This window comes from Sceloporus occidentalis, unplaced genomic scaffold (genome assembly GCF_023333645.1).
Source record: "Sceloporus occidentalis isolate IW3139 unplaced genomic scaffold, rSceOcc1.0.p SCAF_311, whole genome shotgun sequence".
Taxonomy (NCBI): Eukaryota; Metazoa; Chordata; class Lepidosauria; order Squamata; family Phrynosomatidae; genus Sceloporus; species Sceloporus occidentalis.
This window is the reverse complement of record NW_028317291.1, coordinates 4,332-264,552: the sequence shown is the minus strand read 5'-3', so window position 1 is coordinate 264,552 and position 260,221 is coordinate 4,332. Positions and strand designations below refer to the sequence as shown.

Here is a 260,221-nt window from a genome sequence, read left to right as displayed (position 1 = left end):
CGTACCACAAAGTGGTAGCAACAACTTGTGCAGTTTGCTTTTAATTTTCCTATAAGGTCTGAAATACTGACAGTACGTTTTTTAACAATGTCAAATGGCCAGAAAAGCAGGGCCGCGTTGGCACCGTTCAGCACAGGGGCAACGCCAATCTAGAGGCCCAAGGAAAGTGTGCAACAACTTCTGACTAATGATGGCAAGAACAACAATGCTCAGTGCACACAGTCCAAATTTTCCAAAATGGATTGGTCACGGAATCGGTCATACTCTAGAATTTACGGTCTTAATCTTAATGCTTGATCCTTTGTAGTTTTTAATGCATATCCTCTTTATATCCACCTTTATATATTATTGTTTATCAAGTAGTAGTAAGCTAATCAAAGACCAGGTGAAACTTGCATACAACTTTGTCGAACATCTTTCAACAAACATTTATGTTCTGCGGCTTTGAATTTAGATTCCAAACGGACATTCACTTTTTACATAGAATCGGGTATTGGCATACTTTACTATTGTTATCAATCGGCGCGTTTGTCAGAAATTGTGCAGGTCATCAACCGGCTGCAGTCTTAATGTAGTGAAAGTTGTGTACATCTTTCTGTAATAACCTACAAAAGCTGATGCAATAGCTCTAGAATATGTAAAACACGTGGCGAGTTTTAATGTGAGATTTTCAGTAGTGACGATTCATGTGATAAATTAAAGATGTATTTTATACCCCCAATATAGCACGTGCATAAACATTTAAAGCAATAATCTTTATTAAGGTAACTTAAGCAGTCACCTTAGACTCTATGGTGTCCCAATGGGAGATGTTTGATGCAGTTACAGTATAAATCAATCTGGTTGCTAAACATATATATTTGTATCTTAAATTACATATCTACATGAAAAGTGTACATAAACCTTTTTTTCTTAGTCTAACACGGATAACCACAATAAGGACTATAAAGCATTTGCCAAGGGCAAAAACAGTAGTTCCCTCTAGCTGTTAAGATAACCTGTATTGTAAAATTCAAATAAACTATGAAAAGTGTAACCCAAATGGTAATGGAACAAGTGAAGCCGACTTGTTCTGTAGGAACAGACGCAGTTAACACCTTCAGTCCTGTATGGCAATGCAATTTTGAAACTGCATAGGATTCTATTCCGGTTTAAGTCAAAGTTCTATATACGAGTTTTTGAGTACTGTGCAGGGGCTCTTAACCTACCCTTCTCTTGTCCAGTAGACAAACTAGCAAAGCTGTGATTTGTTTTCCCCATATACTTCAACTTGGCTTCCATTAAAGGAGCAGTCATGTCTCATTAATGTGAAGAAATAAGTAATACGCACACCCTGTCCACATATCCTCTCTGTGCACTGCATGGTGTTTCTGACATTCTACAGAGCTGCCTGTGGGCCACCAGGGGCCACAGAGATCACTCCTGAGCCACAAGCACTCCATAAGCACTGAGTATCTAGACAGGGTGTTGTGCCAATGCGCAGACCAGCCCAGAACCCACTGCTGGGCAAGTCTCATAAGGGTTTCCTTTTGAAATGCTCTCAATACAGAACGCCTAAGAATGTGACGTAAACTGTTATCCAACAAATAAATAAAATTGACTTGTCTGCCCCTCTTAAAGGAATACTGTTGTGTCAAGGATGGGTAAGAAAAACTGTTCTCACACTGGATTTTTTTTTTTTTTATATATTTGGCATTTTCATGTCTGCTTACTTCTGTGAATGAGAATTCCATTCTTCTTCTTCTTTTTTTTTTTTTTTTTTTTATTTATTAACAAAACCTCATCTTAATTGTTCTAAACCTTAAGGCAATTGAAGATTTGGCAGTATGGCTTAGGCACATAATTGGAAAATAGCAGTTATTTTATTTAAATAAGTCTGATCCAAAACTGCGTTTAATGCTTGCGTGTGGGGTGGTTGCATCCAGGGCAGATGTGTTTTTATGCAGATTCTTCACACTGTGAATAAAGCACAAACTGTGACTTTTATCTATGCATATTTTTATACACTTATATATATTTTAATCAAATGTTAATAATGGCTACTTTGACTTAAGCTTGCTTTTTATCCAGCCATTCAGAAACTGAAGTTGAGGGTTATAAACTATTTAGAGGGACAATCTACTGTTCCGTACCGCTCCATCAATAATAATAATAATAATGAATATGCTTTATATACATTATCGCCTTTAGAAGGAGCTGCCGTGCATTGTCCCCTTTCGGCAGCTTGAAGCAGTGGTAGGAAAGCGCTCCCATCAAAATCAGTGGTCGTAGGGGGGGGAGATCTAAGTACTGGATAACTGTGTGTAGCTCAAATATGCTTTGAAAAACTTGATGTGTTTAGCTGTACCTCTCCATGAATTTGCAAGGGAGAGTTAAAAAAAAAAAAAAAAGACACTTCAGCCATCATGTCCACTGTAATGCATGCGATACTTGAGTGTCCCATTTGCAGTAAAGAAAAGGGTGGGAAAAGTATCGAAATTATGTGGTAGTTCACACCATTTTACCACCCAGATTAACCACACAAGTACAGCTCAGCACTGTTAAAATACAAGACCAAAGCACACTTTTTTAATAGTTTCATTTTCTTTGCTCCTATATTCCATCTATTTTATTTAGTACAGCAGCCACACACAATAGCTTTTAGTTGCAAACTCTTGATGGGGGGGGGGATTTCCCCCTCCCCCCATAAAAATGTTTTATCCGTGAACACAAATATATCGTCTTTAGAATGTTGGGTCTAATGACTGCAGTTGTTTTTTGAAGAGATGTATGCACAAATAATTACATTTAAAAGGTGCGAAGTGAAGGCACTTAAAGCTGCTGTTCCACCCACATTGCTGAATGTAATGCTTTTATGATGAAACTGTGGCAAAATTTTTCCTCCCTTATCATTTTTCCCAGTAACATTTGTCATGTTATATAAAGGCTGGTGCTGAAATCTTACCATAGAAACTAAATGCTTTTCATTTATATATATATATATATATATATCTCCATATTAAAACAATGGATCCAATTTATTTAACATGCTAGAGAATATAATGCATGTTTTTTGTGAGGGTGGGACAGTAGCTTTTCGATTTGCATATATAAAAGTAATTATCTAAATATAATGTCATTTAAAATCTACCAGCAACATAAGAAAATAAAAATGTGGACATAATTAAGACATACCTGACTTCATCTAGATTTTTGATAAATGATTAATAAAATACCTTTTTGTTTCTAGAAAATGTAAAACTTCTCGTGTTGCAATGCATTTTAATTCAGCTGAAATGTAGTGTATGAACTTTATCTAAACGTTATTATTACACGTGTTAAACAATATGTTATGCATGCCAAATGTTTTCAATATTTTCAGTTGTTTGTAATATACTTTGTAAGACTGGAAAAAAAAATAATTTTGTACTGCAAACACCAATAAACTTTTTTTCAATTATGTTTGATCATTTGATGGGTTTTATTTTCCGTACCTCCTAAAATATGAACTTGAAATTTGCTGATCCACAAATTTTTTTCAAGGGATCCATTCTTCACAACTTTTAGCACATAGAATAGACTTATTTAGTGAGCAGAACGGTAAAGCCAGGCTTGGCCAACCACAGGTCACTGTGGCGACTAGGAACTGTTTTGTTGCTCAATCCTACAAGATATGTCTGAACCCTGCTGTAAAAAAATAATGTAGAATAAAAAAAACCAATACATATTGGTTATTAATATTGGGCAAAGTAAAAGCCAGCATTGTAGATAGCATAATACAAGATGTGTGTTGCAATACTCAAATTACCAAACCAATCAGTAAACCCACTTTGAATAGGCTTAGTGTATACCACAAATTCCCTTTTATGCTAACGTGCTTCAGTTTACGATAATGTGCCAAAAAGAAGCATTTTATGTCGGTTTAGAATACTAGGTGATTGCTTCTTGATTTCCTTGGTGGGCACCGTACAACCAAATGAACTGCAGGCCACTGAGTTAGAGGTACCGAACGCAATAAAAGGGGTTCTGGATAAAGGCAACATATTAAATACTAGCCCTATTGAAAAGGTAATCAACAAACTGCCACTGAGGTTCCTTTAGGCAGTATTTACACCATGACTGTATCCTTTTTATACTCCATATATTGGGTCTCAAATGCACTTTTAGTGATAGTGTTGAATAGGACTGCACAATGCACATTAAATGTTATCTCAAATGCATTTTGAGCAACTGAATTTCACAAGCCCGTTTGGCAACTGATTAAACAAACAATACCATCTTTCTTCTTCCGTTGCCCCACTTTGCTCACCCACCAGACTTCACGTAACCCCCGCTGCTTTCTTCTTTTATTTCTCCTTTCATAGTATAGTCTTTAGTAAAGTGCTTTTGCTTGCAATAGTTTTCACACACTCCTTTATCCTCCAACATTTCAAATGAGCAGAGATGGCCATTTCTTTTGGATTATGTCCGTGTGGGTCAGGGCTTTCTATGTGACTGTGTGACCTATGAAAGTTTTTACAATTTATGAAAGTAAAGAGCGTTTATTTTACGCCAACACACCCTCTATCACGCAATAATTCTGCGCTTTTCGCAAACAGGTCCTGTTCCTCAAGCGGGAGGTATCGCCTAGATAGGATGACTTCAGCTTATTTCACCCTCTGGAGGGTGGAGGGAGAAGACTTGAAAGCACATGGTTGTTACTTCAACCAACTGCAGCCGGGATTCTACGCTCCGAAAAAGCCAACAATTATTAGTTTTCGAACCAGCAATAAATGTTACTTGATATTGACTAACCCACACCACATCCAAGCACATTTCTCTGCTCAGAATTGCGCTCTCCAAGAGTAACTACATTTCCCACAATTACATGCGCTAGGGGTAATGAATTTCCTGTTCCTCCAGGCAACAGGAAGCCGGGCACACGTGTGTGACTTTGAGCTTACAGGTCAGGAAGCGGCAGAGATGGACGGGTACGGGTCGGACTTTTCCTCTGGATCTTCGGGCTCTGGCAAGGTTGATACCGGGGCTATCATGGAGCAAGTCAAAGTCCAGATTGCGGTGGCAAATGCACAAGAACTACTGCAGGTCAGCACCAACGCACAAACCATTATTCCATCAGATAGGCAGCCGAATCACGTGACCAGCAGCTACCTATAGTAATGACCTTGTCACTTGTCTTATGTATGCGTTAAATATACGTCGGCTGTTGATATTATTACTTGGTAGTGCACTAGATACGAACAATAAACAAAAATGCCTTCAACGCCTGCACTGTGTACTATACGAGTATTTCCCAGTGTGGCTGTATAGTTCTGTTGTGTTTTGCGGTAGTGAACAATGCCAATCATATAACTAGCGATAAAGAAAAGATATGGGCCGTACACATTTGGTTTCGTTGTCCATCATGTTATGTTGTAGTTCTTTGCCCTGTTGCCTTTGCTGTCACCTTTTGCTATCTGCTTCTTAACTCGACCTGTGTACTCCCTGCTCTTCCCAAAATCCACCTATAGCAAAATGTATAGTAGCTCTGTTTTTATATCTATCTTGAAGACTTGCCTTGCGTTTTAAGCTATCCGTCCAAACGGTAACATCTACAATTTCCACTGTTGTCATGGAAGCATCCGCCAAGCCTGCCCACCCTGGATCACCTGCAGCTTTGCCTTTTCAACCACCCCTTGTCATTCATAAATTGATCACTTCAGTTCAACCTGGTTCAACATCTCCCAGCATCTAGATTTTACTATCCCCGTGGTCATTACTTTTGTCTACTTGTTACATGCTACCCTTTGTTCAATTTACTACCTCATTCTGTTCTGCGGTTTGTAGTCATCTTACTAAGCAACTTCTGCATCAGTATGTGTCAAAGGGATTGATTTGCTAAACAGTGAGTTATTTGTCGCATAGCATGCCGGTTTAGCTCCCATTGATTTCAGTGGGAGCTCAACTCAGGAATGAAAGTCGAGCTGATGTATGCTAATGCGAATGCACAGGATTAATTTTCATTTCCAACTATGTAATAGATAATCTAGTTTAAAAAATCCCATTAAAAAAAAAGATATTATTCAGTAGATCGAACAAACATTCCCTGCCTGCAAGTAGTATTCCTTTTAATATGATCTTTATTGGTTTTAAAGATAAACAGGTGCAGTCACCTTTGTATACATGGTAGATTCGTGTTTTGTTTGTTTTTTTTAAGAATATGTAGAGCCATTTGTACTGACACATTTTTAAATGTTCTTATCCCCACAGAGGATGACTGATAAGTGTTTTCGAAAATGTATCGGGAAACCTGGAAGCTCCCTGGACAATTCAGAACAGGTAGGTCTCATGCAGGCTGACCTTTAATGTTAGCCCACCTTGAGGTGGGCTAAGGGACCACAGTTTTTGGACATCTTCAATTAACCCCTTCAGTGCCAGTGGTTTTTGGTACCTCAAGTCCCAGAGCAATTTTGCCATCTTTGCGGTATGCCGATTCAGCGATTGTTCCCCCTTTCTTGCGAATAGTATACCCATGTAAACTATATATTGAAAATTTAGGATGAGAAATGTAGGATAAAACTAGCGAAAATTTGAAAAAAAACTTTTTTATATACTTTCCCCTCTGAATCCTCAGTATCAGTGCCGTGTGGTTAGAGGTCCTCTTAGGGACCTCTTTAACATGTTATTAATGCCAGTCATGTGACAATGACATCACTTGGCTTAGATCAGAAACCCAGCCTGATCTCCTGTCTAGCGGCAGGGATGTGTCCCTGCTGCTGCAAGAAGGTCAGGACGTACTTGTACGTCCTAAAGGGGTTTAGTAGATGTATTTTTAGGACATACAGGTACGTCAGTAGGGGACTGAAGGGGTTAGACTCCTTTTTTTTTCCCAAGCAGGAATATACAGAATTTCTAACTTGTCTGCAGCCCTTAATGACTGTAGTTGTTCAGCCATAATAAAGAATAACATTTTTATACTAAGTGTTTTAATATAGAGTACTCTGTCTTGCTTTGCATACTTGTGTAAACATTTTATTTTGTCCGTTGTAACTCTAACACTGTAAAAATTCTCGATAATCAGCATACTGCCCACCAGCGACGGATGAACATTAAAGTATTTTGTAATTACTTGAATGTGCATTATTTTAGCTAAAAGAATAGAAACAAAAAGTTAACAAAGAAATAAAGAATATTGTAGACTTAAACCTTAATCACGTCTTAGTCTCTGTTCTGTGGTAGGGGGAATAAAAAAAATAGACAAACAAGTGAGAGAAGAGAAAAAATGCATGCCATTTTACAGATGGAGACAAATGCTAATGTACAATTAGGTTCAGTCTTTCCAAGGCATCCTTATTGCCTGTCTTGTTTGCAGAACAAAGGTCGTATTTTAACTGGAGGCATCAGCTGTCCAGGACCTTTTTCCGAAAGTTTGTTACACAAATAGGTTGATGGCAGGACCATCCAAGAACCCCCCAATAGTGCTATATTTGATTTATTTGTTTTTTTTAATCATTGGTGAAATGTCTCCTGGTTGTCTTTGTCGCCCGCACAACCAACACCCCTGATTATTAATCACTCCTTCATAACCACTGCTACCTGATGATCTACCAGTTTCTTCATTACAAACTTACTGTTGGCACACCGTTGCAGTGTCACCACCTCTATCAATTTGTCATTGGCCTGTAATTGCGTCCGTACTGTGGTTATATAAGCTACGTCCAGCTTGATGCAATTCCTTACAGATAGATATCAGTAGTATTTGTCTCATAGTAACATAGTTCATAAGGTTGAAAAAAGACCAAAGTCCATTAAGTTCAACCTATATACATATTGTGTCTGTTAGAAAAATGCTTATGTAATCATAAATATTATTGCTGACAAAGACAGTAGAAAATGTCTAGTCTATGATGTATCACGAGTTGCGCCAACATATCTACTAAGAGGCGTAACCTGCTTAAAAAGTAACCAATCAGAATGATGCATGCTATTAGAAGTAGATAAGAAATATAAGAAGTTATATAAACCATGTAATCCAAATACGTAATTAGACAACGCTTCGACTTTTGTGTGTTGTGTGCCTTGTCTCGATTATGCGCATGATCTATTAAAGGAAATAACTTTTTCTGAGGAGAATTCGACCATTAATTCAACCAACAGTGTCCCTACTGTGTTGAGCCAGAGGAAGGCAAAAAACCCTTATGCTAACGGGTCGTTGCCATTTATACAAAATGGTGACCTTCCCTCGTCTTCTCTACCCCCTTCAAATGCTGCCGCTTATCATAAAAAAATGCGACCTCCGCGCACATGATAGACTCCTCCGTAACTTTTTATGGCAACATAAGAAACATAGGATTTCTTTATTTAAACTCCAACAGCCTGTTTCCCACGGTGGCCTTAACCTTCCGAGCCCCCTGGGATATAGCCTTGCTGCTAACTATAAAATAGCACTTGAATGGCTTTTACAAACACCTTGCTGCGCCTGGCCTCTCTTGGATCAACAGTTTACACCTGACGTTCACCTTGCCTCTCTTCTCCACCTGCCCCCTGCCGACTGGCCTGTTTCCTTACGAGACAACCCACTACTTGTTGCCCCTGCCAGGGCTTGGAGGTTGGTGCGTAGGGCCCAAGGCCTTAGCCCGAATGTCTCCTTGTTCCTGCCTTTCCTCCGCAATCCTGATTTCCATGACGGCAGGGCTGCTGCTCTGTTTTCCCACTTGTATGCTAAGGGGGGCAGGCTCCTGACCCATTTCTTAACTGATGGTACTGGGGCATTACTTTCCTACGAAGGTCTTTTGACTAAATTCTACCCCATTCCTATTCATAGGTTGCATTTCCTACAAATCTCCAGTTACGCTTCTAAAATTCTCTCCTGCCTTTCTCCATCTGACAAGAACAATAGACTAGATAAATAGACCCTACTCTTGCAGACTGGTCCTACCTCTGTCTCCCGACTATACTGTTTGACTCGCCCGTTGATTGATCTAGAGACCGTGACTCAGGGCCTTGCTAAATGGCGGCTGGACTTCCCAGACCTTACGACAGACTGCCTGGTTGACGCCACTATTAGGGCTACTAGGATATTAGTCTCTAAATCCTATTCTGAAATGTTTTTAAAATTGTTACATAGGGCCTACCTTCCCCCAAAGCTATGGAAACTGGTGCACATGGCGGCTGATTCCCACTGCCCGAAATGTCTCCATCCTGACGCAGACTTAATGCACTGCCTCTGTCCCCAAATTCAGGTTTTCTGGGCTTCCATTCATGATTTTGTCACTACATCGTTGAAACTGCCTCTTACTATGACCCCCGAATGGGCTTTATTTGGCATTTTTTCCTCCACCGATACTTGTCGACTTCCAGCGTGAGATAGATCCCTACTGGTGGTGGTGGCGGCGGTGGGGAAGAAGGCCATTCTTTCTCAGTGGATCCAACCACATCCACCCACTTAAGCCATGTCCCTGTCACGACTTAATTATATTTTCCAAATGGATTGGACCGAATCTTCCCTACATAGAGAAACCAAAGCGCGTGCCTTCTTTACTAAATGGTCGGCGTATATTCCCACACTGGCTCCCTCCACTAGGGCCTTCCTCCTTTCCATGTTCCAATACACTGGATGGTTTTCTCGGCAAATCCTACTGGGCAGACACCCCCTGCCGGGTTTAGGCTGATTTTATTTTATTCTCATTTTATTTTATTATTATTGTAAGGTTTTACTTATGTATCTTGAATTATATACTTTGGTACACGATGTATCGTTTGTTGTCCTGGCTGTGTGCTGTGTCGGGCGTCCATTCCGCTTCGTACTCCTCGTCATACTCTTACTTTGTCTTATTTACCATTGTACCACTGACGACTGCTTTAACCCCTTCGCGACCTTTGCCGGTTCAGGACCGTCATAACAAGAAGGTCACTAAATGACCTTTGACGGTCCTGAACCGTCAAAAAATTAAATAAGCTTAGAAAGTGATCAAGGATCACTTTCTTCGCTTAAACGGCCTTGCTGCAATGCCTCGATGTCGAGGCATTCAGCAAGGCCGAGATCGGCATCGGGGGCCATGTCTGGCCCCTCCCCGGGGCGTCAACAGCCGCCAAACGGGCGGACGCCCGTTTTAAAAGCGTTTAGGAGGCGATCAACGATCGCCTCCTAAACTTAAATGGTGTCGCTGGAATGCCTCGATCAGGAGGCATCCAGCGACACCAAACACTTACCTCTGGGTGGGCTGTGACCGCTCCGGAGAGCGGTCACAGCCGCCGCTGCCGGTGATCTTCGCCATCAAGCAAGATGGCGGCGGCCCGGGAAATAAAACAATAAAGACGAAAAAGTTCGCTAGAGGGTCTCCAGACCCTCTAGAGAACTGGCTCCACTTGCTGGTTGAATACAGGTACTGCATTCAACCATGCAAGTCAATGGAGCCCAGCTTTCTAATCACTATGTGATTAGTAAAATATTCAAAAAAAATAAAAATAAATAAAAAATGGAAAAAAAAATTAAAAAAAAATGTGCTAACATTTAAAAATAATTATGCAGTGATGTCACTAGATGAACCATCCAGTACCAGCAAAATGTGTAAAAAAAAATATAAAAAAAGTATTAAAAAAATAAAATAAAATTAAAAAATAAAGTTTATTATTTTGAGCAAGTGCTAAAAATTCTCAAAAATCTCAACAAAGAGTTAAAATAAAAGCACTTCAAATACCCAAGGGGTGTCTAATATATAAAAAAAATGGCTGATGGGGTAAATTGGAGTGGCCTAGCTCAAATATAGGGCATAGGTACAGACTGACCAAAATGGAGAAAATAAGCGCACTTCCCAAATGTGGCATTTTAAATCTGAAACAACCCGACAAACCCATGCATGTCGGGTATCACTGCACTCAGGAGATGTTCCTGAACACACATTGGCGTGTTGTTTGACAGTGGCATATACCAGGACCTGTATATCTATAACTAAAGTACAATTTGTGTGAAAAAAAAAAAAAAAAAAAAATTACTATTACAAAGTTTGACAAAGTGTAGTTCTATAATTGGTGCATGGAAAGGGTTAAAATAACAGCATTTGGAATACCCTGGGGTGTCTAGTTTTCAAAAATATATGGTTTGAATGGGTTAAATTGAGTTAACCGGCTTCAAAGATATTCCAAAGAGGAGAGGGAGGCACAATGACCAAATGACCACCTGAATTACGCATGCCCCAAAAGTAGCCTTTTACCAGCCAAACAATCTGACAAACCCATGCATGTGGGGTATCGCTGTACTCAGGAGATGTTGCTGAACACATATTGGGGTGTTGTTTGACAGTGACATATACCAGCACCTGTATATCTATAACTAAAGTACAATTTGTGTGGAAAAAAAAATAAAAAAAATTACTATTACAAAGTTTGACAAAGTGTAGTTGTATAATTGGTGCATGGAAAGGGTTAAAATAACAGCATTTGGAATACCCTGGGGTGTCTAGTTTTCAAAAATATATGGTTTGAATGGGTTAAATTGAGTTAACCGGCTTCAAAGATGTTCCAAAGAGGAGATGGAGGCAGACTGACCAGATTTGTTAAAAAAGATTTGGAAATCATAAAACGCTGCTTGTACTTATTGCCCTATAACTTACAAAAAACAGCAAAAAAACATAAAAACATTGGGTATTTCTAAACTCAGGACAAGTAGTAGAATCTATTTAGCTAGTTTTTTTACTTGCTTTTTTAGGTGAGTAAAAGATTTTTCAAATAAAAGTCATAAAATGTGTTTTTTTTTCAATTTTTCACCATGTTTTTTTTATTTTTTTTATAGTAAATAAGATGATATATAACTTATGTGGGTACACTAAATGGGTGAGGAGAAAATTACAGCTGAACACAAGCACCACAAAAGTGTCAAAATAGCCTCGGTCCCACAGGGTACAAAACGAAAAATGAGCCCGGTCCTTAAGGGGTTAAAATCATTTCGTAACCTTTATTCTTTTTGATCTTTGTATACGTATGTTTGTATACTTCAACTGCGTACCTCCTGTTTGCGGCAAAAATAAAAGTTTAAAAAAAAAACAAAAAAAAACCCTTATGAAGCAGATGCCAATTGCCCCATACCAGGGGGAAAATTCCTTCCCGACTCCAAATATGGCAATCGGAATAAATCCCTGGATCAACGTTCTGTCCCTATTAATCTAATATCCATAACGTGTAATAATATCCATAACTTGTAATAACTTGTCTCCTAGGCATTTCTAACGATACACCCTCTTCTTTGTCAGAAATGCATTGCAATGTGTATGGACAGATACATGGACGCTTGGAACACTGTCTCCCGAGCATACAACTCCAGATTGCAGCGTGAGAGTGCAAAGATGTGACATGGTCCAGGACAACATACCTTTCAGGATGATGAACCTACCCCAACTGGGAGTAAACACTTTAATTGCCAAGGAGCTGTCAAATAGAAGTCTAACTTAGAAACATCGATATGTAAACGTGTTTTGGCAGCAAAAAGACTTTGTTTGTCAGATAATCGATAATGTTACTTATCCTCCCAAGCTTGTCACTTATTTCGTATTAAATTTGCTTTTTTTTCTTTGTCCGCCTCAAGCTGCTCACTGATCCCAAGTGTATTGTTACCTCATTTCTCAGCGTTCTTAATACGTAGCGAGACTGAGTTAATTTCCAACAAAAAAAAAATAAAACACTTGGTGGAATTCTTAGTTCTTTTTCTATGTGCTATTTCATGTCCCCAGGAAAACTTTAATCTTTTCTCCAAGTATAACTCAGGACATGAATGGATGAGTGGTTCATTGATTACATTTTGGTCTTGCAAATGGTCATTTAAATATGTACACTGCTATCGTAAAGGGGTAGATTCATTACTTTATGCCATGAAATTATTTCTGTTCACGTGGGTTTTTCTGTGCCGTTCTCTGACCTCCATAAAAGTGACAAACTGAGCCTATCCATTGTACAAGTGGAAAGAAGACACCCGTTTCGTATGTCTTTTTTTTTATTTTTTTATTCTTTTTGAACGTAATGGAAACCAACAAGGAAAAATAAACATTTTTATTCAGTTGTGTTTTGTTCTATGTAAATAAATAATTTTTCTTTTTTTGGGGATGCCTGCAAAATCATTACATTGCACACTGCTAATGTCAAGAAGAATATTTATTATGTTGTCGTTCATCATGCTGTTGGATCATCTCACAAAAGATTATCGTATCCTAAAGTCTGAACAGTTATTGTGCAAGGAACCAAAGTTTGTTTCACTGCCAATTAGTGTCGCTTTAATTGTAAGCAACGCTTTTTGATGGCAGCGTTAGACTAAGTCCCTGGTAGAGGTTGTCTTAAAATTTTAGCACAGCATATTTATTTTGCCCAGTGTAAATAGGATGATGCATCTAAACACTCCCTTCAAAGGAAGCAGTTAAGTCGCTGGATGGTGAGATGATAAAATATTATATTGGAGTCTTCTATCACATTAATTTGGTGGTTTATTTAAAGTTATTGTAGTGTAATAACTATTTTGTATTGTCCTCCGTTTCTTTTTTTTTTCTTAAGTTTCACGTATAAAAAGTTGCATTCCCATCTAGGAAAATAAGATTCAGAACTACTCACCCTATAACCAAGTAAACAGGTTTTCCCATGCGTGGGTAAATATTTCTTTAATGGGCCATGAAGTCTATGTAATCACTTACACATTTGTCCCATCGCACATCTCTGGCAGTCACTTTTATATTACATGCCGATAGCCCTGTTTACCTTTAAACACACAACCTATTACATGACATTGCTCCTACCTGTGACTACCTGTTTAAACATCACTTTCTGGTTTTGAACCCGCTTAGTAATATACATCCACAGCGGAAAGCTAAAAATCACTTTCAACCCGTGCATATGTCTAAGTCAAAGTTCTGTATTATCTTCTTGTAATAATAACAGGATACCTTTATTTATAGAAAATATACTCTAATTTTTCTTCTTGGAAAGCATACATAAGTCCACCTTCTTTCCACGGCCATGATTTTAAAGTTCCTTCTGCCAAGTGGGTTTCTAATCCTTCCACCCCCATCCCCGAGTAGGATCCTTCACAACCGTAGAGTCTGTCCAATCCAGTTGCGGACAGATGTTATCCTGGTATAAACACCTGGGAAGTAGGGTCTTGCACAACCGTAACCCCAGCTCGTTATGCCTGCAAGAAACCAGCGGCCAGATGGTTCTCTACATGCCAAGGGGCCACCTGCATCTCCCTAAGAACGATAAATTGTTTTTCAATTGATTTTCATACTAGAATACACTGTAGAAAAAGCTGTACTGAGTACTGACAGGTTTTACTAAAGAAGTGGAAAAAGTAGCGTTAGGAAGGCAAAATAAGAAACTGTATAAAGAATTAGCTATGTAGTGGACTAAATATATACCAAAGTGCTCAGCCTCTTAAAGTAATACTTACAGAACAACTATCAACACCTCCCTGCATGAAACCAGCACACAGCATTCTGGGACTGATCTGAATTGGGTAGAATTTTTTGCAGGTCTGATCTCCAACAATGTTAACTGCAGCTTTCTGGAGTTGTCTGGACATGGGACCTGAAACAAATATGTATGCATTTAGGATTTTTTCTGGATCTATCAGTACTTCTGATATGGCAGTGTAGTGAGCTACTAAAATGCAACTGGCACTTGTAGGCGATATGGCAAGAGAAGAAATTTCACCTCACTGCCTTAACTCACTGTGGTTGACCCTCAAGTGATAGGTTAGTCGAGAAACTAAAAACTTACTAATTAATAATACTCATGGATTGGCTCTTTAATTGTGCAATATATTTGCCATCATGAACCATCACTCAGCTAGTTGCATTTCCATGCTCAATTCGCCCGAAGGTCTCAACTCCCAGAACATTAAACCTGTTATAATATTAACCTGCAGATTCCAAGGAATTAAATGCATAATAGGTGAGGTTTATTAATAAACACAACCCTATGCGTTTGACCCAATGACCCAGGACTGACTGATACCAAAGCAGCATCCTGAAGGCAGATTATTATAACAGACTTGTGCAGTTCTCGAAGACTAACTGATTTTTTTTCCATAGTCCTGCTTGGTTGGTAGTGCTTGACATCTAGTGACAAAAGACATCATTAGTCTGTGTTGAATGCATATAGCACATTTACCTCCTTCCTTGGTTGATCCCCAGCCTGTGATGAAACATCTTGTGCCCTCCGGGAAGATATGACTGGTGTCTGGGAGGCAGATTGGCTTGATTAGATTGGTATAGGTGAGGGGAGATGGCAGTTCCAGTAGAGCCACATCATTGTCCAGTGTATATACATTGTAGAAGGGGTGCTTGTGGATACGGAAGATCTTCTCCACCCTTCCCTCCACCCCATTAAGGAAAGGGGTGCCTAAGTATGCTGCCCATAGCTTTGGGTCACTATATCTTTGAAGAAAAAAAATGTCATTAATCACATTATGGAGGAGCCATAAAAATATGATTGTATATTTCCCATGTCCTTATTTGTTTCCTTTATATTCCTCTCGTTATTCTGCAAATACAGAATTGAAATTGAAGAAATTTCTCTGGTGAGAAAAAAATCATGTTAGTTCTGCCTTTTTTTCCCCAAAGATGTATTGAGTATTTTTCATACATAAAAAAACAGCCAGTTGGGAGAGTTATCGCACTGCAAGACTTCTCTTGCCTTAATATTTCCAGGCCACACAATTAAAAAGTGTGAAACTAATTTTGCAGCATAACAACAATTAGGCAAATCTAGACATAGTTTTTCCTCACATGCCACTTTAATTTTTTTCATTTTACTCATACTTGTCCCGCAATCAATTTCAGGCAAGATTATAAATAATATGCAACACAATTAATCAAGATTAATTGATTAATTGAGGGTACAAGATGTACAATACTTACATATCAAAGCAGTGAGCAGCAGAGAGCAGCCAGCGGTCTGAGATCAGCACTGCGCCACACTTGTGCTCCTTCCTTCGCAGCCACAGACTGACTTGCCATGGCCATTCCCCACGAAGGGAACCACTGCCCCCCACTATCTTGTTAAAGGGAATCACTGGGGTTGAGCCACAGTCTGCCAGAAAATGATGGATACATGCTTAAAATTGCCAATAGTTAAACCAGATCTGTCAGTTTACTCAAATCCTACATTTCAAAGTTCAGTAAATTCCTATTCTAAGCATAATGATGATCGTTTTTGTGTTAACTTAATAATAGAATAGATCTACCTAATTGTGTTTACAGCCTGGGGTCGTTTAGCTGTTTTCATGGAAAACAAGGAAATGTCTAGCTGTGCTAACATGGCAAAAAGGTTTTCTAAAGCTCAATTAGCCTTTTAAACGTAGACTTGTATTAGCTAACACAACGGGCCACTGGAGCACAGGAGTGATGGTTGCTGATAAAGGGCCTCTATACAGCTATGAAGATTTTCCATTAAAAATCAGCCATTTCCAGCTGCAATAGCCATTTACAACATGAGCTATGTGTAGACTGTATTTCTGATCCATTAAATGTTTTTTTAATGGACACAATTAGCTTTTCTTTCTATGTGACTCTTGAACAGTAGTATATAAATACAGTTCAGTAATACAGTATTGCAAAAGTTTAAGCAAAAAATGATTTTCTTTTCATTAAGAAGACTAGATGTCCTGTTTTCAGGGGACAGTCCCCTAAGACTCCTTCCTGCTAAAGTTGAAAGGTAAAGTATATAAAGAAAACAAATGTTTTTGTTTATTTTATGTTGAATTTTTTATTATTGAAATGGCATTACAAAACAGTTACCATAGATAGTAGTACATTAGAGATATTAAACGTGATTAAAACGTTAAATGTATTTACTATTATATTTGCTATTAGCGTATTTCTTTTTCTAACTTTGTGTGAATAAAGTCTAAAATACATCTCTGGATTTCATATTAAAAAAAGGCTTACTATTAGGTATATATTATCTCCTTGTTATTTAGAAAGTTGTAAATTATCTCCTAGATTCCATTGTAGCATGTATAATAGCACTTTGACTTCTAATTCTTTTGCAAATAAGGGTTTTTAAATGTTCTTGTAGCAAGGTTATTTAGTTAAGGTAGGTAGAATAGATCAGCACAAAGTATCTCTACTCTGGTAGTTAAACATATTCTAACTACACAGTGGACATGGTCTCTAAACCAGAAGGTAAATGAACTCACCGCAGCTCTGCTCATCAGAACCATTGCTGCAGTCTGGGATTCCATCACACTCGGGATTAGCTTTGCTGATGCAGACTCTGTTGGAGCACTTGTATGTTGAAGCTGTGCATGGTACTAAAAGAACATTCTAATAAGTGTGAATATTTTGGCAGAATTTTAACTTCCTTGAGCTTGTAAATTGGTGGAGAGAATCTGCCCCAACTCCGCATACAAAAAGGTTATGGCAGCCTCCACTCCATGGTAACATTCAAATAAAACACATTAAGCACTTTTCGAGTAAAATGTAACGAAGAAGTACAGTAAATGGGGTCTGTAGACTGCACACCCAATCTTTAATATGGTGGGAGAAGGCTAGCAGTTGATGACACCTCTTCCCTAAACTTATAGTTTCTAACTCTGTTAGAATAAGGATTAGAGTTGAGAACTGGAAATAGGTGAATTGAGCAAAATGATGAAACAGCCTCACAATAAACCTATACATATGAGTTGTCAGAAAAGGAAAAGGAACTACGTACCGTATAGTTGTGGGAACACACCATACTTTATTTTCCATATGCATATATAAACAAGTCAAAGTGTAATTGAAAGGCTAATGGAACCAATTGGCTCCTGTAGGGCACTTAGTAAAATGTATTAGACAGACCGCCAGTTGTAGGCTACATTAAATAAACATTATGGTCATGTGGGAAGGGGGCGGACTAGGCCCCTAAGGCTGGTCAACATTCTTAAACAGGGCTGGTCCAACTTTGACTGGCCCACATGTGGAGCAAGGAACACTGTCACATTACATGAGCCTCATATAATGCGCGAGTAGCTGAAAAAGAGAGCTCTGGTGAAAGTACGTATGTGATGGTGGTGTGATTTTATGTAATAGGGAGAGTGTTAGTATATAAGTGTGTGTCTCCATGAGTGTGTGTTTTAGCATGAGCCTATGTGTATGTAAGCATATGTGTTAGTGTGAGTGTGTATATTTTGGCATGAGCGTGTGTATTAGTATGAGTGTGGAGGGGGAGTAGCATCTGTGTGTATGTGCGTGTGTTAGCATGAATGTGTGTGTAAGTGTCCTAGTGTGTATGTATTATACATTAGGGGGAGGGTTCAAGGGTCCAGAAGGGTTTAGCCCACCCCCCTGCATGTGGGTAGAATCCAGCCCCAAACTGTGCCGGGGGAAAGTACTTAGCCCATTAAATTATTTTAATTTGCTAAATTATTAGATGCAGCTTTTAATATATTACAGATGAATAAAAAATACACAACTTTGAGTATGTAGAAGTGGGACAAAGTGTTTGCATTAGTAAAACAGAGATAAGCCAAGTCAAATATATGATTTATTACCTGGCTTTTGAGTGGGTCGGGGTGGCTCAGTGATCCGTGATGTTGTGCTGCTGACCTTGGAAGTAGTTGTCTTTTTAGTGGTCCCTTTGGTTGTAGAAGACTTTGGAGTACTTCTTGTGCTTTTGGTTTGAGAGATTGTAGTCCTGGAAATAGTCGTTGTTCTGTGGCCAGTAGAGGTTGGTGGTCTAAGAGTAAATGGCCATGTACTGCTAGTGCTTGGCTGTACAGACGATTTGGGAAGGTTCATGCCACTGTCTGTGGTTCTCAGAACAGGAGCCACTGTGTCCAATATCCAGTCTTTAAGTTTGGTAACCCGACTGTAAACACCAGGTTTCTTCGCCTGAGCACATCCTATTCCCCAACTAACAATACCAGCTAAGAAGAAGATACCTGGGCTTTCTTCACATGCTAAAGGTCCCCCGGAGTCACCCTTCACACATATTCAGATATTGAAGTAAACATGGTAGGTAATTTATAACATTAATTATAATTTATTTGGCATTTATTAGAATATACACTACAACAACTTTCTTTTGTATCCTCATGCTTACTGCTGAAAGCTGCATGTCATAACAGTGTTGGATTAAGGAATTTGTGAAGGTTAAAATGTTAGAACAGAAGGCAGAAAACACTTATTTAAAATAAGGTGGGTGCAGAATTCACCTAGCAGTGTGTCGTTATCATGTACAGCAACAAAGTGGTCAGGGGGACATTGAGGAGCCAGCCTACCAAACCATCTCTCCTCCAAAATTACCCACCTACCCACCTCAGTCTTACAAAAACCTTCTACCATAAAGTACCGCTAATATTTTACTTCTGCTGCTGTGTGCTAATAACCATTCTAAAAGGCACTGGCCTGAGCTTGGAACACAGGTGTTCCAAACTTTTGAGCAGTCTGCTCAAAGGTGGACTTTATTCATCAAATGGTGAACTGGCAGAAATCTGAAGGCGTGGACGCCCTGGTATCTTTGGAGGATTGGGGTGGACGATTGTGCAATGGTCAGGGCACAGAGTAGTCTGGAGCTTTGGCTGTACCCTTACTGTTTTCCGAACCAATAAATAAACCTTTAACTGGAAAAAATGCATGGGCCTGGAGCTTCAGTTCCATCAGCCCCTATATTTATCGGGTCCTCTAACTAAAACTGTTGCACTCACAAGATATATATATATATATATATATATATACATACACATGTGTCAATGCATACTCACAGTGCAAAGCATGCAAAGTTCTATATCTCATCCTCACCTGGCAAGAGTCCACCTTCCCATCAAGGAATCCTGCACAAATCATTCGTTCTGTAATGGAAAAGTTGTACAGGACACTGCAGATCTTCTGGTCAATGATACCAACAGACGCTTTCTGCAGCACCTCAGGTTTGGACACTGTACAAATAACAAAAAAAAGAACAGTTATGATCATCCGAACTCTTCATTGAGTATGGGCAGCATACCCAGCTATAATATGGGAAGATTAAGCAACAGTTTAGAGATCCTATTAAAGGATAGAAGAGGGATACATTGTCTATGCAATGATACCTATTGGAGTAATATAAGGGAAAATGTACAATAAAATAAATCTTGATATACAGTATGTTTTGTGTCCTTGTGTATAATTTAATCATGTACTTATGTTACAGATGGCCATCCTTTTCACTTACAAATTCTAAAAACCAAGAGCCCTGTAATATGTGGGAAGTTAGCAATTCATGAAAATGTTGAAACATTAATAATTTTATGATCAAGACTAACCACGAAAGGGAAATTCATCATTGAACACACCCTATGCATAAAATGTACATCATTAACTGTGATAAGTGATAAGAGCAAACACAAAACAGTCAAACAAATTGCATGGTAAACACTCATACCAGAAGAGCTTATCTGTTGTCTCACAAAGCTTTGAGCTCAGCTTATACACATGAGACTCCTACCATTGCCTTCTTTGATGTTGCCCCATCCAGAGATCATGCACTTCCATCCGGCAGGAAATTTCTGAAGGGCGGAGGGAAGGCATACAGGCTGGACATATTTATTAAAGGTCAGGGGGCTGGCAAGCTCCAGCACAGCCACATCAAAATCTAGGGTGAGAGGATTGAAGTGAGGGTGCTGGACGACCTTCTTTAAACTGATCTTCACGGCCACAGAGTCAGCTCCACTTAGTGCTGTGGATCCCATATGAGCTGTCACATGCTCTAATTTGGTTCTGAAGATACAAGACAATGATCCTATCAACTATTCTGTTAGCTCGTACATTCTAATTTGGAAAGGAAAACAGAAAATGTATTATAATAATGCTGCAAACAAGCTTATTAACTAAAATAATGTGCAGTAAACTATAAAAATGTCAACCATGGGCCACATCCTAACCATATACTTAAACAGTACTTTAAAGAGTGCTTTAAATCCTTAAGGAACAAGATTTTTTGGCACTACAGGACAGTAGCACTTTTTGTATTTGTCTCTGTTTAACTGTAATGCTGCTCTTTCTCAGTTAGTAAACTTACCCAAATTATATATTGATTTTTTCAAACTTAGCGTGCTGGGCCTCTAACTGCAATACTGGTCACAGGTATCAACACTATCCATTAAAACCATGTTTGAAATAGGTATGAAATGAAGACACCCCAACGTATTTTAGTAGAGCCATTTTGACACTTTTTAGGAAGCCATATTATTATCAATCTCTTTAAAAGTTTGTAGACAGTTTCCTGCCAGTTTTAAAAAGGTCCATGACATGGGGGATACCTCCTTGGTCCTATAGGACCATTTTTTTGTGATGTATCTCCACATCCTTCATCCCGAAGGTGTTAAAGAAGTTGGAAGCCTCTATGGCAAATACTATCAGTATTTGATTTTGGGTCAGGTGGCAATAAAGTATCCCTTGAAACTACGAATGATACAAAATGTTAGATTAAAGAATTATTTCTGGGAAACATTATTAGACATAATGTTTACAATAGTGTGCTTAGTTACAAAAGTTTGAAATTCAGCAGTAGACACCATTAAGACATTCAGAAAACTGGAACAAAAAAGTTTGAGACAGAGTGGAAAAACGGGTTAGAGATTACAAGAATGAGAAGTAGAAAACTGATGAATGGAGTAAAGAATAGACTCTAGTTGGGTAGCATGTTGACTGACGGTCATGCAGGTACACAATGTGACAGAATGACTACTCACTGATTGAAGCAGTGAGCTGCAGAAACCAGCCATCTGTCACCAATTATCGTTGCCCCACAGAAATGGCGTGGGCCCTCCTTGAGGCTTGCTTGCCATGGCACTTCTCCTCTGACGGCATCCAGTCCCCCGACTATTTTGTTCGGTTTTGTGAGCCCAGGGCGGCTGCCACATTCTGAAATCATAATATTTTGTTTCTACATATTGCTATCAGAGACAGAAAACAGTTTTTTTTTTATTTCTTATATATTAGTGACCAACCCCAAACAACATCATTGCTAATAGCTGATCCATATAGCATCTTAAAAACCCACCTCTGCCAGTACATGTAATGGTCAACATTGCCAAGTCATTTTCAGTAGGAGAAAGATATATTCTATTCAGTCATTTCAGACTATCACTCTGCCTTTGTTTCACTGTAAATAGCGTCTCACTTTGCTATGGAAAAAACTAAAACTATTATATTTATAACCTTGCAATGTGCGTTATAAAATCTCTTCATCCATAGATAGATAACCCATTAGGCCAACTAAGCATGTGTCAACAGTGCCGCTTTAGGTGTTTTGATGCAGTCCCGAGATGTCGACTTATGCCCCCTGCCATAACCGAGCCTCCACTGTCCACATTTGCCTATTTTAGTTTTTTTGGTTTATAATTGTTTTTGTTTTGTTTGTCTTGTTTTATTATAGTGTCGGTGTGAGTAGAATTTATACTTAGATATGTTTTCTCGTGCAGTCTCTTTATTTAATCATGTGATTTTTAAAGCATTTACATGTATATTATAAAATAGCTGAGCCTACTCTCTGTGTCCCCTATTTCGCAATGTAGAAGATCAAACATGTGTGTATGTGGAGGTCCTGCTCAGTGCATAGACGCAGATCCACACTACTATTGGAGCCTCCTTGGTGAGTTTGACCATTATTATTTGTACCCGGACACTTTTTTTACATCATTATAAAATGTCTCGTTTTTACGTTCACTATCATTTGATGACTGTGAGAAGGTTTTATGTGTTATCCCGCGCTGCAAGATTTCACATTCTGTTTTGGCCACCACTTATTTGACAGTTGTGTATGTGCCCAAGTCATAACATGAGAGGAACATAATATTAAAAGATGGCACTACTGAGAGCTTTTCAGTAAAGGAAGAAATCACTAAAGACTAGGAGTCTTTCCACTAATCTAGGATTGTAGGATAGTCTAAATCCCTACCGAATGAGATCTTGGTAATGATTGACATTGCTGTGTTTGCAGGGATACTGTCAGTGTAGTTTTAACATGATCATGCTCATAAACTAATAAACTGGACCAAGTTGGCCTTCACAACTCTCAGGAGTAGAAGCTTCTGCATCATGACTTATTGCTTCATTTAAAGCCTTCCTTAATACCAAATATCACCAAAAATCATAGTTTGAGTCATAGTTTGCTCTTAACCTCAGCTTATAATTCCCAGAGGCCTATATTACAAAATTGATAATTTCTGCTTTTTATATAAACTTTCTCCATTAACATTGGGTATTGGTCCATATAACACATTGGTCAATGTTGCACATAAATGATCTCTAAAATTCCTTATGTTATAGTCGCTATATACCTTAAGTTAAAATAAATAAGAACACATCGAAATAAGTGAATATTTAGTTTTATTCAAAACTAAAGCTGTTGTAGGCAGCCTCTGTGTCATGGTCATGTGAGTGACTACTAGAAACTAGTCATGTTTCAGGGTCTAGTTTTTTCTTCAATAAAAAATAAAACAATAAATATATTACAAATATTTAGCCATTATTAGGAGTAACACAATAGGAGAAATCCTCCTGAAAATGGCAACATAAAAATGTACGATGCTTTTACAGACATGTTTGGGTGATTGAGAAATGCATATCAGAATACCGGACTTTTTAATGACCGATAATATGATGCTGTTTAATGATTCTTTTGAAGCCCTAATCTTCATTAGTCTGCCTTTGGATGAAGCCACTTCTTGTGGTGTGAAGTAACAAAAAAAATGATTTCCACCTAGTAAATGTAGCTTACATTGTGCTAAATGGTTTTAATTACATGATCATGTCATCAGAAGTAAGATTCTCTTCCATTGTGCATGTATATGTGGCAATGCATAACAGAGCCTTACATTTTTTACCTTTCAGGTCAATGGTTGCTTACCACTGTTCTAGCTCACAGACAGATACTGTACAAAAAGGTAATTGTGCAAACATTCAGCCATCACCTCGTCTGGAACACTGTACCTTGAGGCTTGGAGGTGCTGGGAGGTTTGTTGGTTGGTTTAGACAACATGGTACTACTAGGTGGTTTCACCTTAGTAGTTGAATATTTGGTTAGTGGCCGTGCAGTGGTAGATTTGGAGTTTGTGGTTTTCTTCATACTTGTAGTAGTGGTTGAGCTTGTAAATGGATCGAGGGGCACAGATGTTGAGATGATGTCTAGGATCCAGTTTCTGACTTTGCTCACTCTGACATAGACACCAGGCCTCCTGGCCTCTGCACAGCCTACGCCCCAGCTCACAATGCCGGCCAAGAAAAACTTGCCAGATGGTTCTTCACACACCAGTGGACCTCCTGAATCCCCCTGCAGGAAGAATAATTAACGTCTTTATTTCTGTTTTTGTATATACAACCATAGCCACAAGATGCAACACATGGAGATTTTAAATAAAAAAAAATGCAGACTAAGGGGCAGTATTCTTTAAGTGGGATTCTTTACAGCTGTTTTAACATATTTACAATTAGTAAGACTACTGCTATACAAAGCGATGAATCCAAGACTTAATGATTCATTATTTATTTTTTTAATGAATATATTACCCAAGCAGAGTGACATAGAGACAACCCTTCAGCTGAATCTGAACAGGCTTCTCAGTTTCTTGCATGATAAATATAATGATAAAAAAAAGTAACTTTTCCGGTGCAGTAGCAGAACTTTAAGGTCACCTCACATGGAGTACGCTGAAACAGTATGTTTCACACACTCTATAACACCTGTTTGGCAGTTTGCTCCATTATACAAATTTCAAGGTGGTCTCAATTTACCTGGCATGAATCGATTCTGCCCTCCAGGTAGCCAGCACACAACATCCTGTCTGTCACAACATTGCTGTACAGGCTATTACATAGTGTCTGATCTATTAGGGCCACTGTAGCTTTTTGGAGAACTTCAGGCTTTATCACTAAAATAAGTAAAAGGAAAAAAAAAGGCAATTTGTACTAAAACTGTAGGAACACGTAGGCATATCGCAGTCCGTAACACCCACATTGTCAAGCCACAGGACAGAGCAAACTTTTTTATTTTAAAGAAGCAACGCAGTTTAATTGGCAAAATCTTGTGAAATTATCAAATTATAATTTTCAAAAGTGGGACAAATCTTACGGTTGTCCTCCTTAAGGTATCCCCATCCAGTGATGATGCATTTCTTGCCCACAGGAAATGTGTGTGTGGAGGCCGGGAGGCAAATTGATTGGGTGTACTTGTTGAACCTCAATGGGGATTCCAGTTCTAGTACGGCAACATCGTAGTCTGCTGTATCAGGATCATAGGAGGGATGTTTAATGATGGTTTTGATGGACGCTTTGACCGTGCCACTGTCAGTACCACTCAGAAATATCGATCCGATGTAAGCCAGCCACACAGCCGGATCCTGGAAGCTAAGTTAAAAATACCCATAATGAAACTTGAACAGGTAACAATCCCAGGTATTGTGGTTGACACAAAATATATCAGAAGTGACACACAACAAGACTGGAATAAATCTACTATACTGAAATAATGGACATTCAGCTTTGATTTAGAAATGCAAATGTGATAATGACAAGTGCATAGGTGATTTTTGGTATTGCATTACATGTTTGTATTAGGTAGCAGCATCTGAAGATTGCTATCTCTGCATCAGAGCAGAATTCATGTAAATGTCTAGTGTGCCCCAGTGTAAAATGCGTAGCTCTTCCATAGAGGTGTGTGTGTTTTATTTGTTTTTTACCTAAAAACCTTTACGTTGTATTGTATTTCTCAGATACTTTAATAATTTCCATTCTCGCACGTGTGCAACCCAGTCCTCTATATTACACAAAACAAATGGCCTATACACCCAGATACTACAGCTCACAAAGCAAATTATATAGTCATAAGTATATGACTTGTTTTAGGAGTTGCATTAGAGTTTAGGTGAGTTGACTTCCAAATCCCATGCCATAAAAGGGCAGCCTTACAATGAGGTATAGTGCCTGGTCATATCACCATATTATCTAGTACCCAATAGGAAGGCGGAATTAAAATTTAAATAAAATGTTTAAAAATACATCTGTACCCTGAGAAGTGTACGGTCCATTAAGTGAACTCTTTCCTACAGATGGTACTTAGCAGCAGGGGGTAGGTGGGTTTTGTTGTGTGTGTCAAGCAACTCCATCCGTAGCATATGTCAAGTCTCTCTGTAAGCTGAGTGTAAATGTGAGTAGGCTTTAGTGAATATTCAAGTTGCTACTGCAAACTCACCCCTACTGTCAAACTCAAAATAACTATATACATGATTCAAGAGATCCATGGATGTATGACATGCTGTTTGATACTTACTCATTGAAGCAATGAGCTGCCGACACCAGCCACTTATCACTGATGATGGTAGCTCCGCAGAAGTGCTCATTGTTTTCTCTTAGGCTAACCTGCCATGGGAACTCTCCCTTGGTAGCATCTGATCCTCCTACGATTCTGTTAGCTTTCTGCATGGCAGGTCGAACCCCACAGTCTGATAGATGCAAAAAAAAAAAAAAGACGTTATAAGTAGAGAAAATCAAAGGCAGGCAAAGGAAATAAATATGGATATGGTTTGTTTACTTGTATTTGTTGTAATAAGGTGATAATCTTCCTTCAATCAATTACAATTTTTTTTTTTTTAAATTTCGATAAAACTTGAAATTTATAACCTATATCCTTCATAAAACGTGCACACTGTAATGTAAAAAGTGAGTCACACTTTTTGGGCTGTATTTTAAATCCCAGCATTGTTTAACAAGTGCGTTTCCCAAAATATGGGTTGAACTATTTATGCTATGTTTATTCAATGTCGTTGAAGTTTTGGTGCTTGTATACATACTGCAATTTTTTTCATCCGAGCCATCCTTACAATCCCGAATGTTATCACACTCTGGGTTCTGCTTTACAATGCATTGTGTGTTCTTGCAGGCGAATACATGAGCTGGGCAACTACCTACGGAAAGGAGGAAAATAGAGTGTGTTATTGTAACAACAGAATATAGAGCAGAATCAGTAATTGTTTTATTAATATATAATGGGTTTTGAAGGCTAGTGAGCAGTGAGCTAGTGACCTAAGATTTCATAGTTTCTTAAAAAGTACACTGTTCCAATATTCTAAACTATTACTTATTCTTAATATGGTTTGTTTTTGCTCAGAATTGTTCTGTATTATTGCTCTTGCATCATGTGCATTGTAAATGAACAAATTAACTAAAATCCCTTTATGCTCATTTTTTATGCTCAAACTGCATTCCAAACGGTTGCAGGCTAAAAGGACATGTCAACTTTTTTCTGCGTTTGTAGCCGTATGCCCATATCCCTAAAAATTTAAGAGCAAAACAGAAATAATCTAAATATGCTTGTAAAATACAGAAAAAAATGTTTTGGATACCATCATTGATTTTTTATTTTTGGGTGATCTCACAGTTCCCTTTTTAACTATCCTGCAGCAAAATGTTATAGACTACATTATATACTGATATAATTTTAACATTGGTTACAGGTCTCCTATGGCGTACCTACAAAACAGAGGGTAAAAAACGATTGTGAGAACAGTCACCGTTTGCAGCAGGCAGCAAAATGCTTCCAATTGAGAGGCAAAGATAAAATATATTTTGCTTACGGCTTCTAATATTGATATAAAATATTTGTCACTATAATATGGAATTTAAATTGCCATGGTTTTATTAAAACAATTTTATAACTTAAATATAGTTAAAAATATTTTGGGAAAGTATGCCTCATCATCCCGTGTCATAAAGAAAGCTTACCTGATTTAAGACCAATGGAGTAGAAGGACATTCCTTGGTTATCTGGTATAAAAATGGAAAAACACATGGATAAGCACTGTATTCTAGAAAGTAGTTGCTATTACATTATACATGATTTAACATGGCCCATTGTTTGATTCTAGTGCAACTTACTACAAAGTGTATACATAAAAGACGATAGGCCACACAAGACAGGTGCACAGATGCCTAATGTTAGAAGACTTTTTTGAGCCCAGCCATGCAAACACAGGAGATTATAGTTATAGGATAATATAGTGGCAATATAGTTTTCCACATTTTGGCCTCGTGAATATGCTGCTGGTATATTATTATTATTATTACTGTGAAACTTTATTTTAATAGTGTTTACCGCAATACCTGCCCATTTCAGGGCACAGTTATTTTACTGAGGTTAAGATCTCTAGATGCCAAATACACAGCTTGTGGCTGTTCTTAGAAAGAGATCTATTGTCTCTCTTTAAAAAATGCCAAATGCAGTCCCTTGTTTAATCATCTGCCTGTAATCCTCCACCACCCCTACCTTTTTTTTTAATAATTTTTCATTTACTTCAATCGTTCTTGGCATCCATAAAAAGAGCCTGGTCCCCTCTGTCATCGCTCAGATTACAGGGCAATTTTGGCAGACATTCAACATTTCTGGTACTCTTGTACCGGTACTACATTTTATTTTTTTTTTTTTAGCTCTGTTCATGTGATACAACAATTCATGTGTTTTACAACAATTAAAAAGTGTGGTACTTTATAAAACGGTAAGGACAAACTATCAGAACTTCTACATGGAAGGGTGTATTCAGCTAAATGCACCAATGAAAGTTGTTCTTTGTCCACGAAACTGAACACTCAATAACTGTCATTATTACATTATATTTCTAAAACAAGAAGAAAAAAAAAAACACAATTGCAAGGTGAACATACCAGCAAGTAGAGCAGAAGAGATATTCCCGTAAATTGATACTGGAACAGTATGTGCACCTAATAACGTTGCCAGTCCTTGTCTGAGAATGTCTTCAATCTGCTCACCACTCTCATGATGAGCAGAAGCTAAAAACTTCATCCTGAGATGCGCTATGACACTTTTATTCCCCCTGCTGTGGTAGATATCACCGAAACAATTAGCAATGGTAGAGTTTTTTTCCTATTATTGGTAAAAGGCATATTGGCACATACAATATCATCAATATACAATATCAATATACAATGACAACAACGATGCTTCAGTGTACAATCCTTGAAGGTTAGTAAAATATTCCACTGATATTTTGAAAAGACTTGCCTGTACATCAGCTACTTAATCATGAGAACAATTCATTTACATATTCATTAATAACAACATATCTTGATAAATAATTTTTTTTTTTGTTGGTACTTGCTATAACCATATTTTTGATAACCATATCAGACCTATGGAGCATTAATGTCAGGTTTTAAAAGTCATGTTTTTGTTGTTTAAAATTAGTATCATATATCACAGATAAAAAGATGCATATATTAATGTGTATGTATATATATATCTATATATCTATATATATATATATATATATATATATATACGTATATATAGCCAGGTAACCCAGGATAACCCATTGTAGCAGGTATGGGAACACTTACTGAACAAATATCTGGCCTAATAGAAAACAGCCCCTAGTTGAGAGCTTTATACAGGATACCACAATGTTTCTCAAGAAACTGAGCCAGTTCCCAAACCTACCTGTTAATACTATACTTGAAACTATGGATGTGGAGTCTTTATATAGCAACATCCTCCATAACAATGGTATTGAGTCCTGCATCAAACTCCTCTCCTCCCACAATATGAAACTATCGCCAAGCTTATAGAAATCATACTTATGCACAACTATTTCAATTTCAATAACAACAACTCAAAATGTGTGAGCTTCCTGGACTGTGCCATAGCTTTTACCAATGGCTCACTTCACTCTTCTGTGTACCGAAAACCCACAGACAGATCCAGCTACCTCCACAATTCAAGATTTCATCCCAGTCACACAAGGTGTCATCTACAGCCACATTTCTACCACACACCAGTCAGAGAAAAGGCTTTAGGGAACAAAAACTATTTTGTAAAAAAATTAAATCTGCCCTACGAACACTCCAGGAAAGGCTACAACAGTACAAAGGGGGAAAAAAAGGACCCCCCCCCCGGCAGTTACCTACAACCCAACTCAGCCAGTACTCTCAGAGAACCTCATACGCAGGGCCGGCCCGACAATGGAGCCGAGTGGGACAACCGCTCCAGGCGGCACTTTTGAAGGGCCGCCCCAAGCCCTTTTTTTTTTAAAGCAAAAGAGAGAGAAAGAGCGAGTGGTTTTCGCTTACCAAGCTGTCAGTACCCGCTCGGCGCCCCTCTCTCTCTCCTCTACGGCGAGTCTCCCTGTTCGGTCTCGGTGCCGGCTTATAATGCTAAGTGCCGAACAGGCAGACTCGCCGTAGGACTGCTGAAAGCAAGGTAAGTACAAGGGGGGGGTAGATAATGGGGGGTGGGCGGCAGGGACGAAGGGAGAGGAAGGGTAGATAAGGGGGGGAGGGTAGATAAGGGGGGGCGGCAGGGACAGAGGGAGAGGAAGGGTAGATAAAGGGGGGGGCGGCATTTTAAAATCTGCCCCAGGCGGCATTTTGCTTTGGGCCGGCCCTGCCCATACATAAAGAAATATTCCCTCACCCCGCAATACTGGCAGCAGCAAACTGACCCCAGAACAGGAGTTTACACAGAATGGTACCGTACATTGCAAAATACTGCTGCAAACTTTGACATCAACATGCATCTCGATGGCCAATGCATGTCTATTTTTTATACCCACCTCTGATGTGTTAATGTGTTTATTGGTTATCCTATGTATTTTTGTTCTGGCCTTATCTCAACTACAATGCAGTTTTTACTCTCAGGCCCTTTCGCCACCAAAACAGCCCTGATCCGTCAAGACATGGATTCCACTAGACCTCTGAAGGTGTGCTCTGGTATCTGGCACCAAGACGTTGAGCTATGGTAGCTCGCCTGTTGGATTTGACCACAAGGGCCAGCTTTGAGCCTTGGTCGCCATGACCCTGTTGCCGGTTCACCCCTTTTCCTTCCCTTTTCTATAGGTACATATATATATACATTATGAATGTCTAAGTCTGCTAGAGAGCTACATATTTGATTTACTAACTGCATGATGATGTTCTAACACAATTGGGCTTCTCCTAAAAGAAGAGCATAGTTGACCTTGTATTCTGGATACTTAATATGGCATAATTTTTTTGAAAGTAGCCTCATCTTCTGAATTATGCATTTTATAGGGCCAGTCCATCCCTTCTTTAGGAAAAAACTCATGCTTAGCCTTTCAAAATGCATAATGGAGTCATGGAGTTGAAACTCAAAGTCTGTGGCAAATACCTGCAAATTCATGTTTTAGTGAATAAACCCTTCCCTGTTAATATTGCTATTCCTTAATACAAACGGAAAACATCCATGCTGTCCCAGATAAAGCCTGTAATAGAAGTCAGAGACAAGCCACCTGAGGACTATATATTTCTAGTTTGTAGCAACCTAAGGTAAAGGATAATTTATGTCTAGCACACCACTGCATATATATTGTAGTCAAATGGCAACAAAATGACTTTACATGATTTTCTGAGATGCTCACCTGTAGTGTAGAACTTTAACTGCTGCATAACTGTCTTCAAGAAGTGTATCTTCAAAACTGGATTTTAACTAAAGAGGGAAAAAAATAGACTAATATAACTATTTCCTGCTATAAGATCGATAATTCAATTTATTCCACATATAGTCACGATGATTTATGAAGTACTTACTTTAAATTGCATTTCTGTGAAGATGGTATCTTTTTTTTCAGTATGTTTTATAAGTTTTAAACACATTAATTTTCTGTAAATGTATTTTCAACAAGCTTCTAACACAAGCGCGGCACACACAAAATGACCTGTCCCCTGTAGCATCACTCACTAATTGGCTCTGGAGGCAACGTCAACATAAGCAATGTGTGTTGGGAGATTCACAATATAGATTTCCATGGCCAAGATCACTATGCACAATGCCAAGCTTCGGCTGGAGTGGTGTAAAGCACACCCTGCCAGGAGGGGGCAACTTCTTATTAAAGCCTGTGGTTTTGGAATGGGATGTTCAACACGCTTATATAGGCTTAATTGTCAGAAGGATTAATGGATAGATGGATGGATCTAGATGGATAGATGGATGGATGGATAGATGGATGGATCTAGATGGATGGATGGATCTAGATGGATGGATGGATGGATGGATAGATGGATGGATGGATGGATAGATGGATGGATAGATGGATAGATAGATAAATATAAAATAAACATCCAAAAGCTCTGCACTTGTGCTGGTGCCTAGGTGCAGTGATGTCAATAGCGATCAGTCCAAAATAGTTATGCACTCACAGGCCTTTGCAAATAATTAAATTATTATTATAGATAGGTTATTCACCAAAACATCAGCGTTTCGGTCTCTACACTGGTCCTTTGTCAGGATAAACAGCCAGATAATAATCACTAGGCACACATTCATTAATATTTACCAATCTCTGTAGTGTACTGGTTAAAGATCTGTAATACGCAGAGGTGCTGTTCTGTAAACTAGGATCGTACTGAAGTCCTTGTAACTCCAACGTATGTAGAACAGTGAGGCTTTGAGTTGTTAAATACACTGTAAATACAAATAGCAGTAAAAAGTTAGAATGCATATAGAAGTATACTTAATCAACTGATGATTTTAAATTGCTGACTTCCCTGTGCATTATGGAGGGTTAAATTGGACTAAAATACATATGGTACTTTGATTCTGCACTGGAGGCTACATGTACGGCAGGTGACTGTTGGGTTTCTGGGCAGCCTTTTGAATTTCGCATTGGTGGAGTGGTGCCTATACTTTGGCAAAACCTAAATGGTTCAGGTCACATTCCTAACAATTTGGGATTTTGTGGAATGTAGAACTCCTAGTTTAAAAGGGAATTCCCACTATAGTGTTTTTTAATATTAATATCACTTAAAAAATGCAGACATATAGTAGATTTTTGTATTTTTTAGGTTTCTTTTGTCTTGTGTTCGACAATAGAATCCGAGTTTTAATTACCCAGCAGCACATTATTAGTATTGCCATAAAGAATTAGCTTAGTGTGGTTTATGAGTTTGGAATGTAACCAATTTTGATTGGCCTTGGGTTTTTCGCTAGTAAAAAATCCAGAATTAAAATTGTGAATCGATGAGGGTCATAAATATAGTGTTTTCACAGTAAGCATTATAGACACTTTATTCTGGCTAAGAAAATCGGAACATACTGGTAATACACAGACTGATTAAAAATAGTACCTCTCGGCATAGAAAAAAACATACTTATTAATAATCCTGTTGCAATGCTGACGGTAATAGATCCAAGGAGCAGTGAGACCACCATCCACCTGCAGCATGCTGTATCGCTAAACTTCACCTTGTGTATGTCCAACACAGGTTCTGTATCCATACCACCGTGAACCATGATAAAAGAAGAACTGAAGAAAAACACCATAGAATTTGGGGGATAAGTACATGCTAATGCTAATATATACACAACTCCAATATATATATATATATATATATATATATATACCGGTATATAGATTTATATCTATCTATTTATCTATCTATATATATATGAAATTTAATTGAATATTCATACTATTGCATTGCCAGGTCTGGGCTATAATGTATATTCAATGAATCAACTTTTCGTTATTTATATATTAATGGAAAATAAGTTGATACAAATCCATGGAAATGGTACAAGATGAATGTCAATTCCGCAATTAACCCAGGAATTTCCCCCCTACTCAACTGTGCATGTATTAAGGTTTAAAAAAAAATTATATTTAACAATTTTTGATGCTTTTTCATTGTTTGCTTTAAAACTTACTATAGATTTTCCACGTACGTATTTAATACCAATGAAAATTACTTAGGAACATTACTTTGGTTGCTACACCAATAAGATAACTTTTAACTTATTCAGAAACAAACAGCTATTACTGTATTTTAATGCGACGTGTAAGCAATAACACCGTTGGTATTTTTTCCACTATTGGTGTCAACCATGTTCACAGTCGGAGCAGCGGTATTCATATTTTTTTTACTCACTTAGAATTATAGCACTTAATAACAAAATTTACTTTATTACTCATCACCGGTCCACTACAGAAGTGTTTTGTGCATGTGAAGAAGGCCTGTCCCCATTTAACTCTAAAATTGCACAGCTTTGCCATTTCAGACTGTAAACAGAGAGGCCGAAAATAGGGGCACAAAAGGGTCTTTGTTACATTTTGACTCTACCTTTGCTGTCCGGTGGAAATACTTAAATTCCAGACATCTCCTCCCTCAGCTGCTGATTTTATCACAGGCTGAGAAAATAAGAGGAATTCTAGCAGATTCACCTATTATCAGGTTCCAAGAAACCTCAGGTAGCCATCACACGTAGTATTGACATTTCTGGTCATCTCACGCATTTTTATACAGGATGAAGAATGTTTTGCACTCTCATTTTCCGTGTTTTGGTTGTTTAAGTTGTTTAAGAGCTTAGAAAACTATGCTAGATGTGTCGTTCTTATAAACGATGGTATAATACAGAATTTACCACCGTACCAATGGGTACCAGCAACCAGATCAGGGTCTGTACTATAACAGTACCAGGTACCCAAAAAAGGAGTACTTTTTTTTTCCATTTGCTACATTCACAAAGTGCAATAGATGTCAGGAGACTGCAGGTCGCTGTTACAAAAAGACTAAACTCTAACAAAGACAGAATGAACACACTATGCTCTGTGCACCATTTATAATAAACCCCCCTTTGAAACCTGGATTCCCTCCTACCCGCGGAGGGAGAGGTGTATGCAGATTGGGAGAGAAACACAAACTGTCACCAAATGCACATGCTTCTGTGAATGGACGGTCACCTCATGACTTCAGTATAGTTAAAGGTTCAATTCCATGTATAAACAAAGTAACTCAATGATACACCTGTACGTGACCTCAAGATTGTCTCTAAAGCTGACAAGTTTGAACTTCTAGGGTCAGTGGACATCAGACGTCATTTATCAAATGAAGAAGAAACGCTAGAATTTGAATCATTTAAGATCTCCAGAGAATCAGAACATTAATAATTTGAAAGAGTTGCACTCAACATTGTCACTGAAACCCCTGTTGCCTACCAAAGGCCAACTAACCCATAGATGTACACCTGAGCTTATTCACTTCCAACAGGTAAAGAGTTCATGGCTACCATGAGATTTAGGGATTTGGTCCAAGCTATATAGCTTCAACTTCATAGAGCTATCTCCTACTCCCATGTGTCTCATTTAATAACCATTTAACTATACAATATGGTCTATTTAATTGGAAGGGATCGTGCATTCATACAGTGAACAAAAGCAAATCCCTTATGAAGGAACCCTTGTAGGCTTCCTCTGAAAGAATGGCCAAGGTGGCTGTGCATAATACACAGTTGTACGTGTTTTGGTTTTGTAGGCCTTGTCACCAATTTAATTATATATAATTTGTGGCTAACAAAAACCTTCTTAATAATAGAAATATGTAGAACAAAGCCCTTTATCATAATGATGGTATGAATTATTTCAACACACACGTGGATTCATGGTTTTGTGTAGAAACTTCAAATGACATTGATATCGATTATCACATAAAGTTACCTGTTTAAACGGTAGATGGCATTAAAAAGGACCACTGTCCTTTGATCCCTAACCTTTTTTTATTCCTCAGGATAGGACACTGCTCCTGTGTGCCTGCAGTGTCTCAGTTATATGGGAGGGAGTGTGAAATAAAAGCTATTTTAAGATAAAAAAAAGACCTTGAAGCCTAAATATCATCTGACAAAAGGATGAGGCAGGATCTGTTGCTACCATATTATAATCCTGATCCTTTCAGCGGCAAATGCTTTTGTCTGAGAACAGACAGAGAACTGAACACCCATGGGAACCTCTCTTGAACGGGATGGTTTAACACTTTCAGCTCACAAGACATTTAAATCTCAAATGGCATTTGAAAGTGGGCACTTTACAAAGCTGTATAAAATGCGACGAAGGGTTTTCGAGCATTGGTTTTTCTTTGTTGTGTTAGCCTAACTTCCTATGTTGTTACTGTTATTGTTTCCTTGGTAGGATCAACTCTGTCTATTCAGCATAAAGTTATGCCAACTAAGGTAAAGCCAAGTTGGACTTACACAATGGTTACCCTTTCTTGTCTACATACGCTTTTAGTATTGGGAAACCTAGTTTTCATGAGGTAATTGAAAATTAATCATATAGCATTTCTAGCGTGCAGTGTACAGAATGACATCATTTTAGCAAAGCGCATTTTATCAACCACCATATATGAGTTGTTTTTTTTAAAACAAACTTGATTGTACTGCCAACTGTAAATAAATATGACATGCCATACACTGTGGCTCAGAGCCGGCCTTAGGCGTTGTGGCGCCCTGTGCGGACTACTCCTCTGGCGCCCCCCCCTCAAACTACCCCCCCTCTGCCCCTTCAAACTAACCCCCCCTCTGCCCCTTCAAACTACCCCTCTCCTCTGCCCCTTCAAACTACCCCTCCCCTCTGCCCCTTCAAGCTACCCCCCTCTACCACTTCAAGCTACCCGTCCCCCTCTGCCCCTTCAAACTACACCCCCCCCCCACTTACCTTGTTGCCGGAGTCCTGCGGTGAGAGCGGGAGGCATCTGTCTTCTCGCTCTGCCGCGGTGCCGGCATTTCATGTTGAGCGCCGGAATAGTCCGGCGCTCAACATGAGATGCCGGCACCGCGACGGAGTCACGGAGAGTAAGGGGCGCCGAGCGGTTGCTGAGAACTTCACGAGCAACCGCTCGGCGCCCCTGCCCGGGACTTAGATTAAAGCATCGGTTTTTTTGTTGTTTTTTTTTTAAACTTTATTTAACATGAATGATGTTAAATAAAGTTTTAAAAAAAAAAAAAAAAAAAAAATACCATGTTTTAAGTTAAGTCCCGGGCAGGCGCCCCTGCTACCATGGCGCCCTGTGCGGTCGCACAGGTCGCACACCCCTAAGGCCGGCCCTGCTGTGGCTGTATGATTAAAAATGATTTTGACAGAAACAATATACATTATTGCTGACAGAAAATAATTTTGTTGACTAAAGTGATGTGATTGACAGCCCTACACTGGAAGTGATACTCATCAACCATACATTTGTCAGTCACATAATTATCCAACTGCTATAATTTATTTTGTTTTGATTAATACCACGTAAAAAATAGTAGGCTATAGTTGATATGCTGTTTACACAATATTTTCTTTCTAGAAAGTAATTTTTATAAAATAGGAACTACCTATATAAGGTATACATTGTATTGTTGCTTTTTCCTATGAATTAACTAATTGGGGTAGCGCTAATAAAAAAAAACTATAGACCTGGCTGTAGGTTTTCTAGCGGGGTCTTTTCCAAAATGGAGACTTGACACAATAGGTTGCAGGGGAGTTGTAGATTCAACTCTTTGACTTTTCTGTCCATTATGGAAGGCCAACCCCAGAAAGCTTCTGATGTAGGAAAGTCTCCTAACCCTTTGATTTATTTATTTATTATGGTGGGGCAAGTTTAGCCCTTTTCGCTGAGGAACGTGCCAGTTTCAAAATTCATAGTCAAGCGGTACAAACCCGTATGTCTTTGATATCTACATCCTGCCTGTATTAGCTTGGCACATAAAAAAGAACCACTGACATAATTTCCTAGCGCTCCGCAGCAGGCAGCACACAAACTGCAAAGGAAGCATTATGGGAGAAGACTTTGCCGGCAGCTGCACAGACCTCTTTCACATTAAAGTATGCTTGGGCTAGGGCAGTGTTTTTCAAAATGGCCCTGAATCGTAGTAGCATCAATGATTTCCTAATTTGTGTATTTTGCTAGAAGTAATATCACCGCAACTATAGCTTTGAGGTCAGATTGGTGCTGCCTAAAGTTTTGTTCAGTCTTTTTGCCTATTAGACAAAGTCAACAACGTAAAATGGTGGTAAACAGCAATTAAATAATAACACTTCAATGTTATTGATAACCTGACTACAGGTAACAGCAAGAAATATTGGGCCTTTATGAACCCAAGCAATATGAATATCCTACATGGGTCCATGGACCTTGACTAGGATGTACATGGAACACAGTAAAACCTGGCCTTGACTGTATTATGTGACTGTTTTGTTGAAACCTCTTTTTAATGCTGCAGCCATGAATCTTTATGTCATACAAACTTTTATTAAATGGCTCTTCTCAGATGGTGGCATAAGCTAAAAATAAAGTCAATTCACCAAGAGAGCTGTAGTAAACTCCCAGAGATCACCCACATGTATCCTCCTGTTGTCCCCGGAATCACTTCCAGCACCAGCCAGCATGCGCACCTTGGAACCCTGCTATGTGTACCCAATAAGTAGACACAACTACCTTTATCCTCCAAGGTTGGCTACTGAATGTCCTCCTGGCAGTAATCCTATTAATGGGATTTGTTAACACAATGGAGTTCCTGCTTGAGCCATGTTTGTTATGCAGCCAGGCCGGAGCCATCTCTGTCTACCTTGGGGCCCTGTATGACAGGTCATTCTGTCACACTTGTATTATTGCTAGCCCTAAGACAATTTTTGTAACTGAGTTATTCAACCCTTTACATGTTCATGTGACCCCCCCCCCTACAAATACATAGAGGAATTCTACAGAATCTCTCCCATGTGCATTTGCCTCTTTCCCTGTCTCCCAGCTACTTGGCTTGCAGAAGATTTTTTCATCCAAGGGAGGTTTCTGGGAAGACCACTGTGTGCATGCAAAGTACTCCCACCTAATGATCTTGTTACTTGTTTCAAAATATGTTTAAAAAATATTGTGTTGTTTCCTCTTTTAGAATTAGTTCTAGATTTTGCTTAATATGTTTTCAGGACCTGCTGCTTGGTCTTTTGTATGTGTTCTGTTTTAGCCTTGACTCCTTATCATGGTAAACAATAGTAGGACTCACCCAGGCAACTCTGACTAATAAAAGTCTGTAGGAAAATGGACTTCATTGGCACTGCCATAAAGAATCAGCTCAGTGTGGTGTTGCAGCACATAAAGTCACACAAAATATCACATCAGCAGCCTCCAAATAATAGTAAGTTTAAAGGAACAAAAAAAGAGAACCAAAAAACACGTTTTTGTCAATGCTAACCAACATTACTTAATACAGCACCATATTTCATTCTCAAAATGTTTTTCACCTTTAATGTGTTTTCTTTGTTGTGGAAACTAGAGTGTCTCTTTAAGTACCTTGTTAATAACCGACTACCCTTATGCTACTTTTTATTACTTTTACTCTGTCCCTTATGTAAGGTCTGAGGAGTGAATGGGTTAATTCACATGACATTTGTTTTATAACAGTTGCATGCACCCTGAAATTTTGAATGGCCAAAGAGGCACACTTTTTTTTTAGGGGCTTAGAGGCTATTTACATGGCAAGGTAGAGAATTTTAATTAAACATTATCTATTTTATTTAGGAATGGAGAACACTGTGATACACTCATAGCCTGGCAAACATTTTGTAGTTCCATGCACGAAATAAATATATCTAAATTTAAATACACAGTATATATGTGTTCGAACTCTATTTTATATGTATAGCAAAAAAAAAGGTTCTTATTCTCTTTGATCTGTATGTTTATTCCTCCCCATTACATTATATCTGCAATTTTGTTAAGTTGCTGATTGTTTTATTTACGTTCTTTTTTTTTTTACTGTTCAGACAGCCTTTTTAAGGTGGAATGAGGAGAAGGGAGAGAACTTCAGGACAGGAAACTCATTAGATAACTTTGGCTCTGAAAGGCTGCTGCTAATCTCTTTTTCTTTAAGGCTGACATTTGAGCTAAATATCTGCAGAACAATTACACTCGATACAAACAAAAAGCAGCAAAATGCTACAGCTTAATAAACAATTCAAATTATTGTAAAGGCTGTGACAAATACCCCTCAATGCAAAAGAGTACAAGAGTTCTTTTAGATTTAAATGGGATTCCGGGGGGGGGGGGGGGCAAAAAAATTCAGGCATAGAAATATCAATCAGGGGACTCTTCCTTGAAAGCAGAGATATTTTGTCACGCTCTATTGCATTATTACTATATTCTAAAGTGTCAAAATCATTCATATGTAAAGACCCCTATTATGATTATAATTACACATAGTTTACTTAGGGGCGGTCTATTGCAATATCAATAAAGAACCTCTACAAATGCAACAAAAACTTATTCAGTGCTATAATTTTAAATAAAAAATGTACAATGTGCTTTAATTAGGTCCACCCAATAACACAATTCGATTGCGTATGTATGTATTATTGATAGTAGTGGTATTTCTGTTATTGCAAATACAAAAAATAATGGTAAGCACATCCAAAGTAGGAACTATATTAAATAATAAATATATACTTCAGTCAACACTACAATTCATGTGTCTACAAACACACAAAGTCTTTTTCAAAAAGAAAAATGGGAGGTTTATTTACGAAACAGTTAGTTGCGGGTGTGTTGCCATTCCTTTCGCAACATTAACTATGTATGCCAGGTCAACTCAGCCCTTCTTTCAGAAGAAATGTGCCACGGTTGGCGCTTCATAAAGTTAGTTTGGTGAGATGAAAGGATTCTAACCAATAAAAACTTTTTTTTGCGAATAAACCTGTGAGACTCAATAACTTTGGAAATGAAGACGTTCCTAGCGAAACACCTGAATATTTTCCTAACATTCTCAACACACATAAAGCATGCAACATCTCTCCCCATTCTCAGATTTAAATATATTTTAATGAATGCGTTAAACAGCAAAAAAAAAAAGAAAAACCCAATAATGACAGCAAAACGGTAACAACATCCTTACCTATCCTAAGGGTACCTGTACCTGCGCTCTGTCCTGCAGTGTCCTTCTGTATCCTTAGAGGACCGTTCTCTCTTTCAGAGCTATGTCCCATAAAATTCCCGTGCTGCATTGACTGGCTCTGTTACCTGAGTAGGTCCTTTTTGTCCTAAGAGGGAAGGGAGGGGAGAGGATGAGGGACTTCAAAGTTTATGAATATTCAAGCATTAAGACATACTTCTATTGGCCGGTTATGTGAACAAATGTTTTGGAGGGGTGGAGTTGTGATGGGAAAGGGCTACTGGAACGAGGGTTGGAAGTGTCTAAAGTCACAGCAGTAGTAATTTTGTATTTCCATGAACAAAACCCCATTGTTCTGTATTCTGGAGCATATACATATCCGCCGATACTGGAATATGTACATAAATACAGATGTGAGTGGCCACGTGTTTGGGTTTCTCAATCAAGGAATCATTTATCACAGCAAAATTTGGCCAGTTTATGTCAACTGCAGCAAGTGCTCAATATGGACAAACCCATGCGGAAGATTTGAGATACCCGTTTTCTTTTATAAAAATGCATCTCATCTAGCTTTGTTACCTGGACAATGTAGCCTTGGGTTTCTCAATCAAGGAATCATTTATCACAGCAAAATTTGGCCAGTTTATGTCAACTGCAGCAAGTGCTCAATATGGACAAACCCATGCGGAAGATTTGAGATACCCGTTTTCTTTTATAAAAATGCATCTCATCTAGCTTTGTTACTTGGACAATGTAGCCTTGGGTTTCAATCAAAGGAGTTTACTCACTAAACAGATATTTACAGATAAGCAGATGCCACATGTATTGTTTCAGATCACATTAACTGTGCATTTTGAATGTTCAGGTCTATCAAGTTTATTTTACAAGAAGGGCTGCATCCTTGCAACTTCCAAAACTGGGGTACACTACAATGTGTTATATTGCACAATATTCAAGCACATCAGCTGTTACAGGAAGGTTTACCAAGGGAAAGCCCACCCCAGTATCTTTTACAGATGTAGAGAGCCCAATTCAGGCATTGCCTATCCAAACGGACGCAAGACCCAACTAACAAACCACTTCTTTGGTCAACCAACATCCAGGACATGAGTCCAGCTGTCAGTTATGGGGTCAGGATAATAGCCTTACATAAATGAATACATAATACATACTAGCTTCACTATGTTTTGATACAGGGTCATCTTCACTCTTTTTCCAGGAAAAACTCATTTAAAAATCAAGAACTGGAAGGCATTCTTTACAGCTAATGCTGTTTATTACATATTATTTACCGATAAGGCAGGATGCATTTTTAACATTTGTAATCGGTAATACTTTTGCATATTTTTTGGATATTGTTCAAAAGCTAAGACGCAAGTGTCAACTAAGTGTCCTCGGTTTGTCTATAATGGTTTAGAAAGAGACGTGACCGAAACTGTAGAACAAAGCTTTATGACGTGTACACCTTGCTATTTATGCACCATGCATTTAACACTACATCACAATAAGAGGTGTCAGCTGATTTTAGGTGGCACATCCTGGATAAGGTAATAGTGGTAGAAAGCATACATCTTGATGTATGGATATAAGAAAATGTGATTTTTAAGTTATAACATCAAGTCAAGACTAGACTGGGGCGCTAGCGGGGAAAAAGTGTTCATTTTCGGGGTGAAAATTGATCTTTGTATTCAACGAAATTTCTCTGTTTCCGTCTTCTGTTCAGATGAAATTCGTCCAGCATTTTTAGAAATCCCATTCGTCCGTCCAGGTTGCCATGGAAACAAAAAATAAACGTGTGGAAGAGGTTGAATTAAAATGGCGTGATTCTCCTCCTCTTAGTGTAGTTAAAAAACAAATGAATTTTGTATCGCGCACATTCGTTTCTTTCGTCCAATGTTGCATTCGTTCAAATGGACAAAACGGGAAAAAAAAAGAATTCACAAGTCTAGTCAAGACACTGACCTTTCACAATATAGCCCTTTGCCATACACATATCTCTGCTCCTCCTAAAATGTAATCTCATATATTTATCCCTCCAGGGGACATAAGGTTGCTCACCTCTGATTTAATAAAATAAAATCATTAGGGTATACATCTCTTCTTATATATAAACACATGGAATATGTAGACTAACTAAAAAGTACTGTTTTTGCATAACTGCATTAGAAAATTGCAACCCCCCATACCGTCTGACCAATGTCTATGTGAAACACAATGCAAGGTTAGCAGGTCTCTTCTGTTTGCTCAGCCAAGAACCCCAGCTTGTATAAAAGGCTAGGCTGCCTGATGGCACAACAGGGTTTACTGGGTTTGTTGCTGAACCCAGCTGTTGGGATAAAATACATTGTAAGCATGTGAACATCCAATGCCTGCGCACATGTGCCAATGCAATCTAAAGGTAAGCTCAGCCAAACCAGGACCTGGCTCTTCAAGCCATGTTGAAGCTATGCTGGACTCTTCCACTATTGTCACTTTGCCCTCTTGAAGACCAAAACTGGCCCTATTCCAGCAGGTCAGGGCTGGTATGAGGGGCGGGGAGGCAATGCCCCCCTTGGACTGTTCTGATTTAAAACTTTTGGGCCACTAACTGAAGCTTTTTCCGAGTAGATGTGTTGGATAGGAACGGCTTTCCTTAATGAACACATTTTATAGATTTTCTATACATTCTGTTTCTATAAATTGTAAAATTAATGGATAGTCCACACAGAGCATACCGTCTTCCATATGTTTCTTGGGCTACTTTATTACTGGACCACATGGTTTGATTTCCCATTAAGTATGAATGGTAACTCCTCTTCTCTGCATGCCAGGCTTTAAGCCTATGTCCTCTATTGCTAACTCACATCTTTCAGCAGCAGCTGCTGGGTAAGTGTCTACAGCGTGTTTAGAGTAACAAAGATTTTATGCAGCTTTTAAATTATGTCTGGTTTCTTTCTAAGCTTAGTTTTTAGGTTTTCCGTGCATTCCCCTTTTGTAATTATGTTAAGTCGCGACTGGATAGTGAACATTCAGTGTGTGGTCTGCCAATAGTGCTTTGAGCTACCTTACTAGGTAATTTAGATGTGACTTTGTCACCTCAGTTGGGGTACCATTGCTTATATAAATGGTTTGATTTTGACTTTGCAACCCACCGCTAACAATGGAAAAGAACGTTGGCATGGACTTTGTCTATTCAGACATTTCTGCCCATTACATACACATCCCAGTGACTGCAATATGATATACTGATATCAAGAAATGTACAAGCCAGTGGAGTCACAATCTGGGTTTCAGTATGTGCATTCTATCATGGGACCTACAAGGACCTACAAAAGACCTTCAAGTTGCACCCCACCTGGTGTGTAGGAGCATGTTTCTGCCCAGGGCTGGACTGGGAAGAAAAAGAAGGCCTGGGACACTAGCAACATATATGTTTTGCATTGTCGAGCTGATGTCAGTGGCACACATACAACTTACCTGATCCTCGAACCCAGATATCAGGTCATGTGGCTCTCACCTTATAATACCCAGGGATCATTGCAAGTATCTTTTTAATCTGGTGCCAAAAATTAATTGAAAAGCTTAACTTCATATTACTTTGGCACACATTTTGGTGTCAAAGTACTTTTAAAGATTGTTATGCCCCCTTAAACAAATGTAACAGACCAGTTTTCACAAGGGAGTTAAAGGTGAATGAAGTATCATTTTCTCCCTGAATCAACTAACATACTAATATCACATTCTTGTTTTCTCAAATAACTGTGTTTTTTTTTACAGACATCCAGAATCTGCATTTTTAGCCAAGAATATAATGATACTAAGAATGATCAATGTAATCATAAAAATGGAAGCCTGTAAGACAGAGGACACCGTTTCATGCCAGACAGGGAGGAGAATTAGCCAACCAACCAACCAACCAAAAAAAACCTGAAAATGTGGCACTCATTGGAATTCAAAAGATCATATAAACAGGACCAAGCTTAGGGCTACCTTACTTTTGCATTCACAGAAGGCACGATATATACACATTGCAGTGTGTTCATAGGATTGTCAAAATACAGTATCTCACAAAAGTGAGTACACCCCTCACATTTTTGTGAATATTTTATTATACCTTTTCATGTGACAACACTAAAGAAATGATACCCTGCTACAATGTAAAGCAGTGAGTGTACAGCCTGTATTACAGTGTAAATTTGCTGTGCCCTCAAAATAACTCAACACACAGCCATTAATGTCTAAACCTTGACAACAAAAGTGAGTACACCCCTAAGTGGAAATGTCCAAATTGGGCCCAACTAGCCATTTCCCCTCCCGGGTGTCATGTGACTCGTTAGGGTTACTTGTTCCTCTACATAAAGATGGCCTAGGCTATAAGAACATTGCTAAGACTGTGAAATTAAGCTGCAGCATGGTGGGCAAGACCATACAGCAGTTTCACAGGACAGCTTCCACTCAGAACAGGCCTCGCCATGGGCGACCAAAGCAGTTGAGTGCACGTGCTCAGCGTCACATCCAGAGGTTGTCTTTAAGAAATAGACGTATGAGTGCTGCCAGCATTGCTGCAGAGGTTGAAGGGGTGGGGGGGTCAGCCAGTCGGTGCTCAGACCATACACCTCACATTGCATCAAATTGGTCTGCATGGCTGTTGTCCCAGAAGGAAGCCTCTTTTAAAGATGATGCACAAGAAAGCCCGCAAACAGTTTGCAGTCTAAGCACATGGATTACTGGAACCATGTCCTGTGGTCCGATGAGACCAAGATAAACGTATTTGGTTCAGATGGTGCCAAGCGTGTGTGGCGACAACCAGGTGAGGATTACAAAGACAAGTGTGTCTTGCCTACAGTCAAGCATGGTGGTAGGAGTGTCATGGTCTGGGCCTGCATGAGTGCTGCCAGCACTGGGGAGCTACAGTTCATTGAGGGAACTATGAATGCCAACATGTACTGTGACATAGTGAAGCAGAGCATGATTCCCTCCCTTCAGAGACTGAGCTGCAGGGCAGTATTCCAACATGATAACGACCCCAAACACACCTCCAAGACGACCACTGCCTTGCTAAAGAAGCTGACGGTAAAGGTGATGGACTGGCCAAGCATGTCTCCAGACCTAAATCCTATTGAGCATCTGTGGGGCATCCTCAAACGGAAGGGGTTTACTCACTTTTGTTGCCAAGGTTTAGACATTAATGGCTGTATGTTGAGTTATTTTGAGGATACAGCACATTTACACTGTTATACAGGCTGTACACTCACTACTTTACATTGTAGGAGAGTGTCATTTCTTCAGTGTTGTCACATGAAAAAATATAATAATTTTTTTTACAAAAATGTGAGGGGTGTACTCATGATGATACTGGTGATACTGTATATATATATATATATATATATATATATATATATATATATATATATATATAATGGATAAATGGGACATGCCATGATCAAGTTTATCTACAGTTCTTAATTCAAAGTAGATTGCACAGAACCATACTTTAATGTTGGTTTTGCTGATAAATCAGAGAAAGATGGAGTTCAGAGTATTGCACAAAAGTAGTAATTATTTGGTTACTACCAAAATATTTACTACCACCATCTTTGTCCCTATTTTAAGGGCCTCTTGTTGGGAAGTGAGGTTAACTTTAAGGTTCATGGTGTCTTTCTACTCAAGCAGGGGCTGAAATTCCTGCACTGTTCTAATAAGAAAAACATGATATAAGTGTACTAAGCCCAAGAAGACAATTGAGTTTTCAGTTCATGTTGGCCCAGCATAGAAAACGATACAAAATTACCATTACTTTCTGGACCTCAAAGGTTTATCCCTTCAGAAGTATTTGCATGATGTATCGATCATTTCCTTGCTCTTTTTTATAGGTGTTCCACTGGGATCTGACTGGATAGTATACGTTGTTTGCTAAATATGCTCAGGCCTCTTTATTACTCGGCAGTTTGGCAGGAGTAAATGTTGCCAGCCCTCGAGAAGACCATATTTTAAACTTTGCCCAGGGATATTTTTTTAGATCTAACCACTTCTGCATCTGCAGCACTTCTTGTTTGGGACCCAAATCTCTATTTACCCTGATGTCCCTCTTTTTTAATTGCTCAGAATGTTTGTAGAGTAATAGTGTGTCTCAGTATTCTATACCCCTCAAAAATGTGCCTAGAAATGAAATTGTGTAAATAAAACACATTCTTCTCCTAAAATCTTCTTTTAATTCCATACTTAGCTAATTAGGTCAAAAATTCACTTTAAAAGTTTCATTAAAACCTGGTCCCCTAAACGCCGTCGAAGTAATAGTGTCCATCTTTGCCTATTCTAATGATGCGAGGTGTGCATAATACTTACTTAAGGACAAGTAAATCGCTGCCTAATTTGCCAAAATCAAAGTTATTTACTAATAATGAAGAATTATTGATAGTGGGGACACTAGCAAAAAATAATCCTGGGGTCATCAAGAAATTTAAAGTGCCTCGCACATCTTATGGGAAATGAAAAGATCATACATACACATAAAAAAAAATAACATGCTTCAAGTGTATGCTTTGGGGTAAGATCTTTCTAAAAGGATTTTCCAGATCAGATATTTCTTCCTTTACCAAATGCCCATGCCATTTTATAGAAGTTTCACAACATTCCCCATTATGCTTCAGAGATGGCATTGCAAATTCTCTGTCAGCTCAAGAATGAATTTTTAACCTGCTTCCTGCATGGCACAGTTTATTCTAAAAAAGGTATTATTTTTTATCTTTTATATATACGACGCCAACAAATTACACAGCAATTCTTAAAGTGCATACATTAAAAGGATATGACAAAACTAGCACACAGAGAGGGACCTGCTCTCAAGCTTGCAATCTAAAACATAATGTGGCAGCAATTATTAATAGCTCCACTTTAACAACAAAGAATAAAGAAACAGCACCAATATCCACATTCATTTTAAAAGGAATTTGTTTTTCCAAATGCTTTTTATATGTTTTGGGCTATAACTGCAGAATACCTAACAATTGGTGGTATTTGTATTTAAATAAAAAATAAGACTGAACACACATTCTTGCATGCTCTATCAGTAAGTAACATGTTAATATTCGTCTTTTACAAAATCTGTGCCTGAAACTAACAACCCGTTTTGTTATTAAAATGTGTATTGTTTTCTAATGAGGCAACATGAAGCTAAACAGTTAACCCCCACTTCCTGCATTTAAAAGGTGCAATGGCCAAACTTTGCATAAGAGTGAAAACTGTTGGTTAAAGTGCATTGTGGGTTTTTTTCCTTTCCTGTCTATTTTCTTAAAAATCTTATTTATAGAGATACAGAAATACAGCCTTAAGCAAGAGGCATAGTAATATCTTGCTTTTATTTATTGTCATAAGGATATGACATCTAAAGCAAGTTTTTTTTTACTGAAACAGAAGTTATGAGGTCGTCCTATTTAGCGTAATGTGCATCAAGATCTGATTTATGCAGAGCACAGGCACAGGCACAGGTTGCTCTCTTACTGATTTTTTTCTTTAATATTGCTTCTTTGTCACATTTGAATGTTTCAGTTCATCCAACTAGTTTTAATATAAAATCTTTTAAACGATCATTTCAATTGTGGAAGATAAAGAGTTAATCAAAACCTATATCACCCATGTGAAAAAAAGTAATTGCCCCCTAATCCTAATAACTGGCAATGAGCCTTTTACATCTCTGTGAAGGAATTTTGGCCCATTCTTCTTGGCAGAATTGTTTAACCCCTTGATGACAATTGACATCCGAACACGTCATGCACTACCATCAAGTTAGTGACAACTGACGTGCCAGGAACGTCATGGCTTTAAATCTACGTTCGCTTTCTGCACCCAAATGGTGTTGCTGTAATGCCTCGATGTTGAGGCATTCAGCAACACAGACATCGGCATCAGGGGCCATGTGTGGCCCGACCCCCAGGGCGTCAACATCCGCCATACACTATAGCGGGCATTCAGCAACACTGAGCACCCACCCCAGGACGCGCCGTGACCTCTCCGGAGAGCAGTCACAACCGCCACTGCTAGTGATTTTGCTACTCGCAAGATGGCGGCACGTCCTGTGAACAAAATAAAGAAGTCGAAAAGGTTTCCCAAAGGGTTTCTCCAGAGAACTATGGCTCAACTTGCAAGTTGAATACAGGTACTGCAATCAATGCAAGTCAATGGAGCCCAGTTATCTAATCACAATGTGATCACTAAAATAAATTAAAACCAAAAATAATAATAATAATACAAAATAAAAATAGTTAAAAAAAATAACATGTAAAAATACATTTTTCCACTGGAAAAAAAATAATTATAATAAAAAACAAAAAAATAATAATAAAAAAATAATATATATATATATATATATATATATATATAATATTTCTATGAGCAAGTCCTAAAATTAGCACATTATCTTAAAACAATTCTCGCATGGAAACAGTTAAAATACTTGCATGTTAAATGCCCATGGGGTGGCCAATTGCATTGGCTGGATTCAACAATGTCCCAATTAACACTGGGGGGAAGGATGACCACATGTCTAATTTTCAATTTGAAAAATGCACACGTCCCAAATGTAGCCTTTTAGTCTCCAAACAACCCAACAATATTTTCATGTACCAGAAGCAAGTTTCCCCGGGGCTAAACTTCAAAAAAGGTCTTAACTGTCCTCACCGGGCGTGCTGGGCCTGATGACGCTTTTAGTGTTAGCCATCTATGATCCTTCCCACAGAGATCACTTTATAGGCAAAATTTAATACACCTAGAATGGACTGGAGCTCGCGGAGTGAAATTTTGTTTTTATTGAACGCCTAGGTAACAAGCAGCCTGGCCTTCCCTACCTTGTCTGCATTAATTTCCTTTTGTACTGTGGCTATTTCAATACCCAAGACAGACAATCTATTAGGCCAACAAATATAGTAAAGCAGACAATAGTAAACGATAGTTCTGGGCTCCCAGAGGGCCTATAACCAGAAAATCTTCAAGGTAATGGGTTATGGATGATAAGTTTGACCTGTGTTGTAGTCACCAATGCAAAAATGTACTAAATGACTCAAAGAGACCGCCTGATATGGTGCAACTCATAGGCAAATATTTATCAACATAAAACTTCCCTTGAAAATAACAACCCATGTACCTGTCTGGGTGCAACAGGAGTAACCTGAAAGCTGATTCAATGTAAATGTTTGGCCATTAATGCCCTTGGGCCTTTGATGATTTCTAGGGCATCCTCAAATGGCCGGCAATGGACTCTGTAAACCTCCTTAACTAAAGCGTCATTGACTGAACTACCTTCTGAGTAGAAAAGGTGTTGAATAAGCATGATCCTTTCCATGGTAAAGAAAAACCCTTTCACAACATCCAGCCAAGTGAAGAATATTTCTGAGGAGGTAGGCATATCTTTATCCATGTCTACCATAAAGAGAAGACTTCACAAGAGCAAATAGCGAGGGTTCACCACAAAGTGCAAAGCATTCATAAGCCTCAAGAAAAGAAAGGCCAGATTAGATTTTGCCAAAAAAACATCTAAAGAAAGCCAGCCCAGTTCTGGAACAGCATTCTTTGGACAGATGAAACTAAGATCAACCTGTACAAGAATGATGGTGTCACGCCCCATTCAGGCTGCGGAGCTGCTTGTCTCTAGGTTCCCCTGTCTCGCTACAGGCCCCCCTCTGCCGTAATCCGTTCCTGGATTTCCATATGCTCTGTTCTGTGCTTCTAATTCCTTGATTCCAGTTCTGCTCTTTGCTTCAGCTCTTTTTCCTTTATAAGGTGTGCCCACCTGTTTGTTTGTCTCAGTCAGCAGTCTAAAGGTATGTCCTTCTTGGTTTTGTGTTTAGGTTCAATGTTTAGTTTCAGTTTAATAATAATCCAGTAGGCAGGGTTTAGAGCTAGGACCCACTGAATATTGGGGTACTTTGGTGTAGTAGTAGGCTAAGCATGCTATGACCATATGATGTGATGGAATCTCCAATTATTATCGCATAGTCCTAGGCTAGTCCTGTATTTATGTGTGTCAGTCTTTTTGTACCTTTGCCCTCTTTTTCCCGAATCATCTGAGGATTCCGGTTCCTCTCTCCTCTCCCCATGTCCCAGTTAAGATGTCCTATCCTTGCTTAAAGGAGAAGCGTCCGAGGATTCCGGCTCCTTACTCCATCCCCTGTGTTCCTTGCCTTGTTCCCTGTCCTCTGTTGTGTCCTGCACATATATGTCTTGTCTGGCTATGTTTCTTACTTGGTCTCCCTGTCCGTTGCTTGCTCTTCCCCCCTTGCTTGCTATGTTCTACTGTTACTCTGCTTAGCTTCCCTACTCCCAGCCTGGATGGACCCTGACAGATGGGCAGAAAAAAGTATGAAGAAGGCTTGGAAAAGCTCATGACCCAAAGCATACCACATCTTCTGTAAAACACGATGGAGGCAGTGTGATGGCATCGCCTTGCATGGCATCCAATGGCACTAGGTCAATAGTGTTTATTGATGAAGGGACAGAAGACAGACACTTCACTTTACAGATGGACAATGACCCAAAACATACTGTGAAAGGAACCCAGGAGTTTTTTTTAAGGCAAAGTGGAATATTCTGCAATGGCAGAGTCAGTCAGCTGATCTTAACCTGATCGAGCATGCATTCCACTTTCTGAAGATAAAACTTAAAGCAGAAAGACCACGAACAAACAAATTGAAGAGAGCTGCAGTAAAGGCCTGGTAAAGCATCACAAAGGAGGAAACCCAGCATTTGGTGATGTTCATGTGTTCCAGATTTCAAGCAGTCAGGTGCCTGCAAAGGATTCTCGACAAAATTTTAAAAATGAACATTTTATTTATGATTCGTTTAATTACATATGACCCCCTGAAATAAGGGCACTTCCTAAACGTTTGATTTTTGTTCAACCCCTTGAATTAAAGCTGAAAGTCTGCACTTCAACATTTCTGGACCTAACTATATATATATATATATATATATATATATACACACAAGTTTACAAGATTACAAGTTTCATCACACCCAGCCATACTAATAATGAGGGTAATGGGAGTTGTAGTTGAGGAGCAAAAGTTTGGCATATATATGGAATGCGTAGTTTTTACTTTTTGTATTTTAACTATTTGTTTTGTGTGTGCCTGTTTTGTGAATTGTTAATGACAAGAATGCAGGTATACATACTGCACTTTCACCAGCAGAGTGCACTGTTGTTTACAGAAAACCAGAATTATGCCATTGGCAGTGCACTGTAAGCCTTCTAGGACGCACACTATGTAATGAAGGACTGGGTATTAGATACCATCACAAGCCAAATAAACTCAATAATCATGCTGCCTTTAATATTGCATCTACCACCAATTTACAACATTGTGTAAGCTGCAAGTTACAATGCTAAACAGTGCAGAAGACCAGTTTGCTTAATTGTTTTATAAAAACTAAATGTTTCTTAACATATTAACTTCAATGTAACTTTTTGTAGAATACCAGACATACCTAAATATAGCATACCCAAGCACGATAGCAAGTGTGGTTACTTTGACGTGTCTTTCTATGAGGTTATAATTCTCAGAGTTGGTTATTAGTTTTGTCTCGTGAAATAGCAGTGGCATTTCATACATTAAATCAATTGCAAAGCAAAGATCATTTGTAAATATAATTTAAAAATATACCCAGTCCCACAAAGGTTCAAAATTACCCTAGCATTCAGTGGATTCATGAGTAGGAAAAAAAGAGTGATAAATTGGATCCTTATACTACACTGTGAGTGGTATATTTTAGCCTAGGCTGACTAGGTTAAGGCGGCCTGCTTGAATCAGATCTGCATTGGCATGACCAAGGTGCCACTGGATGCCAGATGGCATTGCAGGGCTGCTGATGAGATCTAGCGCAAACAAATCCAAAATAGAGGACCATGAAGGAGCCTCTGCTGGCTCAAACCAATATAGTACAGGTGCTTGCTTCCCAAAGACAATGCGCCCCAGGATATGTTTATCCCAGCACTCAGCAAGAGTAAATGGTGCAGTGAGCTGTACTATAAAGACTCCAGAGAAAAATGTATCTGCTAGTTTTCCAGGGATAAAAGCCCCCCTGTGGTTTGCATAGAAGAGTGTGGTAAATGTCAATCTGGGGCAGGGAGGCTTGATCAGAGCCAAGGCAGAACAAAATATAAATACAACATTGGCTGAATTTCAGTAGGAATTTGGAAACATACAATAAAATGCAGGTGGTGTGGACAGTGACAATAGCTTTAAAGTCAACCAGTCATACCAAAAATATCAAAGATCATGCCAGCTTACAAAATAGCAAATAAATGCTGCGTGTATTTTTAAGAAAACAAAATGCTCCCACATAAGCGTTGCTGTATTTATCTTCGGGTCTGCCATAGACCTAGCCTTTTACGGACGTACTGTGCCAGGACGAAACTGGCCTATTGACAATATGGAGTACTGTGCTGATGTGGCACAGTACTCCATAGAGGCAATGGGCCAGTTTGGAAGATCAGTGATCTCCCTTTTAACCTGCTCATTCAGCAGTGGTGCTACAGGGCGCTTTGTTGTCAAGTAGGGCAAATGGCTGCTGCACCCCTGGAACGGCTGAAAATATTCTCCAACTGCAAAATTGAAAGAATAGACAACTCAGCTAAAGTTAACATAATGGTATTGTTATTTTGAAAGAGGTATGGATCAACAACTTTTAGTGGGATGGCATTACTGGTATCAGAACCAAAATGACAGAATTGTATCCTTCTATTATTGATTGTAAGCTCATTTGGGCAGGGCCCTCCCAACCCTGTTCGTCTAAGTTTACGTAGTTAATTCACCTGAATATCGTGGCAGAGGCTTATGTAATGTGATCTGAACATCACATTGCGGTGTCTTTTGCACGCTTATTTAATCTGCAGAAGTCACAAATGATTGTTTAGTCCTAACAAATACAATTTCACGTTTAATTTACTGTTTTACTTATAGCTTGATTCTTTGACTGGAAAAAAGGAGGGTTTTTTTGTGGCATTAGTTAATACCCTGCAGTTTATAGTATAAATAGCTCAAAACAATAATAAAAAAAAGTTCCACCACTGTCGGGTCAGTTACTTAAATTCCACTGACCTTTTGTCATTTGAGCCTCCAAGATTATTAAGTAAAAGGCTACTTTTCAAAATCTCCAATAAGTTTCAGCTGCTTTGCAACCAGTTTTATTGGTCCTCTAGTGAGAAAGCAGGGAGATAACCAAAGGATCTACCTGGAAATCCCCGGCCATCTTTGCTTCCTTTCTTACACTCTGGGCCGGCAGATGGGTAGCCACTCAGGTTCTCGGAATAAGGTATGTCACCAGAGTCACAACATGACAAGGAATCAGATGCAAAGTGACTAACATGTATTGGGGGGAAACACATGATTCTTTTAAGCTGTTTGAGTTTTTCACACATATTAAACAGATCCTAAAAGCATAGAAGACGACAACAGACAAATGCTACAATTCAAATAGGTCCAATGGATGTTATATCAATGTAACACACTTCAATACCCAGTACTACTTTGGAATGGATATCAAGCTGCATATGCACCACCCAGTGTCTTGAAGATTAGAGGAAACAAATAGAACTAAAAAGTTAGTAGTTAAAAGAGTAGATAGAAAATAGTGAGTAATAGCTGGGACTCTATAGAATGATGGTATGTTGAAGTCACATTGTCTCAAATTGGAGTGTCTCATCATGCAAATTTTGAGACATTGGAACTGGCAAAGGGCACATTTCTCCTGGAATTTCCCATCTTGACATTAGAATTTACAATCTTTGTTCCAGGAATCTGAGGCGAGGTGTGGAAAGGAATTCTATCCTGCAACCTTGGGTCATAATGTTTAAAACCCAGTGGTGTGAGGTAATCTTTTTGAAGGAAATACATAAGACGAGCCTCAACAGAAGAAAGCATGGAAAAAGAAGATAGCTTGTCACTCCCTCTTCCTCTGCCATGTCAGAAACTAAATCCTCCTCCACATGGAACATGTCACAGAAGCAAAGGCCATCCAGGGCTTGAAACCGGCTGTGGAAGCTTCAAAGGACTTACACAAGGCACCTTCTTCTTTGCGAACTAAGGGTCTTCAAAATGGCAGTCCTCTGCAGGGAGAATAATTGTTTTAGCCACTGCAACATCAACTTTAGGCATAGCCCAGAATTCTGTATCCCAATCTTCAAAATGAATTTTTTCTCTCTTCTTAGATACATTTAATTTTCTGATCTTCCATAATAATTGGACAGAGTGAATAAATGCACAGGAAAATTGTTTGCCTTTCTAGCATATCCCTTGGCTTTTTGCTTCGCTTTACCTCCTGAGCTGCACATACTGCAGAAGTTAGCTTTCCAATTTCATGAATAGAGAAGAAATATGATTGTTCAACAATTTCACGCTCTTTCTCCAAAGGCAAGGCTTTATAAGATAGAATGTCAGGATCTGAAGCAGATGAAGATTCTCCCATTGAAAACATGCAAATCTTTTGCCGCAGAATGGAGGCTGAGAGGAGGCTGCCATTGCTTGAAAATGAAGGAATGTAGACTGAAGCTCCAACATCATTCTCTGCATACAATCCTTCATGTCATCTACAAATTCCTTTGCTCTGAGAAATGAAGGGTTCTTCTTCCAGGTAGAGTGCTTAGTCTTGGCGGAAGCTCTATGACGAGCATCCCCCTATGGACCCTCCAATAATTTGGGCTCAGTTGACATCATGGGCAGAAGTGGTGGGGAGAGGGGAACTCCCCCAAAAAAGAGTCGTGCTGGAACCTGAATGCATGCCAAACTGTAGAACAGCCAGCAAGGAAATGGTTAATAAACACACACATTTGCGCATGCGCAAAAGACGGAAAACCTTAACAAACAGAAAAACGGTGCAAGCTCCTCCATAGATGATCACACAGGGAAGCCCCCACATGTACAAAATCACAGCTCAAACAAGGCTTCAACGAGACACCAGAGAACGTGGAGGAAAGGAAGTACTGTTCCTCATCCCCCACTGGTACAGAGGTCCTTAGGGGACCTACAGTTGCAATTAAAATAATTTGTCCATTGCAAATCAGGTTTATTGCCATAATTTACAGACTTTCAGCGTTTTGCAACGAACAAATCAAACAAAAGCAATTGAAATAGCTCAACACAACAAATGCCTAAGTGGTTTCTCCAAATTCAACTGAAAATGCAACTGATGACTTCTCCAGTGTCAAAATGAACCAACCCTCTTCATGGCAAGCATCTTTAGTATTTAGTAGAGCACCCTTTTACATTTATGACCTGTTTCAAATGAGATGCATAGCCAGACACCAGATTCTGGCAGCGTTCCTGAGGAATCTTAGCCCATTCCTCATGTGCAGTGGCCTCCACTTCAGTAATATTCATAGGTTTGCATGTTGTAAATGCCTTCTTCAAATTCGACCAGAGATTTTCTATGGGTTTCAAATCAGGTGATAATTATAAAGGACTACAAAACAAAAAAAGCCTAAAATAAGCCTAAGCCTCATGTGGGGTACATCCAAGAAAAAAGTTAGGTTTTATGATTTAGAGAGCATATTTTTTGTTTCCATTATAAGGCAACACTAAGTTATTATATACAGTATCTCGCAAAAGTGAATAGACCCCTCACATTTTTGTAAATATTATATTATGTCTTTTCATGTGACCACGCTGAAGAAATGACACTGTGCTACAATGTAAACTAGTGAGTGTACAGCCTGTATAACAGTGTACATTTGCTGTCCCCTCAAAATAACTCAACACACAGCCATTAATGTCTAAACCTTGGCAACAAAAGTGAGTACACCCCTAAGTGGAAATGTCCAAATTGGGCCCAAAGTGTCAATATTCTGTGTGGCCACCATTATTTTCCAGCACTGCCTTAACCCTCTTTGGCATGGAGTTCACCAGGGCTTCACAGCTTGCCAGTGGAGTCCTCTTCCACTCCTCCATGACGACATCACGAAGCTGGTGGATGTTAGAGACCTTGCGCTCCCCCACCTTCCGTTTGAGGATGCCCTACAGATGCTCAATAGGGTTTAGGTCTGGAGACATGCTTGGCCAGTCCATCACCCTTACCCTCAGTTGGAATACTGCCCTGCGGGCCAGTCTCCGAAGGGAGGGGATCATGCTCTGCTTCAGTATGTCACAGTACATGTTGGCGTTCATGGTTCCCTCAATGAACGGTAGCTCCCCAGTGCCGGCACTCATGCAGGCCCAGACCATGACACTACCACCACCATGCTTGACTGTAGGCAAGACACACTTGTCTTTGTACTCTTCACCTGGTTGCTGCCACACATGCCTGACACCATCTGAACCAAATAAGTTTATCTTGGTCTCACCGGACCATAGGGCATGGTTCCAGTAATCCATGTCCTTAGACTGCTTGTCTTCAGCAAACTGTTTGCAGGCTTTCTTGTGCATCATTTTTAAAAGGGGCTGCAGTGTGCGGCGTATGGTCTGAGCACCGACTGGCTTCAACCTCTGCAGCAATGCTGGCAGCACTTATACGTTTATTTCCCAAAGACAACCTCTGGATGTGACACTGAGCATGTGCACTCAACGTCTTTGGTTGACCATGGGGAGGCCTGTTTTGAGTTGAACCTGTCCTGTGAAACTGCTGTATGGTCTTGCCCATCGTGCTGCAGCTCAGTTTCAGGGTCTTGGTAATCTTCTTGTATCCTAGGCCATCTGTATGCCATGAGGTGCCACGTTGAACTTCCAGTGACCAGTATGAGTGAGTGTGAGAGTGATAACACCAAATTTAACCTGCTCCCTATTCACACCTGAGACCTTGTAACACTAACAAGTCACATGACACCGGGGAGGGGAAATGGCTAATTGGTCCCAATTTGCACCTTTCCACTTAGGGGTGTACTCACTTTTGTTGCCAAGGTTTAGACATTTACATTGTAGCAGAGTGTCATTTCTTCAGTGTTGTCACATGAAAAGATATAATAAAATATTTACAAAAATGTGAGGGGCGTACTCACTTTTGTGAGATACTGTAGGTTGGAGTGTAAAAAAAAGAAAAAAAAGAAATCAGCAAACACATTTACGTTTTAACAGATTTACTGCAGTTTTAGGATGCAAGTTCCTCCTCTGAGAAAGCCTAAAAAGACTATTTACTTGGAGTATACTATATATATATTTATTTATTTTTGCACGGAAAGGGCAAGCAAATAGAACATCCAACATAAAAATTAGAAAACAATTGCATTGACATTGCCTTGAGCACAAAGCCTTTTAGCCTGAACTGACCTACTGCTGTATACTAATGAATATTAATCTCTGGGGCCAATGCTCTTGTACAGATGGAACACAAATAGGTTTATTTACTAAAAGCACAAGTTGGCAAGAGAGCTTGTACAAGACTTTCCACTTCATCTCAATGACTTCAACTTTACGTTATGAAGGGCGGATCAAAGTAAGCTTCTGCTGCAAGAAGAGCTTGGATGCCCATCGTATACTACATCATGCATTATACAGAGCTACATCAGTCCTTTCTGAAGGTGGTCAGGGATGGCCCCTCATAATGAAGAGTTGCAGAATGTTCTAGAAATTCCTCATGAATAACTTAATTTTGACCCAAAATTACCAGCTTGGAGCCTATAAGGTGCAAGTCCGTTTATACAAAGGACACCACAGCCACAATGTCACATTTTGTCTTGGTTGGAAGAAACACCTGCAAAGTGTAATCATAACACTGCTTCTCCTAGTAGGTAGTGTTGCAGCAGCATTTTAAAGAGACCATATAATACCCTTTGACAGGCTCACCCAAAAATAATGCATATTAACGTAAACGGCTCCAGCTCCCCCTGTGTTCAGATGAATCTTGCCACTGATTAGCTGCCAAATCAATCAGAACCCCCCCCCCATGCATATGAGTGTCCCTTTAAGTATAAGACAAACAATTTATATATTCTAGACCATGTCTGCTTTGCTTAATGCATGCGTACATCCAAAATATATCAATATTGCTTGGCTGTGTTACCTGTGACAAAGCGAAGTATTATGATTTATCATGTGTGCCTTATAACAATTGAGCATTTAAGGATAGAAAAGCTTTAGCTCTCCAGCTATTGATGACAAGAGGCCATGGAATTTACATTTCATTAACAAAGAGCCATGGTTTAGATTTCACCACGACCATGAGATTAGGAATAGATAATGTAGCATTTTACCCAGATATCCCTTGTCATCTGCATCTGCTGTAATGCAGGATAGTACATAGGGAAGCAACATAAAATCATATAAAGATAAAAAAAAATAAAAAAAAATTTATGCATATTTTTCAATCCGTAGCATTGAATTTTACAGCCAGGCCATGATTCTGAACAGAATAAAACAAGTTATTGAAAACATTTTAAATAGAAAGTTTATAGTACCGTGTCTGGCACAGATTTAGCCAACTCCTTGCTGCCAAACTACCAATTTGAGATCATTTACACAGATAGTATCTTCAAATTGGGGTCCAAACCTTTCCTGCAACCTTCAAAAAAAACCAGATCAACCAGTTCCTGAGAAGGCCTGAATAGCAAAGCCTACTGTCCCTTTCAATTTCTTGGCAGCAGTTTAAACAAATGTGTCTATGGGTCTTGGCATTTTATTTCTTTTGCTTTAATCCAATTAAATCCCATAGGGAGGTTGAGTGTTTTCAGAATATTATGAGTTTTGCGTGGAGTTCGATTCATTATCTGGCACCAGATAAAAAGGGCATTTAAAAGCAGTAATTTTTTTTAGCAGGTTAAGAGAGCTTTTATAAAGCCCGACACTAATATTACAAAACCTTGTATAGGATACTATAAATTCTAATCACCGCCTGTTAGGAAACCCAGAATTTTATTGCAGTTAAGAACCATTTTTGTCCATATATGCCTGTTTTCTTTCCTGCTGTAAAGAACTTAATCAGTCCTTGGTCTAATCTTAAATACAGATTTGTTTTATGCATATCCCATGCATGTTTTAGTTCTCTTACTGTACAAACCTCTATCACTTCTCCTGGGAGGCTGTTCCGATGCTTTTATGTGACTTTCCATAGAAAAGACCAAGTTAAATGTTTAATGAATATACTTTTATTGGATTATGAACATTGTTTAATCTTTTGGAAATAGCTCAAATTAAGAGGCGACATAACTTTGGTCACCCTTTGGTCTTCCGTGAACCATAAAGTACCAAACCATGATATAATAGTTTATGGAGGACTTCATTTGCCTCTGCAGGTAGCTTTCAACAGTGCACAGGTAAGATTAACATACACTTACACGTTTAGCTGTGAACTAAAGGAGCTTCTACATATAGATGTTCTAGAATGGCCCTTTCCCCTAATTAGTTATTTATGCAAAACGCAAGTTATACTCCATTCTATTCAGCATCTGAAGAGGCAATTGACAGCCTCCTAGAAATTATTTTTCCTGGTTTATTCTAGAGCACTATAAAGCATAATTATGATTAAAAAAAAAAGCATACCTTTATTTATAATCTCATGTGAAACCTCCATAGCAGACGGCTACTGAGGCAATAACAGTAAATTGAAATAGATTAATAATAATGCAATATAATGCTACAGCAACTGTAGTGTATGTACATACAGTATCCAAAAAAGAAAAAAAGGTAAATAAAAAGTATTTAACTACTTTATATTCAAAGTCCATACACAGAATGGTTTTTTTTTTCAGTCTGCTTTCTCCAATTTAAAGCACCATGTGTTTGTTTTTAATATGATAACTAGCTTACATGTTGTATCGTTTCAATGCACTTCCAAATAGGGCATTTTCCCCCCCGAAACTTTTAATTCAAAAAGTTTTGGGGTAGAGTTAAATTTGTTATTACGCAGAGAGTGTCCTTATTGCGGTTCATTCTGCTTCAAAGAAGTGGATAGCAGTTCATTATTTGCCTCAGGATCTAGGGTTGTCCCGTCTGTACTACGGCAGGTCTGTGGGTCAGAAGTGGCCCCATCTGGATCGGTTTGTGGCACTGCAGGATCTGAGGCAGATCTGTCACTGCTCGAGTACTGTTCTGTGGAGTCTACCGCAGTGCTGCAAGCTGATTGGTGCATTTGTTGCTCAGTTGCATTTGAAACAGTCCTTTGTGTGTCTTGGTACAGTTGCTGCCCTGTGGCATCGGCTACCGTATTGTCTGTGTTTGAGTTGGGTTTGGTGGCATGGCTGGTGTCCGTTTTCTGCTCGTACTCCTCAGCATGTTGAGCATGTCCAGAGTCGGGCTCGCTAGAAGCCAATACCAAGGGAGGCTGAGGTAGGTCTTTCTGCTGAGAAATGAAGGAAAGCGAGTTTTAATAGTATATCTGCACATATAAAAAGGGTGTGCATCGGATGAATGAAAAATTGTATACATCATGTGTTTTAAGGTAGTAATTTTTCCAGGGTAGCATATAAAAAGGTCATTCATGCCAAAACACACTATATAAGAAGACTTTAAAAATGTGCAACTATCAAAAATATAATGCTGAATCTGCATTCATGTTGATATAGGTTTATCTCAATGGGCTTCTACCCAAGGCTGATGACTATTCCTCTCACAACACCAAACTGAAAAAGTTCCTATGATCCCAGGATATAGTACAAAAAAAAAATGAAGTCGGAAGTCCGTCATCTTAGTAAGAGTTTACGAGATTCTATAAGGGCTTCCAACACGCATGGCTATTAATGCATGTTAAATACATTTGGTTATAATATATTCCTTTTAAACGGAGGAAGCGGCCGTTGTAATGTTTTTAAGTAGAAAATATCTACTGTTCTAGTGTATAAGGCTACACCAGAAAATGTTTTTTATACACACACACATATATATAATATATATATATATATATATATATATATATACATACATACATACATATATACATATACACATATACATATATATATCTACACACACACACACAATGGGGTCACTGGATTTACTCTACTAGATTTCCCATTTAAAAAGTAATTGAAGTAGGAAAAGAGGAAAATACTATCTTTCACGTTATACATGATTTTTATACCATAATGAAATTTTTCTCCGATATATGGAATCATTACATAATAAATGGAAAATAAATGTATTTCTAAACATTCTAATTAATGTCCAGTTATACTGCATTGTAAGACTGAAGAGCAGATTTATTATAATGGCACACATATGAATTACTATACCCTTCATTAATTCTGCAAGGATTTACTCAACTTTATCTGAGTTAGGATTTAAAATATTAGTATTTCTCGGAGACAGTCATATCAAACTTGTATTCACCACAAAGCCGCTGCCTGTCCAGAACAGAGGCAGTTCCTTGCGCCAGACAGCCACTGCCAAACTCGTGAGGAGGGTGCAGGGGACTAGGTAGAGTAAAGCAGGCTGGCCCTTCTGCATCAAGGCTAGTGCTACAAAGGTCACAAGTAGACCTATTCCATAAGCTGGGGAGAAAAATGGCAGAAGAGTGTGAGTGAATGAACTGAGTATACAGGTAAACTGATAGAGACTAAAAATAAAGTTAAAAAGAGAAGAAATAAATATGATTCATTCTTGTTATTGTCATAACGCATGTCATCCGACTAATCAAATAATTTCCACAAATCCTAAAATAGCCTATAGATACCAACAGACCTATGATCTGTATTTACACTGACATGATGAAACATTTTAATCTGACTGATATAATATATTATATATATATATATATGTATGTTCCTATGGTTAATGAATAGACCAACAGAACTGTTGTGTATGTCTGTGTAGCCGTTGTATCCACAAAACCTACTTAGTGGACAGGTGCGCATTTGCTGTCATGTAGTGATTAAGCATCCAAGGTTCCCTCAATATAATTAAATATTCTGCCTATTCTAAAGCAGATTCATTGGCCCACTTTATTAGGTACGTCTATCTGGTACCACACCTTTTGCTGCTGTAGCCCATCAGCTACGAAATTTGGTGGTTCAGAGATGCCTGAGTATTTGAGTATTTGCGGGCTGTACAATGATGTTTCGGATACTTCATGAAAAAAAAAAAAATGGCCTTACAGAACCAACGATATACTATTCTCTGCCTGCCTCCTCACTGTGATTGTGAGCTGGAGAGAATGTGGAATTAAGTAATAATATAGATTGAGTTAGGTAGGGGGTTATATATTAAAAAAAAAAAAAAAAAAAAATAGAAACATAATTTTTTGAAAATTTTAAATAAATAGAGAAAGAAAAAAAAAAAAAACACAAAATCTTTGTTAGATGTTTCCACATCAGGGCAGGTTAATGTATTTTTGGTATTATTACCGGAAATATACATTTTTAAAAAAATATATATTTTATTTTTAAAACTAATGTCTTGTATATATCAATAATCGTTTCAAAGAAAAAATATAATTTGTGTGGGTTACTGAATGTAAATGAGAAAGGAGGGAAACAATGCTTGAAGAAAGACGTAGCAAAACCACAATGTCTAGTCTTGTAGTGTAAAAAAGCCCTGGTCCTCAGGGGCCTAATGAGCAAGTACCTATTGAGGTCTACTTGAGTGTATATTTGTAGTTCACAAACAAATGTACATATGTATCCCAGATACTGAAGGAGATATTTCTTAGAGGCACGTACCAATAGTGCAGGCCACAAAATAGATCCTTGATGACTGCATTTGAATGTCAAATCTATGACAATAAGCAACCAGCAGACCTGAAACAGCACAAAGCACACAAAGACGTTATGCATTCATACATGAATAAATGTCATGATCACATGATCTTAAAAGCAACCATCTTGCTTTGCTTTTAGAGAGGGACACAAAGCATGTAATGTAAGTCAGCTTGGTGCTTTTGAAATTGTCATCAAGAATAAAGGGCATAAAGACGAACAAATTGTGCTAGAAAAAAATAGCGAGACTATGGATCAAGACGTGTAGAGAATGTCAGGCACCCTAGGGAGCATAATAAAATCTTCTATTCGTTATAGGTGTAAGAGGAATTAAAATGAATTGACCTTGCCAAGACACTTTTGACCTATGCCACATATACCATGCTCACTGGGAAGACAGGTGATGGCTACTTAAATATAGAACAGCATTTACAGCCCTAGATTGGGCAACAGACTTTCAAACACTGCATCCCAGGTATTTGGAAGACATACACAGATATGTGATGTCTATAAGACATTCTTGTTGCATTTTAGTTACATATCTATCTGTTAAGTACTTGTTACTATACCTTTGTTCATTCCCAATGTAACCCTGTATATGTGCTAGCCTTTTAATGGCTTCATTACAGTATTCAACCAAGAAGCATTTTCTGGTTATTTATTATATGTGAATTTATATAGTGTAACCCTAGACGAAGGTATGCTGGCACCTGGAAACCCCTTTTCCCCCCCAAGTATATCCCATTTCCAAAACAAGAGAATAAGGCATTTTAAATGGTTGGGTGCACTCACTTCTACTTTTATATAGTAATATCTCATAAGGTGCATTACCAATGCAAACGAAAGAGCAGATGAGTTCTCAGCGTGCACAATTTTTACAAATTATTGTCTTCAACAAGGGACCTTTTCTGTACTAATTTCATTGTTTTCCTCTGTAGTTTAATTTGTGTATTAGTTATATGCATGGCCTCCTTTTACAGTACCATATTAATGGGCTATTGGCCTGGGCTTGCCCCTTTGTGCAAGGCTGCCAATCCTCCTCTTGTCGTCAGGATGGCAAACAAACGCGATATATATCCTTACCTGGTACCAGGATATCCCCAAAACCCAAGAGTGAGAAAGGTCTGTCACAAAGAGCCAGTGGTGAAGAGTTTAATCTGGGTACTTTCAGGACCATTGGAAGCTGTAGGAAAGAAGAAAAACAGGCTACAGACTAATAGACTAGCTTCTTAATTTCCTCAATGGGGGAGCCATGTAAAAAAACACAATTACAAACACCTCTTTGGGAAAAAGACCGAGTTTCAAAATTAGATTTTGAATTCTAGGCAAAGATGAGCAGATTCCTTATCTACTGTTATATTGGTCCCCGTTTGCATATCATTTTTAAACATAGCTTTGAGCACAGTGCAGAAGGGTACAGTTGAGAGCTTTTGTCACTTTCTTGGTGTCCATAAAGACAATGCATCTGTGGCTACCTGCTGATCCCAAATTTACCTACCCAAAACAGTAAATAGTATTACATAACCCTGTGCTATGTTTAAAGCTATGTATACACGACTGCATCACGTTTCAGCCCCCATGCAGAGTTTTTATCAAGATACAGATATCTACCTATTTACCAAGAGTTGCAAGAGTAAATGCATGCGTGTGTGTAGATGTCCTGAGACATATGAACACACAGCTAATTTTACCTTTTCCTGAGTGGAAGAGTCTGTAGGTCCAGCAGCGACTTCAACCATGATGCTTTCCCCAGTCTGAAGGATGAATGCAACTCAGAGATCAGGGACAAGTAATTCAAGCATGGTAAAGTACCCACAACATCTACTGCACATTTCTCAATACTCAGATATACCAAAAATATATATTTCACATATTTCAATTATATGTCTGTATCCCGCACACACACACCCAGTATGTTGATCACTAATCCCCTATATAAAGTCTGTTGTAAGAGCAATATTACTGTATATGGAAGGAAACTGGAGGCATACCTTTGTGAGGAATGGAGTGATGAAGACAAAGAACACATCGTATACAAAAAGAACTACTAAGAGTAAAGTGCAACCCTGTATTAAAAAAAAAATAAAAAAATATTAAAAACAATCAAATGAAGCTAATAATATTATGGGCTTTCGGTGATTGGTGCAAGATGGCAGATCCTAGGGGTGGCAACTCGCCACCCTAGTGGACCATTGCGCTGAAAAGTTTGGTTGGGAAGATCAAAAATCTTCCGTGAAATTTGCCCAATTGCACCACAAATGGTTTGTGCAGACCTCTGTAGTAAAAATTCCATGGGAAATCAGGTGGGGCACCAGGACAGGGCAGTGTTCTAGAAGATCAAGACCCCGAGTGGTGCTCTGCAATTCAGAGGGTCTGCAGGGGTGGCTTGGGCATCAGCCACCATAAATAAGGCACTGATTTCTATGTTGAAAACGGAGAAGAGGGGCTATTATTTTTGAGGACTTAACTGTATGGAGACAATGAAACAAGCAGAGAAGGGTGTTGTATAGCTAGTGATGAGTATTGGAAGGCTATTAACATGTATAACTTAGATGAGAGGGGAGGTGTGACATTAAAATGCAAAAAAAAGGCATTCAACAAAATACAGGAGGGAAATATTAAAATAAGTATATGATAGTTTTTTTTAAAAAAATGTACATATTTTTATTACATTAAATATTTTTTTTTTTTTTTAATTTTTTTTTTTTTTTTAAGAGCACTGCTCAATGTACAGAGTGTACAGCCCTGTGAAAACTCTCATAGGGCTGCAGCATGCACACTGACTGGATGGCACATTGTGCGATTAGTCAGTGACTTCTGTTCACTAGCACCTCTTTACATACCTTAAACGTGGGCAGGCGTATGGTTTTCAACATGTAGAGACAGAATGCTATACCGAGTATGTCTTGGAGAACCCAGGCCCACCTGAATACAACGAAATTAGTATTAAAAATTATTTTCTGCAGAAAGGCAAAGTATCTATTAAACATGTAACAAGGGACTACTTACATTTATTTTAGTCTCCCCCCTGTTAAAAATGTATTTTAGCTTTTTAGGGTGAGAAATAACCAAATTACTATTGAAAATTAGTTCATTTTTTAAGATAAAGACAGTTTTCTTAATAGGTACACCATAACACTTACTGGTCTTCATTCCTGTACACACCCCATATCACGCTGACTGTAACGCAGAAAGATGCCAACAGTAGCTTCCAAACGGCCGGTCGCTTGTGAAAATATGGAAGGTTATTTTCTGGAACCCTGGGAGAAGGAAATACATTGCATGAACTTGATGTGATTATAATCTAGGCTTGAAGGAGGCAGCATCAATTATCTCATTACTGCCGAGAAGTAAAATTCCATGCTTTTACCTGCATTTTCCATAAGGAAATCTGCGAACAAAGGGAGCCAGACAGCTGTACAGACCAATGGATGCAGCCAAGCAGAATATCCCAATGATGACATATACTGTAACAGTGTCAAAAGGATTATTGTAAACAAAGTATCCTTGGTACAAACAGACTGTTGAATTATCAATACATCTTTATCTTGATATTTCAAAATTACCAATATAAAAAAAATTAGTTATTGTGTGTAGTGTTACAGTAATTCTGCATAGATACCGATTGGGATAGTGGAACTATAGAGTGACTAAGAAGTGTACTAGGATCACCATTAACTTTGGGTTTACAGATTTTAAAAAAAAAAAAAAAAAGGATAAAAAACCAAACGTCTTACCATTAAACAGTTGAATGGATATAAAAGAACCTCAAAATACTTAAAGATATTCAATAATGTACATGAAGGGAATATATTTTAAAGGAGGGGAGGTGGTATGCAAACATGACTTAAGTAATGGCAGCTATTTGTACCCATTCTGCAGTAATTCTATTTATCGCACATTACCAAAATACTGAATGGAAAAATGTATGCTGAGGTACATGTGTTTTAATTGGGAAAAATCTAGTACAGCTATGAGGATAACAGGGTATGTTCCAAGTAAAATGCACGAAGATATAATACATCATTTAATCAATACACTAAAGCGATGTAAGTGATTAACAAATGTTATGTACAAGATTATATTCTTACTTAAAATGTGCTTCTCTAACATCAGGTGCGGTGTGCAGTTGTTACACCCCCAACACACAGTGTCACCCTATTTCTGTTATTTTTCAAGAAACCATCTCTAAATAACAAAAAAAAACTACATTGCAAACTCATATTTTAATCATATAGTTTTACATCTAAAACAGAGACTGCATGATTTCTAGTGTAATCTATATGCCAGTTAGCTCTTGGATACAAAAACAAGAGATGAAAACAGAAGCTATTCCACAGAATTGTTTAAATAAAGCAGCATATTAATATTTTAGTCCAGATTCCAGCATCCTTGAGTCGGTAGAATTTACATTGTTTACATGAAGGGAAAATTTGTTTTTTTTCAGGGAAGGAAGGGGGAAAACAGCCCAAGCATAGGTCTACTTCCTCTATTTACAACAACTTAACATTCAGCTAGCCGTGTAGTTGCCATTTTAATCAGGTTCAAATTGCACTTAGGTAATTTTGTAACAGGCCTCAGTAGAAGTTAAGGTTAAGGAGTTACAGGCCTCAGTAGAAGTTAAGGTTAAGGACAGTTACAGGCCACAGTAGAAGTTAAGGTTAAGGACAGTTACAGGCCTCAGTAGAAGTTAAGGTTAAGGACAGTTACAGGCCTCAGTAGAAGTTAAGGTTAAGGACAGTTACAGGCCTCAGTAGAAGTTAAGGTTAAGGACTTAACTACACAGAACTAGTAGTTTCTGTTACGTAAGATTTTTTTTTTGTTTTAAGATTAGAATGTTTTTGCTATTCTGTAAAAATAATCAACAGCTTGGCCTTGGTAATTTTCCTCTGATTTTTTTCTGCGTATCGCTACCTATTTTTGAGGTAGCGATACGCAGGCCTAGTTACAAAACCTTATATACATGCAGATCTTTGTTTATAATCTGGGGCAGGCCGAGAGAGAGAAGCTAGACTTCATATAGAGACTGACTGGTATGTTTATTTTGATTTTTTATGCATATAAGATTTAATAGGCATTCTATGTTATACTCTGTTTAATTTTGGATTTCTGTAATTTTTATTATTTTTAATAAATAATTACTATATTGAATTCTCAGTCCTCTCTTCTAATTGTGCTCACTATTTCAGTTATTGAATGTGAGACCTATACACATGTAAAAAAAATGAGATTTGGTAACTTATCACTTAGGGTAGAGAATAACCTCTCTTTAATTTGAACATGTGTCTTAAGTTTTAGAATGTCCTGTCATGGCTCCAACTCAAACAGTGAGGTTCTTTTAGGGAAAAACACCTATCCCACATCAGAGTAAAAGGAGGAGGGTTAGGAATGGGGCTCACACCCAATCTGTAATGGAGAATAGACTTAGCATGGAAGGCATTAGTGAGACATGACGGATGCAAGCTGGAGAGAGTAGACTGATGACCAGAGAGCTGTTGCTGTACTCCGGACATAGAGTGACACAGGGAGTAGACACAGGGATCCACAAGAGTACCCGAGTATCGCCATACAGCTCGATGGACAACCAGAGTCATCCTGTCTGCATTAGCAAGAGGTTCAGAAGATCCAAGAAAGGAGACTTCAGCAAAAGAATTATACTCCTGTTGGTCTTCGATGTGCTGCTCCTACAGAGAACGAAGGACGCGGTCGATCCACAGCTCCAAGATAAGCAGGCAAGCTTCGGGCAGAACAGATCATGCACAAACCAGATATCAGCATTCCGCATAATAGCCTAACAGTCCTTGAAGTGAACAAGGACATCAACTTTGTAGACTATGAAAAGGCGTTTGCCAGCATGGAACGAGAGGCCATCTGGAAGCTCGTTCCATCCTCCATCTGAGCCAAGTTTGTCACTGATCAATATCTCATACAATGGGATGCTCTGTAGTGTGATCCACGCTGCAGAGCATCCACGCGACCTTGAGGCTGACACCAAAAAGATAGGCTACACTTGGAACCAGCTAAAGAGAAAGGCGAGGGACAGGGGACTCTGACCCCTACCAGGGTATAGGGCCAGACACATAAGTGACATCTGGAGCCATGATCTTAAAGTCCATATGTGCTGAAAAGGCTGAAATCCAGAATCATTTAATGATGTCATGCTATTGGCTGTGGAAAACAGAAGTGCACCTGCCTAATTTCAATTAAGTACATTAAACTAGCCAAGTCATCCATTGTAGATATATGGATACCATACTGTATATATTGGGAACATTTGTTATACAATATATTTTAATATACTATACTACATTTACTACTAATGCATCAGTTTTATTGCAAAAAATTAAACAATTGGCCAAATGTTTCAAGGCAGCAGCCCCTTTCTCAATGTGCCTGGCAAAAAATTAGGTTGCATGAGTGCACCGCACAATAGTTTGTCTGCGTGGTATGTTCATTCTTTGAATTTTATACTTGAGATGACAGTTTACTAGGTATTGTTTCTGTACCTAAATTATCGTAGAAGTAGTAGAGAAGAACCAGCATGGAACAGCACATGACTACAAACACGCAAATCATGATGGGAGTTACATCCACAGTTTCGTCATCATGTTTTTTATCTCCACCATCATCCCGCTTGTGTTTCATGTATCGCCTGTTAAAAAGAATGTTGATTATTTTGAGAAGTATGCATAATGATTACAAAACATTATTGTAATCATCTGAAGTCACATGGGTTTCAAGATCAAAAACAACATGGGTTTTCCTGAGGAAGATCTTGCCAAACAAATCTTATTGATTTTTTTGATTGGGTGACTAAAGTAATTGATCAAGGTGGTGCGGTAGACATTGCGTATCTGGATTTCAGTAAGGCCTTTGACACTGTGCCACATAGAAGACTGATAAATAAACTGCAATCTCTGGGTTTAGATCCCAATGTTGTTGAATGGATTAGGCAGTGGCTGAGTGACAGAGGGTTGTAATCAATGGAGTATATTCAGAACAAGGTCTTGTAACCAGTGGGATACCTCAGGGATCTGTACTTGGACCCATTATCTTTAATATTTTTATTAGTGATATTGCAGATGGTTTTGATGGAAAGGTATGTTTATTTGCTGACGACACAAAAATTTGCAACAGGGTTGATGTTCCTGGAGGAAGAAGCCAAATGGCAAACGATATAGGTAAACTGGAAAAATGGTCAGAGCTGTGGCAATTGGCATTTAATGTAGATAAATGCAAAGTAATACACCTGGGGCATAAAAACCCAAGGGCAGAGTATAGAATATTTGATACTGTCCTAACCTCAACGTGTGAGGAAAGGGATTTAGGGGTAATTGTTTCTGAGGATTTAAAGGTAGGCAGACAATGCAGTAGAGCAGCAGGTAATGCTAGCAGAATGCTTGATTGTATAGCGAGAAGTATTAGCAGTAGAAAGGGGGAAGTGCTCATGCCGTTGTGAGGTCTCACCAGTGATCTGTACTTGGAGTATTGTGTACAGTACTGGAGACCGTATTTTCAGAAGGATATAGAAATGTTGGAGAAAGTTCACAGAAGGGCTACTAATATGGTTTATGGATTACAAGATAAACCTTACCAGGACAGGTTAAAGGATCTTAACCTATATAGCCTGGAAAAAAGACGGGACAGGGGGGATATGATAGAAACATTTAAATACTTAAAGGGAATCAACAAGGTAAAGGAAGATAGTTTATTTAAAAGGATAAATACTACCACAACAAGAGGACACAACCATAAACTAGAGGGGCAAAGGTTTAATGGTAACATCAGAAAATATTACTTTACGGAAAGGGTAGTGGACGCATGGAATAGCCTTCCAGCAAAAGTGGTAGATGTTAATACAGTAAAGTCATTTAAGCAAGCATGGGATAGGCATAAGGCCAAGCTAGATATAGGATAAGGGCAGGTACTAAAGGAAAGTACTCAGAGGTTGGGCAGACTGGATGGGCCTACTGGTTCTTATCTGCCGTCACTTTCTATGTTTCTATATTACAGCATTTCAAAGTTAGGAAGAGAAAACCTGTACCATGCAAGCTGTATTAGGAGATGCGTAAGAACTTTCATTTCAAGGCAATTTTAGCATTATATATTTATTATACAAATCACTTTTTACCTAATAACATGATCAGTTGTTATTGCTAAGATGGTGAAATTAACACAAGTGTTTAAAACTGTAAAATTAACATGTGAAATATGAAACACCAGAATAGAAAACACTTGAGAAGATATGATGGACATACCAATACAGTCAAGGGCAGATATAATTTCTCTGATTCCCTGTATTTAGTTGAAAATCTTCAATACTGGATTAAATACGGATATGAGACGCATATACTCACTTTTTAACATCTCGGCTTCCAGCCCAGTATCCACCAATGGCAACTGTCCCAACAGCCATCACAAAAATAATGACCATATTATAGTCTACAACAGGTTCCTTTGGCGCATACATTGCCACTTTCACAAATCGTCCAAAAGTCTGCAATGAAGCAAAATACATTTATGTATCGAAGGTATATTTAGACATCAGAGCCTTGGGTATGTCCTCTTGCATAAAAAAAAAAGAAAAATCAATTAAATTATATGAACGACAGCAAAGCCTGATCTGAATGCTTAAAAAGGAACATGCTGGCTACCCTTTGCTGTTTAATGCACAGAACCCTCATGTGTAGACGAGCAGAAAGCATTCCCATAGATTTAAAACATGAGCGTGTTCCTGCCACAGACCGACTGCTTTAAGGCAGACTGGGAACGACAGACTGTTCCTTTAAAGCAGCAGGGGTATCTAGCTTATATTGTATAGCCACGTTTGTGTTGCACAGGTGGATATATATGAAAAATATACATTCTTACAGATAGCCTAATTTTAGATACATGATACTTCATGATATGCAGTCCACTCAAAGCTTAACAATTGGAACCCAGCTGAACACAAGTCATGTTTTCAGTTCCGATAAAATGGAGAATTTGTGGATAAAAAGAATCATTTTCATTTCGAAGATGTGTGAATAGCCAAGTTGGCCTACATGGCTTTAGCACAGGAGAACACCCCACTGGCTGTGAGTATCTGTCTAATTGTTAATCCAAAACCGAAAAAGAATTTGATTTCTTACCTTTCCAATGTCAAGCATATCACTGTGGCTAAGGAGGGCCACCGGAATATCAATTTCTTCATATTGACTTCGATTGCCTCCTGGAGGGACCTTAAATAAACAAAATATATTTAACTATAGGTCAGCTTTGTATTACACAAAATTGCTTTTTAGCATTAAGTAAGTTACCGTATTTTTCGCTCCATAAGACGCAGTTTTTTTCCTCCCAAAGTAGGATGAAAAATCAGCCGCGTCTTATGGAGCGAAGATGCAGGCAGGGGGGGGGGGGGGGGCAACGATATACCGTATTGGCTCGAATATAGGCCGCACTTTTTTCCCTATATTCGGGGTCTAGCGCCCGACGCCCGGGACATGCAGTCCCGGGCGCCGGGCAGGCAGCGGGGTTAGGATACAAATTCCCCCGCAGCGGTGCAGGGGACCTGCATCCTACTCCCCGATGCGCTCAGACAGCCTCCCCTGCCAGCACTTCCCACGGGGGGGGGGGGTGCCGGCACGGGAGGTTGTCTAAGCGCATCGTGCGGATGCGTTTTACCTCTGCACCCCCCGCGGACTTACCGGAGCAGACTCCCGGGTGTCTTGCGGGGTCGGCGGGGGACGTCTACGCAATACAACTTCCGGTGCCGGATGTGCTGCACCGGAAGTTGTATTGCGTAGACGTCCCCCGCCGGCCCCGCAAGACACCCGGGAGTCTGCTCCGGTAAGTTGGGGAGGGGGGGGCAGAGGGGGACAGTGGCAGCGTATCTCAGGGAGGGAGGACAGTGGCAGCATATCTCGGGGAGGGAGGACAGTGGCAGCGTATCTCGGGGAGGGAGGACAGTGGCAGCGTATCTCGGGGAGGGAGGACAGTGGCAGCGTATCTCGGGGAGGGAGGACAGTGGCAGCGTATCTCGGGGAGGGAGGACAGTGGCAGCGTATCTCGGGGAGGGAGGACAGTGGCAGCGTATCTCGGGGAGGGAGGACAGTGGTAGCATATCTCGGGGGGCGGGGGGGGCAGAGTGGCAGTATGTTTTTTGGTGCTTTTTTAAAGAAAAAAACTTTTTCTTTAAAAAAGCACCAAACTTTTAGGGTGCGGCCTATATACGGGGGCGGCCTATATCCGAGCCAATACGGTACTCACCAAAAGTGTCCCGGACAGTCTCTGTCTCGCTTCGCCGTCCAGGGGAGGTCTTCATCTGGAGACCGCCGCCTCTGTCGCCGCCTCTCCTCTTCTCTGGTCCGTTGCGACGGCTAAGGGCGGACTGGATGGAGAGGACGGGGGGATTTGACGCAAGCGCCGTGTCACGTATGGCGCCGGCGCATGCGCAGTACGGCGCTTGTAGTCCAACTACACTTCCCATCATGTCTGACCAGCTTTTTTCTGTGCAGGCATGACGGGAGGATGATGTCCTTTTTTTATAGCCCATTTTTTAGCTCAAAATATTTTTTCCTTTTTTTTCTCCTCTAAAATCTAGGTGCGTCTTATCAGCAGGTGCGTCTTATAGAGCGAAAAATACGGTAATTAAAAAAAAATATATATATATACATACAGCCATACCTCTGTTATCTGCCAGAGCTCCCCTCTCCCGAATGTGTGACTACAAGCCGGAGGACAGAGGTAGCCAGATGTAGAGTCTACTCTTGCCCCGGTTATTCTTTCAAGGGAGGGGTGAAGAGTAGGTAGGTGTGGGTATGACCAAATGCCACTCAGTTGCCCAATGTTTGAAGATAGTAACCCAGAGCCCAAAGGAAGCAGCACTTCACTGAAAAGTGATACGGTGTCACTTTATAGAAGGTACCTTCTCATCTTTATATTGGGCTTTCTAATCGGCAGTTTAATATCACTGGCACAATGGCTGCGAACATATCCACAATCCTGTCCACTGTGTTGCTGCACACGTAATCAAGGATACGACGTTCTTGGATCCAACAGAAGACTGTCTGGGTAATTATGCATATTTGTACAGCACTCAGGTAGCAACTATACAAACACACACACCTATAATGTGCTAAAATCTCCTTCACAGATTTAATCTCCAATAACTATGGCCAAATATACATTCCGTAACATCCCTCCATCTGCAATTTTTAGCACTAATCTGTTTTTATGTAATTGTTCTTAAAGAAGTCACTAAAATACTATTCCACACAGTTACCCTGGTAACATAAAAGAAAAAGCAATGAAGTTAAGCTAATGGAAATCTTCGCTTACTATAACAGAACTGGTAGAGTAGAAGTCATGCCTGTGATCGGGCCATTGACTGCTAAGGCGCAGCATGACCTTGTAAGCATGCCATCATAAAAAGCACTACTTACACGACACAAGGGAATAAAACAGAGTAAAAACTTGAAATCCAATGTGAATATTTGATAAAACCACCATTTTTTATTTTTTTCTGTAATATATAACTTCACTTGCTAGCACAAGAGGTTCATGTGCATTGCAAATTCCTTCAGAAGTATGAACATGCTATAGAAATGAAACACCACCAATCTCCGCCAGTTCTCACATTGGTTGCCAATATCAAATAACAGTGTTGGCCGTTGTTTTTGAAATGCCAGGATTTTTTGAAAAATACCCTTTTTGGGGGGGGGGGGGCCTATAAATATAAAAAAAATACAGCTGACGGGCAAGTGTACTTTACATGACTACCGTATATTCTAATGTCTCCTCTAACGTACTAGCTACACCTTATACACTTCAAAAAGGGATACGCTTCTCCAACTAAAATCTATGTGATGTATACAGATTAAATTTAAAATATACATATTTAAATCTTGAATTCTCCAAAGATTTTGCAATAATGCATCATCTGTTCACCCATCCGAAACTACACTACGCAGGTGATCAAGCGAAATCTTCAAACTAGTTCACAGGAGCGCTCAACAAAACTCATTTTATGTGTTTCACACCTACTCATTGATAAAGTGCTATGACAAGTCAAAAGGCATTGGATTAAAAGCATTTTGTTAACAAAATTTTGCAACAATAATAACCCACCTAATGTGCGTCTGTACGATTACTTCCTCCCACCAATGTTACCTCTCACCTATTGTTGGTTCAGGCAACCTTTCTAAGAGCAGGTTAAAGAAAAAAGTGGACTGCAGGACAGAATATTGATAAGATAACGATGCCCTCAGCTTCTACAAAGTCGGGTTTGTGATCACAATCGGTAATGCAAGTTCCCCAAAACGCTTTTCCAGGTATTCAAGTGTTGAAGAAGAACTTGTATCTTATATGCCACATACAAAAGTAGGATTTAGTTAAAGGACTATACTGTGGATGTGTGACCTTAAGGACCATTTTTAGAGGACAAGGTCCGATATATTGCCCTTTTTGAACTGCTTTGGCACACAGGTTGAGTATCTTGTATCCGAAATGCTTGGAACTAGAAGTATTTCAGATAAGAGATAATTTTGCATCTGTGTTCTCAGCTGCATCTGCGCCATTGTTCAGGATTCTTCCCATGGACCGTGCTTTTGGTCCAGAAAAGGGAGCAGAAGAGCTCTGCAGCAGGGAGAAGCCGAAACAGACAAGTTCATGCTAACACCATACAGTAACAGGCATACGCTAACATCATATGCTCACAAATACTAATACCTTATGCCAACACCACTTACTAACATCATATGCCAACATGCACACTCATGCCAATGCCGTACGGTAACACACACACACACTTAATAATAGACTCATATATACCAACACCACATACACACTATCCAAGAACATACACACAGACTAACTTACTCTAACAATATACACAAAAGACACTGAATCTGGCACTACAACGTAGACCCTGACTAGCACTATACATATACACACTGGCACTACAGTATATATACACTACTCCTTTTCTCACCCCGCAGAAACCAGTTGTACCGCTGCTGGGGGGGGGGGGGTTGGCGTGCCCTGGCCAGTACTACCTCATGCCCTGTCCTACAACATTTTCAAGATTGGAGATACTCCACCATTAAACAATGTATGCAAATGTTAAGCCAGATGTACAGAACCGATTACCACTGCATCCCAATCTGATACCTACCAGCCGCTCCCGGCTGACAATGAGAAGCCCCCGTGCGCCGTTGATCTGTGCCAGGCGAACCTTCTCATAGAAGGTACAATTCCCCCGCATTACCATGGGTATTTGGTTATTAAAACCTCCTTCTGGGACATCTGATGGAGAGCACAGTACAGACGTAGTCTGGTCTTGCAGCTGCAACAAGGCCTGGGAAAGACAGTTTGGTTATAAATGACACAGCCTGTATATCACACAAAAAGGGCTGCTACAAGAAGGGTTTTTTTTTGGGGGGGGGGGGGTTGGCATTACTTTCTATTAAATGCATAACACGTCTAGATTCTAGACTTTTGACCAACAAGAGTATTAGACAATTATTTCACCATGACTGGTTTATTTAGGTCCTCCTACTATTTCCCCTAGAGTCACATTTGATGAATGTTGGCTACAACTGAATAGTGTGCTTGTCAAATGCATTGTGGTATTAATAGGACACGTAGCTGGGTTCGCCCTAAGTCTAAAAGGTTGCCAGCTCTTTCTTGTCTGGTATCCTCTAGTCTACTACTCAGCTTTTGAGAAAGTAGTAACTGCCAGCAGTGGGACCATATAATGTTGGATGAATGTTTTGCCTATGCAATTGGCACACAAATAAAAATATGCACGCATTCACTAGGTACTGGTTTACCTAAAAACAAAATCATATTAGTGACAAAACACAGACAGCTAATTGGCAGGTGAAGAGGAATTGGGTACTTACAGCTTTTGCAAGGTCCTGAGGTAGACTAGCCCACAAGGGGTTAAACAGAATGCAGTAATCTTTGGAGCTACCACTGCTCTTCTCCGATTTGACGTGTACCATTCCTGGTGTACATAGCCCCTAAAAAATAAAAACGTGCTGGAGTGAGTCATGGCGATTTTGTATCTTCTAAATGTCCTTGTTAGGGAAAACAACCCTTTTCTGGACCCTCAATACCACAAAGGAGCTCTGAAAGGTGGATTTATTCCAAATATTTAGGACCGGGGTTTACCCAGATGCAGATATGGAACTAATCATATCAACTGGAATAGGATGAAGGAGTAAAGGAAAAAAAAAAATGGGGAAGGAAAAAAAACAAAAAAAACAAAACATGCAAGTAAGATAATTTGCTTGTGGAATTTCTCAATATCATTCACAGACAGTTTACCGTCATTAGATCCCTGGCAACTCTGGCTGAAGCAGAGCTGGAGCTACCTTAAATTTAGTATAGCACATGTAACAAAAATATGTTCAGCTCAAGAAAAAAAACGAAACAAACACATGATAAGACCTTCATAATTAAGTTTGTACCCGTAACTGCGCTTTTGCTAATTACACAGTGAAGACATCAAAAATTACATCGCCAATAGCACTTTTCGTATTTATTGGAGACTCAGGCAATTTTCGTTAAAAAGAAAAGTTGGTACACGGATGACATGGAATAGCATAGCCAAAGAGATATTCACTGAAGTGCGAGTCCTTTGTCCTAGGTTGAGCGTTGTGCCAACTCGTGTTTCTCATGCCGCAGTTCCCGAAGTTTGGGTTTGGGCCAGTGTGGAAGTTGAATAAGGAGGTTTAATTCTGGCATGTGTATGAGCTGCTGAACTTCCAAGAGAGCATTAATATGACGACTATGCAGTTTTGATGTTGGATTACAAGGCATAAAATTACAATTTCAGTGCAACATTTTTATTTTTATTTATTTTGGCATTCACTGATTTTTGTTACTACCAGGATAATGCCTATGTAGGTTGTGCTGCCAGTGTGTCGTAAAGTAATTTTTTTTTACACATTAATCTTTAAAATTTGGGTCATTACTCATGACGAGTAAGATTGCCAGAAGCCGAGGAATCTGCATGGGTTGGTCTCTGACAAAGATTTACATTCACACCACTGGCATCAGCGCTCTAGATCGAATGAAATGCTACCAGAGCTTTAAATAAGATGTGTGGTGGTACTAGGTAAAAAAAATACCAGTGCTGGATCTTCGATGTTGCTAGTGATTCTGCAGGTAAGTTGACTTGTGATATAACCGATTGTCATTTGTGCCGTTACCATCAGTAAGGTAACCGATGAAGTCATTCTTCGGTTCGATGAGGTTTGACGTCACACAGGGCATCCTTATCTTGTTGTTGTTGTTTATATATATATATATCCAAAGAAAAATGGGCACTCACGGGTCTTTGTAGCAAAGTGTTTAAACATTAAACACTAGTTTATTTCAATCAGCACGGCCAACGTTTCGGACCACCTCCTCTATATACACATAAACATTTAATTTATCTTGGTGTACTGTTATCAACTTACAAGAAACAAAATACTTATATATGATTTATACTTTATATCAAAAAGAAAACCCTTGACGGAAATAAAATTTGCACCGATACACTAAATGTAAAGTGAAGTCAGATGAACAAAAGCACGGTAAAATGTGCAAAGCTCCAAAGTTTTAGGATATAAACAGGGTAGCCATCAGGAATGTTTGGGCCCAATACTGATGTATGTGTGCCCCCCACACATATGCAAGCAGCCCCTCCCCACTGCCTCTCGTTCCAATATCCATACCAATCAACCCCTTCTCTCCCCAAAATACATACATATTTGCTCCCTAATGCCCATCTCTTTGCCAAAACCTTCGTGTTGCCATCACCCCTCTGCTCCTACCTTGAAAGAGACGCACATGATGTTATAACCGCTATCTTACACTTCCTACTGCTGGAGCGACTCTATGTTGCTTGTGTGTCAAGCAAGAAAGGTAGGCACAGAGGGATAGGGACAATAAAGCTCTATGAGGGGCCTATGCCCCTTTTAGCCATATTGCTGCACCCCCCCTGATGGCAGCCCCTGGGTACAAAATACCCTTAACAAAATAGGGGTTAAACAGAAAATTATGTAAATACTAAATGAAAAGTCTCAAAATTAAATGCAAAACACTAAATCCAAGAAAATGAAAACAAACCGATGCCAAATGACCATTTTGGCTCGGGGATTGAAGGCATTCTTCCATACCTTGATCATCAGAAGGATAACTATTGTCAGATGTTTCACTTTGGAGATCATGCTTTATTATCCGGCCTCTGGAAAAGGCTTTTAGCGCCTTGCTATTGTTATGTAAAGTCAGCAGATGTGAATACGGGCAGAATATAATAAGGGAAAAATACAATATATATAAATATGTGCTTACATTCTAAATACCAGATGAATATAGAGGAGAAGAACATATTGAGTGTGAAGCTTATAAGAAACTACAAGCAAGGACAACACAGCAGGTGAACGTTGTTTTTTTTTTTGGGGGGGGGGGTGTTGTATCACCATAGTATCCAATGGAATGTTCCTATTCGGGAAGTGGTCCCAATGGTATAAATAACCAGTAGAACTATCCAAAGTTTGCACCAGAATCACCTTTACACGTAACCCCCCCCCCCTTTTTTTAAACCCAAAATCTAAGTAGAAAAGTGTAAGCTTTCGGGACAGTTCTGCTATGTAACCCTGTATGACCTATTCGTGACAGGTACATTGTGGTATAAAACAGTAGCTTCAGCTTAAAAGTCTGGTCTCTTCATTCTGCTGACAAGAAAAATCGGCTTTGCTTGTTACAGTGTTTGCCATTATTGCATCTGCACATGACTACAGGTCTGCTGTGAAAGGCAATTGCCAATCAGCCCATCCTAAAAGCAGCCACTGAAGCTTTTATTTTTTTTTAATTTTAACACAAAAAAAAAAAAAGATCTGCTGCTAATCCCTGCCTTTCCCATTTAGGAATGTTCCTATTTTCCAAGCATGTTTTGGATTCTCAAGATTGCCGGTATCTACGTTTGCACAAAGTCCAAATTCTTCACTACAAATGCACACTTGGAGACAGGGACAAATGCACACTCATTAATAAATCTGTAGGAATAGTATCTGAGCAGTGATAAACATTAAAAAGCTGTTCGGATTGCAGAGAGATGGCGACTGTGAAGCAAACTGTTTGGTTCACGGATGTCTACAAAAACGGAGCCAAGATTGCTTACTTCAGTGTTTGACTTCAGGGAGCTCAAACACAAGTTATTCAGCACTGGCCAAAATACTACATCTGAAAGGCCTGGTATCTGTTATATATGTGAAATATGTGTGAAACGGATGGGGCGAGTTAGCATAGACACCTTTTGACAAGCAGCTTTCTAGACACTGAAAGGTTGCACCCAGGGCTGCTCTTAGTACCAACTGAATTGCCTTAGAAGTCAATTGTGGCTTTAAAACAGGGGTTCTCAAACTGCGGCCCTCCAGCTGCTGCAGGACTACATCTCCCATACTCCTCAGCCAGCCCCTTAGCTGAAGGAGCATTATGGGAGATGTAGTCCTGCAGCAGCTGGAGGGCCGCAGTTTGAGAACCCCTGCTTTAAAACAATGTGAGTATTATTACAACACAAAAGTTACATAAAGGGATACAAACCCTAAAGAGTACACACATTCAGATTCCAGGGTACTGCTGAAACTACCAACATGTACACAGGGCCGGCCCTACCATGGAGCAGAGTGCCAAAATTGAACAAAAAAATTAAACAATATTAATTATATATATATATATATATATATATATATATATATATATATATATTTTAACAGCAATCACAATCCTATCATGATTACCCAGATACTAGCTGACTTAGCATGATAGGAGTGTGATTGCTGTTAATCAAATACCCTTGATCCCCCAACCGAGCCTGCTCCCCAAGCGGCAGACATTACTATCCATCTCTGGAGGGGTGCCGGCATGGTGGCACCCCCGATGCCACCCGGGGGTGGACCGCCCCCCGCTAGGTACGCTACTGGACTTGTGCATTCTTTTTTGTACAATTGCAAATCTGCATATTTTGTCAATTTGTACGAATCTCTGAAAACCCCCTGACAAAAACAAAGCAAAAAGCTTAGCATTTCCGTTCATGGTCAGCGGAAACGCCCTCATTATTCAGAAGTTCACCAGACGGTCAGGACCATGGAGATGTGGACAAAGTAAGAAGATGGAGAGGATGCTGGAGAAGAAGAAGAGGAGCTGCGAGACATGAAGGCAGAAGCGATTGGCTAAGAATGTAGGAAGACATACAGCGAGCGTTAGAGAGCGTGGATGTAGACGTCGGACAACAAATTAAATTTCAAGATTTAATCCCACCACCCTTCCAAAACATATGAGCAGGAAACAAAATTTGTTGACCCACAACACATAGGCCAAATACAGACCACAATAAATTGAATGGTCTTTTGGCCCATTTGCATATCTCATTAGTAGCAGGAAAAGGGACGGGATCATGCCATATTAGGTGAGGTTTCACCAGAAAACCTTAGAATGTTGTCTACAGTTCTAGAGACCCCATACATCCCGCTGAAATTTTCATTGCAGAAAAAAAAAAAAAAAGAGACACCCCAAATATTAGCATTTTAACTCTTTCCATGCCAGGATTTTTGGAAAGATACAGCGCTAATTTAACACATGCTCCAAAATAAACAAACATTTTGTTGGAACTGGATGGTTCCCCTGATAGCGACATTACTGCATAATTTTTTAAATGTTACCACATTTTTTAATTTTTGTTTTATATTTTACGAATCACATTGTGAAAGCTGGGCTCCATTGGCTTGCATGGTTAACCCCTTCGCGACCTTTGCCGGTTCAGGTCACTAAATGGTCACTAAATGACCTTTGACGGTCCTGAACCGTCAAAAAGTAAAATAAGCTTAGAAAGTGATCAACGATCACTTTCTTCGCTTAAACGGCGTTACTGTAATGCCTCGATGTCGAGGCATTCAGTAACGCCGAGATCGGCATCGGGGGCCATGTCTGGCCCCTCCCCGAGGCGTCAACAGCCGCCATACATTGTATGGCGGCGGACGCCCGTTTTAAAAGCGTTTAGGAGGCGATCAACGATCGCCTCCTAAACTTAAATGGTGTCGCTGGAATGCCTCGATCAGGAGGCATCCAGCGACACCAAACACTTACCTCTGGGTGGGCTGTGACCGCTCCGGAGAGCGGTCACAGCCGCAGCTGCCGGTGTTCTTCGCCATCAACAAGATGGCGGCCGCCCTGTAAAAGAAACAAACAAGTTTTTAAAGTTCGCTAGATGGTCTAGAGAACTCTGGCTCCACTTGCAGGTTGAATTCAGGTACTGCATTCAACCATGCAAGTCAATGGAGCCCAGCTTTCTAATCACAATGTGATTAGTAAAATATTAAAAAAAAAAAAAAAAAAAATATGGAAAAAATTAAAAGTGCTAACATTTAAAAATAATTATGCAGTGATGTCACTAGATGAACCATCCAGCAAAATGTGTAAAAAAAAAAAATATAAAAAAAAAAATGGAAATTTTTTTACTTACCGTAAATTCCTTTTTCCTTAATACAGTGGCAGTACCAGTGGGTAATGTTCTTTCCTAGGGACAAGTAGAATCTAAAGAGAGTAAAGAGTTAAATTGCCCAGAGCCCCTCCTCCTTACCCATAAAACCCGGGACCTCTCGAAGAGAATCAGTAAGTAACAAGACACACACAGAAAGATGCTTGCCAAAATATAAGTTTATTCCACCAAAACAGGGGAGGGAAACCTGTACTGCCACTGTATTAAGGAAAAAGGAATTTACGGTAAGTAAAAAAATTTCCATTTTTCCTGGCATACAGTGGCAGTACCAGTGGGATGTAGCAAGATCCCGGAATTGGGAGGGAAAACGCATCAGGAAACCACCGCCTGGAGCACCTTACGCCCAAAATCCGCCGCAGAGGAGGAGAAGATGTCTAGCCGATAATGATGAACGAAGGTGGAGAATGAGGACCAGGTAGCAGCTTTACAGATGTCCTCAGGGGAAGCTGCGGCCTTTTCTGCCCAGGAGGTTGCCATGGCCCTCGTGGAATGGGCCCTGATGGGCCATTGCAGAGTGAGGTTATTGGACTGGTATGCCATCCGGATGGCGTCCACCAACCACCTGGAAATGGATGATTTCGAAGCCGCTCTCCCGGCCGAGCGCCCGAAAAAATTCACAAACAGCTGGTCCGAGGTACGGATGGAGGAGGTACGAGCAATATAAATCTCTAAAGCCCGTTTTACATCCAACGTGTGCCATGCAGACTCTTCAGGAGAGGAAGGAGACGGGAAAAAAGTGGGCAGAATCAAGGGCTGATTGAGACTGGACCTGGAAATCACCTTAGGGAGAAAGGAGGGTTTGACATGTAGAACAACCTTATCCTCATGAAAAATGGTGAACTCAGGAGAGGAAGAAAAAGCTTGGATTTCTCCAATTCTCCTAGCCGAGGTAATAGCCACCAGAAAAATCGTCTTCAGCGAAAGCAGCTTAAGGGACACTTCCTCCAGAGGTTCGAAAGGCGCTGAACAGAGAGCATGAAGAACAAGGGAAAGATCCCATGATGGAAAAACAGACCTCCTAGGAGGACGACGAATAAGGGCGGCCTTAAAAAAACGTCTAATAAGCACGTGAGATGCCAAATCCGAGAGAAAAAAATGACTAAGGGCCGAAATCTGCCCCTTAAGGGTCGAGACACTAAGGCCCAAAGCCAGACCCTCTTGCAAAAACTGAAGGATGGAGTTGATGGACAGAGGGAAAATCGAACGATTCTTGTCGGAGCACCACAGGAGGAACTTGGTCCACACCCGCAAATAAATTCTGGAAGTAGAAGACCTGACTGAAGACAGAAGAAAATTAGACATATCTTCGTCCAGACCCTGGTAACTCAAAATCAGCCTTGCAACAGCCAGGCTGTCAGACGGAAGACCTGAAGAAAATCCGGAAGGACGACGTTCTCCAGAAGCTGGGACGAAATCGGCAGTTCCCAATAGGAGACGGTCAACTGCCTGAGGAGGACAAACCAACTCCTGTTGGGCCAGTACGGAAGGATGGCCAAAACCCTGGCCTTGTCGAAACGAATCTTCTGCAGCACGCGAGGAATCAGAGCCACCAGCGGGAAGACGTAGGCCAACCGGAAATTCCACACCATGGACAGACCGTCCAGGACATGCGGCGAATCCCATCTGTTGAGAGACGCGAACACCGGAACCTTGCGGTTTAGACGAGTCGCCATCAAATCCACTTCCGGAAGACCGAAACGTGCCACCAACGTGCAGAATGTTTCTGGGGTCAAGGACCACTCCGTCTGAGACCATTTTGACCTGCTTAAATCGTCTGCGATTAAATTGTAGCGGCCTCTGATATGAGTCGCCGAAATATCCGACAAATGAAGTTGGGCCCATTCCATAATCACTGCACACAGAATCTGAAGACTCCGTATCCGCGTCCCACCTTGTTTGTTGACATAGGCGACGGCCAATGTGTTGTCCGATTGGATCTTTACCGCCTGCCCCTCTATGAAGGGCCTGAAGGCCAGGAGTGCCTGAAGAACAGCCTTCAGCTCTCGGAAATTTGAAGAGCGGGCCGCATCCACTGGAGCCCAATCTCCTCTTCGAAAAAGGGAACCTAAATGGGCTCCCCATCCGCGGCCGGAGGCATCTGTAGTGAGAATGATCCAACTTCTGGGACGGAAAGAGAGACCTCTTGTGAGATGGGTCGACTGTTTCCACCAATTTAAGTGGGACAGGACCTGGCCACTTATTGTGAAGGACGAATCCAGGTCCTCTTCTTGCTTGGACCAGCTTGAGAGAATCTGCCACTGCAAGGGACGAAGCTGACACCTTGCCCAAGGTACTGCCGGGATGGAAGCAGTTAGCAGACCCAAGACGCTCATAGCCTTCCTGACCGAGCAAGTTGGACACCTTTGAAGTGCTGCAATTTCCCGTCTTATCTTTAATCTGCTTGGGACGTGGAAGATAGACGCAAAGGGACCTTGAGTCCACCAAAAAACCCAGGAACAGAATCTTGGAAGAAGGGATAAGGTAAGATTTTTGCTTGTTTATCAACCAGCCATGTTGTTCCAAAAAGTTCATTGTTGTGGACAGATCTAGTAACAATTTTTCCCGGGAAGCTGCCATGATCAGCCAGTCGTCCAGGTAAGGAATGATGGAAATATTCTGTTCCCTGAGGTGCGAAGTCAACGGAGAAAGAATCTTTGTAAAAACTCGTGGGGCAGATGCCAGACCGAATGGAAGGGCCTTGAATTGATAATGATGCACCCTCTGATTGACCCGTAGAGCAAATCTCAGAAACTTCCTGGATGCCTCGGCTATGGGGACATGAAGATAAGCGTCCTTTAGGTCTAAGGTGACCATCAAATCTCCCTCCTTTAAGACCTGAGTGACTGAGGCGATACTCTCCATCCGAAAATGCTGATAGGGAATGCAGCGGTTGACAGTCTTTAGGTCCAAAACCGGACGAAGGGAGCCGTCCGGCTTCGGCACCAGAAATAACCTGGAATAGACTCCTTGAAACCTGTGGAGAACAGGGACCTGCTCTATAACTCCCTTTTCCAAAAGCTTCATGCTTTCTGAGAACAGCGTCAAATTCTTTGTTACCAAGGGGCAAGATGAAATCTGGAAATGGCGGACCGGAGGACGAAAGAACTCTATCCTGTAACCATGAGAAATAATGCGTCGAATCCACGGATTTTGCGTGGTCTGTTCCCAGGAGAGACTGAAATGCTGCAGGCGACCTCCTACTTTGTCAGAATTTCCTTTTGTCCTGCTTTCTCGGCCGGTCTTGGAATTTCTTATCTCCAAAGGGCCCACGAAAATTCTGAGATCTAGCGGATTGGAGAAAAGGCCTCGGGTTCCTATATGGATATCTACGACTCCACCTAGGTCTTCTATCCTGTGGTAAGGCTCTCTTAGTATCAGAAATCTGTTTTATAAGGTCTTCCAAAGGTGCACCAAACAACTTCTTCTTTTCCAAAGGTAAGTCACAGAGAGCCGCTTTTGAGGCGGAATCAGCCGTCCAAGACCGTAACCACAGGGCTCTGCGCGACACAGAAGACAAAGCCATGTTCTTGGCTGATAACTTCAGAGATTCATGCGCCGAATCCACAAAAAAACTGTTAGAGAGCTTTAAGTTCTTTAAAAGCCTAGAAATCTCCGAGTCGGAATCATCCGCAAGACGATCCTGCAAAATCTGAATCCACATGTGCTGGGCTCTAGCCACCGCTGCACTGGATACCGCCACCTTACATTGAGCTCCTGCAGCCTGAAAAATACGCCTGCACGAAGTTTCCGCTCTCCTGTCCATGGGGTCTTTAAGCCCGGACACCTCACCAATAGGGAGAGTAGTCTTTTTAGAGAGCTGGGCCACTTGTACGTCCACTTTGGGGGGCTCATCCCAGGAATATTCCCCTTGAAGCCTGAACAGCTGCTTAAACTGTTTTGAAATGAAAGCTCGCTTCCCAGGGTGCTTCCATTCCCTGGCAATAAGGTCATCCACTTTAGGCAGGACAGGGAAACCCTTAATTCTTCCTATATCATCCTCCAGGAGTAGGCGAGACACCTCCTTGGTGAACTTACGGAGGTCGTGGGGAGGAAAAACCATCTCATCCTCCGAACTGTCACTTGATGAGGACTTAGAGGACCGGGAGATCTCACCCAAGGAAAGGTCAGATGGAGAGGAAGACCTGGACCTCTTGCGCTTGTGAGCTGACCCACTCTTAACTTTCTCCTGGGTCTGAGCCGCGGAGAACTGAAACGCCTCAAATGTCTGCGCCAAATTTTCCTGGAACCACCCAAGGAACGATTGCAGGTCTTTACGCTTCTCAGAAGCAAGCTGTTCAGCAGAGCAGGAGTTACATAATTTTTTCCTGCAGCCATCGGGAAGCGGAGTAGCACATTCAGCACATGTAAAATGCTTAGCTTTAGCAGTGGCTTTTTTGGGAGCTGGAGCAGGTCTCTTATCCTTATCCGGATTTTCTGACGGCACCGGACTAGACATCTGATAAAACAAAAGCAAGTATAAAAGAAAATTTTTTTTTTTTTTTTGGAGGGAAGAGGAAAAGAAAGAGCAAAGATAAAAAAATATCTTACCCTAACCTCCTCTGAACCGTGTGGGGGGGCTGGTGACACGGTTGCACTGTACTGACGAAAGCTCCAGCAGTCAGACAGGCAAAGCGCATTATAAGCAATTTAAAATTGCCGCCCTCCGGAAGATCCGACTCGCGCATGCTCAGTAGCACGATCGGATCTTCGGTGGAACGCAACGACACCCGGGCGTGCGTTCCACCAAACTGCGCATGCTCCCGCTTCCTGAACATCAAAAGGAAGACTCACCACATCCTCCGTAACGCGAACCGCTACGGAGGGACGACCCCTCTCTGCTCACCACCCGGGGAGCAATCGGAGGCAACGAAACCCCCAGGCAGCAACCCGTGCGCCTCACCAGCTTGCCGAAAATGTCCGGACCTGACGATTCCACCTGTCCGTCCCTGAAAGGGACAAGAAAAGAACTGATTCTCTTCGAGAGGTCCCGGGTTTTATGGGTAAGGAGGAGGGGCTCTGGGCAATTTAACTCTTTACTCTCTTTAGATTCTACTTGTCCCTAGGAAAGAACATTACCCACTGGTACTGCCACTGTATGCCAGGAAAAAAAGTATTAAAAAAATAAAATAAAAAAATAAAGTTTATTATTTTGAGCAAGTGCTAAAATTTCTCAAAAATCTCAACAAAGAGTTAAAATAAAAGCACTTCAAATACCCAAGGGGTGTCTAATATAAAAAAAAATGGCTGATGGGGTAAATTGGAGTGGCTGAGCTCAAAGATAGGGCATAGGTACAGACTTTCCAAAATGGACAAAAAAAAGCGCACTTCCCAAATGTGGCATTTTAAATCTCAAACAACACGACAAATGCATGTTGGGTATCACTGCACTCAGGAGATGTTCCTGAACACACATTGGGGTGTTGTTTGACAGTGGCATATACCAGGACCTGTATATCTATAACTAAAGTACAATTTGTGTGAAAAAAAATAAAAAAAAATTACTATTACAAAGTTTGACAAAGTGTAGTTGTATAATTGGTGCATGGAAAGGGTTAAAATAACAGCATTTGGAATACCCTGGGGTGTCTAGTTTTCAAAAATATATGGTTTGAATGGGTTAAATTGAGTTAACCGGCTTCAAAGATGTTCCAAAGAGGAGATGGAGGCAGAATGACCAGATTTGTTAAAAAAGATTTGGAAATCATAAAACGCTGCTTGTACTTATTGCCCTATAACTTACAAAAAAACAGCAAAAAACATAAAAACATTGGGTATTTCTAAACTCAGGACAAGTAGTAGAATCTATTTAGCTAGTTTTTTTACTTGCTTTTTTAGGTGAGTAAAAGATTTTTCAAATAAAAGTCATAAAATTTGGTTTTTTTCAAATTTTCACCATGTTTTTTTTATTTTTTTTATAGTAAATAAGATGATACGATCAAAATAATGGTATCTGAAGAAAGCCCATCTTGTCCTGAAAAAAACAATATATAACTTATGTGGGTACACTAAATGGGTGAGGAGAAAATTACAGCTGAACACAAGCACCACAAAAGTATTAAAACAGCCTCGGTCCCACAGGGTACAAAATGAGCCCGGTCCTTAAGGGGTTAAATGTGGTACTTGTATTCACCCTGCAGGGGAAGCCCAGAGTTCTCGGGGGGGGGGGGGGGGGACCATCTTGGAGACGCCATCTTGCGAGAGGCAAAATCTCGTAAATAGCTTTGTAAGCTTATTTAACGCCATTACATGCCAGGCACATCATTGGTCGTTAAAGATGTTTTATTTTACTGAGTGAGTCTTTACATAAAGAAAAATTGTCAGGCTAGATGGCCAGTTCTTGTCCACTGAAACAAATATGATGCCGTTTATATATTATTGTCTTGTTTAGGGTGTATCCTCTGTAATAATGAGATTGTAAACTTGTGTGAGAAGGCCCTGCATCTCTTTTGTTTCTGTGTGTCCAAATTGCTACATCCTGTTTACCTACTGGTACAGCACTATGGAGTATGATGGTGCTATATAAATATCATTATCATAATAACCAAATCACGTATTTCTGGCCATGTCCGACAAAGAAATCTACTTTAACCCCCTAAGGACTAGGCTGTTTTTTTTTTGTTTTTTGTTTTTTTTTTTACTTTTTGTACCCTTTGGGACCGAGGCTTTTAACACTTTGCGGTGCTCGTGTTTAGATGTAATTTTCTCCTCACTCATTTGGTGTACCCACACAAGTATTTTCAGGACAAGACGGGCTTTCCTCGGATACCGTTTCTGATCATATTATCTAATTTCCTATAAGAAAAAAAAAAAAGTACTAAAATATGATAAATTGAAATGAAAAACACATTTTAAAAAAAATAATCTTTTACTAATCCAAAAAAGCTAATGAAAAAAACCTGCTAAATAGATTCTACTATTTGTCCTGAGTTTAGAAATAGCCAATGTTTTTATGGTTTTTTTGCATGTTATTTGGCAATAAGTACAAGGAGCGTTTTGCTATTTTGTCGTTGATCGCCTCCTAAACTCTTTAAAAAAACGGGCGTCCGCTGCCATACAGTGTATGGCGGATGTTGACACCCCAGGGAGGGGCCAAACATGGCCCCTGATGCCGATCTCGGTGTTGCTGAATCTAAGCTTGCTTAATGAAATGATGTGCCAGGCACGTCATAGGTCGTCGTCCGTTCTTGCGTGACGTGTCTGACCCGTCAATGGACCTTAAGGGATTAAAGAGTCATTAAGTGCAAAAATTAGGGCTCAGAAATACACATGGGTTCAAGGGAAACCATTGATGCAGAGAAGGATAGGTAAAAAAAAATGTCTGACACAATTGTAATAAAAGAAAAAGGACAATTTACAAATACTGTCCAAGAGAAGCGATCAAGGAACAGGTGGAATCCCTGAGTCAGTGAATGGCATTCATGTGCTCTAAAATGTTGCTGCAAAATAAAGTTTACTTATACTACAAAAGTTAAGAAACACAAATTATAACAAGGAGAATTTTTCTTCATTAGAAAACGGCTTTGTACCACTAAAATGCACACAAATATATGTAATTGCTTTCTTGGGCCAGATACACCAAAATATCTCAACAGGAGATGCCGAAAAATGGTTTTCCAGCTGTCTTGTTATTGCTAGAATGAACAGCACAAAGCACCATATGCTTGCACCCAGGACTACACAAAAGACAAAGTACAAAAAACATATAGTAAATATAAGCAATGACAATCTTATAGAATAGCAAGCATAAAGCAATCGTGTGAAATCAATTCATACTATGGTAGTTAATATTTCAGACAAAATATCTGCCAGGGTGCAGAAGGGGACACAGAGAGAAGCAAAGAGGTGTATTCACTAAAAAGGAAAGCTGTGGTTTCAATTCCTTCTCATCATTGTTCATTATGAAAGGCCAACACTAGCAGCGTCGGCTGAGCTGGTTTTGTATAATGGATGCATCAATGGGTGAGGAGACTGAAGTAAGCGCAATGATTTAACTATACATTATACAGTGCCAGCCAAGCTCTTCCTGCTGCAGAGGCTCACTTGGGTGGGACCTTCATAATGTCTAGTGAAACCAAGAAGTTTCATAAATCTCAAGTTTTCTTGCCCGACATAGATTTCATTAGGTTTGTAAAAATGTATTTTGTAGAAACTGGACTATGGTGAATACTACCGTGCTTTATAGTTAATAAGAGTGCTTGGATCTCACAGTTCAGCGTACCATCTAGGCCCATGATTGCATTAGCCAAAATTGCTAGCAATTATAGCTATACATAAAAAGACCCTTTGTTTTGTGCATTTATCACGTGCACATTAGCAATACTACCCTTTGGATTTGCATCTTACTCACCGACACAGCACACATTCACAAATATTGATATAAACATTTGATAGCACAATCTACATGTCAAATATCTATTCCCGTTTATTACCAATCTGCATATATTTGCTAAATAAAGACATGATAAAACCATAATAACTGTATCCCAATGAAGGGTGGACCACCTCTGGCACAGCACCTTCGATGAAAGGGGGGGGGCGGGGGCAAACGTGCAAGAGTAGAAGACAAAGGGGGCAATTTTAAGCTAGTGTCTAAACAGCAAAGGCATTAGGTGAAGTAAGAAGGGCAAAAACTTACAGTTGAGAAAAATAGAAATATTGATTGATGGCTACAGGGGAACTCTCAATGGAAAGGCAATAAATGGGGTGATCACCCCCTTTTGATAAGACAGACATATAAAGAGGTACTTTGATTTTGATATGGGGACATTTGTGCAAGCAGTACAAGAGCATTCTGACTGGTAATGGACGATCATATGAACTCACTTTGGTTACCAGGAGCCCCACCGACAGCAAGAATCCTAAAAGCTTCATCCTGTTCGATCACAACAAACACAAGTCAGTAAGGAACGCACCGTCAATCAGCTGTTACTCAGCGCCATGCTTAGCGCTTGCGCGATGGCATTACTCGCCCCAATGACAATCGCGGAGGTCACGCCCCTGCCTTCTATCCTATGAGAAGGCAGAGGCAATGCTGTACGTGAAAACAGATACTGACGGGAACGTCGACATAATAGCCCTCCCTCCCATGACGCAAAGTAGCCATCTTTGTTTAGGTGAGCGTATACTTTATACCGGATTACCATGGGCATTTGGACCTGGTTGTCCTGGGAACAGGGTTGACCTGCTAGATTTTCATTATCTGGCATACGGGAAATATGCGAATATAATATTTGTATGTTTAACAAAGTTAAACCGTGTGCCAGTAACAAAGATGGCTGTAACGCGACTGCAGTATTACTACACTTGATTGAGCCCAAGCGGTTGAAATAGTTTGTACATCAACCAATCTGGGAGATCTGAACGTTTTATTTCCCTGCTAAAACAATATATTATGCAGGGATGAACCCAACCACTTCTTCTAGGAGAATTTCACTGTGATGGGCCTTTAAAATAGTGATATCTAGGAGTTCATACTTTTAAAATCCCTTGAGGACCAGGGTTATTACGGTATAACTGTTTTGCACTACATCACCAAAGCAGTTTTTGTGTTTGACTTTATTTAATCAAAAGTGTTTTTTTTTTATTAATTGCACTGGGGATGTATAGTTTTGTATACCGCTTAACACCAGTCTGTCCCAAACATTATTAAAAATGAAAAAAAAAAAGGGTTTCTTTTACTGCAAACACATTATACAAAAACAGTGTTTTGATACATTTCTTTCACTGAGTATGAGCAATTACTGAAAAAACTTGTGTTTTATATTCAACAATACTCCTCATGTATGGGTAGGGCTTTTTTTTGTTGTTGTTGGAAGTTGCAAGTTCAAAATCGAAACGTGTATTTCAGTTTTCAAATTTGGAATTTTTACTTTATTTGAGACACAGCAGACATCCCATATTTCAATTTAACCCCATTAAATTATATATATACCTGAAAAGCACATCCCGTAAAGATTTACCTTTCTATGTGCCCATTGCAACCACAAATATAAAGGGAACATAGAGTTTTGAGGTTTTTGTTCTACCTTTTCACATGCAGGCGCATTTCGAGATAGATGTTTTCCATCGGCCTACCTGGAACAAATAAAACAAAAAAAATAATTTCCCATTTCCCCTGAGCACATAGATACCACATATCTATTTTGTGCATAAAAGTACCCATTAACATCAAAATAATTCCATTAACTTTATATTCCCCGAAAGCACATCACCTAAGGATTTCAGACACCCCACTTACCTCTCTGAACTGCCACACCCGCAAATCTAATGGGAACACAAGAGAATTAGTTTTTTTTTATTCTGCCATTTCGCATTACTTGCAGGTATCCGGATGGATATCAGGATTTCCTTTTCTTGTACACATGGCTGAAGTTCCTTCCCTGGGTTTAGGGGCAGTATTTTAATGGTTTTTCGTGTCTCTCCTTCCTTAGGTTTGGGGGCATTTTTCTAAATGCTGGTTTTGATGGCAGATGCGCTTATATAAAAGCGCATTTATAAAAAAATAAAAACAAAGTTTATTTTTGTGAGCAAATGTATAATAAGAGCTGTATCTTCCCAAAAATCCTGACATGGAAAGAGTTAATATACTAGCATTTTAAATACCTAAGGGGTTTCTACTTAAAAAATAAATAAATAATGGTTTCATGTGGTAAATTGGAGTGACCCGGTTCAAAGATGTCCCAAACAGGGCATAGGCACAGACTGACCAGATGTCAAAGTGAAGAAAAAAAAAAGCGCACTTCCCAAATGTGGCCTTTTAGCCCTCAAACAACCAGACAAACCCTTGCGTATCACTGAACTCTGGGGATATTATGGAACACATATAAGGGTGATGTTTGCCAGTTATGTACAGGGCTGGCCCAAGGCAAAAGGGGGGCTTTTTTACCCTTCTTCTCCCTCCGTCCCTGCCGCCCCCCCCCCATTATCTACCCCCCCCTTGTACTTACCTTTCAGCAGTCCTAAGGCGAATCTCCCTGTTCAGTCTCGGTGCCGGCTTGTAATGCTGAGCGCCGGAAATCTTCCGGCACTCAGCATTACAAGCCGGCACCGAGACTGAACAGGAAGACTCGCCGCAGAGGAGAGAGAGAGGGGCGCCGAGCGGGTACTGACAGCGTGGTAAGCGAAAACCACTCGGCGCCCCTTTCTCTCTCTTTCGCTTTAGAAAGAAAGAAAGAAAAAAAAGGGCTTGGGGCGGCGAAGTGCCGCCCCTTCAAAAGCGCCGCCTGGAGCGGCTGCCCCACTCAGCTCCATTGTCGGGCCGGCCCTGGTTATGTATACCAATGGCTGTAAATGCATACCTAAAATGCAATTTGTGTGATTAAAAAAAACACAAAATAAATTATAACCAAAAAGTTTGACAAAGGGTGGCAGTAATATTAGTGCATGGAAATGGAAAGTACCAGCATTTGAAATACCTTAGGGTGTCTATTTTTAAAAAAATATATGGTTTGATGTGGTAAATTGCATGGGCTGGATTCAAAGATGGCCCAAATAGCACATGGGGCAGAATTACCAGATTTGGGAAAAAATGGTTTTGAAATAGCAAAACGCTACTTGTATTAATTGACCTATAACTTGCAGAAAAAAAGCAAGAAAACATGAAAATATTGGGTATTTATAAACTCAAGATAAATAGTAGACTCTATTTAGCAGGTTTTTTCATTAGCAAAACATTTTTCAAATAAAACTGGCAAAAGTGCTTTTTTTCCCATTTTCATCATATTTTATTATTTTTTTTAATAGGAAATTAGATGATATGATCAGAAATGGTATCTGAAGAAAGCCCTTCTTGTCCTGAAATCAACAATATGTAACTTATGTGGGTTCACTAAATAGGAGAGGAGAAACACAGCCAAACATGAGCACCGCAAAAGTGTTAAAACAGCCATTGCCACGAAGGGTACAAAACATAAAAAAACATTCTGGTCCTTAAGGGGTTAATGCACCCATCCAAGTACACAAACTGAAGTTTGGGAAATGGCTTCCTTTGTACTAACAGCTAACTGCTGTAAACCATGGTTCTAGTCACATTCAATAAGAAGGTGAATCTACCGACGCATTGCATAGCTTTACTACAGCACATCAAAAGCAGACATCTGATTCGCTGACACAAAGCGCGATAAAACACATTTTGTTCTGTAGGAGGGATTTTAATACAACATCCGAAGCGTTCAAGTTGCCTCAACCCTCACTAAAACGACCCTATTCAAACACAAATCCAGAGAACGTCGTTACGTCAGCCGTAAAGCGTAAGAGGTCATGCGTGGCCGGGTTTTACCAAACGCCCCAAATTTAGGGGTGCTGAGATTCTATGGCATTGAAATGTGTTGAGTTTAGGTACTTTTGTGTATAAAATGTAATACGTTATGCAGTCCGCGAAATCTGTTGGAGTAAAATACCAATTGAAAGTAATATGTTGCTGTGCAAAGTAGTGGAAGGGTTGGAGTATATTGCCATTAAGTATGTACGCCTTCCGCGTTAAAGTGGCATCGTCCGGACCAGTAGAGAGGTGCGCGGGAAGATGGCGGTGAGTGTATATGGGTCGCTATGAGCATTACTTATAGTAAATTTCTGGCTTGTCTTAATGTAGTTTGTGGTAGCTGGGGGTTGATAGTGATTATGTGCGGCTAACGGCTTCTTTTCCTTATCTAAGCCAGCTGGGATATTAGTTAATATGAGTAAACGAGGCAACGTTCCTAGGTAGCGTAATGTAACTACATGTAGTAAAGTGTCGTCGTCCATTCTGACGTAAATACATTTAGTGTCTAGGTTATGAGCTGTGGGTAGTGACTATCTGGGCATTTTTGATGTGGAAAAGACTTTTTTCAGCCCCAACCAGATACCCCGTGGGGCTCCACCCCAGACTTCCCTGAAAGTGAAGCAAACTCAATTGCCAAAGACAGGCATGACTGCCCGTTTAAAACCTATTTCCTTCTAGGGAATAATTATGGGACATAATTCCCACAATCTAAATAAGAAAGCTGATATAGCAGTATTGGCCCAAGAGAAAAATGGAATGACTCAATCCAAAGAAAAGACCTCAAAAGCTTATGTATCCAAATATCTTTTTATGTGTTGGACCAATAAAAGGTATCTATTTCAGCAAAAGACTACAATTTTCTGATGAGACACATGTCAAAAGTGCTTAGATATGCACACAATTTTGGTTACACATGTGCTTACATGGGCTGCTTCATTTGTGTATCCAGGGCTGGCCCAAGGCAAAATGCGCCCCCCCCTATCTACCCTTTCTCTCCCTCCGTCCCTGCCGCCCCCCCCCATTATCTACCCAATGTGTCACTACCCTGCAATCTACATGTATGTCCTACCGTGTATGTGTGTGTGTGTATATATATATATATATATATATATATAATAGTGTGTGTGTTTGATTGATTTATTGTGTTGGGGTTTTGAGAAAATCTTTTTTTAGTTTTACTGTTTAGGAAAGTAAATGGTGGGCTTTTTGTATTTTTATCCCTGTATTGTATGGTTTGCCCTAGACTAGGTATTGATGGAATACAAGCTAAACTTGAATAAGTTTAAGTCATGAATAAAAAATACATATAGGTTTTCCATAATGAAAGTGTTTCGTTGTCACCTACACCTAATCATTGCAGAACTGCAAACATTGTCCTGTTCTCCCACAAGGAAAAATGGGCCACAACCTCCCCAGCACTCAAAGGGTTAAACAGCAGTTTGCTCAAATTAGACACTGTAGTGCGCTGTAAACATTGAGGCAAGCAATGAAACTGTCCAATTGATTTAATTTCATTTCTACATAAAATCTTTTTTTTTTGTTTGTTTTTTTTTTCTTTCAGGATAAGGAAAAAAAGAAAAAGGAAAGCATTCTAGACCTCTCTAAGTACATAGATAAAACTATTCGGGTGAAATTCCAGGGCGGAAGAGAAGGTACTTTTTACTAGTAGTAATTACATACTTAACCTTTTAAAGTTTTAATTTGAGTTTGATTGGGATAGGCTCAAAAACCCTAGGTGCCAGGTTGCCATGGCGACAAGAGAGTGCATCTTGGCACCTGAGTTAACTGTACAAAAGTACATGAACTTTAAATTTAGCGCTTTGGTCTGCATTATACTATGCCTCTGGGGGGGGACCATTTCCTAGCACTCAGATGCAAGTAACATATATTTTTATGCCAGTGATGTCACAATTGCAAGGGTAGAAGATAAAAAGTGAGCTAAGTGATGTCACTGTGACATCACTAGCATAAATATTCATGAGGTCCCCAGAGGGATCTGTATCCAGACTGCAACGATAACAGTGCAAAAATTACATCCCATTGCCGTAATTCTACATGTAAAAAGTATAACCCCCTCCCCTGTTCACTACCCCCAAACCTATTTATCCATAACTATGTAAGGGATGAATGTGGTCATCTAGAACATAAATGCATATATGGGGTATGTCTGTAATCGGGGCATGTTGCCGAACATAAATTTGATCGTTGTTCAGCAGTGACATGTAGATGAAATTCTTTTTCCGTGGTTTCAAGTTAAAGCCCTATTTTTGTTCTGGGAGGAGAAAGGATGTGTAATTTTGTGTGGGTACCTCAAATGCAGAAAAAAAAATTGTTAAACCCACACATGGTAAAAATGGCAAAAAAGCTCTGGGATGTAGGGTACCAAAAACCACTGGTACTGAAGAGGTTAAAACTGCAGAGCTGGTTGGCCCTGCTCCTTTCGCTTTAATGACAGATTAGCCTAGCATGCTTATTGTAGCGGACTGTGTTTCAATGCACAGGTATTAATCATTCATACGTACTTTGCAAACAAACTTTTGAGATATAGAACAATTTAAAATCGGAAGTGTGGAGCTAAACCTGTTTGGGGTACCTTTTTTTAAGCTGGACAAAATACAAAATCATTAGTTTTATCTAAATGAAATTATATATAATAGGATATATACAGTTAAAATTTAGCACCTCGCCAGTGTAGTGTTGTCTTTCCATATGTATGGGCAAATGTTACTTAATTTTTTGTTTTGTTTTATAGCAAGCGGAGTCCTGAAAGGGTTTGACCCTCTATTGAATCTTGTACTGGATGGCACTATAGAATACATGAGAGGTTGGTGTTAGCAGCAGGGTCTGCAACGTGGCAAATCCTACAAAATTTACGAGAGACTACCTAGCATATTGTTAAGGCTGTTGAAATGACAAAATATCTTCTTGACTGTTCATTTTAAATTTATAATTTTTAGGTTAGGGGACTGTTTGATCTGCGATATTTTAAAAAGTCTGCTGTAGCTTAAATGCATTAATTTTGCATGCATCACAGTGCTTAAAGGGGGGTTTCATGGCAAAAATATTTTCTCGTTTAGCAAAAAATTTAGAGCTGTATGCGATTAATTTCGGATAGCTTTAACAAAAAGTTGGTTTGTTCCTCTCAACTTATATCAGCAGACCTGGAGGCTGCAATTATTGTCAGTCCTGTGATGTTTCTGAATAACTTTCCCTGCTCGCCATACTGAGCTGTTAAGTTAAAAGTTGTTCCTCAAACTCTGATTAGTGAAAATGTCTGGCTAGGTTATTAGGATTCTGTCATTCTATTGTTTACTATAGGCTGTATTATAATGAGCTAGGCTAGTAGATTGGGCTAAGACAATAGATGGCAAAATATACATGGTCAGTAGAGAAGCCAGGGCAATTTTTTTTCTTACCCTAAGGATGCTTACCTGTATATCATATCTTTTTATGTATGCAGATCCAGATGACCAGTACAAATTAACAGAAGACACAAGACAGCTTGGACTTGTTGTTTGCAGAGGGACATCGGTAGTACTAATATGTCCACAGGATGGAATGGAGGCTATCCCTAACCCCTTTATTCAGCAACAAGAGGGTTGATTTCCCATACTAAAGCTCAATTTAAGCCTCAGGTCCAGAACCACCACATTCCTTTGGGATATACCATACTTCAAGTTGAAGATCATGATTTGTGTGTTTGGAGGGGTTTTTCTTTTTTTTTTTTTCTTTTTTTTTTTTTTTTTTTTTAACTAAATGCAGACCAGATTTTTTTTTTTTTTGTATTTTGTGATGGTAGAAATATATTGTTTTAGTCAAGTGTGGACTTGCATTATGTTATAAATCAACTTTTTTTTGTTCATGCCTTGTTCTTTGTCTTATTTTTATTAAGCTGCACTGAAACCTACTTCTGAATTTCCTGAAGAGAGCAGCTTCACAGGCTAGATTTGATCTCTTTCCCGTTTTGCCACACAGTGTGTTTATGTCACTAATTGCTTTAATATAATTACATTGAAAATAGGAAATGCCCACATCAAGTTATACAGAAGTATAGTTGTCTAAAAAGTTATTGACTTTAACAATGTATTATTTATCTGGAGATGACAATAGCAACATAATGCTGCGAATTTGTGTTGTGTTTATACTTGGATTGCATATTTACAGTGGTCCAGTGTCAGCTTTGAGTCAGCTAGTGTTTTGACAGAATGTAAGAGTTGTATAAACCATGTATACCCTTGGGATCAGCATTTGGCTCCCACATTTAAAGAAATGATCATCTTGCACAGTGTGTTAAAGTATCCCTGACTTGCCCTAAAGCAGACTGCACGTTAGTCTGGTAGAGCCTTTATGACGTTTCATGCCATCGTGAAAAAAATGGGCCAATGTCACGAAGAAAGTAGCTGTGTATGCACCTGTGTGACTACATCGCATCTGAGGCAGTCCTCAGAAGTCATTAAACCTTACTGTGTTGGAAGTCTTGGTGCAATGAATGTGATGCTCCATTTATATGACTGACCGATCAGCAGGCTGGATCGGTGTAAACAATCAGGAACCGCCAATCATGTTCTCCCCACGACAGAAGTCTTCCACGATCAGGTCTTGTATTCCCAATGAGCAGAATGCTCCATTCTCAATATAGTGAGTGCTGCTGATCACCAAGAGACTGATCAGGAGCCTCAGAAATGTAAAAAGAGAAATGGTAAAAAAAAACAAAAAACGTGTGACACGTTGCCAGTTGATCTGTAGATAGATTAGCGGGCTGGCACACCGAAAAAATTGATCCCTGCTGTCATGCAGTGAGCCAGACATTGCACAGCCAACCCCCTGCAAAAAAAATCATCACAAAACACAAATAAAAAAAAAAAAATACCTTACAACCTTATCACCAAGGTGATAAGGGTGATGGGAGTTGTGGCCCACAACAGAAGTGGGTGCACGAGAAGCAAAAGGCTGGCGCACACACAGAAATGCATATTTTTGTTAACTAAACTGTTTGTATAGCATATTGTTAAACCCTTTATTTTTTGTGTGCCTTCCTTGTCCTATTCTGTGTGCTGTAAAAAAACATACAAAAAACCTATGCATGTGGGGTATTTCCTGCAAATGCAACTGAATATATTTTGTAGGGTTTTTTTCTGATATTGTATGTAATCTGTACGGACATTCCTAAGAAACATGTAAAGTTTGGTGGGAAAAAAATAACAAAAATTAATGTCGGGTCATTTTTCTAGGGTTTTGTGAAATAACCTGGGTTGTCTTGAGTCCAAAAAATACATACTTTTGTGGGGGTAGTTGGGCTGTTCAAATTCTAAAAAAAAGTTTGGAAAACGCAATGACATGTTCCAGAGTGTATAAATCTCAGGTTTATATGACAAAATACTCTCTGTAAAGAAGGTCACGGACTCACACAAAAGAAGAGTGCACCTAAACCCCTTAACAATCAAAGACATGCCTATCACATCATGGAAAAACATACAGTTTAGAATCACTACGAGATAAAAATTAAATTGAAATAACTCCAGCAATGTCACCATGACAGGGGAACCATCCAGCTGCAAAATATCTTTATGAGCAAGCCCTAAAATTGATACCACCCATGCATAGTGTCAAGGTTTGTTTGGGTGCTAAAAAGCCACATTTGAAGCTGGCCAATTCTGTTTACCCCCACAATATTGGTAAATAACATACCACGAGCTGTAAATTCATACCTGAGTTACATGTGTGAAAAACGCACAACAAATCACCAATTCTGACAAGGCTGATGGTAGAATAGGTACATGGCAAGTGTTAAAATATAATGTCTACTTTTCAAAAGGATGTCCTAAATAGGACATGGGCACAGGATGACTAGATCAAAATCATCTAAAGAAAGCCTTTTGTGTCCTGACAAAAAGCCCAATATACGTACAAGAATTAAAAACATTGTACGATGGGTACAACATTTTTTTAAAAAAACTGAGTACTTCTGTGTATTCTTCCCAAACAAACAAAACTCTTACGTGAGATAGACACTGTAGCCCTGCTGCTGTAGTTGTCTTCCTCCTAGAAGCAGCCAATCAGTATAGAAAAAAAATATATTAAATATCAAAGTCAATGGAAGCTCTTTATGCGCATGCACATTGGGTCTGAGCAAGCCTCGCCAGCAATGTTTTCTGAGATGTGTATCACATGTAGAGAGATCTGTTTGGTGAAACATGTCTAATGCACAGCAACAAGTCCTGCCCGTATTGCTGCATTTTCGTTCTCACTAGGTGGTATTTTTGAGTATAAATTGCATTTGCTGTCCTTTGGTGGTTTTTAAATGTTTCATTCTATTTATTAGCTAAAACTATTAGATTGGTTGTTTTACCAATATTTAATTTGCATTTTATATTTGAATGTTATTAGAAAACCCGCCGAATGCAGGAAAACATTGTGCTTTGTGTCTCAGCTCTGTCACTTCTTATGAGGTGATTGATGCCATGTCCAGGGTCCAAGGACACTCTGTTTACTCCTAAGTGAAAAATATTATACAAATTGCATTGTGAGCAATTAGAAGGCAGCCACTAACTGAGCAGTGCTTTATGGCAAAGAGCTGCCCAGAAAATGGATGAGTGAAGCAAAATAGTTTACTTTTCTTGAAAAGGAATACTAATTTGGGTATAGTTGCTCATTTTCCATTTTAACATGAAATGCATACTAGACTTGAAATACAAATGTTTAGCTGCAATATTCCTAGAGTCTTTTTTGGTTCTTTTGCAAGAGGCAGTATAGGTTAGAACTGTCAATAGCAAAATTGTATGTGTGTTTAAACAGGGTAATCTCCTTTAGTAACTGAAGGACAGGCACAGAAGTTAACCAAATACATGCTATTTTTGGAACAGCTGAGTATTCAAAATTCAAACTGTGCTACAGCTAAACCGTGTTATGAATTCAGCAACATCAAAGCAGGAGTAACCCTATTTCTTGGACAAAGAGAGCGTCTACATGCCGTTAAGAACTGAACCTTCGCAACACACAAAATAAAAAGCAAGTTTTAATTGGTCATATGTTCTGTTACTAACCTGTGAGTGTTTGGTTTGGCTTTAACTTAGTTGGCTCTTTAAAGAGCAACAGCATAGAAATGCTGACTTGTCCTATGATCTGTACTCTTAAAAAACATGTTAATTAATTTACTTTAAATGTTAATGTTAAAAATTGATTACTATACAGAACATTATTTATAATTTATATTTGTTGCTCTCATCTAATATGATCAAAATTATCTTATCACTTTAAACAGTGATACAGTTAATTTGTGTTGTGTTTTGTGCCTTGGGGGAAAAATATAGGGAATAATATTTTACATTGTATTTATAATATAGTGATATAATCTTAAAGAAGATGGGACAGTCACCGTGGTTACTGAAATTCAGTAAAGAATTTATTTAGATACACAATATGGCTACATTAAATGATGCCATTCTTGAAGTTGGATACAGATGGTTCCATGTGGACAGATCTGTTCTGGCTGCACACAGTAGATATTTTGAAGTCCTGTTCAATGGTGGGTTTAAAGAAAGTACTCGGCATCAAATTCACCTGGAAGGCGTTGATAAAGATTGTTTCCAGATCCTTCTTGATTTCATCAACAAAGGTACTTTGGCAATAAATACATGGAATGTCACCGCTATTTTAGAAACAGCAGATTATCTAGATTTACAACACGCTAAGGGTCTCTGTGTGGGATTCTTAGCACATGAGCTACGTGTGTCCAACTGCTTGGGCATGATGTCCTACGCTCTGCAATACACCTGCCCTGAGCTTTTTGATTCAGCTTTAAATGTGGCTCTTACCCACTTATCAGATCTGATATATTATCACGAGGATGAATTCAATCAGCTTGATAAGGAAACCCTTGTGCGACTTCTAAAGACAGATGACCTTTTTGTTTGTAATGAAGATGTTGTATTTGAGGCTGTTATGAAATGGGTCATGGTGGACACAACCAGAGAGAAGGACTTTACAGAACTGATTGCGCTGGTGAGACCTACATTTCTTAGCCTCAGCTTTCTTGATGCCTTAGTCAAGCGAAGCCAATGGTCAGAACGGCAGGACACATATACCAGACTGTTGAAGACTTTAAACACAAATCAGCCAAAAGCATGGAACTACATGAAGGAGAATATGACTACAAGCAGAACCTATGACACATTGTACGTTCTGGGGGGTAAACATGAGAAAGACCAGCAGGATCTATATGTTTATCTTCCGAAGACTTCCACATGGCGAGCATGCTCACCGCTCCTACGTAAAAATCTCACTCAGTATGCTGTGGCAACAGTAGGTAACGCTTATTTTCAAATTACATTATTGTGATCACTGAAACTGTGCAGCACAACCGATTTTGTGTCTACAACATAACAAGCATCCCATTTGGCCATTTTGAAATAAATATATTTCTTTTACAGGTTAGTGTTTTTTGTTCCCAGTCGTTATATCAAAAGTAAAGTGCTGGAGGTTGTTTTTCTTCGTTCGTTCCACAGCGATGTCCAAGATACTGCATAGATACACTGGGGTTTATACACTAAACAGTTGGAAGGAGGGTTGCAGTTTCATCTCAAAGACCTCACCATACACTATGAAGGACAAATCCCAATAAGCTTCCGCTTCAGTAATAGCTTAAGTGCCTTTACAAAGCATCACTGGAATCACTGAACACCACAATATACAGAACCAGCTCCTTTGTTTAATTATAAATGATGCTTCATAATTCATGGGGAATTTGGACAGGGGTAGCCGTTGTGGCCACCTCCAGCTTTATTGAAAAAACTTCACTGAAAAAACTTAGTAAGCGCACTTTGGAGCAAGCCTCTATTAAGTCTAACACTATTACTTTTACTTCTATAGAAGTGTTACTTCTTTAATGACTTTTAATAAATATGTCTAGTACAAAACTGACGTCAGTGGGCAGTGCTGGCCGCGTCCCGCAAGGGAAGGCTCCGGGTGGCCGGAGCCCAGAAGTTCCCAGGTATGACTATGTGTTAAAGGAGCCCTCCTGACCTCTTTCAATGTTAACTGCATATTGGTGTCTATTTTGAATGAAATCCAGTGAGTTTTACTGCTATCACAAACCTAGGCAGGCATGTAAAATAGAATATGAATGCCACACAACATTCCAGCAACTGTTAAGCTCAACTAAACTTGTTAATCTTGACACTAATTCCGTTTAGGCCATCTATTGGAAATCTTGTTTATCTGCAGCTGCGACATCTGGTTTCCACCATATAATTTTGAGGTGAACAGTAGTGCCTATTCATTAATGTCAGGCTTGTTACCATTGTGCTGGGTACCTTCACAGGGATGTTCTCAATTTTAGATACTTAGGCAAGTGAATCCCTCAAATACATAAAGCATTGAAGGCTTACAGGGCTTATGTGTGACAGTTGTGCGCAGAATGCTTAGTATATAAAATGTGTGTGGCGTAAAATATCCTGTATGCTCGAGGCCCAGGTCTTAAATGACCCTAGTACAGGGGTCCTCAAACTTTTTAAACAGGGGGCCAGTTCACGGTCCCTCAGACCGTTGGAGGGCCGGACTATAGGGGCTGGCAGTATGTTCCCCCACAGGCATACAGCCTCCAGCCATACAGTATGGCTGGAGGCTGTATGCCTGTGTACTGCCCCATTCCAGTGTTCCGACCACCGCTCCGGCCATAGCAGGACCGGAGGATCGGTGGTCAGAACACCGAAGGGACACGCTGCTGGTAAACACTTACCTCCAGCGCGCGTCCTTGCGTCCTTGCTTCCTTGCTTCCTTGCTTCTTCGCTTCTTCGCTTCTTCTCCGCTTCTCCGCTCCTCCGCGCTCGGTTGCCATGGGTGCACGCATGGGACGTCAGTGACGATGCTGCGTGCGCCTGCTCCCGGCGGTCCCCGCGTTTTTAAAGTAAACGCGTGCCGCAGGGACTTCACAGAGGCATCCTTGTGTTCCGAAAGCATCTTTCGGAACACATAGATGTCCTGAGGCAAAAACACCCGGGCCCTAGTACATTCTTTTTAGAGAAACTGCACATCCCTTTTCTTCATAATCACAATGCTATTTGGAGATTATTTGATCATTAAGATAACAGTGAAAAAAGCAGGCATTTGCAGGCTAGGTGCAAGATTTTTTTTTCACTGAAAGGACAGTGGTAGACCTAAGAATCAGAGTGCTCCATGCTTGAAAGCTGTCGAGACGGGTGCACATTGAAGCTGTTGTTTAATATATACCTCCTCACACAATAGGGTATATGATATATGGCTATTATGTGACAGCGAGAAGTTTGCCAGTGTTGAGAATAGGGATGTAAGGGAGTTGAAACCACAACACTACCGAAAACTCTTTTGAGCCATTTTTACAATTCTACACAAGGTAATGTGACAAATGTCTCTTCTACATGCAATTCATAAGGGCTTATGTAGTGCTGGGCTGCTGGGGGCACTGAAGATCTAACCATATCCATATAGGGAACAATAACACCACCATATCTTCCCTCTCCATTAAATACAGTGTGGTCCAAATGATAGAGGTTGCCAAGGCAACTTGACTACAAACTTTTATATGTTTTATTCATTTTGTTATGCAGCATCTGCAATCTCTAACATGTCTCTTGTTACAGGGCATCTAGTGATTGTGACTGGTGGATATTTCCGTGGGGACTTTGTATGGTACAGCATAGACTGGGTACTCATTTATGATTCTTTGCAAAATTCATGGGTGGATGGACCACCCATGAAAATATCTCGGAACTGTCACTGTGCCGTGGGGATTGGAGATCACCTTTATGCAATTGGAGGGAGCACAGATGAAAGTGTTACTGCAGATGTAGAGAGACTGGATTTAGCAAAATTGAAATGGGAGAGCTGTAGCCCCCTCATCAGAGCTGTGGAAAGAGCAGCAGCTGCTAGCGCATGCATCTATCTGTATGTCCTTTGTGGCCACGATGAGAATGGAGATGTGTATAGTGGGATGCAGAGGCTTAATACTGAAACTGACGAGTGGAGTGTGATCACTTACTCTCCTATGCCCAGGTATGTACATATACCATGAAGACATGAGCTATTACTAAACATTAGCAATTGAATTAATGTGGGGATTTGGGAAATCATTTTAACTGGATCTGGGGAGGGATGTAGTATAAGCAATACAGCTTATTGGCTGCTCTGCCTTAATAATTTGAACAGAAGCCCACCATTTTAGTTTTTTTAATTACTATTCCATATACTGCCACAGTAGTGGCTACAAAAGTAACTTCAGCAAGAATTTTGGCTAAATTAGATACTTTCTGTGCTTCTTTTATATTGTTATATAATTGTTTGATTAGCAGACAGCTTGTCACTGGCAATGTGCTCTGTCAAATATATTCTTATCTGGACATACTCAAGAGCTTAAAGGCAAAAACCAGCAATAGCCCTTGACACAGGCATTTGATGTACACTACATCGACAAAGGAGGACCTACTTCATATTAATGTCTATGTATTTAGAATGCAATGTCATCAAATTCCCTGGGGCAGCTTTTTACGGGGCTGGTCCTTTGCCCTAAAGCAACACAGGCAAAATACATCTTAGTACACCCTAAATGCACATCATGTTTTTTTTTCATTTAGAATGCCAACGTAGGCTTATGCCTTGCAGAGACTTCTGTCAGGGCCGGCCCGACAATGGAGCCGAGTGGGGCAACCGCTCCAGGCGGCACTTTTGAAGGGGCGGCACTTTGCTGTCAGTACCCGCTCGGCGCCCCTCTCTCTCTCCTCTCCGGCTAGTCTCCCTGTTCGGTCTCAGTGCCGGCTTGTAATGCTGAGCATTACAAGCCGGCACCGAGACCGAACAGGGAGACTCGCCGCAGGACTGCTGAAAGGTAAGTACAAGGGGGGCGTTAGGGATGGAGGGAGAGAAAGGGTAGATAAGGGGGGGGCAGCATTTTAAAATTCGCCCCAGGCGGCATTTTGCCTTGGGCCGGCCCTGGCTTCTGTTGCACCTCCACCAGCTGCCACATCTACTTCCACATGTTGAAGACATTTTGTGTGGGAATAGCCAACATTCCACCCCAGTCAATAAGTGATTGAATAACAATCATTATATGGATTGCAATGGTAAAAAAAAAAATTACAGAAAAATATAGATTTATCTACAGCATTGAATCTAGCCCATTAAATTCAAAAACTGATCTGTTTTCTACCCGGTAATTTGAAATGTAGTCTGAGACAAAAGCAAGAAGAGTGCCCCAGCTACTTTGTTTATCTTGACCAGATATATCATGAATGACACCAGGTTTGACATTTCTCTTTAATACAAGAACATAAGAAGGTTGGCTGCTGCCCCTATAAACAGTAGTTGTATTAGACAACATCATAAAAGAACATAATTTTACTTTAGGTTAACTGGTAATTTGTCTTTTAGATATGATCTATGTGCTACGGTTCTTAATGGAGTCATATATACCATCGGCGGACAAGCACTTCGGTTTGACCTTAACACAGAAGAGTGGTCAGTGCTTGATGAGGAATGTCTCAACCGCAAGTTTTTTATGGGCTGTGGGTCTGTCAACGGGCGAATCTACCTCTTAGGCCAGAGAAGGGCAAGCATTACTCAAGACATTCCAAGTTTTGTGTTGTTTGACCCATATTTGGACATCTGCCAGGTGAAGGATGCCAATATTCCATGCCCTTTGCCCATCCGTGGCTGTGTGACAATGAGACACTATGATGTTTGGCCGTAAGAATTGAAATGTCCTAGATATTGAAGCTCATTTGCATTCACACATTTAATATAGCAGTTCAAAGATTTAGAATGTGTTGATGTTTCATTGTGCTGGAAACAAAGGAGGAAAATGTTAAGTCTAAAGCATGTCACCTATGTGTATATTGTAAAAAGCAGTCATCTTATCTTCTTTTTCTTAAAATTCTCTTTATTATTACTCCAAAATCTTACCTTTTCAGACCCAACATTTTACAGTCTTATGGAGTAAATAAGTATGCTAAACAGTGCTTACTGATTAAAATGAGTAAAAATGCTTAATCATAGGAGTAGTCTTTCCCCCAAACTCACATCATTATTAATCCAACTGAAAAAAAAAAAAGCTATGAGCAGTTGTCATAAACGTATTCAAGTTTACTAAAATCCGCAAAGGGTGAGATCTCCCCTCAGAGCTGAATGTTTTATAGAATCCTGATCCGTAGCAATAAACACAGAGTATTTACATCTAAATGTATGTAATTGTGTTTACAGATTATGCATTTAACCCTATTTAATATATATGCCAAGGGAAATGGTAACTCAAGTTCCTTTTTGATTATTCGTATATGTTTATTTCTCTATCCGTTAAGTTGCTAATTGTTTAGTTCATGCAGCCTGTGAAAGTATGGCTAAATGGAAAAGAGAGAATTTCAAGGCAGAAAATTGAGATCAAACTGTTGCAGATCTCATACTGGCATTTGAACTAAATATTATTGTTTTATATAGTGCCATCATATTCCGCAGCGCTGTATAATTGGTAATCAGGACATAACAAGTAATATTTAACGTAACAATTTGACAAGCAACAAGTGAGAAGGACCCCGCTCAAATGACCTTACAATATCTCCAAAACTGATAATCAAGTAGAACAATGCATAGCTTTTTTTTTTTTTTAACAAATTACTGTATTTGCTCGATTAAAGGCCGCACCTGAATCAGTCCGAGTGGAATGGTAAAACAGTATTTTATCTAATGAACATGAATACATGTAATGTAACATTTTTGGTATCTATTATGCAGTCAGCATATGCTATATACAATCAGAAATTCTATGGCCGCTATTAATTCATAATGTACCTTACTTATAGATCTGTCACTCTGCCCCCCAGGTATGCTTTATAGCGCCCAGATATGCCAGACTCCCTGGTGTCTAGCGGGGGCAGCCGGTGGACGTCTGGGCGATGCACGTAGCCAACTTCTGCTGCTCCTCGCCAATTCTGCCGGGGCGAGGAGGTTGTCTGCACAAATCACACAGACGTTCACCAGCTGCCAGAGAGGAGGATCCAGGTCCCTTGCAGCGCTGCGGGGGATCCTCATCTCTGGCAGGCGGTGAAACAACCTCCGCTGCTGCTGCTGGCTGGTACTTCCGCTGGGGCTTCTATGGTGGAGCACGTAGCATCGCACAGACGGAGGACCTGGATCCTAACCTTGCTGCTTGCTGGCAGCAGGGCTAAATGAAAGAGAAAAAATAACACTGCATGTCCCGGGCAATACGAATTGCACATCCCTGGGCTAAACCCCGATTATAGGCTGCACCCCCAAGTTGAAGACTTAAAGTGGGGGAAAAAGTGGGGCCTATAACCTGGCCATTATGGTACTTATGGTTAAAGCTATGATGATTTTATTTTGACCTAAAAATAAAATATTTTCAAAAATACCCAAAGTTTTAAAGGGGTAGTACAGGCAGATGCACCTGGGTAAAAATCTATTTTCTACTGCGGGAGGGCCTGTATTTTAGGATGGTAGTGACAACAATTGTTCATATTTCATTTAACCTCATACCACCTACCATTTCATATGGCCAAAGACAAGGAGTTTGATTAAGGGTTAAGGTTAGAGGCATAGGGAGGGAGCAGAGTTTTACTGATTTTGTTTCTTTTGCCCATTTGTCATTTAAAATTTGATTTACAAATAAACAAGCTGTGTTTTACTTTGAAATTTTACTGTTGGTTATACACTGACCTCGGGTCACACACCACCACTGGGTGCCCTTCTCATTGACTGTCACAGCCAAAACAGTGATTTATATCTCTGAGCCCAGTCTCAATCTTCATTACGCATTGTGGAGAAACCAGTTTGAGATGATGTGAGCTTTGTGACATGGTGCATTATCCTGCTGGAAGTAGCCATCAGAAGATGGGTACACTGTGGTCATAAAGGGATGGACATGGTCAGCAACAATACTCAGGTAGGGTATCCCATTTAAATGATGCTCAATTGGTACTAAGGGGCCCAAAGTGTGCCAAGAAAATGTCCCCCACACTATTACACCAACACCAGCCTGAACCATTGATACAAGCAGGAAGGATCCATGCTTTCATATTGTTTACGCCAAAGTCTGACCCTGCCATATAAATGTAGCAGCTGGAATCAAGACTCATCAGACTAGGCAACCTTCTTCCAGTTTTCCATTGCCCAATTATGGTGAGCCTGTGCGGATTGTAGCCTCAGTTTCTTGTTCTTAGCTGACAGGAGCACCACCCGGTGTGAATTCGACATGTTGTGCGTTCAGAGATGGTATACTGTAGGGCTTCAACTAACGATTATTTTAATAATCGATTAGTTGGCCGATTATTTTTTCGATTAATCGGATGAAAAAAATTCAATTTTTTTTAAATTTAAAATAATGTAATAAAAAACGTACAATTTACACTTTCATCTCTTTATCGCAATGGCATTTCTCTATTCACCTTCTTCTTTTACTGACATAATAATAAAAGCTACAAGAACCCAAACACAGTGTTTCTCAAACTAGGTTTTAATACAAAGTTATTAGTAAATATTAATTCATATGTTAACTATTTTTCATATTTAATAAAAACTATGAGAAAAAAGCCTTGTTTATATTTTCTTTTATTTACCAAACTGCCCCCAGTTTGGTACATCTGACCCCCAGCTTTCCACTCTGCCCCCAGATATGCCTTATACCTCCTGTATGCCAGAGATTCTACTGTGCCCCTTGATATGCCACTGTGCCCCCGATATGCCTTATACTCCAGTGATATGCAACTGAGCCCCCTGATATACCTTTTACCCCCAGATATGTCTTATGTCCCCCTGATATGCCTTATACCCCCTATATGCCACTGTGCCCCCTGATATGCCTTATAACTTCCAATATGCCACTCGCCCCCATTTATGCCTTATACCTCCCTATATGCCACTCCGCCCCCCATAAATGCCCTGCACCACCCTGAAATTCATTATACCCCCCTACACCACTCTGCCTCCTCCCCCCTCCCATACACCACTCTGCCTCCTCCCCCTCCCATACACCTTTCTGCCTCCTCCCCCCTCCCATACACCACTCTGCCTCCTCCCCCCTCCCCATACACCACTCTGCCTCCTCCCCATACACCACTCTGCCTCCTCCCCCCTCCCCATACACCACTCTGCCTCTCTCCCCCTCCCATACACCACTCTGCCTCCTGTCAGCAACGGAGGTTCACAAGACACCAGGGAGTCAGGCAGAGTGTTGTATGGGAGGGGGGAGGAGGCAGAGGGGTGTATGGGAGCCACCCTCCCATACACCACTCTGCCTCCTCCCCCTCCCATACACCACTCTGCCTGACTCCCTGGTGTTTTGCGAGCCTCTGTTGCTGACAGGCACTTTCGCTGGAGCTTCACAGAAGCCTCAGCGTAAGTGAAGGGGAGTAACCGAGGCTGTCTGTGCGCAGACCCCCACCAGCTGACAGAGAGGATGATCCTCTGCAGGAGAGCTCGATTCTCTGTCAGCCAGTGGGGGTCTGCACGATGTGCACAGACAGCCTCCGTTACTCCCCTTCACTTACGCTGGGGCTTCTACATCATGTGATGCTGCCGCTGCATTGTAGAAGCCCCAGTGGGGGATCTGGATTCTAGTGTTATAATCCGATCTCTGTTTGAGGCCAGGTTTACATAAGGAGAGGAGTTTTTCAGAGCATTTGCTCTGAAAAAAACCCCTTTTTATAATCGATAAAAATGGATTCGACTAATGGATAATGAAAATCGTTGTCAACAATTTTCATTATCGATTATTAGCGAGTTGTTGCAGCCCTAATGGTATTATTATTTTAAACAGAGGTACATTTTGTTTTCTTCATAGTGGGCGTTCATCCAGTTCTGAGATATATAGTATAATTTATTATTGCCTATGACGGCTTATTAGACTACAGCTCATGACCTGAAAATATCACAATTATTTGTACGATATTTACCTCTAATTGTGGTATATTCTTCTGAAGATTGACAATATTCCCATGTATCAAAAAAAAACAGCAATAATCTGTTAAAGTTGATCCAATTGAGTACTTGTAGTTATAAATTGTTGTTATGAGCACCATTTCAGCAGACTAGTACAGTGATTTATTTTGCTATCACCCTTATTATTGCACTTTGCTGTTTGTTTTTTTTAAACCGTGTGGAGCAGAACATAATAATTATTGTTGCTATTAACACATGCTGTTCATCTCCGGTAATATCCTTTTGATAAATATGAGATGTTTATGCAATGTTATGTAATTTTTGTGTTGCATTGTTTTATGTGTTGGATCCATAAGCCAGTGAGTTATAGATGATAACCAATTAACAGTACTTTGAAGGTAAATTCTTTGTTGCCGATCATATAGATATTTTGTAGCTTGGTTTTCAAAGACGACCCCCTAAAATTTGAATATTAATTTAGGAAAAAAAGAAAAAACCTGACTATAAGACTACCCTATAAGAAAAAAGTTTTACTAGTAAATAGTAAATTCACATGCAAACTATTTATTCATATTTAATAAAAACTATAATTGAGAAAAATGCATTTTTTGTTTTTATTTGCCAACCTGCCCCAGTTATACACATCTGCATAACCTCCTATATGCCACTCTGCCCCTCAGAAATGGCTTATACCCCCCTATATACCACTCTGCCTCCCTGATATTCATTTTAACCCCCTATATGCCACTCTGCCTCCCTGATATTCTTTTTAACCCCTATATGCTACTCTGCCTCCAGAAAGCCCCCCCCATATGCCACTCTCACCCTCCCTCGACTTTTTCACACATTTCGGGATCAAAACTAGAACACGTGCATTCGGTTGGAATTTTAACAGATCACTTTACTGGGCCGTGTCTCATTTGAGACACAGTAAAGGTTCTATATTTAAATTTAACCCCATAAAAACGGGCGAGCATGAAAAGGAACACAAAGGGTGCGTTTTCGTTGTTCAGCCTGAATTCCGAAGAAACGAACATGGCGGCGGGAAAACGTATATGAAGACGAAGAATCTTCGTGTTCGTCTTCGTTTACTAATCTTCCTGGTCCCTTCCCCATCTAGCCTACCTTTATCTGCGCAGCATTGCAGGGGTTAACGGGAGCGGAAATCCGTAGGTTCGCCATCAGGAGTTAAGGACTTTTAACATCTGATGGTAGAACTTGGCCTCGGGAGATCATGGTCTCCCCGCTCCAAGAGTTAAAGGTGCTGGCGACTCTATTGGTTGCCAGCAGGAGGCTTGTCTGCCATCAACCAATAGAGTCGCTCCTATGGACCTTAACTCCTGATGGCGAACGTACGGATTTCTGCTCCTGTTAACCCCTGCGATGCTGCGTAGATAACGAGAGCGGAAATCCGTAGGTTCACCGTCAGGAGTTAAGGTCCATAAGAGTGACTCTATAAAGTCCCTCACATGGACCTTTAACATTTGACGGCGGAACTTGCCCTGGGGAGACCATGGTTTTCCCGCTCCAAGAATTATAGGTCCGGCCAAGCAACTCTAATTGTCGCTCATACGGACCTTTAACTTCTGAAGCGGGGAGACCAGTGGTTTCGGCACAAGATTTTAAAAGTTTGTACGAGCGACTCTATTGGTTGCTCGCATGGACCTTTAAAATTCTGGCGCCAAAGTTGCTGCGTTAACCCCGTATTTACCCCTTTTACAAAAAACAAAGAAAAAAAACGAACTCAAAGAATTACACAAATATTCGCCCGAACCAAACACACGAGAGGGGAAATATTCAGTCTAGCTCACGTGCAACCTTTATTCATTCTATACCCTTTAGGCCCAAAACAGCAATAGAGAGTCAGGACACTCTCAAAAATATACTACTCTTACAAATGCCTGCCCATACATGCAAGCTTCTGGCCATATACATGTTTACGTTTACAGTTTCTCTCATAAACATCCTGGCTTGCACTTGCCCTTGGATCCAATTTTCACTCTCCTATCTCATTATCTCTCCCCTTCTCTTTGATCCACTTCTTTCTCTTTTTTTATTTCACCTCTCCCTTTTCTGTCTCTCCAGGGTCTCACTCTCTTATTTCTCTCTCCCCTTTCTCTTTTGTCTCTTCTTATACCACTCTTTTTTTCTCTTTATCTTTGTTCTCTTTATTTTTATACCCTTTCTCCATGGCTCTCCCATTTCTCATTAGCTCCCTTTTTCTTTATCTCTCCTTCTTCACTTTCCCTCTTCTCCCTTACTCTCCCATGTCCCAATCTGTCGGCATTCTCATCATCCACTCCCTTGTCGCTGCAACTTTTCCCCATCTCTCATCTTGCTCACCTGCCACATGTCTGAACTGAAGTCCTGTGGTGGGGGCACAAGGCCTCTGTCACACTGCTCAATTACAGTGCGCACAGCTTCATTGTTGAAGGAGTTTTTTAATGGATGGCAGAATTGCATGGGACTCATGTTCCCTCTATTTAGGACCGGTTAGATTTGTGATCTCCCTTACTGGCCCTGCTCCTCCAGTGGACTTACATGGGAGCATATAAATAAACGACATTGAAGCTAGGGCTTCTACCAAAAATCATGTAAAACTTCCTCAATCAACCCATTATACTTCCTCAATCAAACCTTACAGTGGGCACTATGCATTCCAATAGGTTCATCACTCCTGAGAACATGTTTCCACTGCGCCACAGTACAGGGATGGTGCCCTCCTTTTACCTAATAGTGCTGGTTGCTGTTTATAGGAGAACAGGTTGTGATCAGGTAGCCTAATCTCTCATACACTATATGACCAAAATCATGCAGACTCGCAGTGGCGAGTATGGAGCGTGTATGTATGTATGTATGTATGTATAATATATATACACACACACATACAACTGCTCCAAGCAGAATTGAAAAAGTGGGACTTCCACTGTCATTTTAATGACAGGTAAGCAACTACAAACCCCTAAAAATACTTTGCATTATTTTGATGGCACCCTTAAAAGGTCTCGAGGAGCAATTGTGTAAAATCTCAATGAGGAAAACACTACTGTTCATGTTACTTTGCAAATTCAGGAAAAATAAAATTTTTTAAAACGAAATAAACCAGTAACGTCCGGTCTCCTAAAAGAGTGACAGTGAAAGGCTTTAGGGGCGCGAAATAGGGCATGTACGGAGTACGTTATTCACCCCTGTCTTCGGTTTTCAGAAACAGATATTATTTCGTTCCATACATGGAAATACCTGCATAAAAAGAAAAGATAGCTTATATACCAACTTAACACAGTGACACTGCTCTACTCCTTCGGCTAAACTCTTTACCAAACTCCTCACTCTAGCGCTCGCCGTTGTATGGGCGGAGACAGTGATGTCATCACTACTGCGCCGCATGTCGCGCTGAAGTCGTCAATGAAGTATTCGGTGCGTGTATAGCACGTGAAAAAAAAACTTATCTGGCGCCTCCCCCCCCCCCGTGGACCCCTGTATTTCCTGTCAGTCCAGACTCGGGTAAGAGAGGAACACAAAATATTTAAACAGAGTTGGACTGCCAGTGATCTGTGTAATGTGGTATAAGTATTACTGTATCCACAACGCGAGATTTATGTGGTCATAATGCAGCTTTTGTGTCTTAAATCTTAGCACACTACGTTATTAAGTTTAGGATGTGTGAAAATTATATTACAAATATTGCTTTAGTCATGATTTTTCATACTGTTGTGTGTATGTGGTTTTTTTCCTTTCTTTTTCTGTGTTAGCATGATTCCCATTTTAATGTTTATTTTACCCAGCGTTTATACATTTTTTTTTTTTCTTCACGATACGGATTTATTTTCATATAAAAATGTTATGTATATTATTTATTGATACACTATCACCAACGGTATCTGAACACCCCTGTTAACCCTTTGCTAGCAGGTGCATACAGTCTTGCGCATAGACATGCCATCTCCATGAGTCTCTACAAACATTGCTAGGTGCCTCTGTTCTAGGCGCCTGGGAGTAGGAAAGGCAGAAGGCCTGGGCTACCAACTACTTTTGCTCTATGCAAAAGATGGCCCTACCTGGCAGTGTTTAAGTGGACTCTCCTAAGTCTGTACAGCTTCCTTTGGTTCTTTTAGCAATTTCAGTATTGGCACTACTAGAAGAAAACAACCAAACTTAAATTTGGGCAAGCAGCAGTGAAACGTAACAGGTTCTCTTACCACGTGTTAACACAGAGGCGTCAATTCTAGCTTCCCTTGTAGGGGAAAGTACACGCCAGGGGTTGCGCAACTTAACCCCTTGACGACAATCGACATGTCAGGCATGTCACGGAAGTTCATCCCAACAATTGCATTGCCTGACATCTTATGGGGTTAAACGCGCAAAGAAAGCAATATGTTGTATCTTTCTTCACTCAGCTGGTGTTGCTACACTGCCTTGACATCTAGGCATTAAGCAATACAAAAAAAAAAAATGTAGGACCCTGTTCCTCTGCTCCTTCAATCATGTTCACCATATTCAAAAGCTTGTATGCCTTTAAAATATAGTAGCGCCCAGCAGTCAATAAGTGTGCAAATGGATAGAGTCAGTATGTCTAGTGCAGGGGCGTCCAACCTGCTGCCCTCCAGCTGCTGCTGGACTACATCTCAGATACTCCTCAGCCAGCCCCTTAGCTGAAAGAGCATTGTGGGAGATGTAATCCTGCAGCAGCTGGAGGACCGCAGGTTGGACGCCCCTGGTCTAGTTTAGTCTCCTAACTTGTTTTTGCTGGCTCATAGATCCAAACCAAATTTGTTGCCCCTTGTGTTAATGATCTTTAAATTTGCATTCATTTTCGCTATACCCTATAGTAACATTGCTACTGAATCTGCAGGCACTATGTAAATAACTCCTGTAATGGCTAACAACATGGGGATGTTTTTGTGTATAGTGTAGTTTGTGTATTCGCTATTTAAAGTTAGGGAACCAATGCAGTAACCAAACCTGCATACTAGATATTTCCATGTCCCTTTTAAACTTTGTAAGATCTTAGATTTTTAAAGTCTTGTGTTTGCTGCTCTTGTTGCAACCAAATCACTCATTCGGCAGCTTAACTGATACTCAGATTTTCTTACAGTTTTCATTGTTTCAATTAACACGTTTCTTCAGCACATTAACTTTAATATGGTTTCAAATGTTGCCCATTACACTGTTATTCACTATTGTCGTTCTGTGTGCTGATGATTTCCAATTGCAGGTGCTTGTGGGCAAAAAATATTTTTTGACCAGTATTGTGACCAATGGCCTGATGTAGAGTACTCATATTTGTTAAAGTTGGACAAATCACACTTGACATTGGGCGCTTTTAACGTAAAAAGCATATTTGTCTGTGAGTTATAGGTGTGTGTGTATGTATATTATGGTGTGTGTGTGTATATATATATATATATATATATATATATATAAAAACCCTCTTATAAACATATGTTTTTCCTAAGGCCATTCTGTAAAACTGATGACATGCGTAACCTGAAGTTACTGAGATCTCTACACAGCACCGGGGTTCAAGGCATCGGCTATCCGCAGTGCTGTTCGATATGTACAGTCACAGGAACAGTACTGATTGCATCAGGTTATGGTTTTGTGGAACTGGATCCCAGCACGGAGCAGGTATCTTCTCAACACGATTAGTAAATGTTTATTTTTCTGTAATGAAATGTATGCGCGCTGTGGTAAAGACAGGGCCGGCCGAAGACTTAACGCCGCCTGGGGCGAAGTTTAAAACGCCGCCCCCCCCCCCGCCGACGCCGGGGGGGGGGGGGGGGGCGGCATTTTAAACTTCGCCGACGGCATAATCTACGACCCCCCCCCCGGTACTTACCTTTAAACAGTCCTGCGGCGAGTCTCCCTGCTCTGCCACGGTGCCGGCTTGTAATGCTGAGCGCCGGAAATTGACGTCACTTCCGGCGCTCTGCATTACAAGCCGGGACCGAACAGGGAGACTCGCCGCAGAGGAGAGAGAGAGGGGCGCCGAGCGGGTAAGCTAAAACCACTCGGTGCCCCTCTCTCTCTCCTCCGCTTCAAAAAAAAAAAAAGCGCTTGGGGCGGCAAAGTGCCGCCCCTTCTAAAGTGCCGCCTGGGGCAATTGCCCCAGTCTGCCCCATTATAGGGCCGGCCCTGGGTAAAGAACTGTATCCGCAACCAAGATACATACATTAGCGGTGGTGTACTTCCTGAGGTGTAGAGGTTTTAGGCATATACACTGTCTTTCTAAATCTTAAGCTTTAGACAAGTTAGATACATGCATTGATTCTTTTAAACTGCTATAATCGCCAACATCTATGTAACATCGGCTACAGGAATGCTCCATTGATTGCTATGATGATTTTTCCATGTTATTTGCGGTTGCGTGTAGAAAAGTATATATATATACACAAACATTTATGCTCAAAAGTTTGCATACCTTGGCAGAAATTGTGAAATGTTGGCATTGATTTTGAAATATGACAGATCATGCAAACTGACTTTTATTTAAGGCTAGTGGTCACATGAAGCCATTTATTGTACATTTATAGTCGTTTGGCTCCTTTTTAAATCATATCGGTCGAGAAGGGCAAAATGTTCCTTATAACCATTAAGAAAATTATAACTATTCAATGTTAATTGTTTTTTTTACGGAGGCAAATAAATTTCTTTTTAAATACAAACTCCATATTCTTTGTGGTCCCCCAACATTTTTTTTCAGCAAGATGACTGCACCTCTATGAACTTTTGAGGCTATCGTGGGTAGCTTCCTGGTATTTACAGACTTTCTGTACGGTCCATGACTTGCACAAGCTTTTTACGTCATGTTTGGATTTATTTAATTTTTTAATCTTGTGACATATTAACATGTTACAGTTTATGGGTGGTTTGCCTTTTTGTGTGAGTATGTTACTTATTTTGCAATTTTGTAACAATTTTTAAGATTTAAAAACCATGTAGCATACAAATGTTTTAAAAATAACGGTAGTTAGGCAGAAGATCATACCAATTTTGTATTCTGGAAATAATATATAAACATATTTTTATTATAGATTATTAGGGATGTCTCTCTGACAACAGAGGGATTTCTACCAGAGGATGGAAGTGGTTATGTTGTTGGGATCCAGGATGTTCCAGATCAGGAATCTGTGTGTATTGCTACAGCGACAGGTGATGTTATACTTTCCAACCGCGACACTGGCCAGGTATGGTTCAGAACAATTCATGCTTGTACTTAGTGCTGTGGTTTAATAATCTGTGTTATTTGACAGGGATAGATAACACTAGAGCAGGGGCGTCCAAGTTTTTTCTGCAGTGGGCCACTTCATCAGAATTGTATACGTGCGCGGGCCGCACTAATTTTTCACTGTGAGAAAATATGGCCTTTAATAAAATATGCTGATTAAAGTAAATTACACAAAACCTTTACTTTTCCTCTCACTGATTTCTGGGCCTAGAAAGTTTTGTGACTACAAATTCAGGATTCAGGATAATTAAAAATGAAAAAGTTCTATTTATCCTAGGGATGCACCAAAATGAAAATTCTGGACCAAAACGTTCACGGTTCCAAAACCGAAAATGACCCCCCACCTTTAAAAATAATAATAAAAACTCACATTTTTAATAAAAGTAGGTAACACACCACAATTGGACAAAAAAAATTGCAATATGACTTGGCATGATAGGAGTGTGATTGCTTACAGCAATCACACTGCTATCATACCCAGGCAACCAGTAAATGCTGGTACCTTGGCATGATGGGACTGTGCTTGGTGTGATTGCTGTTAGCAATCACACTCCTATCAGGCCAAGTCAGCCAGTAAATGCTGGTACAAGGTGGCTGTAAGTGATGTGCAGATCCCATACTGCTGGCAGCATCAATACACAAGGGGGCAGCTAGCCAGGTTTCATCATGTACTGGCTGACTTGGCATGGTAGAAGTGTGATTGCTAACAGCAATCACAGTCCCATCATGCCTAGGTTCCAGCACTTACACATCCATGCTATCACACACACTCATTCATTCATATACTCATTCATTCACAGATTCATTCCCTCAATCATACTGATTCAAACACCCTCCCCCACCCCCTTACCTGCACTGCAGCTCCTCGATGTCGCTCACAGACTTCAGCAGAGGGCGTGGTCTCCCTCTGCGTTCTCTGGTACTGCACAGAGGAAGCAGGACTGGAGCAGAGTCATGTGATGTCACGTGAACTCTGCTGGGTTCCGCTTCCTCTGTGCAGTACAAAAGACCCTCCCACAGGTAAGTATCAGGGCTCTTGTTGTAGCAGGGCTCGAGGTGCGGCCCGCGTAAGATCGGTTGCCCTGGCTGCCGATCTTACGCGGGCCGCACCCCAAGCTCTCGCGGGCCGCATGTTGGACGCCCCTGCACTAGAGAATTAAACTTTCACCTTCAGGCAGCAATGATCGATCAGCACCACTCATTCCCGTGAATGGAGCACCACCTTCATTCACATTTAAGTGTTGCGTCCTTTTATAAAGGAGAGACTAGTAAAGTCATACAGAAAACCATTACTTCAAGTTATTGTTGAATAAATCATGATACGGTTTAAGTCATGTGGTGGTCATCTGAGGTTCTATTTATCTAATTGTACAGATCATTATGTCCTGATCCTTAACACCATAGAATTAAAAATCAAGCACCTAGCCATGCACTTACATACATTTGAGAAAAAATTGGTCATTCTTCAGAACTTTTTGAGTTCAAGTATGGTACTTTGATAGGATGCCACCTTTACAATAAATTAGTTTGTGCAATGTCATCTCTGCCAACGTGTAGAAAAACCCCTTTAAATCCCGGGATATATAACCTTCACCCGTCTGGCTTTCCTTTAACTACTACAGATTCCTCGTCGTATGAAACTCCACTTACACCAGTGGCTTAAAACAATGGGTTTATTAAAATAACAAATACATATATATGAGTATATAGAGAAGCGTCTGAAATACAAGGCTCTATGACTAACTATACTATACTATGCTAATGACTCTATGTGTGCATGTAAGGATGGGGTGTCCCTGTCACCTTGATGTTATCCTTCCTTCTTTCTTTCTGGTTCTCTCTCTTCTTTGTTGCTCACACAACACCTTTATAGCCACTATGCCCAAACAGTCCCAGCCAATCATCTTCTTAGTTTGTGTCCACTCATCCTTAGGAAGGCACAATCTTGTACCTGCACCAGCTGCCTGTAGAGACCGCTCTTGTCCATGAAGTTAGATTGCCCCCACAGTGAAGTTGATGGTCCTCAGGGCAAATTCAGGGTGGGTCTCTGGAATGTTGATATTGTCTCCTTTTGTTGTAGGACAAACACATGCTTGTCTCCAGCCCAGATACTATATCCTGCAGTCCTTTTGTTGTAGGAGATTGTAGATTGTATCTCCTGTTTATTGTTCCCACCTGGTAGAGAGATAGCTCTTTGATGTATTGTGAGTTCCTGGACATTTGGGTTTCGCCACTAGTGTAATTCCTTTAAACTGGTTTACTCAAGAGGAATCCCATTGTGTTGGGAGCCAGCTGTTGTCCTTGGAGATTAATAGTTGACTTATATTTATTACACAACGCTTTGCTAAAGGGTTCTAGCCTTCCATTGTCATTAACATCAACACAAAAACTGTGCAATGGGGGCTTCATGAAATGGGTTTCCATAGCTGAGCAGTTGCATGCAAGTCTCACTGCCAAGTTTCGGATCAAGTGGTGTAAAGCATGGCGCTTCTCTGTTTTGAAGTGTGACATGCAAGTCTGCGTTTGGTGGATGCTAGGAGAATGTTTTCTGACTACATTGTGCCAACTGTAAAGTTTGGTGGAAGAGGGATAATGGTAATGGGCTGTTTTTAAGAGGTTAAGCAAGGTGAAGGGAAATGTTTATGCTTCAGTGTACCAAGACCTTTTGCCCAGTGCTGTTTCTAACGTTATGGGGACAGTTTGGGGAAGGCCCTTTTGTATTCTAGCAGGACTGTGCCCCAGTGCACAAAGCAAGGTCCATAAAGACATGGTTGCATAAGTTTGGTGTGGACAAAACTTTACTGGCCTAGCACAAAGCCCTGACCTCACCCCCATCGAACACCTTTGGGATGAACTGGAACGGAGATTGCCAGCCAGGTCTTCTCATCCAACATCATTGCATGATCTAACAAATGCTCTACAGGATGAATGAGCAGAAGTTGCTACATCACAAAATCTTGTGGAAAGCCTTCGCTTGTTATAGCTGCAAAGGGGGGACCAACTACACATTAATGTCTATGTATTTAAAATACAATGTCGTACAAGACCCTGTTGGTGTAATTGTCAAGTGTTCCGATACGTTTCTTCCTATAGTGTATATCTATATAATCTTCACTTATGTCCTTGTACTTGTATCCTAAAGTTCGTTATGCATATCTCTTTTCAGCTGGAGTGCGTGGGCAGCGTGGACAGTGGTATTGTTGCTATGAGCTGGAGTCCTGACCAAGAGTTGGTTTTGATAATCACAGGTATTTACCGTTTTATTTTAATAATGGTTTTATTAAGGTCTATGCTTTCCAATGAAGTTTGCAAAATCTATTAACTGAAGGAGGAACTTGGGGAGAACTATTTAACCCCTTCAGGACCGGGATTTTGATACTAACGTGTCGCTAAAGGACCGGAGCCGTTTTTGTGTTTTTGCCATGTCTTTCTTCAACTGTAATTTCTCTCTTATTAATTGGTGCACCCACACAAATCATATATTGTTTTTTTCAGCACAAGTAGGGCTTTCATTTGAAACCATATTAAGCTGGGTAGTACATTGTTTTGTTTGAAATAAACTGGAAAAAGTGGGGAAAAAAATGAAAAAAACGCATTTTTTTTACAGTTTTGTATACATACAAATTGTACACACATTGAACCAATGGGAAAAAATTATCCCAAATATATTCATTAACTTGTCCTGATTTGGAAACCACCCAACATGGCCAGGATTTTTATCTATTTTGACCAGTATAGGGCAAATATTGCAAGGCATGCATCATGTTTTTGAAATGTAATTTTTTTCAAATTTGGCATGGTAGTCTAATAACTGCAATAGTTGTCACAGATACTGATTATCCCCCCAAAATTATATGTTTATGAACAGTAGATAAGTCAAGGTGTACAACTAGGGTAATTTTGACACTTCTCAAACAGGGATTTTATCGCCAATTGCTGCCAAAATTGTGTTCACCAACATCCCCCGGTTCCAACAAGGCCTCACATGCATGGTTCATGCATTTTTTGAGGAAGCTATGAGGGAAAAACTGGAACATGCGCATTTTCGGTTTCACATTTGGAATTTTCAGAAATTGGTTTCCTGGGCCCATATCCCATTTGGGAGATTTTGGAAGCCCCCCACTGTAAATGACCCCATAAAAGTATATATTTATGAACAGTAGACAAGTCAAGGTGTTCAACTAGGGTAGTTTTTACAGTTTTCAGCTAGCCATTTCTTCACTGATGTCTGCCAAACTTCACAGGGAAATTATTTTATTGCGTTTTTAACGCATACATTTAGGGTAAATCACAATTTTTATTCAGTTTTGGTAGTTCAAAGAGGGGTGGGGGAGAACAGAAGGAAAAAGGGAAGAGGGAAGGTACAAGTCAAAAATACACAACATCCATGAGGTATCCCCATACAATGCATGAAATAAATAGCAACAGTAGGAATGGCGAGCAATCGATGTCTTAAGCTCACGACATGGCGCGCATTCCAAACCAACAATAATGGCCCAGCACACTGAGGAAGCGGCCAGAGAGGACGCAGAGGGGCGAAGGTAATAGAGAAAGCGCGGCAATGGAAACGCACCCTAGGACGCAGGCTCAAGTGGAGACCTGGCACATATAAAGCACCAGACACATAGAGGCAAGGGCAAAGAACGAGGAGGAGAATAGGGGTAGGGAAGATAACGGGGAACAGGGGGAGGGAGAGAAAAGGAGGAAGAAGAAAGGGAAAAGAGAAAAAAAAAAAAAAAGGGAAGGGGGGGTAGGGAAAGAAAGAAAAAAGAGAAGAGAAGCGCGCAAGAGGGAGGGGGAAGGTCTAAGCCAAGAGGGGGCGGATAAGAGGACCAGACACAAACTCCAACCAATAGAACCAGGTGGACCTGTAGCGCTCAGTCGCCCCAGTTGCCAAGAGATGTAATTCCTCAAAAATCCGTATCCGCTCCACGCGGAGTACCCCGTGTAGGGGTACCAGAGCCTTCGCCGCAGTCAGGAGATGACGCAACACAGACTTCCGGAACCAACGCACAGAGTAAGGCATATGGAGAAGGAGAAAGAATTCCGGGGTGAATGGGATGGACTTGTCCGTGAAGCGCTGTATCTGTGCATGAACAGAGGTCCAATACGGGACAATGCGCAGACAGTACCACCACAAATGAAGGAGGGAGCCCGGGGTGGCATCGCATCTCCAACACCTGTTGGGGACATCAGGGCGGTAAGCGGAAGTGATGCTCGGGGGCCTATACCAGCGAGCTAACAATTTGTAGGACATTTCCCGGTCCCCATTACTCCGAGAACAACCATGCGTGAGGAGGCATATTTTCTCCCAATGGTCATCCGAAAAGGTGGCCTGAAGCTCCAATTCCCAACTCCCCATGAAGGAAGGTGGAAGCGTATGAAAGGCCTCAAGGAGGAGGCCATACAACCTGGAAATGCCATGCGGCGGAAGTGAGGAAGCCAGACAGAGGTCCTCAAATCGTGTGCGGCTGCGCAACATAGCATGCTTCCGGGGCTGAGACCGGAAAAAACTACACAGCTGGGCATAACGGAACCTATCCAGTAGGGAAGGAGGCGAGCAGACAGCCAATTGCGTCAGGGGCTTAAGACCACCCACGGACAGGAAGGATTGGATCGTCGGACCCACAGCAGGGCTGGAGGCCGTGAAGAGGTCGCAGCCCATCCCGGGTGGAAAATCAGGATTGTCCCGGACCGGAGTCAATGGAGAGGGGACAGAGGAGAGCCTCGTCTTCCGCACGATCTGGTGCCAGACGCCGAGGGTGGCCCGGATGAAAGGGTGCGGTAGTTATAACGTACGAGCCGTTGGAATCGAGAGCCAGGGCAAGCCCTTCATGGGGAGGCCAAGCAAGGCCGCCTCGGCAGAGACCCACTGCTTGTGGGCGGGGCTGTGAGACCACTCAAAGACCCGAAGCAGATGGCAGGCCCTGTAGTAAGATCAGGGGCAGGGCAAAGCCAGGCCCCCAGCAGCCTTGGGGAGGATCAGGGTAGCAAAGCGAACCCGAGGGTTCCGCGAACCCCACACAAATCGCAAAAAGACAGACCGTAGCGTATCAAAAAAGGAGGGAGGTATCGCAATAGGGAGGGTCTGGAAGAGATACAAGAGGCGAGGCATAATGTTCATTTTGATCGTGTTAATCCGGCCAGTCCAGGAGATCGCCAAGTTCTTCCAGGAGAGTAAATCAGCCTGGAGTCGCGCTAGTAAAGGCGAAAAATTATAATGGAAAAGCTGGGAGAAATCAGGAGAGAGCCACGTCCCGAGATACTTTATTTTGGGGCTACGCCAGGCAAAGGGGAAAGAAGCCCCCAGGGAGAGAGCCTCCTCCTGAGGCAGAGTAACATTAAGAATTTCCGATTTAGAGGCGTTGAGCTTGAAATTAGCGAGAGCGCCATACGTCGAGAACTCCCGAAGGAGAACGGGGAGGGTGAGTCGCGGACGGGTGATGACAAACAGAAGGTCGTCGGCGTATCCCAAAACCTTGTGGTGCGCGGACCCCAACTGGAGCCCACAGATATCAGAATGCAACCTGATGGCCTGGAGGAAGGGCTCAAGGGAGAGCACAAAGAGTAGCGGGGATAGTGGGCAACCCTGGCGAGTGCCATTACGAATAGCAAAAGGATCTGAGAAAAAGCCATTGACCTGGACACGAGCCGTGGGAGTGGAGTATAGAGACCGAATCCAAGTCAGAAGACCAGGGCCAAAACCCATGTGGGCCAGAGTGGACAACATAAAAGGCCAGTGCACCCTGTCAAAGGCCTTCTCCGCATCAGTGGAAAGTAGAATAGTCGGGGTAGAGGTGTGTTTAGCAGAATGTATAAGCGTGAGGGCACGGATAGTGCTATCCCTGGCCTCACGACCAGGGATAAAACCAGTCTGGTCAGGATGTACTAACGAAGACATAAAAGGTTTGATCCCGTTCGCAAGGATTTTAGCGAACAGCTTCAAATCCGTGTTCAACAGGGAGATGGGACGGTAACTGCTGCAAAGTTCAAGATCCGTGCCCTCTTTAGGGATCAGAGCGATGGAGGCTGCGAGAGTATGGTCATGAACGCGACCCCCCTGTAAGATAGAGTTAAAAGCAGCCACTAAGCGAGGGCCTAAAATGTCCCGGAACACAGAGTAATACCGCAACGGAAGCCCATCCGGACCAGGGCATTTGCCAGAGGGGGAGGACTTAAGCGCCAACCCGAGTTCAGACACAGTGATTGGGGAGTCAAGAAGAGCCGCGTCATCCGCGGTGATCTTCTTCCGCAGCGTAGAATCCAGATACGAATTAATGGCCGCCAAGTCATTAGCGGAAGGTGGGGCAGTGGGGTCTGGGCGAAGGTTGTAGAGGCCTTCGTAATAGCTCCGAAAACAATGGGATATATCCAAAGGATGAGAGAGGGTCCAGTTACCGGAGGAGCGCACCCTAGCGATATAAGTAGGCTTCCGAACCGCTCGCAGGGCCCTAGCTAAGTACTTCCCAGGTTTATCCCCATGCTCATAAAACAACGCCCTGGTTTTCAACAGGGAACGATGCATCCTACCGTTGAGGATAGAGGCAAGTTCCCCCCGGAGAGTCAAGAGATGCTGCAAGTCGCTTCCTGATAAGGAGGCTTTATGAGCCTGTTCAGCTGCGGTGATCTGGGCATAGAGCTGATCGATCCGCTCCGTCTCAAGGCGCTTGCGCCGAGAGCAAGCACTGATAAAATGTCCCCGAAGGACACATTTGTGGGCTTCCCAAACGGTCAGCAAAGGAGTCTCCGCGGATAGATTTTCCTCAAAATAGCGCTGGAGGACCTGGGAAGCTTCGGCGCAAGCCAAGTCGTCCGACAGGAGGGACTCGTTTAACCGCCAGGAGCGCGCAGGGGGCCGGGAAAGGGAAGAGGCTAAGGAAATAGAAACAGGGGCATGATCCGACCAGGTCACCGTTCCAATAGAGGAGCGACGTAGAAGTGAGGCAAAATGGCAAGGAAGGAAAAAATAATCAAGACGGGAATAGGAACCATGTGGAGTGGAATAGAAGGTATAGTCCCTGTCAGTGGGATGAAGAGCCCTCCAGCAGTCCACCAACTTGTGTGCCGTGAGGAGAGAGACGATCTTCCGCAAAACGTGGCGGGGAGTCCGCGTGGTGCCCGTAGAAGTGTCAAGGGAGGGATACAAAGCAACGTTAAAATCCCCACCCAGCACAAGGATCCCAGACTGGAAGCCAGAGAGCACCCGGAGGGCGGCACGCAAAACAGTATGTTGTCCCCGGTTGGGAAGATAGACATTAGCAAACGTGTAAGTGCGGTCGAGAATCGTTCCCTTGACAAGCAAGAATCGACCCTCCGGGTCAGCCCTTGTGTCCAAAACCTGGAAAGGGACACTGGCGGAAAAAAGAATCGCCACCCCCTTGGTCTTGGCCGTCGGATTATTGCCAAAGAAGCCAGAGGGATACGAGCGGCACGAAAGCTTAGGGGCCCGCGGGCCATGAAAGTGAGTCTCCTGGACGAAGGCAACATCCACCCGGTCCCTCCGCAGATCCCTGAACAGAGAAGATCGCTTCTCAGGGGTGTTAAGGCCGTGGGCGTTAATAGAGAACAGAAGGAGCGGACTGTGCGCTGGTGAAGACATGACAAAGAGAGAAGTGGACCAAGGAGGGCAAGAGAAAGCGCAGGGGGGGGAGAAAGAGCAAAGGGAAGAGAAGGAGAGAAAGAAAAAAGAAAAAAAAAAAAGGGGGGGGAGGATGAAGAAAAAGGAGGACCAGGAGGGAGGGAAGGGACAGAGGGGAACAGGAAGGGCAAAGAGCAATGAGAGGGAGGGGATAGGGTAGAGAAGACACACACTACGCCAGACGGGCAATACAAACCCGACAATACTACGGCGTCACCGTGTAGGGGAAGAGTCAACCGCGACAGAGAGGCCAAAGGAGAAACAAACCAGAACAGGCAACAAGAACGAAAAAGAAAACAAGAGAACCAAAGGCGGGCCGCCGCCCGCACACTCCGCAAAGAGGCGTAAAAAACAGCGGAGAATAGCCGCAAAGGCTGACAGGATAGGCCCAGAGCCCACTCCGGGGAGCTCAGAAGCACACCAAAAACCGTAAGATAGCGAACGGTACGAAAAAAAAATAATAAAAAAAAATAGATACCCCGTCATATAATAGCATACGCGGCATGAGGAGGATTCACCGCAGGTGAACGGCAGTACACAATATGAGACGAGGAACTAGCACAGATCCACAGTCCACAATACATTCAATATGAAACATGACACGAGCCTAGGTACGTAACATACATATGTAGAGGGTATAAATGTGAGCAAATGAGCAGAGATAGTGAACGGCGCAAAAGAAAAAAAAAAAAAAAAAAAAAAAATATATATAGATACCCCGTCATACAGTAGCATACGCGGCATGAGGAGGATTCACCGCAGGTGAACGGCAGTACACAATATGAGACGAGGAACTAGCACAGATCCACAGTCCACAATACATTCAATATGATACATGACACGAGCCTAGGTACGTAACATACATATGTAGAGGGTATAAATGTGAGCAAATGAGCAGAGATAGTGAACGGCGCAAAAAAAACCAAAAAAAAACAACCCCCCTTTAGACCCCCCACCCGGAACCCCCCCAGAGCCCATCGAGAACCCCCCCCCCCCTAGCAACCAAGTAGAAAACCACAAGAGACATACAAGGAGCCCCAGCAAAGGAGCACCAGATAGATGGGCAGAATCAGAGGAGGCAGGCAAATGTAGGGGAGGTAGGATCAGGCCGGGCAAAGGCGGGGCAGAGAGCCACGTCAAATGGGTAGAACATAAGCCCAGCCGAGGGATTGCGGTCCATGACATGAGCAGAGGAACCCAATATAATGAACGGCGCAGAAAACAAAAAACAAAACAAAAAAAAACACAAACCCCCCCCCCATACCATAGCATACGAGAAAATAAAATTAATATAAACCCCTTAGACCCCCCCACCCGGAACCGTCCCCCCCCCCCAGCACGTAAGAATAGAACCAGATGGGCTGAATCATAGGAAGCAGCCAAATGTAGGGGAGGCAGTATCAGGCCGGGCAAAGACAAGGCAGAGAGCCGTATCAAAGGCAGATCATAAGCCCAGCCGAGGGATTGCGGTCACAGCGGACAGCAGGCAGAGAAAAAAAAAAAAAAAAAAAATTAATAAGAATAATGCAAAGCAACAACAAAAATAACATGTAAGGTACATAACGGTTGTGCGTTGGCAGGCAGCGATGTCTGGAAACGACCTGCGCTAACCACCGGAGTGAGAGGCAGGGCATCTATTCCTCTATAGGACCCAAGCGTCGGGAAACCGAGACCGGCGATGGACGTGGAGAAGAGTCTCGAAGAGAACCACGGGTAGGGCCGGCACGGGGACGCCCGCGAGGGCGAGGTGGTAGATCCAGACGCCGTCCCGGGGTGACAGCAGAGTCGGCCCAGTCGGAGATCTGCACATCTGGGAGATCCAAAAAACGCAGGACGTCAGGGACGTCATCGTAATGCCGGATGGTGAGCGGCCCGCTCCCGTGTCGGATCACCAAGGCAAAGGGGTAGCTCCATCTGTAAGGGATAGAGAGCCTCTGCAATGCTGAAGTCAGGGGGCGTAGGGCCCTCCGGGCCTGCAGGGTCAGGTCAGAAAGATCCTGAAAGAAGGATACCCGGTGACCGTTCAACTGCCAGGTGCCCACCTCCCTCGCACGAGCCATGATTGCCTCCTTAAGCCGAAAATCCGTCAGATGACAGATGATGTCTCTCGGCGGGGCCCACGGGCCGCCGCGCTGCCGGAGAGCGCGGTGCGCTCTATCAACGGGAAGCGGTGTGTCAGGTGCGCGGTTCAGGAGGCCGTTGAAGAGGCCCATCAGGAGAGCCGGGATATCCTCAGGGGCGTCAGACTCGGGGACTCCCCGCACACGGACATTCTGGCGCCGACCCCAGTTGTCCATGTCCTCAACACGGCGGCGGAGGTCCCTCAAGCACCGTGCATGGCGATCGCTCTCAAGTTGAGCAGAGGACACAATACGGTGCTGTTGGGCCTTCGATTCCTCCTCTGCTCCAGGGAGGACAGGTCCGCTCGAAGCACCGACACCTCGTCCCGGACCACCTGTCGGAGTTCGGTAATGAGCAGGGAGAAGTCCGACTTCCAAGGCGCCGATTGGAACAATTGAAGTACCTCCGGTGGGTGAGATGCGGAAGGTAAGTGCGCGAGCGAGGTGGATTCCTCCGCGGACGAAGAGCTGGCCGGAGATGCAGCCTCGTGCGCGCTTGAGGCCCTTGAGCCCCGCGTGGACAGGTCGGCCGGGGTGCCGAAATATTCCCGGAGGGAAGATGTGGAGGACCGAGGTCGACCCCCGGGGGTCGAGGAGTCAGATCCCGACTTTTTGGAGCGACCCATAATGGGCATGCGGCTATGCGGCGGCGGGTAAGTGCAGGCGGCGGCGGAGCAGTCAGCTCAAGCGGCCATCTCTCTCGGCGGTCAGACACGCCCCCTTAACGCATACATTTAATTGTTGCACTGAATTTCTTGCACACCATAAGTGCAACAGTGGAAGAAAACACCATATTTTGTTCACCAAGATCCCCCGATTCCAACAAGGCCTCACATGCATGGTTCATGCATTTTTTGAGGAAGCCATGAGGCCATAACTGGAACATGCGCAAGTTTTCAGAAAATGGTTATCCCATTTGGGACATTTTGGAAGCCCCCACTGTAAAGTACCCCAAACTAGTATATATTTATGAACAGTAGATTAAGAACGATTAAGAAAAATTAAGATTAAGAAAAAATGAAATTATTTTTTGTAACCGGCAACTGTAAGAAAGATTAAGAAACAAATTATTTTTTGTACCTGCCAATGCACAGTCCAGGCTTATCAGGGCAACCAGAACAGTAAAATACTGTGTCCTTCCTGTGCCCTTTGGCATAACACACCCTGCACCGTTTTTGTGTTTTGGATTTTTTGGAGGTTGGAGGAAATTTGAAAGGGAAATGTTCTTCCTGAATTATCAGAGACACTGAGGGGCCTTATTCAGCTGGAGCCAAGATTTCCTTGAGTAACAAAAACTGAAAAGATAAAAATGTGGGGTTTTTTTGGCAGGGTGTATTTTTAAAAAAAAGTAAGAATGCATTGTGAGTTGCAATCTGCATTATATAAATGGCTACCTTTTTATACCACGTATTGGTTTTTCTCATTATGAGGTATGGCTGCAATAATTGATCGGCCAAATCCACTCCCCCCATATGCCTATTGTAGGCTTTCTTCGGACCTGAGTTTTGCCCCGGACAGGAACAGGAACAGGAACAGTGGCATCGTCATGAATTGTGCTTAACATGCACACATCTTTCTTGTCCCTATATTTTACAGCCAAAAGTTCTTGTTGGCGTAAAGCTAAGGATGCCACAATTTTTAATTTGGTTTCTCTAATCTGTTTTGGGACCCCTATTCTGCTCTGCCTTATGGTGCCACAGGCCAAGGTGTCCATGCAAAACAACAACTTAAACAAAGGGACACTTGTATAATAGTTGTCCATGTGCAAGTGGTACCCTTTGTTCAGTAAGGGGCAAACAAGGTCCCAGACAATTTTTTCACTTATGCCCAGATGGTCTGGGCAACCTGGTGGGTCAAGCTTGGCATCTTTCCCCTCATAAACCCGGAAGGAATATGTGTAGCCACTACTGCTCTCACATAATTTATAAAATTTTACCCCATACCGGGAGCGTTTAGAGGGAATGTATTGCTTGGACCCTAACCGGCCTTTAAATTTCATTAGGGACTCATCAATACTAATTTCTCGCTTGGGGGTATAAACGGCAGCAAATTTAGTTTGGAAGTGAGAAATAAGGGGGCGAATTTTAAAAAGCCTGTCATATGTGGGGTCATGTTTGGGAAGGCACTGGGTATTGTCATTGAAATGTCAAAAGCAGAGGAGGAGTTCATACCTTCCCCTTTTCATGGTGTTAGAGAAAATTGGGGTTGAAATAATGGAGTCTGTGCTCCAGTACGACTTTAAAGTGGGCTTTTTTATTATCCCCATTATCATGGTGAGTGCCCAGAATGTTTTTAACTCGCACACATCAGTGGGAGTCCATGCCTTTTGCTTGTTTGCTTTATTTCTAAATTCCTGGGCAGCGTACAAGTTAGTTTGGTAAACTAACGCCTCCCAAAACTCATTGCCCATGAACAGCTCCATAAACTGGCTTGGGGTATATTCTGCGACATCCGGATGAATGCCGGAATTGGCAGTGAGCTGCAGGGATCCACTCATCAGAGGGATCAGGAGGAGTAGTAGTAATAGTAGTAGAAGCAACACGGCTCCTTTTAACTGGGGGTGCAGCATCATCAGAGCTGCTGGTAAACTGGCCCACATCAAAATCTGACACAGTGTCAGTGTCTGAGGCCAACATTTTATATGCCTCTTCCACCATATAAAACCTATCCATATTTTTTTTTTTTTATATATATATATATATATATATATTTTATTTTTTTTTCCCCCCCCTACCTAACCCTAGACCCTAACCCTAATCCCTACCTAATCAATTCCCCACTAACTAATCAATTCCCCACTAACTAACCCACCCACAGCCACCCACCCACAATTTTAAGAAAATAAATAAATAATTAACCCCTTAGGGTCAAATGCTGCTGATCAGAACACTGATCAGCAGTGAAAAAATTATAAAAAAATATATATATATTTTTTTTAATACAAAACGCTTGGGACTCTCTCCAACAACGTGTTCTGTCTCTCTCCAACTCACAACCACGAGTGAGGAGAAGGGAGACGGGGTAATATAGGCAGATACAATGTTTACAAACATTGTATCTGTCAATATTCAAAATCATGCACGTGATTCGCTTTTAACCCCTTAACGACCTTTGCCGGTTCATAGAAACATTGGGTATTTCTAAACTCAGGACAAGTAGTAGAATATAGTTAGCTAGTTTTTTTACTTGCTTTTTTAGGTGAGTAAAAGATTTTTCAAATAAAAGTCCTAAAATGTGTTTTTTTTTTTCCAATTTTTCACCATGTTTTTTTTATTTTTTTTTATAGTAAATAAGATGATACGATCAAAATAATGGTATCTGAAGAAAGCCCATCTTGTCCTGAAAAAAACAATATATAACTTATGTGGGTACACTAAATGGGTGAGGAGAAAATTACAGCTGAACACAAGCACCACAAAAGTATTAAAACAGCCTCGGTCCCACAGGGTACAAAAAGAAAAAACGAGCCCGGTCCTTAAGGGGTTAAAGCGATCACGTGCATGAAAGTGACGGTGATTGGCTGCTGCACGATCGCTGGGGTCGCCCAGCGGTCAGTAGCAGCCAGCCCTTCGCGATCCCGGCGTTCAGTGCGACGCGGGACCGCTTTTCGGCGGCGACGTACCTGGTACGTCCCGGTCTACCGGCGAATGTTAACCAGGAAGTACCAGGTACGTCCCGGTACTGAAGGGGTTAAAATGAGGCAAGGACGTTATAATAAATAAAATGAAGCACAAACGTTAGAAAAGGGATACGATACACAAGGGATCTATAATCTTGAAGGAATTGAACAGTGCATGGATAGTTTTTGGAATGCACACTGAAAGATATCTTAGAATATATAAGAAAATCTACAAATTGTCCAACTGGTGTTCAATAAGGCAGAAATCACTTGTCTGTTTGCAGTGTTTAGAATACCAAATGAAATGTTGATGACTTACAATACTATATAACTACATAGCTTGGTATGGTAACACAAATGCCACAGTATTCTTGCACAATGTGTTTCCTCATAAAGGGAAGTAGAAAAAAATCCTTTGACTTCACGGGGAACCTGTTGCTTTTGTTTCAGTGTGAATGCTTGGGTTCAATAACCCCTTAATGACTGGGCTGTTTTGGGGGGGGGGGTTTAGTGAATGGTTCCCCTGATTGTGATATCACTTTATCTTTGAAGGTTACAATTTTTTTTTTATTTTACCTATCACAATGTGATTAGACAGCTGAGTTCTATTGACTTGCATGGTTAAATGCAGTACTTGTATTCAACCTGCAGGTGGAGCCAAGATTTCTCAGTAGGGTCTGGAGAGACTCTCTTGGAAACTTGTTTGTTTTTTAATGGGCACCGCTATCTTGCTAATTCACTTGTGACCACTCTCCGGTCACAGTGTGTACTGGGGTGCATTTCCATGGCATTCGGTGACGCCATTTAAGCTTAGGAGGTGATCTTGCATCGCTTTTAAAGCCTATTTAATGCCATGATGTGCCAGGCACATCATTGGTCATTAAGGAGTTAAAGAGCAGACAGCGTCCATGCTTTGTTTTAGGGATTAGTAAAGTATGAAATTGACCTTTAGTTTGAGTAGCCATTGGAATAGCCTGATAGAGTGGCAAATGTGCTTGTGATTGACATTCAAAATGGCAGGAATACAGCTCTCGTGGGGAGATTATTAATCAAGGAACCGTGATAATACACATAAAAATAAATTGCTGCTCATGACAGGCCTTACACAGCCCTCCGTGCTGCTCATGACAGGCCTTACACAGCCCTCCTGAACATTTGTTAGTATATACGTTTACTTTCTTGCAATCTGGTTTGTTTTAGGTCAGCAAACAATGATCCTGATGACAAAGGATTTTGAGCCTGTTGCAGAAACACCAATACAACATTGTGATTTTGGAGAAGGTGAGTCACTGGGACCCAGCATGCCGCTTTCTAATAATTATTTTAGGTGATTGCAGCAAAAATATATTGAGCAATTTAGATAATGATGGTGTAAAAATACCGGGGGAAGATAAGATATTTTGTTACAGTGGAGAGAAAGGGCAGAACAATACTGGAAAAGGCATGGCAACGAGGCAAAATGTAAGCTGTGGAGTAATGTAAAATGTCCATTTTCATGATACATCTGAGTGGTTATTTGTGGTTACGTAAAAAGGTTACGCTGGTGCAAACTTTGGAAAATTGTCTTAACACTAGGGCTGCAACTAACGATTATTTTCATAATCGATTAGTTGGCCGATTATTTTGTCGATTAATCGATTAATCGGATAAAAAAAATGAATGTAAATTTTTCATTTATTTAAAATAATTTAATAAACAAATGTTAAATACAAACAGTAGAATAAAAAAAAAACTTTGATAAAATACATTTCTTGTCTTTATTTCCCAACCAGCCCCCCCAATTGATGCACATTTGAGCCCAGGCTTGCCAAGCTGCCTCCCACATATGCCACTCCACGCTGCCTCCCACATATACCACTCCACGCTGCCTCCCACGTATACCACTCCACCCCCACATATGCCACTGTGCCTGATACGCCTTATACCCCCTGATACACCACTCCATCCTCCCCAGACATGCCACACTACCTCCCAGACATACCACGCTGCCCTCCCCACATATGCCACTCCACTCTACCCCCAGATATGCCACTGTGGCCCCAGATATGCCTTATACACCCTGATACACCACTCCGTCCTCCCCAGACATGCCACGCTGCCCTCCCCACATATGCCTTATATACACCGTATATGCCTTATACCCCCAGATATGTCACTCCGTCCTCCCCTGATATGCCTTATACCCCAATATGCCTTATACCCCCCAGATATCTCATAGTCCCCTCATAGAGTCACAGACCCGTTCACAGCACACTGACACCATACTTTAATAAATAGGTACTGGGTTAATCTTCACTGCCCCCAGGATTTAGATTCCCCTTAGTTTGCCCCCTTTATCTCTAACTGCACCTTAAGTTAACTTTATTAAATTAATCAAATTAACCCTCAGTCCTCATCATTAAATTAACCCTAAACACCCCATTAACCATAACTGCCCCTAAATTAACCCTAAACACCCCATTAACCACAGCATCCCCTAAATTAACCCTAAAGACCCTGTCAACCACAACAGCCCCTAAATTAACCCTAAACACACCATTAACCACAACTGCCTCAAATTAACCCCAAACACCCCATTAACCACAGCTGCTCCTAAATTAACCCTAAACACCCCATTAACCATAGCTGCCCCTAAACACCCCATTAACCATAGCTGCCCCTAAACACCCCATTAACCATAACTGCCCCTAAATTAACCCTAAACACCCCATTAACCATAACTGCCCCTAAATTAACCCCCAGCAGCCCAAATATTAATTTTATACTTACAGTTAGATGAGTGTCACAGCCATGTGGTTCTGGCCTTCTGGGAGAAGGAAGGGGGCGGGGCCAGTTGTCACAGTGATTACAGGGAGGGACTGGTAAGTAGGAGCTGCTGCTGTGAGTCACTGAAACGGTTTATATAATGAGGGGGATTTTTCAGTTTGCTCTGAAAAAACCCTCATTTTATAATCGATAATAATCGATTCAACTAATCGATAATGAAATTCGTTGGCAACGAATTTCATTATCGATTATTATCGATTTTATCGATTAGTTGTTGCAGCCCTACTTAACACCATAGTAACTAAAGAGATTTTCCAGTTAGCAGAGACATTATACTGGTTGCTATGGTTATATTACTAGTTTTCAGCTTTTATACATAACTTGTTTTACATATGTAACAGTTTATTTCTAATAACTTCAACAGGAAAATTTATAACACTCGGTTGGGGTAAAAAAGAGACTCAGTTCCATGGATCTGAGGGTAAACAAGCAGCCCTGAAACACAAAATAATGGTAATGTGCTTCATCTTTCATATATATCTTTATATATTGGTATACAAGATCTTGTACTTCATGGTATGAGGTACATCGCCTAGAAGAGGTTTTTGTTCATTTTCTTCCCTTCTATGCTTTCCAATGTTACATTATTATTATTAGTATGTGGTCTTCCATATGCAGTAGTAACTTCAGTATGTTACTTAATTAAAAATGTGTGTCTCAAACTAAATTATTTACTAAAATTATTTACTAAAATTCAGCCTTTCCTTTTCTGCAAATGCGTTCGTCCCTGCCAGCTTTAATAGATAATCCACGATGGTTGCTAAATATTTAGACATTTCTTTAACCCCTTAACGACAATTGCCGGTCCTGGCACGACACGGAAAAGCATGTGCTTTACGACAATTGACGTGCCAGGACCGGCACGTCTTTAAACGGGTGCAGAAAGCGATCTGTTTTCGCTTTCTGCACCCAAAAAACGTTGCTGAATGCCTCGACCTCGAGGCATTCAGCAACGCCGCTATCGGAACGAAGGGGCCATCTCTGGCCCCTCCACGGGGCGTCAACATCCGCCATACTTTGTATGGCGGCGGACGCCCGTATTAAAAGCGTTTAGGAGGCGATCGACGATCGCCTCCTAAACTTAAATGGTGTCGCTGGAATGCCTCGATCAGGAGGCATCCAGCGACACCAAACACTTACCTTTCGATGGGCTGTGACCGCTCCGGAGAGCGGTCACAGCCGCAGCTGCCGATGATCTTCGCCATCAAGCAAGATGGCCGCTGCCCTGTAACAGGAACAAACAAATTTTAAAAGTTCGCTAGACGGTCCAGACCATCTAGAGAACTTTGGCTCCACTTGCAGGTTGAATACAGGTACTGCATTCACCATGCAAGTCAATGGAAGCCAGCTTTCTAATCACAGTGTGATTAGTAAAAATAAATTACAAAATAAAATAAAATTTATAATAATTAGAAAAAAAATAGTAAAAAACTAGTAAAATGTAAAAATCATTTCCCACTGATGTCACTATCAGGGGAACCTCCAAGTTGAAAAAAAATGTTAAAAAACTTTTTTTAAAAAGACAAAAAATATATATATATATAAAAAATATATTTTTGTGAGCAAGTCCTAAAATTAGCATATTAGCTTAAAACAATTCTCGCATGGAAAGAGTTAAAATACTGGCATATTAAATGCCCGTGGGGTGTCTACTTTTAAAAAAGGTATGATTTGATGGGGTAAATTGAATTGGCCGGGTTCAACAACGTCCCAATTAACACCGGGGGAAGGATGGCCACACACCTAATTTACAATTAGAAAAATGCACACGTACCAAATGTGGCCTTTTAGTTCCCACAAAAATGACACACCCATGCATGTGGGATATCACTGCACTCAGGAGATGTTGCTGAACACATTATGGGGTGTCGTGTGACAGCGGCATATACCAGGAGCTGTAAATTCATACATAAAGTAGGTGTGTGTGGGAAAAATACACACACAAAAATACTACTGCAAACTTTGAAAACATGCTGGTGGTAAAATGCGTGCATGCAAAGAGTTAAAATACCAGCATTTAAAATACCCTGTGGTGTCTAGTTTTGAAAAATATATGGTTTTGTTGGGCACACTGAAATGGCCCGGCTCAAAGATGTACCAAATAGGGCATGGGCAGTGGATCCCCAAATGCCAAAGTTCAACATTGAAAAATGCGCATGCCCCAAATGTGGCCCTTTTGCCCCCAAACGGCCAGGCAAAATCCTTCATGTGAGGTATCGCTGTACTCAGGAGATGTTACTGAACACATATTGGGGTGTTTTGTGATAGTGACATATACGAGAACTTTTTAATTCATACCTGAAGTAAAATGTGTGTGGAAAACCAAATGCAAAAAAATGACTACCACAAAGTTTGACAAAGACTGGTGGTAGATATGGTGCATGGAAAGAGTTAAAATACTAGCATTTGAAATACCCTGGGGTGTCTAGTTTTCAAAAATATATGGGTTTATTGGGCACACTGAAATGGCCCGGCTCAAAGATGTACCAAATGGGGCATGGGCAGTGGATCCCCAAATGCCAAAGTTCAACATTGAAAAATGCGCATGCCCCAAATGTGGCCCTTTTGCCCCCAAACAGCCAGGCAAAATCATTCATGTGAGGTATCGCTGTACTCAGGAGATGTTGCTGAACACATATTGGGGTGTTTTGTGATAGTGACATAAACGAGAGCCTTTTAATTCATACCTGAAGTAAAATGTGTGTGACAAAACAAATGCAAAAAAATGACTACCACAAAGTTTGACAAAAACTGGTGGTAGATATGGTGCATGGAAAGAGTTAAAATACTAGCATTTGGAATACCCTGGGCTGTCTAGTTTTCAAAAATATATGATTTGATGGGGTAAATTGCATTGGCCGGGTTCAAAGATACCCGAAATGGCACATGAGGGGAAGAATTACCAGATTTGGAAAAAATGGCTTTGAAATAGCAAAACGCTACCTGTACTTATTGCCCCATAATGGGTAGAAAAAAGCAAAAAAACATAAAAACATTGGGTATTTCTAAACTCAGGACAAATAGTAGAATCCATTTAGCAGGTTTTTTCATTACCTTTTATAGATGAGTAAAAGATTTTTCAACTAAAAGTTAGAAACAGTCATTTTTTTCTAAATTTTTCACCATATTTTATACTTTTTTTAGTAGTAAATAATATGATACAATCAAAACAATGTCATCTAAAGAAAGCCCTTCTTGTCCTGAAAAAAACAATATCTAATGTGTGTGGGTTCAGTAAACGGGAAAGAAGAAAATTACAACTAAACACGAGCAGCGCAGAAATGTTAAAACGGCCATTGTCACGAAGGGTACAAAAAGTAAAATCAGCCTTTGTCACGAAGGGGTTAAACTTCATATTTATTGTAATATCAATTTCATTTCAGGAAGTGTCACCTTCTTTGCCTTGGGATGATAAAAAACCCCGGATTACATGGAGAGGAGACGGACAGTTTTTTGCAGTTAGTTCCATATGTCCAGAAATGGGTATGAATGTGCTTTAGTACCTTTAGTAGTAGATTTGAGTCAGTATTAAAATTAAACTTTGATTTAAATGGATCATATCTGTGGACATTGTATTTTAGGATAGAGCTCATCTGACAGACAGCAACACAAATGAATAATGCAAAGAGCTTGTATTGGTGCCAACATGGCAAAGATGAGGCTTGTCAGACGTGCAAAATGAAATAAAACATGACATCTTGTCGTAAGCCTTTATTTTTTATAGAGGCTGATGTATATTTTATGTGCTTTGATTAACCCCATCAGTACCATATTCAAGTAATGGTACGCCCATAAAGAGCAAGATACCGATATATACAATCAGACAAATATGGTGTGTGTATCTATATACTGTACTTGTTCGATTATAAGACGGTCCCCCAAATTTTGAATATTGAATATAAGACTACCCTATAAGAAAAAAGTTTTACTGGTAAATATTCACATGCAAACTATTTTTTCATATTTAATAAACACAAAGACTGAGAAAAATGCATTTTTTGTTTTTATTTCCTTTTTGTCAACCTGCCCCCAGTTATGCACATCTGCCCCAGATATGCTTTATACCCTTCTATATGCCTCTTGACCCCCTGTTTGCCACTCTGCCTCCCTGATATGCCACTTTGCAGCCAGATATGCCACTTTGCAGCCAGATATGCCTTATACCCCCTTATTTGCCACACTGCCCCTCCAGATATGCCTCTTGACCCCCTCTGCCTCCCTGATATTCCTTTTAACCCCCTATATGCCACTCTGCCTCCATGATATTCCTTTTAACCCCTATATGCCACTCTCCCTTCCTGATATTCCTTTTAACCCCCTATATGCCACTCTGCCTCCATGATATTCTTTTTAACCCCCTATATGCCACTCTTTCTCCAGATAGCGCTAATACCCCCCATATGCCACTCTTACTCTCCCCCGACTTACCTGTGCATTCCTAGACTTGTTCCCCGTGCTTCAGATTACTTGGTGTGTAGTGCTGGCAGACAGTGAAGGTCTGCGTGATGCGCATAGACATCCTCCGCTGCTGCACTTCCGCCGGGGCTTCTATGAATGAGCACCGGAAGGTTATGTGACGCTGGCTCTCCGTCATAGAAGTGCCGGCAGCAGCGGAGGTTGTCTGCGCACATCGCACAGACCTCTACCGGCTGCCGGAGAGGAGGATTCAGGTGCCCTGCAGCACTGTGGGGGATCTGGATCTTAGTCTTGTACTCAGACCTCTATTTGAGGTCTGATTAGAAGAAGACAACCTCGAATATAAGACAATTATAGGGCATTTTCTTTGCACAATCCGCTCCCCACTGGTTCCAAGTGAAAGGCTCAAAAAAGATGCAGTGTCTGCTACAAAAAAGGGTATTAGGAGGAACTTCAGGCACCACTCCCCTTTTTATCCCTTTCTATCAGGACTCTGCATTGATGATTGTTTTATGGCATGCTACATAAAAGTAGATTTTATTGAATTAGAGCGTTGTACTATGATAGGATGTTACCTTTGCAATAAATCAGTTCAAGAAATCTCTTCGCTTCTAGATATTCCGCAGTCAATTGTAAGTGGTATTATTGGAAAGTGGAAGCGTTAAGGAACAGCAGCAACAAATCGGAAGACTGCGCAAAATGACAGTGGCAGGGTCAAATCCTTAGGTGCACGGTGCATACATTTTTTACATCATATATTTGCCATTTGCATTCAGTTAGGGTGAGCAGCAAGGGAACAATAGGAATAATTGACATAAATCCTTGCCCTGCAAATTCCCCCCAAAAAACCCAAAGCATAAAAACGTATACATTTTGGGTATTTCCGTAATCATGAGAGGTAACTGGTTTCGCTGACAACGCAGACGTGTTGGTGAAAAAAGTGCAGTAAATTATTTATTATTCTAAACATTGGCAGTGATTTGTGGCCAAATAGCTGCGTAAAAAGTGTCCAAATGCACCTGATTGAAAAGAAAATGATATAGAAAAATATATACTTTTGTGGGTATTTTTTTTGTTTCATTGTTCAAAGCTGAAATTGCAAATATAGCATACTAAGTGTACAAATTCAGCATTTTTTAAACCATATAATATATGCCCCGAAAACTGCTGGAAAAAATTTGAAAATTCTATATAACTGAGGTATATCCAAAATAAACACACCTGCATTGTTGAATTTGAGGCTATTTTCTGTCAATTTAAACTAATTTTGCGAGGATCAAGAAAAAATATAACAAAATTAGGTTTTTGTTATGTTTTTACTAAATGTTGGGATAATCATGTGACTTTTGGTATAAAAAGAAAGCTTTAGCACTCCTTTAAAAAAAAAACCGAAACAGTATATAGTTTACACGGGTACACTATTCACAGGGGAATAATGAACGGACTGGCATATGGCAAAATATCACAAGATTAACTGAGGAGCTATGATTATTTGCACCATGTTGTAAGTTGCCATTACAAGCTATACAACCAAGTGAGTATAAAGTGAGAATTAAATCCATGTGCGAACACATTATAACATGTTTGTATTTTATTTTATGAACAGGGGCTCGTAAGGTGAGGGTGTGGAACAGAGAATTGGTTTTGCAGTCTACAAGTGAAGTTATAGAAGGTCTGGAACAAGCAGTGTCCTGGAAGTGAGTTTTAACTGTAGACTTTTACTTGTTTGCTTTTTTTTTTTCTTCAAGTTTGCAGTAAGTACAAGTATCCTTTTGCTATTTCAAAACCATTTGTTTTCCAAATCTGGTCATTCTGCGCCATGTGCTACTTGGTACATTTTTGAACCCGACTAATGCAATTTACCCCATTAAACCATATATTTTTGAAAACTAGACACCCTGTGGTATTTTAAATGCTAGTTTTCTTTCTATGCAATAATTCTAACACCAGTCTGTCAAACTTTGTGGTAGTAATGTATATGTGTATATGTGACAGCCAAACACCGCCACAATATGTGTTCAGCAAAATCTGAGTATAGTGATGCCCCTCCCCCCTTGCATGGGTTTGTTGGGTTGTTTGGGGGTTTAAAGACCGCATTTGGGACGTGCGCATTTTTCAAATTGGAATTTTGACAGGTCATCCTGCTGCCATGTGTTAGGGATGTCTTTGAAGCCGTCCAACTCAATTCACCCCATCAATATATATATATTTTTGAAAACTAGACACCCCAGGGTGCTTCAGATGCTGGCATTTTAACTATTTCCACGCACACATTTTACCATCAGCCATTATCAAAATTTGAAGGCGCTTTTTTTGTGGTTTTTATCCCACGCGCACGTTTTATACTAGGTATGAATTTACAGCTCCTGATATATGCCCCAGCCATACAACACCCCAATATGTTTTCAGCAACATCTCCTGAGCACAGTGATAACCCCCATACATGAGTTTGCTAGATTATTTAGAAGGTAAAAGGCCACCTTTGTGAGGTGTGCATTTTTTCCTGCGTATAGTGGCAGTACGTATGGGTTGTTCTTTCCCCTCAGGACAAGCTTCTGAAAGACCAATCAAAAAGTAAACTCCTCCCCTCATACCCATAAAAGCCGGCAAACTGGAAGAGTCCTCAGTTCTTTCTTGTCCCTCGTAGGGTGAACAGCTTCATGGATTCTTCTGATGGTGCGGCACACGGGGGGGGTGAGTGTTTGGCTGCGGTTTCAACTTCCCAGGTGGAAGTTCCGTGCTGCGCGCCTCGTAACTGGTTTACAGAGGCAGCGTTCACTCTATCCTTTTTGGTTACGGAGGAGGAGCATGTGCAGCTGTGTGGAACGAACACCCGGGTGGCTATTCGTTCCACAGTTATCCTGTAGCGCGATCTTAGCATGCGCGGGACAGATCGTTTTATGGCTCCAATTCTGATTATTTTGCAGCCTATTTAAAGCTATGCAAACCTGACTGACCACAAGAGTGTGTGTCAGTCAGGTTCCCGTGTCACCAAGCCCCCACACGGTTGTCTTGCATTGGATTTAAAAAGTCTTTGGTTGCGGTTTAAACTTCCCGGGTGGAAGTTCCGTGCTGCGCGCCTCGTAACTGGCTTACAGAGTCAGCGTTCACTCTATCCTTTTTGGTTACGGAGGTGGAGCATGTGCAGCTGTGTGGAACGCACGCCCGGGTGGCTATTCATTCCACTGTGATCCTGTAGCGCGATCTTAGCATGCGTGGGACGGTTCATTTTTATGGCGCCAATTCTGATGATTTGGCAGCCTATTTTAAGCTGTGCAAACCTGACTGACCACAAGAGTCCACACAGTTGTCTTGCATTGGTTTTAATTTGGGTTTTATCTAAACATGTTGAACCCTTCCTCTCCATTAACAGTCAAACCTGCTCCTCCTGCTAAATAGCTGCTTCTAAAGCTAGATATCTAGCCTGTCCAGAGTGTAATATGCCGCTCCTGGACGGCTACAGAAAAAAGACTTGCCAACAGTGTGCTGCGGACAGCTTGGCAAAAGAAAAGCAAAAAGACATGCAGTCATTCTTATGCTGGTTCCAAGATAATTTATTCCAGACCTTTCAGCATTTAAAGCTAAATCTCCTGCACCTGAGTCACCTGCAAAAGCTATTAAAGGTGGCATCGTCTGACCGTTCTTCGGGAGAATGCTCTCGCTCATCTTCTGAGACTAATTCTTATGATTCAGAGGACGGATTTGGCTTTCCACCTCAAGAAATTGACAAGTTTATTAAAGAAGTTAACTGCGTTCTTCAGTTTCGACTGAGAGCAACTAAGAAGGGTTTTCCCTATTCCTCCCAAATTAGTGGAATTGATGCAGAGGGAGTGGAATAACCCCGGCAATCGAGCTTTTATTTCTAAGCGTTTAAGCAATTCAAGTTTCAAGAAGATATTAAATGGCAAGAGCTTCCAAAGGTAGAGGTGCAAGTTGCACAGTTATCTAAGTAAACCGCGCTTCCTATAGGTGAGATAGCGGGACTCGGAGACGCTATGGAGGAGAGAGCCGAAACAGCCGTTAGGAGAATGGTTCAGCCAGCTGCGTTTCAGAGTAAAGCAGCTTCAGCAGGAGCAGCTGTTATCAAGCCCTGTTGATATAGAAAATGGAAGATTACTTTATGGCCGGACGGGCAGTATGGTTAAGATCTTGAAAGGTGGATACAGCCTCTAAAGCAGCCTTATGTGACCTGCTGTTTGAACAAGGAAGACTTTTTTGGTTTGCCATTAGAAGGCAAGAGAGCAGGGGTCGCCTGCAACACTTTCAGAAAGTATGGTTTCAGTCTACAGAAAACACATGAATAACAGAGTGGTCTAGACAAATAGTTTTTGTAGGCTACAAGATCAGGTTTTTTCACTGTTCCTCGCGACCACTTCCTGTGTTCCTCTTATCTTACAAAAAGTAAGCACAAAGTTTTGTTGGCAGCAGTGTTGAAGTTGTTAGTGAAAGAGGTCATCGAACAAGTGCCCTCGGAACATCAATAGAGAGGAGTGTATTCTCTATTTTTTTTCGATTTAAAGACCATCTTTCATCGTTGTATCGCTTATCAATATTTCAGAATGGAAGCCATTATATCCGTTTCCCACATCATCCGAGAAGGAGATTTCATAGACCTAAAAGATGCGTATCTACAGGTCCCTATGGCAGGAAGTTCCTGAGATTTGCTATAAGAACAAAGAATGGCCTGAAGCATTTTCATCTCAAATCTATTGTTTTTGGTTTGGCTACCGCTCCACAAGTCTTCACAAAGCTTCTCTGTCCCCTGGTGGCGCAGTTGAGACGGTTTAGCCGTCATCCCGTATGTCAACGACTGGCTTCTCAAGGCATCCTGTCCAAGTCAACAAAATCACCAACTGAAGACTTCAATAGCCTTTTTAGAACAGCACAGATGGATCATAAACATAGAAAAATCTAATCTTACTCCATCCAGGAGAATCAATTTCCTAGGTTGCATTGTGCAAAAAGAGGGATACAGAGTCCACCTTACTTCTCAGAAGATCACACGGATCAAACCATCTGCAACGATATCCGATTTGTATAATCAGGAAAGCAATGAGTCTCCTGGGTTTTTAACCTCTAACATCCCAGCAGTAAGATGGGCCCGGTCAAGAATGAGGCCACTTCAGTGGCAGATCCTTTCCAGCTGGTCCAGGTCTCAAGAGGAGTTAGATTCTAAGATCCAGGTGTCAAAGAGTGGTTCTCCAACAGCTCAATTGATGGCTTTGTTTTCAACCAGCAGACTGGTCCATTGTCACAACAGATGCACCAGAGACAGGTTGGGGTGCTCACCTTTGGTTCCACAGAGCCCAAAGAAGATGGTCGCCAGAAGCGGCAAACCAGGCATACAACAAAAGGGAACTGAATGCAGTTTTTCTAGCCCTAAAGGTGTTCAAATCGTGGATTATGTTCCCCCACTAAAGCTTCATTCAGAAAATGTCACTGTAGTAGCTTACCTCAACAGACAAGGAGGCACAAGGGCTTGGAAGCTTCAATGTCTTCAATGTTCGGAGATTTTTTTGTTATGGGCCCAAAATCATCCGAGAGATCTATCGGCATGTCATATCAGGGGGCCTTCAATACACTGGCAGACGTCCTGAGCAGGGGAAGATATTCTCAGACAGAGTGGTCTCTGAGCCTAGTTATTTTTTGACAGGTTGGTCGTCAAGTTTGGGCGTACAGAAGTAGATCTCATCGCTACAAGACAAAACAGAAAACCCCTCTTTTTGCATTTCTCTACAAAATAGACTATTCTAATTTTGTAGACGGCTAACAGCGATATGGCAAATCAACCTAGCCTATGTGTTTCCGTGGTAGCTCTGATCCCGCGTATCCAGAAGATCAAGAAGGACAAAGCCAGGGTGCTTGCAATCCTTCCGTTCTGGCCAAACTGGGGCTGGTTCTCAAACCTGCTCCAGATGACGATTTGTTCTTGGCAACTTCCAGTATCTCCAGATCTACTGGGAAACCACAATGTCCATATACACAGCATCCAGATGTTTCGCTTAACGGCATGGATGCTGCAAGGCTAATTCTAAAGGAGAAGGTATTCACGGTGCTATGGCCAGTCGGTTGTTAAATTCGGTTAGAAGGTCTACATCAGAAATTTACCTCAGAACTTGGAGCAAGTTTTTGGAATGGTGCCAGGATCAAGAGTTCCATAGATATCCTCCCTCTATTCCAGTCATCTTGCAGTTTCTCGAGAGGGGGTTCAGTGCAGGTCTCCAGGTGGCTACCCTGAAGGGACAAGTGTCCGCCTTCGGTCACTTCTTGCTTTGGTCTTGGCCTCGGATCCCTTTTATTAGGCGTTTTTTGCAAGGCTATTATTCTACTAAGGCCTCTTTCCAGGTCGTCCGTTCCTCCTTGGGATTTATCTCTAGTTCTTAAAGCTTTGTGTTCTGCGTGATTTGACCCTCTACAGGAGATATTTTTAAAAACTCCTCTCCCTAAAAACTGCATTTTTATTTTTGGTCGCCATCACTTCAGCTAGAAGAGCGGGTGAAATTCTGGCTCTCTCGTCATCCAGTGAGTTCATTGTCTTTCATCAGGATGAAGTAGTTCTGCATCTCCGACCGTCTTTCCTCCCTAAAGTCTTGTCGTGGACTAACATTAACCAGCCTTTAGTGTTACCCACCTTTTTTCCTAAGCCTTCTGCTCCAGAAGAGATCATGTGGCATTCTTTTGGATGTTGAAATAGCTCTTCATGTCTATTTACAACGTACTGCAACAGTTTGTGCGTCAGACCACCTGTTTCTTCAGTTTCATGGAAAATCTGCGGGCCAGGAGGTGTCCAAATCTACTCTGGCTAGATGGCTTGCTGATTCTATTCGTTTAGCCTATGTATCCTGTAAAGTGGATGTATCGACTCATATTAACGCGCACTATACTAGAGCTATGTCCGTTTCGAGGGCAGCTAAGGCCTTAGCTTCCCCAGAAGAAATTTGAAAAGCGGCAACCTGGTTTTCATGGAATACTTATATTAGACATTATAGGCTAGACCTTTCTGCAGCTTCGGAAGCTGCCTTTGGCCTTCATGTTCTTCCAGCGGTCAATGCCTCTATCCCACCCATGTAAGGGATCTTTCTATATCCCATACGTACTGCCACTATTTCTTACCGTAAATTTTATTTTTCCTAGTATAGTGACAGTACGTAGTTCCCTCCCTTATTCGTTGGAGTGAGTAGTATTTCTTGTTATTACTGAGGACTCTTCCAGTTTGCCGGCTTTTATGGGTAAGAGGGGAGGAGTTTACTTTTTGATTGGTCTTTCAGAAGCTTGTCCTGAGGGGAAAGAACAACCCATACGTACTGCCAATATACTAGGAAAAAGAAAATGTACGGTAAGAAATTATTGTTTTTCTGGAATTTGGACATCTGGTCAGCCTGTGACTATGTCCTATTTTTGGGACATCTTTGAACCTGGTTAATTCGACTTACCCCATACCCCATGGGCATTTAACATGTATTTTAACAAGACATACAACATTAAAGGATCGTACTCATGCACTTCACAAAATGTTGTATACATGATTCAATGCACCAAGTGTACAATAGGGTGTTACATCTGTGAAACCTGGCCTCAACTTAATAAAAGGATGAATCTGCACAGATACTCCATCAAACATCATGATGAAGAAAACTTCTGCACTCCAGTTGGGCACCACTTTACCCAAACAGGTCACTCCATACATGACCTTAAAATCAAAACACTGAGAGGTAATTTCACACCCAAGAAAGAAAGACATTTGAACCCAAAATGATACATTTTTATGATTGCAAAAACAGAGGACTTAATGTGGATTTGAGGTTCTTAACACATTATCAAAACTTCTTATAACCTATAAGTTTTTCGTCTGCAAATTCTCTACCTTGTTGTTTTAACCCTGTATCAGAACATGTACTGGTTAATTTTAAACTGTGTTTTTCACTTGGTCGGAAATGCTTTTGACTTGATAAAGGGAGGACTCCCGAAAGCTTGTCTATTATTTTAAATACTGTTAGTCCAATAAAAGGTATTACAAGATTTTGCAACATTCTGTTTTTTTTGCATTCTTATACACTGGACTAATACAGCTACCACAAACTACAACTCTTTCCATCGAATACTGTTTGTGAAGATATAATGCTATTTTTAGGAATTGCTCATAAAAATAAACTTTATATATATATATATATATATATATATATATATATATATATATATATATATATATATATATATATATATATATATATATACACTATATAGCAGACCTTGATGCCTGGGGGAGGAACACACAGTCTAATGTTGCTGATCTCGTTGTTGCTTAACGCCCGTACACGGTTTTAAAGTCATGACGTGCCAGGCACTGTGGCCAATGCGATGTGCCTGGCAATTGCCGTGATGGGGTTAAAATGGTAGCGTAAATGAAACAAAATACATCACAAGAATATAAGAAAATCACAGAAGAATGCACATAACTTTGGGATTACAAAGTCTCTCCGCAGCAAGGGAAAGTTATATACTTCAAGACATGGTAGGACCAGAGTAATTTACTATTTGTAATATCCATCTGTTTTCATCAGTCCGTTTAATGTTTTTTCTTTGCTCCCAATGAACAATGTTGATGTTTGAAAGCCTTTTGTTTTCCTCGTACTAAATGAAACTGGTTGGGGTATATAAGAATCACTTATGCATATGTTCACTAGTGAGGTCTCACTGTAGAAGACGTAATGTTTGTGTGTTTTTTATTTCTTCAAGGCCATCAGGAAGTGTTATTGCCACTACCCAGAGCAAACAAAATAAGCAAGATGTTATCTTTTTGGAGAAAAATGGGCTTGTTCATGGAGAATTCACACTTCCATTTGCCAAAGGAGAAGTTATGGTATGTATGATGTGGTATATATATATATATGTGTGTGTATGTATGTATATTCTTGTATGTATGATACCATAAAGGATTATGACATTAAAACAGTCTATCCCCTTTTTCTTATCTTCCTTTCTCACAATCCTCTCCATTTATTCTCCTCCTTTCTTCCCTCCCCATATTTCTGATCTTTTACCCGCTCTACTCTACCCACTCTTTCTTCTCACCATTTCATATCTTGCTCAGTTCCTTCCTTTTGCCAATTATTATGACCTACTTTTTTCTTGACCCTCTTTCTCTTTCTCACTTCTTTCACTCCTTTTTTTTTTTTTCTCCTCTTTCTATTTTCTTCCACGCTTGTTTTTTTTTTTATAAAGGTGGTCACACTTGCTTGTCAATTAATCAAGGACATTTAATTAACAGCACCTGTCTACTACTTAGCATCTTCATTTCTATGGAAGCAGTAAGGGTGTACTTTTACACACATGGCTTCTCCATTTTTGGCTTTATTTTTTATTGAGTAAATCATGAGATTGCATTGTTCATCTGAGTTTGCTTTACCTAATATTAAGCACTGTTAAGGAACAGTGTTTATGTCCAGATATGTGAAACCATAGATTTCAAAGAGGGTGTACTTTCTCTTTCATAAGACTGTATGTATAATATATTATAAATATAATAATGTTTGTGTGTATGTATTATATCTTTAAAAACCGTGCATTTTTGTATTTGTTGCCACATTTAAGTGTCATTAAACAAATCTTCTTAACAGGTGAAAGAACTTCATTGGAATTCAGATTCTACAATTTTAGCAATTTGGCTTCAAGATATAGAAAAAAATGGCACAAAGCCAAACACGTATGGTAAATATTAGACTCATAGGTATGGGTTTCTCGGGCATACAATACAGGAATATTTAAGGTTATAGAAATAGACTTTCTATAATGTTTGGAATTGCGGCATTTCGATTGTGTATTCCTAATTTTTGGCACTTTTGTAAGGAAACAGGCATGTGTAGTACGTTAAGGCACAATTATGTTTAAATGTGATGTTGGATTTGAGACCTTGTTAAATTAGGTAAATAGTATAATGATGTACACACTTTTGCATGAATCTCCATCAGGTTGAAGTGCTCAGACTTTTATTGGTAGTTGTCACTGATAAAGTGCCATATTGTATTTTTTAGAAATGTCATGTAGATGTTTGACCATATATATATATTTTTTTCCTTGTGTAGTTCAGATATGGACAGTTGGAAATTACCATTGGTACCTCAAACAAAGTTTGCATTTTGGAAGTAACGAGAAGAGCCAAATAGTTTCTTTGTTATGGGACCATGAGAATGCATTTAGACTACATATAATCAGTGCAAAATGGGAATACTTTTGTTATGACTGGTTTTGGAGTACAGACTGCACCAGTGGGGAAGGTCTTCAAGGACAAGCAGATGTCGCTGTTATTGATGGAGGTAACCTAGTTTGTAACTGTGTTCAGTATAGGGCATTTTATGATATTGCATAAGAGAACCCGTAGGCTGCCTAAGCAAAAATATTGCTGTACAGCTTGTAACCCACCAGGTACATGTTTGTATGTTTACTTTATCAATTGATAATTAATATTCTCTAAAAGCATGCATCTGTTGATTAAATTAGTGTAATAATTGGTTTTTAAGATGACAAAAAAAAACATACTTTCCTTATTGCACTTGGTAAAATGTATACTTTAGAATTTGTATTTTAGGTCTGCACAGTTCATGCATATAAATGTTTTTACATGTATGTAGGTATTGGTGGCACCAATTAGGTTATTCTAAAATGTTGTCTTGTTTCTTTCTTGCAGACACAGTCTTAATTACGTCTTTTCACCAGGCTGTAGTTCCTCCTCCAATGAGTACTTTTCAAATTAAATTCCCAAGAGCAGTAAATCAAGTCGTGTTCAGCAGTGACCCTGAAAATAGTAGTGATCTTGCTGTCATTGATGCAGACAATTGCCTTTACATCTACAGATATGGTATGAGTAATAGGGAACCTGGAGATATATACATATATACACACAGTTTGCCTTAAGGAATGAAAATTAGTTTAATATTTGCACTGTGTTTTTTCCACAGAAGGCAGTACGAAGAATAAAATAAAGTTGACTGCAACAGGAGTTGCGGAAGACAAAGCTAAAGGAAAAGATTTCAGGTAAATTTTAATAGCTGTAGGAAGACTACAGTGTATTTACAAAAGCATACTTGAAGTCCTTGATTACTTAATTTTTAGCACATATGTATAGTATGTTGCTCGGATGGGATACTTCGGGAAATAAACATGCTGTACTTAGCAACTTAATCTTCCAAAGATAAGCTATGTTTTCTTTATTTAAAGAACAAAAATGACAAATATGAATTGTTGATAAATCCAACACACTTTTTTTTGTCTCAAACTTGTATTTGTACCAATACAGTGCAGCTGTTTTATTTTGACTCACAGGGCATTTCACAAACATGGCTTGCAGAGCACATAGGTTTGATATGTATATATATATGTATATATATATATATGTATATGTATCTAGGGTATGGCACCTATGGCTCCTGCCATAGGCGCCATTTGAAGGGGGCGCCAGTGAGCAGCTTTCAAACGCCGTCTTTTTTTTTTTTTTGTGATGCGGAGGAGAGAGAGGGGCGCCTAGCAACCGCTCGGTGCCCCTCATTCTCCTCCACGAGACCTCTACCTCCGTCCCGGTGCTGGCGCCGGCATTTCATGCTGAGCGCCGTAATATGTCGTCATATCGTCAAAAAGTGTTTGTGTATCATAGATATATAATTGTGGAAGGGCAAAGATGGCACTAGCAGGAGGTTTGAGCCTTGGGGACCAAGATGGCACAGGCAAGGTGTATATGGGACAAAGATTGCACAAGCCGGACTGTTTGGGGACAAAGTTGACTTGTGCTGGGCTACTTGGGGACAAAGATTGCAAATCTTATGTGTGTGATCTGGGTGCTGACCGGGTTCTATGTGGGCAGTGTGGACGCCAGGGCTGACTTTGGGGTGTGCAACCTGTGATGTATGCCTGTAATTTAGTTTTTTTTTAATATACCTTTAATGCAGTGTTTTTATGTGAATTCCAATTGATCTTTACCTGCAAAGCTGGGTTTTTGTGTTATTCTGTAGAACCATATGTGCTATGCTATGTTTCCTTACATTATTTATGTGTACCTGCAAATACAGGGTTAATATGTCTTATTCAGCCGATTAATACCTGCAATGCTGTTTCCATGTATGTATTTGATCTATACCTGTGATGCTACGTTTCATATATCATTGTATACCTGCAAATACAGGATTTGTATGTCTGATTCTGTTTATTTGATATATACCTTCAGTGCTGAGATCACAAGTGAATTTCAATTGATCTGGGTTTGTGTGTTGATCTATACCTGCTATCGGCAGCAGGGACTAATATCTATATATATATGGGCAGCAGGGGCTAGTAAATGGGTTTTAGATATTTGGACAGTGGCGCAATTTCAGTGCTTGCCGTAGGCGCTATTTTCAGTAGATACGCCTCTGTATATATGTATATGTGTGTGTGTGTATATATATATATATATATATTAGTAGAAGTATTATTAAACACTCATCTACAGATACCAGACAAGCCAGAAGGCTTGTATTTCCCTCAGAAATCTCATGGTGCTGCCACAACCACAATGCATTCTGGGTAGGCACATGCAAATAAGGTTAACAATTATCACCTTTGCCTCTATATCCACTTTATACATGGATCCCTTAAAAGTAATTGCCCGCTGTACAAGATATATATATATATATATATATATATATATCTATGGTCTGAAGAGTGAACCACCCCAGATCTTCACAAGCTCCTCATAGGAGAATGCAAAAAAAAACCTCTACCATCTTTACAGTTGTATTGTGCAGCTGCACAACTGAATTTTCTAAATAAAGGAGTTTGTGATTTACAGGGCTAAGAGATCAGCCCTGTAAGCACCCACAAGTATTCTTGGCTTTCCTGGGACCTAAGAATGTCTGGTCCACAAATATTTTTTGTCTCTGTATGCTACCACAATTAACTTTAAATGAACCAATCAATATTTAACTGAAGTGTTGTCTTTCATCTTTATCTAGGGTGAATAGTTTAGGAACTACAGGACTTATTATATGAAGTATAAAGGGACCTAAAGTAATTGAACAATTGACTGAGAAGCTGTTTCATGACCAGGTGTCGGTTGTTTTATTATTTCATGAGCATGGGAAATGCTCCTAAAACTCTGGTACTCTGGTCAGATAAGACTAAAATTTAGCTTTTTGGCCATCGAGGAAAATGCTAGGTCTGGCGCAGACAAACCACCTATAACGATGAGTGAAGCATGGTGGTAGCAGCATCATGCTTTGGGAATGTTTTTTGTCAGCAGCGACTGGAAAACCTGTCCGGATTGAAGGAATGATGGCGCTAAATACAGGGAAAATCCAGAGATTTCTTGCTTATTGCCTCCTTCCTTTTCCTGCATAAAAGTTTTCATTTTCGGTGCCCCATTCCTCTTGACCTTACTTCCACCCAGGCTCTAGCTTTCACCATCCCTCTCAGTATTCCAGAAATTCTGCCGCTAATGCAACACCCACAGTAGCTCCTCTTTCTTCATACTTTGTTGCCAACAGGACCCTCTTTACTTAAAATATGTTTGCCTTAGTAATATGTAATAAATGGCTTAAAAGGTTGACTCCATGAGCCAACCACATATGTCATACATGGTGGCCCCTTTCTTTTCCTAGCCCACATAGACATTGTTTTTTTGTTTTAAATGTGACCTGTGTACACACATCTGAAACTTATTTTCATGCTGTACAATCGCTCTATAAATTAAGAAAATTGTGTCCAAATATTTATGGACCTAGAATAGCTGTGGGCAGGGCCAGATTAACAGCGGACCACACAGAACTATAGTCCCAAGCCCTGGAGTTCTGAGGAGCCCTGCACCAATTGCTCGAGGGCCCTAGCGTTTGGGATAGCCCATACCTCTTACCTGTGACATTAAGCAGCAATCCGGTCAGGTCCCCAAACGTGTGGCAGTCACCCTCCCTCACAGACACGGCTCTCACGCAGTTGACATCAGTTCTTGGCCTGTAGCGTCTGTGAGGGAGCTACAGACCACAAGGGACATACGGGAAGGAAGTGGAGTATGGGGAAAGTACTGTGTATATGTATGTCTATGTATGTATACATATGTGTGTGTGTCTAAAAATTAGGTAAATACAACCTCAGATGAACAACAACTCATGATGTAAAGTTATTAAAAACTGGAAAACATTAAAGAGAGGAGCTGACATCCTTGCAAATTCACCCCAAGGTCAGGCTGTGCAATGCTCAGAGAAATGTAAAAAATATCCAAGGATTACAACTTGGACTCTACAGGCCTCACAGACTAGGCCCAGTATGAAGTAAAAAGACTGAACAAGTATGGTTTGCTTGGAAGGAAAAAGCCTCTTCTCTCTTAAAAGAACATGGCAGCACGGCTTAGGTTTGCATCTTAACAAACCACAAGACTTCTGGAACAATGTCCATTGGACAGACAAGACCACAGTAAAGATGTTTGGTCATAATGCACAGTGCCACGTTTGGCAAAAACCAAACACAGCATATCACAAACCACTCATCCCAACCCTTAAGTGCGGTGTTGGAGGGGTGATGATTTAGACTTGTTTTGCAGCCACTGGATCTGGGAATTAAATCGAACATGAAATCATCTGTATACCAAAGTATTCTAGAGTCAAATGCGAGGCCATCTGTTTGACAGCTAAAGCTTGACCGAAATTGGGTCATACAACGGGAAAATGATTCCAAGCACACCAGCAACTACAACCGAATGGCTAAAAAAGAAAATAATCAAGATGTTGCAATGGCCCAGTCAATGTCCAGACCCCAACCCGATTGAAATGATGTGGCAGGACCTTAAGAGGACTGTACATAAACAAATGCACGCAAACTTTAAATAACTGAACCAATGTTGCATAGAAGTGTGGGACAAATTTACTCTATGTTGATATGAGAGACTGATAGTCATACAGAAAACAATTCAAGTTATTGCTGCTAAGTGTGGTTCTACAAGCTATTGAATCATAAGATGTAATTAGATTTTAACACATGGCTTCTTCGTTTTGGCTTTATTATAACCTGAGATTGTATTTACCAAATTTTTAGACCCGCTAAGGAACAGATGATTATGTCCTGATATGCAAAACCATATAATTCAAAGAGAGTGTACTTTCTTTTTCACACAATTGTTGATAGAAGGTACAAAGAGGATGAAAAAATGCAGAAGGCAGGAAAGATACATGGAAAAAAAAAAAAAGGGAAAGAAGATGAGGAGAAAAAATAGTTAAATGAAAGAAAAGAACAGAATGACAAAAGACCACAAGAGGCAGAAAGGAAAGTAAATTGGGGGTGGGGGGGGGGTTTGTTAAAGGCAAAAATCCAGAGAAGGATTCCTGATTAAATGCCACCTTCGCTGTGGGTGCTCATCTCTTATGCCTTTATTAGGTGGCTTTAACTTTTGTGTTGCTACACCGAAAAAACTTAAATTTACACAAATGCTACAACTTTATAATGAGCTCCTGTTCCGTAGGTCACATGATCTGTGACTCCTAGGTTTTTTTAAGGAATTCTTGACTTCAATAAAAAATTTTTTTTCTCTGCTATAGATTTGAACTTTCCACACTAGATTCACATCATCACCCTTGTCGAAATTTGTTCAAATGAAGTTGCTCGCTCCACTTTTGCGGGTGCCATCGTGATTTTGTCTTTTTTCCGCATGTCCTCTTAGTTACCGCCTCTATTAACTTTAATAATCACAAGATTTCTCATTAACCCATTCGTGACAATGGCTATTTTACCATTTCTTCAGTGTTATTGTTTAGCTGTAATTTCCTTCTTTCTCATTTACTGTGCCCATACAAGTTATATTTTTTAAATGCCATTATTTTATTTGTATCATACAATTTACTATTAAAAAAAAAAAAAAGTAAAAAAACTTTTACTCATCTATAAAAGCCAATAAAAAACCTGGTAAATAGGTTCTACTATTTGTCCTGAGTTTAGAAATACCCAGTGTTTTGATGTTTGCTTTTCTTTGCGAATTATAGGGCAATAAGTACAAGTAGTGTTTTTGCTATTTCAAAACCCCATTTTATCTTATTTTATTTATTTATTTCAAATCTGGTCATTCTGCCCCATGTGCTATTTGGGACATCATTTCAGGTATAAAATGACAGCTCCTGGTATAAGTCAGTGTCAAATAGCAGCACGATGGGTATTTCAAATGCTGGTATTTTAACCATTTCCATCCACTTATTTTACCACCAGCCTTTGTCAAAATTTGAGGTGGTGTTTTTCACACACATTGTCCACACCGTGGGCAGTAATATGTAGTTGCCCTCCTTTTTGCAGCTACTTTACTTTTCTGTGAAAGGTTTCCACAGGATTTTGTAATGTGTCTGTGGGAATGTGTGCATTTCGCCAAAAGAGAATTGAGTTAAAATTGGACAAGAAACCATGTTGAAACAGGAGTGTGAAGTAGAGCCCTGCGCAGGACGGCTTTTTTAATCCCGCTCCCGCTGTTTTTAATCCCGCTCCCGCAATGTGGGTGTTCCACTCGCTCCCGCCACATTTGTGGCCAATCACGCCCGCCTCCTTACCTGATTTCCCGCGCAGTCCCGCAAGGCTGCCCTCGAGCTGTTCCCTCACAGCGTCTCTTCTCTTGCTCCGCCCAGGAACAAGGCGGAGTCACAGGAAGTGACATCACATCACGTGACTCAGTTTTGTTCCTGGGCGGAGCAAGATAGGAGACACTGTAAGGGAGCAGCGAGAAGGCAGCCTTGCGGGACTGCACAGGATTACCGGGACCCGCAGGGACAGTGCCTGACCGCCCGCAGCCCCAGCAAGACCGCCCACGGGACCCGCCTCCCAATGCAGTCCTCTAGTGTGAAGCATATGTTAGTCTTGAACATATTTTGTGTGCTGTAGCATTAACATTACCCTTCACGAACTTGGTACCCTCGCTCAAACCTTTAAAGTTTGGTGAATATTGGTGTGGGGCTCTTTTTAGTAGGCTATATGCATTCCGCCAAACCCAGAATCATCCATCAGATAAGGAAATGTAAATCTTTCCAGACAGCCCGTTTCCGCTGCTCCAGAGTCAAGTAGCAGTGTGCTTTGCATCACTCCAGCTGTGGTTAGGGATTATGTTTTTATGGTAACTGATAATTTCCATAGGATAGATTCTCTGTTTTTCGGGGACCTGATGAGGCCTCTAATAGGACTATTGCCCACTGGTTGTGTCCGTCATTTACCCCTTCAATCCCAGGGGTTTTTGGTACCTCAAATCCCGGAGCAATTTTGCCATTTTTGTGCTATGTCGGTTCAGCGATTATTCTCCTTTCCTGTGAATAGTGTACTCATGTAAACTATATATTGTTTTTTTCAAGGAGAGATAGGGATTTCTTTTGATACCATAGTTGGATGATTAGCTGAAAATTTAGAATGAGAGATTGAGTAAAAACTAACGAAAATTTGAAGAAAATCCTCTCAAATTAACAAATTAAGTAAAGTGATGGAAAATCCCCTCCAAGTTTATCAATTCAGGTGTCCTGATTTCAGAAATACCTAATTTATATAGATTTTCCATACTTTCCCAGCACCAGGGAACATGCTATAAGGTGTACATTTTTTGTAGAATGTTATGCTAGTGCAATGGGATGTAATTTTTTTTTTTTTTTTATATATTTAAAAATAAAATGGTTAGAGGTCCTTAATGCGTAGGCTGGATTTTAAACCTGGAGAAATCCCATTTCCTATTATGACGTCGAACCAGCTTTCTGGGTCTAATATTGAACTCTTATGCATGAAAAGTGTTTCTTCCTACTGACAATATAGGGAGCCTTCTTCAGTGTTGGAATTGAAAAGTTTCTTCTTTAGACAATCATGTCCAGCTCACGTCAAGGGGAGGTCTATCGAGACAAATGTCCAAGGCTACTGGTCACCAAGAGAATGCTTCCTTCCAATTGCCCTGTGTAACGTTCCACTCTTCCCTGTCTGGAATTGTTTAAACTCTGTGCTGCTCATTTTCTTTGCCAACCACTAGTGGCCATCCTTGTCACTCTGCTGCACTCAGACCTGATTGCCATATCCAGGTGCACCTTATTTCCTGGATTACACAGCCTTTATAAACCTGCCCAGCCCTTCAATCTGGGACTTGACATTAATGTTTCTGGACTACCTGTTTTGATCCCGTACCTGATCTGTTCCTGGGTTGCGGCCAGCGCCCCGCAAGCAGGCTCCCAAGCCGAGTGGCCCCGCCCCATCCAGTGGGCTACTAGCCGTGCGCCCCGCCAGCGGGCTTCCAGCCAAGAGACTTTCCATATATATATGTTTTACCATCATCTGCAATACAGATATTAACTGCATATTCTGTCTGTGGTTTATTTCCTGCGCCTATCTGAAACAACCCCAAGCCATTATGCATCGTGGGGTACAGACGGAGCCCCTTGTATCCCCTGCACCTGGGCTCCTATCAGACCTGTTCACCCGGTCCGTGACACCATGAGATGTTGGTGAAAAAGCTCTTAATCATTGGGTGACTTCTCTAGTCCACAAAGATATCGTGACCAAATCAGACGATCAATTAATCGTGGCCTATATCAACAAATGGGACTAAGGAAGATCTCCATTTCCAGGTCCCATATTCCATCCCAACCTAGGAATATTTCTTCTCATGGCCTGGAGATTGATTTTGTGCAGTGCCTTCAGTCTCAAACGCTCTTCTTCTCAGCAGAAAGTAAGTGACTTCTCTCAGATACTTGAAGATCTGGAAAAGCTTTTGTTCCTGGTGTTGGGCATCAGCTTGTCATTATCCGTCGATTCTTGACTTCCTTCAGGATGTATTTGACTGTGGGATACAACCAGCTACTGTGAAGGTTCAGGTCTCTGCTCTTTGCACTCTTTGACTTTGAACTTGCTTCAGGCTAGACCCTCAGGTGTTTTTCTAAGACACATGTCAGACTAAAACCTCACTTAGTTCTCACTCTTTCTCTCTTTGGCACTTGTGCAAGGAGGATTAGTGAACTTTAAGTATTATCTATAAAGGAATTATTTCAGCGATTTCCCCTGCCCTAGACACTGTTTTTTTTCAATGCCTCCAGAATTTAATCTCAAAGCACAAACTGTTTTCCGCAAAGAACAGGAAAACATTCTTCCAACATTTGTTTTCCTTCTTCTACTGCACGGGGACAATCATTATATACCTTAAGAGATATATTACTATCTATTTAGGGAGTACTAAAGAGTGGAGGAAATCATCTTGTCTGTTCATAGCCTCTTCTGGAATCAACAAGGCTCAGGGCATCTCTAAATGAACAATAGCCAGATGGATCAGGTTGACCATTTGTATTGTTTATTTATTGGCTAATAAAACTCCACCCACAAGTATCAAAGCCCATTCTGTGTCTACCTCCTGGGTGGATAAGTGTGTGATATCAACAGAGCAGGCCTGCAATTTGGCTACTTGGTGAAGTCTTCACACATTTGCTAGACACTGCACGATTGCCTGTTTGTCTGAGAAGGATGTTGTAAGGGCACTGGGTGCCGGATCAGGTAGGGGTCTCGATGCAGGGCCAGGTTTGTGTTCAGAGCATGGCTGTAATTAGGCTGATGTATCCAGTACAGGGCTGTGCTCCGCTTTAGCCTTAGTCTTTCTCTTCGGCGCCATCTATAGGTGTTCTTAGCACAAGCAGGATATAACCTTGAGGTGACAAGCTCAGTACAGGTAGGAAACTGGAAGCGCACCAGCAAGGCAAAGGTAGGTGCACAGCTGGATGCCCTTTGGCAGGGCACACGGCAGGAGCACAACTTGGAAGCCCTCTGGGAGGGCACACGGCAGGAGCACAACTTGGAAGCCCTCTGGCAGGGCGCACGGCTTGGAAGCCCTCAGGCAGGGCACACGGCAGGAGCACGACTTGGAAGCCCTCAGGCAGGGGAACAAATACATTCCCTGAAGATAGAAGGAGGTCTCATGTTTGTAGGGAACTGAAAATGTGGAAGCTTCAAGTTTTCTTTTGTTGCCATGAGGTCTTTAACAGTAGTTCCACATTTCTGAACAATCTGAAAGTCTTCTTGCTGAGTTCCCAATCCATTTGCAAATGAGAACCTCGATTCAACTTGCACATTTTAATACATGGAACAGAAATTGCCAGGAGTTGCTTTACCGGCCAATTTATGGAGGAAGATCTTGTGCCTCCCTGCTTTAAGCAAGCTTCTACTGTCGTGTAGAAGAGCCAGCAAAGACTGCCCTTGGTTTTAGGAAACTGGAAGAATGCTTCTGATCTCCCTGATTCCATTTCCCATTTATCGCATGATCTGTCATAAGGGCTTCCCAACCTGTGTTCATTGCACCTGTAGAAATGGGGCACCACTGATTTATATGAGCCAACATCCTCTTCCTTAAATGCTCCCTTACTTCTCGCCCTGTAGATTGACTGCAGGTACAGCAATAGAGCCCAGTTTACTTATGTGATCTGTAAAATAAAATAAAAAAAACAAATGTAATTTAAAAAGTAAAAAAAAAAAAATTAAATAAACCGATAACATGGTGTCGCCATGATACCATAAGGCAGGGATGTCCAAGCCTTTTTCACAGAGGGCTAATTCATCAGAAACATGGGGGGGCACAAATTTTTTGTTGAGGGGAAATATGATCTCTTAGCTGTGTAAATGTATGTTATTGCAGGGTTAGTTTGGCAATAATGCAAAAGTATTATTAAGCATGTATGGTCATGTGGAAACACCGATGGTAATGGTATATAAGAGCTACTTAACTTATCTAGTAAACAAAAGAATCCTTTGTAATTATTTTCCTTACATTTTTCAGATTGCAAGTGCCTCTATTTAACACAAAACCTCTACATTTTCGCCATCTCTCCTGGGTGCAAGTGGACACATTTTTGGCTGTTAGTCAAGGGCAAAAGCCCTCTGAATCATTGATTCACCATATCTCAATCTCAGAAGAAGATGGACAGAATATTGATATACGGTATAGTAATTTGTGTGAAATCCAGTCTGCATTTCAGTTAATATATAGTTTGTTTTTTTGTAAAGATGTTGCCCAAGAACCAATCTAGGTCATGTAAATGTTGCGATGACTAAACATGCAGGTGTTATGTCTCTCTCTTCTACTTCTGTGTTATTCCCTGAAATTTACACCCCAGAGTAGAATGTCTCAAATCTATTTTCAAGGGAAGACTGTATGTCAGGCAGTAGGAAAGACAAAGGGCAAACTTTTGAATAGTAGTTTATGCACTGTACAAGAGTTGTAAAACTGGGAAGACTTACACTTTTTTGGAGTTCTAACATGTCCCATTTGAGGATGCCATGCCAAGTATGTAAGACAAATAGATCCTCTGTCCTCTTGCACAATCCCCCCTGCTGGTGCTAAACATAAGCCTCAACATGGATGCCCTCTGCTGAAAAAGGTATTGGGCAGAACTTTCAGTAACACTGTCCCATTCTGCCAGTATTTTTTTATTGTGCGCCACAATGAAAAAAGGGGCTATTTTGAATTGGCACAAATGCATCAATTCTTGCACTGCAAATTAAAAAAAAAAATCTGTAATTTGGTGATGCAAGATTCCAAATTTGGCTGGATTTCTCCGCCATAACATATAACCCCTGCGAAAAAACCTAAGCAACATGGAAGTGGAAAAAAGTGCCAGAAAGTGTCCAAATGCACCTGATAAAATACTCTGGGTAGTCTGTACAGAAATATATACTTTTGTTAGGGTTATTATTGGGTGTATATCATGAGCCATGGTAACGTAACTTTTTGTTTTTAGGAGCTGAATTATTTTATGCTGACTGTAAAAATAGGGAGGAGAAGGGATAGAACTAGAGGACATGAAATTCATTAAAATCATAGAATAGACAAAGGTGTGTCGGCTATAATCTAACAACCCCAATAAAAAAAGAACAATATTAAAATAGCTTATTAAAGTACTTGTTCATTAAAATGCAAACTCACAAAGTCTAATTTCGTAAAATGCAAGCTAGCTAATAATGTAGTACGTGGATGGGGGTCTCGCTGTCTCTTGGCGTATGCAAGCAAAGTCACTTTAAGACTGAGTGGAAAGTCTCTGCAAGCTCAATTGGGGAAAAACAGAGCTCCAACCGGGGACTACATTATTAGCTTGCATTTTAATGAATATGTAACTAATGAAGCTATCTATTTTATACACACATATTGTATATATTTTCTTGGTATAATTAGTACTATAAACTTTTTTGAAGGTGTATCGACAACTGTTAACCCCTTATTTCTTTAAGAATCTAGCATTACTGGTCATGGTAGTTTATGTTCAATATTTTGACACCCAATATGCCTGACTACTGTTAAAACAAAAATACAATTGTACAATTTACACTTTTTTTTATATATATCTTTTGTAATCAGACAGGAAGTGTCTGTTCTAGGGAACGTTACCAATCTCTGCTATAGTTCGAAGACAAGGTCGTGTGCGTTGCAGACTGCAGATGGACAGATCTGGAAGTATCTTTGGGGTGAGTGCAGTTTCCATTGATTTCTCAGCTTGAATAATTCATTGTCATGCACATGATACTGGAGAAAGGGACTAACATGGCCTTAAGCATACCATTTATTGAGTAATGATAACTATTATTCAGCTGCCGATTCAGTTAATTCTAAAGGGTGTGGTTAAAAGTACTTTGGGATGGAGAAAGGCGCTATATAAATACTAGGTGATATGTTTATTTTAGTACTGACAGTGCCTAATCAGAGGCAGAGAAGGCATATGAACTCTTACAAATAGTGCATTCAGAATTGTGTCATTCAGGAAGCCCAAATATTTGTGTGCACTTCCATTATTTCATTCTTTTAATGCTGTTTACTTATGTATGCATGAAGAAATTGTCTTCCAATGTATAAAGCATCCCTTGTGTTGGTCACATATGGAACTTGTTGTTTTATGTTTTTGGTTTCTTTTATACCTACTACACTACACCACTCCATTATATGGAAAATCACTTGACATGTCTCTACGAATAGAGTCTCCCACTCCTGCCTTGAAGCATTGGACGGATGTAATGGGTCACAGCATCAGATTTCTCCAACCATGTGTACAAATTGCTTTAGCAACTGTAGACAAAGAGGTAATTCACTTTACTTGTTCAGAGGTATACGTAGGAACAACTGTACAGCTATGCACCTGAGTATGTCAAAGGACATGATTGTGTTGTATTAGTTTTATATTTAGTTGTAATCATCAAAGATTATAAGCTCGGAGCATGTCTCCAGTGCCTAGTTAGTAGACATTTTAAGCGTGTTGTGAATTTGTACGTATGAATGTTTTGAAGAGTTTATACATATATGTACGTTTAATTTTTTCATTTTTTTTACTCCTGCAGGAGGTTGTATTGGGTTTAACAGATAGATCTTGCTTATTTATTAACAATATGAAGGTAAGTTCAGTTGTACTGCACTTTTAAGATCTAGAAAAACTATGGCAGTGGCAGCAAAAAAATTCTATATATAATTTTATTTTGTATTTTTCTTCAACAGGTGGCTACTAATATCACTTCTTTTGCAATACATGGTGACTTTCTTCTTTTAACAACCCATTCCCACACTTGCAGATGTATATCGCTGAAGGACACTACATTAACAGGTAAGTTATTCATTGTGCATGACAATTATATATTAGGTTGCGTTTAACCATTGGTATCATTCTTATTATGAGCCTGACAATATAAATTGTTTTGTACTGCAGTTACAGTAAGGATTACTCATCTTCTGTTCATGGTTTAAATAGAAATTTAGTTTTGATTCTTTAACCCCTTGACGACAATTGATGTAACAGGCGCGTCACAAAAAATCATCCCGTTGATGACAATTGATGTGCCTGGCATGTCATCAATTTAAAGGGGTGTAGAAAGTGATCTATGATCGCTTTCTTCTCTCAAATGATGTTGCGGAATACCTTGACATCGTGTCGGGTGTGTTGCCCCTCCTCTAAACGTCAACATCCGTCATATATAATATGGCAATGGTCAACTTCTAAGCTTAAATGGTGTCGCTGAAATGCCTTGATAGCAAGACCTTTAGTGACAAGGAAAACCCACCCCAGGACAAGCTGTGACTGCCCTGGAAAGAGGTTACAAGCTCCACTGTGAGATGTTTTTCCTCTTGCAAGATGGTGGTGCCTTTTAAAAAAACGTAGAGGGTCTCATTTTAAAATACTGGCATTTTAAATTCCCATGGAGGATGGGTTCAAAGATTGCCCAAAAATAGGACATTGGCAAAGAATGACCAGATGTCCGGTTGATTGGTCACTAAATTCTGTTCCTGGATTTTCCTTTTACACAATACTCCCTGGCACAGCAAGCCTCATACACCACTAACATGCATATCAAACCTCACCATTGGCAACTCAGACCAATTTGTTACTTTACTGACCTAGATCAGACATCCTTCTCAGCCAAACTGCAACATCACCAACTCATTTATTACATAAACCTAGATATCAGGTGCAGATGGATTTCAGTGGAGGTGCATAGAATTTCACATGAAGTTAAGTGCTTAGATATCGGTCTGATGTCTTGTAGGGAGTTTAGGTAATGATACCTAAAGACTTAACTTCATTTGAAATCCTATGTAACTCTGTGCAGGCCACCTGAAATTTGTAAAAAACATCTCTTCATGGACCTTGCTTTGTGCACAGGGGCACAGTAATACTGGTTCTGAAAATGGCCTTAATCAATTTGTTGGAAACATACAATAGTCTAAAGTGTCTTTTAGGGCTGCAACAACTAATCGATAATAATTGATAATGAAAATTGTTGCCAACGAATTTCATTATCGATTAGTTGAATCGATTTTATCGAATACAAGATGAGGGTTTTTTCCAGAGCAAATGCTCTGAAAAATGTGGGTGGAACAGGCCAGCCATTGCATAAAAGGTTTAATTCACACAGATTCAGCATCAACAACAAGAGAGCAGAGACCCCAGTGGGAGAACATTTTTGTTCAAAACTCAGGGGGAGAGAAAAATATCGGAGGTTAAATTAAAACTCAAATTTAACTCTTTCAATGCTGGCCTCAACCGGGATTAGGGAATTTGTATCCCATTATCACTTTGTAGATTAACAAACTAGACAGGCACACAACCTGACCCCATTAGGTGTGAATACCTCCTGACACCTAGTTTTATGACTCCAATTCACCTCTGATTTTAACACTATTGACTGATCAAAGAACCTTGCCTTCGACATTTTGATGTTATCTGCTTCCAATTCTTAACCATGTCATTTGACTTATACTTAGAGAGGTTTTTCACATTTTTGTATAACATGCATGATGAAGGGACCTGAGAGGTCTTGAAAGCTTGCAATCTATATTTACTCAGTTAACCAATAAAGGCATCATTCAAACTCCACTTGTCTCCTGTAATTCTACGGCTAACACGATTCGACAACTAATCGATTATGAAAATAATTATTAGTTGCAGCCCTAGTGTCTTTATGATATAGCGTTAACATTACCCTTAAACCATTATCCCACTTCCACCAAACTTCACAATAGGCTCTATACATTCCGGTAGGTAGCATTATCCTGACAGCTGCCACCCTGAATTAGTCCATCAGATTTTCAGATAGTAAAATGTGGTTAATCATGCCAGATAATTTTTTTTTTTTTTTTTTATACACTGCTCAACAGTCTAGTGGTGACTTGCTTTTTCACCACTTAGGCTGTGGCAATGCGTATAGTATAGATCCTGAAGACTTAGTCCAGATGTTATAGAATTAAGGATAGCAGCTAGGCTACCTATGAAGGCCCCGTAGTATGGCTTGGTTGTTGTCTGGACAACTGGTGGTGGAATACAGACTGTAGTTACAAACATGAATAGTTTTAGTGATGCCAAGTCAAAACAGTCTGGTCAACCACACCAATGTTGAGGACAGTCAGCAGAAAATAGTATATCCATTTGTCAGGGTCACAGGCAAGCAAGTCAAGGGTTAGTAACAAGATGAAGCAGAAACTTGGGTACAGAACAAGCAACGCATCAGGCACAGACTATAGGTGAAATTAGGGTTTTATACAGTTCTCCAATGTGTTGCTGTTTTGTACAAGCAACCATAGGTTACATAAACACCTATTTGCACCAAACATTGTGAACATTCCTGTGTTTATTGAGAAAGTTAATAGGCTAGAATCTGCAACCCTAATTAGGTCTTTGTTCTCGAATATTGCTGCACCTTTACTGACTCCTTTACATTGATCAAACCCATCTAAGAAGTATTGAAGTTTACATTTAAATGTAATTTGACTTGATTAATTTCCTGTTTTGTATCGATAATGAATGCACAAAAGTCACTTCTTGTCTGTGTTTTATCTATTACACTTTATACCTAATAATGTTTGTTCCTGTACTTATGAAATATTTCCCTGTAATATTTTACAGTATTGGAAGCTCAGCTGAATAGCATGCCTAAGCCAAATGATGAAACCATTCGCAAAGTTGAGAGAGGATCTAGGCTTGTCACTGTGGTTCCCCAGGACAGTAAAATAATCCTGCAGGTAATTTTTTCACAGTTTCTAACTTGTATTTCTAAAATAAATATAATATTGCACAAGGAAGCATACTGTAGATTTTACTTTAATGTAGATAGAGAAGGCTGCACTTGTTTCAAGCAGCTGGTAATGTATTGAGTACCAGGGAGCACCAGATTATAAAATTCCGATTTAGGTTGAGAAAAAAAGACACAAGTCCATAAAATTCTATCCTGCAGAAAAAGGAAAAAAAACAACTTAATTGATATCAACAAGCTATAGCTAATCCTTTCTTTATAGCCAAGTCTATCCCCATGTATGACTTTTTTTTTGCTAAAAATGAAGCCGATATTTAACCCCTTGACGACTTTAGAGTTAACCGAGCTTAGAAAGCGCTTCAATGATCGCTTCCTTCGCTCAGGTGATGTTGCTGTCGTTTCTCAATGTCAAAGCATTTCAGCAACACGGGCTGAGTGAAGGGAACTATTGTTGATTGCTTCTTAAATGTTCTTTCCAACAGCAGGGCACTGCCATATTTGATAGACATACAGTCTTTCAATACGGTGCTGCCCTTCTCCTGGAAAGAGCTTCAAAAGTGATCAATGAGGGGTGTTGCTGCAATGGCAATATCCAATCAGGAACATCCTATGGAGTTTTAACTGCTTCCTTACCATTGATCACTGCATAGGCCCTTTTTTGGTAATCTGACAAAGTATATTCTTTTATAGTAAATTAGATAATATGAGCAAGATAATGGGATCCAAAGAAAAACATTTTATGTGGGTATAATAAATGAGAAATAAGTAAATTATAGCTAAACACAAACACCACAAAAATGTTAAAACAGCAATTGTCACGTAGGGTTAAAAAAATTAAAATACAGTCAGGGGTCTTTGCAGGCTAGTCAAACTCATCCAGCCATGTTTTTATGGACCTTTCTTTGTGAACATGAGCACAGTTATGCTGGAACAATATCAGAACACACTGTGCAAACTTCTGAGGTTGAGGAAGATACATACCACCTGTAGGGGAAAATAAACGTGTGTGTATATACACACTATGTACTATGTCTGTATAGAGTTGGTGTGTATATTTTATATAAAATACACACACTGACTCTAACACAACAGTATAGTACACATACTGGTAGTTTTATATTTTTAGATTAAGGTAAAAAAGACCTTCCCAGCTTTGGAACATAAAGGCAATATATGTGTAAGAGCATTTTAGATTCATAAGATATGTCTACATTTTGTTTTTTACCAATATTTTCAAGAAAGAAAGAAAAGAAATAACACTAAGGTTTTTTTTTTTACTAGACTTAAATGCTTTGCACTGCAGACCTAACTGACGGCAACTAACCTGGAAGTAACTTTTTCATTGATTCCATAGGATCACAGTATTGATTTGTGACTGGGTCTTCACAAGCGTTTGGGGGCTGAAGAGACAAACATTAATCTATGCAATACTGCAATCATATGGTGTCATATGGGGATCATATTGATTCTTGAATCATGATCACTCCCCTTGACGCAGGGGACGGTCAGGGCTGGTCCCCACAAAGTTAACATTTTCCCTATCCCTGAAACTGCCTATGGCAGCTAGGACAGGATTACCAGTAAACCAGCAATCAGAGCCAAAACTGCAAAATAGCTGGTCGTGGACCAATAGTGCAGCAAGGGAGGGTTGCATTTTGTTAAATTATAAAAATAAACTATTAACATGTTTAGTTTTGTAAGCATTGTTATGCCATATTTTTGCACACCTGCCTAAAACTTCTGCACAGTACTGGATTTCATATTATACATATATTATACAAAGAAAATTGGAGACACTCTATCAAGAAAGGACAGTTGCTTCGTACTAATGAGGCATGTTTGGTCTTTTGTATTGGGCAAATGAGAAGTAGTTTTGTCATCTGCATGGCAATGGTATCTTAGGCCATGTCTCCTAATGATATCCCCAGTGGTAGCAAGTAGCAAGAACTCTGGCCACTGAGCCTGATCTGTCTGTTACTCTATGTGATCTAAAAGCGAGGAAAGATTTAAGCCAGTTAATGACTGTGCCTTCTAGACCACTGATGTGCTGTAAAGGCTGTATCAAAATCCTATGGTCAAAAGTGTCAAGTGCAGCTGATAGATCCAGGAGGATTAGGATGGAATAACCACCTTTGTCTCTCGTCATACGTCATAACGAGATCATTTAGCACTCGGATTAGCGCTGGTCGATGAGAGATGTTGAGTTGCCACTACTTTTTCAATAATTTTCCCAAAAAGTGGAAGGTTGGATAGTAATTTGCCATGCATTCTGGGTCAAATAAAGGTTTCTATAGAATGAGAAAGCTAAAACTTGAGTTGCTGCCAAGTTGGGACACAACGTATAGGACAGGCTATGAAGCAGCTGTTTGTTCTTGGTTGATCGTCTCAAATTTGTACTGTATGGTGTTATTATACGTTATGTATGTTGTTGCTATGATTTTTGTGGCTAGCATCTGAATGTCTATCACGATTATATTTGCTCCACTGATCCTTGAAAAAATAGGCATGGCTATTCCTTTAATAGAGACAAATGCAAAAAGTATACCGTATTTGCTTGATTATAAGACGAGGTATTTTTCAGCGCAAAAACTCAGAAAAATGCCCCTCGTCTTATAATCGGGATCACCTTACCATGAGACTAAGATCCAGATCCCCTGCAACGCTGCAGGGGACCTGGATCCTCCTGTCTCCCCCCCTCAACTTACCGGTGCAGCCATCGCGCAGACCTTCCCCGGCTGTCAGAGAGAATTCCCCGGTGAGGGGAACCTGGCCTCTGACAGCCGGGGGAGGTCTGCGTGATGGACGCAGACAACCCCCGCTGCTAACCGCACCTCCTTCAGGCTGCAGCGGACAACACACCGGGAGTCAGAAGCACCGGTAAGTTGTTTTTTTTTGTTGTGTGGTTTTTTTTTTTGTGGGGGGTGTTAAAATGGGGGGCATAAGGCATTTCTGTAGGCAGAGTGCTCAATGAAATGCCTTTTAACCCCCTTAATGCCACTCTGCCTCCAGAAATGGCTTTTAACCCTCTATACGCCACTCTGCCTCCTAAAATGCCTAATACCTCCCTATATTTCCCCATAATATGGCTTTTAACCCCCTAAATGCCAGAGTGGCATATAGGGGTATAAGGCATGTCTGGAGGCAGAGTGGCACATAGGGGGTCAAAAGGCATATCATGGGGCACAGTGGCATATAGAGGGTTAAAAGGCATATCATGGGGCACAGTGGCATATAGAGGGTTAAAAGGCATATCATGGGGCACAGTGGCATTTAGAGGGTTAAAAGGCATATCATGGGGCACAGTGGCATATAGGGGGTTTAAGGCATTAATGGGGCAGAGTGACAAGCCTGGGGGCAGATATGCATAACTGGGGGGCAGGTTGAAAAATAAAAGGAATTAAAACCAAAATATTTTTCTCAATCATAGCTTTTATTAAAAAAAATAATAGTTTACATGAATTAACATTTACTGGTAAAACTTTTTTCCTATAGGGTCGTCTCAGGCTTTTTCTTTTTTTCCTAAATTAATATTCAGATTATAATCAGGGTCGTCATTTTTTTTTATTGTGCTTTAATTCCACACATGGTTAAGTGTTTCAGTTCAGAGATACTCCTAAAAAGAAAATATTGCAAATATACTGCAAAACTAACAGTAGCGATTTTTAACCTGGTTGACATTCACTGTTTAGACAAAACTCTATCAGAAATGCTATACAAGTTCTGCTGAAAAATCTCATCTAGTGTTAAATGCCCCTTAATTGAAAATGTTTTTGGTTCTTTCTTTTTTACTACAATCCACATGTACTGTCAGTTGGATGAATAATAATGTGTTTTCACAGATGCCACGTGGAAACTTAGAGACCATTCACCACAGAGCTCTAGTTCTTGCCCAGATACGCAATTGGCTTGACAAGTAAGTGATCGCAATTCACTGTCACTCAATCAGCCTAATATCTAGATACATGCTTATTTAATGTCTTGTTTTTAGTGTGTAGTGTGCTCATTATGGGTACAAGTTATTTAAAGGGCCATTAAAATTTGCACTGGATACTACTCTAACACCTCTTCTCAATCCACAGCAGAACACTTCCTTTTTGTTTACCCAGACACCTAGTCAATTTAATTACTAGCATGGTGGCAACACAACAGGACATGGTTGACTTTGTAGTATGAGCAGAAATTAAGTCCTGCTGGTTAATATGTTACCAAGTAATCCATGGGTAACTAGAGGAGATGCTCTGATTTGATTTATTGATGGATCACTGTCCCTGAAATAAAAAAAATGCCTTCCTCTATTTTTGTAATTGTTATGACAAAAAGTATGCAGACACCTGATCATCTTACCTATACAAGCTTGTTGAACATCCAATTCCAAAACCTTGGGTACTGATATCAAACTCGAGTTTTTCCACACCAAACTAGTCTTTATGAACCCTGCTTTGTGTGCAAGGGCACAGTTATGTTGGAATAGAAAAGAGCTTTCCCCGAACCGGTGTCACAAATATGTAGCATGAATATTTTCCTTCACTGGAACTAAGGTGCATAGCCCAAACCCTGAGACATCCTCAGACCATTATCCTTCCTCCACCAAACTTTACAGTAGGTATTATGCATTCTGATAGGTGGTGTTCTAGCAACTGCCAAACCCAGATTCGCCTATCAGACCTCCAGACACAGAAGCGGGATCCATTACTCCGGGACATGCAGTTCGGGGCGCCGGGCAGGCAGTAGGGTTAGGATTCAGATCCCTGCAGCGCTGCAGGGGACCTGGATCCTACTCTCCGGCAGCCGTGGATGTCTGCGCAACGCGCTGAGACAGCCTCCCCTGCCAGCACTTCCCACAGGGGGAGTGCTGGCAAGGGAGATTGTTAAAGGACATTGTGCAGATGTTCTGGCAGCGGAGGTCGTTTACGCTCGCAGCGCCGCAGCCAGTGAACGTCTACGCGATGTGCTTTAACAATCTCCCTTGCCAGCCCGTCTCACGGCGGAGGTGCCGGCACTGGAATTTGTGTACGCATATCGCGCAGATGTGCCCCGCTAGACACAAGGGAGTCTGCAATGGTAAGTCTAGGGGGGGGGGGGAGCATATCTAGGGAGCAGAGTGGCAGCATATTTAGGGGAGGGGGGGGGACTGTGTGGCAGCATATCTGGGGGGCAGAGTGGCATATCTGGGAGCAGAGGAGCATATCTATAAGTAAGGTGCATAAAAATGGCTATTAGTTTTCTGTTTCTATGTAACATATGTTGACTAACTGCATAATAGATACCAAACATGTTAAAATTCAGTGTGTTAGTTAGAATACTGTTTTACTATTCCACTAATGTGGTTTTTTTCTTCTAAAAATCGAAATTTTTCTTTAAAAAAGCACCTTACTTTTAGGGTGCGGCCTATAATCGAGCCAATACGGTAAATAAAAAATAAATTAAAAAAGACATGAAATATTATTTTCATATGATTGCTAACAGCAATCACACTCCTATCATGCCAAGTCACCCAGTACATGCTGGAATCTAGGTATGCCTGGGCATAATAGGAGTGGGATTGCTGTTAGCAATCATATATATTTAAAATAGCAATCACACTCCTATCTTGCACAAGCAGCCAATGAATGCTGAAACCTGGCTAGCTGCACCCCTTGTGTATTGATGCTGCCAGTACAGATAAAATGTTGCCCTGCAGCATGGGAGCTGCGCATCACTTACAGCCTCCCTGTGCCATGCCCCCCCCCCTGCGACTTTCACATTCATGCTATCACACACATTCATACATATACTCTCATTCCCTCATTCACAGATACTAATCATTCACATATTCTCATTCATTCCCTCAATCATGCATACTCATTCATAGACGGCATCCCGCCCCCCTTACCTGCACTGCAGATGTCTCTGTGCCGCTTGGATTATCTGAAACATTTAAATGTGAAAAATAAACAAAATAGAAGAAATTATGATTTGTGCAAAATCATATTTGTGCAAAATCATATTTATTTCCATATGTGTGTAAATATGTAAATGTATAATTTTTAATTTTCTAAATACAACAATGTCTTGTTTTAGCTTGATGTTTAAAGAAGCATTTGTATGTATGAGGAAGCTCAGGATCAGTCTCAATTTAATTTATGACCACAACCCAAAGGTAAATTTGAATATTTATTTCCATTTGTTTTTCTTTCAATTTATCATTTAATGTTTTTAAGACATTTATTTAAATGTTAATGTCCTTTTAGGTTTTTCTGGAGAACGTGGACCTATTCATAAAACAAATAGACTCTGTGAATTATATCAATTTGTTTTTGACCGAACTAAAGTAAGTATATTTTACTCAATACTGAATGATTTTCTGCTCTTTTACTGTACCCCCTGTAGCCGTTTATAGATGGTGACACAGAGACACCCAGGAAACCACTAACTGCCAGCTCTCACTGTGACAATATGAGAGTGAAAGGGCTAATGAAAAACCCGGAGTAACTACAGTTTAAGCCCAAACCTATTCTCCCCATGACCCCAAAGCTTTACTTGCTGCCACCAACTTCTATTTAAGGTTCTAAAAATACCTAAGATAAACCACAAACATTGCAGATTATCCAGCAAAGTCCTCTCCTGTTCTAAACTGAAAGGAAGATTGGCAGCACCACATCTTTTCATTATTAAAAAGCTTTGGGGAGCCACCAGGGGTTCACTTTCCTGAGATGACTCCCTACCTAGTAAATGTAAATTTATGTTGCAATGGGAAATTCACTTGCACTGATAGCTCTTCTCCCAGGTCAAAGGACTAAGGGGCATCTATATATGGGCAGGGAGATACCTTCTAATGGGCTTCTTGCTACAAGTTTTAAGAATGTACAGGTACATCCTAAGAGGACTTGAAAGGGTTAATCACACTCACGCTTTGACACCATTACTCATGCTCTCATACTCTAACCCTTACTCACAGTCACTCCCTCACACTTACTCATACTTTTGCACTCTTAATGTCCAATAAAATAGGCTCCCCTAACGACCATCAGACCTCACACCTATCTTTACTTTCCTTCTTTCATTCCCCCCCTCTGTTTTGTTTCCTCTTCTTTTTCTCTATTTTTCCTCATTCTTGTTTTTCTCTGTCCCTGTCATATATTCATTTTTTTTCTTTCTCTCTTTGCCTCTTTTTCCCTTTCTTTCTATTGTCTCTACTTATTTTATCTCTTAACCTTCTTTCTTTTCTCTCTCTCTAACTTTTTATGCTACTATGCTACTTGGCTGTTCTGTTAAAACGGCTGGATAGCAACTCTATGCTCAAGGGGCAGCTGCTTTGGTACCCCCAGCATTGCCCCATGTTAGATGGCCATGTCTCCAGTTAACATTCATAGCAGGATGTGACCTAAGTAAATGTTACATTTTCTCTTATTTATGCAAGATGCCTTGTTAACTCTTAAACATAGGTATTTTTCATGACAAAAGGGGTTCCACAGAGTTTAGTTTCCTTATACAGTACTGCCAGTGCCACCATCGTTTAGCAGTTTTAACATTTTTGACCTATCCTTAACGGCTTAACACCACCTGAATTTAGAACATATATTTTTAAAAATATCATAACCTGGAGAGGGGCAGGAAATAAATATGTGTTGCTGCCTTGTCCGCAGTGATTGTCCTGGGATTTATTTAAAAATATTGTCAAACCTACAAAAAAAAGCATATCTTTCAGATAGTGGTGTAAGTGCAATTCTTTTTACCCTTTTTGTGATTGTATTGTTGATCATATGGTGTGTGTATACTTAGGGAAGAAGATGTCACCACAACAATGTACCCCACTTCACATACTCCAGTCAAACAGTCTTTGCAAGGATCAGCTTCTACAAAAGTTGACGTTGTTTGTGACGCAATGAGATCTGTCATGGAGGATAATAATCCCAACAAGTATGTGCATTACACGTTTTGCCAAGCATGTGGCTTTTAAATGGGTTCAATAGCAAAATGCTCATTCGTGGAACTCTGTAAACCAATAATACTGATGTCTGATTAAAAAATTCCAAAAATGTGTTTTCTATTCAGATTAATTTCCCCTGATTTTGGAATTTCTTGTGTCTCATTCATCAAACATATTTCCAAGGCAGTTTCAGACAGCATTCACATGAAAGACTGTGCCCTAAAGTCAGGATATGTAGAACAAATTTTTTAATTTACACTCCGTGTACACCAAATGAAAATCAACATCTTTGAACTATGCAAAAATCTGGAAAGTTTTATTCAACATCTGGCCAAGAAAGACAATGACCTTACACCTACTATGCTTAACACAGTTTTTAGTCCAGGCCTAATCCTATCACTTGAAACGTCTCAATTGTTACTCTTTGTTCATAATCTGGATTATAGGTTGGGAGATTAAATCTAGTTCAAAACATTTGTTACATCAATTTCCTGTCTACAGCAATGTCTATTTAAAACTTTATTCTTCCTGCCCTGTCTGGGATTAAAGTCCTTGTCTCCTGTGAATGCTGCCTAAGAGTGCGCTAGGAAAAGTAATTCCCAAGTAAGAATTCACAATTTGTCTACTAAACGTCCTTAGTATTTTATTCTGAAGTAATGTTTATCCCTGACACATTCCCTTTCCCTTTTATTTTTTGTCATATTCTCCTAACGTTTGTTTTCTCTTGAAAAGGTATTGTTTATCAATACTTACAACTTATGTCCGAAAAACAAAACCCGAGTTGGAAATCGCCCTCCAAAAAGTTCATGAGCTTAGAGGTACTGAAATCTTTAAGGTTACGTAATATTTTTTACTTTAAAAAAATATATATTTAAAAAAATCAATTAATCAGGAACCCTCAATATTGAGAAAATACAGCTGACTTCCAGATTAGGCTGTTCATAGAATTTTTGTAAATGTATGTTTGTATTGTTTGGAAAATATATGCACAAATCTAAAACCATGGGGAATACACACACAATTAATGATTTAATGTTTTCCTGAATAATAAGTATCAATCAATTACTGTGTTTTACTACGTTTAATAAATTATCTAATAAAACTATTAGTAATGGGTAATGGTGGACCCCAGACTTTTAAGTCTATATTGTGTGTATATATAATAAAACCAAATGAGCTTAGTATGACATTTTGGAAACTTTTAACAGAGAACCCCCCATCTCCTGAGAGAGTCAGTGCTGAAGAAGCCTTGAGGTACTTGATGTTCTTGGTAGACGTCAATGACCTGTATGATCATTCCCTTGGAACATACGACTTTGACTTGGTCATTATGGTGGCTGAGAGATCACAAAAGGTTTGTGCCGTGAATGAATAATTTTGTTTTTGAAAGGTCTTAACTCTGCTTATTTTCTTGAAATGCTAACCGACAATAGTGATTAGTTTTTTGAGGGATTTACTCTTTGTGCTGAGTTTATGCTGCATTTTCTATAATGTAATGGGTGTGGAGACTATACATATACAGGGCCAACCAAGCGCTTCCCGGAGCAGAAGCTTAATAGGGTTGGACATTCATAATGTATAGTGAAAGCAAGAAGCTGAAGCACAAATCCTGTCTCGGCTGTCCCTCTAGTGAATACACCCCTCTCATTTATGTTTCCTATTTTAGGACCCAAAAGAGTACCTTCCTTTCTTGAACAAACTGAAGAAAATGGAAGTTAATTATCAAAGATACACCATTGACAAATATCTTAAGAGATACAACAAAGCACTTGGACATCTTTGCCAATGCGGTAGGTATATGTTATGATACCTTTAAAAAAAAATAAAAAGTTATCCTGCAAGTGGTATTATTAACTTTACTAAATGCCTTGGCTATGGTAAATATTCTGGCTAAAGATGGTGTTCAGATTTTTTTTAAAAACGTGTATGTAAATATTTAGGCATGTGCACGTGTATATACATATACAAAATCATGTTTTTTCTCTCCCACTATGCAAAATCTCTACCATTTTGATGGGATGATGTATTACAGTTAGCAAAAAGTCTCTTGCATTGAAATAGCTTACATGCGTTTTGCTATAATTACATACCAAAAAATGTTTTTTATTTAATACAGAAAACAGAGTATAAATCACCATACTTAAGTCTTGTCCGTGTTTCATTACCCACATTAAGAATGCTAAAAGGGCAGTATAAATAGCATACATTAGTTATTTTTTAAACTCAGGACAAATATTGGAATCTATTTAGCGTTTTCTTTTCCTCCATTAGCTTTTGTAGAAGAGTAAAAAGATCTTTCAAATAATAGTCAGATTTTTTCACCATATTGTATAAATGTTTTCATAGTAAATTATATGATATGATCAAAATAATATCTAACAAAAGCACTTCTTGTCCTGACAAACACAATATATAATTTTTGTGGGTGCAATAAATGAGTACATTACAGAAGCACCACAGAAATGTTAAAACAGCCATTGACGTGAAGGGTACAAAAAATTTAAAAGAAATCGTAGAATGATCAATCTCGTTGGAAACCCCCACTTTATTGCATGTAATCTTAGAATATTAGTATATGAACCAAAGGATCTTCTTTTCCTCCTTTGAAAAGGTAAGATCCTGACTCTTCCAAAAGGGCTATATTTCAAGGTTTTTGACATTGTTCTAAGAATATTTTTTTGATACCTCAAGTCCCGGAGCAATCGTGCCATTTTTTGTGGTATGTTGGTTCAGTGATTATTCCCCTTTACTGTGAATAGTGTCCCCATGTAAACTATATTTTTTTTTTCAAAGAGAGAGAGGGCTTTCTTTTGATGCCATATTTATATAATTGGCTGAAAATTTAGGAAGATAAATTTAGTAAAAACTAGTGAAAATTTCTCCTCTGAAATTAGGTAAAGTGATGGAAAATCTCCTCTAAATTTATCAATTCAGGTGTCTTGATTTCCAAAATACCTAATTTATATAGAATTTCCATACTTTCCCAGCACTTAGGGAACATACTAAAAGGTGTACCTTATGTACACTATAAGGTGTACATGATCATGGCACTGGATACCTCTGTTGGTCTGCTAGTTTCTTAAATAATAAAGACAGACAACTGAATGGATTTTAAAGGCCACAGCTTTATTTAGAATCAAATACTGTGACATGAAAACTTTATTAACGTAATATGTAATTTTACTGTAATTTTAGTAACCTCCAAACTTAGCGTCCCAAACGCCCACCTACCATTTCACACCATGGAGGTTACAACCACAACCCCACGCAACAACCATATGACTTAAAACTGTTCCACGTCACGCCGAAACACACGTGACCATGTTGCCGCGTACACCAAACCATGCGCCGTAAACCGCACTAGCACATGGTGTAATCACAACAGTCCCCTCATTCCCTTGAGACACTGCATCGTGGGAAAAAGGCCCTTCAAAGTACACAATAACCACGGTTTCCATACCTCGGATGAGAAACCACAACGAGTTCACCCACCTACTATGAATAATCCACCCCAAAAAACATGACCGGAACCTCAGTTCCCCACCACAGCCAAACGCATTTGACCCTACTTGAATGAGCTGGCTCCTCCACAAGGACACCGCCTTTTCCAAACCACACCTAATATCCAACAACCAGATATCCGAGCCAGTGTCTGTAAGGTGAACCCTGTCCCTACGAAACAAGGCGGTATTGTTACCTTCCAAATCAGAGTGCGGCACAACAATGCCACCAAACCTGGAAACCAAGCGAGACACTGCTTTACTAACCTTAATTCTGGCTCTGTTGACACCCTGTAATGAGCGAGCCCCACTCCAAAATAAACGCGGCGTGATGTGCGACCAAACAATCACAAGGCCCGAAAAACGGGTCCATAAACGCAACAAGTCACATTTGATATCCCTAATCAACACCCTCAAAGGAACACCACAAAGGTCATTACCCCCACCATGGAATACCAGAATATGCGGAGGAGGGCCAGACCCGACCCTAGCATAAAATTGATACAATCTCATCCCACGACTTCCCCTTAAAGCCAAACCATCCAACCTGAGCTTCGTCAACCGAAAAGGCCCATCGCCCTATCCGCCTTATGGTCTCCTCGGGAAAACCCCATCTGGCCGCCTCAGTAGCTGCCCCAATACGAAAGGAGTGAGAAGCGAACTCCCTTGGAGGCAAGCCAAGTGCCGAAAGCCCTTTTCTAAAAATTGCCACAAACTGAAACTGAGATAAATAGGAACCATTAGCGTGCACAAAAAACAGCCCCTGAACTCAAGGACGTAAACCCAAAAAACGGGACAAACATTCGACCGGACACAGAGATGACCCTGCCAGTCGGAACAAGGATACCGTGAAGCCCCTGCCCAATTTTCCGAACGCCTAATACCTAACCTCACAGAGTCAAAACAAACACAAACATCCTCAACACCGATAGCCCGTCCCGTGTGGTTGGGGGGGGGTAACAAACTCACTGATACGCAAAGCCCTGAAAAACGCTACCACGAAAGCCGCGTGGAACAACACCCTTTCATAATGGTCCGTGCAAAGGGTACCCAAACAATCACACAGCCTACCCAAGATACCAAAAGTAACCAGCCGACGAGAATCCCTCGTCCTAAAACCCTTCCGAAGGCCCTTCAGGGCCTGCTGGATAACAAACACCTTACAAAAATCAACTTCACCCCGCAACTTGAAACGAAAAGACAATGCAGCAACCAATTGGTTTACCTTAGAAACCGACACACCCTTCTCAAATGAATGATTCAAAGGAATCACCCAAATACCCCAGCAGAGCCAAAACTTTGTCTTCGGTAGATGAAGGGGTACCCGCCGAAGCCAGGAAAGCATCCCAAACCATCCAAGCCTTCTGGTAGGCCGTTCAAGTAGATGGAGCCAACGAACGCCGAATCAAGGTAAAGGCACGACGTCCCCCATGGTCCACAGCCAAGCCGGGCAATGCAAAATGTTCAAGAAACACCAGATTCATACAAATCCCGGACTCGGTCCAGGCCACAAGTGAAGTGGAAGCACTCCATTGACCCCCCAAGTAAACACTGTAGCCCACACCACCAGCCACATCAGTGTAGAATTCCAAATCGACATTAGATACCACTTCATCCATCCAAATGGCCCTCCCATTGTACTCGCACAGAAAGACGTCCCATATTGCCAAATTGTCTCTCAAGACCTGAGTAATCCTACAAAAAACCCTACCCATCGGTATAATGCGACAAGCAAAGTAAAATTTTCCCAACAACGACTGCAGTTGTTTCAAAGCAACTTTCTTAGCTGCACAAAAATGACTGACCCAGAAACGCAAATCAACAATCTTATCCATGGGTAGTTGAAATGTCATGGACACAGAGTCAATCTCTATACTCAAAAACGTAAATCTAGTAACCGGACCCTCTGTCTTGTCAGGAGCCAGAGGCACCCCAAAACGCTGCAAGATGCTCTGCAACATAGCCAGCACCATAGCGCAAACCTGAGATCCCCCAGGGCCAATACATAAAAAATCATCTAAATAATGGATGACAGAGGGAACCCCACACTCTCTTCCCTTACCACCCAATCAAGAAAGCAACTAAATGTTTTGAAATAGAAACAGGAAATTGAACATCCCATAGGCAAACACCTGTCAACAAAGTAGTTCCCGTCCCACAAACAACCCAGCAGCTGAAAGCAATCCGGGTGAACTGGCAATAGCCAGAAAGCAGAGTCCACGTCTGTTTTTGCCAACAAAGCCCCTTTACCGTAGCAATGCAGAATCGAATGAGGCGTAAGAAACCCTACACAATTCCTTGTCGATGCTATCGTTCACCGACCCACCTTTTGGAAAGGAAAGGTCATGAATCAACCTGAATTTCCCCGGTTCCTTCTTGGGCACCACGCCCGAGGGGGAAACCCGAAGGTTACCCAAAGGAGGACTAGAAAAGGGGCCCGAGATGCGACCCAACGCAACCTCTTTTGACAACTTCTCCCTGACCACCTTGGGGTAAGACAACGCTGATTTTAAGTTTCTTACAACCGTGACCGCCTCACCATCTTGAAACGGAATATAAAAACCCTCAGAAAACCCTGACTCAAGCAAAGCTGCCGCCGCCCTATCAGGATATCTAGACAACCACGGCAACATCTCATTTACTCTCACCGTAGTCGTCCCCTTTTGCACCAGCCCGTGACCCCTCTCCACCCTTGGTCTTTTTAAAACACTTTGACAGAGGGTGGGAACCTGAGCATCCTGAACATTCATGTTTAAATCTGCTGCTGGTCACTTACATTGTCCCTCGTTAAATTGCCTACTATAGCCTTTTTTGAGACCTAAAAATGGCTGCCGCACAGGGGCCATAACCTTGAGCCACAGAGCAATCCAATCTAAATGACGAACGCATCGCTTTTCTCTGACGAAACTGTTCGTCATACCGGAGCCAAGCCAGGTTACAATAGATCCTGTGCGCCTCCCCAATGCTACCCATGTAGCAAAACAGTTGTGAACACTGGTCAGAAGCCTTCTCACCAGTAACGCTTGCCAAAATGGCAAACGCCTGCCACCAATTCTGAAACGTTCTAGGGATTAGGCGAAACCTGCTTTTCTCTTCATCCTCTTTTTTCCTGTCGTCAGCCCTAGACAACCTGTCCAAATTAAAACGCTCTAAGGGCAAGAGGGTAAATATATTGCGATACTCCCCCTTCCATATCCGATCCTTCACCTCCTGTTTTAAGTGAGCCCCTAACGGACCCTCGAAACACACATACGCTTCCCCTTTTGCTGTATCAGACAAAGGTGGGGGATCCGTCTCCTCAGCTACCTTGTCAACACCAGTAACAGGTAAGGCATCCTCAGCAGAATGCACCCCAGTGCCCTCCTCCCCACCCCGGTACCCAACGAAGTACCATGTGAAGCAGATACCCCACTGCCAGATGCGGCACCACTCTCCCAAACATCAGTTGGTGGAGCATGCGCAGCCCCAGAAGTAGCAGCAGAAGCAGCGGGGAACTTATTAAGCAAAGAAGTAAGAGCAGAAACAAAAGAACCTCAATCCACAGGGTTAATAGCAGGGGCATCCCCACCCCCACCTGTCACAGGTGTCTGAGAAACCAATAAGTGAGTGGCCTGCATATGTACTGCAGGACCAGTATCTCGTGACTCACCAGGCTGGCTTAGGGGCGCTTGCACATCCGTTCCAGACGTCAGCACACCGTCAGGAGCTGTAGTAGTAGTGAATAGTTCTGGAGTATCAGCCAGCTGTTGAGCAGAGGGCGCCCTACTGTGATGACCGGCTTCTGGCACCGCACATCTCCTATTCGGTGAGGAACACCCACCCACCCAGGAGCGCGGAGAGGAACCACGCCGGGAATGCGAACGCAGAGAGGAACGATCCCGGTAACTCCTCCTGCCACTCACGGCAGGGTCATAAGTGGCCGACGAGTCTCCAGACCGCCGATCACCGCTCCTGCGAGAGATAGGCTCCGCCCTCCCTCGCACCGGGCGTCCGTGGACCTGAGACAACTATAACAGTCGTCCCCGGCTGCCCTGCCGAACTGTACCTCCGGTGGTCCGCTGCTCGTCACGTGGCGCTTGATCCCCGCCTCCTTCCTCTTCTGGACGCGATCTTCGCGGGCTGGTGGCAACCCGCGTCGGAACCCGGGATCTCGTACGCCTGCCCACAACTGCCTACCACTCTGGGCTAGACCTCGTTGGGGACCGGGTCTGTCATGCCCTGGGAGCCCTCTGCTGCACCGATCCTGAAGCTTGCGCCGTACTTGCTTCTCGTGGAGTAGCTCCACCGGTCAGCTGCTCCATACTTTATTCCAGCCATTCGTGCTATAGAGCAGACTCCCGGATCCTCGCCATCAGCACCTCCAACTTGGACATAACGGCCGTTAGGTAGGGAAAAATCTGCAAAAAACAATATTACTCCAAAATAGAAAAACCACGATCTGCCTCTACGTGTGTCCATGCACAATACTGAAAAGGCCCTACACCATGACCCTATTTAAAGGGGCATTAACCCCCGCCCCCAAATGACCCTAACCTATCAAAAAGGGATCCATGAGGTGATCATCCACCCCCACCTGATCCAGGCCTGATCATGAGGCCCCTCCCTTGAATTCCCTCTATCCGGGGCCCGCTTTATGCTTTAAAAAGCCGTAGAATTCTTACATTAGGTTTGATGGGATTGCAACTCTAATTTTGAACAAATAAACCAACAACACCCACAAAAGTATATATTTCTGTAAAGCAGACAACCCAGACTATCGTACCAGGGGTATTTGGGCACCAATCACTGTCAAAGGTGGCTGCAGAAATTATTTATTGTGCTTTTTTTCACCAACACTGGTTTCTCACTCTTCTCCCTGCAATCCCCTTTCACCGATCACACTGTGATCTCCATGCAAGTCCCCATAGACTTTCATAGAGATCACAGTGTCTGTGATGAGTGCCTCATCAGAGCGATCGGATATCCTGCCCTCCAATGACCTTCCGGGTGACGTCAGCAGTGACGCGACCCGGAAGGGAATGCCCGACAGCCTGATCTCCCTGTAGCGGCAGGGATGTGTCCCCGCTGCCGCAAGGTCAGGACGTACCGGTACGTCCATAAGGGTTTCTTGAGATGCATTTTATGGACATACTGGTATGTCCATAGGGGACGGAAGGGGTTAAATCCGATTTAATTTCATAGGCATTATTTGTTCAGTTTGTTCAGATTTGAGATTCAAACCATGTTTTTAAATAATCTGGTGTTATCCTATTGTGATGACCTGTGATATTTCAAGCTGATCCCTTGTTCCTTCAAATTCTTTGAAGATATTACAACATGAAGTATCATTAAATTGTCAAATTGTCCCAAAAAAAACAAACAAACAAAAAAAACGTACAAATATGGCTATGAACGTATTATATTTAGTCATTGAACAGAGAGGATTGTTAAAGGACACTTAGCCCATGTTGTGGCCCGCAGAGAAAACTTAATTTAAATATAACTTCTACATACAGTATATGTTTGCTAGCACTTGCACAGTGCATATTTATATTACGTCATTACATCATCCACAAACCAGATTTTAGAACGAGGAAATTGTTTTTTTCTATATGATTTACTTTGTTTTTCTACACAGGACCAGATCATTTCATAGAGTTTCTGGACTTGGTGAAAAGTCAGATTTTATATACAGATGCCTTAAAACTTTATTCAGTGGGGACTGCTGAATATAAGGTTAGCATTCTAACACATACTTTTATAATTAAAACCTTTATTTTGAAATGAGACACATGTAACACTATTAGAGCTAATATGTACAAAACCTATCCCACAATAGAAAGAAAGGGGAAAAAAAGGGAGTGTGATGGTTGGGTATCCATACGGTTGTGTGAAAAAGAAAGTACATCCTCTTTGAATTCTATGGTTTTACATATCATGATATAATCATCTGTTACTTATCAGGTCTAAAAGTTAGGTAAATACAACCTCATATGAACAAAAACACATGACATATTACACAGTGTCCAGATTTATTCAACAAAAATATAGTCAAAATTAAGAAGCCATGTGTGAAAAACAAAAAGTATAAGATGATTCTTATTATGTCCTGATATGTGAAACCACAGAATATTTTTCCACATGACTTTTGGTCGTATAGTTGGTTCAGCAACATCCCCTGATTACAGTAATACCCTTCATACACAGCTAAATAGCTTTGCATTGCTGATTGCAATGTGCATGGTCACCTAGTTGTGGTAGTGATCAGATATCCCAGCAAGGTGCCATTCTCTACTCCTTTTATCAGTACTTCTGGCCAGAATTTGAAAAATGTGGCTCTTTAGTCCATAAATAAACCAATAAACCTATGCGTGTACTCAGGAGATTTTGCTGAACACATACTGTTGTTTGACAGTGAATCATACCAGGAGCAGTAAATTTAGTGTGTGTGGAAAAAGTGGTAGTAGAATTGGTGCATGCAAATAGTTAAAACACTAGCATTTGAAATACCCTGGGGTGTCTAGTTTTCAAAGATATATGATTTGGTATATGGTAAATTGAACTGAACAGCTTCAAAGATGTCCCAAATAGGATATTAGGGCAGTATGACCAGGTTCTAACTAACGGTTTTTGAAATGGCAATGGGCTACTTATTGCCTTATGGGTATTTATTGCCTTATAACTTGGAACAAAACATAAAAACATTGGGTATTTCTAAACTCAGGACAAATGTTAGAATCTATTTAGGTTCTAAATAGATTATATAGTCTTATATTTGAGCAAATACGGTATAACTTCTGTGGGTACAATAAATGAGCAAATTACAGCTAAACTTGAGCACCGCAGAAATGTTAAAACAGCCATTGTCACAAAGGGTACAAAAAAAATCATCTCTGTCCTTAAGGGGTTAATACATTTACAAGATGACTTGTCAATTATAACTTACTGCATATTATAATTAGTACAATACATCGTTATATAATACATTTGTATTTGTGAATGTTACAAAAATATATTAGTACAATTTGCAAAGTTATCTATATAAAAAACAAACCTAATTTGAAGAAAAGCTGTGAACATGTCAAGATGACATATAATCTTCCCACTGCTGCAAAAAACCCTAGGGATAGTATAATGGCCATTATGTGTAAATGCTGTTAGAGTTTGAAATGTTGAGATGTGTTCTGGTGATTAATCTTTGTTCTACTAGTGAGTTTTTGTGATTGTTTAGGCCTATATCACACCACCCTCAAGTCTTTTTATGTTAAGAAAGTAAGAATCAACCCAGTTTATTATAAGATCAAAAAAGCACTTGGTTTTTGGTCATTTTTTTCTGGCAAGAGCTGAAAGTACTGTGGGAGGGAAATGTATATTAGTAAGGTATGTGTTTATATTTGTTCTTATTAATGTGTTTATCTATTTTATATTTATGTAAAAAAACATTTGATTTATTTATATAATGTATGAAATGTGTTAATTCTGATGGTATAGCACAGTGATTTCAAAGAGAAACGTATTACATGTGTTTTGCATAGTTGTACCAAAACTTTAACACATTAACTGGCTTTTTGTAGGCAATCAGTGATGCATACGGAGATTACTTGATTTCGAAACATCAGTATGAAGAAGCTGGTCTCATCTTTGCTCGCTGCGGCAGTCATGACAAGGCTCTGGAAGCTTTTCTTGCATGTAACAGCTGGCAGCAAATAATGTGCATGGCCTCTCATCTCCATTACACAAAGAACAAAATGGCTGACTTGGCAAGAAATGTGGCCGGTGAGTAGTGGAAAATAGCGATGGAGAATGTCTTACAGAATTAAAGAGCAGGATTTTTTATTTTATTTTTTTTAAACTTAAGTATTGTTTCCTTTTAATTTATATGCTGCAATTCCATTTTATACCTAGGTAAACTTGCTGAACAGAGGAAACATGCTGATGCAGCAGCGCTTTTAGAGCAGTATGCAGAGGTACATTTATTTCTGATTGTTGGAAGTTAATGTGGTTATCTGTGGTGAAGCATGCTTGCTCTTTTCATTCAGAGACAATCTGTGAATACATTTCATAAAAACAGCTGTAGCATTTAGAAATGCTGTAGCATTTATAAACTAAATTCCCTTGCCATCTTTGGCAGCAATGATAGATGAGATTATTCCTTCCACGCCCCCCAAATGTGTTTTTCTTGCCCTGCCAGGTAGGAAGAGAGTCTTCAGTCTTCCCTCTTAATTGGGGGATGATTCCCACTTTTGTTCTTAAAAGCCTTCTCTGATCATGGGAACTGTAGTGGGTAGTTGTTGCTGTAAAAGCACTGGTCTAGCTAGCTGTGGGTATTGTGTGTGCGTGTGTGCGTTTCAGTTTTGTCACATTGTTAGGCATGTTTTTATGTCTTCTTGTTAAGTTTGCATCTTAATTTCAAAGTTGTTGGCCAAACCCAAGTCATTGTAAAGAGCACACGTTGATACACTTCATAAAGCTTCTGCCAAGACGAAGCACGCTGCCTGTTCCACCAACAATTACCGTTTTCGGGATTATAAAAGATTCCTTTGTTCAGCATGTCTGCATTCCTACATATCAGGCTGGATCATCTACCTCACAGCCTTCCTATTCTTCTGTGGGACAAGAAGAACTTACATCCTCTTCAGATCCTGATATTCTCTTGTATGAAGCTCTTTTCTGAAGAAGAGTGTACCATTAGGGAAGAATGTTATTCTTTCCTACTGATGAGGTTGGCAAACCCAACCTCTGTGATACTATGCGGCTCTGAAATTAGAGTTATAGTCAGAAGATCCTTCTTACTGGTATTCCAGAAATTTGAAATCTTTTCCTGTGTGCAAGTCAGTCTCTTCAGCTGTCAAACGTGGAAGCATATACAGAAAAGAATACTGGAAAGAACAATTGGAGACAAGTTTTGGCTTCTCCTAGGATGACTCCTTTTGGGGATTTTGTGCAGAAAAAGATGTTTGCGGATGTGCAAGAGACCAGGCCTACAGCCATACATTGTTTTGTAAATTCTGATGGCAAACATCTTATAGTTGGGACTTGTTTGCTGCATTTTCTCCAAGACTGGGTAAGACATTATTGCCCAGGGCTACAGGATAGTGCCTTTCATTACAATGTCCTATGTTTCTGTGGGTCAAGATTGTCAGTGCAAATTTGAAGGAAACCTTTTTCCTTCCAGGATGAGCTGGTCCTAGTTCCATTTGCAAAGGATGTATATGGGAGCAGATTTTTGCCATGCCAAAAGCCTCAGAGCAACCCAGGATCACTGTTATTTGGATATTTTTGTGCAGCACATAAAATTCAAAATTGGGACTGTCCAAAAACTTTGTTGGATGTTCATTTCCCAAGATTAATCATGATGTAATAGGCTTAATGGATTAACGCCTGCATATTTCTATATACCCAGATTTGCATTGTTTTCTCTTGGATCTCAAATGCCAAGGGAAGAATTCATCTTCAGATTAAAGCTCTGCTTATTGGTCAGTGTTTTGTCCCAGAATCTTTACAAAGTCCTCAAAGATGGAGCTGCCCAGAGAGAGACCAGATGGAAACAAACTTTAAAGCTTCCTGTTTTTTCTCTCTCTAAATCCAGAAGGCTCTCTAGGGGGTTTAAACATTCTGTCATAATATTTCCTTCCTTTCCCTCCGGAGTAAATAAGGGAATCATGAAGGAGGAAATGTCATAGTGGTTGCCTCCAGACTGGCCTCAGAGAGTCTGATACTCTGATTTATTGAGGATGTCTCCGATCTCCCTCTTCCCCACACCTTCTGATGAAAGGTTCAGTAACCATCCAGATCCAGTAAGCCTGTCATTAACCTCATGGTTTCTGAAAGGGAGCTTTTCATTCAGGAGGGTGTATCTGCCTCTGATATCCTCCTGAAATACCACAAGAAGGTTTATTTACAATACTTTTTTGTTGTGCCATGCCAGGAAGACATCTCCATTCGATCCTTAATTCCTGATATTCTGAACAACATCTTGGGCAGAACTGGTTGATGTCTCCCCTGAGTTAACACGTGATCTACATAGGTTTTTCCAACACTATAGACAATATTGTCCATGCTCTTTTTATTTTTATTTTACCCCTTCTATTGGGGTCATTGTTGCATCTTATCTATCACCGCAGCAGAGGATGGCAGGGGATATGGAGAATTCCATATCTAGAATTTTTGTGTGTGGGGGGGGAGTATTTAGGCTTGCCTGGTGGACGTAAGTTAGTGTTCGGCAATGCTCACATATGTGAGCAAGAAAAATGAACCCCCCCCCCTTTTTTTTGTTGAGAAATTGAAGACCACAGGATGCCGATAACCCTTTCCATGGTCCTGTGGTATCAAGACAAGGAGCACAACTGCCAATAAGCAATGATACAAAACACATTATAACAATAATGTAGCAAAGTAACATGAATATCACAACAGTACTAATCTAGTAACATGACTGGGTCCTCTTACAGTAGACATTTACACATTTAAGTATATCCTAGTAATAGGGCTCCATAGCCGTTTGTAACATAAAGCTATAATTTTGACTTGACTGATTATTTCTTTCTTAGGACTGTGAAGAAGCAATCATGTTGCTCTTGGAAGGGGCTCACTGGGAAGAAGCTTTACGTTTGGTAGGTTTGTACTGATTGCTCCTTTGTGCTGTGAAAGTATTTGACAATGAATGGGTTTCTTTTTTTTCTTCACTTAGACCATGTTTTTAATATTTGTAGATACACAAATATGGTCGTTTTGATATATTGGAGACAAACTTAAAGCCTGCGCTGTTAGATGGTAAGTCCAAATAAACAATACAATGCCTCAAATGATGCTTACCGTCTTGCCTCTCAGAATATGGGCGATAGGAGCCACTGTCTTGCTTTTTCTGTTCAAAAAAGCTACGCTAACCTAAATGGTATTTTCAGAAGTTTTTCGATGTTGAAGCTCTATTGATTCAATGACATGTTGTATGTATGTCCTCATCTAAGCCATTGGTTCCGAACCCCGCCACAAGGAAACAGAATGCATTGCTGGTTCACTAACTTGTTTCTCCTTTCTGACTGAATTCATTCAGGGAAAAACATGGTGTTTTGGGAAATTAAGCAATTAAGTGTTTTAGTAGCATTTGTTGTGAAAACTGTTTGTTATACATGGGGTAAATGTTCCCAGTAAAAGAGGCATGGATAGCCTTTACCTTTAATAGTAATTTAACAGCATTCATTTCAGGCATTTTATGATCAGATGGTTGAAATGGGAGCATCATTTTAATCCACCCTTTGCCTTATACATTGGTCCACACAAGCTGTGGCTTATTCACCCATTACATATGGGAGTGAATAATATTTTTAGTGAGTTATCTGGGAAATTGTTTAGTATAACATTATCTGTTCCTAGTCCTTAAGCCTTACTTTAAGATATGTATTCAGTTTACAGCCTTTTTACATACTATTGATAATTAACAAAAGTCATGTTTTAATTACATTCCAGTTTTGTAATCTGCGCAGTTAAGGGTACATTTAACACATCTCATGGAAATCATTACAACGTTAGAAGTATAATGCACTGAAACAACTTTCTTTACAGATCCTGATAAAATGAGATTGATAAACTAACAACATAAATAAAGCAAAAGAGAGATCATCCTAGTTTTACACCTGGTTCTACACCTTTTTATCAAATATTTTTTTAATTTCTTTGATATTATTTTCCACTTTGACAATAAATATTTTTTTATTCTAAGATATGAAAAACACACCTTGACTTAACTCGAGTTCCCTCCACAGCCTAAAATCTTTACAGGGCAGAATGATATATAAAACACAGTTTAAGATTTTATTATACCTAAAAGTTATACAGTTTTTAAAATGTGTACATTTGTTTGCTGCCAACATCTCTGAATGTAATGTTTTCAATGTACATTTGATCAGCCCAGAGAAATCACATGCTGTTTCTTGATGGCCAGAAGTCTCTATTCACTCACCACAAGCATCGTTTGGCTGTCGTCAGAGACCTAAAGGAGAAAGCTAGACAAGATCTACTAGGTATTTACTAGATGTTATGATTTAACTTATTTGTAACTTATATAAGTTTACTTTTTCTGTTATCTTTATAAAAAGTATCAGTATTTTCTCTTTGGCGAACAGGGTTATATTCATTTTCTTACCAAGCTTCACTTGTGATCTCTCACTAGTCTGTACTCTGGTTTTTCCAGATCAAGAAGTCACAGAAGGTCCAGATGCCGACATGTTCTCAGAAACAAGCAGCATCATGACTACAAGCAACATGAGTAGCAAATACTCGCATAGCAACTCAAGGATCTCTTCGTAAGAGTGAACGCCATCTTGCTTATAGAGTTCTTCAAAAGGTGTTGTGTAACGTTAAAAGTTGAAAGATTTAATTTGGTTTTCTTTCTAATGCTATGTAGGAGATCATCAAAGAATCGGCGCAAAGCAGAAAGAAAAAAGCATAGTCTAAAGGAAGGAAGTCCTCTTGAAGATGTGGCTCTCCTGGAAGCTCTGGGAGAAACTATCCGCACAGTGGATAAACTGAAAAGTAAGTAAAAACACTTTTTGTCCATTGCAATGTCAAAACACCATGTTTTCTCAGGCCACCACAAACACCCAGTCTAATGTATATGCAGGTGAAGTTCACAGCCTTTTGAAAGCGCTTATACTCTTTATGTACGATGAGCAAGCCAGAGAAATCCAGCAGACATTTGATGAATTACTAAAGCTGATGGAAACGTCTGTGCCAGAAATATGGACTCCAGATTTACATCTAAATGCTGCAACACCAGTAAGTTTATTATTTGTCGGTGCCGAAATCGTTTTTTTATTAATCTCAGTGATGTTTGCTAATGTTGATGTTTCCTTCAATTTTATAGAAGGTTTTATAAAATTGATTTTTCAATGATATTGTTACATTTTGGCTTCAGTAACTTGAGAATTACAGTGTGCAAAATAGTATGCAAATGAGTTCTTATAATCTAATATGTAATCGTAGCCTTGCCATCGTATGAATTGCTGGGCAGGGCTTAAAGTAAGGTCCAAGTAGAGTGTACATGCTGCACTCTGATCCCTGTCCCACTTAGAGTTTGAATTCCACAAGAACAAGTGTCCACTTGCCCTGTGTGTCCCTCTGCTGCCTAGTCCTCCCCTCTACTCTGACCTGCCCACTCCAGCTCCCATCTGCTCCTTTGGCCTGTTCTGGCCAGACCCCTCCAGCAGCCCTTTGCTCTGATCTGCCCATTCCTTCCCACTCCCCTTTCACCTACTCCTACCAGATCCCATCTGGTCCACTCAACATGTTCTTTCCCCTTCTTCTTTGACCTGCCCTCTCCTTCCTCTGCACTGACTCATCACATTCAGCTCGCCTCTGTTCAGACACACCTCCAGTTCCTCAAAGCTCTTACCTACCCCTTCGGCTCATCGCCAGCGGCTCTATGATGCTCCCAGCATTTTCCTGCCCCTCTATGCTGGCCTGCACCTGTAAAGGGGAAAAGGAAGAGAGGAAGTGAGAGCAAAACAGGTGGTAGAGAGGAAGATAGAAAGAAAAGGGGGAAAGGTTTTTGGCCATGGAATTTCAATCACTCCAACATACACAAGTAAACCAGGAAACCAGAATTTATACTAAGGTGACTTTTATATACATCAGCAGCTTTTATTTCACTGTACAAAAATGCCACCAAGTTGGGCATGAACAGTATTTTCTCCATCTGTTTTCCATGTTTGTCCCCACGGGGTTTCATTGTAGAATGGAAGTCTCAAATTTGAAAACATACCTTTTTTTCTTTTTTCAAGATTCTTTCAGCCACCATGTTACCACATATAGGATACTTGATTTACTCTCTAGCTAGCATGTGCTTCAAACAGAGGACAATCTAATGACTATTCCAGTGTTACTTTAAAGCCTGTGAAGTTGCTTCTTTAAACAAATACATACCCAGTGAATTATTTTTGTGTGTTTTTTTTCTAGGCTATAGGGCCCAATTCAACTGCAAACAGCATAATGACTTCTTATCAGCAGCAAAAAAACATAAATACGCTAACACAAGGTAAGAAAATTGTACATGAGTTTCTGGCATGTTCAGAATAAACACCAGTGGTGTAATGGAAATTAAATGTAGCAACTGAATACCCAAGATGAATACAATCTTAAATATATTGGTCTGTATTATGAAACATATGTTTTATTATCAATTATTAAAGTATAGCTACAATAGAACAAAAAAGATATTCCATCTGCTATAATGCAAAAGCTAAATGTAGTCTAATTTTACTGTTATATCCTGCCTAAATCACTAGAGAAACTGAAACAGATTTGTAATCTAAACAGTGTTTAGTGTGTGTGTGTGTGGGTAATACACGAACCTTGCAAACTATATATAAAAAAAAAATAATCGGATGTGGATTTTATTGATGTTAGCCACTGCTACAAATTGTATTCCTTTTTCTAGTTTCCCCCAAGTTTTGGGTAAGGCTTCATCTGTGTAGTGATTTATACTTAAACTAGATGTTATTTAACACTTGCACTATAGCAGGTACGATACCCTAATTTTTATCATTATAGTTTTTTGGTTGTATTCATGTTGTCTTTAATAATTGCTATTAAACATTTTATTACATGTGCATTACATTTATGAATGTACCTTATTTGTCCTTTTAACTACATAATTATTTGGATATCTCATTTATATGTGAAACATGCAGTTTCTTTATTTCTTCATCTTTAATGTTGCCAGCAGGTAGATTGCGTTTGAAGTTAATATTTGTTTCTGTTCATTCCAGATGCTGAGCTTTTTATTGCACCTACGCTTATGAAAAACTTTCAGTGGAGACTAAGCATACTTTAGACTTGTTATGTAGCTGATGAATACCTGACAGTTGTGTTTACGTGCAGTTCCGTAATAACTTGATTCTCACAGTAGCATGCTTCAAGGACCATGTTGTAATAAGATCCTGTATTTTGCGGAGTACATATGCATTATTTGACATGTATGTGTTATATTAAAACATTTTGTTACATTATGGTTGGTTATTTTGTAAAACTACAAAGGAGCCAAGTGGCTGGCGAAGGAAAAACTGCTATCAAGCAAGGGAAAAAGATAAATGATGGTTTCTTTTTTGCTTTTATGTCTTCTTTTGTTTTACTCACCTTTGTTTTGCATTAGTACCTGACTATCTTTTTCCTTATGCATCTTTTCTGTTCTTCTGCGTGGGAGGTGGGTACACATTGATCAACCCCCAGACCAGCATACTGAAGTAAGATGGTGATGGCGAACCTATGGCAAGTGTTCTATAAAGTGCACCCGAGGCCTCTGTTGTGGCACTTGGTCAGGTTGCTGATTGACAGGGGTCTGTATGAACAGATCCATTTTTCCCCAATTTCACAGCTCCCTTGCGAAGCCTATTGATGCTAAGCACTGAAGCTACACCCACTGCAATGGAGGAGCACTGAAATAGAGATCTGTGAGAACAGACCTTGTGCTCCTATCACAGGAATTAAGAAAGGTAAGATCTCTAGATTGTAAGCTCGTTTGAGCAGGGCCCTCCTCACCTGTTGTCTCTAAGTTGTTATGTTACATACTACTTATGTCCTGTCCACCCATTGTACAGCGCTACAGAGCTTGATGGCGCTACATAAAACAAATAATAGTAAGAGATGGAGAGAAAGGGGAGTGATAGATAACGAGAAAGAGAATCTAGTAAGAAAATGGAGAGATATAGGGGAGAGATGAGGAGGGGAATGTAGAGAGATGGAGGAAACGGAAGTGGTAGTAGCAAAACATGGGTTCCACCTGAGAAACCACCAAACACTTTGAACCCACTGTTCTCAGTCTGCAAAACATTTTTTCCAGTAGTCAAACATGTGGACTCATGAACTAAGATGTTAACCAGTTCCAATGATTCTTTCAAGCCTTTAGCTGTTACCATAGGGTTCTTTTTTTACCTCATTCTGCATTGGCCTTGGGAGTTTCCATAGAAGTTGGTCAGCCAGGATGAGTCGCCACAGTACTAAATAGTCTAACGGTGGACTGTTGAATATTTAAGATTACTTTGTAACCCTTTCCAGCTTTATGCAAATAAACAATTCATGATTGTAATAATGACTAGCCTAGGGGTTCACATACTTTTTCCAACCCACACTGTAAATGTTTGAATAATGTATCCAATATGGACGTATTTGTTTGTGTTTGGGAAGGCCCTTTTCCACCATGACTGTGTTCCTTTTTACATAGCAAATGACTTTGGTGTGAAAGAACAGAGCCCTGACCTCAAACACCTTTGGGATGAACTGGAAAGGAGATTGGGAGCCAGGCCTTCTGACCTCACTAATTCTCTACTGGGTGAATGGGCAAATATTCCCACAGAAACACTCAAAGCTTGTAGAAAGCCTTCCCGAAGGGTGGAAGCTGTTATAGCTGCAAAGGGAGGACCAACTACTTATTAATATCTATTTAGAATGCAGTAATATATGACCCTGTTATAATGGTCAGGTGTCACAGTACTTTATATATAAAAAAACCCGATATATATCAATATATATATTATACATACATTTTTTATATATAAAAAAAAAAAAGGTGCAATGCGACAGGTATTAAGAAAAATTAAACTATTTATTAGTGTCTACAGCATAAACCAAACATTTATCAAGATTACCACCTTATGCAACCAAACACCTATATATAGTGTGGAGCAATTAAGAAACATACACCTGGGGATTAAGTGAGCCCCAACCTACTTGTGATGTAACAGAAGGATATGCTAAAAAGAAAGAGACTAAAACAAGTAAGGAAGCAATGTTACCAACGCAACAAATGAATGCTTTAAACCCCAAGCACATTTCAAGAAGTAAAAAAGTCGAGAAGGCAAGAGGTTTTAAAATTAAGTGTGCAGGTTACATAACCATCAGAATTGAAGTGTAGACGAACAATATCTTTATTAAAGACCCCCTGAGCAACATTTAGGCAAAAGGGGGTGTAAATCAACTGTGTTTAGCTATTGAGCCTCACCCTCCACAAAAGCCCTGAATTAAAGCATTAGAAAGGTTAACCTTAAAGCTGTTTTACAGCTTGCCCACACCTTTTACATATAAGAGCTCTGCCATAAATTCAGGTTTAAATGCTGGGGCCATTACTTGTAACACCCCCCCCCCCCCCCCCCCCCTATTATATGGAATGAATGGTGATGGGCTTCTATGCTTGGTATGGGTCCACTTGAGGACACAATGGAATCTGCAAGTCTTAATAGATGTATGTAAACGTGTGTGTACACAAACACATGGCTGGGGCATCTCTCTGTGACACCGGAGGAAAGGAGGGGGGCATCAGACATTCTGTCTGGAACTTCTATGGATTATCTTTTGTAACATTGAAAACCATTAAGCTGAACAAGGACATTGAAGTTACCGCAGATGATCTGTGTAGGTATAATTTGGTTTTTCTGTGTTTCTTGTGAGTCTAGTTTATCACTTTTGTACATAAGCACTGTGACATTTGTCACATTAAACTATACAGTGGTGTGAAAAAGAAAGTGCACCCCCTTTGAATTCTATGATTTTACATATCAGGACATAATCATCTGTTAGCAGGTCTAAAAATTAGGTACATACAACCTCAGATGACCAATCAATCAATCTGGGAGGGTTTATAAGGTCATTTCCAAACAATTTAAAGTCTGTTCCACTGTGAGAAGGTATTATAAGTGAAAAACATTAAAAGCCGATGCCAAGTCTAATTACTCCTTTACTTTTCAATGCTTCCTCATACACATCTGACTTTCAGATAAACTGTGTACAATATTGTTTATTTCAAGATGGATGCAACCGACAATCAACAGTTAAATAGTTAACTAAGCCCATCATTCACGGCCAATGCTTCTTCAGGTGTTCTTTTAAGTTAGGGATGGTTGCTTGCTGCTGCTTGCAGACATGACACTGAAGAGGAGATTTCAGAAGCTCAGCCGTGCCGTCTTTCACAGTCACTTTACCCTTCTTTTTTACCATCTCTATCACATCTGTCAACAAACGTGACACATTTCTATAAATTACAGGCACACAAAAATGGAATGCACATCAAATGCTAATTGCAATAGAACAAGTATAAAATAGCAATATTGGTGTTGCAACTTTGGTAGAAAATGACAGCAACAAAACATGCAATGCTTCAATGAAAGGGTTTAGAAGTAATGGAATAGCAGAAGAGAACATGGAACAGGAATATGGTTATGCTTTGCTTAGGACAAAATAAAGTTTGATGGTTTTACAGCAGGTTGGGCTGATAATTCTTATCTGTCATCAAATCATATGTAAACCTGTTAAAATGCTAATGATTCAAATACAATACTGTTTGTCACGAACAACACAAGACTACTCTTTATATAGTAAACTGTGCATTACACTGCTCCTGATCAACTGTTCATAATAAATAGACACTTTTCTTCATGTCTGTTTAGTAAGTCAAAACTTATTTCTAAGGAAATTGCTGATTAAACCAAGGTTTACAACACTGTACACTAATAATTGAAATAGAAATGTAAATACTGTTTAGTTATTTAACTCATTGTCTTACCTTGAGAGTCCAAAAAATATTCTGTGGTGAATGAGTTCCAATGCTTTTTGTTTTTAAGACAAGGGGAATCAAAGTCTTGGCTGATGACATGCAAATGAATATGACTGCAACAAATAAAAGTAAATATAAAATATATATTTATAGCAGTCTGCAGCAAGATTATAAATATCTGTCCATTCATTCTGATTTTCTAAGGGCATCCCTTTACCCCCCGTTTTGTTTTTTGCACCCTAAGCAACAATGGTTGTTAACATTTTTGTGGTGCTCATGTTTAGGTGAGAATATGAGATATGGTGAGGGGAAAAAAAAGAAAAGAAAAAATAATATTTGTCCTAAGTTTAGAAATACCCATTTTTTTTTGCAAGTTATAGGGCAATAAATACAAGTAGCATATTGCTATTGCAAAACCATTTCTTCAAAACTGGTCACTCTTCCCTAATGATACAATTTGTGACATCTTTGAAGCTGGTCAGTTCAATGTACCCCCATCAAACCATATATGTTTGAAAACTAGACACCCCATGGTATTTTAAATGCTGGTATTTTAACTCTTTCCGTGCACTCATTCTGCTACCACCCTTTGTCAAACTTTAAGTTAATAATTCTTTTGTCACACACGTTGTACTTCAGGTATGAATTTACAGCCCTTTTATTATGTCACTGTGAAACAACACCCCAATATGTGTTCAGCAACAGCTCTTGAGTGCAGTGATGCCAACCATGCAAGGGTTTGTCTGGTTGTTTTTCAACTTGTAATTTTGACGTGTTGAAGATTCTGCCCCATTTCCTATTTGGGAGATCTTTGAAGTCGACCAATTCAATTTACCCCCATCAAACCATATTTGAAGACTAGACACCCCATGATATTTTCAATGCTAGTATTTTAACTCTTTCCATGCACAAATTTTACCACCAGCCTTTGTCAAACTTTACAGTAAACATTTTTTCTACTTTAGGTATGCATTTAGAGGTCCTGGTGTCACTGCCAAACAGTATGTGTTCAGCAACATCTGAGTACAGTGATGCCACCAATGCAAGGGTTTGTCGAGTTGTTTAGGGGGTTAAAATGCCAGATTTAGGAGGGGCACATTTTTCAAATTGGAATTTTAAAACATGGTCATCATGCCCCTGTGTGTGATTTGGGATGTCTTTGAAGCTGGCCAATTTAATTTACCCTATAAGATCATATATTTGTGAAGACTAGGCACCCCAAAGTATTTCAAATGGTGGTATTTTAACCCATTACATGCACTAATTTTATCACCACCCTTTGTGTTATGAAAGCTCCTTGTATATGGTGTATTTGTTAGGGTGTTTGGGGGCTAAAAGGCCACATTTAGGAGGTGCACTTTTTTGTATTTTATTTTTCAGGTCAGTCTGTACCCATGTCCTATTTGGGTCACCTTTGAACCCAGCTATTTCCATTTACCCTATGAAACCATATTTTTTTGAAAACTAGACACCCCATGGGTATTTCAAATGCCAGTGTTTTAACTCTTTCCATGCCAGGATTCTTGTGTAGGGCCAATATAAAGAGCTCATCAGTGACCTGTTCATTAACAGAAATGTACAAAAAACAAGTCACCCTCTAAAACTGGAAGAGTGGTGATTTCATAGACGACAAAGAAAAGGATTCTTTACAGTAAGGACAATATTACTGCCAAGGGAGATGGTGTTAAATACATTAGATGCTTTTAAAAGGGGCCCGGATATATATATATTTTTTTAGAAAGGAATGACATACAGGGCTATAAATAGAATTAATATTGTTGTTAGGAGGGTCTGGAGAGACGCTCTTGGGAACTGGTCTATTTTCTCATGGGCACCACCAAGAGGCATAATCGCTCGCTATGGTTCTTGTGACTGCTCACCGGAACGCGGTCACAGTGCTCCCTGGTATGGATTTTCGGTGTCATTGATCACCTCCTGACTTTTTTAAATCAGGCAGCGGGCAACATATTTAATATGACGCTCGAGAAGCGAGCAGACTAGGCCCCTGCTGCAGTTTGGGATCTTAAGATCGCTTTCTACACCCATTTAAACACATAACAGCCATCATAGTGTTAAGGAAAAGGTATTTTCTTTTAATGTTTGTGAAAAAGGAAAGCAATTTTAGTTTTTGCCATGTCTTTTTAACTATATACAATACTGAGGTTTTTTCAGGACAAGTAAGACTTTTCTTTTAAATAATCATATAAACCATAATTTAGTATGAGAAAAAAGTGGTCAATATTAGAAAAAAGGCAAATTTTTCATGGTTTCACCTATAAAAACTATGCACCCATAAAAACCACTGCAAATTGAAAATGTATTTTATTTATTATCTATTTTATGTAGGTACTTTTCCTGATTTTGTAAACACCTGTTTCCAGTGTTTTTTAAAAATATACTGGGAGTTGGGCCCCAATAACTGCTAGGAAAAGCAAAACTGCAATTTGAGTTTTTATTTAACTATTTTAGCCAATTACGTTCCAAACACTGCAGTAATATTTTCTTCTTCTATTTAACAAATTATATGCAAATGCAGTATTTCAGTAGATTTCCCTGGGTATGTGAAAGTACAGAAACAACTCATGATCTATATTCTGTAACATTACAAATCCATTTTATAACAGATAGCTGGGTGCCGCCTTTAAATTATTATTTTCTCCCCAACTCCTTAACAGTTGAGTTCTAAGAAAATAAATAACTTACACTTGAAATTCATTTGTCTTAAGAAGAATGTCATAGGGATCTTCCCTGGCATCTATCCATGGTATGGCATGAAGATGAACAGACTTGTTGTGCATCATGTCTCACCTCATGCTTGGAATTGCATGGTATCCCAGTCTAAACATGGGGCTTGCAAGGTTTGTATGCTCCTGTACCAACTTGCTCCCTATAGCATGCATATGCTGCAGCAACTCCAGGTGCTCAGTTCTCAGCATTTTCAGGCTGGAAATGGATTCCCATGGCAAGATCAACCAATGGTAACGAGCTTTGGGATATTTGTCTTTAATCACCACAACTTTACTATCCTTGAATACCTACATGAAACAAAATAAAGAACAAATGGCCAGTGTGTTTTTATTATGTGAAGTTACCAATCAACAAAATAGTTAAAATGAATGGCAGTTGATACGAGGTAAGTATGACCACTAAACACATCTCTTGGATGATATTTAGTTAGGGGAAGCAAAATAAATTAGCAAAACCAACCATGAACCTATTATATGCATTAAAGTGCATACGATGGTTGTAGTGTCCCTTTAAATAATAAATCATTTAAATAAATCAAAGAGTACCCATTTACATTTTTCCACCCTGTGAATGGTGTTGGACCGAGTGCCACACAATTAAACACACCTGCTCATTTCTCCACATTTCACTGCTCTTTACAGATCATTTCATCTCAACTAACCCAGTTCTAATACACACCAATTTAAAAAAACAATACAACAAATCATGACAAACAACTGTATTGTGCTCTTTTCCGCATAACGAATAAAGCCGTAATAATGCATTTTAATTTTTGGGGGAGAGCAGTTAAAAACATAAAATGTGAGAGGGTAACCTGCATTGCTGTATCCTGCATGGAAACCTTTAAACCTTGGCTCCAATGTCCTCGATTTTTAGCCTATAAATAAAACAAGATTTATTAAGTGCACAAATTTAGTAAAATATACACTTCGATTTTTAAAAAGAGATACTCTAGTGTCCCAGGGAGTGCACATGAAAGTACAATGCATATGGAAGTACTTGTAGGCATTTTCATATGCATTGTTCAAAGTACAAAAGTTGCAGCTTCCCACCACCTACGTGGTCCAAAAATTCTAGCACCAGTTTGGCTGACCAAAGCAGCCAATCAGCTGAAGGAAGTTGCTTCCACTGTTGGTATGTATATCGCATGCAAGGAAATGCGTTTGGCCCAACATCTCCTGCATCAAAAATTAGGCAGATGCATATGTGGAGATTCAGCAGAATTCTGCCAAGAGTGTCCAAGGGAAGCACCGTGTAAATTTAAATGAATCATTTAATATTTTAAATGCACATATAATGGCTGATGTGTCCCTTTAAAAGTAAAATACATTGAAAATAAATAACTGGCTTTAACAAAGAATTGTAGGCGTGGACATACCATGCTTTATTTTTAGGCAACCTATGTCCTATGTTTGCTTTAGTAATCACCATCTTAAATATGCTACTCATATATTGGTGGCTGCTTTCAGTCAAGTACCAGTCAAGTACTCACGCACAGACAAGGGGCAAAATATTTAACTGCATTTCTCCACGTTTAGCTTTAAAGTCAGCCACAATCCATCTGTGTCACTGGAATTACCAACTGACAAGAATCGGCAGCCTCCAGGTCAAAACAGGAAGTTGCGCACTTGTCTCAGTAAACACAGAAGACTCATTATCTTCACTTACTTCAGGTAGCTGATGTTGATCTTCAGCTTTGTACTCTGCGCTACTACTTGTACAAGGACTGGAAACACTAAAATCAGATTCCACTTTCCCACACTTCTTAGAAGTCTGATTTGAAGTCTCTTCAGATGGCCTTTTATTCATCCTTTTGTTTTTTTCTGTTTCTTTTTGGGTAGAATCTCTAGCTCCTTCCACAAACTCTACCGTGTATGGGTACAGATTATTCACCACATGCAAGATTTTCCCAGGCTTCAGCTTTACTTCCTGGTCTTTGCCAATGTTCAAGAAATCAACACTTGTTGGGTTAGTTCCTATCTGTTTAGCAGACACAAGAACATAAATTAAAATCGTTAGCATGTTTGCAAACATATTCTAAAGGGGCTGTTTTATTTAGATAAATTCTTAAATTGCATTCACTGGCATGTTAAAGGATCACTCAAGCCATCTTTTCATGTTAAACAAATATTCTGAACGGGATCTAATTTTTACAGTATATAATATTTTTATGTGCTATGTGTATGCGTTTTAGCTTTGTTATCTTGAAGAGAAAGTCTTACTTCCCCAGGACTAGTGAAGAAGCTTTACATGGTAGGGTGCAGACAAAGTATTTCATACGCAAGGGTAGCTGAGCCAGGTACACATGACGCATCATAGCCAGTTACAAGAAATTTTGCTCTCCCTCCTGCAGATTCTCTTGCCTTCTTCCTTATCTCTCCTCCACTTTATCTCGCCTTATTGCTCATTATCTCTTTCCCTTTCTCATGATCTCTCCCCTTTGCCTATCTCCTCTTTTTTATTTGTAACATGGTGGTCCCGTGGTAAGAGCACGTGGTAAGGACCTCTGTTCAAGTGCTCCCTTTGGGCATATTTGTTTATTGGTTTTGGTCTTTTTTTGCATGTGTTTGGGGCTAATTTTTCAAATGTGGTTTTTAGTGTCTCCAAACAAACTAGCATGCAAATAACTTACCTAACAGTTTAGAGAATATATCTAGGGGTTAGCAGATGGTGTAAGGGGTAGTACCGGAGTCCTGTTAGTGGATAGTGATAGTGTTAGGCACAGTTAGATGTTACTGTATAGTGTTAGAAATGACCAGGGCCGGGCTTTGGGGTGTGCGACCAGTCGCCACACTCCAGGGGGCGCCGCCGCTGGGTCCACCGCCGCGCGATCCGCCGCCGCCTCTGCAACTAAATTAAAACATCGGGGTTTTTTTGGTTTTGTTTTTTTTTAACATTATTTAACATCCTCCATGTTAAATAAAGTTTTTTTTAACATCGAGGATGTTAAACAAAAAAACAACAACAAAAAAAAAAAAAGGTTTTCATTTATGTCCCGTGCAGGGGCGCCAAGCGGTCGCTTGTGAAGTTTTTGTGACTCCATCGCGGTGCCGCGTTTCATGCTGAGCGACAGAATATTCCGGCGCTCAGCTGTGAAGCCCGCACCACGGGAAGACGGACGCCTCCCGCTCCCGCCGCAGGACTCAAGTAAGGGGAAGGCGCAGAGGTGGTAGATAGTGATACAGGGGGATAGATAGTGAGAAAGGGGAGTTTTGTTACAAGTTTTTATTCCTTTCTTTTTTTGGGATGGGGGGGCACCAGAGGAGTAGTCCGCACAGGGCGCAAGAACACCTAAGGCCGGATCTTGAATTGATGATCAGTGACCAAAAGTGCTATTAATTGGTGGTCACGTCGCATTTTGTTAGGTTAAAAATGTGTTAAAAATTATATATTGTGATTATTGTTTTTAAATCAAATGACTTGTGACCAATAATCAGTGACCTAAAGTGTCACTGGTACGTGATTAGGTAGTATTAATTATGTATTTAAAATAATTTAGAGGCGTGGCCGACCGTTGGAGAAGATGGCTGCTTGAGACCTGAGCTCCGTCGGTCCCCCGGTGATATTAGCTTTTACTAGCCAACAATAGCCACCATGGTGCGTAATAGACGGCAGTCCTCTGCCCCGTCGGTGCCTGGGGAGGGTGCCGGGTCGTCGGTGGCTTCCCTTAGGGAGTACTTCCGTACCCCAGCGGCGCTGGCCTCACAGGCGCCTGAAGACCACGAGGAAGCATCGCCCGCAAGTTCCCGCGATTCTGGTGACAGGCGAGAGGAAGCTGTTTCCGGAGTGCCGGGTTTACCTACCTGTTCCGCGGAGGTTCGCCAGCTCTTTTCCTCTGCTCCGTGGCGGGAGGACTTCAGCACGCTGCTTTCGGAGCTTAAACAGACCGTGACCGATGCCGTTGCGGGCCTTCGGGCGGACTTGGATGCTGTGGACCGTCGCCTCACGCTCCGGGAGTCTGAATCGGCTCAGCAGGCCCAGAGGACATCTGCCCTGGAGCTATCCTCCGCTCGCCACGACTATTACCTGGCCGACTGCAGGAGGCGTCTGGAGGACCTCGATAACAGAGGCCGACGGCACAACATTAGGGTCCGAGGCCTCCCGGAGGTCACTTCTGACTCCCCTGAAGATGTTCGGGGCCTGGTGGTCCGCCTGTTCAACAGCCTCTTGGGGCGGCCTCCTGAGACTGTGCTCTCCCTGGATCGAGCCCATAGGGCTCTGAGACCTCGGGGTCCCTCGTCGGCGCCCCCGAGAGATGTTATTTGTTGCGTGACCGACTACCAGCTGAAGGAACAGCTCATGCGACGTGCGAGAGAAGTGGGCTCCTGGACTTTCGAAGGCACTGCGATCACCCTCTTCCAGGATCTGTCCGATATCACCCTGCAGAATCGGAGAGTGCTGCGGCCCCTTACAGCCGAGCTCCGAGGCCGTGGACTCTCGTATTATTGGGGCTACCCCTTTAGCCTTAATGTGCGATCAGGGGGATCTGTTCTTTCGCTTCGCTGTCACCGGGAGCTGCCTGCTTTCTTAAGGGACCTCCGCCTACCTGCTCTTCAGATTCCGGATTGGAACCTGCCCGCCATACCGGTGGATCGTGCGGCTCGCCCTGGAGGGGCTTCTCGTCGACGGGAGCGGTCGCCGGGCCACGCGGCCGATTGCCTTTGCGGCTTCCGGAGGCTACGGACCCGGAGGAATGATCTTCGGGGGGTGCGTCCCTGATGTTTCTCCGCTGTTGGACGTCTGTGTTGGCCTTGGGCCCCTGACTTACCATCTCGGGACTCGTGTGGAGGCTCTGGCTGGGTCTTCCTGGGCCCTCCTGCCGCATTCGGTGACGCTATCCTGATCCTGGCCACCTCTGTCATTGTGCAGAGTTTATAATCGTATCGCCGCGCAAGTTTATTTTTATTTTTCTTTATGTTTTGCGGGGTTATGTTTGTTTTCTTTAATTTTTTGAGCGGGTCGTGGGGGGGGGGTGGGGGGGTTTAGAGTGTTTATTTTCGGTGCTGCATCCGCTGCCGTCCGGCTCTCACGTCTGTCACTGATTGGGGCCCTGGGCTTATGCCTTGGGTGTTCATATGCTGGCTCTGGGTGTGGTTTCTTGCGGAAGGGGATGGGGTTCGGCTCTTTTGGGTGGGGGTTGGGTCGGGGGGGTTATGTTTTGCCTTTATGTTTTCCTTTGCGCTGATAATTTGATACTACCTCTAGCCCTTTGATGTGCCGTCTCAGTGGGAGTGAAGCGTCCTGCGTTTGCTCACTTCCTATTTTTTACTTCTAGACGACACTCCCGCTTGCATTTCCGAGTATTGGTTGGGGGGTTCGGCTCTTTTGGGAGGGGGTTGGATGGTGGGGGGTTTGTTTTCCTTTTTCGTTGCGCTCCTGTACCACTACTGTCACTTGCCATCTGCTCGGTTTACTGTGGGGGGGTGCTGCGAGCCGCGGCTGCTCGCTCCTTTCTCCTTGCGGGCAACACTTCCTTTTCTGCGCGAGAGTGGTTCTTTTTTTTTTTTTTTTTTTTTGGGGGGGGGGTTCGGCACTTTTGGGGGGGGGTTTGTTTATCGTTTTTATTTTCTTTGCGCTACACTATCGAGGTCCTCTGGCGTGCAGTCCTGGTGAAGGGCGGCGTGCTGCGTGGTCCCCTTCTCTCTGCTTCGTGGTTACATTTGGTCCCGTTTCTTTATCCTGGCGGGGCGGTTGCTGTGTCATGCTCCTTCACAGGCCGGGGACCGGAGAGTGGTCTCATGTTTGTTGTTCCTTTCGTTGTTTTTGTTTTGTTTGATTTTGTCCGGCTTCTTCTTTTTCGGCCGTTCCTTCGCCTCTGACCGTAGGCGTCGTGCCGTGCTGGTAGTGCACTGTGGTTCTGCTGTTTTTGGACCTACAGTGTTTTCTTTTCCAGCTGACGCCCTTGGTACTTTTTTGGTACTTTTTTTTGGGAAGGAGGGTTTTGTTCTCCCTTCTTTTCCCTTCCTCTTGTTTGTTTGTTTGTTCGTTTGTGGGTCGGTTTGTACCTGCTCCCTCCCCTCTTCCTTGTCTCCCTCTCCTAGTGTTTCTCCCCTTCCCCCCCCTGTATTCTGTGGACACCGTCATGGCTTATAGGCCAGCTGATTTCGCCGTCCTGTCCCTTAATGTTAAGGGCCTTAATGTGCCGGAGAAACGGTCGGCCCTGCTTCGTGATTTGAAGCGTCACCGTATCTCGGTGGCCTTTGTGCAGGAGACTCATTTTCGGGGTTCGGCCCACCCTAGTTTGATTTCACGGGATTATCCTGTGTCCTTCCTCAGTAATAACCCTCAGTCAAAGTCGAAGGGGGTGGCGATTTTGTTTTCACGACACTTTCCGCTCACTGATGTTGAGCACCTGGCTGATCCAGGCGGTAGATTTATTTTTGTCAAGGGGCGGGTGGCCGGTCAGGCCTATACCTTCGCTAACGTTTACGTCCCTAATGTGCAACAACATACGTGGCTCTCTAAGACGTTGCGGGTGCTCCGTACCTTTCAGGAAGGTTTATTGCTTTTTGGCGGCGACCTTAATGTGGCTCTCCACCCTAAACTGGACTCCTCCACGGGTACGTCCCAGACCCCTCCTGGGGTTTTGCGGAGAATTCATGCTTTACTCACTGCTGACCAGTTGGTCGACTGTTGGAGGGCCCTTCACCCGACGGACAAAGACTATAGTTTTTACTCCGTCCCTCATAAACGTTACTCCCGTATTGATTGTCTTTTTCTCACGCACTACCATTTGTCCCTTTTGACGGCGGCCAGCTATGGTTCCATTACATGGTCGGACCATGCCCCTCTGACGCTGACCCTTGCATCCCCGTTGACCCGTCCTACTCAGACTTCGTGGCGGTTGAATGAGTCCTTGCTGTCTGATGAGGGGGTGCGGGACTCGATTGCCACGGCTCTTCGCGACTATTTTTTGACCAATGTCACCCCGGATGTGCCCCTTCCTACGGTTTGGGAGGCTCACAAATGTGTGGTGCGTGGCCGGTTTGTCCAGATGGGTGCTGAGAGGAAGAGGGCCTATGCTCAGAAGCTTCGTGATCTTACTGTGCAGATAGCAGCCTTGGAGACAGTTCATAAGGATTCTTTGCGTGATAGCGACTTTAACCGTTTGCTTGTGCTTCGGGCGGAACTCGCCGATATCCTTCATAGTCAATTCCAGAGGCATTATGATAGGCTTAAGGCCATCTTTTACGAGCATGGAGATTAGCCTGGGAAGTACTTGGCTCGCGCCTTGCGTCGGAGGAGGCAACTGTCCTATATACCCAGAATTCGCTCCCCGGGTGGTCGCCTGCGCTATCTCCCGTCAGCTATAGCGAAGGAATTTGTTGCTTTCTATTCCTCCCTGTATAATCGTTCCCCCGCGCACGACGCCCCTGAGGCGCTTGAGAGCCATAGACTGGCTATTCGTCAGTATCTATCGCGTTTTTTGCCGCGCCATTTGTCCCCTGCCGACTCTGAGCTCCTTGAGGCCCCGATCTCCAGTGAGGAATTGGCTTGCGCGCTCAAGTCCTCTAAGCCGGGGAAGTGCCCGGGCCCGGATGGTTTGTCTTTGAGTTATTATAAGGTTTTTTTTGATGTTCTTGGTCCCCGGTTGGTAGCTGTGTTTAACTCCATTCTGGACGGTGCGGGCTTCCACCCCCACACTCTGGCCGCTACGATCTCTGTGATCCCGAAGGACGGTCGGGACCCGGAGCTTTGTGGGAGTTATAGGCCTATTTCCCTTCTCAATGTGGATCTGAAGCTGTTCTCCAAGGTTCTCGCTATGCGTCTTGGGCGCTTCCTCCCTGGTTTGATACACCCTGACCAGTCGGGGTTTGTGCCTGGCAGGGAGTGTAGGGACGGGACCTTGCGGGCGGTGAACTTGATCAACTTGATTAAGCGGTCGGACGCCAAGGCTATTTTATTATCTACGGATGCCGAGAAGGCCTTCGATCGGCTTGATTGGACTTTTATGCTTGAGGTGTTGGGGGCGGTGGGCCTTGGCCCGCATATGCTGGGCTGGGTTTCCGCGCTGTATACTTGCCCGTCGGCTAGGCTGCGTATTAATGGGGCCCTCTCGGACCAGTTCCCTATATCTAATGGCACTAGGCAGGGCTGCCCGTTGTCCCCTATGCTCTTTGTCCTCTCTCTGGAGCCTCTTTTGGAGGCTGTTCGAGTTAATCCGGACGTTACCGGTGTGGTGGGTGGGGGCGTGCATCATAAGGTGGTGGCTTTTGCGGATGATATGTTGTTCACCCTTGTGAACCCGCGTGTGTCCTTACCTGTGCTGATGGATGAGTTCAAGAAGTACGGCTGTCTTTCTAATTTGAAAATTAACTTGTCCAAATCTGAAATTTTGAATATCTCCCTTCCTGCGACTGAAGTGGAGGCGTTGGCTTCCTCCTTCCCTTTTCGGTGGTGTGTGGGTAAATTGCGGCACTTAGGGGTCTGGTTAGCGGATGATGTCTCCCTCTTATATAAATTTAACTTTCCCCCTCTGCTTGATGCGATCCGGAAGGATCTTCGGTCTTGGGGTTCTCTGTTCGTTTCCTGGGTGGGTAGGGTGAACGCTCTTAAAATGAACATCCTCCCCAAGGTGCTGTATCTGCTCCAAGCCTTACCGATTGCTTTGCCGCGTGCTTTCTTTTCCTCCTTGCGGGCGATGTTCCTCTCCTTTCTCTGGGCGGGGCGGGCTCCGAGGTTGGCTCTGGCCTTGTTGCAGAAGCCTAAGGCCGCGGGAGGTCTGGGCCTTCCCTGTGTTCGCAATTATTACTTTGCTTGCCATCTGTTGCGTTCCCTGGAGTGGACCTACCGCCCTGCCCATAAGTTGTGGGTGGCTCTGGAGGCCGACGCTGCTTCAGTGCCGATACAGGTGCTTTTGTGGCTTGAGCCGTCTGTGGCTAGGAGGCAGACGGGGGGTCACCCCTTCCTTTTGGCTACTCTGGCGGTTCTCCATTCTGTTTCCCGTAAATCCCGGTTACTTACCTATCCGTCGCCACAGACGCCGTTGCACTATAATCCTGATTTTCCCCCGGGTGTGTTGGGAGGCTCGTTTCTGGTGTCGGCTCCTGGCGCTGCGCCGACATTGGGGTCCTATATGGAAGGGACGCGACTCCGTTCCCTGTCTGCCATTGTTGGGGGCGCTGCCCCGACTGCGCTGCAGACTCTGCAATATTTGCAACTCAGGGCTTATGTTATGTCTATCCCTCAGAAACCCAACCTTATTAGGGACCCCACGCCTTTTGAATCACTGCACTTGAGGGATGCTCTTCCTCCTCATGGGATCTCCCTGCTTTATCGGCTACTCTTGAGCGTGGGGGATGGGGATTTGCCGGCCTATGTGGGGAAATGGGAATCGGATCTCGAGGTGTCCCTCTCAGCGGCGCAGCGGGGGAAGATTTTCTCCTTAACGCATGGTTGCTCCCTTAGTACCAGGTCTCAGGAGCTCTCCTATAAGTTACTTACGCGCTGGTACCGTACGCCCTCTCGCCTGCATAGCATGTTCCCTGACCACTCGGAGTTGTGCTGGAGGTGTGGCTTGTCAGTGGGGTCGATCCTTCATATCTGGTGGGAGTGCCCCCTTATTGTTCCTTTCTGGAAAGCTATCGAGGCTGTCCTCCCGCGTTTCACTGACTCTCCGCCCCCTTTTCATCCTGCCAGTTACTTGCTCCATCATACCACCACGCCTGTTACGGTGTATAAGAAGTCCGTGCTCCGACACTTGCTAGACGAGGCTAAAGCCTTGATTCCCTTACATTGGGCTTCTGTCACCCCACCCTCGTTTAGGGAATGGATTCTACGGGTGGAAAGGGTGCGCGCTTTGGAGGAGCTGGTGGCCCGTTCTGATAGACAGGGTGAGCGCCACGGACGGACCTGGTTCTACTGGTCCCAGTTCTTTCTGGACCCCTCCACCCAACTTCTGCTGCCGTAATTAGGCTGGGGTCCTGGGATTCCTTTGTTGGGGGTCTCTGTTTTCTGTCATGTTTCTACTGCTTGGGATATGTCACTGTGTTTAGCCCTGCTGCGTCAGGGTGTAGTGCTGTGCTCCTGCGGTCATGCGCTGTCCATATTTGACTTTGATTTTGTTTTTGTCTTCCTTCCCTTCCCCATTCTGTTTTTGTTTCCCCTTCTCACTTTGTGTATAAAATGTTTTAAAACCCAATAAACTTTTGATTTACAAAAAAAAAAAAAAAAAAAATAATTTAAAAAACGTAATGAATAAGTTGTCCAACCACAAATATGCTGCATCGGACACAATCACAGCATTGAAGGGTTAATGCTCTTCCTTGCTGTTGCTGGTCTGCCCAGGCCTCTGCCCGGACTTTCATGACGTTTTCTTTACCAAGACATACCAGGTATGTCACTGGTCCTATAATTACTTTATTCCTTTGTTTATTTTTAAAAGATACATATTAAATCACTTAGAGGATTTTAACCCCTTCACGTCCAGAGACGTACCAGGTACATCATGCCGTGAAGGGGTTAAAGTCCTCTAAGTGATTTTATATGTATCTTTTAAAAATAAACAAATGAATAAATGAAAAATAAGGCATTTACCTAACACAGAAGTTGCAGCCATGCTGTAAAACCTGCCTTTTTCCTCCATAATCTGACATTTCTTGCCACTGATTGACTGATTCATGTGGCCAATCAGTGGCAGGAAAGTGTTCCAATTGAAATCAATGGGAGGACTTCACATATGTGCACATGAGTATAAATAGCTGAATCCCAACCCCAAAATTCAAAAATAGCAAAACATAGTGTAGTATTTAAGGCAGTACAAACAAAAACCTTTCATGCAGGGTTATAATTCTACTGGGGGATATTGCCAAATGTAAATCAGGATTTTTTTGTCAAGACCACCTAACTTGTAAATTTACAAAATATTTTTTTAACATATTACTAAAAGTCCAAAAAGCCTCTGTCACTAGAGTGGGAAAACCCCAAGTTTTAGAGTAGGGCATAGCTTAATCTCAAACTTTAAGTGGTTTTAGATGCAACACATGGACTCACATTAAGTGGAGTCATGTGCATAGCTAAGAAAGGGATAAAAGCCCAAATATACTAGGGCTGCAACAACTAATCGATAAAATCGATAATGGAAATCGTTGCCAACTAATTTCATTATCGATTAGTTGAATCGATTTTTATCGATTATAAAATAAGGGTTTTTTTCAAAGCAAATGCTCTGAAAAATATCCCTCGTTTTATAATCCGTTTAGTGTCTGACTCACAGCTGCAGCTCCTACTTACAGTTCCTCCCTGCAGTCACTGCCGATTGGCCCACCCACTTCCTTCTTCCAGTCCCTCCCTGCAGTCACTGCCGATTGGCTGCAAGGAGGGACAGGGAGAAAGAAAGGGGAGGACCAAAGTGCCGATTGACCCCGCCCATTTCCTATACTGTCCAAATGGCTCAAGAACTCATCTAACTGGTGAGTATAAAATGTATATTTGGGCTGCTGAAAGTTTAGGGTTAATTTAGGGGCAGTTATAGTTAGTGGGGTGTTTAGGGTTAATTTAGGGGCAGTTATAGTTAGTGGGGTGTTTAGGGTTAATTGTGGTTGATGGGGTCTTCAGGGTTAATTTAGGGGCAGTTGTGGTTGATGGGGTGTTTAGGGTTAATTTAGGGGCGGTTATAGTTAATGGGGTGTTTACGGTTAATTTAGGGGCAGTTCTGGTTAATGGGGTCTTCTCTTCAGGGTTAATTTAATGCTGAGGACTGAGGGTTAATTTAAATCCTGGGGGCAGTGAAGATTAACCCTGTATTTATTTATAAAAGTATTGGCTATTTATTTATTTATTTATTTATTAAGATAGCCATTCTTAATGCATTCTACAGCCGAGTACCACCAGACTGGAGTACCAGTTTATACATTGATAAATGAGAGCCAAGAACAGATAAGACCTCAGTGTTTTTCAGCAAATTCAATAACTGCAATACAGCAGTTACTTCAGCACCAAGTACTTTTCTTTGTGCCAGAAAACTATGTACCCATTTTTGGAGGTAATGCAATATAAAACAAAATATGAAAGAAATTACAATCGTTTGTCATAAACCACTGAAATCGTATTTCACAAACAAATAAAAATATTGTATTATTTATTGTTATATAGTGTAAATAGTAAATTAATACACAACATACCTGTTTGATCTTCACATATCCTTTGTTACAATCTGCCTCCAGATGGACTGCATGAATAAAGGGCAGGGGGTTAATATTGACTAAAATGTCATACACTAAACAAAATGCTCAGAGCTATTTGTTCTCCTTAGATGCCAGCACTAAAACAAAGTAATCAAATGTACTTGCCTTTTGGTATGGCTGCATCATAATCCTGGATTATTGAGGATTGATACGCTGGACTTTTTTATTAGTATTATTATTTTACCCTATATCATCCTAAATAGTGAAGCTATTTTTGCCATTTATACTGTATGTTGGCGCAATCATAATTCTGGTGTCCTATATTTGGAAATACCTATAATTTCTATAGGAATTCCATACAATTTGGAATGCATGGTTTCTAACTCTAATATTGAGCAAAAAAAATAAAAAATATATTTCTATATTTCAATAAGTAGACAACCGAGGGTATGTCACTAGGGACATCTGGTTACTTGTCATGCAGACAACCAGCTGCCTATCACCGCCACAATTAGCATTAACTTCCTGTGCTTTTGCACCAATACTTCTGTGTTACTTAGGATCTTTTTTGCAGGGCTTCTGTGTAATGGCAGAGAAATTCTTGCTCAGCTGTATCTCCGGATTACTTGAGCATGCCTGTATACTGGGTAGCACACTTTGTTAAGCCTATGTTTTATTTGAAGAGGCTTAGCAGCTCCCTGTGCCATCATAGCCCATAAGGTATATTTTTTTTTGTAATCTAGACAACCCGGGGTTTTCTATCAGGAGCATTTCTATCAGACACTTGTGCGGGGCACAATGCATTGATAGTTGTTTTTGTGCAATTCCAAATACCACCAAATGTTCCCCTTGATTTAATCAATCAGTTGCAGCACTCCAATAGTTAACAAAAAAAAGCAGAACAATATACTGTATAATACTTTTTTCATGACAGCATGGAACGTCATGGAGGTTTTAAGGGGTTCATATTAGGGCTGCAACTAACGATTATTTTAATAATCGATTAGTTGGCCGATTATTTTTTCGATTAATCGATTAATCGGATAAAAAAAAACAATATGCAAATTTTTTGTTTATTTAAAATAATTTAATGAACTGGATGTTAAAAAACAACTTAAAATTTACATTAACATTCTTATTTTGTTATGATGTAATAAAAAAACAATATTTTCAAAGTACAAAAACCCAAACACAATATTTATGAAACAAAATAACCCCAAACATTCTGAAAAGAGGTGGACTATTACTGTTCAAGAAACTTTGCACCCAGCACTTTGCACCCGGCACTTTGCACCCGGCACTTTGCACCCGGCACTTTGCCCCACCCCTGGCACTTTGCACCCGGCACTTTGCCCCAGCCCTGGCACTTTGCACCCAGAACTTTGCACCCAGCCCTGGCACTTTGCACCCAGCACTTTGCACCCGGCACTTTGCACCCGGCCCTGGCACTTTGCACCCAGCCCTGGCACTTTGCACCCAGCCCTGGCACTTTGCACCCAGCCCTGGCACTTTGCACCCAGCCCTGGCACTTTGCACCCAGAACTTTGCACCCAGCCCTGGCACTTTGCACCCAGCCCTGGCACTTTGCACCCAGCCCTGGCACTTTGCACTGTGCCCCTGCACCCAGTCTCCAACTCTGCCCTGCACCCAGCCCTGCCCCCACATTCTGCCCTGCCCCCACACTCACACCCTGCACCCACTCTGCTCTGCACCCACACTCACACTCTGCCCTGCACCCAGTCTCCAACTCTGCCCTGCACCCCCACCCCCACTCTGCCCTGCACCCAGTCTCCTGCCCTGCCCCCACACTCACGGAGCCACTCGCACAGAGCGAACCGCAACTAAAAGAAGGCGCGTGTAGCGGAAGCGGGGAACGCTCGCGGAGGTAAGTAAAAGGAGCCGAGTGCTCCAACAACGAATCGATCACTCGATTAATCGATAACGGAAATCGTCGACAACGATTTCCGTTATCGATTATTATCGATTCGTTGTTTCAGCCCTAGTTCATATACAGTACTAAGCAAAAATGCTGTAACATGTAAGAATGCTTTAAAAAAAACCAGACTTGTTAATAGTTTATTTCTATCATTCAACAAAAGGCAAAGTGAGCAAACAGAAGAAAAATATAAATCAAAACTATTTGCCTTGGCCTTAAAAAAAAAAAAAAAAAAAAAAAAGATCAATTCTGCTATTGTGCAACACTTGCACATTTTTTATTTATTTTTTTGCTTTTTAGGAACTTGGTAAGTAGGTTGCGGTTTCAGTGGCTTCAATCTGCATGTAATCCCAGGCAAACTCAATGATGTTTGGGCCAATCAGATGCCTCCCTGTTTGTATAGCATGATGGATAACTATCTGCTTGTACTTCCCAGCATTGAGACCAATAATCATGACTAAATACTAAATTGCAGAAGTACACTTATGACTAGACGTCTTCGGACAGTAGATGGGTGAACCAGGGTCCCACTGTTTTCCGCCAACACTGAGCTGATAGCACTAGTTGACAGAAGGGCAGCAAGTATTATGTGCTTTTCTCCTGCGGAGTCAAGTTTTCTTGGTCGGCCACAGCATCTACGATTCTCAACATTGCCCATTTCTTACTCGTAGTATATTGCGGGACAATAGCTCTTTTAAAATTTTTCAGTGTTGCTGTTTAGCTGTGATTTTCTTCTCTCTCATTTCATGCTCCCACACATATTATATATAGTTTTTTTCAGGACAAACAGGGCTTTCTTTAGATACCATTATTTGTATCATATCATCTAATTTACTATTTAAAAAAAATGATAAAATATGGTGATTTTTTTGTTAAAAAATTACTTTTTCTCACTTTTTAAACAAAAAAAAACTTTTACTCATCTGCAAAAACTAATGAAAAAAACCGCTAAATAGATTCTACTATTTGTCCTGAGTGTAGAAATACCCAATGTTTTTATGTTTTTTTTGCTTTTTTCTGCAAGGTATTGGGCAATAATTACAAGTAGCGTTTTGCTATTTCAAAACCATCTCCCCCCCGAAATCTGCTCATTCTGCTTCATGTGCTATTTTGGGTATCTTTGTAGCCGGCCAATGCAATTTACCGCATCAAACCATATATTTTAACCCTTTCCATGCACTAATTCTACAATCAGCCTTTGTCAAACTTTATGGTAGTATATTTCACACGCATTTTACTTCAGATGTGAATTTACAGCTCCTGGTATATGTCACTGTCAAAAAACACCCCAATGTGTGTTCAGTAACATCTCCTGAGTACAGCGATACCCCCATGCATGGGTTTGTTGGGTTATTTGGGACATCTTTAAAGCCAATTTACCCCATCAAATCATACATTTTTTTTTTTAAAACTAGGCAACCCATGGGCATTTAAAATGCCCATATTTGAATTCTTTCCATGCGACAAGTTTTATGAAGATATAGCGCTAATTTTAGGACTTGCTCATAAAAAACATACTGGAATATACCATATTTGCTCGACCCTGATTATAAGACGACCCCCCAAAATTTGAATATTAATTTAGGAAAAAAGAAAAAGCCTGAATATAAGACTACCCTATAAGAAAAACGTTTTATTAATTCACATGTAAACTAATTTTTTCATACTGAATAAAAAATATTTTATTTCCTTTAATTTGCCAACCTGATGTGCCTTATACCCCCTTATATGCCACTCTGCCCCCCAGAAACGCCTTATACCGCCCTTTATGCCACTCTGCCTCTCTACTCTGCAGGGGACCTGGATCCTCCTCTCTGGTAACCTCCGCTGCTGCCGTCACTTCCTCTGGGGGCTTCTATGACAGAGTGCTGGCAAAAGCGGAGGTTGTCTGCACGCATAGCGCAGACATTCACCGGCTGCCATAGAGGAGGATCCCTAGCAACGCTGCAGGGTACGTGGATTCTCCTCCCTGGCGATGCGCACAGACAACCTCCGTTGCTGCCAGCACTTCCACCGGGGCTTCTATGACTGAGCACCAGCGTGACGTGACCTTCTGTTGCTCAGTCATAGAAGACCCGGCGGAACTAATGGGCAGCAGAGGTTGTCTACGCACATCGCGCAAACGTCCACCGCTGGCCCCACTAGACACCAGGGAGTCTGACGTACGAGGGACGAGTCTGGGGAGTCTTCCTTTAGGCAGAGTGGCATATAGGGGGTTAAAAAGGCATTTCAGGGGGTAGAGTGGCGTATAGGAGCTATAAGGCATATCAGGGAGGCAGAGTGGCAAATAAAAGGAAATAATTTTTCTCATTCATAGTTTTTATTAAATATGAAAAATAGTTTACCTGTGAATATTTATTAGTAAATCATTTTTCCTATAGGATAGTGTTATATTCGGGCTTTTTCTTTCCTACATTAATATTAAAATTTGGGGGGTCGTCCTTTAATCAGGGTCATCTTATAATCGAGCAAATACAGTAAATATTTATATATGTTGTGACAGTGGGGGAATATTTTGACGTTAATCATTTTTTTTAATTTTATTTTACTAATCACATTGTGATTAGCGATCTGGGCTCCATTGACCTGCATTCAACCTGCAGGGTGAGCTCGACAGATCTCAGCAGGGTCTGGATAGACCCTCTGAACTCTGACATATGACAGTTGGCAACGCCATTCACTGATGGTGCTTGTGGTTGCTCTTCGGAGCAATCACAAGGCGATTGGGGTTGTCTTGTGTCAGCAACACCGATTATGCTTAGGAAGCGATTGCTGATGGCTTCCTAAGCTCTGTTTTAGCTAGCCGCCACTTTCCGCCCATGATCCACAGCCAGCGGCGAAAACGGTATTAAACAGCAGCCCGCACATGTATGGGTTTTGTCACCAATGCAGTGCGTCCTGACCCGGTGCATGTACGGGCTTTGTCGGGGTTAATCCTCCTACACCACTGTTTCTGTTTCAGTTAATGACTGTGTTTCACCCTACACAGTAAACTGATGATCATTAGCACATGTTTGGTAGAATTGTTTAAGCATTCACCTACATCCCTGCAAAATCATTGATGTGCAAGTGTACCTAAAATAATTGATGCTTTGAGGCAAAGGCTGGTCCCACCATAAATTGTTTTTTTTTTTCAATCTGTTCACTTACTTTACATTCTGTTCAATTACAAAAATAAACTATTAACATGTCTATTTTTAAAGCATTCTTACTTTTTTTTTCAACCTGCTTAAAACTTTTTCTCAGTACTGTACTTCATTTCAACTACTATATCTTGTTTTAACCATTGGGTTCCCTTTAACCCCCCTCTGCTCAAAAGAGTGTAAACGCTGTAGCTGGGCTTCTGTTGTCTGTAGCCGATTCTTGCAAGACTCGTGATCTTTGGAATTCTCTTTGCTGGCTTTAGGCAGGACTTGCATTCCATAGTGTAGCTATACACCGGTGCTTGAGTACAAGTGTTATATTCACACTGCTATTCTGAGAGAGAAGTATATGTTCTGCTTTATATTTAGCTTTCATGGAGTTTCAGAAAGCTGTTTTGAAGAACTACTGTATTTGCTCAATTATAAGATGACCCTGATAATAAGACAACCCCCCAAAATTTGAATATTAAGAAAAAAAAAGAAAAAGCCTGAATTTAAGACTACCCTATAGGAAAAAAGGTTTACTAGTAAATATTAAAAAAAAAACAAAAAAAAAAACTTTTTTCATGTTTAATAAAAATGAGATTGAGAAAAAAAAAATTTTGTTTTTATTCCTGTTATTTGCCAACCTGCGTCCCAGTTATGCCTTATACCCCCCTATATGCCACTCTACCTCCCTGATATACCACTCTGCCCCCCAGAAATGCCTTATACCACCCTATACGCTATATAACTGTTGTTCCAATAGCATCTGGCAAACTGAAGACGGTTGTTTGATTTTGGATGCTAGTAGAGACTTTTCTAAAAACCCTTCCAAACAACTTGTGGTGATGTCAGACTGTAGTTTTGGAGACACAAGACGCACCTAACTGCAATTCTCCAGCTGTGATCCTTGGAGATTTGTTGGCCACTCGAACCATCCTCTTCACAGTGCATAGAGACAGTATAGTCACACGTCCTGTTCCAGGTTGATTCATAACATTTCCTGTTAGCTGGAACTTAATTATTGCCCTGATGGTGGAAATGGGCATTTTTAGCTCTTTTGCCATTTTCTTATAACCTATTCTCGTTTTGTGAAGCTCAACAACCTTTTGGCACACATTAGAGCTATATTCCTTGGTCTTATCCATTGATGTGCATAACTATTTGGCCTATGTGTTACCTAATATTTATACCCCTGTGAAACAGGAAGTCATGGTTGAACAATTTACTAAAAAATGTAAAATATCAACAGGAATATAATTAAACATGTTTTCTGTTTTTTTCTTTTCTCATATGAATTCATAGGGGTGCCAATAATTGTGCAACACATACATTCAACATTTTTTTTTTTTTTTTTTTTTTATAAAAACCCCTTCAGGACCGGCGTCCTCGTATTGCGTCTTCCCTTAAAGACCGCAGTTTTAGTTAAATATTTTAATTCCGTGCTCGTGATTCGCTTCAAAGCGATCACGTGCACGGAATTGAGGGGGGAGTGGCTGCTACGGATCGCTGGGGACACCCAGCAGTCAGTAGCAGCCACCCCTCGCGATCCCAGCGTCCATAGCGACGCTGGATCGCGCATCATTGATGACGTACCTGGTACGTCCCGGTCTGGCGGTGACGCGTGACCATGTAGTACCAGGTACTTCCCGGTCCTGAAGGGGTTAATATCCATGACTAGCAGAGTATTTTTTTTTTTTTTTCTAAAGAAAAGATTAAAGGGCTAAATAATAAAGATTTTTTTCACAGCCTTCTTTGCTCATATTTACCAAGGGTAATAATATTTGTTGGGGAGGGAGTTTCAACAGTTATGAATCATGTGACAATTAACACTGCGCATATGTTTATGTAAAATAAAATACCTTGCTGTCGGGAACATTTTTTATCCACTATCTGTGTGTCTGGCCCACGCCCAATCACCACCAGCTCTTGATGTGGCAATCTGATACGACCATGCCTGTTATCTTTACTTACTAACCAACATTCAAGCATTTTAAACTGTTGGGGGAAAAAAAACACACACATATTATATATATGACAGAGGAATGGCATGCAGCAAAAAACACATGGGACACTATCACCAAATCAGTCTTTGTGCAACCTGTGACAAGACTCCAGGAATGCACTTATGGAGACCTTCAAACATAAATGCACAACATACATTAGTAAACAGTAAAATAGGCATGTGTAACCTGTAACAAAATTGTACATTGTTGTAGGTAGCAGGACAGTTCTAAGCGAAGAAAGGCTTTTGAAGGATCTTTAATTTCTATGTTGGAAGCTCTGGAAATTACCTCTGCAACCTATTTCTTAAGCAGCACTACATGAATCTGTGGGTATGTTACGTAAAAAAAAAATAGAATTGTTAAGATGGTAACAGTAAAAAGAGTAACTGGTAACCACAGGCATGTAACGCTAAATTTCCTATTGTCCAAACTTTAACAAAGCTATGGATTTTAACATGGAAAACTTGCAGTGCCCAAAAGGCTACTTAATTTTCTCGAACTGAAACTTTGGTTTGCCAGATTCTGAGATTCTATTAAAATCTGATGATTTATCTTGCCCATCATACAGCTTCTTTCAGCATAGACTGACCTTAATATCTAATATTTGAGGAGGTTTGTGATAGAAGTGCTGTTTTTTTGTTTAGAGAAAAGGGTGAATGTTTTCAATATTTTAAGATAAGAGGGGAAAACCAAACACGACTGTTTCTTTAACCAATGCAAATTCCACAGTTTGCTACAAGACAATTTTAATTTAATCCAAACTTTTAGGCTTGACCCTGTTGTTTCAATAAAGACATTGAAATCTATCTACATACGTAATAAACTTTTATTCTCATTTGCAATCCTGTTTAGCATTATTGTAAATTATGCATCAAATCAAAGAGATAACAAAATAACAATCTGGTATTTGACTTAAATAAAGTAAAACATTTTTTTGTTAGGACGTCCGTTCCACAACAATTGAACAGATGATGTCCTTGATAGATTAAAAAAAAAAAAAAAAAAAAAAAACACTGACTAGGTTCATGCTGCTTTAGTTTGCAATATAAAAAGATCACCCTTGTAGCATTTTTATCCATATCATACCTTGGATGTAGGATAACAAGAAGAGGCCCTCTATAATATTTCACGGCGATGAGCCACAAATAATGGACATAAAAGTCCGTCCCAGTTATTAGGGTGGCGTTATACCAGTAAAGCCCTCCATGACACACTTTATAAGCCTTTAAAAACTTTCATTGCAAGGCAGTTGCCTGTTTTAGAGTTGAATGGGACTTCGGAAACGGTGACTGCCTCAAGAGGACCCTCTATACATAATGTATTGTTGTGTCTTGTCATACCCTCTCTACATAATGTATTGTTGTGTCTTGTCATACCCTCTCTACATAATGTATTGTTGTGTCTTGTCATACCCTCTCTACATAATGTATTGTTGTGTCTTGTCATACCCTCTCTACATAATGTATTGTTGTGTCTTGTCATACCCTCTCTACATAATGTATTGTTGTGTCTTGTCATACCCCTTGAATATATATAAATAAAAAGATAATAATAATACCTACAGTCTCCAGACTTACCAGATGGCTGATTTAACCCCAGAATTTAGACGTATCTAGTATTTTTGTCCTGTGTACATAGCTCCCAGTTATTCTATGAAGACGCTTTTTCTGCAATGCATAATGACCACGTACGGGAATTAAAGGGTTTGGGGTTTAACACCTTGATGTGCACAGCATTCCGTTTTATCTCTGCGCATTATTAACTAGATTGTTACCTACAGCTGTAACACGCGCTGAAGTCGCTCTTCCGTTTGTCAAGACTATTTGGGTATTCAAGAGTGGCGCACCAAGCAATACGCGGACTAACGGAAACCGCCTGGCGGCCATATTAGTATCGGGCATGCCAGTAAAAAATGAACAACCTGTAACATTTTTGCAATCTGTCTAGTTCTCGTTTCATACGTTTTCTATGTATTCGAACATAAACCAATACTCCCCAAAACCCATACTTCTTGCACAGTGCGTACCAAGGTCGCACTGTGCAAGAGAAAATGGAGTCTCTAATTGAAGTTATTTTTTATTGTGCCAACTTGGAAGCAGACGTAACGTTTCGGCACCTCAAACTTTTTTTTAATGATAATGTATCGCATGTTATCCATAACCGACCATATATAAGAACGTCGCTCATAACAATGGTACATTTCCTTTCGCAAATGAAAACGTATCTTTTTCAGATGGAACATTCCATCTAAAGAAGAGACATCTTAGGTCCCGAAAACATCACTACATTTTTCCCTAAGAAACATATCAGCGTCGACTCTACAAACACAAGATTCCTCAAATCCAGGCTCAATTCTGTATGCAATAATCTCTACGTTGTAAAGACTGGTTGAGAGAGAAATTCCTATTTATGCAACGGTTGTGTTTTGTTTCCACAGACCTGAAACCGCATTAGGCCTCTAGCGTTTAAAGCTCCATAACTAACTGTAAAGGGCTGCAGAACGGTACGGCAGCCCATTTTCCTGCTGACGTCAGTGCCTATAGCTCCTCCTCTTTTTTTACATAAAGTTCCCGGATGCGGCTCTTTCGTTCGATCTTTCGAGAAGCTGCTTTCGGGAAAAGCACCAGAGCTTCGAGCAGGGGGCTATCGCACACTCGGTACTGCTTGGTGAGTATGAGGGCAGAGTACACGTCTCATTGAGAAAAGTGATTTCCGTGTGTTAGGAATAAGACGAGAGTGTTTTTATTTTTTTCGGGGTTATATTTATATCCCCCCCCCCCCTCCCATGTACCTTCTGTTACAAAGGTTTACGTCCTCTTAGCTTATCGTCATATTTCCTACGGGTATACACGTACGTTTTAATACTCGTTTGCTATTCTTGTGATTTATATTCGTGTAATTTTTTTTGCTCACGTTTTATGTTACATTAACACCATGGAGGCTTTCTTAGAGACCCTCTGCGTTGTTAACCCACCCGGGAGTACATTGCAATCAGTGAAGTCGGGGGGGGGGGGGGTTCTTCAATGTGACGTCATTGGTATCGTCGCCTTTCCCATATCTAACCGCCAATGGTTCGAGGGTGTTACGTCATCGCCACTACCTAGCCCGTTTCATGGCCTTGGAACACATGGTCCTACCCGATTGGGCCTTTAGTGACCGTACAGAGGCCTAAAAAACAATCCCTCCCCCGTCTTCTCTTTGTGTGTGGGCACGAATCGCGCCCTCCTGAGATGATCGTTAATATATTTGACAGTTGAGATCTGTTTTTTTTTTTTTCTTTCTCTACTGTTGTCTAAGATTGCTGAAAATACTGTTCTTTTTACGAGAAACCTGCGTGTAAGGCAGTCACTTGTGTGTTCTAGCTCTGTTATCTTCACCCTGCTTCGCCTGACTCCTTAGGATACTGCCTGTGGTAAACAAAAGAGAGGCTCGGTTATAATCACGCAGGCCAATGAAAGGGTTTTATTGGACAAGTAGGGCTACTTTGGCATTAAACAGCTCGGTGTCGTGTTTGAGCAGGGAAAGCCACCCAGAATATCATGACAACGGCAGCCTCCAGATCTGCAGATAAAGGAAACTAATGGGAACAAAAAAACCCAAACGCTTCTGTAGCCGCTAAACTACACGCTAGTATATCGTGCTGCATGTAATCTCTTTAATCCCTTTGCGACCAATAAAGCCCATAGGAAATAACTGTTCTACGGGGCCTGTGGTGTACCTGGTATGTCATCTGATAAAATCGCCTCGACGTGGGGGCTCCATGGCGCATGCACCGTGAATGTCAGATGACAAAGGTCTCTCTCCAGCTCGCTATCACTGTAGACGGAGAACTGTATGAACACATGAGTTTCGGCTTTATTAAAGATTTTTTTTTTTTTTTTTTATGTAGTTAGAGGAATTTCTTGGATATGGTTAGGTAGGGGTTAAAGAAAATAAATCCCATAAAAAGTAACAAATTAAAATCCTAAAAAAAAAGGTTTTTTTTTTTTTTTTTTTTGTATTTAATACCTGTAAACTGATAACTTTCTTTCCTTACAAAAAAGTCTTGCATATATGAATGGTTTCAAAAGTAAGGCCTACTTGTCTTCCAAAAAAAAAACCACACAGGTTACGGTTGAGCAAAGACACGGCAGACATGTGGAGGTTGCTCTGGCCTCTAGGATGAGGCATGGCAACCTTTCAAGTGACCGCTTGCCTTTTAAGCAAGCATATGATGGCTGCAATGCCTGTTTAAGTAGCAATTTAGTTCCCAAATTATCAGAACTGTGCTGTCTTAGTACTTGGTGTAGCCAATCCTATTACTGCTTTGCCAGTTGCTTTATAAAATGTCTCGATAAAAACATAGCCGTAAAACATCTTATTCTCAATTTTAGCACGTTTGCGGCGGGGAGCTTCTACAGGATCCCTTCAAGTATTTGCAAAAGTGGTCATCTTAAAGGGGGAACTCCGCTGTTGTATGCATTAACGTATCAACTCGCCACTGTTCCTCAGTGGAATAACTGTCCTTGCGGTTTTTAGAAGGGAGGTTGAGAACTAGGAGATTCTGACACTGAAACCAGCTTAACTATAAACCACATCATCAAATGATTGCATTTTAATAAGAAGCATATGATTGCCCTTAACATTGTTTATTTTCTTTTTTTTTTTAGATTTTTGCATATTACTAACCTTTCTGTTAACTGTTTAGCAAACTGAATGTTTTCCTTTCTCGTGTTGCCGTGCAGGATTGAAGAAAGTCTGTGTCCGCACGCTCTTTAAATATGGTTGTAGAGACGGCATACTACGATATTTTGGGGGTTAAACCCAATGCCACCCAGGATGAACTCAAGAAAGCCTACAGAAAACTTGCTTTAAAATATCACCCTGACAAGAATCCTAACGAAGGTGAAAAGGTACGTATGGCTTCGTTGTAAAAATTCTAGCCCGCTAATCTGAAACTGAAATCTTCCCCGCGGTATTAAATAATTAACCACGAGGCGGGGAGAATGTGAAACCGTCCTAGAGTAAGGCAAAGAGATTGCGCAAGTATCATAACCTTGCATCAGTGGTTGCAAGGCAGTTCTCTTCACAGTGAACGTGGCAGTTACGGTGCTTTATTTCATGTGTTTTATGTCCTCGCAATTGATGTAATGTAACCCTTATCACATGACAGCATGATGCATGTGAAGGAATAACTAATGTTATGCGTTCAATGCGTGGCTGTTTCAGATGTGGCACAGAGAGGCTTTCTTTGGTGTTTAGGGGTAAATGATCTGTGGTTTTCCTAGATATTTAGCTTTGTTTCTAAAATGCAGTGCTTTATAGAAAACCTTTCTCTCCTTTTTTACAGTTCAAACAGATTTCTCAGGCCTATGAAGTCCTTTCGGATGCCAAGAAAAGAGAGTTGTATGACAAGGGTGGCGAGCAAGCCATTAAAGAGGGGGGAATGGGAGGAGGTGGCTTTGGTTCACCAATGGACATCTTTGACATGTTCTTTGGAGGAGGTGGAAGAATGCAGAGAGAACGAAGAGGTAACTTGTTTCTGTTGCATTTGTCAGGCTCCTTAATTAAAAATGTTAATTTACAGCATCAAGAACTTTAAATAACTTTTTTTTTTGTATAATTTTCAGGTAAAAATGTAGTCCATCAGTTATCTGTGTCACTAGAAGATTTATACAATGGTGCCACAAGAAAATTGGCTCTGCAGAAGAATACAATCTGTGACAAATGTGAAGGTACGGTATAGTTCCATATTTCGTATTCTGAGCACATCTGTTTCTCATTATATACAGTATCTTAAAGGGGAACTCACTGCAATCTTTCCTCATCACTAGTAGCACGTGAAACAAGTTTTCAAAAATAGTAATTGGCATTGCCATAAAGATTCAGCTTAGTGTCTAAAATATCATACGACTGATAACAATGGCAGCCTCCATATCTGCAGGTATTGTACAATGAGAACAGTTTTGTCAATGCTAAACGACCTTACTACATACAACAACTTATTTAATGCGCAAAGAAAAATATTTGGTTTTCCATGGGACTTCCTTCACCCATTTTAACACTGGATTTTTGTTTGTTAAAATATTTTAGGACGTGGTGGCAAGAAGGGAGCTGTTGAATGCTGCCCTAACTGCAGAGGCACTGGCATGCAGATTAGGATCCACCAAATAGGACCTGGCATGGTCCAGCAGATACAGTCTGTGTGCCCGGAGTGCCAAGGGCAAGGCGAAAGGATCAATCCCAAAGATCGGTGTAAAAGTTGCACTGGTCGTAAGATTATCAGAGAGAAGAAGATCCTCGAAGTTCACATTGACAAAGGTGTGTGTGTGTGTGTGTGTGTGTGTGTGTGTGTGTGTGTGTGTGTGTGTGTCTTGGTGAACTATCCATTCTGTATGTCCTAAAACGTATGGCTTGAGTTCAAACGTCATTTACACGTGTCCATAACTCTTTTAAACGTAGTGTATATACAGATAACCAGAACAATTTCTCAATAAACCCGTATTATGTTATTCTATAGCTATAAGGCATGCCATTAAGTCATGAGTTCCAGCAATCTAACCACCTGTGCTGGAGGCTGATGAATAGATACTGTGGTTTTCATCTTAAATATAGTTAATGAGTTCCTATTTTTGCCACCAGATTTGTTTAATTGTGTTTAAGTTAATCAAAGGAGTTTTGTATCATAAGCCATGATGTCTGGTTATGCTATACATCAGAAATAGTTTCAATTTCAACCCTTGCTAAGTTCAGTCATTCATGTTTTTGTTGATCCCTCTGAACAGGAATGAAGGATGGGCAGAAAATTACATTTACCGGTGAGGGAGACCAGGAACCTGGACTGGAGCCAGGAGACATTATAATAGTGTTGGACCAGAAGGATCATGCTGTTTTTACAAGGTATTAACTGTAATTTATATGTATCTCACAAAAGTAGAAAAGTAAGGTGATATATTTCAAGTAAAAAACCTGGGCATTGTTTAAAAAAAAATAAAAAAATAAAAATCTCAATTGCAGGAGAGGTGAAGACTTGCTGATGCACATGGAAATTGAGCTTGTGGAGGCACTCTGTGGATTCCAGAAACCAGTAGAAACATTAGACTCTAGGACCATAATAATGACCTCGCTTCCTGGTAAGTGTGTTTTTAATTTCTTTTTGGGGGGTAGTGGGGGCTGTTATTAAGCCAGTGTTTTTGGCCTATTCATGATTTGTGTGGCCTTTCTTAGGTGGGGGGGTTAGTGGGCTCAAGCTAACTACTTATTGGACCAGAAATGATTTGGACAAAATTAAATTTCATTTTTGCACTACTGGCCATCATTGTATATATGGTGTAGACCATTCAATTTTAAATGTCTTGTACTTTTAGGTCAAATTGTTAAACATGGCGATATTAAATGTGTGCTGAATGAAGGTATGCCAATCTATCGCAGGCCATATGAAAAAGGACGCCTTATTATAGAATTCAAGGTAAGATGGGTCACTGACACCTTGTGCACGTGGGGGTTAACAATTAATTACATCTGCTCCAATCGGTGCACAATAGTATTTTGTAAATGATAAATTGTAAGTTACACATGAAAAGGCAGCAGTTGTGCTATTACTGTTTACTTTACTATGGCTTGTTCTATTAATCCATATTATCTTTATATATATATATATTTTTTTTTCCCCCCACTCCCTCTCTAGGTCAACTTTCCAAATAGTGGCTTCATTTCTCCAGACAAGCTCCCTTTGTTAGAGAAACTTCTGCCTGCAAGAAAAGCTATTGAAGAATCTGAGGATATGGAGCAGGCAGAACTAATGGATTTTGATCCAACACAGCAGAGGAGAGGCCATTACAATGGCGAAGCATACCATGATGATGATGACGACCACCCAAGAGGTGGCGTACAGTGCCAAACCTCATAGATCAAACCAGTTCACTCATGTGGCAAACATTTTTGTAATTTTCTCTCTGACCCCCCCCCCCCCTCCCCCCATGACTGTCTGCAGCACAACTACTTAAAGGCAGTGCTTTTTTCTTTATTTATTTTTGCCTTAAGGAAGCGTAATATGCGGTACGTAAAACGTGTCTTATACTTTAGCACTTAAGGCTGTCAGAGAAAACTGCATTTGTTTTTAAATAAAATTAAGACTTCAACTAGTGCACAGTTCACATGTTAAATACAATAAATGTCGGTGTACTCCAAGCCTGGCTTTATGTAATATTTACCTTCAATACAAACTTTGTTTCCCACTTTATGTATATTTAGTCTTTAAAGTTGGGGTAGGGTGCTGAAGGGCTGTCTTGCAGCTCTTGGCAAAACCTAGATCAGGGTATCTAATGTCGAAGAATCAACCAGCCACCAAATACACATACGGCTGTATAGTTTCTGCAATTACAGCAAGGCTGAATCCAAGCAGTCTATCCACCATCAAACCGGTATAAAATGTCAATGTATGTAAATATTCAGTTCATGCCTCCCAATTTTTTTGCCTGTTGCACTTTGTTAATGGGTTACATCAGTCTGTCAAAATAAAGTACTTTAAAGTATCTTTAAATCTTATAACTACTTTTTGCAGAAATGTTTTTTTACTCAAGTTCCACACAATATGCATGTACCCCCAATGCATTGTCTGCTGCCTATACTACAGTGCTTCCCCAAAAATAAGACACTGTCTTATATTTATTTTTCCCCAAGAAGACACACTATGGCTTATTTTCAGGGGGTGTCTTATTTTAAGTATGGTACAATCTACATTCATTCAAATATAGACCTGACAGGGGGCACTGACCTTGGTGATGGGGCTACCCGCACCTCTCCGAGATAGCAGCTATCACAATGGGGCAGAGGAGAAGGGCTGCCCGTCGTCTTTACCACTCAGCGCCGGTACGCTGCATTTTTGGGGTATGGCTTATATTGCGCAGATGCTTAGAAATCCTGCTACAGCTTATTTTATGGTTGTCTTATTTTGGGGGAAACGGGGTATGTACTGTAAGGTAGTTTAGCATTGCAGGTTTTTTTTCCCTGTTGCTTCTGGCTGTAGGCATCAATGTAGGTAATTATGATAATTTGGAGGACTGTCCCTGCTCAGCCATTGCATTGTATGAATTCTTTATGTCCATAGACCCCTGCCAATGTATTAAGACAGGCTGCCTATTGTATACTCCATGGCAGTATAATAGTTTTATCACACTTGTTTAAGATAACTAGAGCACAAAAAGCAGCTAGCTAAATTATGTAAAAACCTGGTTTTAAAACGTAAAGGGACAGATCTGGCTGGGATTTTGGTTTTAGGAAGGTGACAATTTAAGAATCAGTTATGCTGATAAAACGTTCTCGCCGTAGACCTTACCAGTTTCAGTATACAGTCAACTTTTAGGTCTACATACAGCTGAAGCCTCAGGAATTGCAGCTGGATACAAAAGTATTACAACTATTAAATTTTGCCCACCATACTTTTCATCCACGTGCAGGGGTAGCAGTTGTAACTTGGCATTCCAGGTCCATGCCTGTAGCATCTTATCTTATGAATCCATTTCCTGCTCTATTACCCCAGTTCCAGTTCAATGAATGTTTAAAAAAAACCTGGTAGCTATAGCAGACCATTATCAAACCACACCACCCTTTTACATACTAATTGTGCATACAGCATCACTGATTGTTAGTGATTTTAGTATATTTTCTACTCTTACCCTCCACTTGCTGAGCCATACAATTTGTTTTTGGTTTTTACCAAATTAACATTTAAAGTTTATAGTTACAGAATTATTGATAAACTACATAAGTACCAAGCCTTTAATAGAATTTACATTATACAGCAATATTAAATTTACCCCTTAATGGGTCAGGCATGTCAATTAATGACCAATGACATGCATGAAACATTTCATTAAAATTAAGCGATGGAAGTGATCTACAGTCTTCGCTTAAATGGTGTTGCTGTAATACCTCAATGCCTAGGCATTCAGCAACACAGAGACCGTCATCGGTCTCCTCGGCCCCTCCCCAGGCGTCAACATCAGATTGATTTTGCCACTCTCAAGATGGCGGCACCTCCTGTAAACAAGTAGTTGGAAAAGTTCGCCAGAGTTTAAAATGAGGGTATTTTTAAACTCAGGACAAATAATCTATTTAGCAGGTTTCTTTCATTAGCTTTTTGGGATGAGTAAAATATTTTTCAGGTAGAAGTCAGAAAATGTGGGGGTTTTTTCCCCAATTTTTCTATCATTTTAGTTTATGGGAAATTAGATATGATCAATACAATGGTATCTGAAGAAAAAAAATACATCACTTGTGTGGGTTCACTAAATGAGTGAGGAGAAAATTGCATCTACACACGAGCAACGCAAGCGTGTTAAAACAGCCTCGGCCCCTAAGGATACAAAAGGTTTAAAAAAAAAAAACAGCCTGGTCCTTAAGGGGCTACAAAGCACACACTCCCAGAAGTTTTCCAAAACATTTCTTTACATACATTTACAAATACCAAAAAAAGAATTTAAGGGGAGATCCAGAGTAACAAAATGGTCCCTATTAACATTACAAATACACCTTCCTTATAGAACATCAGTTAAATGGGGGGGGGGGGGAATATGGTCTCTTTAGCATACAGAGATGAACAGGACTGGAAGGTGCCAAGGGCCTTTATTATACTCGCATTATAGTTATTGATCTCAATGCGTTAATGAAGCTTCAGGCTAGGTTTCCACTTGGGTTTTTGTCCTGCGTTTTTTTTCTTGATGAAAAACGCCAAGAAAACTGCCACTGCATTTTCCTGCGTTTTGGCATTTTTTTCTGGAGTTTTTTCTGGCGTTTTAGCCTTTCTGTGGAAATTGCTTTTTTTGACCTTAGGCAGTTTTTCCAGCCTTTACAAGTTAGAAGTTTCACCCAGCTAAAAGGGATTAGGATAAATGGCAAGTATCTGCCCCCTGATGTCATTTCCTTGGTAGAGTTCTACTTAAACGCCCCGGCGGACCCTTTTGTCACTTTTCTGTGGTTTGTAAGGCATGCTTTATTCCGAATGTCTGCTCCTCTAGGAAGATTGGCCCCAAATGATGGTGCAAATTGTTTGCTGTTGCTTTTGGCACGCAGGATCCAGTTGATGCGTCGCGTATGTTTGTTTGTAATGGCATGTTTGTTCCAAATGGTGTAGAATTCAATATGAACTTTGTTTTGTGTGAAACTGTTTGTTTCCAGCCTATTTCTCGTAGGACACACACAGATACTGGGTCCATCCTCTGCATTGTAACTGTGGAAAAAACGCCATAAAAAACGCCAAGGCAATAAACCCACATGGCTTTTTCATGGCGTTTTTTCTCTCCCATAGACTTCTATTGGAGAAAAACGCCAAGATTTCCTTGCAAAAAACGCCAGAGTGTCAACATGCTGCGATTTTGAAAAACTGCCACAGAGCCCAAAAAAGCAGAAAAACGCCAGAGAGGACTGAAAAAACGCCAAACAAAAAAACGGCAAGTGGATATGGCATTCTGCGATTTCCTATTGAAGAACAGCTAACATCCTCATTGTGCCTGAAAAAAAATACCAATGGCCAAGGACAAGAACAGCTCTTTCTGGGCAGGCAGAACAATAATAAGCATCATGCTTACAGGGAAAAGGAAAATTTGTATCAAATTTAAATCACATACTTACAACACATAAGAGTCCCACATTCCAGAGCCAATTGCTGCTCGGCCCCGAATGACTAATTATGGCATTAAGCGATTTCTACAAAACGCTAAGCTTCTCTTGCCATAAAGTGTCCTGCAGAATTTAGCCATCACAGGGGCCCTCCCAAATGGCAAGAAGGCAAAACAATGATGTATATTGATAGCCATACTGCACGCCTGCCAGGAACGTTGCTGTAAGTCTGGGAAGCTCCTCAAGGACGCAATTATCTTAGAACAACGAAGTACATGATGGTGGTCAACACACACAGCATTTGCCTGCGCATGCAGATTATAGTTTTGTACGTTGTAGTTGCAAGTGAATAATTTGTATGCATCGTTTAGTTCAGTGTCACTTTAATGAAACAAATGCTCATGTTTTAGAAGCGAAAAAGCAAGCTTTTCCTTAGATTTGTAGAGAAAAATATCTAAATAAAATGATTAAAATAATCTTGGCTATCCACATCGCTGTGGCCAAGCTGGACAGGGAAAACACATCACATGTTACACCAAGACAAAACTAGAAAATATAAAAATTATACTATATCACTATGGTTTCCACAGTTTCAGGAGTCCATCTTCACTGTAGGTCGCAATTAAATTCTGGTGAGGGTGATGGGCAATTCCTATCACGTCCTTTTCATGAACCTGTAGAGAGATTTTATAGGTCAATGGACGTGGTTATCCCAAGTAACGGCAACAATGAATTTGTGATTTAGGATAATCTAGGTCAGTTTAGTAGCAGCTGGTGTTGGCGTTTACCTCTCAATATCATTCTAAGGCAGCAGAAAGCAATTCCAAGGTCACTTATCCCAATAACACGCACACGCACAATGGCTTCTAATACTAAATATTGCATCATAAAGCTCCATTACCTAAGTTTGTTCACTATAATGAAATGCAAAAATGATTTGGGATAGTAGCATATCCTCTTTAAACAGATACGAATCTCGTAAAAAAAAGTCTCCAGTTGTCATACTCACAGTCAGTGTTCTCTCTAGCTTGCCTGTCACCGTGCTGAAACAATAGAGCACAAAGTCCTCTCCAACGCAGTAGATCCACTCTCCTCTGGGCGACAAGGTACAGCATACAAAGTCACCACCTTCTCTCTTACCGGAGCTAAAGCTTCTTACGATCTGGAAAATATATATATATATGTCAACACCGACACACAGCTCTGCTATGTACAAAAAGTGGCTTTAAATATCTTCTTCTAGCCGTATCCAGTCATGGACGTGTTTTTGGGGTTTTTTTTGCGGACCACTTGAGTAATTGGTACATACCTGCCCTTGCATGTTCATAATAACCACGGTGTTCGATCTGTTACACACAACAAAATGCTCCGGATTTTTGGGCAGAAGACTGACACTGTTGACCGTGATGTCTGTCCCGGCTGTGCTACCGAGGGATTTAAATGTGTTTGAACATTCAGTAGTCTTCATGTTCCACATCTTCGGAAAAAGAAAAAAAAAATGTATTTTGTATTCATGCATAGGGGAGAATTATTGTTAGTAAAAACAGCACACTCGCACATGAATATTGCAATTTTGAGGAAAAGCACTACTGTCTTAAAAAAAAAAAAAAAAAATAGAAACTAAATTTAATTATACACCCAAAAGAATAGGAGTTTCATACCTTTACTGTTCCATCAGAAGAGGCACTGATGATATAGTGACCATCTTGTGTAAATGTGGCTTCATTTACAAACGAGGAATGGCCTCTAAATTCCTTCAGGGTTTTTCCAGATTTCAGGCCGTGAATCCTAGTATTTAAAAAAAAAAAAAGTTTTGAAAATCGTGTTTTTTAAGTATGCTCTTTAACCCCCTCAGGACTGGCGTACTGCGGTTCACTGGGGACACCCAGTGGTCAGTAGCAGCCGCCCCTCGCAATCCCAGCATCCATAGCGACGCTGGATCGCGCATCATCGATGATGTGCCTGGTACGTGCCGGTCTGTGGGCGATACCCAACCAGGAAGTACCACCAGGTACGTCACCGGTACGGAAGGGTTAATCATTTCATCATTAAAACCTGTGTCAAGAAGCCCATTAGGACGTACAGGTACATCCGGACTTTGTTGCAGTGGCCTGGATGTCGGCAGAAGTCAGTATTCTGCCGACTGAACTTATTTTGATTAGCTTCCTTCAAGGAATGCCTGATCTTAGCTGCTAGAACTTCCTTGTCATCGATACAACCCCCACAATACCTCTCACCCTTTCTCTATGCCTTATGTTTGTCACCCCATTTCCCTCTAGATTGTAAGCTTGCGAGCAGGGCTCTCTCCACCAAATGTATCGGTTTGTCTTAGTCTGTCAATTCTTGTCTTGTCATATCCCTTGAATTTATGTATTGTATTAAGCGCTGCGTAAACTGTTGGCGCTATATAAATAAAGGATAATAATAATAATAATAATCACGCCTTCGGGCATTGCCTTCCGGCAGGTGCCAGTGCTGACACGCACCAGGAGGTCACTTGAGGACAGAAGAGCTTAAGCTGGGTCTCCCTGACCATTGCTCTCCCGCAATCAGCAATGCAGGGCTACAGAGCACAAACAGATCAGGGGGAGAAGAAGGAGCAAAATAGCATATAAATGAAATTAACGCCTTAATGACAAAGTCCGTACATGGGTTTAGGGAGTGCCCATTGTCCTTAAGGGGTTAAAAAAAAATATTGGGAGCCCAGTGATGACATCAAAGGCATAATGGGAGATCCACAAAGATACCTCAAGCCATACTGCAGTGGGAACAGGACAGAAACAAAAAGAAATAAAAAATAAAATATATATATATATATATTTTAGTATTGAAGAAAATTTAAGCAAGATTTTTTATCAATTATCGCTAATCATAATTATGTATTTCTATGATTTTAAAACACATGGTGATTTTCTCCATTTGAAAAATGGTTTTAAGAAAGCGGCATATTAGTCGTGTGCATTTGTTCTAGGTCTGCTATCTTTGTCCAAACACTGATATTAGACCGCCTTATGGGTTTTGTTTTTCTAAAGTTTGTCAGTTTAAGGGATTTCAATGGATAAGAAGAACTTCAACAACATAATCCGTTCAGTGGGAAATGTCATCCAAAATATCCTTTGCCTATGATGGCATGGGACAAAACTTAGTTACATCAAAAAGCACATCTCCGGTTAACCTTATTGTAGAGCACTAAAAGCAGTTTTGGCCTCGTTCCAACCGGAAACCTTGATGTCAGGAAGGCTAGTAATGGATTTACTGTGACAGTGTCTCATTAATTGGTTTCAGAAATTATGGATAATGGGACGTGTATCTTAAACTAGCCATTTTCAGGCATTTTTATTGTCTCAGTGATTAACTGTAACTCATGGTCTATAAATGCTATTTCACACGCGGGCGCCTCTGCTCTATGGGCATTATTTTGGACAGTCTCCACATTTAGTCGTCTAACATTTCGAACCTTAGAATACTTTTGTCTCATGATCACTTACCTTATAGTTTGGTCAAAAGAAGCACTAAGGATCTGGCTGCTATCCTTAGAGAAGCTGAGACATGTGACACCTTTACTATGAGCACGCTCAAATCGCCTTAAACACTGGCCGCTCTGGATCTTCCACACCTTAACAAAAACGTTGTTAATGTTTTGTTTCTCAAAACAGTACATTAAATTCATTAAATTACTTCAGTTGTAAAACTTCAAATTGGACTGAAAAGCAACTTCATATTTTTCCAACTGACAGCATCTACAATGTTATTAAACCCCTTAAGGACCAAGTCATTTTTTTTTTAAACTTTTTATTTTTGTACTCTTCATGACCAAGGCTGTTTTAACACTTTTTCTGCGCTTGAGTTTAGTTGTAATTTTTCTTCTCTCTTGTTTAGTGTACCCACACAAGTTATATATTGGTTGGGTTTTTTTTATAGTATAACAAGAACAGCTTTCTTCAGATACCATTTTTGATCTTATTTAATATGCTATAAAAAAATCCTGTTCTCATTTTTGTTTATAAAACACTATTAAAGCGGATCGCCTCCTTAACTCTTAAATCAAGCATCTACCCCCCATTTTACACATGATGAACATTGACCACCGGGGGGAGCTGCAGATTTTGGTGTTGCTGAATATCGAGGCAATACAGCAACATCAGTTAAGGGAAGAAAGTGATCTTAGATCGCATTCTAAGATTAATTACTGCCACATCATTGGCAGTTAAAGGTTCAAAACCAACATTTACCTTGATTTTACCATCTTGTGCACCAGTTGCTAACATTTCAGTATCCCTGCTGAAGCACATGCACAACACAGCATCATCCATCATCATAAAGTTATCCTGAGCCTGGTATTTCAGATCCTAAAAGAAAACAGATTCAAAGAGTTGTGATTCCGACTAAACGTCTTCCTCTTCCAAACACTTTACTTTCGCTAGCATGAAGAAATGTGTTTTAAAATAGCCAATCACTGAGTAACGATGTTCAAATGATGAAGAATTTTAACTTCAAGTACAACTTGATAACAGCCCTGGCATTCTGCTTACATCAACATACACAAACTGCAAACTTTAACATCGTGGCTAATGTTACCTGTTGCTGAGTTTTGTCATATGGCAAAAACCGGTGGCCGTCTCAAATCTAGTATTTTCACAAATATATTGACTAAAACTTGCAAAAGTAAAAGTGCTCAGTATGTTTATAACATAACAAATTAGAATATATTTCATTAAAAAAAGAAAAAAAAAAAAAAAAAAAAGAAGAATATTGCTCCCTAGGGTATGCAAGCTACAAAAGGTTTTCTCAACTTGCCTTTCTGATTTTTCCTGTGGTGAAGTTCCATACTTCAATAAATCCATCAACTGAGCCAGTCACCAAGTACTGACCATCCGGGGAAAAGCGTGCACACTCTACATGAGATTTCTGACCAAACTATAAATGGGAATTTAAAAAAAAAAAAAAAAAGTTTTTTTTAAACATAGCACAATAAAGTTTTAAGTGAAAAAGGTGATTTCAAGCAAATATTTATTGAAGAACATCTAACAGATTTTTTTTTATTTCATGCAAGAATTAATATGTCTAAAGCCTAATTTAAGGCTAATAAAATCTAACCTTAATATGCCTGCTCAGCTGCGTGGGGAACTTCTCCTCCTCTACGTCCTTCACGGCTGCTTTACCCCTAAACAAATCAATCGTCATACCGGGAGGCAGAAGACCCTGATGCTGCTGCCACTTTAATGCCTAAGAATAAAATTTGGAAAAAAAAAAAAAAGAAATGATCAAGCTGTGCTTCAGCAACAAGCTGTAACTGGAGAGTCAGCAGTATACCTATACCTGCAAAGATCTACATGAAGAATGCAATAATAATAAAACCTTCATGACCTTCCATGCCATCATGGGGGCATGGAACCCAGTGCAGGGGACCGCCTTACACAGGAGGCAGTCCCTGGGAAACCCAATGACCCCCATGCACTCACATGAGACCTCCATTATAAATGCTCCATTCATGTAAAGTGAGTGCTGCTGATTCCAATCAGCAGCCTCAAAAAAATGAAAAAAAAAAAAAGGGAAAAAAAAAAAAAGAAATAAAAAGGTTATCCAGGGGTACAATGGATCGCCTTGAATAGAGGTTCCCAGTGCAGGGAACTGCTTTGCACTCAAGTGTAAATCAAATGCAACAAACCCCTAACAAATCCATTTTAATTTCAGGTTATAATGCAACAAAATAGAAAAAATGCCAAAAGGGGTGATGAATACTTTTGCAAGGCAATGTTGATTTCAAAGAATATACAAAAAACCTATGCATGTGGCGTATTTCTGTTATGTGAAGCTGAATAAATTTTTCTGCAGTTGCATGTAATCTGGGCAAACAATCCTAAATAAACATGGAAAAATGTGGGGGGGGGGGGGAAAGCAATGAAAATTAACGTTACAGCTCCCTTCGCTGGGATTGGTGACCAACCAGTTGTATGAAAAGTGTTCAAATGCTCCTAGGGAAATACCCTAGGCTGTTGCTTTTGGGCCAATTTCACAGTGATTTTTTTTCCCATTATTTACCTGTATCATTTATACTAAATGGACTACAAAAAATGAATATACTTTATTTAAAAAAAAAAATAAAATATATATATATATATATATATTTTTTTTTTTTTGTGGGTGCATGAAAAATTTAAGTAAAACCATGGTTAAAGAAACAGTGTAAAAATCTCAGGCTTATAGCCACAAAACACCCCAAATAAAGGAGTTAAATACGCACAGTTTAGCATTACACTAAACCCAAATGACTTTTACACTTAGTAGAGAGGATACCTGTCCAAGTAAAGCCATGAGACGAGATGGGGGTACCACGCTCACTTCCCCAGCCAAAGCCTGGGCTATGGCTGTTCTCCTTTTCTCTTTGCTGCTGCCATCAGGATATGCCTGTGTAAATAATAATAAAAATAGGAAATAAAACCATATGAGTTACTGTTGACAGTATTTCTACCAATATATAAAGACAATAATAGTTAAGCAGTCTAGTTTTCGGTTTATTACATACTTTCTTTTTAAAGCATCTGCTTTATCGGAAGCCAGGACAACACTTCTACGTGGAATAAACCACGGATAATGCATTATAATCGTATATGTGGATCACACCACAGACACATTTCACTTTACTATTCATTATGAACAAGCACTGGTGAGGTCCCGTAAAAAAAACGATCTTACAATTAATCCCCCCCCCCCCTGTCAAGAAGATCCATAGAGCAGTGGGAGAGTTAAAACTGAAACCACTCTGTAAAGCCAATGTCTTATAAATAAACATTCTCGGATCTCTACTGGGTTCATTTGTGGAGTTTACATAACCTCCCTTAATGAAAGCCAAACCATGTAAGGAGAAGTGAGAAACTATGTTTATATCCTCTTATTAATGCCTTACAACCTGGCACTCAAATTCTACATAAGCACAGCAGGGGCCAGTAGGGACCAGGCTTTAAAAAAAAAAAAAAAAAACACACTTAAAACACATTTCAAAAGCTTTGTCCTCTGTATTAGTAATTGGTCATCCTTTTCTTTTACCACTTAAGTTAGGAAGTCATTGATCTATGTCCAGGCTACTTAGTTTTTAACACACCGATACCTGCATCGCATGCTAAAGTGTGAATTACATTTTACTTTACAAACATGGTATAAGGGGCAAAATGAAAAGTGACCTTTGGTTCTGGAAAGGCAAGGGAAATAAGAGGCGTGAAGGTGAGTGAAATGACAGATACAATTGTGGTTGTACATTTATGCTAACAAAGAAAGAAGGGATTTCCTTACACTAAACAGAAGATAAAATGAAATCAAATATCAGCGATCTAATAATTCCTTCACAGCATGAAGATGAAATGCATTTACAAAATGTGATTTTGAACCAGCATACCTCACGAGGGTCAAAATAAGACCTGGCCAGAAGGTTTTCCAGATGAATGTATCTTTCTGGCTGCGTTTGCTTCAACATGATCATGGGATCTGTCTGTCTCAGGAGAGATCTGGCAGCTCCCAACTCACGAAGTTCAATCAGTTCTAAGACAACCTACGGGACAGAAAAACACACAATTTTTATTTTCACAATATTAGGTTTTCTGAAACACAAACCCTACTTGTTTGCCTATAAATGGCCCTGTATACTATTTATATATCTATTAAAGCAATTAAAATCAAATTTTGGAACTGTTCGTTGGAACAGACATTACAAGCATTTAATGGGATCACATAACTTTTCAATATTTAGCATTAAAGTGCATATGGTGATAGACAGTCCCTTACAGATGCACAATACATACATGTAATATATATATATATATATATATATATATATATATATATATATATATATATGGATTGTGCAAATGTTTTATGTCGTTCAAGCCCTTGAAGAACCCTGAAACAGCGGCTAATGAAATGCTCCGTATCAGAGTGTGCTTAAAAGTCAAAATACAACCGATTCACGCACATTTAAATGAATGTATATACATTTGTTATATATTCTTCCACATGAATATGATGTTTATTGCAAATCCCATTTGCGCTATCCAGTGTTGGTTCTATTGTCATTCCAAAACAAACAACCAAAAAACAAAACAAAAAAAAAACGTCAAGGTGGTTGATGAGCTTTGACTAGCTGCTTAAATAATGGGCAGACCAGATTTAAAAGTATTTTTTGGGCAGAGGATAGACTCCATAGCTCAAAGATCAATGATGCAGCCCTGGAAGCAAGTCATCTAATTACATATTATCACATGTATTGCTATTAAACATGAGAGAAGATATACTGGTACCGAAGTTGACACGGGTCCTGCTATTGCAAGCTTTACCGTAAGTTAGAAAACGGTCAGGTGTAAAGAAAACCGCACATATATTTTGTGTGGCTTACAGTATTTATGCAAAATCAAAGACACACTTGGTTGGTTTACCTGCTCATAGAGGTCAATGAGGGTTTTGTCTGGCAGTTTCAGTGACTGGATGGCCTGCAGGACTGTATCCCAATGCCCACTGTTAATATCAGCCACAAAGCTCTCTATACTGTCCACTGTGTTCAAAGACACGGTAGTTTCCTCTTGCAGGGTTGCCAGAGTCCGATGCAGGCTGTTTTCTTTCAGGTACTGCATAATAAGACGTATGACGCTGTAGAAGAAACACACATTAAAGATTAAAGAAACATTTGCTTATATATCGAACTGTGTATACGGAAGCGTACATGCAATTAACACAGCGTTTGTGTTGCTACAAAAGTAGGTATACATTTTTTTTGTCTTGATTTAGCTTTTGTTTTTAGGAAATGTGCTTATTGGACACTTCGAAATATTGAAACTTAAAAATAAATAAAAAAATGATTTTTTTTAGGCGTAAATCCTGAAACTACTACAGCAAAAGTTCTGGTTGAGTCTTTATTTAAAAGTGCATTGCAGCCTAAAACTGGGCAAGGAATAACAAGGAGGTAATAGCTATTTCTTTGAATTCATTGCTACTTTAACTACTATAAAAACAAACAATGATACATTTACTACAACTACCGGTATTTACCGAGAAATATTCACCCGTGCGAATAAAGCTAAATAAAGACATTAAATTGCCCTATCTGTACGAGTATCATACTGGTAGAAGTATCCGAGTATATATATATATTTTCCTTGATTACGTATCTTGGCGAACACAACTAGCGTATGTAATGAAATTTTAACAATTTGCGACCCAAACCACGGAAGCCAATGATCGCGCGCTGCCCCCCCTGATTTCCCCTACACTTCCAATCATATATGCATTCGCTTAACTTACTCCGAAGACTCGATTTCTATGGACATCGTTCACGGCTTTGGATGGAACTACCGCAAAACCAACCACCAGCACCCACAGCGCGACTCACAAAGCAGCCGTCACTTCCGCTGCGCCGTCTCCCAGTTTAGACGTCACGTTGGCGTTCAGCGATGACGTGTGCTATGTGTGTTGCATGCGTTTGTCTGAAAGTGTTTAGTTCAGGTGGGGGGTGGGGTTATAATGTGTGGGTGCGCTCGGTACACAATATGAGCATCCCACGTCTGCGGAGGGGTTTTTTTTGTGCTGTATTTTACTTGTGAACACTATCTGCTAAGTCTGCTCCCAGGGGGCTAGTTAGCTGTTGCAGCATGCGATGTGCTGCGGTAATGTATAGTTACTGAACCAATAAAAAGTTAGCTGAATAATAGGCACGTCCCACTTCTAACTGCCATTCGGCATGGTTGGTGAGAAGGCGATCTAATGACTAAAGCAGGGGTTCTCAAACTGCGGCCCTCCAGCTGCTGCAGGACTACATCTCCCATACTCCTCAGCCAGCCCCTTAGCTGAAGGAGCATTATGGGAGATGTAGTCCTGCAGCAGCTGGAGGGCCGCAGTTTGAGAACCCCTGGACTAAAGGGTAGGGATAGTTCAGCTCCTTGAAGGTACAATATCAGTATTTAGGTCCTCTGTAATGTATAGTTAAGCCAGTGAGGTATCTCCACCCATTGAAGTATGTATTATGCATGCAGGGGAGGCTGAGCCTTTTGGCTGGAGAAACTTGTTTAAAACCACAAGTGTCCAATTTGTGATTGACCTCTTGACAACAATTGACATGCCTTGACAGAAAACATCTCATTGATAACGATTATTATTATTATTTATTGTTTTATATAGCGCCATCACATTCCGTAGTGCTGTACAACGGGGGGGGGGGGGGGACAGGACATAACAAGTAGTATGTAACATAACAAATTGACTAACAGAGACAACAGGTGAGGAGGGCCCTGCTCACACGAGCTTACAGTCTAGAGTAGGGCTGCAACTAACGATTATTTTAATAATCGATTAGTTGGCCGATTATTTTTTCGATTAATCGGATAAAAAAATGCAATTTTTTTTTATTTAAAATAATGTAATAAAAAACGTACAATTTACACTTTCATCTCTTTATCGCAATGGCCTCTCTCTATTCACCTTCTTATTTTACTGACATAGTAATAAAAGCTACAAGAACCCAAACACAGTGTTTCTCAAACTAGGTTTTAATACAAAGTTATTAGTAAATATTAATTCATATGTTAACTATTTTTCATATTTAATAAAAACTATGAGAAAAAAGCCTTGTTTATATTTTCTTTTATTTACCAAACTGCCACCAGTTATGCACATCTGACCCCCAGCTTGCCACTCTGCCCCAGATATGCCTTATACCTCCTATATGCCAGAGATTCCACTGTGCCCCCTGATATGCCACTGTGCCCCAGATATGCCAGTGATATGCAACTGAGCCCCCTTATATTCCTTTTACCATATTCCAGATATGTCTTATGCCCCTCTGATATGCCTAATATTGATATGCCTTATACCCCTATATGCCATTGTGCCCCCTCATATGCCTTATAACTTCCAATATGCCACTCACCCCCATTTATGCCTTATACCTCCCTATATGCCACTGTGCACCCTGATATGCCACTCTGCCCCCCCATAAATGCCCTGAACCACCCTGAAATTCATTATACTCCTTGATTCACCACTCTGCCTCCCCCAGATATGCCACTCTGAAATTCATTATACCCCCCATACACCACTCTACCTCCTCCCCCCTCCCATATACCACTCTGCCTCCTCCCCCTCCCATACACCACTCTGCCTCTCTCCCCACTCCCATTCACCACTCTGGATCCTGCCCCTCCCATACACCAATTTGCCTCCTCCCCCCTCCCATACACCACTCTGCCTCCTCCCCCCTCCCATACACCATGGTGTCTTGTGAACCTCCGTTCACAAGACACCAGGGAGCTAGGTAGAGTGGTATATGGGAGGGGGAGGAGCCAGAGTGGTGTATGGGAGGGTGGCTCCCATACACAACTCTGCCTCCTCCCCCCTCCCATACACCGCTCTGCCTCTCTCCCAACTCCCTGGTGTCTTGTGAACCTCCGTTGCTGACAGGCGCTTTCACTGCAGCTTCATAGAAGCCTCAGCGTAAGTGAAGGGCAGTAATGGAGGCTGTCTGTGCACATCGCGCAGACCCCCACCAGCTGACAGAGAGGATGATCCTCTGCAGGAGACCTTGATTCTCTGTCAGCCGCTGGGGGTCTGCACGATGCGCACAGACAGCCTCAGTTACTCACCTTCACTTCCGCTGGGGCTTCTCCATCATGTGATGCTGCCACTGCATCGTAGGAGCGGAAGTGGAGGGGAGAGGCGGAAGTTGTCTGTGCGCATCGCACAGACACCCACCGGCTGGCAGTGAGGGGAATCCAGGTCCCCTGCAGCGTTGCAGGGGATCTGGATTCTAGTTTTATAATCCGATCTCTGTTTGAGTTCGGATTATATAAGGAGAGGAGTTTTTTTGAGCATTTGCTCTGAAAAAAACCTCTTTTTATAATCGATAAAAATCGATTCGACTAATCGATAATGAAAATTTTCGATTAGTTGTTTCAGCCCTAGTCTAGAGGGAATTAGGGTGTATTACACAATAGGTAAAAGTGCCGTTGTTAGCGATAGACCAGCCACACTATTAAAAGTATTGCAGGAGAGGGACTAGGAAAGGTGAGCCAAAGGAATACGGGAGGGCATTAATATGCTATGTTGTAAGCATCCTTAAAGAAGTGGGTCTTGAAGGATTTTTTGAAGGAATAAAGGCAGGGGGAGAGACGGATAGACCTGGGGGAGGGCATTCCAGAGGATAGCGGCAGCCCTTGAGAAATCTTGTAAGCGGGCATGAGAGCTAGAAATCAGAGGAGAGGATAGAAGGAGATCATTGGATGAGCGGAGAGACAACTGGCACCAAAATCTGCAGAAGGTCCCATCTGATCGCTCCATGGAGAGTCAACATGGGATGCAGAAGTTAGGAGGCGATCAACCCAGGCACAGACTGACCAGATTTAAAAAAATGCACACCACACCTTTAAGCCCCCTGAACAGCTCAACAAGCCTATACATGGGTGGTATCACTACTCAAGAGATGAATACATATTGGGGTTTTGTTTGGCTGTGGCATATACCAGGGGCTGTAAATTCAGGCCCGGCCCGACATTGGAGCCGAGTGGGGCAATTGCTCCAGGCGGCACTTTTGAAGGGGCGGCACTTTGCCGCCCCAAGCCCTTTTTTTTTTTAAAGCGGAAGAGAGAGAGAGAGGGGCGCCGAGTGGTTTTTGCTTACCAAGTTGCCCGCTCGGCGCCCCTCTCTCTCCTCTGTGAGCCCTCTAGCTCGGTCTCGGTGCCGACTTGTAATGCTGAGCGCCGGAAGATGACATCATTTCCGGCACTCAGCATTACAAGCCGGCACTGAGACCGAGCAGGGAGACTCGCCGCAGGACTGCTGAAAGGTAAGTAAAGGGGGGGGGGTAAGGGTAGATAATGGGGGGGCGGCAGTGACGGAAGGAGAGGAAGGGTAGATAATGGGGGGGCGGGATATATGTCGATATGTGTGTACATAGGGTGAGATGAGTGTGTGTGTGTGTTTACATATGTTGAAAGGAGGGGGTAAATAAGGCACAGACCAGTTGTGTGGGGGCAATGATGGCACAGACTACCTGTTGAGGTTGGAAACCCCGTGGCAATTTTCTCACCAGGGCCCTGTGGTTTCTAGTTACGCCCCTGGTGCATGGAAAGCGTTAAAATACCAGCATTTAAAATACCTTGGGTTGTCTTGGTGTCAAAAATATACGATATAAGAATATACCACATATTACTTTTAAACCCCTCCCTCCTTTTTTTTTTGTCTTTGCCCCCCCTTCTTTTTTCCTTTTCATCTGTCTCCTCTAGTGGAGAGAGGACCCATGGAGAAGTACTTAGATCCTACTATTAAATCCTTCACCTGAAAAGGAAAAGCCTGTGGAAAGGCGAATGGGGTCTCCAAAACTGTGCAACTGACACCTTCCTCTCCAAAAGTGGAAAACTTCTACTGAGCTTGAATCGTCTACAGTCACCCTCACAGCACAAGATATAGTCAATGTTATATCCTCGTTGCTGGAGACAGTCTCCATACAAAATACGTTGGCTGAGCTCTCTTCATAATGCCACTGGTGAACTGGAATCAAGAGTTTCTGTAATTTAGGAGCGCAATACATTAACAACAGGTTTACAAGCAAACTACTGCTAGGCTACAAGATCTCATTGAGGACTTGGAGAACCACAGCCAACGTTACAATGTTCGTCTGTTAGGACTTCCAGAATCTGTTAAATCATCCTCGATCCTTGATGGATATAGTTTCTGAGTGGCTGCCAAAGACATTGGGCCTTAAACCGCTGGATGATAAGCTGGTTGTTCAGAGGGTACATCGTGTCAGCCCAGACAACAGAAATTATTTTGTGTAATCGTTTATGTCTCAAATTACTTAAACAAGACCGAACTACTACAGGCATTTAGGAAATCCCAAGAGCTCTAGTACCGGGGGCGCAAGTTACTGCTCTTTTAAGATTTGTCTGTGGCAGTTATTGGTAAAAGAAAACAGTATTCACAGATCTGTACAGCGCTATATAAAAAGCAAGTAAAATGTGCCCTTCTATACCCAGTGAAATTAAGAATACATGATGGGAAGGTGCTCTTTTTTGACTCACCATGGGAGGCAAATCAATTCCTTGCCAGGAAAGTGGACCCTGCTACGGCGCTGTCCGGGTCTCCCTCTCTTGCCTTTTCTCATATTCATTCTTCTTCCATAACTTCTCCTAGATCACACCGGTCTTTATTTTCTTACTTAATGAAGTTACATTGTATCTATTGTTTCCTTCTAAACCACATAGGCCCCTTTTTCCTCAAATCAATGCAGTTGACGAGATTTGATTATAAGTATCATCCATGAGTTTGTTTTGTTTATTGCTTATGGTTAATAGAAAAACATAGAGAAAATACCTTCTGTTTAGGCAAATGCCAACTTGTGCTTGATTGTGCCTTAAACTGGCTATTATGGGAGCTTGCTGGGACCCCTGGAGCAATGGGATGAGACATGTCTCTATGGACCTCCACCTCACCGACTGGGTGTAGGTTGATAGCCTGCAATTTTAATTCCCTGATAGGTTCTAAAGACAAAGTACACACTATTACCGTACTTGCTCTGAAAAATACCCCTCGTCTTAAATTCAAGGTTGTCTTATAATCCAACCTCAAATAGAGGTCCGACTAAAAGACTAAAATCCAGACCCCCTCCACTGCTGCATGTGGCTTCTATGACGGCGTAACATAACCTTACGGTGCTCCGTCATAGAAGCCCCTGCGGAAGTGCTGGGCAGCAGAGGTTGTCTACACACATTGTGCAAACATCCACCGACTGCCCCCACTAGACACCAGGGAGTCTGGAGCACGAGGGGCAAGTCTGGGGATACATGAATAAGCCGGGGGGGGGGGGCAGAGTGGCAAATGAAATAAAAACAAGAAATGCATTTTTCTCAATCATAGTTTTTATTAAATATGAAAAAATATTTTTTCCTATAGGGTAGCCTTATTCATGCTTTTTCTTTTTTTCCTGAATTAATATTAAAATGTTGGGGGGTCATCTTATAATCGAGCAAATACCGTAATTCTATTCATTTTATTTCCTGGAATGTAGAGGGTCTTAACTCCCCGATCAAGCTTAAAAAAAAATACATATCTCAAAAGGCTCCGACCTGATACTGTGTATTTGCAAGAAATGCATTGATGTGCTTCTACAACTAACAAACTGAAAAACCCATAGATTGCCGATTGCTATTCTGCTATGTATAAAAAAAAAATCCAGGGGCACTTCCATCATACTTTCAACGCATCTGCTGTATTCGGTGGAGGCCGAGGTCCATGATCCCGAAGGAAGGTATACCATCCTAAAGGTTCCGTTAGGAAATGAAACTCTTACCCTTGTTAATGTATATGCGCCAAACTTAGAGCAATATTCCTTTCTAGCCAAGCTTTACACTGTTTTACTTGAAATCTTATTATAATAATAATTTTAATTTACTGGTTGATCCTAATTTAAATACTAATCCCACCCTCATGACACCTTTTCCAGATTAGATTATTTTTAAATCACTGAAATTTTGCTGCACAAATCGTCTCTATAGGCCTCTAATTGTATAATTCTGCGGCTGTATGCCGTCTGCTTCAAGGTTCGACGTGTTGTGCGTTCAGAGATGGCATTCTGCATACCTTAGTTGTAACGTGTTATTTGAGTTACTGTTGCCTTTCTGTCATTTCGAAACCAGTCTACCCTTTCTCCTCTGATCTCTGACATCAGAGGGTAATGTTAATGCTACAGCATATAAAAACATCATTTACGGAGTGACAATGCCGTACATGTAAGTGGTAGCGTGATTTTGCATTGTGATTTTCCTGGAAGCCTCACTAGTGTGGCTATCCAGGAAAGCCCCCAAAAAAATTCTGAACCTCCCGATCGCAGTAAAGAGGAGAAAATAATATCACCAAAAACTTTGTCAAGAAATGGTTAAGCAATTACCACCTGAAGAGGCACAACATGCCACGTATCCTTGAAGGTCTACTATTATAAATGGACTACCAAGGAGGGGTAAATTGAATTTGGGGACTGCCATGGGTCCCAAAATAAACATGGGCCTATTAAATCAAATGGTCAAAATATGTACAAAATGTGTTCCTTGAAATATATAACCCATATACATAAAAATCCTAGGCATTGTGGGGTATTTCCAATTTCAGGACAAATGTCCCCCAAACATTGAAGCATAGAAACACATTGTTCTAAAGAGGTAAAATGATTATGTTTGGACAATTCATGCTGTCGGATGTAAACCAACCGTGAAGGAAAAGATCAAAGGAAACTGACGCCTTGACACAAAGTTGCTTCCTTGCTATCATGGCCATTAAGATTAATATCCCCGATCTTCCTTATTTTTTAAACTATGCCTTGATACAATGCCTGACCAAAATGAATCCCTTTAATCCGTTGAGCGCCAGGGACCTAATCAGGTTTTTATCTTTGGGAGACAAGAAGAAGCTGTAAGTGCATTTTCGTTAAAACAGGCGTTCACCACCACATCCGTTTTAAGACATCCTGATGTTTCAAAGCCATTTGTGATAGAAGTCGATGCCTCTGAAATAGGAATCGGAGCAGTATTATCCCAAAGAAGGGAATTTCATAATAAACTTGATTCTCTTGAACTTGAACATGATTCTCCTTGGCAGAATCTAATTATGACGTAGGGAATCGAGAACTTTTGGGCATCATTATGGCTCTTCAGGAATGGAGACATCTTCTTGAGGGAGCCAGAAATCCTATTACTATATTAACGGATCACAAAAATTTAGAATATCTGAGTAAGGCCAAACGTCTCAATCCTCGGCAAACTTTTTATCTCCAGGTTTCATTTTATCATTTCATATCGACCTGGTTCTAAGAATATCAAAGCCGATGCTCTGTCTAGACAATTTGATGCTGTCACTAACGTTACATCCCCTCCAGAACCCATCTTAGCTCCCTCTCGGATCATTGCTTCTATTACTACTCGTGTGACTTCCCGTCTTCTTAAGCTACAGTCTAGAGTTCTAGTTCACAGCAAATGGCCATGTTGATACCTTGTTCATGCCCGAGGCTTATAGGGAGGAGGTATTGAGTTGGGCCCATGCATCTCTGCTTTCGGGTCAATCTTGTGCTCGTCATACTAAAGAGATTATTGGGAGAAAATTTTGGTGGATTGTAAGATTGTAAGCAATTTGTTGCCGCTTGTATTCCTTGTGCCACTGCCAAAGGTTCTCACTCGAAACCTATGGGCCTCCTGTATGCATTATCTGTTCCTTCACACCCTTGGTCTCACTTGGCGATGGACTTTATTGTAGAGTTGCCTCCATCCGAAGGCAATACCGTCATTCTGGTTGTCATTGATCGCTTCTCCAAAATGGCTCATTTTTTGCCACTTGCTAAGCTGCCTTCCTCTCCGGAATTGGTAACTATTTTTATCAGGGAAATCATTCGTCTTCATGGTGTCCCTCAGAAAATTGTATCTGATGGGGGAGTTCAGTTTACAGCCTTGTTTTGGAGGACCTTTTGCAAATCCATAAATATATCTTTGGCATTTTCCTCCGCATACCACCCCCAATCTAAGGGTATCAATCTCTTGAGCAATTTCTCAGGTTATTTGTGGGGGGCCATCAGGATGATTGGTCACAACGGTTGCCCTGGGCGGAATTTGCCAGGAATAATTCGACCATGAAGCCTCCAAAGTTTCTCCTTCTCCTGTACCTATGGTTACCACCCTGTGGTGTTGCCTGATTCTTTTGACACTTCCCCCGTTCCAGCGATTGACCATTATGTCAAACAGTTGCCCCCGTTGTGAAAGTCCGTACATTTGGCCCTGTCTAAAGGCTAATCGACATTGTTGGCTAGCTCCCTCATATACTGTGGGCGATAGAGTCTGGCTTTCCACCAAAAACTCAGGGTTCCTTCCATGAAGTTGGCTCCTAAATACATCGGTCCGTTTCCCATTGTTTGTAGGATTAATCCAGTTACTTACCAGTTGCTTCTCCCTTCTTCTCTCAGGGTTCCTTGTACGTTTCATGTTTCTCTCCTTAAACCTCTTTTGTAATAAGTTTGCCAAGTATGCCCCTCGTCCCCGTGCTCTGTTGGTGGACTCTCAAGAAGAATATGAGGTCCAATCCATTCTCGACGAGTACCTCAGTAGCCCCTCCGATGCGGGTGGTCGGGGGTCCGACCGCCGGCATCGAGGTCGGATGTCGGGAGCTGGGAGTCCTGCTACCGACGGGCATCATATTGCCCGACGAAGCAGTGACTCCCAGTATTCTGTACTTACCCGCGATCGGTCCGGCAGCATTCCTCCTGGCAATAATGAAGGGTCTGTTTCGTAGGGTTCTGGGAGATCTTCCAGAGCTACTGTGACATGGTCAGGGGGCGGAGCTTGTGATTTAGCGCCGGATTTCAATACCCCAGAAATGCATTGACTGGTACCCTGTTGTGGTCTTCGTTGCTGTTTGTATCCTGTCGTCTAGTTCTCTGAGTTTCTCCGTATTTTTGACCCTTTACCTGCCTGACCATCCTTAGCCTTATGATTTTGTACTGTCTCGTCTGATTCCCCGCTCCCTTACCGACCCGGCTTGTAGGATTACCCACTTTCGTGTACTGACCCGGCTTTCCTGACCTTCCTGTCCGTTGTTTCTCAGGCATTGCTGTACTGGTTCCTGCGTTTGCTGTTCCTGCTCCTTGCATCCAACTCATTCCTATATTTATCCGCTTGCATCTGGCCTTCTCACTGTTGGGATCGTCTAAGTCCCAGCTCCCTGCCACTTTGTGGTGGGCTTCTGGGCAGAAGAACTTCTGCGATGTGCGCCTTAGTGTAATTGGTAGTGACATCCAGCTTATCACAAAAATAAAAAACAAGGATTTATTATAAAATAAGCTTTTAATTTGGGCCAGAAAAAGACCAATGATTACACTAACAAAACTGCAACAACCCTGCGCCTAATGATTTTAGGTAGTAACACAAGCAGTTACAACAAGTAATCAAAATGGATTACACCTACACAACTCTCCCTGCTGTATGATACGCTTGTCTATATTTTCAAAATGGTCATGCTTAAAGCTACTGACATATTCTAACTCTACAACCTGCCAATGCAACCCTCCTTACTGAACAAGGATCGGAATAAAGGACCCTTTATCACCTGTACGCCAGTGGGCAACCACTAATCTGGCCCCTCGCAACAGCAAACAATCCACCAGACTTAACTATAGGCAGGGGAGATACCTAAGGGTGCCATCCTTGGGGTCCGTGATGCTCTTCCCATCAGATACCGATGTGTGTGAAACACAGTAAGTCTTAAAGGGACCTCACCTACTTTCAGTAAATTGCTTGGGAAGCCTACTGGAGGCAGGGAAATGCTTAAAACAGATATCCCACCATAGAGCCCGTTTGCCTTTAACCAGCATTCCTGATACCTTGATTATTTGATTCTCCGGTTTTGACTCAGCTTGACTGTTGTCCTCTCTGTTTCATTATTCTGTGGCATTTATATACTGTGTATATATATACACATTACATTGTGTGTTTTGACCGCGGCCTGTCTAACTACACCATTGCCTTGATTTGATACTGATTTATGTTCTTGGTTCTAATTTAATATCTGTGGTTTTTGGTGGCATTAGTGATCTCGTCCAGTTCTGCATCATGGATCTTCCTGGTAAAACTGTATGTGACACTCTTCTTTTTCACCCAGTCTTCAAATAATATTGTTTCTTCAACAATTTACTAAAGTATTACTAGCTCAATGACTTAGCACTTATGAATTTAACAATGCCAATCAAAGTCTTTTACAGTAGGTTAACTTTTCTTTAAGTAAACCACGTTAAATAACAAAGGCTTGGTTTACATTCCAGACATCCTTGTGAACCAAGTCTCAGGCTGCTGATCTGCAAAAGCTATTGCAAAGTTGGAGATAAGCAAACAACAGGTGGGATTAAGACAGGAGAGACTGGAGTACTACCTATTTCACCTTTAGATAGCACAGGTACTGCTGTTACATATGCACACACATGACCAAACTAGCGGATATAAGAACAGCTGATGAGGTGCCACTAGCAAAACTGTCTTGGCACGGACAAATGAAATGTAAATATACTTTGAATCTACAATACAAAGTAATCTTGGTAAACCTTTTTAAACAATCTTATCTTCATTGCATCCAATAAAAAATTTTCAGGTTTAAAGTTACACATGGCATTGATCAGCTGCTGTTATAGCAACATTTCACTATATTAAACACCCTGTTTAAAATTGATGGATAAAAATTAGTTAGAAATTGCAATTGAACATACAGCTATTATTTTCTTATTGGACAACATATAATTGGTTATAACAAATATTATCACTATTCATAATGGGTTACACGTACCTCCAGAAATGCCTTATACCCATATATAGGCATATAGGGGGTTAAAGGGCATATCATTGGATAGAGTGGCATATAGGGGGGTATAAGGCATTTCTGGAGGCAGAGTGGCATATAGGGAGTTGAAAGACATTTCTAGAGACAGAATGGCATATAGGGGGTTAAAAGGCATTTCTGGAGGCAGAGTGGCATAAAGGGGGTTAAAAGGCATATCATGGGTCACTCTGCCTCCAGAAAAGCCTTATGCCCCCATATAACCCTCCCCCCCGATTTACCACTGCTTCTGACTCCTTGGTGTCTGGTGGGGGCAGCGGGTAGAGGCCAGCGTTCATCAAATTAAAGGGGCCGGCGTGCACGCACCACGCCACCCAATGGCCGTGCCTCTGCTCTTCGTCCCACCCCTTTTCAGATGGGGCCCTGCCCTGAGGTCCCAATCCCCTCCCCATCAGACCTCAGACCAGGTGCCGCTCATCACGGGGATGCCACCACCCCTCCAGAGACGGACACCAATGTCCGCGGCTAGAGGAGCAGGCTTGGTTGGGGAGATCTCCCTCCAACCAGCTGTTAATGCAGACCTCCAATCCTGCTCCCTTGTGATGCGCACGGGAACGGATGCTGTACGTCGGGATTTAATGTCATATCCTGGCGCACAAAACTGAAGCCACGCCCACCGCCTTCCACACTCACTGCACTGGAAGGACAGGACACAGAAGAAGAAGAAGAGGAAAAGTGACAGTGACAGAGAAAAGGTAGGAAAACATTCAGTGAGAGTGGATTAGTAAGTGTGTGAGAGTGATGGGTGTTATGCTGTAGTAAATGCTGAATGTTTGTGAATGAGTGTGTGTACATGGATGTGTAAGTGTAGGGGGGGTAGCATAGGGAGGCTGTAATCACATTCCTATCATGCCCAGGTTCCAGCATGTACTGGTTGCCTGGGCATGATAGGAGTGTGATTGCTGTTAGCATTTATATTATATATACCGTATTTGCTCGATTATAAGACGACCCCCCAAATCTGAATATTATTTTGTAAAAAAAGCCTGAATATAAGACGACCCTATAGGAAAAAAGTTTTACCAGTAAATGTTAATTCATCTAAACTATTTTTTTTTAATAAAAGCTATGATTGAGAAAAATATTTTGGTTTTATTTCCTTCTATTTTACAACCTGCCCCCCAGTTATGCACATCTGCCCCAGAAATGCCTTATACCCCCTATGTGCCACTGTGCCCCATGATATGCTTTTTAACCCTCTAAATGCCACTGTGCCCCATGATATGCCTTTTAACCCTATATGCCACTGTGCCCCATGATATGCCTTTTGACCCCCTATGTGCCACTCTGCCTCCAGAAATGCCTTATACCCCTATATGTCACTGGCATTTAGAGGGTTAAAAGGCATATTATGGGGAAGAATGGCATATAGGGAGGCTTAAGGCATTCAGGAGGCAGAGTGGCGTATAGAGGGTTAAAAAGGCATTTCTGGAGGCAGAGTGGCATTAAGGGGGTTAAAAGGCATTTCACAGAGCACTCTGCCTCCAGAAATGCCTTATGCCCCCCATTTAAAACTCCCCCCGCCCCCCCCCAAACTTACCGGTGCTTCTGACTTCCCTGTCATGTAGCCGGGGCAGCGTGTAGATCCCACGCACTTACGCTGCAGCCGGAAGGAGGCGTGGCACTCTGATCTCTGACAGCCGGGGAAGGTCTGCGCGATGGACGCAGACAACCCCCGCTGCTAGCCACACCTCCTTCCTGTTGCAGCGGAAGTTGTCTACGCGAATCGCGTAGACATCTACACGCTGCCCCAGCTCTACACCGGGGACTCAGAAGTACTGGTAAGTGGGGGGGGGGGGGGAGACAGGAGGATCCAGGTCCCCTGCAGCTGCGGGGGATCTGGATCTTAGTCGTCTCATAGTCAGACCTATTTGAGGTCTGATTATAAGACGACCCGATTATAAGACGAGGGGTATTTTTCAGAGCATTTGCTCTGAAAAAAACCTCGTCTTATAATCGAGCAAATACGGTATATTATTGTTCATATCAATATTTCGTGTGTTAACCACTCCTAACTGTGTGGAGGCAGTGGGTAGAGGCCGGGGTGTGTGTGTATATATATATATATATATATATATATAGATACACACACAAACAAAGTCCAATAGTATACTGCTGTACACCAACCAATTTCTTGCAGCCTGGTGCTTGGTAGCCCAGCAGAGTAATATACAAAAATACACAAGTAGTTACCAGAACTCAGGTCTTCTTTTTAAATAATGCAACGATGCTCCATTAGGGTCAACGTTTCAGTCTTTAATGACTTTCATCAGGACACAAATGAACATGCAGACAAATGATACATTTATAGTATAAGCCAAATTAAGCAATTAAACAATTAACTAAATGAAACAAGACTTACCCCACCCTTGCAGTAAGTGTGAAGCTTGGATGTTGGTGTGTTGAACTACCCTGTGCGCACGTCTAAAGCGTCATAACATTGCCGACACTCAGAGATCCATCTGAGCGTCGGTTGTCATAGCGACATGTGAATCCAGAGGTATAGTGAACATCCGACCATATATATATTATAAACCATAATAAACTTTATTCTATTAAAAACATATTCTAACATATTTAAACATTTTTCATGGGCAAATGATTTACTTGGAACCAATGTGGCTACAAGTCACGCAACCCAGACATCTAACACTTCCACAGTTGCCATATTGTTTGTTCTTAGTACTTTAACTCTCAACTGGATCTATTTTAACCAGGAGATCTCGTAGATTTTTATTTCTTTTAAAACTCATCATGGGTGCTCTTTGAAATACCATTGGTAAGGTACTATCTTTAGACAGCATGTTCCAATTCCTATTGATACTACTGGTTTATGTACTTCTGCTTAGAGTGTAAGTACTTGTACAAATCAATCTTGGTTCCTTTACAGTAGTTACATCCTTAGATTCATTTTTTTCTACACTGTTGGCTTGCAGGATGGTGTTCCTAGCAGTGGGTTTGGTATATAGAGTATAGTTGAGTAGGGCATTATCAACATATATTTCCAGATCCAGATATTGTATTTTGTTTGTACTGATCTAGGGTGTCACCTTTGTGGTGTTGATAATGAATTAATGTGTTCCACAAATTTCTCAGCTTCCTCTACTGTTCTTTGCCATAAAATCAAAATATCATCAATATAATGAAAATACGTAATGATTTGTTCTTTATGTGTGGTCAACCAATGGTGTTTCTCAATTTCATATACAAAAGCATTTGCATACATTGGGGCCATAGCTGCTCCCTGTCAGGACTACCCGCACAATGGCACTCACCGCAGGAATTATTCTGCCCAATCCCCTGATACCAAGGGAGGGACCCTTAGTAACAGAGAACCAGGACTTAGAGGATCCCAACAGTAAGGAGGCCAAGTGCGAGCAGGTAGATATAGGTACTGAGTAGATAAGGTGAAGGAATCTCCAGACGAACCCCACAGGTAGAATGGGACCAAGAGTAGTAGAACAAGCCAGAGGGTCAAGACACGGAGCGGGTAGTCAGACAAGCCAAACTGGTACACGGATCAGGTAGTCGTACAAGTCAGAGGGTCGAGACACAGAGCGGGTAGTCAGACAAGCCAAACTGGTACACGAATCACCGGGCAGAGGTACAGAATCAAAATCCAAAGAGTAGTCAGGCAGGCAAAGGGTCAAAAATAACGAAGATCAGGAGCACAGCAAAAAAACGAAGTAAAGGACCACAACAGGGTGCAGGAGAAACGGACTGTCACTTTACATTTAAACATACATATATCAACATATTTACATTACAATCTTAAATACTTCCCCCTACCCAAATGCAAGAAAACCCAGTGGGAGCAAAAAAACCTTATAGGTAAAAATTCAGCCCACTGTCCCTCCGGAATAAATGCCCTCAGCGACATGAGTTTTCCTGCAATGTATTTTACAATACCCGTGACCCACAAATTACAGTACATTTATTATACAAAGCATAGGCATAAATTAAATGAAGTGATGGCAATGAAGTGGAGGTCCAGGATTATAGCTGTAAACTCTTTCATGGTTCTATGGATTTAAAAGGATAAAAGAAGTATTAAAATCAAAAAGTTATATTGTCTTTTTGGCAATCCCTTTTTTGGCCATCGAAATAAACTATTGACAGAACACATTCTCCTCAGTTTTGACAGTAACTAATTACTTTATGTTGGGATGCACATATATTTCAGCATCCCACTCGCCCCCTTTAAAAAACGTTCAACATTTAACCTAAACCATGATTTTCTTCTCTTTACAATAATACTATCTGATACAGTGTATACGTATCCACTGGTCCATCTCTTAAACTCTGAGATGTCCTGTAAGATCAAAAAATTATTGTTGTGGGGTAGGGTGGGGTTGATGGCAGGGTTAGTGTCTAGGTTGAGACCCAAAGAGAAGTTGATCTTCTGGGTTTGTTCTGTCTTGTGGAGATTGTTCTTCAGAATATTCTTCACAAGCAGGCAATATTTCACTCATATAACTTTGTGACCCTGAGCTGGAGGAACAATCAGATAATCCATCGTCTAAATCAGATGCAGGAACTGCCAATAATTCTGACTTCTTATGCTCTTCTTCCTGTTTCGTGATCCCACTTCTTAACTCCCTAGCCTGTTCTCCCAATGTTTCTACACCACCCCTCATTCTCTCAGTTTGTTGTCTTGGTTCCCTATAGTTACTCACCCCTTCTTTCCTCCTCCAATTATCATTTTGCCTAGTGCCGTTTCCCTGAGGATCGCCCCCATCTCTGATTTCTCCAGTTACCCTCTCTCTCTCTTTTAGTGTCCCAGTTATTATCTTGCCAGTAGTAGTTGTACCTTTGTGGCTCATCCCATCCATCTCTGTTTCCCCAAATTATTACCTATCCTTCTTTTGGTATTCCAATTATAACTTCCCCAGTATCTATTGTCTTTCTCTGGCTCTTCCCATCTCAGATTTTTAAACTTATCTTCCTTTTCATTTCTCCTCCAGTTACCAGTCTCCCTGATTCTTCCATTATTATTACAGTCTCCAAATCTCTGGTTTCTCCAATTATTTCCTTCTTTCCTCCTCCAATTCTGACTAAATCTATGTCTGTTTCCCTGAAGCTCCTCCCATCAGGGCCGGACTGGCCCACCGGGATACCGGGAAATTTCCCGGTGGGCCGGAAGGTCCGTGGGCTGGGCGGCCGGCAGACTTACCATGAAGACAGCCGCTGAGCGGCTGCAAATGGCAATGAACGCCTCCCTCGGTGCCAGGGGCGGGCTGGGCAGGGGGGCAATTGCCCCCCAGGCTTCCCGAAATCTAATCAAAGTGGCCGCTGGGTGCTGATGCGGCCGGCCGGCATCAGCACCCAGCAGCCGTGTGCGATGGCCGTCTAGTGATGGGAGCAGTGTGAGGGGTGAAAGCTCCGCCCCCTCGCACTGACCTTTCACCCCTCACGCTGCTCCCATCACTATGCGGCCATCAGATTGCTGGGAATGTAATCTAAACGGCCGGTGCGTGCTATGCCGCCGGCCGGCTCTGCTTTAATACTTTTTTTTTACTTTATATGGCAAGCCGATCCAGCTTACCATATAAATAAAAAAAAAGTGTTAAAGTAGCTCCGGCCGGCGGCATAGCACGCACCGGCCGTTTAGATTACATTCCCAGCAGTCTGATGGCTGCATAGTGATGGGAGCAGCGTGAGGTGGAAGCTCCGCCCCCTCGCACTCAGACTGCTGCAGCACCGGATATCAGGTCAGTGGCATCCTGTCAGCATAGAGGAGAACAGTGTGCAGCTACCAGGAAGTCAAGAGAAGTAGAAGGTGAGTAAAATAATTAATTTTTTGTACTGTATAATGTTTTTTGTATTTGTTAAAAACAAAAAAAATCGGCATGTGTGTGTATGTAAGTGTGTCCCCCTATATGCCACTCTGCCTCCAGAAATGCCTTATACCCCCCTATATGCCACTCTGTCCCATGATATGCCTTTTAACCCCCTATATGCCAGAGTTGCATATAGGGGTATAAGGCATTTCTGGATGCAGAGTGACATATAGGGGGTCAAAAGGCATATCTGGAGGCAGAGTGGGATAAAGGGGGTTAAAAGGTATATCATGGGGCAGAGGAGCATATAGGAGGGTATAAAGCATATCGGGGAGGCAGAGTGGCATATAGGGGGCATAAGGCTTTGCTGGAGGCAGAGTGCCCCATGATATGCCTTTTAACCCCCTTCATGCCACTCTGCCTCCAGAAATGCCTTATACCCCCTATATGCCACTCTGTCCCATGATATGCCTTTTAACCCCCTATATGGCAGAGTGGCATATAGGGGGTTAGAAGGCATATCATGGGACAGAGTGGCATATATTATTTTTTATTTAATATGGCAAGCTGGATCGGCTTGCCATATAAAGTAAACAAAAATGTCCCATGATATGCCTTTTAACCTCCTATATGGCAGAGTGGCATATAGGGGGTTAGAAGGCATGTCATGGGACAGAGTGGCATATAGGAGGGTTGAGGCATATCAGGGAGGCAGAGTGGCATATAGGGGGGTATAAGGCTTTTCTGGAGGCAGAGTGCCCCATGATATGCCTTTTAACCCCCTTTATGCAACTCTGCCTCCAGAAATGCCTTATACCCCCCTATATGCCACTCTGTCCCATGATATGCCTTTTAACCCCCTATATGCCAGAGTGGCATATAGGGGTATAAGGCATTTTTGGATGCAGAGTGACATATAGGGGGTCAACGGCATATCTGGAGGCAGAGTGGCATAAAGGAAGTTAAAAGGGATGTCATGGGGCAGAGGGGCATATAGGAGGGTATAAAGCATATTGGGGAGGCAGAGTGGCATATAGGGGGCATAAGGCTTTTCTGTAGGCAGAGTGCCCCATGATATGCCTTTTAACCCCCTTTATGCCACTCTGCCTCCAGAAATGCCTTATACCCCCTATATGCCACTCTGTCCCATGATATGCCTTTTAACCCCCTATATGGCAGAGTGGCATATAGGGGGTTAGAAGGCATATCATGGGACAGAGTGGCATATAGGGGTATAAGGCATTTCTGGATGCAGAGTGAGGGTATAAAGAGAGGGTATAAAGCATATCAGGGAGGCAGAGTGGCATATAGTGGGGCATAAGGCTTTTCTGGAGGCAGAGTGCCCCATGATATGCCTTTTAACCCCCTATATGGCAGAGTGGCATATAGGGGGTTAGAAGGCATATCATGGGACAGAGTGGCATATAGGGGGTATAAGGCATTTCTGGAGGCAGAGTGGCATATAGGGGGTTAGAAGGCATATCAGGGGGGCAGAGTGGCAAGCCTGGGGTCAGAGGTGCATAACTCGGGGGTAGGTTGTCAAATGAAAGGAAATAAAAACCAAATATGTCTCAATCATAGCTTTTATTAAATATGGAAAAAAATAGTCTACATGAATTAATAAAGAAATAAAAGTTTCTTACCAGAATATCGTGAAGAATAATGTGATCAGTGTTTTGTTCCACTAAATAAAATGGAACTCTTTCATCTAACAATGTTCGCAGTCGTAAATGTTTTGATCCTATTATGTGTAATGTATTTAATTTATTAGGGCCTTTTAACACTTTTGCTTTCTGGCATTTTAATACAAATAATGAGATAAAAAGAATTGCACATAGTGTGACTCGGGTGTGTATAAGGGGTGCGTGTGGGTATAAGAGCTTCACCGTGAGATAAACTATATGGGGCTGGTCTCCAAATTTTTCCAGGGCTGCTTTTCAGTCCCAGTCCGGCCCTGCCTCCCATTGCCAATTTCTCCAATTATTCTCCTTGCATGTCATATCTCCAGGTTCTTCTTTAAACTGTCTCACTGCTGAGACAACAAAAGCATGTTCAGTGTGAAGATGATCAATCCACCACTTGTCTGTTCTAGTTAACAGCAGTTCTAGGTCTGTGGGCCTTTGGTCAAACAGCCTCACAAACTCCTGACATTCCTGGGGTAGAGCATCCAACACTCTGGATATATGTGCTGGTGAACCCAACACCATTGGCTGCTGTGGCTGATGTAGTGTAGACCAGAATAATATTCGCTGAGCTACTTCTCTAGGACCATCTGTTTGTTTCATTGTAAATAGAATTGTTTTGCTGCAATTCTTCCTGCCTGTTTAGACACACTGCCATTAAATCCCAGTAAAATACTAGCTATGGGGCCCATAGCATACTCTAACAGCTCTGTCCATTCCTCTAATTTAAGGCTTCCTTTTCTAGCTCTCTCAGCTCCCCTCTGAAACCAATGTGTAAAATTGTTAAAATCATTGGTTGGCATGTTTCCCCACCATTTTTGGAAACTATCCTTCTCAGCCATAGACAAAGGACGTGCCTGAGTAGAAAAACCTATTGGCATTTGTTGCACATTGAAATTTTCTGAGACAATTATTTGGGCTTGTGGTAGATTAAGTTTTGGGCTATTATGTAAATCTTCCCTTGGGTTTTCAGGTTTTATTTTATTTTTATACTCCATTACCATGTTTTGGAGTTCAATGATTTTAACCAAGTATGTATCCCTCTGTTCCTCTATGTCTTTTAATTCCTTTTGTAAGTTATCCAAGATGGTCTTTAAGGCATCTAGCCTAATGCAGTCCCTTTTATTTTGTGCTTCCTCCATTCTGCCTGCTAATTCCATATTCTCTTTTTTTAATTTCTGTACCATGTCTGACAAACCTCCAATTGTAGACAGTACTGATTGTGCTATTAAACCTTTTCTTTTCTTAGCACTTAGCTTTGCTTTAATGTTTGTTAAAACATTCATAAATCCTTCATATTCCCCACAGTTTGAATCTATTGGTTCTGGGAGCATATATAGACCATTATGCTTCTGAATATAATTTCTAAAAATTGTGGACTTCTACAGAAAAATAGTTAGCACCTGGGAATGCCATTGTAAAAAATGGTTAATCTTCAAAAACAAATTCAAATGAAACCCCCTTTAAATAGTGCAGACAATGGTAACAATGCTTATATGTTAACTAAGGTGAATACAGAAAAGTTCCCCTTTGATGGCCTATCCTGAAATGAGAAACAAAGAAAATGGTGAGAAAAACAACCCCCCCCCACACACACACATAATTCAATTCACCATGAGGCAAAAGGTTTTTGTATTCAACTAGGCCTCACAGAT

General features: G+C 40.9%; 9 protein-coding genes across 12 annotated transcripts; 5 read left to right on the top strand and 4 right to left on the bottom strand.

The window, feature by feature from the left end:
* Positions 1-4,941: 4,941 nt before the first annotated feature.
* LOC149274910 (mitochondrial import inner membrane translocase subunit Tim13-A) lies at positions 4,942-12,305 on the top strand. The gene is made up of 3 exons (XM_089505128.1): positions 4,942-5,064; positions 6,229-6,297; positions 12,207-12,305. The coding sequence occupies exons 1-3, from the start codon at positions 4,942-4,944 to the stop codon at positions 12,303-12,305; spliced, it is 291 nt and encodes a 96-aa protein (XP_089361254.1).
* Positions 12,306-14,021: 1,716 nt separating this feature from the next.
* Positions 14,022-26,849, bottom strand: LOC149274909 (transmembrane protease serine 9-like). Its single transcript, XM_089505106.1, has 14 exons — positions 26,747-26,849; positions 26,227-26,398; positions 25,030-25,304; positions 24,693-24,829; positions 23,892-24,231; positions 21,650-21,821; positions 20,404-20,675; positions 19,719-19,855; positions 18,470-18,899; positions 17,135-17,248; positions 15,855-16,026; positions 15,106-15,371; positions 14,384-14,520; positions 14,022-14,183 (listed from the first exon to the last, which is right to left on the bottom strand). The coding sequence occupies exons 2-14, from the start codon at positions 26,376-26,378 to the stop codon at positions 14,022-14,024; spliced, it is 2,766 nt and encodes a 921-aa protein (XP_089361232.1). The 5' UTR covers positions 26,379-26,398; positions 26,747-26,849.
* A 33,574-nt stretch (positions 26,850-60,423) lies between these two features.
* On the bottom strand, positions 60,424-77,181 carry LOC149274908 (signal peptide peptidase-like 2B). Its single transcript, XM_089505105.1, has 14 exons — positions 77,080-77,181; positions 76,350-76,532; positions 72,328-72,417; positions 71,554-71,693; positions 69,703-69,848; positions 66,567-66,663; positions 66,340-66,456; positions 66,040-66,121; positions 65,188-65,262; positions 64,888-64,950; positions 64,280-64,379; positions 63,161-63,238; positions 61,833-61,993; positions 60,424-60,846 (listed from the first exon to the last, which is right to left on the bottom strand). The coding sequence occupies exons 1-14, from the start codon at positions 77,179-77,181 to the stop codon at positions 60,424-60,426; spliced, it is 1,857 nt and encodes a 618-aa protein (XP_089361231.1).
* Positions 77,182-95,247: 18,066 nt separating this feature from the next.
* On the top strand, positions 95,248-98,589 carry LOC149274907 (U6 snRNA-associated Sm-like protein LSm7). Its single transcript, XM_089505103.1, has 4 exons — positions 95,248-95,253; positions 96,548-96,638; positions 97,739-97,810; positions 98,447-98,589. The coding sequence occupies exons 1-4, from the start codon at positions 95,248-95,250 to the stop codon at positions 98,587-98,589; spliced, it is 312 nt and encodes a 103-aa protein (XP_089361229.1).
* A 3,816-nt stretch (positions 98,590-102,405) lies between these two features.
* On the top strand, positions 102,406-107,704 carry LOC149274906 (kelch-like protein 23). The gene is made up of 3 exons (XM_089505102.1): positions 102,406-103,291; positions 105,603-106,014; positions 107,386-107,704. Exons 1-3 carry the CDS (start codon positions 102,406-102,408, stop codon positions 107,702-107,704), a joined length of 1,617 nt encoding a protein of 538 aa, XP_089361228.1.
* A 9,677-nt stretch (positions 107,705-117,381) lies between these two features.
* Positions 117,382-193,464, top strand: LOC149274905 (putative elongator complex protein 1). The gene is made up of 36 exons (XM_089505101.1): positions 117,382-117,531; positions 118,938-119,090; positions 122,298-122,379; positions 134,709-134,789; positions 136,699-136,787; positions 139,718-139,817; positions 142,357-142,447; positions 149,487-149,610; positions 150,368-150,458; positions 150,833-151,063; positions 151,435-151,605; positions 151,706-151,781; positions 161,521-161,682; positions 163,096-163,202; positions 163,708-163,811; positions 164,067-164,120; positions 164,221-164,326; positions 167,120-167,235; positions 171,086-171,159; positions 173,307-173,385; positions 173,477-173,556; positions 175,008-175,145; positions 175,888-175,973; positions 176,364-176,509; positions 176,822-176,945; positions 184,273-184,370; positions 186,209-186,410; positions 186,540-186,601; positions 189,185-189,247; positions 189,347-189,407; positions 190,541-190,654; positions 190,825-190,936; positions 191,038-191,165; positions 191,254-191,408; positions 192,588-192,666; positions 193,400-193,464. Exons 1-36 carry the CDS (start codon positions 117,382-117,384, stop codon positions 193,462-193,464), a joined length of 3,954 nt encoding a protein of 1,317 aa, XP_089361227.1.
* A 3,014-nt stretch (positions 193,465-196,478) lies between these two features.
* LOC149274904 (aprataxin-like) lies at positions 196,479-219,101 on the bottom strand. The gene is made up of 7 exons (XM_089505122.1): positions 218,972-219,101; positions 212,046-212,092; positions 201,592-201,903; positions 200,738-200,800; positions 199,984-200,210; positions 197,185-197,288; positions 196,479-196,630 (listed from the first exon to the last, which is right to left on the bottom strand). Exons 1-7 carry the CDS (start codon positions 219,099-219,101, stop codon positions 196,479-196,481), a joined length of 1,035 nt encoding a protein of 344 aa, XP_089361248.1.
* Positions 219,102-223,875: 4,774 nt separating this feature from the next.
* Positions 223,876-227,003, top strand: LOC149274903 (dnaJ homolog subfamily A member 1-like). 4 transcript variants are annotated; one of them, XM_089505116.1, is made up of 8 exons: positions 223,876-224,007; positions 224,445-224,625; positions 224,725-224,829; positions 225,188-225,415; positions 225,880-225,994; positions 226,112-226,227; positions 226,462-226,562; positions 226,782-227,003. In XM_089505116.1, the coding sequence occupies exons 1-8, from the start codon at positions 223,876-223,878 to the stop codon at positions 227,001-227,003; spliced, it is 1,200 nt and encodes a 399-aa protein (XP_089361242.1). The 4 variants fall into 4 exon arrangements, with proteins under 4 accessions (XP_089361242.1, XP_089361241.1, XP_089361243.1 ...); XM_089505115.1 differs by having other exon boundaries at positions 223,876-224,024; positions 224,420-224,625; XM_089505117.1 differs by lacking the exons at positions 225,880-225,994; positions 226,112-226,227.
* Positions 227,004-231,288: 4,285 nt separating this feature from the next.
* On the bottom strand, positions 231,289-240,027 carry LOC149274902 (WD40 repeat-containing protein SMU1-like). The gene is made up of 12 exons (XM_089505119.1): positions 240,002-240,027; positions 239,140-239,350; positions 238,107-238,259; positions 237,011-237,121; positions 235,811-235,939; positions 235,511-235,630; positions 234,946-235,062; positions 234,202-234,329; positions 232,375-232,501; positions 232,023-232,190; positions 231,723-231,875; positions 231,289-231,387 (listed from the first exon to the last, which is right to left on the bottom strand). Exons 1-12 carry the CDS (start codon positions 240,025-240,027, stop codon positions 231,289-231,291), a joined length of 1,542 nt encoding a protein of 513 aa, XP_089361245.1.
* Between the last annotated feature and the right edge of the window lie 20,194 nt (positions 240,028-260,221).

What these genes read in the sequence shown, in the direction of transcription:
- LOC149274903 (XM_089505115.1), top strand. Translation starts at nt 223,876, where the DNA reads ATGGTTGTAGAGACGGCATACTACGATATTTTGGGGGTTAAACCCAAT. An exon ending in AATGCAGAGAGAACGAAGAG is followed by an intron (nt 224,626 to 224,724) that starts GTAACTTGTTTC and finishes TATAATTTTCAG; the next exon opens with GTAAAAATGTAGTCCATCAG. An exon ending in GCCTTATTATAGAATTCAAG is followed by an intron (nt 226,563 to 226,781) that starts GTAAGATGGGTC and finishes CTCCCTCTCTAG; the next exon opens with GTCAACTTTCCAAATAGTGG.
- LOC149274907 (XM_089505103.1), top strand. An exon ending in ATTCCAGGGCGGAAGAGAAG is followed by an intron (nt 96,639 to 97,738) that starts GTACTTTTTACT and finishes TTTGTTTTATAG; the next exon opens with CAAGCGGAGTCCTGAAAGGG. An exon ending in CACTATAGAATACATGAGAG is followed by an intron (nt 97,811 to 98,446) that starts GTTGGTGTTAGC and finishes TTATGTATGCAG; the next exon opens with ATCCAGATGACCAGTACAAA.
- LOC149274904 (XM_089505122.1), bottom strand. Translation starts at nt 219,101, where the DNA reads ATGCTTGAATGTTGGTTAGTAAGTAAAGATAACAGGCATGGTCGTATC. An exon ending in GATATGTGAAGATCAAACAG is followed by an intron (nt 201,904 to 212,045) that starts GTATGTTGTGTA and finishes TCTGCTAAACAG; the next exon opens with ATAGGAACTAACCCAACAAG. An exon ending in ATCAACATCAGCTACCTGAA is followed by an intron (nt 200,801 to 201,591) that starts GTAAGTGAAGAT and finishes TTTTATTTATAG; the next exon opens with GCTAAAAATCGAGGACATTG.
- LOC149274905 (XM_089505101.1), top strand. Translation starts at nt 117,382, where the DNA reads ATGCGTAACCTGAAGTTACTGAGATCTCTACACAGCACCGGGGTTCAA. An exon ending in TGGGGACTGCTGAATATAAG is followed by an intron (nt 184,371 to 186,208) that starts GTTAGCATTCTA and finishes GGCTTTTTGTAG; the next exon opens with GCAATCAGTGATGCATACGG. An exon ending in CTTGGCAAGAAATGTGGCCG is followed by an intron (nt 186,411 to 186,539) that starts GTGAGTAGTGGA and finishes TTTTATACCTAG; the next exon opens with GTAAACTTGCTGAACAGAGG.
- LOC149274909 (XM_089505106.1), bottom strand. Translation starts at nt 26,378, where the DNA reads ATGCAGAAAGCTAACAGAATCGTAGGAGGATCAGATGCTACCAAGGGA. An exon ending in ATACCTTAAGGAGGACAACC is followed by an intron (nt 24,830 to 25,029) that starts GTAAGATTTGTC and finishes TACTTATTTTAG; the next exon opens with TGATAAAGCCTGAAGTTCTC. An exon ending in TTCTGATGAGCAGAGCTGCG is followed by an intron (nt 16,027 to 17,134) that starts GTGAGTTCATTT and finishes ATTTTCTGGCAG; the next exon opens with ACTGTGGCTCAACCCCAGTG.
- LOC149274906 (XM_089505102.1), top strand. Translation starts at nt 102,406, where the DNA reads ATGGCTACATTAAATGATGCCATTCTTGAAGTTGGATACAGATGGTTC. An exon ending in GTATGCTGTGGCAACAGTAG is followed by an intron (nt 103,292 to 105,602) that starts GTAACGCTTATT and finishes CTCTTGTTACAG; the next exon opens with GGCATCTAGTGATTGTGACT. An exon ending in ACTTACTCTCCTATGCCCAG is followed by an intron (nt 106,015 to 107,385) that starts GTATGTACATAT and finishes TTTGTCTTTTAG; the next exon opens with ATATGATCTATGTGCTACGG.
- LOC149274902 (XM_089505119.1), bottom strand. Translation starts at nt 240,027, where the DNA reads ATGTCCATAGAAATCGAGTCTTCGGA. An exon ending in TCATGGCTTTACTTGGACAG is followed by an intron (nt 235,940 to 237,010) that starts GTATCCTCTCTA and finishes TTTTATTCTTAG; the next exon opens with GCATTAAAGTGGCAGCAGCA. An exon ending in CACAAGATGGTAAAATCAAG is followed by an intron (nt 234,330 to 234,945) that starts GTAAATGTTGGT and finishes GTTTTTGTTAAG; the next exon opens with GTGTGGAAGATCCAGAGCGG.
- LOC149274910 (XM_089505128.1), top strand. Translation starts at nt 4,942, where the DNA reads ATGGACGGGTACGGGTCGGACTTTTCCTCTGGATCTTCGGGCTCTGGC. An exon ending in ATGCACAAGAACTACTGCAG is followed by an intron (nt 5,065 to 6,228) that starts GTCAGCACCAAC and finishes TTATCCCCACAG; the next exon opens with AGGATGACTGATAAGTGTTT. An exon ending in CCCTGGACAATTCAGAACAG is followed by an intron (nt 6,298 to 12,206) that starts GTAGGTCTCATG and finishes CTTCTTTGTCAG; the next exon opens with AAATGCATTGCAATGTGTAT.
- LOC149274908 (XM_089505105.1), bottom strand. Translation starts at nt 77,181, where the DNA reads ATGGTACACGTCAAATCGGAGAAGAGCAGTGGTAGCTCCAAAGATTAC. An exon ending in CTCAGGACCTTGCAAAAGCT is followed by an intron (nt 76,533 to 77,079) that starts GTAAGTACCCAA and finishes TGTCTTTCCCAG; the next exon opens with GCCTTGTTGCAGCTGCAAGA. An exon ending in ACTCTTCCACTCAGGAAAAG is followed by an intron (nt 64,380 to 64,887) that starts GTAAAATTAGCT and finishes TCTTTCCTACAG; the next exon opens with CTTCCAATGGTCCTGAAAGT.